Raw genomic sequence first — 209,311 nt, 5'->3', positions numbered from 1 at the left:
ATGGTGTCAGCTGTCAGGGCTCATCTGGGACTACTTCCTCCCTCGTTCTCCTTTCAGCTCACCACAGACGTGCCAAGATAAACGCTTCTCTCGTGTGTTTTTTCTCTCTGTCTCTCCCCCCGTACTCCTAAATGGGAAGCGGAAAGCCTGAATTCTTCGAAATGAGATGCAGACCAAATTCCTCAACAAAGGCCCCAAGCTCTGTCTTTAAAAGATGAGGGTCCAACGAGCTTGACACAAAGCTGTCCACTTGAGCTTGGGATTGCCTCTGTGATGCTGCAAAACAACCAACAGACTGAGCAGAGTTATTCTTAGTGGGGGGAAAAAAAGTGAGCTGGAGAGTGTTATAATCCCATCAGATGCTCCCTGGAGTGGGCCGTCCCATGTAGTCCCTGTCAGTGGGCCATAACAGACTTCTGCTCTCTCGTCTCTTCTCTCCTGAGAGTGGTGGGACCAAACTCTGGCTTAAAACAACAAACAACAACACTATCTCCCCTGAGAGTGAGAGAAGAGAGAGATATTATGGAGGAAGAGAGAAGGGGTGGGGTGGTGGGTGGTTGAGGGAGAGGAGAGAGAGAGAGAGAGAGAGAGAGAGAGAGAGAGAGAGAGAGAGAGAGAGAGAGAGAGAGAGAGAGAGAGTGGGGGGGGGGGGGGGGGGGCAAATTGCACAAAAAAAATTATACTCATTGCATGAGAAAGTGAACCAGTATGAACTATAATGGGGTTAGAGTGGGATGAATAGAGGTGAGGTGAAAGAAGGAAGAACAGGGCTACAGTACCTTAGTGTAATTCAAGTACATGTTTTTTTTTTCTATATGTATACAGTTTCGTGTAACGAGCCTGCCTCCGAGCCAGCAGCAACAGTAGTGCACCGGTCAATCAATACTTCAATATCGTGTGTGTGATTCAATTTTCCTTTTTAATATTGAGTTCTCCTGTCATGCCACGTTTGCACAATATCCTCTTTGCTGTTAAACAATTATTTGGTGTCCATCGTCAAATACGCGACTGTGAAAATACTGCAGAGAGCGCAGGATTAGTAAAGCATGGAAACATCTCATTTTTCATAATGTGAGGGAGGAAGCTGACAGGAAGTGTCCCTTAACAACACAGCTGAGGATTATTACTGACCGTGATAACCATCAGGTTAAACTGTCAATTCTGCAGCAGCGCCTCAAATGCTCAGTGTTCACTCCACTGTGGAACATAACTAGCCAGTTTTGTGGACTAGGAAAAATTCACTTATATGGATATATTTTAAAAAGTTGATTTAAAAAAAAGTTGATTAAAAAAAAAAAAAATGTATTCATTTTTATTTATTTATTTATTTATAATACATAAATAAAAATGTTTATTCATTTATAATAAATACATTGAAATATAATATATAAAGTAAATATTCTATATTTCTATAAATATTGTGTTTTTAATTTATTTATTTAGTTTTATTGATTTATAATAAATAAATAAATAAAAATGTTGATTATTTATTTATAATAAATACAATTATAATATAATATAATATATAGAAAAAAGTAAATATTCTATATTTCTATGATTTTGTATATTTATTTATTTATTTATTATAAGCTTTTTAATTAATTCCTTTACTTTTTTCTTCCCTCCCCTAAATTTTATAATTTGATAATTTGCCTAATTTCATTGTTTTCATTGTTGATTTAAGGATTAAAGATTTATCTTTTATAAATTATTAATTAACTATAAATTATTAATTTTAGGGAGGGATAAGGAATGGGTACAGCAGGTTTAATGTTTGTACAACTTCGGTATGTTTGTATATGCGTGTATATGTTTATAAAAATGCAATACTCCCTCAATCAAGTCATATATTTAAAAAAAGAAGTATGTACACATATGGTGTAAGTAATGTTTTCTTTTCTTTTGCCTCTGTTTATATGTTTCCAAAAGTTTTTGTTTTTTAATGCTCCATAAATAGCAATGTCTTGCCATGCCACAGGGGGACGGGCCAAATGCTTGGAATGACACAGATTTGAACTATTTGGGGGTAAAAAGTCATCAAACCTTTTCTTGGAAAAACTCTTTTGTCATTTTATTACTGTACAGAGTTTGCCCATTTCCTCTACTATTCATCATCCAACACTATGTTATTCTGTGAGAAAAGGCTGCCAACTGAAATATTAACTGCTAATATTTCTTACACCAGGATCTTTTCAAACCTGCTGAAATAAAATGTTCCCTACCCTTTGACATCTCTTTCCTTTATTCTGACCCATCACTATACCCAGGCTAACCCATCACACAAACAGGAACACATCCTGATATTGCATTGCCTCATTTCACACAGCAGCCTCTAGTGGAGAAGAACAGCCAATGCAACATTAACTTTAACTCAGAGAATATGTAAATGTCCCAAACATAACCAGTTTAACCAGGAATAAAACTATAGTATGACTTAAAATAACAGCTTTTAGCCTTTAAAAGCTGCTTGAGGAAATTTCACTGATTTATACATGGACACCATATGATTTCCTGTGGATTATATTGTGTGTATGTACTATCTAAACATCCACTCCTGATGTTTCTCAGAGCCAAAGATTCCAGTCAAATAAAGTTATGATTACTGTTCTATCAGCCCAGAAATAAATCTGAATGTATCAATGAAAGACATCATGGAAACAAAAACTGGCTGTCACCCAAAAACAGTTTTCATGACACTTTTTTCACACAAAAAAATCCATTTGACATGGTGTCTCTAGAGTGGAAAAAGAAGCTTCATCAACTTAGACAGTAAGTGAAAATAATTTGTTCTATATTTGAGCTGCCTGCGACATTTATTTTCCGCTGAACCTCCAGTTTGTTTAATTCCTCCTCCTTGCCAGCCATCCTGCAATAACTCATCTCCTTCCATTTATTTCAGTTGTGACATTATGGGACACTGCACATACCCTGCAGAGGGACACTCTCAGTGGTCTGACCTCAGGAGCTGTACAATATAAAAGCTCTGACATGTTGAGTATCTGCAAGCATCTTACTTTCCAAATTGAGCCTTGAAATCCCCTCTTGCCCTCGAGCATTTAGATTTTCAACAGACACACTGAAATTAATGAAACAGTTTTCAAGAGTTACAGTAAACTCTGAAAATGAGACACAATTCTCCTGACCACATGTTTAGAAAGGTGAATGAACTCATGAACACCTTTTTGAGCTTTCTAGTGGGCTTCTTTAGGAATGTTTAATATGCATTTATTGCCAGTAAAAATAAGACAGGGTTTTACAGCAGCGGCTAGAGTTTCTCTTGCTTTTAATTTTACTTCACTGAGGTGGATGTTATCTAACATCACTGCAGCTAGTTGAAGACACCTTGTAACAGCCCTGGACCCTGGACTGCTTGGTGCCTACATCTGAGTGTGTATATATTGCTCAGGGGAAGGTAAACATTTACAAAGACATAGAAGGTATGTGCGTAAAAACTGGTTTTACAGTCCTTTACAATTTTCCATAACAGACTCTTATTGTGAAGAACCTGACACACCAACGAGGAAATACACTGCTACCTCAGAGCAAAACCCCCCCACAAATGTCTGCATGTTTGTACATCTGTCCACACACATTTGTAAGAAGCTGTGTATTCTTCCTCTCTAAGCTCAAGTATGGTTAAATTGATCGTACTGTATCACTCTTGCATTGACATCGTTAACCAAGTAAATGTTTAATTTGGAATCATGGGCCAGATCTGATGCAATAACAGCTCATAAAACTATCAACAGGTACCAGAGCAGAGCTGGCTGCTGGAAAGACAGCTGTACTCTTTACAAGCAAGAGTTATGGCAACTATAACGGATGAAAAATTAAGGCTAAATCAAACATGATTTAGCCGAGCAGGACATATCCTGTTACAAGGTGTGCTTCATGTAAAAAGGTTTGGTCGCTGACAGACTGAAGCACTTGCTTGACAAAGAAGTGGAACAACAAACTGCTGATCCAGTGACAGCAGGGACGTTGCTGAGCCGTGTGTTTACTGAGATGATGCCGCTCGGTTGGGAAAACAAAAGCTTCGGAAAAACACATCCACCTGAAGGAAATTAAGCACTAAAACTGAGCTTCTGACATTCAAACTCTCTGCTATTAACCTGTTTTTAAACAAATTATGAAATGAATGTGTTTTGCAGCCAAAAATAAACAGAGCAAACAGAGCATAAAGGAAGCAAAAATAAAGCAAAGTATCAACCGCAGCCACCCGGCATCAGCTGGGCTTTTAATAGAGGATGAAACAGCACCTTTTAAAATCCTCACAATATTTAATTTAGTAGAATTTCCCTGAAACAAAGGCTAATTTTGTTCGTGAAAGGACAGTGTGCTTGGCTGAAACGCAGCAGTACATGAGCATCTTGCGGTCATGATCCATTTCGCAACATAAGCTTCAGGGCAACCATTATTGTAGTGTGAAAGGTTTCCTTCTTGCTCAAAAGAATACAAAAATACATCAACATCTGCAGCTGAGTAGAGTAATCCTCCAGCATGTGACAAGAACCGTCTCACGCACAGGCTTACTGAAACATTAACCAGCAACTATATGTAAAGAACACTGAACAAAGAAAGACACCTTTGTTAGTTCTTAAATATTGGCTTATGTTCTCGCTTCAGATCCCAGTGCAAGTCTGTCAATATATATAATATATCTTCCAAAGGGTGTCTAAATAAAAAATGAGTCCAAATGAGCTTTTAATGCTTATTATCGAAATCAAAAGCAGGATTAGCAAAATCAGAAGTGTGACCAAATGGCTATATATGGTTATATCACACTATCTTCTAAAATAACATTTTTGAAAATGTAAATGGCAGTTGTCATGGAGCCAATGATCTGTTGATTTTAATAAATAAAGACTCAATAGTCTGACAATGTCATACTCCTCAGTGCTGAAAAGGCACTGTATAAATCTAAACTTAAATCCAATCTTGACAAAGTCTAATTGAATCTTGGATGTGGAGAATCGTGTCCTCCCTAATATCTGCTGTGGTTTTGATCACAGTCACATTTCAGCTAATTTGACACAGGGTCATGTTTGTCATCTTGGCCTCAGACTGAAGGACTCTACCTGGGAGTGTGGGCCAGAGTGAAGCGGCGCCTCTGGAGGTTGATGCTGCGGTTCATCAGCAGCTTCCTGAACAGCAGCGGGGAGTTTCGAGGAGACCCGCGTGGGGAATCCTTTGGCGAGATCTTTGGGGATCCTCCCGGGGAGCCCGCTTTGGACCGAGGCAAGAGCTGAATGATGGGATGTCTGGTCATCCTTCGGTCCTGTGGCCTGTCCTCGACTTCAGCCTGCTCCTCTTCAGAGCTCTCAGAACACAGCTCACTCATGGTGGTCAGGTAGTTTGTCCCTTTGCTCTTTCTGTCTAAGGTGACTGTGGTCCAAAGAACAGTCACTTCCTTCCTGGTTTCTCAAATTACTTTCGCAAAACTTTTTCACAACATTGCACATAGAAACATCCGTTGGTTTCTGTGGCCGTCACTCTTGCTTTTTAAAGTCCAGGAAGAGCTAGTGCCTCTAATCCAAGTCTTGCTTCCTCATATTTGAACTAAACCTGTGCCCGCTCATGATGACTCAACTTGTTAAAACTCTCAAATATGCTTTCCTTAAAAATCCAAAAAGAGCACCTAAAAACCAACACAACAGCCGACCTTTCTACCAGACTTTTTTATCTTTATTTGAAACCTATCAGCCCCTGTCTTGTCTCTTCCTAGGGACCACGCTGACTGCCGTGCCGGGCAATAAACTCAAACATTAGTGTTGATGTACTCTCCCTGCCTCTCTCTCCCAGGCTTTGTTTACATTACCGCTAGGCCTTCCCTCTCTCCAACTAAATATGGACGTCTGATTTACAGGGAAGAGAAGCATGACAGATCACCTCCGTCTGCTTCTCTCTCCCTCTTTCCAACTCCCTGCCTTCCCCCCTTCCCTCACTTCTAATCTTACAGAGCATATTGTTCATCAACTTCAAACTGTGCTCCATAATTACTTCCTCTGGTGTATAAACATTAAGCCGTCGCCTGGCTCGGCCCTGCAGCTCGCCTTTCTTAAACTCACTCCGACTGACTTTGCATACTCAGGCTTTTTTTTTTTCAGGTCCCCGAGGTGCTATTTGTTGTGAGGTTGCCTATTTCCTCAGAGACAGCCTCTTTGCCTTTCACATGCTCCGCTCTCACCAGGAAGAGTCACATGAAGGGCCTCTGACTATAAAAAGCAGAGGTAGATAAAAAAGAAAGCTATAGAGAGCATGGGTGTTGTCACGATGGCGCTCTCTATCTGTGACCAGAGGCAACATCATCTTCACCCCCACCCAATCTCTTTGTTTATCGCTGGAGAGTGGGGAAAGGTCCTCCTGTGATTCAGGACGCGCAGCTCAACACCGGTGCTGTTTAGAGTAACTGAAATAACCTAGGGAGCTGGAGCATCTGACACAGGGCTGAACCTATGACCAGCAGCTGGTAGGGAGAGCAGCAAAGAAAGATTCTTTGGTTAAAGGCTTTGAGTGGATATACACTCAAAGCTGCTGTACTGTATGTATTGTGGAGCAACAGTACTGACAGGGACGTTTATTCTCAAATGTAGCTCTGCAGATGTAAACTTGTCATTTTCAGGTCAAAGGCATGTCAAGATTTTAATATCAACCATCATCACGAAAGCACGTCTCAAAGGGTTATCCAAAGTTTGAGTGTTTAACACCGGATGTGACTTTCTGTCTGTCTGTCTTTCCCAGTCGATAACTGCTATTTCACTGCAGACATACACAGGGTTCAGCACGTCATCATCATCGCTTCATCGATGACGGATGATATTTTCTCTGGAGTGCCATTACCGGTCATTAGCCTACAGTACAGCTCCCTCTGAGAGTCTCCACTGAGATATTTCCTTTAGATCTACAAATTACAAAAATTACAAAAATAGTGTGCTTTAACGGGACCTATCTTTACTTGAACATGTTGACATGTTTTAATGTCCAAAAAACACATTTTTTTTCATACTGTCTGTCTGCTTTATTCACCCTATGTCTGAAACAGTCCGCCTATCTCTTTAAGGCCCTCTTCTGAAAAAGCCCAGTCTGCTCTGATTTTCCGCATGTGCAATTGTGCACCATCATTGCAGCCAGGGAGTGACTGTAACGGCACTTTCTACCTATATGTAGAATATTTGTGACATCACAACCAGTTCATTTAAAGACACAGTTTCTGAATAAAGACTGATTTCATTTCTCTGTGGATTGAGCATTTCGATATTTTGATAATATTTATATGGCACCTAGCTCTTATTTATTTTATGGAAACTTTAAGGCAGAAATTAATTCAAGACTCAGATATGCATATTTTTGACAAGAGGTATCAAACATCTTTCATAGCTGCGCTATTTTTATATTCACAATAGATCAAATGATCATATGTAATGTAAAAGGGTTGTATTTAGTGATAAACCCACTGAATTGTCACCAAACTCCCAAAGCCATACAGAGCATTTAACTTTCAGCTTTTGGCTGTATGGCCTTTTTCAAGCACCTATTTCCAGTCAAAAGCTTTAAGAAACAACTGCACTGCTCCCTGCCAAGGAGAAAACAGCAAAAAGACAACGTCAGCAACCAGCTGGTGAACACAGAGGAGCATTTAGCAGCTAAGGAGGCAGATATGTTTAACAGGGGTTTGTGGAGACCAAATCACGCTGAAAGTACAGTGAATATTGGACTTAACATTTGTCGGGTGAAAACTAACATGAAATGAATGCTAATGGTTCTCCATGTCTGCTTAATGTGTATATAAGCACCTGTTTGCCATATCCAAGGTGATAATATGTCAACACTGTTTTTACAGCTTGTTCAAGTGGCCAAAATAATCGGGTTATAGTGCTTTAATTTTCTCAGATCTTTCTTTGGCTGGAGATTGCCATGTCCTTTTTTCATCCTTTTTCTGGTATTACAGTCCTCCTTGGACATATTGGTATCCTGTGGCTTGTGTCAGGCCCACTTGGCCTATTTAAGTAGTAAGTTCAACAATTGTGCGGGTAATCTTGCTCCCGAACCAATCCTGGCCCTGAAGAGCATCATCATACCAGTCATGTGGATGAAAGGTGCAGAGGTGTCGGTGCCCAGTTGTCAGTTTGATTTAGTAAGGCCAGAACAGAGTGTTCAGTCCTGTGGCAGCAATCCCCCAGGTCCTGAAGCAGTGACAATAAAGTTCATCAAGAGATAGTTCTGGATGGAGGATCAGCAATGTGAGACAGCATAGTTTTTTTCATCACAAGATGTTCCACTTTGCACAAAATAAGTCATTGTGACAGCATAAAAGTCTGCTCCATCCAATATGCCAAGCTAGAAACAACTCCGTAATAAAGTGGTAATACCTTCTAATAGGGCTACTGTCAACCTAGAGTTCAAGCTTTAGTCAAACTCCCATAAGACCATTTCTCTGATGATTGACCACAGATTTTGTCTCTACAGCCCTTAATGATATTACTAACATGTCGGAAACTCTACATTTCTGTGGGAAGTTTTATCCACAATCTAACAGCCAGACAGGGAAAACAAACCAGGACTTCAAAACAAAATCATCTCACTGCCTCCAGCCTATCCATCTGGAGTTCCCAACTTGTGTGGGCAGATATCCTCACTTGTCCACTGATGTTTCAGGCAGTTATCAAGCCATATAAAATGATGATCATAACTAGAGACCCTCTGACGATGCCGGCACACCAAATAGGACCAGGTGCGTAACAACTATTTGAACGCAGCCATTAAGATCTCAACTATCCACCTGTAAAGTTTCATGACTGCACCTATTGCGGTGAAAAAATCTGCCTACAGACAGACAGACAGGCAGGCAGGCAGGCAGGCAGGCAGGCAGGCAGGCAGACAGACAGACAGACAGACCTTCTGTGGTAGTTCCTGCTACACTAAGTGTCTCCAGGACCACATTTAGCCATGATGACACACACACAGACTCACAAGGTGACAACAACACCAGCCACATGCTATAAACTAATTCCACAACATGTGTGGTATTGTCATTTTAAAACAACCTGCAGCTTTAAATGCTGCTCCATAAACAGTTTCTCTGGCACTGCATCAAAATTGCACTACCAACTTGTAAACAGGCGAGCACATGGCCCTCTTCACAGAGTAGGAACACAATGAAAGGCTTTTTAGTACATCAACATTGTCCAAGTAATTTCTATTGCTTTTATACCTGCTGATTTATAAACACTAATGGAATAATAAATATGGCCTGACCATCACAACATATATGAAGTTATTTTCCAGGGCCAAATTATCAGTACAAGTTATGTACTGTGACATGATATCACTTTTTCAGGTCCAACACCAGTCCGATATCGTCTTTTTCCCTCTCTTAAATAACTAAGCTGTTGATAATACATTATTATGCTTCAACTTTGTTTTACCTAGCCATCTAAAGAGCATCATGCTCAAACTGTGACACAAATATTGTACACCCCTGAAGGAAGAAATATGAAGTTATGCAACACAGCTAATCGGTATCAGATCAGCACATCCCTAGTACATACTGTACAGAATGACTGGTTGACTGGGTTCAGTTTACTGCACTCAAATACAAAGGGGGTGAAGGCTAATCCATTGGCACCAATCAGGCCATAATATCTAGTCAGGAATGGGCTGAAATAATGCTCCAAAATTATGCTACATTTTAGCGAGGGGAAGAACTGACATGACCATTTTCAAAGGGGTTTCTTGACCTCTAACCTCAAGATATCTGAATGAAAACAGGGTCTATGGTTACCCACAAGTCTTATGTTAATCCCAAGCAGATTAAAGCAAAAACCACACAGTTTTTACATTTTCGATGTCTATATTTCTATCTGAGGATTACATCTCAGTGTACATAATTCTGTTCTGCAGTGCTAAGTTGCTAAGTGGAAACCTGAGTTCACATATTTGTATAAAATAACAACTTTTAAAATCCTTTTAAAATAATTCTACTTCAGAAAATATATGTTCCCTGGCATTTAAGGTCTCATGCTGGGACAATCTTAGATTTAACTCAGCATGCATGTGATGCTTCCAACATTCAAACTAAATAATGTCACAATGATAAAGGTTTGTTCACTATAAAAGGAGAAAGCATCAATGATACAACTGTATCTTTGTCCAAATACAGCCATATCTGGTCACCTCTGGCATGCACTACAACTACCTACGTAAACAAACAGGTCTGCCTGCATTCCTTCGAATGGGGAAAAAGGAGAACAAAGGTGCCGCACATACAAACACACACATGCACACGTACTGTAGGTAGGCACACATGATACAGATGTATTAGCAGCGGCAGATTTGATGTTTCTCTGGAAACAATCACAAGAGCCTTGTTTGTCTGATCTTTTATAGTGATAGTTATTCAGCAGTGTGACAGAGCGGAGAGCAGCGCCTTAAGCAGGACGCTACGTTGGATCATATGCTCAAGAAGCAAATCCACGTTTTCTACCTAAATCAAGAAAGAAATATCACCAAGCTCTGCTGAATACACAAAAACTTTCGGGAGACAAAGTGGGCAGTAGGTGCTGTAAAGTTAGAATTGACTTCCAGGACCACAACATGCTGAAGTCACAGGGTTGGTAACGCATTAACCACATTTTAATCATTAATCTTGAAAATGGGAAAACTGTTAGGAAACTAGGAAAAAACTTATTTTTATAGATCCCACAATAGGAAGTGTGAGAGCTTGCTAAAAGGAGTTAAAGTTTTTAAAGAAATAAAAATTCATCCCGACAGATCTTTATAATCACCACAGTTTCAATGTGGGCACTGAGAGATTAGTGTCACCTATTCACAACCAAATGTCTCCCCTTCTGTTCTTCAGTTATGTTGTTGAATAATGGTCAGAAAAGTGTTTTTGCAAAACATTATGATGTCACAATGAAGTTAACCTTTGACCTTTTGAATGAAAAATTGCATAACTTCATAATTTCCTCCTATTGGACATTTTATGTAAAGTTTTTCATAATTAGGCCACAGTGACCTTGACCTTTGACCTCAAAAATGTTATATGGTCATCTCTGAGTCCAAGAGAACATTTGTGCCAAATTTGAAGAAATTTCCTTTAGGCATTCCTTAATATCACAATAATGGGACAGATGGATGGACGAACAACCCGAAAACTGACTGAATTGACCAACACATTCCCTTAAAGAGATCCTCAGTAGGTTAAATAATGTAGATAACTTAAAACGTTTGATGAAAACTAAGAAAGTATTTGACCAAAAAGCAGTTTGTGAGTGCAGAAACAATAACACAAAGCACCATTGACTCACAAGGCCTTGGAGATGTAGCTGGTAAGAGTCCCGAGGCTCCTGGAGGGCCTCATGCCATGAGCTGAGAGGCCGGACTGGGGGCCATCCTGCGCAGAGGGTCTGCAGGACAGCCGGGGCAGCTGCAGGGTCCCTGAGAAGAGCCTCTTAACCGCACATCGTATGTCACAGTCCTCGAGGAGATCGATGCAGGAGGCCTGTTCAGAAGAGTCCCACTGTCTCTGGAGGACAGAAGACAGAAAAGGAGGACACAGTCAGTTTGGTTACATTGTTAGATCAGATGATTATAATTGTCAAACTAGACAAGAACAACTGTTACGCAGTGAGGATGTGGAACATTGAGTTGCTCCACAGACCAGGCCACTTCCTTCATAGAAAGGTTGTGTGAGCTAAAGTTCAGCTCTTTACATCAAAAAGAATCATGCAAAAGCAACACTTAAATTAAAGTGTGTGTACTAGAAATGTGCTCATATATTTATAAGTATATGTCTTCTAACATGAAAAAAAGCATAAAAGTCACAGACTTAAATTTAGTCGACTCATTGATTAAGAGGGGTCAGGCCAAGTATGTGGTGGAAAACAATCCTCTAATTCACTTTAATGAGAAACAAAAAACCTCAAATCTCAATATTTTAAACGGTACCAACTTATTTTTAGATACTGACTCTTTATTATAAAAGTTTCTCCTTATTCTGAGATGTCTATATCAAAAAAATTATATATTTTGAGGTTTATTATAATGACTTCGGCGAGGTTATTCTTTGTATTTGCCTTAGTACGTGTCAGTACAATGTATGTAATGACAAAGTAATGTAAGCTTTGATGCAAATGTAGAGTGATATTTCTTTCAGTTGGATAACTTAGCTGCTTAACCACTGAAGAAAATTGCAGAAAAAGCATAAGAAAGTCACTAGTGTGTGTTTGTCTTGGCCTATTGCCGTTATAGAGAGAATATTCACTTTCACTTTCATATTTGTACAACCAATTATTCAGAAATCAGTAAATTAGAAGAGGTCAAGCGTGGCTTTTGTTCAGCTCCTCTAAGAGACTTTGTGAAAAACAAAAACATCCACTGAGATCTAAAGGTAAGTTGCAGACAGGGCTGTTTTTGTGCTGTTGCCGAAAATATGACAAGCCACGTAAAAAGCCCACTCGAGGAATTATTTTTGGAAGGTTTATCTGATTTCAGGTCCTGAGACCCACACAGTATCACCTTGGACACAATAGACGGTTCTCACAGTGAGATAGTGTTTGGGATTTAGCTCTCAGGGCATGTCTCTTTCAGCGTCAGTGTCGAGGGGAAACAGATAGGAGCGCTTGTTTTCTGCTGCATCCCGTGACCTTATCTCTCCATCTGCTTGGGAGTTCCACCTTTTCATAAACAGTTGTCCACACACTCTCAGACTTTATTGTTGACCGTTTCTGACCAAGCTGGCCGAGACACAGTGCACAGCGTTTATTTCCTGCACACTTACTTAGTAATAAAAACAACTTTGTCTTATAGTAATAGTATATTACTGGTAATTTATGTATGAAAATTTAAAGCAGTTCTCCCAACAGTCAGTTGTTTTATCTAATAAGCATAAGAAATCATTGCTATCACCTTATTTTCACATGCTGTACAAGGCTCCATTAATCTTCAGTAGAGGCAAAATAAACACAGACTAAACGTGTTCTTACATAATCCAAACCTCATTTTTAATTTTAACATAATTTTAATGTATGTGTATTTGACTACCATTGAAAACTTAAAACTCCAAAGTTAAAAATCGGCAAAAAAGTACTAGATTATTTTAGACATTTCAAATTTACTCCAATTGGTTAACAGATCCCGAAGATTGTTATGTTTTTATTCTTTTTCTTGTTATTCTTCTTCATGCTGTTACTTTTTGTACAATTTAATCTATTTTTTTATTTTTTTGTACGATTAAATATTTTAACTGCAACTTATTTTATAGTGAAAAATAGAACATTTATACATGTATTGTAAACAAAAAGTTACACAATCCAAATTAACAAGCAATTAGTAGTAATCACTATTCTACATTAAACATTTTTCTTTTCAGTATTTCTTAAAGGTACATTAATTACCCTTACCTCTGTGAAGTTAAAAAACTTCGAAGAGTTATTTCTCCTCATTCTTTCAGCAACTGCATCAAGAAAACTGGAAGGAAATGCCAAAGAGGAGGCTAGAGATACCACATTTAAGATCAGATATGAAATAATCTGTGGACCAATACTTCCTGATGCTGTCAGTGTAAGTTAAAAAAACAACTATTTCCACGCCTCTCCATAATCACTCAGTTGACATTACTTCTTTTGTTAGTACACCTTTTAGTTTGCATTAACCTTCAGCTGTGGCCCTTTTTTTAGACTTTAATCTAACTGAACCAACTGCAATGAATAGCTTATAAAGATGGTGACAAATAGGCTGTTGAGGCAGAAATATGAAAGAATATGGAGCCTGCAGATGGCAGCAGGTGGTGGAGCTGCCTGCATGACGTCCTGCTATTCATGTGTGTCTATCTGACTGTAGAATCAGAGGACCTCATGCATCCAGACCTTCTGGTTGAGCAGGACTCTGTTTTTGATCAAACTGCTGCCTCCTGTGACCGTTTTTTGGACAACAATTACACAACCTTGAATGGACTTACTATTTTCATTTGCGTCTGTGTTTAACATTCAGTCTGATCCTCTGGAGATTCTGTGAACTTTAATGCCCTTGCTCTTCCACTATACACCCACAAGAAGCCCACTTTAGAAACCAAATACAAAGCTGTGGCTCATTAAATCACTTATTGGTTTTTCAGTGCCTTTCATTATGATCTCTGGTTTTCTTATCAACATGTACTTTCTGTGTGACGTACCCTTTGCATCTGTATTTTTTTTAAATAACATACTATTAAACATTAAATCAACTGTGTGAAACCACTCTTGGGATGACCTGGCAGATTATACTAGGCTTAGAATTTAAAATTCTGCCAAATAAACAGCAACATAACCTTTTTTCAAAAAAGACATTTAAAGTATACGTCACTGGCTATTTGTTTCTGACTTTCATTACCTCTAGTAACTGGGCCCTGTCTTCTAGGGGCTGAAGACGAGGTTATGAGATATGGCGCCATCTGCAGGCTCACCCAGCAGGTGCCAAAATTCTTGTTAGGATGATCTGCTTTTTGTTTTCCCACTCAGTTGGAATATGCATCCATGAAATGTTAAGTTGACCTTGTTAAAATCGCTGAGACAATTCCAATGGTTTACCTTCTAATCTTATTGATTGTGAATATCATGGTTTTTAATTTGCTTTGTTTATAATTGTTATAACCATGTATGCTTTACTTATTGCTATGTCATTTTAGGTATCTGCATTTATTGTATGCACCTTGGCACCATTGAAAATGTTGGCGCTCGCTCAGTATTTTCTGAGGTTTAAAATTAAAAAAGGTTAATGAATACATGAATTAAGGGCAGTGACAGTCTGACCAGACGTTTTTTTCAAAGGACACCACAAATACTGTACCAGTACTGTACCAATACTATCCATTTGAGTCAAAATGCTACGAAAACAACATTTAGGATTTCAATAGATGACAATTCAATGATGACACTTTTTTAGAAAGTCAATTGTATTCATATTCTGTGAATTATAAAGTGAGGCATTTATTTTTCCCTTTTTAGAAACAGATTGTAAAATCCCAGATAAAAAACAAATTTTTAAAGACATTCCTCCTTATGTGTGTTCCTTATATAGTGGCCACACCTGGAACTGAGCAAGCATGTGCAGTGCTGCTCCTTCAACCAATGTGGCTGTAGCTTCTGTAGTGTGTCTTGCCCCCCCCTCCACAGGCCGGAACCTTGGGGCCCTGAAAAAACAAAACAAAAGAGCTTGTTAGAAGTCACAGGTCAACTGACTCAGTATCTGAAAACAATAAAGAATGTTTTCATAATAATAACTTGTCTTGAAAAACGAAAAAGTAATTAGTATCACAAAATAATGAGAAACTTTCTCGTAATGAGGCTGTTTTGAGGACAATTCTAAGATACTAACTTGTCATTTTGAGTTAAGTAAGTCAATATTTTGACAAAGTTTCTTATTATTTTGAGATACTAGGTCATTATGGTTGAGAAAACTTCTATTTAAATATTCTATAATGAAAATCAAAAGTTTTCATCTTGCCGTTTTTATTTTTCTGAAGGAAAGTGGGCTTAGATATATGTATAACACACAGTAATATTGTACTAAAAAGTGCATAAAACTTGACTATGACTCAGATTTGACTGACTTTAACCGTACCTTGTACATGCCGCAGACCAAAGTGAAGAGAGAATTCATGGCTTTATCCTGCAGATCATCTGTGTGCTCCTGCAAAATTAAAAAAAATGAGTATTCCAATAGCTTTGACAGTAAGTAGCTTTTGTAGCATCAGTGTTTTGTAGCAGATACAGTCTAGATATAGAAAACTATTTCTCTTGATGGTCATGTAAAGGTCAAGAATTCTGAGGCCACTTCTTATCAGGGGCACCCCTTGGTACCAAGACAGCTACTTGTGATTTTCCCACAGTCTAACTTGATATTTCCTTTCAAACAGGCGTGTATAGAAATGTAGAAATATTTTCATGAATACCAGAGGGAAATAAAATACAGCTGGGGGACTTAATAACAAAATCAAAAATGAAACTTGTAACCGTACATACAAGGGTAGAAACATGGAACAATATTGATACATTAATGTGCATAAATGTTGCAACATTGCTTTAAATTTTCAGTTCAAGCCCAATTTGACAAACCAGGTTAAAAATGAAAGCTTCAGTTCCCCTGAATTGACTCGGCAGAGAGGCAGTAGCATCTGTTGTGCTTTGCTTTGGAGTAACATCGAAATTACACACATCAGTCTCAGGTCTCTTTCACTTATAGTTAGAAGCTTTGGGGCATATCGAGTGTCAAAATAATCACACGATCACATCATCACTGTACATGTAACATCACATGTTTAGAAGTGAGCATCAACGGCAATGGCAGAATGGGGGCATCGCAGAGAGAGTAGCTTCAAAGCAAGTCAGGATTAAAAAAATGATGTGTTCTGTTAAGGTCTGAAGCTTTATAGTTTCCAGCGGTCTCCTAGTTATGTTTTTTCCACAAAATGCCACAGAGGCCAAAGGTTTTTCCACTGAATCCTAGGGTTTTGTGTTTGAACACGTATTGGCGATTTAATTAGTACATTGCTAGTTGTTTTTTTAGGCAATTTTTGTCATTAAATTATGCTAATCTAATGGTCTGACTCTGAAAAACGAGCTGCCCCCTGAGCAGCTGCACAGAGCTGTGGCTCTCGTTTGAGTCTGACAAAGGAAACAGCAGTGGCAGAGAGACAGCTGGTAAAAAAAACTGTGTAGAGCTGCGTCTTTTCACATCTCACTCCATTTGAATGAAGTGAGTTTAACAAGGCTATTAGGTTACTAAGGTAAAAGAGAGGAAATTGAAGTCAAAAGGTGCACTGTTGAATTTTTCTTTTCTTTTTTTTTTACAAGGAAAATAGGTGTAACAATATTTCCTTTCTTGACAGTTTTTTAAGCACTCAGAGAGTTTGTAAAATGTAGCAAACTTGCCCCTCCGACCACATCTCTTAGTGTAGATAGTGTAATACTGTGTGCAGGCAATTAATACTGTGTATTGGCAAGCGGTGGTTGATTTAACAAATGGCCAACCCTAATTAATACACTGGAGCCTTACCCCATTAATGGTAATCCAGGGCACATATTCGTGGGGAGGTTTCAGGCCTTCAGTGTCCAAGGCATTCTGATGCATCAGCTGGTTTCCCAAATCCCCCTTCACACAGCTCATGACATCATCCCATTTCAAGGAAGGGCTGTAGAGGTTTGTGCACTAGAAAAAAATGGAGGGAAATAGTAAAATAATAAATATGTTGGGGGAGTGGCAGGGGCCAAAAAGATGGTGCTGAAGACCAACACAAACACACATCACACACATCACACTTCCTTACAGTCTCTGCTGAGTTGATGGGATCAGTGGAGGACTCCATACAGAAGATGATCGGGAAAGCCAGCTGTGTCATGTTCATAAGACAAGTCTGAGTGGAATAAGGCAAATCAGTTAATCACAGTGTTAGCATTGTGACACTACTACAAGACAACAGTGACTGCATGTATTACTAATAATTAAAAAAACATCTCTATAGGCAATCATAACAGTTTCACACTCAGATTTATAAAAATCATTTCACAAGAAGATTAATAATATTTATTAAATTACTGCAGATAACATGGTTCTGAATTATAGTTACAGTATTATTAAGTTTTCTCTCCATGTTTTTGGGATGAAACTTACCTCCATCATGTTGCCCAGACATTCCGGCTCTCCATGTTGGCACTCGTAAGTATACCTCTGCCCATCTGGCTTCTCCTGGAGTTGTTAAAGGTAAAACAAAATAAATAAATTTTCATTTTATTTCTCAGCCAATATTATGATAAATCTCACATGATTATTCCATTCACACCAGTAAAATTGGGGTGAAATCCATTCTTGTATAATCATGTTTATTTGATTATTCTGTATGGAACAGATGGTTTTTAACAGGCTTTATTTTTGTTCTGAACTTTCCATCTCTTGCTTTAAAAATAAAATAAAAATCACACATATTTTCAGGGAAACATCATCCCCGCCATAATTTATGGAGGAACTACAATCCCAGTTTATTCCCCAGGTGCTTTGTTCACTGCTTACCTGTGCATTGCCGTAGGGAACCAGTTTCACAGTCATGATTTCATTCAGCAACAGCCAGGTTGGGAAGAGCACCAGACTGAGAAACTGTCTGCAGCCTGGACACAGACTCTCAAAGTAAAGCCCCACTTCCACTGCATCTGCTGTGCGATGGGACCTGGTGAAGTTAGACTCAAGGCACTGCTTCAAAACCTGCACAAGGGGACAAAAGTTTGTTTCTCTGTGAGTGTGTTTCTGCAGGCAGGGTCAGGCCATTATGCATTAACAGAAAATATTAGAAGAGGTAAAAAAAAATGTTTTAACTGTCTTAAATTAAGTTGAATGTTTTGTGGCATTACCCTTTTATATCAGTGTCAATTATTGCCATCAAAAAAGGCAGCTGTTCAAAACATGTAAAGCAACTGAGCCCGCCTACAATTGAAGACTGTTGCCGATTGGCTGAAATTATGATCTAAACTTGATGTGTTTTAGACAGCGTGACTGCATCCTGTATGAAACTAGGCAAATGAGAATGAAAAGGGGCAACCAGACACTCAGGATGAGAGAGTTAAGTTACTGTGTGACTTTAACTGCCAAAGGGACTTTTGAGGTTTTACTTCCTCCTTTTCTGAATTGTTCCGTAGCCTGTCTGCCAGGTAGTTCCTGCCAAAATAACACAACTGGTGCCAACTTCATACTCAGTGAGACTAAATGACAAAAATACCACCCAACTTTATAAAGTTTGTTTAGCATCGAATACAAACTAAAACTGTTGTCTGTGACACTTGGCTAGCTTTACTTAAAGCGAAAGTTAACACACAACAAGTTATGCAGTTATACACAGTTACACGGTTATAACATTATAAAAACACGTGACGAGGCTTATGTTAGTTAACATAAAACGCTAACGCTAGTTAACGCGACGTTACAATGCGAAACGTCGAAGAAATTTTTTAACCACTTACTGCGTTATCTTGTGTACCTGGGCACTTTGAAGTGTTTTCTTTTGACTACTACCAACAGGCTCAAGAAGGAGCTAGGGTCAAATTAGGTCATTCTGGTTTTGAGGTTTGTAGTTTCACCAATGAAAGTTAGCAAAAAATAATTGATATAGTTAACATTGGCGTAGTGATTTAAGAAGGTAGTTAAACGGCAGTTTGTCAGTTGATTCGGGACTATATATTGAGTGTCCTCACCGCCACCCATTTAGAAAGAGCATTTACATGGTTATAAAATAATTTTAGATTTTTAAAAAAGCTCTTCTTATAAATGTTTGATCTTACCCCGCACTGGATGGCTGTGTCCAGAGATGAGCACCACATTGACGGAGGATGGGGACATGAAGAGGGAGCGGATTCGCCGTACTGAACAGCTAACCAGACAGTCAAAACCAGCAGCAGAGCAGCCTTCATCTTCTTCAACTTTAGTGTGACAATGTAAAACTAAATTAGCACCAACGCAACACTGACCTACAAACTACTGCACCGTGCAACTTTAAATACAGCACCGGCTTCCTCGTGGATACTTCCTGCTTTTTGATTGGCTCTCGGGCACATGACTAGGACAGCGTCACTTGTATCCAGGACAAGACTATGCTGCTGTTTTTTGGGGAAACATTACTTCTACAGAAATTAGTCAAGATGTCATGAGACTGGTGTGGGCATCAGTTTACTTCCACATAAGTTTCCACATCCTTTACTGCATCTATGAAGAAAATAATTCGACTTACATTTTTTTTGTCCAGTATTCAGATCCTTTTTTTTTTTTTTTTTAGGTAAAGCACTGATACCACATAGTGAAAACACTCTGTTGCAACAAAAAGTGACACAAAAAGAAAAGACTCAAGTCAAATGCAAGCACTTCAAATGTGTACTTAGATGCATGTACTACATCTGGTTTCACAAATCTTGAGATAAACTGGGAATTGAAGAAAAGGGTATACACTTTAAACATGCATTATTAATTTGTTATCACAACAGCTTTAATAATTTAACAGCATTGATTTAACATTACTGTGTGCTATAATATGTAGTTGAATTACTCCTAATAATACCTAATACAATGGTATTCACACGTGTATTCTGCAAATACAGAGGAAGTTGGTGAGTCTGATGTGATACATCTATTGTTCTGTATAAAGGGGGGTAAATAGCCCTTCATACACACACAAACTGTTAAAAATGAACAAGGAAATAGAAAGTATTTTAATAGGAGTGGCAGTCCTGTGATTATCTCACCCACAATGTTGTTTTTCTTGTTATGGTATTGTATTCTTAGCATGACTTGTTGTACACAGAAAGCAACTGCGTGCCACAGCTCAGTTCCTCAGTCCATAGGTCTTGCTCAAGAAAAGTCATGAGAAACACACACACTGCAGAACAACATGAGAAACCCTTGGACATTATGAAAAAGGGTTTTACCTGGTGACTCTCACATGATCTCTCCCAGCTTTCCTCTAAAACCAGGTCAAGACAAACAGCTAAGCCAGCACAGTACAGTTATTAATCTGTGCTACTTTTACATTTGTTTGCTTTTGTCATATTTTCCTACAGTGTGTAGAAATGTGTGTTACAGTATATGAGAAAGTCAATATTTTCTCACTTCCCTCTTGTGCCATCTAGGCATTCAGATTATGTCTCCAACTTAATATAATGGAAGATAATAAATATTTTGTATTTACATTATACAAAAAAAAAAAAAAAGCCAGTAACATTATCAGTCTAGGACATGAATGCCCTGGTTACTCTGGTCACACCACATACCGCAGTATGAACAGTTTTCATTAGAACTGCTTTCTCGGGAAAAGTTCATATGAAACTGTTCCTTATTAAAGGTAAGTGAGAAATGAGTCACCATGTGGGTTTTTTTCCCACCAAAATTAATTTTGTGTATTCCTGAAGCCTTGCAAACATGTTGAATGCAGCAAGATTTGCAAAGATGATTTTTAATAATGGTAAATCTTTCATTGATTGCATCTCTTTTCACAGCCTTTGTTGGTGCATTGATATGTGTTTGGCCTGTTTTTAGTAGAGTGTGCTTGATAGAAACAGAATAGATATTTACCTCCAAAAACATTGCTTCATAGCATAGTGGTCAAAAGCAACACATGGTGCCTTCAATTTCAGTGAACCAACCAGAGTATAACTAGGACAAGCCTATATAAGTATTTATATAAGCATTTGAAAGTGTGACAAGTTGATGATTGACTCATCTTTATGAAGCGACTAGAAAGAGAACATATAAAGACAAAACCACACAGCAGCGAACTTCATTTTATATATCTTTTATTGTCTTTTAAAATCATTGCATCAGCCTAAAGAAAGAACCGTACAGATGAAAGAGTACCTGTCTGAGGACAAACACAACTCTGAAGCAAGCTGTACACGAGAGAGACAGAAAGAAATGTTGCATCTGAATTAAGACAGACCAACGGAGGGAGGATAACACAAGAGAAGAGAAGAAGAATAACCATCTTTTCGTGCATAGGGGTTGGGCACACCTCAACCAATAGGCCTCTACTGGCTGAAACAACAGTGCTCCCTCTGTGTTCAATTGCACTTTGGTGTAGAGTAGCTTTATCTGACTGCCCCATTCATTTCCACTCATTGTTTTTGAAAGAAAGAGAAGACCACATCATTGTTAAATATGTATTAAGAACCGTGTGTCTGTTGCTGCTGTTGAGGAAGTGATACATGAGGCAACGTGTTGGGCAACATTTAGACTTGTAATTAGTGTAAAAATGTGGATACGTGTTTGAAATTAAAAATGTTGCCCAGTCCATTGCCAAATGGATCACCGCCAATCTTGTCTCCAACTTTCAGAGTTGGGTTTTGAATATGAACTACTGTACACCAGTGAAAAGTACTACGACATTCACATCAGAATAATCAAACAAATTGCAACCTTTAAGGTCAAAGACTGAGAAGTGATGAGTGGATACAGGCAGAAAAAGGGGAAATGAAAGTACAGTTATTAACGTCAGCATATTTTAAATGGAAATCACACAAGCTGAGACTATAGTGGGTAGATTTTGGTCTTAAAATTGAACCATTTTCATTTGAGTGTCATTTGTTTTGTAGTGCAAAATCGAGATGCCTCTTGATAGTTATTCCTGAATTTCCAACTCTGTTTATGTAAAAACTGTACTCATGCATGTTCACCAAGTGGCGTGCGCTTACTGTTATTCACAACATGTGGGTGTCACCACATATAAATTCTTTGTACTGAGTCCTTACCAGAGAAAACACCTGGTAGAGTCATGCTGAAATCTACTATACTATACATATTATAAACAGCAAAAGATGCGACAGCGTCTCAAGTTAGGATTCAGTCCTGCATATACAAGGCTCAGTGTAAGGTGAAGTAGTCAGCAGGTAAAGAATGACAAAGACTGATGAATAATTATGAAAACATGAATCTTGTTGAGTGATTATTTTGAAACTGAGGGAGCACTGTTCTCATTAGTCAAAAAAAAAAAAAGAGTAACAAACCGAAACAGAAAAAACAGAATAAGCAGTCATAACATTTTCAAGTTTAAAACGACAGAGGAAATAAAGAAATATAAATCAATCTATCACAGCCACTTTGAGGGACAGACAGATTGATTCTCAAACGCTTATTTACTATTTGGTTAATTACATATTGTAAACATTTGTATTTTCTTTTTTTCTGTACGGAGGAAAAAAAATTTAAGCTAGCTTATTTTTTTCTTTATAGGCTCTGTAAGGTTATCATTAACAGATATAAACAAACAAACAAACAAAAATAACCAACACTTGGACAGACAAATCTATCAGCTTTTTTAAAAAGCCAAATAAAAAAAATATACTCAGGCACCATAAAAGAACACTTTCTAATGCCATCATTGTTCCATGTACAAAGATCTGCGTAAAGGAGTGATCACGAACTGTGAATCGTGTACCTTTTTTGACAGGTTTTTTACTTTCAGCGACCTCAGAGATCGACCAAAGGATGATACAGTGGTAAGATGTTTCACTCCAATCTGTGGTGGATCTCTGAGGCAGCATCCTGCTGTAAGTGTATCTTTTGTGGTGCAGCTTTAACACTCCGTCTACTCACAAAAACCAGAATCTTCCAAAATGACAAAACAGATTCTCACGTTAAAAAAAAAAACAAAACTCTAATATTTAATAAAATGCAAAGCAGCCAAGACTGCGTTTAACATATAGACTCAGCTCTGTAAATATTAACACATGTACATGAGCTTGCTTCTTCCTCTGAACGCACCTGATAATCATGCTTAATAGATTACATGTATGTCGATCAACTGTGACCACAAAGTTTGTTGCTGATCATGATGAAGCTCACTGCAGCTGATTAGTAAAAATGCTTCAATGACCGCTCGAGTACAAAGCAGCCGCGGAGCAAGTCTAAAGATCACGTTCACATCAAAGCCTCTCTCTGATTTGTTTCAAGCACAACCCAAATCAGAATTAACATCATCCAAAAATATAGATATCTAAGTATATATTTCAAAATATTTATTCTCTAGTATGTCTCTCATTCTTCAAACCTTAATAGACACCAAATATATGTGTTTCTTTGTAGTCAGTGAAAGATGTGCTTTGTGTGTGAGGCCATTTCAAGAAATATCATTTACAGTGTACCAAAGCCGATGAAAAAATATTTAATTCCTTGAATGATCATTTGTCGTGTAGAAAAATGTTTTTCAAGAAGCTCCGACACAAATGCATATCTACGAGTTGAGCAGGATGAAAGCTTTGAGTTTCAGAGTAACATCTACCAAAAGTTGGCTTAAAGTTTCGACTCGAAGTCAAAGCGCAATAAAGTCTTCATCTTCTGCCCGTCTCACTGCCTGACCAGGTTTCATTGCTACTAAAGTTGCATTGCTTCTAGCTATTAAACATCTGTGATTAACATGGCGTTTATGGCAGATGAAAGTGTTTACCTGCACTGCAAAAATGTTCATCTTAACAAGTGATGCAGAAAGCTGGTCAGCTCTACATTTCTATTGTTCTTTAAGCAACTAAAGACATCAAGATAATTGCTTGAATGGAAGCAGAACCAGCTGGTTCATGAACTTCTTTGAAACAAGCCGAGCTGTTTTTTGGATAACTGCGTGATTTTGCCCCAGAGATGGTAATAAAAATCAAATGGTTGAGTTACCAAAATCCAGACAAAGTTTTCACTTATTGTACAACCTAGCTTTATCTAGCCATGCATTTAGTTAACTGTCACTGAGATAATCAACAGCAACATGTCTTTCTGTTGTTTACTCTGGATCATCCACAATCCTCACTTGGGTCAGTTTTCCTCAATAGAAAGTAGTTTTAAGGAAATTTAGACTGATGGCTGTGGTCGTATAATAAAAAAAAAAAAATCATGTCCCATGTATTATCGTAACCATTTTTCTTTGACCTTGATGAAAATCATTGTGAGGTCAAGAAAAGTGAATTCATAAGGACTTAGGAAAAGACAATTAATTCTCAACCTAATTATACGATCACGGATGTTTTTGACGTGGGTCTGCCGTGTTAAAACTACAATGTTCTGTAGACGAACTACTAAAAGCATATCTTAGATCCTTTGGGCTGTGTGTTCTTACCCTGCTGTTTCAAGCTGGCTAATAAATGGGGCAACCTGGTGAGAAATATTAATTCATTACCAACTGAAATTCAGTGGTGGAATGTAACCAAGTACATTTGCTTATTTATTTTATGTAACTTTATACTTATACTTCACAAAATTTAAAGGCAGATATTGTATTTTTTACTCCACAACATTTAGCTACCAGCTTTAGTTACTAGTTACTACTTTTAAGGTCAAGATTTAACATGAAAAACATGGGATCAATTTAAAATACATGATGGGTATTTTTACTTTAGATGCTTTATGTACACTTTTGTACTTTTACTTAAGTATGTTTTGAATGCAACTTTTACTTGTTAGTACTTTCACTTCAGTGAGGTATCTGAATACTGCTTCCACCTCTGCTGAATTAAAAAAAAAGTTTATATATAGAAAGAAGCAATGAAGCACCTTTCCCTTGCATTAAGAGAGTTTGACCAGCTTGTATCCTGGCTTCCACTTCTGGATCATTTTACTCAGTTAGGAACCCTCCTAAGCAAAAAACGACTATTCTACCACAGCCAACATCTCAATTTTATGCATGTTTAGATATCACTAGTATTAAGTGTAAAAAATGTCTGTCCTTTTGGTGAACTGACCGTTTAGGAAAAAATCAAATGTTTTTTCGTCCTGTTAAGTTGGACAATTTTGCTGTGTGGACACAAATTGCATAATGAGCCAGCAGCTCTCCTTAAAGTTGGTTTGAAAAGTATTACAGAGTTTTTATACAGTCCATATAGTAGAAACTAACTCTATAATGAAAACATTGCAATCAGTCAAAAAGCATCAGAATTACATGACAACTGTTGACTGCAAAAACAACAAAAGCATATACTGTACACTGTATACTCCGATATCATAAAGAAAACTGTCGATCACTCCCGATATACCGCGTGGAAAGACCTTAAAACTATCAACTAAAAACACTATTGACAACTGAGCTTCACCACTGTCTGTGAGTTTATGGTTGGTGGGCGTTAGACACACTGGTCTGAGTGTGTGGAACAGAAAAAAAAAGTGCAGTCACAAAAGTGTTGGTCCAACAAAACTGGATAATGGATGTGTCAGGAGTGGTGGATCATGACTCAACCAGATTGCCTGTTCGCAGAAGGAACTGACTCTTAATATAAAACACTGAGAAATGCTGCATGCATTAACGTGAGAGCTTATCAAATGAGCTTCAAACAACTGGGCTGGGCCACGGATGTGTATGGTTCACATTTCTATCTTATCTGAGATTTCTCAAAATTATACCAGACAAATAAAAAAAACAAAAACACACACACACACACACACACACACACACACACACACACACACACACACACACACACACACCAAAGAAATCTAGCTTTGGTGCACAGTGAGAGAGAGCACCAAGCTACTGTACAGCCCCCACCATAGGAAGAAGGAATATGTAACAACTATAGATGTAACAACAAAGAGGCACAACTAAAATCTATAACATGCTCAGATTTGCTCTAACACACACACACACACACACACACACAAACAAACAAACAAACAGTCACACGACAACTATGCTCATTTGCCAGATATAGTTTTTGATAAATGGCAAATGTGTGAACCACGGGGCACAGCATAAGGTGGTGGAGGCACCATCTTGTAGAGCGACGCTCCAATGACAATGAGGAGAAGACGAGCTCATCACAATGACTAAAGGCACTTCTAATCTTTCTCACTCATGTGTGTTTTATAGCCCTCTAATGAGAAGCACCGCCGTCACCTCTAGTTTAATTCTTGGGATTTTCTACTTGCCAAGAACTGTGCAAAGTACAGTACAATTGATTCGTCCTGACTGAAATCAAAATGACGTCTTGATTCGGAACTTTTCAGGCCAAGGTTTCATTTGAAAGTGTGATTGGTCTGTTTGGAAAAAATGTTGCTACCTGAAATTTTGTGAATCAACATTTCAAAAACAGAAATGATGCCCAAAAAACATTGTGTTTGTTGGAAGATTCAGTCTTCAGATGAAACGTACATAATTGACTTCCATGACCAGAAGTGTTGGTGAATATCTCACTTTGATTTCTATCTCTCCTCAACAAAAATATAAACAAATGCCAAATGTGCAACCTTTTAAAAATAGTGCACCCCCCCCCCCCCCCCCCCCCCACAACCCCCAACTTTCTATTGCCAACAATGCTTGCCTCTTCTATACCTTTCTACAAAAATACTTTTTTTTCTCTTTTTGGCAATCTGAGTCTATTACATGTAAGAGATTATTCATATTCATTCACTCTCAAGAAATCAACTATGTAAATTACATTTTAAAGCGGCAACTTGTGGAGCCTCTTTTATCGACCACACAACAACAACTGAACAACCCTGCCTCAACACAAATGAGCTGTGCTTTGAAAGTGACGTGAAAGAAACAACGATGGTACAATCTTTACCTCAAGCCGATCGAACGTGAGGGAAAAAAGCGAGAGAAATTCACTGCCATAGCACAGAACAGAGGGAGGGAACTGATCCGTCTGTAAATCTAAAATTTATCCACATCTGTTGTGCATAGTACTACCACACATCATACTATATTTGCACTACTAAAAGTACAATTATCAACCACTGGTGCCAAGTGAAAAAAGAAAAACAACAACCCAAATGAAGGACTCATGCATACTGTACTAGATAATCTCTCAGACCACGGAGGCCATGCTGAATGGCAAGAGGACTGGTTCTTTTTTTTCCTTTTTCTCTCTTTCTTGCTACATGAAAAGACATCCTTCATTTGACTCACATTAGCTGGATACTGTGCATCCTTAAACAGAATCTAAGAGCATAGCAAATATTCTGAAAACACAAAGGAACTGTGTAAAGTCACATACACCGACTGCATGTGTGTCTGAAATATACTGTACATGAGTTATATTACTGCTTTCTTTTGTTTGTACATCAAATGTTCTACAGCTCTGTGAGTCAAGCTTGTGATGAAATGAACAGTCAAGCGCGAGGATGGGGGAAGGAAGTACCATGAGAAAAAATCTGCATCAAACAAAAAAAAACAACAATAAACATCTGCAAGGACATTGTACCGCTAAAATAGTCTAATCTAACTAGAGACAAGGCAAATACAGTACCGAAGATACAATAATCACATAGATTGATGCTCTGCAAGTGTCTTTAGCATATAGAAACAAGACACATAAGAGGAGCACTAACAGTTATGCCTTAAGTCAATGGCTACAGGTGCTACAGTATCAAAGAGGATGAAAAAAAGAAGGAAGAAGTTTGAAACAAAGAGACGTTTGATGTCTATCCACAATTTCCATTCACAAGGAAACCTGAATCATGTGGAACTGCATTTATCAATGTACCTTTCCATCTAGTGTATTGTGATTAAAACTCCATATTCACAATATACCAAATATGTACCATGCATTTCTATGACCTGTAGTACAGTATTTACTGTGTGTTGTACCTCGTCAATTCAAAAGGAGGCCCGCTGAGAGAGAGCAACAAGCCAAAGCAGTTGGAAATAAAGATCATTTCATAAAAAATATACCTATATGTGTGTATTTTTTTTTAAAGCTGTAGCTTTGTCTATGTCAACAGCCGTTCATTACCTCCTGTCTTCTTTCAACCTCGACGTGCCCTCTTGTTCTAGTGACACAGGCTTGTGGTCATTCAAAGCTATTACTATGGCACTTAAGCAAGCTTTAAAATGAATCAATCTTTTTAAAACCCATAAAAACATCAACCCTCTCCTCCCCTAGCAATTCCTCTCCCTTTTCCCTCCCACACCCTCCTCGGCTCCAGTGACAACACCCCCTGGTCCACGTTTTTTTCAGCCGCCTTTAGGTGTGAAGCGAGCAGCCTGGTTTAGCCAAGCCAGTCCTTACAGTGGATGACAGCTCAGGCTTTTGTCTACGGAGAGTTTGCAGGCAGTCTGGGGATGACAGATCGGGCCTTTGTCTATGGACAGTTATCGCGTGTTCAAGGCAAAAAAACAAAAAGTGCCTCCTGTAACTTTTCCCATTATGCCACCATCTGGTTTCTCTCCTCTTCTCCAAGATCTTGAAAACAACATTTTGTGTGCTTATTTTGTCTTCTTTGAACAAATTTAGTCTTTTTTCTTCTGTATCAAAGGTATTTTCTTGTGGATTTCTCACACTTTTTTTTCATAACTGACACTGTACAGTCAAGGCTGGCTAATGCAACACTCTGCTCAAGTTAAAACTCACTGCGTCAGCCAGGCTAACTGTACAGTGCTTCCATGCTGGTAGTAGTGTGCTTATTTTGAAGCCATGCTGTTAGCAAGGAGTGCTCTCTGCTGGACTGGGGTTGGTGTGGAAAATCAGCACCAGCCGCCAGCCAAAAAACGTATGAATTTTTAAAATCGTTGAGTCCATTTCTCTTTGCCACTTAAACAAGAACAAGCATTGTTCAGAGGATTGTTTTTTTTCTCAATGCATTTGAGTGAAAATTTAGTTTTCCCCCACCCAGGTTGGCATCCTACACTGCTGCTGGATAATTCATCTGGGGTGCTGGTTCTGATTCTGAGAGCGGGCCAGGACTGGGTAGGCTAGATTTACATTCAGCTGGTCATTGTGTTGGACCAAGGAGACGTTTTTGTAGTGGAGCACCAGGTCTTTGAGGGACGAGTACAGATTGTAGGGCTCAGCGAATCCAAAACCTGTGGCCGTCTTGTAGATGACGCAGTGCTTGGTGTCGCCCTCCACACTGGAAAAAAGAAGGACAGAGATAAGTTATTCTCAATATCGGCCTAAAAAAATGTATCTATATATATTTTATATCGATATATCGCCCAGCCCTACACTTGATAGAACAGAGCCCTTGTTCATAAAATTATCTCAGCTGTGCTTTCCCTGCTTTGCAAAGTGAAAATGTCTGCTGCTAAAAAGGTTTATTAATGATAGTGATTTTTACAAAAACAAAACATGGCCAGTACTCCCAAAGATATCATGGGTACCAGTGATGGAATGTAACTAAGTACATTTACCCAAGTACTGAACTCAAGTACAATTTTGAGGTACTTTTACTTTACCTGAGTATTTCCACATTTGTAACTTCAAACTTCTACTACACTACATTTCAGAGGCAGATATTGTACTTTTTACTCCACTACATTCAGCTGACAGCTTTAGTTACTTTTCAGGTCAGTCTGAGTTGGTCCTTTCTGCATAACGAGTACTTTTACTGTTGATACTTTAAGTACATTTTGATGCTGATACTTTTGTACTTTTACTTCAGTAAGTTTCGAACGGAGGACTTTTACTTGTAATGGAGTAATTTCACAGTGTGGGATTAGTACTTTTACCCAAGTAAGAGATCTGAATACTTAACCACCACTGATGGTGAACAGATATGGTATGACACGATAAAGTGGCGTGAGAAACTGTGCAGTGTGCTGATCAAAGCTAGAAGATAACTGGATACTGTGACAATGAATATTACACTGTATATTACAATGATTAGATAGTTAATAAATAGCCAGCAATCAAACTAGCATGGTCTATATTTGGTCAGTTATTTAAGTGGGAAAATGAATAAATAATCATACTTACGGACATACATACGGAAATAAGGAAATAAGGAAATAATAACAAAACTTACACTACAGAACAGGCGTAGGAGCCCTTCTGTGATTGGCTCTCACGGATAAGGAAGGTCCCGTCACATTTGCCTCTCAGCATTTCCTCCGCTTGGGTGCGTTTGATGTCACCCACGTACCAGGTACACTCATCATGGTGGGGTGAACCCTCATCCTCCTCCAAAGAGTAGGAGCTGCAAACATAGAAAGTACAGCGGCAGACACTCAGTCACATGTCACATCATGACCAGAACATTGAGCTCCAGCCGCTCCCTAAATTACAGGTGAGGATAGTGCAGCACCCAGTCATCATGGCACAAGTTGCTGAGCTGTTACTTCATCTCAAACACTTACTCATCAGCATCGTTCTTTATGCCCAGCCATTCATTGATCTTCTTCTGTCTTGTCCCTTTCTGTGTCAGCCATCTGCAAAGTCAGAACACAGATTTGATGCTGATCTGTCACAAGATATGAAGACAATATACAGTCATGAAAACAATCATTAGACCACCCTTGTTTTCTTCAATGTATTGTTCATTTTAATGCCTGCTACAACTAAATGTACATTTGTTTGGACAAATATAATGATAAAAACAAAAATAGGTCATAAGAGTTTAATTTTAGAGCTGGCATCTAGCCATTTTCCATGATTTTCTTGATAATGATTTTGGTTATATTCAAGAAAACCATGGAAAATGGCTCGATATCAGCTCTAAAATTAAACTCTTATGAGCTATTTTCGTTGTTATCATTATATTTATCCAAACAAATGTACCTTTAGTTGTAGCAGGCATTAAAATGAACAAGAAATTAAAGAAAAAGGGTGGTCACATAATTTTTTCCATGACTGCATATATTTTATGTAAATGTGTTGGTGTTAAGTGAAATCCAAGCGCAGAAAAAACTTTAGATACGACGTAGGTCTTTGATTCATTCTTACATTAAGTACTGGTCTCTGATTTTGCGGAGCTGCATGAGATCCGGCTTGAGGCTGTTCATCTTCTTGTCGATCTCTCTGTTGTCAGAGACCTGCTGTCTCAGGTCCTGCTCCAGCTTACGCTTGCTGTCGTGGATCTCCTTCACACGAGACTTCAAACGCTCCGAGTTGCTCTGGATCCTGATGAGAGAAAGTGGCTATAAATGTGATGTTCAAATGCGAAATACTTTTCCAACTGAGTGGCTTGGTTCAGTTTTATGGTTCAGTAAAACAAATTGTATTCATCTTTTGCATTTGCCTGCTTTGAATTGATGCTATCTTCACTTTGCAGTTGAATTAAACCAGGATTATCAACAATCAAATGCACAGAAAAGTCAATTTACTTTTGAATCTCCTTTTCGTTGCCCTCGCGTTGGAATCTCTCCAACGACTCTCTGCTGTAGCGCTCCTGAGTCTCAAACTGCTCCTCAAAGATCTTGATGGTCTCATTGAAGGCCTCGATGGCTGTGCGCTTCATCTGCAGCTCCTGTTTGAAACAGGGACAGAGAAAAAGACTGTGACTGTCCACTGTATGATTTACTGTAGTTCATTTATGGTTCTACCTGCTTATGTTAAAACTCTAGTTGAGACACTCTACTGCTGCGTAACAGAAAAGATCACAGAGAGGCGGATGCATACCGTCTTCCCTCATATCTTCCTTCACATTGCACACAGCACACCTGTACAGTTTAATCAAATCCAATACAACAGTGCTGCAATAAATTCTACTTTTATGAGGTGTAATAATTCTTCTTTAGGTGTATTATTGAGGCCGTAATGCACGGTGGTATTTGATAGAGTGCTGGTGCAGGTGTTTCTAATGTTCTGGCCTTTTCAAAGTCAAATTTCTAACACTTAAAGTAAGCGGTGAAGTAAAGTGCACAAGCACAACAAATAGAGACAAACCTATTCTAACACTAAAGTAGACAATAAATAAAGTGCACAGTAGAAAAAAATAATAATAAGAGAATAGGAAGTCACAGTGTAAATGTAAGAAGTAACAGCAAAGTCATGTATAAATTAAATGTTGTAATAGTGCAAGACAATATCAAGTATTAGTATTAAGTAATTAATATTAGCAGTCATTATAGGGCAGTTTTTTTAAGCTTCCTGACAGCCTGGTAGATGTAGCTGGTGGTAGAGAGGGGAGAGAGTTTATCATCCTCTAATGTATGTAAATGACTGGCCAAAATATTAGAAACACCTCTCAATATATTGCAGTTCAACACCACTGCAAACTGCAAACTGAATGTCATATGTGCATTATATGAAGAATACAAGCAGAATACAAAGTATTATTTATTGTGTTGCTGTGTGTCTGTGAGCTCATACCTGTGATGTGCGTGTGTATTCCTCGTACAGAGAATCGTACTCGCGGCTCTTTTCCTGGTACTGCTCGTGATAGACCTGCAGCTGCTCTCCCACCTCCTCTATGCTGTTCTCCTTCACCAGCTGAGCCGAGCAAAACGCAGATGAGAGAAAAAAAATCAAATCGAATGACATCATCGTTTTCAAAATCTAAGGCTTGCAGAGGGATTTTGCTTGTAACTGAATTTGATGATACAAAGTCACAAACCTGTTGGTATTTGGAGACAGGGTACAGAAGCTTGGTGTCCAGTTTGGCGTTGTATTGGGCCAGGGATTCATGGCGGTAGTGATTGATGAGCTCCACCACAGACAGGAAGGTAAGAGGCTCAGAGAAGCCGTACCTCCCGTCTCGGTGGTAAATCTTTATAAGCTTGTTGTTCCCCCCTTTCCTGCAGGGGGAGACAGAAGCCAAATCAGAACAAAAAAGAGCATGACAGGACAAATGGCTGCAAATGTTGACTGAATGTTAACTTTCAGCAAATACATGTTGTTTTTTTCCCAATGAATGTCACGTTTCTTTAGTAATTATCTAATTGATCAAATTGCAGTTGAGACTTGGTGTGAGAGACAGTAGTGTTGCTTTACCTGAGGGTGAGTGTGTACTCGCCCTCCAGTTTACTCGAGGCGTCACGGACCACGAAAGTGCCATCAGGAGTGTCTCGCAGCTTCTCGTTCACCTCCTCTCTGCAAACACCATGACGACATGGAAAAAATTACTAACTGACACTAACAGCAAGTATATACTCTGATTTAAGTCAACAGGTACAGTGATCTGTTTTCATAATTTACCTAGAGATTTCTCCCCAGTACCACTCCGCATCGTTCAGCAGGCTGCTTGTGTCTGTCATGGCTGATGGTGGCATTTTTGACTTGACTGGCTTTGCTGGAAGAACTGGAAACACACACACACAAACACACAGAAACACACAAAGATCACAATTAAAAGGATTTTATGCTAATGGAATTGATCTCAACAGCCACTTAACACATTAACTCCCTGAAAACTGTAAGAATCGTTTTGAAGTATGGCTTGTTGTATTAGCTCTTTGATTCCCTCAATGCCTCTGTGGATTCAAAGGCATTTTTTCTATGTTTAAAATTTTGCAACAGAAATAAACGGTTTGCTCTAACCAAATCCTGTAAAAAACACAAATGAGTCGGCTCATACAAACAGTCACATGACAAAAATTCTGTGAAATTTTGACTGAGCTTCAGGCTGTTTACACAGAGCAGAGAGGGAACGAGAGTATCCTAGTAGAGGTCGTAAAAATGTACATAGTTCAATATGCACTTGGAAAATATTGCATACACAGATTCCATTTTATTCCTGCAGTATTTCTGTCAAGTATGTTCAATATTGTTTTATTAATGATTTATGGTATTATAACTGCGTTGTACTGCACAAAAGTACCACATTTTTGTGTTCTCCCTACTCATAATTGTGCTGTTTCCATAGAGGTGCAGAACGTAAACGTATATATTACAATGAAAAACCAGGCTGCAGTGACTAAAATGTGACAGGAGCACGCCCTGAATGAGGGTTAAAGCTAACATAATCAACATTTTACTGCATATAAATGAAGTGCCTTTGTGCTGTACTATAAACACAAACACAGCCTTGCTAAAATGCCATACCTGGAGGAGTGAGGTCTTGTTCTGCAGTTCTCTCTATCAGCAGCCTCTCCACCACAAGGCCGGGGAACTCCTCATCCACGGACAACCTGCAAATTCAAATCAATGAATGGTTTAAAAATTTGCAGATGATACTTCACACTCTCCCCACATCCAGATCTGTTTCTCTGTAAGATATAAATCAACCAAAAACTTACAAAGAGGTGGAGGGGTCTGTCCGGATCAGTAGCGGCCCGAAGATTTGTCCCAGTGTGTGTGTGTCCAGGGCATTGCTGGCCTGCGCCTGGGTGACCTTGGCCAGGTGTGTGAGGAGGTACTGCAAGGTGAGACGGTGATGGAGAGGGACGGAGGTGGCACTCTCCAGAACAAGGCTTACCTCTCTGTCATGGCTTCCAGCTACTGCACCATCTGGAAAAAGGTATTGAAAATAACGGTAATTTACCACATAAAGAATACATTTGCACATATGTTCAGCCTGCATTCAAGACATAGTGACCCCTAGTTTTGTCTTCAAGTCCTTTTTTATAAGTAGTTTAAATGTCAATGGGGTCAATACATCTAAATAGGTCGAGTATATATCTGAAATTAAATCATGGGGTCCTCCGTACAGAAGAGAATCAGCTGAAGAATCTCTAGCATGCCTCAGTGAGCTCATCCTCTCCCGACACTTGACTCTATTCTCTCAACGCTGACATGCAACTGACCTCGATCAGCTGCACATAAGACTCAGTTTGGGCCTTGTGCAACTCTTTTACCTAAATTATAGTTAGTGAAGCAATGAAAGGTGCCTTTCTAATTACTAAAACAACACACAAAGCAGCACATAGTTCATTTCGTGGCTCGTGCTATTCCATTACGCTGCACAAAATCTTAAACGCATAATTTGTAATTTTCTGCTGCTATGGGGTTTCTCAATAGGGCAACAATATGAAATGAGAGGCTGACAGATATTTCTGGGTTGGAAACCTTTTGGGATAACTGAAGTACACAAGGCATATATATATATATACATATAAGGCATATAACATAAGTATAGTAAGTTTTACACATGTTCATGTGGAAAAGTAACATGTTATACCTTTAACTCATTTTTCTACTAATCATTTCAAAAATATTTCATAAAACAAGCAAAAATATACCAAAAAGATTAGATTATTTCACCCGTTTCAAGCACAGATCGACATCGAGTAAAAGTTTTGTTTCATAATACTAGATCTAGAGTAGTCAAAAACCTTATTATAACCTTATTAAAACCTAATTATTTAGTTGGTTTTTTAAGATACCATACCGGTGGCTTTGCATGTTGAAGCCCATTAACTGCAAATTGTATGTGTTTAGCATTACTGCAGACCATTTTCCAGAGCATACCATGGGGTTTTTAGATTGATAAATGCATATTTTCCAGGCGCCACTGGTTTAGTTCATGATAGAAATGTATGAACATCAACTTGCAGAGACTTGAATCTCGCTTGGGATGGATAATTCATCACTGAGAACACGCAGTCAGTTCAGCTTTTTTTGCAAAAGTGATATTATGGCCGTATGGTAATGTACTGGGGAGAAGAAGTTTTAAAAGCAGTTATATCCAACTCCATGTTTGTTTACTGTTTGTCTACTGGGTTTGATTTTCCAACAATACAGATCATCAGATCAATATTTTATGTCAACTTACAGTTTTCAGAACCCTGAGACAATAATGTAACAAACTTTGACAGTTAATCAATCTACAAAAAGGGAAAGAAAGACAGCAAAAAGGATTGCATATGTCAAGCAGTTTTCAGGTTCTCTGCAGTTGCTTTTCATACTGTACCAGCATAAACTGAAATCCCCTTGGAAAGTAGCAAAAGTTAATGAAAAATAATAGAAATGGTGTGCTTTGGAAATGATCAGCAGTAATATAAAGACTCTGACTTGTATCGGCTAAAACCTTTAGCTAATGGTCCATTAACAAGCCATTACCAGGAGTGAAGGTCAGACAAAGACAGACAAAAATATATATCCTTGATATATATCCCAAAAACGTTATTGTTAATCCTAAAAAGTCAACTTTAATTGACTTTAGACTCCTGCAGGCCAAGAGGTTGATCGTTCTGTTTTGGAAAAAAATGGCTGTGCCCTCGATACATGTGTGGATAAAGGAGATGGCATCTTGTATTGTGTTGGAAAGACTGACTTATATAACCAGGGGAAGGACTGCAGAGTTTGAGACTGTTTGGAAACCTTTAATAGAGTTTCTTAAACGTTAAAATGCACAATCAACTTGAAGCTGCTGTATTGACGTGTGTAGTTGAGTGTTTGTGTTTTATTTAGTTTATTTAATTTGTTTAAATGTGTGAAGTATGTGAAGTGTCTTGTTGTGAGTCTTTATTTTATGGATGTTATTGTTTTGATTGTTGTCTCTCTGTATAAGTGAAATATATATAAAGTTCTATTTACCATACAGAGATACAGAGAAGGTGATGATACCCTTTCCTAAATAGAAACATGCATTTAGTCGATATAATGAAATGAGATGAGAGGAGACCTACCTGCTGACTGTAGGACCTGCTGCTGCAGTGTGACAGCAGTTTGCAGGTGAGCGTAGACACTGGCAGGGATGACGGGTGACGGGAGGTCTCTCAGGTAACTCAGGACACACTCAGACAAGTAGCCCACATCTTTCTCACACATCTCACTCTCTGGAGCCGGAAGACACATATAAAGATATTTGAGGAAAACTTAAACAGGGTCTCTTCAGGTTTCAACAGGTCCAATTTAAGACTTTTTAAGACTTTTTTAAGACCAAAATGAATACAATTTAAAACCCATTTCACATTAATATTGGCAAAAAAGACATGGAAGGAAAATCAGAGGCCCGGAATTACTTGCAAAGTGAATGAATTTATTCACAGTTCTTTCAAATTGGAATGCTTAACCTAACTAGAAACACCAGAAGCCTCTCTATTGTGAACTATTATTTGTTTAGAAATTAAAATTCTGACTGTTTAATTCTGATTGTTTAAATTCTGATCGGGCTGCACAGGTACGTTTATACATTTTTAAGAGCTTTCAAAATCATATTTAAGATATTGTATGATATTTTAAGAGAATTTTAGACATTTTAAAACCTTCAAATAATTGGATTTTAGACTTTTTAAGACCCCATGAATACCCTGTTTCAACACCTAAAGTTAAATAAAAGTGGAAGAGATCACCAATCACTAGTTATTACAATATATCTTCAGAGATTAACTTTACAACAGTTTTTGAGACATTTCACTGAGCCTCATGGTGGACATAGGGGAGGATATGATTCATCCTCTTAAAGGCAAAGTCTGCACACAATTTCAAGGCAATCCGCCCAATAGTTGGTAGAGATATTTAAACCTGGACGAAAGAGAATTTCAAATCGAGACTGAAGTTTATGCATTCATTTTTTTAAAAAGCAACGTTAATACATTTTTAAGACCTTTCAAAATCCTATTTAATCCTATTTACCCTGTTATAGCAATAAATAACAAAAAAGCAACATTAACAATCCTGGTGCAGACCATTAAATAGGCTTTTTTTTTAATACACTGAGGCACACACAAGTTGAGAATCAACGTATCAATGTTCTGTGTTGGACAACCTACAGTGACACAGTTTCTAAATGTTCTCAGACCTAGTACAGCGTTTCTGAAATGCAATTTTATCCAACATATACACCAGCAATAAGCCAATATGAGCCGACATAATGCAATGTGATCACAAGTAGAGCGCTACAGGAATGGACCCGGTTTCCTACCCTCAAAGTCAACCTGTTTTTGGTTAGCTGCCTGAAATATGGTCCACATAAACTTGAGGGATTCTCACTTTTTGTTCTACCACATAAAATACCCCATTTTTGAATTTTGAGGTTTTACATGTCAAAGATGAAAATAAAAGGTATACATCTCTGACTAACTCACCAGAGCTCAGGCTGTACACTGGGCTCTCTGAACCTGAGGAAGCAGATGTCCTGTACAATGTCTTGCAGTCCAGACCTGAGGAGGACAAAAAAAAAAGAGCAGTTGAATAAAAGTTCACACAACTGAGCTGACAAGAAAAATCTTGTCAACTACATAAAACAGAGCACTGTGAAGTGGAGCAAAGAGGAAAAGAGAAGGTGAATTCAAAGCAGCACGGCCGAAAAGCAAGCGTGAGGCGGTTTATGTGGAAGCTTGGCTTGGGTGGTTTGTGCGATAAACCCTTAATGAATTCAAGGTAACATGAGGTGAGTAACTGAAATACAAATGGACATTTCGGAGGTGAAATGTTCCTTTATTGGTACAAATATTTGAGCCCTGCTCTGCAGCCAGAAGCTCCCTCTAATGTATGGGATGAATCTGTGTCTGCGTGACTTGGACTGGATAATCCTCTGCAGGCAAGATGAAGCCACAGAATGAGATACTCAAGACAGACATTTTATCATCGGCTGGATAACGTCAGTTTATAAGCAACAACTTGTACGTGACAAAGCACATGGCCAGATATTTGTTTTGGAATTACTCAGCACAAATTTTCAGCTGTGTTTTGTTTTCATTCCAGTCTCACATCCAACAATGAGAGACGGTGATCAATCAATTGTGTTTTTGCACGAGCAATATTTACAAGAGCAGAGCCAACACATGTTGGTTCTTTTCTTGGTGGAAAATGTGTGATTCATTTAGAGACTCTGACTGCCGGACACAGCACAGAAATGTAAACCCTAAACTGAAACCCTGGATTGTGAAATTCTCCGATCAGGCAGTAGAGGTGAACTATCTTCCCAATTTGATAAGGTAAAAAAAGAGTTCTATATATTTTATATAGTCAAGAACAAGTAGGTTTAACATTACCGGCAGAGATAAATATTAAATGCAAATATTTCACACATCCAGTGAAAAGTTCCCTAAAGACAACATCTTAACTGTGAATGAGTACATTTGTCTCGTGGGTCTCAGGCTTAAAACATTTAGGAACACTTGGTCTAGACAGCTTGCAGCTAGGAGGCAATTCCTTGAGACTAGCCAGTCTCTCAGGTAGTTGTGAAAACCACACCATGCAGTCACAGTGTGTGTGCATCCAACACTGGGAAGTAATTCAATATCAGTGCTACATTATAATATTTACATTCAGAGACAGACCTTCTGTCGCCCTTCAAGTAGATACAAATACTCAAATCTCTTCCAATGGCTAGCATGAGAGGAATATTTTTGTGTGAATATTTCTCAGGTGGAAAGCCAGTAGAGTCATGTCTAAAATGTTTCTTTTATCTACTCTCTATAAGTTGTCTTTCTTCAATAAGACCTGAATTCACTCAAGACTAAAGTTTTGACCTCATTCCATATTACAATTCGAATGTTGGAAAGTGAAATTCAAGTTAAAATACATTAAAAAAGCCAGAATGCACATTAAAAAAATGTTTTTTTGCAGTTTGCTGTTGATTGTGGAAACTACTGTCCCACAATGCAATGCACAAAGGATTTGGTGAAGCTCCTCACACATGCAAATACTGGAGAAAATATGTCAATAAAAAAAAAATAGTTTCGCTTTTGGTTTTGTCAATTGTAATTAGCAGTCTCATTCCTAAGTCGGGGCATGTATTCATGTTAAGACTACCGGTTAATAGGGTAACATTTTTAATTAATAGATGTCACTATGAAACTTTCTTACTTGATTATTTACAATGAGGCAATTATTTTTTTAATCATAGAAATTGTTTTTTGCATACATTTCCATAACAGAAATTAGAACGTTGGATAAATCCAGGTTCAAAATCTTGTTTCATTTCGTTGTGTGAAGAAAATTTGGTGTTTCCTGTCATGGTGGAGCATGAAGTAGGCGGCGACCTTCTTGGTATTCAAGATGCAAGGCCTTGTGGGAACTCAAACTGTGAACTTAACTCTGATAACACCATGTGAGAGGGGAAGGTGTAAATAAGTGAGGTCTGTCCTGTTGTGATGTATAGGGCAGGGAGATAGGGCCACATTGAGTCTTGCTGAAGAATCAATGCTGGGAAATGCAACTACCACAAGTCGAGAGGTGTATGGGACTTTGTTGCTTTGTCAAATAACCATTCGGGACTGAACGGTGTATTTGAGTACGGATGTGTTAATAAAACCTGGAGAACTGAATATTGTGTGCGTCTTGTTTGGCCAGCTCACCCATTAACTTAGTGGAGTTGTCAAAACAGTTGACATATTTAAATCAAAAGCTTAAACATTTTTAAAAGTGAGATGGTAATAAATGCAACATTTTCAGGCCTTAATTTTAGACTATTGGATTTCAGACTTTTAAAGGACTTACAGAAACCTTGCTCTTGGACATTTTGAACAGATGATTAAGCGATTAATCAACGGTATGAATTGCACATTTGTGAATAATGAAACTAATTATTATTTGCAGCCCCAAGTGTGTGTGTGTGCGCGTGAGAGATAGACAGAGAGAAAATAAAAAATCAAGAAAAAAAGACTGAAAACTGTGAATGGAGTCCCACTGAGTGCTATTTGTTAATAACATAGTGTGAATCAAACCCACTGTGCAGGACTCTCAGCGACGCCAGTGGGAACTGTTCTGACTTAAACCACATTAAACATCTATGTAGGAAATCTCTATCAAGGCACTAACCACCCGAGGAGGTACTGTGGGTGTTCATGAACTTGCGTGTGCACTTCTACATCTGTGTGATTGTCTAACTGAATGCACATGTCTATACGTCTACACTTGTGCAAATGCTGGCATGAGAGCAAGGGGGCAGATGGCGGGAAGGACACAGTCGCACGTAGACTGAAAGACGGTGAGGCGAGACAGACGACAGATGAATAAGTTGACCGATTGACATGGATATACCTCTCTTCTCTATGGCTTGGATCAGGCTGACGAGGGCTGGAGGAGCCGTCTCTGGTGGTGTGAACTGCTCGCTCAGGTCCGGCACAGGAACAGCTGAAACAACAACACAAATCACTGTTACACTTCTGGCACAAAGCCTCTGGAAGACCACGGGGGTGCTGCAGCACTGACAAGGGCACAGTTAACTAGGAGCAGTTGGAGATATAGAGCGTGTGTAATGTTGTGAGCATATATAAAATCTGTGAGGAACCCAATAAAAAATGATGAGGTGGATTTTAGTATCCATTTCGCAAGAAGCACACCTGTTTGGCAGAAAAGGACAGCAGTTTGTCGTCTGTGTTGCATTTGTTCCGAAAGTATCCAAAAAAAAATTTTAAACTGAGAAAACTTTAAGCTTGTGATGCATCTTACTCGTTACTTGTAGTTTGTAGTCTGAAAGTCTAGCTGATGAGATATATGATAAAAAACCAAAATAATTTAAAAGAATAAAAAGAGACTTTATGCAGAGGAGTGAAAATGAAAAAGGCCAAAAAAGAGAGAAAGAAACAGACTGCTGATGGCGAGCAAAAACTTTATCTACTTTACAACTCCCCATAGACCAAATCAAACATCTTTTCAGTCCGAGAGAAAGAGAAAAGGAGAAAGCAAGAGGGAAAAAAAGAGAGATCCCATTTCCCTCCATCCCTCCCTCCCCTCCCTCTCTTTTTTTCCCCCCTTTTCTTCTCTCCCCTCTCGCTTTCTCTCCTCCCCTCCACTCCGTCCTGCTCGGTGTTTCGCCTTAGCTCTTTGCGTGAGTGGAGCACAATAAAGGATTTAATCAAAACTCCTGAACAAGCAAAAGCCCTGTGGCAGTGTGCCAGGCCCGGCCCGGCCCGGACAGGCAGGCAGGCAGGCAGCCCCAGAGCAGGGCTGTGAGCTGGGGGTTGAGAGGGAGGTATGGGTGAGGGGTGGGGGTAACGCTGGGAGCAGGGAGGGCCTGGCCTGGCCGGGGCTTGGCAGTAGGCTCCTGTTCCTGGCACGGCTCGGCTAAACCGCTGCTGATTATTAATTTGGGGAGTTCAGACAAGAAACACAGCGTCAGCACATTCCGTTCCCCTCTCCCTCTCTCTCTCTCTCTCTCCATCTCTCTCTCTGGTTCTTGTTCTCAGTTTCTCTGGCTGTCTCTCGCCCTCTCGCTCCCTCTCTCCGTCCTTTGCTCTCTTGCATTCTTGCTCTTGCTGGACTTTCTCTCTTGCTCCTTCTCTTTCTTTTTCTCCCTTTTATTTAAGTTATAATACGATCTCTCTTTTTTTATTCCCCCGTTTCTCAGCGTGTCTCTCTCTGTCTCCATGCCTGCCGGTTAAACATGGAAACTTTGCCTGGCAGAGTCTCCAGCTCTCTAGCGAGCACACAGACAGACCTCTGCCTCTTCTTTATCCCTGTTGGCCATTTTGGCTGGCAGGGCCCTTCCCCCCTCTTCTCTCATCACAGAGTGTCTCTCTTCAGTGTGCAGTACAATCTTTTTTACATACATGTGAGCACAAAATTACAAAAGTGCCTTCCCAAACAACTCATTTGAGCAATTTTTGATCTGGCTCCCCTATCGGCAGGACAACACAGTACAGAGCACTTTACCATTATATATAAGATCTGTTGCTATAAATACTACTTTGAGACAGATTGTGCTCCTGATTAAAACAAAGCAATACCAGAAACAGGATGAACACGACAGTTTGTTTTCCTTTCAGTCTCGCCCCTGACTGTTAAAACAAGTAACTGTGTTGAAGAAGAAGATGAAATACAATCCAGGAAGTCCAGGCTGTACAAAAGACATGGATGTAGCTGAAGCTGCCATTACCGACTGGTTCGTGGAGTACAGTTTTGAAGCCACGAGTTGGCCATGCCACAGTGTCATAAGTGACACTGATATTGCTAACAATTAGTAAACGACTCCTTAAAATGTCTTTAGTACAACCAAATCCTGAAAAAGAATCTTAGAATCAACTTCCATTAACTAAAAATCACACTCTGAGGGGTCAAAGCTGCAGGAATCTCTATCAGGTGAACAAAAGCATCCATCATTTTTTTAGTTTTTTACTTTTGTGGCCCACAAATTTCTTGTTTTTGCATTTCCACATATTATAAAATGCTATGAGAGTACAACTGTAAACCTTTGCACACACTCAATTCATTTTTTAAATTTAATTAAGTCATTGTTGCCAGAATAATTGAATGCAGTCTAAGCAAGACTGGGTTGTCATAATTTCAGATGCTGCTAAACGCAAATGCTACTGCGTTAAAAGCAGAATGTATTAATTATTCAGTGCAGGAGAGCAAAAGCCAATCTTCATGGAGCTCTTATGCAGTTGGGTTTAGGCAGGATGCAGGCAATAAAATGTGGAAATCAAATAAAACAGGGAAATAAGTACAAATATAGGCTATAAAACCACAAAATGAATGCTCTCCAGCAGTTTGGGAGGGGAGTAGGAACATAACATTGATTGCCATATTTTCCCCATGAGGAAGGAACTTTCTCACTCCTACATGCAAACAAACATAAACACTTTATTTCTCTGTATACTTCTCTTCACTCCAGATGAAAAAAAATTAAACTTCGACTTTGACTTTTCGTGCAAAGGAGTCTTTTTTTTTTCCCTTTTTCCTGCCAAGAGCAGCTGAAGCCCTGCAGTCTTCTCAGGGTTTTGGAAAGGTATGGAAAAAGAGTGAAAGGCAAAGAGAGAGATAAGTAACAGCAACTTGTTAGTCAATTAGAACCACTTCCTTGGCAGGCTCCACGCTGGGAGACGGGCTTATGACTTGACATGCCCTGAGACGTAGCCAATGGGAGAAACAGATTGAGAAAAAGAGGGTGAGAGAGAGAGAGATAAAGAGAAAAAAAAGCATGACAGGGAGAGAAGTTTGGCTGGCTTGCACTCAAGTCCTGGTGCATTTGAGGTAATAAGTCTAATTTATGCATGCATTCATTGTAAGGCATGCTTAAAGGCTAGATCTCATGACTGTTTGTCTCTTCAGAGATTCTTTGATAAAAATCAAACAGTCACTCAACCGCATCTGTGTTACTGAAAAAAACTGCATGTGACGTGCGCTATCTAAACATGAAGCTGGAACCGTGACGATCGGATGAATGTTGCAGATCCTGTCTTTGTGTGTTTGCACCGACTCGCTCGCTCAATCCAAGCAGACAGGCAAAAGTAGACTGGACGAGGCACAGCTATGTGAAGTAAAATATTTGCTCTGTATCTTCTGCATCAGTATGGTTATGTAATACGTAGCTGGCTCTGCTGCATTCTCCCTCTCAGAGGTCTGGGTCAGAAACTGAAGAGATACAATAATCCACAGCCTTTTACTGCTCCAATTAAACGTCTTTAATTCACCCAGTTAAAGCCCAACACTCCCAACAAATGTCCTGTTGAACAGTACTTTCCTCAAGTTTTAAAACAGTTTTGAATTAGTCACATGCCATATGAAAAACAGACAAGCACTTTAATACACACAATACGGCCATGTTAAATGTATATATATATATATATATATATATACACACACACACACACACACACACACACACACACACACAGTGAATCCTGCATTAAGGTCAAGATTGTTAAACTACTATTTGAAAAGGTTATGAATTGACTTTGATGCCCAACAAGTACTAGAATAATTAATTTTGACTGCAGATTTGTTGTTTTTTCAATGTCATTGAAAACACAAAGAGGGGTTAAATGATTGGTTTCTATATGTTGTAAAAAAGCAAGCTCTGCCAAGTTTAGTTTCTAAAAATCACTGGACGCTGTTGGTTATTAAAGACAAACTTAAATATGTAAATTGCTGCTGAAACTTTCTTCTGTTTTCTATCTGCATTATTTCACCAGATGTAACTGTAAATTCCCAATATTTTACTGTCCCCCAAATTCACCTACTTAAGGCTAAATTGAAAGTAAACCCCTTTATCCATAAATGAGGATTAAAACTTGCCAAAACCATGTTGATTACTCCAAGCATGTGTTTCTTAGGTACAGTGGTGACAAGGCCAGTTGGTGTCTGGCTCACTGCTGGTGTGTAGCAGTGTGTATGCTGCTGGTCGGGTTTCATTGCTACATGTCTTCACTGCATCCCAACTATGTAGACAGGCGATGTGTTATGACCAGGCACACCATCCATTCCTCTGTCACAACATGCTTCAACGCTACACGTGTACGATGAGCCCCTGAAACCATGTCAGACACAGGTGATCTCTGCACAACGCTGGATCGACTTTTACAGCCCCATAGGCCACACTGAAAAAAAATATTAATGCAGAGATGGCCTATAAAACTTGTAGTCACAGGCTGTTTGAGACATGCCTCATCCATTGTAACCTAATATTTTATTATGTATGTAGTCAAATAAAGCAGTTAAATGGGGCACTCAACTCATTTTGTTTTAACATGTCAATATATAACATTTGGTGAAAACCAGGCTCACGTTTTTAAAGAGAAAGACTTTTAATTGAAGCACATAGGGTTGTCAGAAAACCACATTTTTGTACTCAGAGGGTGTCTACATGGATAAACTAGCCCATGTGTAGACTTAGAGATCTTTTTTATATGTAAATTGTGTGTGCTAATTTTCCTGGCTTTTTGACAGCATGTAAGCCAGGTATTTGTGTCGCTTTTCCAGCTATTTTAACTGTTCAGAAGAGTGTGGAGAGGAGAATAAAAAAAAACATATCTGCTGCTATCCCAATTTGAACAGTTTTTGTGTCTTGCCCCTCTCTTAGACCGTTTTTTTTTTTTTTTTTTTTATAATTTTTTTTTGGCATTTTGTTGCTTTATTGATAGTGAGAGATTGAAAGGGGGTGATAGAGGGGAAGACATGCGGCAAAGGGAGCTCAGGCCGGATTCGAACCCGGCTCCACCGCAGCACACCGCATACATGGTCAGCGCTCTACCGGTGTGAGCCACCGGGACGCCCCAGACCGTTTTTTTACCTTGTAAATGAACTTTGTTTTGGACATTAAATATATAAATGAAAAGTTTTCATCTCATTGAAGCATATACATGCATATAATGGTGAGTAAAATATTCTGGACCTCAGAAGAAAAGAACAGACTTTTGTTGTGGTTTATAATCTATCTCACATCATTCATTGATTATTAAATGTAAAAAAAAATAGCCATAGTCAAATCTGAGTGCTTTCATGGTATCATTTTGTGGAAACAAATGGGAGTCATAACTTTATTTCACTCCTGCCTACAGTAAGCAACTGTACAAAATGTACTTTACTCTGTTTCTGGTTTGCTTAAGCCATTAATCTTTTAGTAAGACAACTTCACGCCTAAATGAGTTCTCATTTACTGCTCTGGCACTAAAGTAATGTTTCATAAAATACATTTTTCTATAGCTCTGCAAAGTGTAACATGCTGAATTCACTAAACTCCAGGAGAATAATACAGCAGTCAGAAGAGAAACCAAATACAGCTGGTTCCTATATTTGCAGTTGGATAGGGTGGCCTTGGCTTACACTGTCTCCCTCCCTCTCTAGCCTCTCCATATCTTTCCCATTCACTTTCTCTACTGTCTCAACCCCTCCGCCACCCCCCCTCCTCCACGGGTTCTTTGAAAGTGTTTTCCTGGTAAGGCACAGGGAGCGGAGAGTGAGTGGAGGCCTCTCCTTTCTGAGAACTGGCCCTGCTAACATGGTTTATAGCTGCCCAGAGACAGTATCAGACATGTATGTGAATCAGGGAGGGAGGCTGCAAAAAGGAGGGCGCACGAGAGAGAAGGGGGAGAGAGGGAGGGAGTGAGAGAAAGAGTATGAAGGGAGGAGTTTGCAAACATGCCAAGCCATGGTTCACTTCAGCAGGCAGTTAAAGTGAGGCCAGGGAGAGGAGCGAGAGAAAGGAGGGAAAGAGAAAAAAAACCTCTCTGGGTTTGTAGAATTATTTTTGCTGCAAGTTGAGAAACGTTTTGCTTCCATATCTGGGTACAAAACTGAGTTTTACTCACAATTTGTCTCGAAAAGCTTTCTTACATCTATCACTACAAATTGTACGCCATATGTGCAACACAAAGCTGGATGAGTGTTAGTTTAGCAGACAAAATCCATTCCAACAAATTATTTTTCAATGTCGAAACACTATTGCTGCATTTAAAGCATGACAAATAAATTGCTTTAATGCAGAGTGATGGGAATTATATTTTTATGCACATAAATATTCAAGCTCTACACAAAACAGTTGTGTGTAAGTGAGTGCTGCATCAGACAGGGGCCGATATATTGTAGTCCATCTTGGATAAATATTCACACTAATGCAACGTCATAGGGCAAACCAGGATCCTCTTCTTACTATGTAATTTTAGGAATAAAAGCTGAGCCATTTGCATCTTTTGGTCAACAAGAAATCCTCGTTTTGCATTTTTCTTGCTACTGCTGAAAAAAAACCTTGGTGCATTTACATGCACTAAAGTAGACGGGTTGTTGTTCTGCAGTAACCTGATTTCTTGAATGCAAATGAGAAACCTGGTTTCTTTAATCTGAGAAAGGGATTAAGAAAAACCCAGTTAACAGTGAGATTTCTGCAAAAGAAACCAAATCTTTTGGCAATGTGTGCACTTAGCCGGATTTCTAATGAGAGTTTTACATGCATTCATTTGCATGATAAAGACTTTGGGCTATGAAAGTATCTCTGCAGCATCAGTGTGTGGAGGGAAGAAAGTTAATATCAAATGTGAAGTCTGAATAAGTCAGTTTGCATACATGAGACACAAAGATAAACCTTCTTCTTACAGAGCCAGTCCTCACAGTGCACTCGTCTGTCAAAATGTTCTGACCAGGGGAAAAAAAAGACTGATAAAAAATATTTCAGCTTTCAAAGGCTTCTATTATGTTCAAAGTAGTGCTGTACGGCATTGTCCAAAGCTTCATTCATAATGTTTCACTCATATTTGTATTTTTCACGTCTATTTATTCGGTTTGAAACCGGTATTTCTGCAAAGTTGCAGATAAAGATTAGCCTACACTTATATTTTGTCACTTATTATATCCTTAATAGTATTATAGAATTCGATTGAAAACAACGGTTTTACTGTGGTCAAATAGTCAACTGTTTGCTCTCCGAGTTGCTGCTGATTAATGAAGCAACAATATAACATGCATAAATGTTGACGATATTCATTAAAGAAAAAATATTTAATGAAAATAAAAAAAAAACTGATTTAATCAAATTAATAACTTAATTCAAACTGAGGATTTTTTAAAAGGGTGATGCCATAAAATGTAACGACAGAAATTCAAAGCTTACTTTGAAAAAACCTCAATAGAAGCTTTCAATGTAAAAAAAATTTTTAATCGGTACAGCCTAGTCCTAGTTCAAAAAATACTTAAGGTCTGGCCAGAAACCTAATAACTAGCTGTATATAAATGCATATAAAGATTTCCTTTCCTGAGAACTTATATGCAAAGTGCAACACTTAGTGTTAACTTTGCAAATAACAAAAAACTGCAAAGAAAGCTTTGAGTTTAGTTTAACTAATTAACGCCTAATTGCTTGTAGCAGATTTTCCTCAAAGACTCAGCCACATGTTATAGGATGGATGTTGGGATTAAACCTGTAACTTGGTCCACCTTCCTAACCACCAGGCCGTGGTGCTGCCCCTTGATACCAAAAATGTTACAATCCCTGCGAAAAGTAAATGGGCCACACTAACAATAGCTCTATTCACACAACATCCGGGGCCTCGGTTTCTTCAGGGAAAGGAAGATGATATTTGTAAAATTTGGGCTTGACCATTTCTAATCTACAATGCACTTTTGGTGCGAAGCCAAGGTATCCTTCGTTCAGCCACTGCTCTGCCTGCCACCCACCCCCCTCTCGACCCCCTTTCTGTGTTTCACTTGGTTCTTCTGCCCCTGTCTCTCCATATCACAGACACAAACGGCTGCTGCCCAACTGGTTTGTTTCACTGTCTATCAAACCACGAGGATCCTGTTGTCCTCCTCACCTGCCTCTGCTGGAGAAAGTTAAGGCCTGTGCTTACTCACAAAAACACCCCCCCTTTACTTACTGTTTTTATTATAGTCTTGGCATGGGGAACTCTCATGTGATAAGAAAACTGGAGACATTTGTTTTGCAGCTATGATTTTCAGGACTTCTCAGAAGAAAAAAATACAGAGAAATGAATTCAAACTAATGAATTTGAATGAGGCTCAGTGTACTGTGTCGTGCACGATGAATAGCCAATTGGCTCAAGCAGAGGTAATTCAGAGTTCACAGCCTACGTGCTCAGAGTGGTACTCAGTCCATCTGTCATAAAAAAAAGCACAGGGGAATAACAGAGAATACAGCTTTTGACAGAAGAGGAATGTATGGTTTTATGCGCAAAATTATATAAAAACTTTTATTTATCTGTTGGCCTGATGCACCTTTTCCTCTGGCATCCCATACAAGGAAGCAATAAATTAACCAGCCGAAGCCAAAAGCAAGGGAGTGCTAATGAGGAGAAAATGATGGAAATCTTGGGAGTGTAAAATAAGTTTTGGTAAAAAATCAAAGTTTTTACTTGAAGTCGAGCTTGCTAAGGTCGACTGATCCATGCCAAGTGCATGTTTGAGTTGGATGCTACGGCAGCTGAAAGCAGGCTCCTACCATTATGAATTAATATCAGACGTGCCTATTTTCCCAAAGTCACAGGAGTGAAGAGAGGCGTGAAAAAACACAGCACTTATCTCTGAGCAAAAAATGTGACAATGTATTCCCTGTTAATGCTAAATAACTCTCAATTTGCTCAAAATACAAACACCTCTAAAAACATCGGTAAACAAGTTTAACATTTTAGTGCCCAAAACGCAATTAAATATCTAATATCTTTTACTTGGCCATTGCACAGCTAAAAACAGTACCTGTAACGCCTCCTGCCTGCACAATCTTTTAGCCATAGTTAAGTAGAGGGTCAATAAAAAGTCACAGCGAAGGAGAGCCAAGCATTTCTGTGCAGATAAGCTCAGATGCAAGTTGGATGCCAAAGACACATGTTGATGTTGAATGTAAAGGGGGCCACACAGACGGACAGAATCAATGCCAGACCTGTACAGGAGAGTCCAGTAAGTAGATGGATTAGCCCTTTATTATTCAGCAGAGAGTTTGGTTAGCTGTGCTTCCAAAGAGGTAAGGCTTATGACGTGTTTTAAGTATAGATTAATGGGTCAGCCAGAGGTCACTGCCAAATGTGAGAGCCCTATCAAAACTCCAGGGCTGGTTGACCAGCAACAAACCAACTGCACCAACTGACAGCCAATGGCAGTTTTTAAATCCTGTGTCAATGGTCTAGTGCTTTTCTTAAATCTGTGTCAACAAATGCAAAGAAAAAGATTGTGGAGTAAAAAATTAAACCTACGCCCAAGAATAAAGACTAGACGTGTTAATAATTAACCGTTGAAGTGTTAACCAACAATAAGAATTTTGACAGATTGATATTATCAGTTAAACAAGTATTAAGAAACTTTTTTTTTTTTAAGTAAATAAAACTCATGGGGGCAACATGTGCAACCACACGTGACTAGTTGCATGCTCTCAATGGATCTCAAGACCAACTGCTGGACGGCGCTAGCAAAGCTACATGCCACTATATTGATGACGACTGGCGGGTTAAGTCGGTCGTCCTACTAACGTAGAGTATGTCAGGCAGCCGCAAAGATGACAACCTTGCAGCTATAATAGCAGTGAAGACTTTGGGACATGGCTGCATGTGTCTATAACAATGCATGCAACACAGAACAACCGGGACCAGTCCACATCTGTCCACAGATGCAGAATGCGGAGAGCAGAAAATATGTCCGATCCTCCCGGACAGGTGAACTAGGACTCGGTTGCCTGCTTGTCTGTTTAATGTTAATGATCGGTTAACAAGTGTTGTCTATAGGTCAGGTCTAAAAATCCTAATTAGCATCCCCAACAAGGACAGATGCAGGAAGATTCATATAAGCAGAGAAAGTGGTGTAATTTAGCGTTGGTTAAAATTCAATGACAAAGTAGAAAAGTGACTGTGTTGGTATGTAATTTAATGCACACAACTTTTCAATTATAATTTTGAAAGGAGCAGACAAAATATTTAAAGAAAAATAAACATAGAACCTGCATAGAGAAAACGGTTTAATTTAAAACAAAAAAAAATTGCTCGAGAAGATTTTTAAAAAGTGCCAGCTTTACAGACACCACACTGTAATAATAAAAGGCTCCCTCGAAAAAAAAAAAAGAAAGAAACCAGCGAACTTCTGTTCCTAACTCCTCCTAACATATTGAGAGAGGATGACATGCAGCCGATGCGGTAATGACTCAGCCTTCTACGCACTCTGCTGTGAGCTACCAGGCCGCCCCTTAACTCCAACTTCGTGTATGATATTGCAACAGGATATTTTAAGGTCACCTTAAAGTTGGAAATGTATTATGTTACGAGCACATCATTATTCTCTACAGTGTATCACAGAAATGTCAGTAACCATGCAGCTACACTGCGGAGAAAAAACACGTGACAGAGTACAATATATTTTTAAATAAGGCTTACCTTGAGACGACTCTGGTCTTGGAGCCACAGGGAGGGGTCGCTGGGACCTGGGTTGACTCGATGGGAGTGCCATCTTCACAGGGCCCACGTACTCGACGTACGTCCCTGGGAAGTCGCCTCTCTGTTTGGTGCGCTCGTTGTACCCGAGGAGCCAACCGAGGCGATCCGGCTGCTCCACGCAGCCCTCCTGGTAGTTCTCCATCGACATCAGAGAGGCCCTGCTGACTGTCAGAAGGTCCCCAGGTTGCAGATCCAGGTCCTCTTCCTGGTCCTTGGTAAATGCGTAGAGAGCAAGGTACTGAAAACCTTCCGTCGCCATTTTGTTAGGGAGGCAGAAATCAAAATGGCTGCCAAACAGAGGATTAGATGGTGCAGCCCGAGTCCCACTGCAACCACAGGGTTCGGCTATAAAGAAATCCTCCTCAGAAATCAAAAAGGCTATTGAGACAATAAACTCTGGTGTTGGTACGGTGGCTTAGGGGGTCGGGGGTGAGGGGAGGAGAAGGGAGTCACCCGAAGCTTAGAAGCATTTTTAAAAGTCGATAAGGTAGCGTTCTGCTGCTGCTATGTCTGCGGAGGCAGCGGGTTCAGACCTGACCAGTGTTGGTGGACTGGTGCACTTTCCTCAGCTTGATCCCCCGGTTGAGCCAGATGATGGAGCAGAGGGAGAGCGATGGCAACATGCTCTTTCAAGCAGCGAAAACCTGCTGGCTGGGTGCTATTGGAGCAGCCGGGCAAAAGATTTGTCCAGGCGAGGGCCCTGTGTCGTTGGCTCGCCACGGTCAAATGAAGTGGTCTGATTGGTGGACGAGTGGCAGAGTGGGAAGGTCTCTAATCCTCTTCGGTTCTCTCAGGCTCCCACATGTTCTGGACAGGGATTATGACCGACCTACATGACACAACCCACCCAAAAAAAACGAAGAAAAGGGAAAAGAGGAAAAAAAAATTAAAATTAGTCAAAAACAAAAACTACAATCATGAAAAATAGAAATGAATTGCCAATAAGTGTTGTTTCTTTTCGATAAATTGCCACAAGTGAAGCGGCACATATCTATGTGAAACGAAGCTGTGCATGAAAATGGCGAACTGCGGCAGCTCCATGCACTTGTGCAGTCTTCGGTTAGGACAGAGAGATCGGATAATGCTGCTGCGTCATGACCAACAGCAGACTGGGTCCCTGGACAGGAGCCTCCATTCCCTCCACTCAACATTCACACACTCACAGCCTGAACTGATGCATCACAGTTTCCACAGGAACAAAAAGTTGAGAAATTAACGTCCCTTCAACTTACACAACGTGTGCGATTAAAAGTATCCGGAGAAATTCATGCAAAATGGCGAAGAAAACGTTTTCGTAGAATGAGCATGCAAAGGAAACTAAGACCTGCATCACGGCTGTAGGGCAACCAGAATTTTCTGAAACATGCAGAACCCTTCGCAACAGTTCCCTCTCCCTAGGAGAGAAAAAAAGGCAGCTCTGTGTTGCCTCAGAAATATTTTCGGCTTCATTCTGTCAAAATAGCTAAATCATACTGTACCAAGTCTATTCAAGATGAGAATACCAAATGGACAGTCAACTGAGCCCCCAAAGCCTGGCACATCAGAAAATAACACTTTAAAGCAAACATTTGCATGGATAACATCAGTCTCCTCCACGTCAAATGTATCATAGTATCTGTATACGGCAATAAGTCATTAATGGACCCATTACAAATATTCTCTGATAAAGACTATTGCAAGGCCCAATAAAATGCCAAGAATAAGTGCGCTATTATTACGATATAACAGCAACAAAACAGTTTCAAAAGGCTCGATTTTATTGATGTAAAAGGTTCTAGTAAACCAAAATAATCATCTTTCATCAGACATCATCAGAAAAATCCTAATTGAAGGGGTTGAAAAAACGAAATGATCATATCGACAGCAAACTATGGAAAAAGAATGTGTCCTTTTTGGTCATTTGAGCGGGGCAATAAAATAAGAATGTTACAAAGTTCAAATTCAAAATGGCAACAATACTGAAAGATGAGACAGGGAGCGAGGAAGAGAGACAGATTAGGGTTTCCAGATTAAGTGCATCTGTGGACCAACCAAGGACAATGGTCCTGTTAACCTTTCTGGACGGGATGAAAGGATGTCAGTAAAGAGGGAGGGTGAAAGCGACAGGACGCTGGATGGAAGTTCTGGTGTTGTATGCCTGGAGTAAGCTATTTGGGTCAATTTCCCAAAACATCCAAATCAAAATAACCATAGGCCCGGTTTGCGAGGCCCGATGTTGTGCAATCATTTCATTAACGTTCCAGAATGGACAATGTTTTGAGTGATGCACTGCAGAGACGCTTAAATAAAATTAGGTGAGATCATAAAAAATAAACATTAACCTCCGTTTTGCATCTTTGAATACCAAAGTGCATGCTTTCGAACCTTACTCTAGATTATCCTCTCTCCCCACAACGACATTCCGAAAGCGAACGTACATTCACTGCAAACCTTCGTGAGTAAAAATATCATGTTTTTAAAAAAAGGTTTAAGAGTTATCGTGACAACAGGATGCAGCAGAGTGCAACACTCACCCCACTTTTGGTTCAGAGAGAAGCCGGACAGGCTCAGCCAGATTCTCGGTCCAACATCCTTCGAGCTGAGAAGCAAGAGGTGCCAGGCTAGACACGTGGCACTGGCATACCCAACCACAGCCCGCAATCCTCACACCACCATAACCCCCCCCCCCCAACCCTAAACCCCCCTCCCTCCTCTCTCCACCTGCTCTCCAACCCCCCCCAACACACACAGAGTCCTCCCTCCAACTGGCAACCCCCCCCATCCTCAGCCAGCGAAAAAGTCCAGCCGTTTTCCCAGTTGCCATGTTTTATTTGTTTACAGTCAGAGCACTGCTGCAGAAAAGACGCGAGAACAAAACGAGGTAAAAGAAAAAGCAGTGTGCAAGGAGCGCTCCTGTTCAGTAATCCTTTTTTATTATTTAGTTCCAGAGCAGAAAAAGTCGTGGGAGGTGAGAGAAGTGTCATCTCTGTTACAGTCCCAGTCTGATAGTGTTGTAGTAGCTCACAGTTCAGGGCAGCAGCAGCAGCAGCTGGTAAGCTCAGCGTCACTGGATCCATCCTTTTTTTTTTAAAAGACTTTTTATTCAGTCAGAGCAGAGAGCGACAGAAAGCAGTGAGGAAAACAGAGTGAGACTGAGAGACGGAGCACTTTGCTATCAGCAGAGTCCAAACGGCTGAGGGAGACCACAGGAAAATAATTAATGAATAGGCAGCAAGTAACTCACTGTTGCTAGAGAGAGGGAAAGCTAATCCTGTGCTCTGATTGGCTGCTGCCCTGGCCATGTGCTCCCCAGTCACCAGTGAAGCCGGGCAAATCAAGGAAACGTTCTAATATTAGAAAATGTATCTAGGCAGTGATCAAACATCTGACCCAAACAACTCCACCTTTTCCCACGCACTTGACTTTTGTCATCTCTGTAACCTTAACGGTTGTTTGCCATCTTTGAGGAAATGATGACTTAAATCGAATGAAAGTGACACAGGACGATGATAAAGAGCATAACATGGAAAAACTGAAGGCTGCGTGTGATTGGAGAGAGTTCCATGAGTCATGTTAAAGTCGTGCAATGACATGAAAGGAGATGATTTTTGTTTTTTTGAGTTAACAGGGTGAAAAATGGGATGCCTATCTGCACAAAAAAGAAAGAATAAAATATGTTGTTTTTATAAAAGAGAAACACTGTTAGAAACTATGACAAAAGTGCTTGTTTACTAATTAAGTGACACAATAATAACGCGGCATGGTAACACAGGATACATTAATTTATTATTCTTCTGATTCTATATTTATTATGTATTTCACAGACATTTTGTATCACTGTTGGGGAAAAGCGAGACCTAGAATGAACTCAAAATGGCATGTAGATTTTCCTCTGCTGTCTGCAGACATCAAATTACTCTTGATGTGTTTAGTCAGCCAGTGGAGCTCTGACCTGTTCATTATACACCAGTATGCATAATGTAAAATGGCAAATAAGCTATTCAGAGCATCACTAACACAGTCGAGTAAGACAAGAGCTACTGTCACGGCTTGAAGACAAATCATATATATTTATGATATTCTTATGTGGTTAAGTATGTTTTTGTTGTTGGTATTTCATTATTTATATAAAAATGATGAGGTAATTAGTTATTCACATAAAGTTATTAAAAAAACACTAATTAATTTAAACAAGTCATTAATAAACTGATTTGTTGATTGGCAGAGAAAAAAAGTCAGCAATTACTTTTTAATTAATTGTTCGAGCTGTTTTTCTAAGCAAAAATATAAAACATTTGATGGTTCCAGAGCCTCAAATGAGAGGATTTCCTGTTTTTTTACTTTATTATCTCAAAGAAAAATTTATATTTTGGGGTTTTGGACTCTTTGGACCGATCAAAAAGAATATGATATACGATTAATTAAGACATTAACTGGTAGATAAATCGTTGTTGAAAGTCGAATGAAAAGCCTGTTGCAGCCCTGCACTAATTACTGTATATTATGTATGTATAAATATATCGTTATCTCCTTTTGGAGGTATCAATAATGAGACAAAATGATGTGCAATAGCAGACATGGCCAAAATACTGCTGGTGCTAATATGCTAACAGGACTTTTCTGCACTTTCATTTGGAGAGACATTCAAAACAGTTCTTGTTTTATTTATTTAACGTAGAAGGTGTACATGTGGACTGTAAAAAGTCCATACCATTATTCTAGACTACCAATACTTTGTTTACCAACATTTATACCAATAAAATATATCTGCAGGAAGTTTATATCAGCCAATATAACCAAAAGGATATGGAAATCATTATATTCTGTTTTTAGTTTGTTTTTCAGTGTCCCAACACCTTTGAAGGCAGTGTTGTTTATTGGCCTGGCCATTTTTTGCTGAATCTAGCTCTATATATTAAATACAACCTACTTAAAACACACCTCAGTACTCAATATATGCATGCAATTAAATTGTCAATCCATCACCCAGCCATCAGATACTAATGCAGAACAACAAGTTCCTCTGAGGACCCGAGGGTGTTGTACATCTTCTTCTCACTTCTCAGCCTCAAATCAATCATCATCTTCAGTCATGACTTCTTTCTGAGTATCATCAGCTCTCACATATATGTACAGTCGGTCTGTGTAATTTTTAGTGAACCCATCATTTCTTAACATTTCCCTCAGAAGTTTGAAGGGAAACATGCCTCAGCAAATCCAGTCCAGATATCAGCAGGAGTTCACCAAACGGTTTAGATTATTTTTCAAACAGAGCTTCAGGATTTTAAGAATGTAGTCTTAGTTTGTATACTTTTTCACAAAAAGGATAAAATCAACACATCGCGGTTTGTCTCAGAGACACAGTTCTGTGCCGTTTTCTGTTGTCCTTAAGTGACTTTTACAGAGACAAATGCATGCGTTGTACAAAATTGAAATATTTACGTGGACACACAGTTAATGCTTTAAAGTTTGTGTATGCGTTGGCCCTTCGCGGCCCTGCTGGTGAGGAGCTGACTACAGAGCCACCACGCATGCAGCCTGGCCTCGGGCCATCTGTCCACATGGAACTGAAAAATCTACTGCGCCACAGGCAGCGAGGACAGGCCAACAACACAGGAGCTTGTGAGGACTCATTTTTCAGCATAAAATGGGGGCTTAGGCATTTTATGATCTAAGTTATGTTCACCTGAATTCTATCTGTCCTTAATGAAGCTGAAAAGCTCACTTCGCTAAGTAGAAACATCTGCTACAAAGATTATGTAGCACTGAGACGGCACTGTTCTGAAAAGTCAACCACACCACAAGGCTCTACAGTTAAAGAGGACTCGCTGTATTTATCAGACGATATAAGATGCAGGAAATTCAACGCCTCAGCTAGTTTTAAATGCTACCTTAAGTCCATGCGACCACGCTGTTAAATTTAAACATTTCAAATGCAACAAAGAAATAAAATGGGATAAACCTGCAAAGGCTCTGGTTGAAAACACCACAACCCTTTTTGCTGCGTAGTTAGCATCCAGTAAGCCTTGTACTTTAATCATTTACAAGTCCAAGATAACGCATAAAACTGCACAATAACTATTTTGTCGAAACATAACATACAGTGGCCTCCATTATAACACACACCCATGACAAATATAATCAAATACTAATCCCACTGTGATACAGGAAGATTAATAAGGAACTGATTTTACTTGGCTGGTGATAATCAGCTAAATCAAATTAATTTAACTTGCCAAATGGTACATTTGTCTGGCTATAAGTTGATATTCTGATACTGTAGAAATGTTTTACTATGTAAATAATATTGCTTGATCAGAGGAAAAACATTCACTAAGTCAGTAACATGTCCCCAACTCCTCCCAGCAAGGGCTGGGAATACTACTTGTGTAGATTATTCTCTAGATTAATCGATGAGCTGTTTGGTCAAAAAAAAATGGTGAAAAATGTCAGCCAGTGGTTCCCAAAGCCAAATATGATGTCCTAAAATGTCTTGTTTTGTCCAGAACTTAAAATATACAGTTGACTGTTATAGAAGAGTAAAGAAATCAGAAAATATTTACATTTAAGAAGCTGGAATCATAGAATAATCATAATCATAATCAGTTAGGAAAGTGGTCGGAGACAAATTTGATAGATGACAGCTAATCAATTAATCTTTGCAGCTCTACTGTCAATTTGACAGCAATTAGTCACATCCAGGTAGATGTTTCCAAAAAGTTACTAGATTTGTACTCAGCGTGTTGTCCCGGGAGTCCAAATTGCCTCTTTTACCACCCTAAAAAGTTAAGAAAATCATGCTTTTGTTAACTATCAGATGGTTATTCTTGGGTACAAATCCCAGCCCAGAGTCTGCAGTATTTCTAGTGGAGCCACGTCTAAACTGTCCTTAAAGCCGTATTCTGCTGCTATTTCGATCAAATAACACCATTTTGGTTTAACTGGGTCCCCCAGCTGAAGGACATATAACAAAAATAACCACAGCTGTACTGCGTCTGGTGGAACTTGAAGCTAGCTTTTATTCAGCCCCTCTGAGAAGTGACACTTGGCATTTTGAAAAAGCTCCACTTCTTCTGGAAGTTTTAACGCAACAATCCCTGCGAGTCATTCTGAGCATTTGAAGACATTTCGAAGAAGAATGAAGGCTTCGCCACAAGTCATACTTCACACTGATAAAGCAGTATAATGGAGGATTGACATTTGGTTGCATAATGCTGGATTCAGTAATTACAGGAGAGAAAGAGGGGGTCTCCACACAGTTGAGTGGCTTGTCTTATTATGCAAGTGGCACAATTTCCATTAACTCCTTGATGCATGCCAAATCCTCAAACCAGGGATGTAACACACGCACATACACACACATCATGTCAGGCCTTCAGCTGTGTTGGGCCTCCACACTGCATGGCCTCTTATAGTCTGCAGTGAATGTAAAGGCACTATTATTATACTACTACCAATGTTATACACACGTAGTACACAGCAAAGTTTGGCTCATTTGTTGTGTTTACGTTTTGCAAGCTGACTTTTTTCAATCTAAGCAACATTTGAAATTTAGCATTTTGCTGAAAAGAAGAGAAAAACCATCCACTTTGAACTCGGAGGTTTAAATTCTGCATAAATTCACAACTTGAAGAGCAACTAACTAGTTTAAAAAAAGTACCGTATTCTTTACCGTATTCTCAGGACATATCAAGAATGAACGACAGACACTACAGAATAACTCAACCGTAAAGAAACTTTAAAATATAAATGTTGGTGTTTCAGTAACTTAACGGGCTCAGCATTTGATACACGTCAACTGTCGACAAGCGCGAGCACCGAGCAACATGCTGCACGAGTAAATATTACACTTTAGCGCAATGTGTAGTGCGCAAAAAAATAAAATAAATAAACACGAAATAAATCTCGAGTTTGAACTTTAAAACTGGGGCACAAGTCAACAGCATGAAGCTGCGTGCGCAAAGCACACTTGCAGCGCTTCCACCATTTTCCAGTACAGTGGCTGTAACTGGAAATGTGCAATAACTTGGAAAAACTCACCCGCGGATATTTCTTGACTCTTCTCACTTTCGGCTGCGGCGCTTTAAACTCTTCAAAGTAGCAGACAAGAGTCCGTGTGGTGTCTTGTCTGCGGACGATAGCTTCTCGGTGTGCAATAAACTTCTAGCAAACCTTCTGTTCACTTATTGCTTCGCCTTCTTTCTTTCGCTCTTTCTTTCTTTTCCCGTTCATGACTCCCTGCTCCCCTACACAGCCATTTTCCAGCTCAGCACGGCGCAGGGAAGGAGAGTGCGTGGGAACTAATATAAAGAGCGCGGAAAGTGACGAAGCCGAGCGGAAAAGCCCGAACGATTAGTGAGGGGTCACCGAATGGCCTCGGCCCTTAATGGCTATTTGAACCCGGCAATCTTAAACTGCAGGGCTGCTTTTTGTTTCAATAACCGCATACTTTAAGACCTATTTTATTGGAAAAAATCCTGTTAATATGAAAAAGACTACATGTTAAATCCGTGTCTGATCCCATGTTGGATTATATTAGGAACATCTTGTTATATTCAGTTCCAGTCCCTTTTTATCATTTATATTTTATGTTTCTCAAAGCTTACACTTTTTCCCAGCTCATCTACTTCCGGTTTAGAAATGTGACCATGTAAACTTACTCGAGTAATGTACTTTTACTTGAGTATTTCAATTTTCTGCTACTCTTTCTGCTACTACTCTACTCACTACATTTCAGAAGTAAATATTGTACTTTTTATTCACTTTTGCCTACTTCAATGCTGAGATCATTAATTTAAAAAAAATCATCACACAGACACGCCCACACACACGCACACACATTTCACTCCTAGTGCATGCATAAGCTAAATAAAACATGGACAATACAAAAATAAATAATAATAATAATAATAATAATAATAATAAGCCAAGCCTTGGATTTGAATATTAAATGTAAAGTAGTATAATGTAAAAGTCTAATCATAAAATAAATACAATTTTCATCCAAAAACTTTTTAGAGACCAGAGTGCAGATTTGTAGACTTAAAGCATATATTTAAGTCTACCTTTACCAGCTGAAACATGGTGATGATAATACATTAATGCATCAATAACATAAGGTAATATATATTATTCTGAAATGTGCCATTCTGCATAATAAGTAGCCTTTTACTGTTGGTACTTTATTTTTATGATTACTTACTTGTACTTTTAGATTAGTCAATTTTTGATTATGATTTTGATTTTTTAACTTTTACTACTAAAAGTACAACTGTCAAGGAAAAACATGGATTTCATCTGTGTATTTTAGTGACATCATGTGTATTATTACTACAGTATTATTGTAATATTTATGTGTTTATTTAGTGCCATTCTTGACCACGACTACACCACAAAAACAATAATTATGGTGCCAAAAGATAAACAAAAAAAACCCTGTATATTTAATGTTGTATAAGGGGAAAAATAAAAAATGCACAAACACTTTGTAGTCCTGGACCTCGTAGTCCCTTTGCAATGCATTTATTTCAAGCACTGTTAAGACAATAAAAAAACAATGTCACACCAGTCTGCATCAGATACCCACATGGTAGGAATTTCACAAAGGCCAGTTTGTCATTTGGGGACAAAGAGTCAAAAGCAGAGCAACAACTTTTAACACAAACACAATAAAAACAAGTATGGAAATAATGGAAAATGACAGTTGAGCATCCATGTGAAAACATGAGGTTTATCACACACACGCTTGGAAAATGGAGATAAGAGGAGTCGTTGTGGAGTTTTATTTTCAGTGTGTGATTCAGAAACCATTGGTCTGGAGTTCTGATGAGGTTGTCACAAAATGAAGTCATGGATTTTAAAAGTACAACATCATAAAGGTCAGAAGATACCGTGACTGTTTGGTGTGGGTGCAAAAGACAAAGATGAAATCCCAAGAAATTAACAAGATGTGTATTGCATCAGAAATTCAGTGATAAATCCTACACAGACAATTTTACCCCCAAAGTACAACATACAAACTTCTAACTTGAAGCCCCACAATCTATGACCCCCCATTGAAGACTTGGTATGTGCTAAACATCCATTATAAAATTCCCACATTAAGAGTTCCCTCAATGCAGTCATAAAACCCAGGAATACAGGACAAATCCATCTGAAATAAGACCAGAAGCTGTTTTTGTTCCAAACAGTTCCTGAAAAAGAATAGAAAACAACAAAAATAGAAAATAATGAATAAAGAGCTAAAAAAAAAAAAAAAAAAAAACCTCACACTTTCAAATCTCTTAACAAAACCTTCTTTTGCAGTTTGGTTGAGATTATAGGAGTTTAAAAAAATTAAATATGTTGTGGGAATATTATAGTGGGATGTGAAGCATGCACAATCCTTTGAGGCTGACCACAATGTGAGATTAAGACGTTGCCACATATAAGTGACATTACACAATGTATCCAAGTCCATCTACCCTTACAAAGGTCACTTTCAAAAAGACACCACCGACAGCTGTTATAAGGTCCACCATTGTTTATACAATATACATCAACAGCATTGGTTATTAGTACTGCAACAAGACTTTTTCCATATCAAAATATACAAAAGGAGATCACCTCGACTCATTCCTTCATCCACGCAGGGCCTCTGGTTGAACTTCCCTGTCACTCTTCTTTTTTTCCCAGAATAATTTAACAAGTCCACACACATATTTGCACTAAAATGTAAACATTCATTCATAACACGCATTTAAAAAAAAAAAAACAGCCAAGGGAACCAGTTTTGTTTTGTTGCATCCACTGTACAATTATTGAATCTCACGGAGAAGGAAATAGTCCTGAAATATAAATGTGCTCTAACTGTTATACGGCTACGACAACTTGTGCAAACACTTCAGCTAGACTAGTTATGTAGGGAACTGGACGGAGGCTTGATTCACCAAGGTATTTGAGGACAGAGACAACAGCTTCCAAAGGTATTCACAAGTTTATCTACACACCTGTATATTGATCAGGTTATACCACCACCAGAGGAGTGATGTACGTCTTTTTCCTTTATTTATTTTTTTTTACAGGACAGACAGGAAGTGGAAGTAGAGCCCATGCATGCATGAAGCTTCTTATGTACAACTACAGTACCTCTTTTTAAATGGTTCCTATGGCTAAACCATGCTTTGGCACCACAGCTAGGCTTCTGAGTATTGAGATGTTGATATTTTTGTCCTTTTAAAAGTGTTTTTTTTACAAGGCCCGTGTTCGGTATCGATGAGTCCAAATGGACACCAAAACAATCTGTATGATAGAGAGGCAGCACAGAAGATCTTCTGAAATTCTATAATACATTATACGTCACAGGACAAACACTGAAATGCTGCATTTTCACTGCATAGTACGGCTCAGCTCTACTTAACTGGCTCCCTCTTATAGGGAGGGATAGTAAAGCTGGATGATTTGGAGAGAAAAAAAATCTAATTGTGATTATTTTGACTGCTATTGCAATTGTGACGACTCACGATATTGGAGGTAATGATCATTTTCTCTGTCATAAATGCAACATGAGATGTTATGTACTAACCCACCATTGGGTAGCCAAACAGCGACCACATTTTTTTAAAATTCACTTGACTCAGATTTTTGGAAATGGCAGCATGGCTATGGCGTTCAGCTGAATATCCCGCCATCAGTGAAATATCAAACAGGGCCTGGAACCAATGGTGAGCTTAGTGACGTCTAGCTGAACCATGCAGTGGAAATCAGGTTTATTTCAAAGACCCAATCTGAACATGAAACAACACCCACTTCTAGACAGGCATTGAGGTATAAAAATAAAATAAAAGGTACAATATCGACCCTTCTTTGCACCTTTGCTGTAAATCCCCAGTGAGAAGTTGTTGCGTGGCTTTTCTTTTGTGCAATTCATGAACAGCTGAAGCATCTGAGGCATTTTCAGCAACCGAAACAAGATGAGCATAAAAAGTCATAAATAAGTTTCTTCATTTAAAACCAAAAGTATTTACAAAATATATCAGTTACAGGCGCCACAGTGATTTGAGAACCAAGAGAGAGAACAAGCAACTAGGAAGTAAACATAGTTTGGCAGTCATTATTCTGTTAACAGTGTTGCAGGATGCATATATATTACCGAGAAACATCGATGTTAATGTGTTCTTCCGTCTTCAAGCGGTTGCTTGTGATGATTTAAAACTTGGTCACAGTTTTCTGGACACATGCAAGGCCTTCAAATGCAAGTACAGTAGCAGGTCAAAGACTTCACTTTTCAGTCTCCTCCTGAGTGAGACTCTTCTTCGACCTGTTCTCCCTGGCAAAGCGACAAAACTAAAAACCCTCTTTGTCTTTTGACTTGGCTTTCTGTGGTGTTGTTGTACCCTGTGATCCTCTTCCTTCCAACTTCACAGCAGATTCTGGCTGCGCCGAGTTGATCCAGGACGCCTTGAACGATTTCGGCTGTGTGGCCGGAAGCGTCGGGCTCGGCGTCGATTCTCTCTCCTCCAAATCATCAAAACTCACTTCCTGGACTGCCTCCTGTTTCTTGAAGGAGTCCCTTCGCTCCGACAGCGCCAGTTTCCTCATCACCACCACCTCTTTGGAGGAGTGGTGGTTGCTGCCGCGGTGTTGTGGCGAGGCGGTAGAGCGGTAGTGCTCGCTGCCTCCGCTGGCTGTGTCCTGGTGGCCTCTCTGCCCTCCTATGTACAGACCCTGGCGGCCGTGCTCGCCGACACAGACGAAACCGGTGGCGGTGTCCCCCTCCATGTCCTCCAGCCCCTCCCCTTCAGACAGAGGCACCTCCATGGTGTGGCGGCGGGTGCTGTAGGCTTTTCTATCTGCATGGTATCCTCCTGTCATCTTGTCTCCTGTAAGCTTCTCTGCAGACTGGACCCTCTTGAGGAGCGGCGACCGCGGCGGTTCTGCACTGCGGGGACGCACAGAATGGCGGGTGATAGTGGGAGGGGACAATGTCTTACCGTGGAAACCCTGTAGGGTCTTGGGGTGATTGGGGAGGCAGGATGGAGAGCACTGGGGAGAGAGGGGCTGAGGAGGGGGGATGCAGGCCAACGGTGAAGGAGGGATACTGCTGGTGGACTTGCAGCGGCCAGCTTTGGTGTAGCGACCCAAGACGTGGAGGGAGCTGGGACGGGCTTGTGGTACAGGCGAGTTAGGGGAGCTGGAGCAGGGAGAAGAACTTGAATCTGACAGAAAGAGAAAGAAATTAAAAAATATTTAGGGATCACTATTGGTCAGAAACGATCATTTAAACCTCATATTAAAAGCCTTGTGACAAAACTAAACTAAAATTGGGAATCTTTTTCAGAAACAAATCTTGCTTCTCTTATCAAGTCAAGGAAATATTTGATTTCTGCAACTTTCTTGCCTCTACTGGAATATGGTGATCTGCTTTTTATGAATGCAACTAATCAGAGCCGTAAGAAGTTGGACTGTGTTTATCATTGTGCTCTGCTTTCCATAATGGCTGTGAAAATCGCACACATCATTGTATTCTGTATGCCACGGCTAAAATGTCGTCTTTGTATGTCCGCAGGCTCTCTCATTGGTTATTTTTTATCTACATATCTATTCTTGGGCTGCTCCCCTCATACCTGTGTACATACATGTGTCGAAACCAAACTCTACGTTCTCAAAATAATGTACAGATGCTGATGCCAAGAGCGTGAACTGAGTTAGGTAAGAAAGCTTTTTGTTACGGCGCCCCTTTGTCCTTGAATAATTTGCAAAAGGAATTGAAACTGTCTGATCACAATCAGGGAATTCATATTAATTTTAAAGGACAAAGAAATCGCTTCCCTTGGTCAGTGTGACTGCTCCATATAAGTCGGCTACTGATGCTCACTCAGTGTTGTTGTGATGGCTGTATTTGTATTTAATGTTTGTGATAACTGTGTTTAATGTTGTAACTTGTCTCTTTTTTATGCTGCTTTCTTGGCCAGGTCTCTCTTAAAAAGAGATTTTTAATCTCAATGAGGCTTTTACCTGGTTAAATAAAGGATATATTGTTCACAACATAAAAACATTAGGCGTGAAGAAATTGACAGCTCCTGTTTTGGGATGCTTGTGACTCACCTCCGGAGTGGTCGGGAGCAGGAGAGCGACAAGGCGTAGACGGCCCAGGAGAGAGGCTCTGCGTGGGGGAGCCAGAGAGGCTGTCGCTAGATGACTGGTGGAAACCTGAAGAGAAACTACGACTGCTCTGCATGGGCGGAGGAGGTGTATGCTTAGACAGCTTCTTCAAGATGCTACGTCGTCGGCTGCATAAGATGAGAGAGGCATCAGGTGAGTTTTCTGTCTAGAATATTGTTTTTGCATGCTTACTTTGATTAAAAAAAAAATTGTATCAATGAGCCAAAAATATGCACCACAGTTAAAAAACAACAACAACAACAACAGCCAAAGAAAAAGAAAAAGACAACTTCCAGAAACTAAGATCCATTAAAATTTATATAAATGGAATTGTGATAGAAGCATTATTTGTGCAGCTCTTTTTGAGCTATGAATTAGCCTTTAAAATCAAGCGACAAACAAATGGGTGCAATTTTAGTCAAATTTAGTTTAAACAGACCAAAAAGGAAAGAAACAGACTGGGAGAATAGAAATATTTGACTGTAAACTGCAGTCACAGGCAGGGCAAGTTGTGTATTATGAATCTATACTAAGCTTTAGATGGGAGTTCCACAAGTCAAACAGTAATGTGTATGACTTGATCCTCTCCTGCTGTACCTGTCCTGTCCGTCCTTCCTCTTGCTCTTCTTGCTGCGCCGGGCCATTTTGGCCTTGTAGCTCGATTTTCTGGCAGGGCCAACCTTGATAGAAGTGTTCTCCAGTGCAGTAGTCTGCAGGGTGACCCTGTTGCCACTCTGTCCAACAAATAATTAACATAAATCTATAAGGCCTTCTCTCTTAGGTAAAGTGTATATTTCCAGTGTGTAGTATATTTCTTTGAGAGTAATGGGTTTAGACTTTTCTCTACTCTACTTAAACACATCAAAATACAAAGTATGATTGGAGAAAAACAGTATTAAAAATGAAAGTAGTCTTCATACCTTGAGCAGGAGCTCCACCACCTCAGTGTGGACGAGTCCTTGCACCGACTCCCCGTTGACGTGAGTAATGAGGTCGCCAGCCCTCAATCCTGCCTCGTGTGCTGGACTGCCTTCCTCAACACACTGTGGACACAAACACACACAACCTTAGAATAAAATTACTGGTCAAGCAACCATCTAATCAGCTGTTACCATGACTGACAGTGTTTCACCTCTGCAATTATTACAACCAATGTTTTCGGTTTACTTACCAAGTGAAAACAATAACAAATGTATACACAGAAGAGCTGATTTGGCAGGCTTATTCAATCTCTACAACCTTGACTTTTAAGGCCATCTACAAAAAAATCTGAAGATCCTGAAAGTTGTTTTAATGTGCATCTACTTTCGTTTAATATACATAATTTTTCATACTTGAGACACATACCCAGACCATGTGGTGGACAGTGTAGACATCGCTGTCCCCCATGTAGACTCTGATAGCTCGCAATGCGAAGCCAAACCTCTTCCCAGAGCTGTGGATGACCACAGGAGGCCTGAGACAGCTGATGCTGACGGAGAGGTCCCTGCTGGGGGACGAGTCTCTGGAAGAGGGGTTGGACGACAGGGACAAGGACGATTTGGGGCTCGTAGGAGGACCTGCTGAGTCATCTGGATTAAATAAAAAGATGATTACAAAGATGAGTGTTTATGGAAATATTTTTTTGCAGCATTCAGTATTTTAAACTTCTACCAGACTATAATAAATATGCTTATTCTAATATGTGTGATTCTTAGTAAATAACTGAAATGGGAAACATCATAATTAATCAAGTGCCATTATTGTTATCTTGGCTACAGTGTTGGTGTTTATGGTTTGTGTTTATTGTGTAAATTACACTGCATTGGGCTGTAGAGGGCACTGTAAACACACAAATAATCTAAGAAGTTACTAACAAATTACAGTCCTTTCTCTAGAGGACTTCTTATAAAAACATGATTAGGGCTGCAAACTGAAGCTGAATCTATACCTGCTTTAATGGGAACTAGGTAAAGCTAGCTTCAATTTATAGACATTTTTATCATCCTGTCTACCTGGGGTGATGATGAGGGACAGGCCAGAGACAGAGGCAGACTTAGGGACTTTTCCAGCTGGGGATCTGGGTTTCTCCGGGGTCTCCAGCTGGTGGGCGATGCGCCGAGATGCCCCTCTTCGGAAGGACGGCCTGGTGCCTGTGCTGTTGCTCCGGAGGCGTATTCGCCGTAGGTTGGAAACCATCCCGTCTAGAATGTGAAGGTATAGATCATGACTACTGGTGTCAATGAGAGGAGAGGAGAATGTACAGAGGCCCGTGTGTGTCGGTCTTACCTTCCTCCTCGGCGGAGATGGCGAAGCGAGGCATGATGTCGAGGCTCTGCGTGCTGTTCATCACCAGAGGGCTGGCGCTGCGCTCTGACTGGGACGAGCTGGATGAAGCCCGAGGACGTAGGCTGGGAGGAAAACATGAGAAACATGCAGGATTTCAGTCGGGTCATAGAAGGATCTGGTGCCTTTCCCTAGTGTGCTCTGAATGAAAAGCAGGAAACCTGACACTGCTACTCACACCCAAAGCCCAAAGCCTCCACCTGACCTGCAAATCAGGTGCAGCGAGTCAGAGCGCAACGAGAAAACCCTCGTCTGAACACCGACGCAGTCTCCATGTAGGAAGGATCAATGAATATGCTCGATATTTCATGGGAGAGAATTTTACACTTCAGTCTCACATTTTTTACAGACTGATAGCTAACGAGGCGAGAACGAGGCTATAATTCTTTTCCTCTCATAATTAGGACATCACTCTCTTACATCTCATGCTCTCACCTCCCTCTGTGTCCATCTGCCCTCCTGTCTCCACCAGCCAAGTTTTTGTGTCCATCGCCAGGGGAGAGGACTCCCCTGCCCTCCCATCGCTCCTCCTTCTCCTCACTGTGGCTTCGCTCTGACGATGACAGGCTCTGGTTGGATGGTGTGGAGGTGGACAGGTGCTCTGTGCTGCTGTACACCTACAGTTTTAAAAGAAAATGTGTTACGTGGAGGACTTTTTTCTCAGAGTTCACACCAATGTTTCATTCTATCAAAGAGTAATTAACGTAACATATTTATTTTCGTGATACATCTATATATACACACAGGATGTGAAATAATCTATGGGGGAGACAAATAAGCAGAGCAGTGCCTTGCTAAAGCGGTGAGCCACAGAGGAAAACTGTCGGAGTTCCAGAGATGATTCATCATCGTTTGTTTCATCATCATCATCTGAGTCCAGGTGGCAGTAGCGCTCCGATCGGGCTGTAAGAAACGCAATGAGAGTGTATTGAGTAATGAAATGTTTTTATCCTAAATTAAATCACCACCAGTCACCCTGCTCACTGTCCCATGTCCCTCTGGGTTTCAAACAAAGGTGTGTCTGTGAAATGTATATTTGTGTTGTAGTTAGGTGAGTCCACACTAGAACATTTAAGGCGTGCAAATGTAACTGGTCGGCCACATACTGTCAAAGTAACTGGTGTCCTCTTCAGTCTCTAGTTGAGGTATGAATTCTGCTTTCTGTCTCAGGAGGCCGTTCCAGTCCAGACCCAGGAAGAACATGTGCATCTTTACCTCAGTGGTTCCACCTAGAGAGCAAAAAATTAAAAGAAATTAAAAAAAAATCAGATGAACAGGTCTGGCTTTCATATGTGGTTTCCAGTAGGGCTGGGCGATTAATTAAATTTTATATTGAAATTATGATTTTGGCTCCCAACAATTATGAAAATCATCAAAATAAAACAATTATTGTGCCGTATTCTGTTTCACAGCTCTCAGACTGTCTTGTGATAGTAACTTAGTAAAAACAGGCAAAAGCGCACTGCTGTAAATGAACGTGGCACACTCGATTAGTGACTAGAATATGAAATATATATGTAATATATATTTATATATACACACCAATTTATTTATTATGTTATACATTATATTTTATATCAGTTATTGAAATGTAAATGCTTATAAACTATAAATTATTCATTTATGTAATCTTTTGTATTAGTTTTTTAGTTGAATTATATTTAAAGTTCAGGGAAAACCACTGTCAAATGCATGATGGGTTATGGAAGGGAGTTGTGTGTGAATGTGTGTGTAGTGTAGTAGTATATGCAGTGAATGTATATATGCATACAGAGATAAGATGAGCTGGGAAGACAAAGATACATATGTGACACAGAATTTGTGTATATATGTGTATGCATGTTTGAAGGATGTAGAACACCTTTACATTTCTCCACATTTAACTTTATTCCCTGACTATCTCTCTCTAGTGAAATCTGCCCTGTTGCCAGCAGAAGGTCACAGTGCAGAGCACCCTGGGACCCAGCAGTTTATACTCTAGAGGGCTTTGTCCACTCATTCATCATCAGTCACACGGCCACCAACCTGTTCCCAGACGCTCCAGAGGGCTCTGTCTCAGGAGTCTGGTGATAAGATCCTGGGCATCAGCTGGCAGAGCGTCCTCCCCGTCTGGCCAGATGATGTCATCTGAAGGACACACCAATGAAGGGATAAAATTACATTGAAACATCGGATAGACTTCAGGTGACTGCCAACAACCTAGGACTATAATAAACTAAATATTAAATTAAAATACAGATGCATCTCAATAAATTAGAATATCATGGAAAAGTCCATTTCCAGTAGTTCAAGTCAAATAGCCCCAACCAATTATTGAGTGCATATAGATGGACATACTTTTCAGAGGCCAATATTTCCATATTAAACATACTTTTTCAAATATGTCTTTTGTAATATTCAAATTTTTTTAGAGACACCGAATTTCAGGTCTTCATTAAATGTAAGCCATAATCATAATTAGAAAAAATTAAATTAATTAATTAAGACATGAAATGTTTCATTCTGTGTGTAATGGATCTATATAATATGTCCACTTTTTAAATTACTGACATAAATAAACTTTTCTATGATATTCTAATTCATTAAGATGCGTCTGTATTACGTAAGAATGTGATGACTCAATAATAATGCACTGAACTATTGGATCTCTTACCGTTGACCACCTGACCGAAGAGTTGTTCTGGTGTGTCCCCAAAGAAAGGCACACAGCCCACTAAGAACTCATACAGGATGATGCCCATAGCCCACCAGTCTACTGGCTTCCCATATCCCTGCCTCAGGATCACCTCTGGAGCAATGTACTCTGGAGTCCCACACACCTGTAGGAAGGAAGAGATCAAAGACTAATGTCAGTTAAGGCCATAAACACAACAGACAGATGAGGAGAAGAAGAGATGAAGAGACAAACCTGTTTGTCGATGAACTCTCTGGTATCCTTTTCAATATGTCCTTCATATAAGTTGGTGGTCATGTTCATTAGACCAATCTTTGACAGCCCAAAGTCTGTCAGCTTTATGTGTCCCATGGAGGTGATTAACAAACTACAAAAGACAGAAATGTTTCATGTTACATCAAACGCCAACCCCAAAACAGAGATCTCAGATTGTGTGGAAAAAATATCAAAGGCAGAAAGTTTTAGAATATTCTCTTCCGACTTCAAACAGATTGCCAGGCTTTTAAAGACGTTGGCAAGTCAAAAAAAAAAAAAATGAATAAAGCCTCAAAAGTAATTAGGTGCCGCCGCAAAGCAGAGGAAGAAAAAGTGAAAAGTGTGAAATGAGGACTCACTTGTCAGGTTTGAGGTCTCTGTGTACGATGCCATAGTTGTGAAGATACTCTAAAGCCAGAACAGTCTCTGCAAAATACAGCCGAGTCATGTCCACAGGCAGAGGACCGATGTTCTTCAACAGGTTGGCACAATCGCCCCCTTAAAGTACAAAGAGGCAGATACTTGTAGAGGCTTTCTGAATGACTCTTTTGTGTGGGTGGACATAAAAAGCCTATAGACAGTATTAACAATACAAAAAAACAACAACATACACATAAACATAGCCGTGTTTCCATTATTGGGAAGAGTGGTTGCTGGGAAAGTCTCAGGCCACGCCCTCTCAACTGTCTGTTCCCTCTGCGTGTCTCCATTACAATAAAAGGCCCCAGAGGAATTTACGAGACTCCAGAGGTGACGTGTGGTTTTCTATCATAGCTCAATCGCTTAGCCGCAGTTTTGACAGTGATCTGTGATCACATACGCGACAGATTACACACGGGCCACTGTCGCTAACTGTGCACAAAGTCCACCGCTGATCATAAACAAAGCAGCATGGCTAATTATGCACAGCGTCTCCGCTGATCATAAACATAGTGATTGTGAATTAACCGGCATCGCTAACTGTGCACAGAGTGTCCGGTGCTTGTTGTAAACAAACAGAGATCGCTAAGTGAACACCTCCTGCAGCAGCAGCACAAACACACTGTACTGCTACAGAGCTAACTGTTAGCCTATTAGCAATGTGCTACTGTGCACCTCGTTCCACGATGCCTGCACTATGAAAGGGCAGAAAATCACGCCTTCACAGGATCACTATGAACACCCTAAGGCGAAGAGCTGGCACAGCTCTTTCCAGCAATACAGCGGGGATTTGCGGGGCCACAATATGAAAGGGGCTTATGTTTATTGTTGCTTGTGACTACTCGCTACTTCGCCAGCTTTTACAAATGGCGCGTGTTATTGTGGCGTTGAGTACTACGTCACATCCTGCTTAGCGTTTTTTCAGTGGAGAGAAACAGCCCTGCTCTACGACGGGGCCAAAAAAGTCTGGTCAAAAGACCGCTCAGAACGGCTCATATTCAAAATAGGGGCGTTTCTACGGGTGAGACCCGACTTATTCCTGGTATTGGACTGTAATGGAAACACCCCTATAGGCTTAACATCGCTGATGTTGTGCACTACACACTACAGTTCACATGGATGAATATCACAACTGTAAATGAAAATGTTAGAGGGCTGCTGAGTGGTGTTAAGTGGGCAGAACCATAAGTTTACCCAAGTATGTCAGCACTGGATCCCAAACTGAAAAAAATTCATCCCTGAATCCCCTGAGAGTGTATCTTTTGACAATATTATATCAGTTTTTGTGCCATATCCTTGGCAAATAAATGGACATGTACAGGGACAGTTAAAACCTTACCTTCCACATACTCCATGACCATGCAGAGGTGCCTGCGTGTCTCAAAAGAGCAGAACATAGAAACCACAAATGGGTTTTCAGCAAAGGTGAGGATGTCTCGCTCCACAAACACCTGCTGGATTTGGTTTCTAAGCATCAGGTTCTGTCGGTTGATCTTCTTCATGGCAAAACGTTGACGGGTTTCCTTGTGGCGCACCAGAAATACAGTCCTGAATGGCAGGAGAAGGGAGGGAGAGAGGGACGGAGGAGGACAAAAAAAGAGACAAAAGGAAAAATTACAGGACAATCAAGGATAGGAGAGTTTATTAGGGAACGACAGGTATGGAGGGAGATACAGTGAGCGATTTTACAGAGGAAAGGAGATGAGGAAGCATACACATCACTTACGATCAGTTCAGACTTGAAATTACATTGCCAAGACAAATTGTAAGTGTAAACACAAAAATACGACAGCAACACATCCTCATTTTAGTTTCTTTTCCGCTTTTATTGGGCTCTCTGTGGCGTCCGCAAAGAGACTGAGTCAGTCAGACACAAACAAAGAAGTCTGTCTTACTCACCCATAGGCGCCATTGCTAATGAGCTTGATAGTCTCAAAGTCGCTCTCCAGTGGTTTCCTACGAGGAGGGGTGCAGGCTGCTCGGCTCTGAATCACAGAAAAACAGAAGCAAAATAACAGGAACTTAGTCGCTTGCTGCATCAACTTTATCAACTCCTTAAACTGTATAAATCCCCTTGAGTGTTATTTCATATTTCTTCAGGACAGCTGCTATGGTCTTTAGCATTACTTTACCCACCACTGATTGTTCTGTCAACCTGAGAGTCACATTACAATTCAACTACTTCATAACTATTTACTGTAAGCTCATACCTGTATAGGTGCTGCATCTCCTGTGTCATCAGACTCTCTGCTGGCCGCTCTGTGACTCGGACTCGTCTGCTCCAGGTGGACCATCTCTGTGACAGCAACAGACACACAAACCGAACTCCATTCAGTTTACAAGTTAAGTGAGGACAATGAGCGCTTATTCAACTGTTTGCAGACGACACAAACTGTCTAATGATGCTTAACAAAGTTACAACTGTCACTGTGTCCAAAGCATAATTATTAGTATTATATAAAATGATTAGTAAATAATGATTCACTGCTGTTAACTGATTAAAGTTTTCCAGTTGAGCAAATACAAATAATACAAATCAATACTGACATGAACTTCATGAACTTCTGTAAAGGCAATTTTTAATGTTCTCATCCACCAAACCAAATGTACAAACTGTTTAAGTGAAAAATTAAGGACTCAACAACACGCAAGCATGAACTAGGACTTTTTTATATTCTTATTATGTCTTCTATCTGTGTCTGTGTCTGTATCTGTATCTTGAGCTGCTGTGACAACTAATTTCCCCACTTTGGGATAAATAAAATCATATCTTATCTTAAATATTTTTTATAAAGGACAAATCCTGAAACATATCAATACAGTACAATGCATTCAAGAAGTATTCTAAAATCCCTAGATAGTCAGTTATACTAAAATACTAAAATGAAAAAATAAGTAAATAAATAAGCATCACACCTTCCAGGGGATCCCTGGTGAGGCCGAGCTGGCTGATGATGTATCTGGGAATATCAGTCTTGATGCCCTGGCCGACTTTGGCTTGACCCTCTGCCACCTCCAAACGTTGGTAAAACTCCTCTGGATCAAACTCCTGTAGAAAACACAGGACACATGTGGTTTCACTTAATTTTACAACATCATTTAGTCGGCCATTGCTTTTGTTTTTGCCGTGCTACATGTCCAAACATCATCCTGTCAGACAAGGTAAACTTGCTTTTGGCTTATTTCAACATGCACCTGTGTTATTATTACTGCTAAAACTATCATTACCGCACCACATCATCAATGTCTGTGAGTCATCTGCCACCTGGGCATTTGAAGGGACAGTTATTTTTGTTCCAGGCTGCTGAGCTGGTAAGCATCATGTTGACATTTTGTCCCTCCTGTACCCACGATCGCTGCCGTGTCTGCCGGTGAGTCTTACCAGACACTCCAGGAGCCTGGCCGGCCTGGAGATGACGATAAGAATCTTCTTCACCAGTTTGGTGATGATGGTCACCTCCTCGCTCTCTGAACGCTCGTACGCCTGATCAGGAGAGGACAAAGGATGATGGATTATTATTGTGACCTAATCGAATTGGCACGAGCCATGAGGCAGCGCATGTCATCCACAGAGGCCGTCTGCACTTTGGCTCGTATTTATAGCATCCATTTCATCTTCTTACATTATGTGTTGGCGATTGAATAGATCAGGGCTGGTATTTCAACATCTTGCATCAATGCTCTTTTTATGTTTGCCAGATTTATAAATAATAAAAAACACTTGTGATTCCACTTTCATTCAGTCTCATTGTCTCAATATCTTAGTCTAACATTGCCGTGCCTTGGTCAAACAGCAGCTTCAGGAGCAGCGTTTCAGAGGTGGTGTAAGAGTAAGAGTGATGGCATTCAGAGTTCAGGTTAGACAAGTGATAATTTGTAACAGGCTGTGTCTTACCCTGTCAAACCTGTTAAAAGATCTATTTTTAAAAAGGTATAATCTTCCAAAAAGTGTAAAGAACAACAGTATAATGAAACAGTAATCATAATTCCAGAGAAGAACTTGCAAGCACAGGGATAAATTCAAACATAACATGTGACAGCGGGGACCAATTGCTTAAAATAAACTCTCTCGAAGCTGGAAAACCATTTTAGTGGCAAGATGGAAGAATAATTACAGAAATGTGGCTTTGGTGGAAATATAGGAAAAAATAATGTCTGTCCCTTTTGTACTGTACAATAAATAAAACTACTAAGAGACTGAATAAATACAAGAGCACTGCACTGACTGTACTAACTATAGCTGAGAAATGAACTTCATGTTCGTTTATCCAACTTTCTGATTAAAAAAGAGAAAGTCAATAGAGTGTGTAGCAGAAGCTGTAATCTGTTTTGCAGAAGGCGGCATGTGCTGCAGTGAAATTGTTACTGGAAAGGTTATGTAATAAATCATTATATAATCAAACACTTGACCACTGCAGAGATCTGAGTAATGATATAAAATGACAAGACAATTACAGACTAATGAAGTGGAAACAGCACTGAATGAGAACCAATCAGACAGGCAATTTCAATTCAATGTTCCCAGTGAAGCCACAGTAAAGCATGCAATGTCCCAGCGTGCAATCGGAGCTACCAACAATCAGAAATCCACTGATGATGTCTGAGAAACACTGGCTGAATGCTCACACGGCCAATAATAAAAACAAATAACAACCAAAAACAAAACTAGTGTGTGTTTTGTTCAAGAATCAGATGGAAAAACATGTTTAAAAGATGAGAAACACTCACCTCATGCAGCAGCTTCTCCAGTTTCTCCTGCAGCTCCACAAAGTACCTGGAGGTGACCAGGCCTTTCTGGGACTTGTCCAGGCAGTCTCTGGCGAGCTCCACCAGCTGGTGCTGAATGAATCCCAGCACACCATCAGCCAGGGGCAGAGAAGTGCCTGGGGAGAGCTCTGCAATGATGTCGAGCAGCCGACCCTCCATCTGGGCTGTCGCCTGGAAAAAAACAAGACGGAAGACTTCATTTAAAACAGTGACAGCAGTATTTTTAATAAAAAGTTATTTTAACTTGGTCACCACGGGTGCCAAGATTGACTTTTTTCAGGAGCGCTGAAATTTCCAATTGTGATTTTTATGTGTAAAAAACCTCATGCACATGTTAGTAAATCATCTTTAGGCATGGTGATGCATTAGTTAAATATGTTTAGCAAATACAAGTGAGAGATAGAAAGACGGCAAGAAGAAAAGTGGAAAAAAGCACCGACTGTACCTTAGGAAAGCGTTCTTTGTAGACATGATTCATCATGACAATTTCATTGTCAAATGTTCCACAGGTCCGTCCAGGGCTGGAGGAGAACCAGGTCAAAGAGAGACACAAAGAAATAGATCAGAGATATAGAAGAAAGCAATAAATATATTTTTACACAGATTAAAATTTATCATGCAGCATTTGCATTTTTTGAGTTTGCCTTTTTCCCCCATTTATTCTGCTGTTTCTTAATTTATTGTAAAGCATCTTGACCTACACCCCACATATGAAAGATGCTATATAAATAAAGTTTCTGAGGATTATAATTCATTTCCGGATGCTTGATTTTAATCATAAACATTACAGAGATGTGTTTAAGTAAGATACTACACTATTGAAACTGTAAAGCAATGATACATTTAAAAAAAAAAAAAAAAACAAAGTTACACAAAGTTACACAATTTCTTATGAGTAACTTGCAAATATTTGACTGATATTGTTTACTGCCAGCCTGTCGCATAAACACAGCATGTTTGAATATCACACTAACGTGATTCAGATCAGGTTTTCATCTGCAGTATCCATGACCACATCTGTTGTGTGCACAGGGCTTCAGTTACGAGAGGGCACCTTAAAAACTGTCCGTACACATTACAAATCAATGTACTGTCATCACGAATGTTAAAAATAACAAACCTGGGTGCCCCTATACATCACATACTACAAATAACAATATCAACATGTGACATGCACTTTACTATTTCTGGGTAACCACAACAGTTGCAGTTGAACAGCAGTGGGTTTTATTTGGGGGCAATTGCAACAGTTAACCCCTTGGGAACTATTTGAGGGCAATAAGAAACGCTTTACACACCCTCTGGAGCTATTTTAGAGCAACACAGACAGTTGTCAGTCAACTATTTTCACAGCCGATACGTGCCGTCATTTAGATGCGTTTTTAATAGCATTGCAACAACTGATCGGAGGTAAAAATTAACAAACCATCTGAAAGACAATGCTGTTTTGCTTGATATACAAGTAATAAATAAAATGAAAGGTTAATAAATCCCAGCAAAAGCGTAAATGACCAATAAATAACAAAAGGCCTTGATTGTGACCTCTTCCCTTTAACAACCACTTCTGCATACCTAGATCTGAGAGTTTCTAGAACCTTCTCTCCCATATATACAGTCATCGAAAAAATTATTAGACCACCCTTTCACTTCAATTTCTCGTTCATTTTAATGCCTGGTACAACTAAAGGTACATTTGTTTGGACAAATGTATTGATATATTATAAGAGCATAATTTAAAGAGCTCATATCTAGCCATTTTCTATGGTTTTCTTGATAATCTTTGGTTATTATTGTCAAGAAACCTATGGAAAGTGGCTAGATATCAGCTCTTAAGTGAAACTCTTATGAGCTATTTTTGTTGTTATCATTATACTTTTCCAAACAAATGTACCTTTAGTTGTACCAGGCATTAAAATGAACAATAAAGTGAAGAAAACAAGAGTGGTCTAATGATTTTTTCCATGAGTGTATATACATATATATGTTTATGTCTGCAACACATGCAGGGACACGTTACAGAAAAAACAACCACATCAAGATGCTGCCAACACCCTCCACAGGCCATTATAAAAGTCTGAGCAACCTCAAACCCTCTCCACCACAAGAGCTATTTAGAGGGCTTGTTTAAGTGTTTAATGAGAGCAACCATGCTAAATGATGAGGAAATGCTATATTCTAATCCAGGGGATCACAAGTAACCAGCACAGGGGTTTTTATTTTTCCAGAACCACAATAAACAATTATCGCACCACATTCAAATCCGTCCCAGACAGCTTTTCATTATTTCTTATCATAAAGTTAAGATGTACAGAACATTAGAAATACTTTTGTTGGTTTGAGGCTGAGTGGTTTCTTAGCAAATGTGCTTGTTTACATTTCTGCAGCTTACAGTTTAGCATAGCTATGCTAACTGCAAGGCTTTTCGGTCATTCCAGTAACAGTTTGTCTCTCATAAAATGATTGATTTTAAATACATGTTTGGTATGCAGCTGTGCAATAGAGGGGAAATATACAGGCCACTACTGCTCATTATGTGCCCAAAGCTTCTTCACGTGGTAGGCTTTTTATTAGCTCCACAGTGAGCATCTTCAATTAGTACAGCAGACATTTCCGTCACAGTGAAGCGAAAGTAGCACAACATCATGTGGCAGTTTTGGTTAAACAAAACTGTTGGTTGGGCCACAGAACTGACAAGTAAATGTTAGCCAAATTATAATAGCAGAGAATTATTGGTTCAATAATGATAAATACGAATGGCACGTAATTTCTTTTCTCCTCTTTCATCACACTCAGGGGATTGACTTTTAACTGGTCAGCTTCAGTTACCTATTGAACTCGAGGCAGGAGTTGTTTGAACTAAAAAGGTTAGCCTGGCAAACTAGCTACCAGCTAATACTGTAGGGCTTTACTGCATTTTAGCCACATAGCTAACTAACATTTAGCACACAGCCAGAATACTGCCATATTTAAAGTTGCCCCCCAGACATGTTTTAAGGTATGTAGAATTAATGTGTCATGATTCATATTTTATTTAACATGGTTTTCCCACAAAAATGTTCAAAACAAACTCTTTGAAAAGGGGCTGGAAGCACGTCATCTACTCTTCCTCCCTCACTGAGAAACTGTGGATCTGACCTCCGGCCCGCCCACCACTGCTGCTGCTCGCACTAAAAATGAGCGAAAAAGAGCAGAGCCAGCTCAACCCACGAACTGCATCGATGGTTTCAGCGTCTGGTCTATTTTCTCCCAAACATCAGAGAAATTCAGCAGTACATTTTTGAGCCTCACGACTCAGAAGACGAGTCTGTTTATCCAAAATCGGCTACGAGCAGATCAATCAGAAAAGCAGAAATGTAGTAAGCATGTTTTATTTGTTTGTTAGCTTGTAACTGGTAGTGTGTTACCCCTCTCTGTACCGACAAGTTCACTTGCTGCTAGAGGTTTTAGGCTTTTGGACATTGGACAGCAAATGACTTTCAAAGCTGCGACATACCAAATTTATCTAAGACTTTAGGGAGGTCAGCAAACATCAGAGGAATGTGAAAGCACTTCTCTAGTGACAAACCTTGCACAGATACAAGTCAGTATAGTCAAGGTCAGACATTTTAGGGGATGAACACACGTTTTTTTTGGAGGGGGATTTATTTTTTTATTTGTAGTGTAATTATAATAAATTATTATTTCAAGTGTGGTTACAATAGTTTGTTATATCTGAAATATTTTGTTTTTTTATTTAATACTATATTATCTTTGGTTCTCTTTCAAATCAAACAAATGTCATGAGACGATCACTTATCCCAGAGGAGGGCAGTGTTACAAATTTGTGTGTAGACCATGCATCTGCTGCCGTATATTCAATGTATAATTCAAATCCAAGCTACCTGAGACTGCGTGAGCGGAGTCTGACAGGGGGTGAGGCGTGTGCTCCTTCTTCATCCGCCACACTCTCTGTGCTTCGGAAATGTTTGAACAGGAAGTGGAGATCATCTTGCGTGGGCTGGAAGGGCAACTGGTGCAATAACTCCTGGGAAGAAGAGGACTGAGGGGGAAAGAGAATGTGGGGGAAAGTAGAGAGTAGGGAAAAAAGTGTACAAAGGTCAGTGTTCCGGATTTGATTGTAAATATGTAGTAAAAACAACAGTACTGGCTGAAAACTCTTATTTCCCACTCTAGCCTTTAATTATCTACACATATGTATCTATGTCAGGTTTTGCTTCTGCTGCTTTGATGATATAACATCCTGTGTTAAAAGGCTTCCTCGAATAAGAGTCACACCATTGCTCTACTCATAATCTTGTTAATGCTCAGAGTCTTAAAGGCTTTCATGCTCCGCTATAGATTTGAATTAGATGTAACACTTAACAAGGAAGTGCTGAGAAAGGCCGCAGTAAAGTAAAACATGATTAATCTCTTTAGTTTTTAAAAAATGACTCAGCGAGCTTTAGTGTTCTGCTCTCCTAAAGCAGGCTCTTTCTTCCCTGCTGCAGCATGCCCCGAGGCTCGCGGCAACGGCTGTTGTGTTGGCCGCGCATGCATTAGTTTTCTCTTTCCAAGACAAAATGTGTGACACGCAGCCTGGAATTTATGAGAACTCCCATCTGGCTGGGATCTTGTGTTTCACTGGAGGAAGAGCAAAGGGAAGAGTGGCTCTGAATGAAGGAAAGAGACGAGCCTAGCACAGAGAAAAAGTGAAAGGAAAAACAGAGAGAAGAAAAAATGCACAGAGTAACAGAAATAAGGGATAGAAGGTAGGGGAGAAAGATACCCCGAGGAGGAAACTAGAGACGTGTCAGAACCGAGCGAGAGCAGCATAAAGACCTCACTGACAGCCAGCCTGAAAGGGGCATTGTGTGGGAAGGGCTGACCTCACCGTCTCCAAGCCATGTGGTTGGCCATACAAAATTACAGCCGTGACAGAGGAGAGCGGGTATTGTTTTTACAGCCAACTTCAGTTTAAGTAATGACTTTCTAGACAAAATCTCAAGATAATCAACACAGAAACCATCAACAAATATCTGATGGGTGTAGCTGGACAGCATTGAGCTCCCTGAAAGACTGTACAGTCCCTATTCATGTGTGATGTCATCCAGGAAAAAGAAGCCATGCGTTTCAACAAGAGCTGTGTTATTTTAGTGATAAGACTTATATTTCCAGTACTTTCCATCCACCAAAAATGGGCTACACAGAGTACAAATAATTTTGGTATGAAGTAATTTATTTAATAAGGATGGTCACATGGTAAAAAATACATTGAATCAATATTTTTTCCTTAAATATTAACTTAGTTGTTGCATTCAGGCAGAAAACACACATTGTATGGAGTAAAACTGTGTGTTTCAGTTGTATGTATGAAAGTATAAATCATTCCAGGAAAACTCTGGGAAAAGTTTCAGAGGATTCATTCCTATTTCCTGTCCATAGTGGAACGTGCGATAAAAGGCTCATGGTGGAAAGATGCATCATCGTTGAACATATCCTGTTATGACTGAGTCATTAAAGTAGACAACATCCTTTTCCAGTCAGCTGTTTTGTATAAATCAACCGGCTGCAGAGAGTATGGTCCACCAGACTGTCAAGTAACAGTGTTGTGATGGTGTGAAGTTTTCCACCCGCCTCTGAGAATGTATTCAGTGTCTTTACTTGAATCGGTTAAACAAATTATCTCAACGGTATGCTCGGCAGAAGCCACAAGGTCTGCTTGAAGTAATATTTCAAAAAGAATATAAAAGGTCACCCTGTGGCTTTAAAAAGACAGTTTGTTTCTTCATGAAGAACATCAGTTTCCATAGACCGTATCCAAAAGGGTAGACGGAGTCAGTGTGTTGTCACCCATTGGTTTGCGTACTTCCATTTGAAGCCTTAAGTTTGGCATTTTGGCCATCGCCATCATGGTTTTTTTGGAGCCAGGGATGGCCATATTTTAACGAGTGGGTGGAGCTAAGCTATAGGCTCGCTAGCTTGGTTAGCAAGGTGCGAAAAAAAAAAACTTGACACTTGCAACTGAGAACATAAACTTATCAGGAACTTATGTTTACTGAGGTAGTATATCAAATAAGAATTAGGGTAATTTCATAGACCTCTATACAATCAGAGCTTATTTTACAACCAGTGGAGTCGCCCCCTGTTGGCCATTGAAAACATTTCTTAAACCTTTGCTGCAGCATAATCTACCTCTATGTTGTCCATTGTATACTCAATCATTTTGAATATATATATATATAAATAATATAATTAAATCTTTTTTTTGCAGTCTTTTGCTATGGACTGCTTGAAAAAATGTATAAAACACCACTTTCACATCTAAAATATGGTCCAGGTGCAGAGCCCTTTTATAAAAGTACTCGCTCTGTAAACTGGGGCCTACTGTAAATCAGCAAGCATTTATATGTGGATTTATTTCCTACACTATGTGTAGTCTGATGGGATTTACAGTTCAGTCAGTCAACACCATAAGCTTACAGGACACCACGGCCTCGTAAACCGATTGATACACCGAGTATAAAGTAACAACCAGGAGCTAAATGGTCCCATGGCAGTGGTTTGGAAAGAGGTTGAATGTCTGATGAAGAAAAGAGACCGACTGCCACTGACAATTGCAGAGAAAGAAAGACATAGACATTGAGAGAAACACAGAAAGAGACTCAGCTTACAGATACTGATGAGCTGGGTGCATTGGTGCAGTATCCAGACGAGGGAACTGACGCCACAGACCACCTTCGCCCGTCCGCTCTGTAAAGAACAAAACAGTAACAGGCAGCTCAGTGGCAGATCCCCATCACATATGAAACCTACACATCCTGTTGACTCACTCCAATCTTCAAAGCTTCGCCTTTTCATGCCTGCAAATCGCTTTTTATGCAAATCTGCTCATGCAAGTTTAAAGCAATAACATCTGACGCTTGGAACTGTGTATGGATAAAAAAGAAGAAGCACTAGCTTGTTGTTTTCTTACCTTTCAGTGCGGGCCAGTTGGCTACACCGATGCAAATAAAGAGAAAGACAGAAATTAAGAAGAGGAGACAGAAAGAGAGGAAAAGGGGCAGGCGGAGATACAAAGTGAGAAAGAAAATAAACACTGTTTAATGATTGTGACAGAGGAAGTCTGGTTGTCAGAGTCATAGCACTGTTTGTCTGTCACAGCTCGCAGCCAGTGGCAGTCTGCTGCTGCTTCTGCTGCTGCTGAACACCTGCCAAGCTGCCATCATACTGCACCACTGAGACCCACAGACACTTGACTCATTATATACACACACACACACACACACACACACACACACAGACATAAACAAAATACACTCTGAGCCTGAAACACCTACTGACACCACAACTACAAACAGAAAAACCTAAACTTTTATGTGTGAAATGCCCATGTGTAGCAGCGCCTCTATCTCCATTGCCCCGCTGCTGCTACACCCAATATGGCACACAGAGGACGTGGCCCGATTTCACTCACTGATTCAATCTGTGATGACAAGGATGGTCAAATGTTTTCTCTCACAAACCAGCTCTTGGGGACATGCTGCTAAATCAGGGGTGACACAATGAAATTGGATGGTTCTGCTCTGAGTGTGACTGAGATGTGCGGATTATTGAGGCGAATAAGACGTATGTGTTTTCTCATCTGGTTCATATCTGATATGTATGCCATCCCCATAGTGTTATTAAACACCTTACTACAGAATCTTGGCTTGCGTATTAAGGTCCTGCAAGGCTTAGGGGATAGAAGATTAAAAATAAGGTTTTGAATCTATGTTAAAATCAATGCCTGGGGTGTGAAAGGGGAAAATGGAGTTGGCGGTCCTCACACGCTAAGAATTTTTAAAAAGCTTCTGTAATGGTGATCAGGGAGCTGCAGCTAAACGATTATGCTTCGCCCTTGGGGTCCTTCCTTATGTTATTCATTTGCATTAAAAAAGCCTTATTTATTCTTTACATGAATGCCTACTATTGCGTGTCTGGCTCTTCCATGTTTACATGACAAAATAATTGCACAAAACAGCAGGGCTATACAGCTCTTGTGAATAACAAATAAACCTGGTGAAGCTCTCAAAAGTGCAGTCACAGCATCTGTCTCCATACTGGCAGCTTAAAAAGTCTCAATAAATTTAGATGAGTCATGCAGGCTCGTGCGAGGCAATTTTATCAGGAGGCTTCCCTTCTCTTCATCCTTACAGCTTATGGTGCAATATGCCGTACTGCACTGCAACATTAAATGCTAATTCAGAACACATGATATTTGAGATAAGCCGCATATACTGTACATTTAAAGTACATTCAGTGAGAGGGAAGCAGCACACTGTTCTGCTGCTGGATGAGGGTGCCAGTTACAGCTACTATCCCTCTAAATCCCAGAGAGTCTACCGAGTCTGCAGTTGCAAAAAGCGTGAGAGGGCAAGCTTTGCAATTTTTCCCCATAATCACAGCAGCCCTGAGTAATAAGTGTGCGCACCGACTTGCTGCCTTAATTGGCTTGACAAATGCCAAGACCCCATGTCCAGCAAGTTGCCCTGGGGCCTTTCAGCTGGTTGGACTTACTTCTCCATTCCCACTACCACTACAGGCTGAGGGGGACAAGCCAGGATGTTGGATTCATGCAACACAGTGTCCTCCAACAACAAGGCTGCAATCAAATAGTCAAAAGAAATCACATCCCATTTCATTTCCTAACCACCTTTCCTTGACCTTGAAGGAAAACGTTATTAGGTTGAGGAAAGATGTGAAGGAGAATTCATAAGGGCAGTCGCAGTGCTAAGAGAATATGTCTACACTTACAACAGAAACAAAGTTATGCAATGGCTGACTTTATTGACGGGAGTCTGTCGTGGTGAAGCTACAATGTTCCGGAGATGGACTTCTAAGGCGCATATGAGATACTTCACCCTACACGTTCTTACCGTGTTATTTTATGCACACTATATAAACGTGGACAACCTGGTAAAACATATTACCCTAGTTGATTATGATAATATCATGATACTGGCTACAAGAATGAAAAGAAATGGTAGTCGGAGAATATTTTCTCACCCTTAACCTCCTGTCAACTCATATTTATTCACATGAATCCCATTTAGTATGGTTGTATGAATATAATTGTTAATTTTATGCAAGATAGCAGAGCGGTTGTTCATTTGTTTTATTTATCAGCTGAATTGTAAGTCGCTTTAAATGTTGCTGCCTGCAATGAATTGTGGGACAGCATTATCCCATTTCCTTTAGTAAAAACGACCCAGCGCACCCTATGCTAAGGGAGGAAAGAAAAGAAGCCTTGAAGCATCTTTCTTTAGCATTTTGTGAAACTCGGATACTTCCGGGTCATCACTTATCACCCTTTTAGGAAGTTACTCAGCAAAAGTGACTATTCAACAGCAGCCCAGGTTTCTTTTGTATTTAGCTTAAAATAAGTGATAATGGTGATGCCCTGGTTCAGATTGTGTTTTAGATTTGTAGGGAATCAACCTTGCTAGGAAGAATTGGTGTTTATTTCTTATATTTTGAAGTTAAGGTGTCAACAGTTTTGTGCTGTTTTCATTCAGAAAGATGAACCTATCGTTAAAATATGCATTTTATCCAAGCATCTGCACTGCATTTTATCCGTCTTAGCAGAGTTCCAGTTTTTGTATTAGTTGGGGGAAAATACTACTGAGGTAATGTGGCTAAGCTCAAGTGCCTGAGAACAACGGAATATTAAAAAGCATTTCAGTTAATTTCTTACCTGCGGGCGAACTGGAAGTTGGCTGACGTGCTGGCAGAGACATTTCTGGGGCTTTCTGAAGGGCTGCTGCCAGCTGGAGACACAAAACAACCAGCTACAAGTTTAAAAATGAGTGGAAGCTGAAATACATCACTATTTATATGTTGAATCATTGCACTAGCTTTCCCGCTTGTTTTACATGATCAGTTTGAAATGCGCCCAATGATCGTTTTGCAACTGATTCTACTTCACAGTTCAATATGAAACAAATCTTTTAATAGCACAGTTACTCCCAAACACAAGTTAACTAGACCTCTTTCCTGCCTATACAAAGACACGGTTTCAGCAGACAGCAGGGACTCCTGTTGTTGATCTCACCACACCAGATACTCTTGAAAGGGTCACTAAGGGGTTTTCATGCCAGCCCCTCAGGGCAAAGCACTGCCACACCCTGAGCCACTCAAAAAACGGAAGCAAAGAATGAATGAGTCTCCATGCAGCAATTTAAGCAGCTGGATGAAGGAATGAGAAGCCTCAAGGAAGCTTCATGAAAAATAACATCATGAGGAAAAGCTATTGTATCTCTTGTGCACTGTAAGTGGGCACATTATGATCCAACAGCAACTGAAACTTGATGAACTCACCAGAGGGAAACCAGTGCAAGTCTTGTGACATAATTGCTAATGTGGTGGTCTCACATTCCATATCCACCCTCTTATCTGTTTTCCATGTGATCGTGTTGATGTAAAATATGTATAATGGGCATCTTGTCTAATTACTCTAAACAATATCGCACACTGAGCTGAGCAGACACACAACTAGAAACGACACAAGTACCTGTGGCAAGTGGGAGAGGTGATAGAGGTCGTGAGAGTGTGGGTGACGGGGTCCCAACTGCCAAACTCCTTCTCTTGTTGTTACGAGAACTGTGAGAGGAGGAAAACAAACAGCAGAGTGAAAACATTTGCTTATGCAAGACAATTACAATCATTCAGCAGCAGTCTCTTATCAGCGCAGTAAACAGGTTAAACAGGTTAAATAAAACACAGTCGACCTATGAACTTTGTAATCGTGATAAGGATAACACTGATAACTGTAATGATGCTGGTAATGGTGTTTATACATAAACATTGCACATGCATACAAAGCTACAAACATGTATGCATATAAATATATAAACACAAAGTTACTAGTGTTGACACATTACCAAATGTAATACACAGTGCATAAACAGGTTGCTTTTTCTTGAATAAGAGAGAATAAAAGTGTTTGTTCTGGTTACCAAAATAATGGCAATATAAATAACAAATCAACACCGAGTTAATAATGAAGAACATGGACTATGAGATAAGGTACTGCACTTATCAATGATGATCCGATGATGTATTCTGTGTCTGGAAGCATTTTTATGCGAGTATATGGGAAACATCTGGAAAGACTTGCCAGGTGCCAGTGGGAGCACCTGATCCTATGAAAACAGCCTTGGCTCGCTATTATACAACGACGCACAGAAAGAAGCAGACTCCCATGACATAACTGCGAAGGCCATAACATACTATCCACACCATCCATCACCACTGATGAACACAATCTGTATCCACTTGGAAACAATATAAACCCTTCTATAGGTGGGGAAATCAATGATGTGGTTGTTTTTTCAGTGAGTCAGGGGTTCAGCATTTGATGCAACTAGATCAAATTGTTCTTAAAATATATATCAACTGAAGTTTGTTTAAGAAGCTGATCATTTGTGTTGTTTTGATATAAGTTGGCTTTATTTTAGCCTGCAGGTTGGCTTTAATGTGCAACCAGCGCTAATCTTTGTTGTTAAATTGTGTTACAATTCATAAAGTAGATTCATAGTGCAGATTTTTTTGACACATGCAAAAATCAGTCAATCACTTCTTTGGAGCTTCTTTTAGGAAACATTGTTTTAGAAGTCCCATATAAAAGTGATGACTGGCAGACCTGTTTAAATGCTGGCAATCCTACTGGTAGGTGACATTTGTCTGAGCATGACTCACTCATGCTAACGGCAGTGTAATTATGATGCATTTACTTTAAAGTTCAGATGTTATTTTGTCCACTTCATGGCTGTATATTTGTCCATGAAAGGTGTCTGGAAGCCTCTGTATGCCTGGTGCCAAGTCTATGTGTTCTTCATAAAGAACAGCATTTTGGCTCCTTTTTCCGTTTGCTTTTACATTCCCCACTAAACTGGATATAATCCCATCATGCTCTCCGTTTCATCTAGACGATGTTGATGGCATCTCTCTTTCTCTCTGGCAATGACCTAAAATAATTGAGGGGCTGAGACAACAACAGAGGCTGACGTTTCTGGGTCGATGCTGAGGCAGATTCACACAGTATATGGCCCCCAACCCAAAAAGACTCAAAGTGGCAGAGACGGCACAGCAACAGAGAGACGAGAGAGCCAATAAATGCTTGACTTTGGCTTCCAAGACACACCAACCACAGAGCAACGCTGTGAGTGTGCACCATTTTCTTCTTATCAGAAAATAAATAAATAGACACCCATTTCACACTATGGAGCCTGGACAAAAACAGGCATGAAAGCATCACTGTATCACACCATGACCACGAGAGAGCTTTATCAACACTTGGCAGTGATAAGGCTACTCATATATGTGGGACTAACAATAGTGGTTTGTCGGGACCATGCAGGCAGCCATGTAGCATGGTGAATGTAGGCCACTGAGACGCAGGCCTGCATGTTCCACATGTCTGTTAATGGTGAAGGGCTGCATTTATCCACTGAGCTCCAGTCAAAGTCACGCTGTGTTGTATAGGTTACATGACAGATGGATGTTCCTAAGTCACATGGAAAAAGTGGAGAGTTTGACACTCCACTGTAAGGATGGATATCAAGAACTGGTACAACGTTGGTACCAGCTACTGTTTATAAAAAATACTGGTTTGCTCCAGGACAAAATGTGCTGCTTTATGTATTTACATAACAGTAATTAGTTCTAACATAGCCATCAATTTCAAATTCCTAATTGTCCCCTCATGAAGAGGAAGAATGAAGGCACCACCAGATATTTGTAGCCATTACTGCTCATTGTATATGCACGAAACTATATATACACAGGAGAACATTCAACGCATTTGTGCCAAAAAGTAAAAAAATAAAATAACTGCAGAATATTTTCAGATTAATCTGCTGATTATTTTCTCGATTAATCAATTGGTCAACAAGATGTAAAAAAAAAAATGTTTTTAAATAAAAATAGTGAAAAATATCCCTCCAGTTTCACGTCCAGGGTGATGACTTTTAATGTTTTGTTTTACCAGTCCACAGCTCAATGATATTCAGCTATATATGATGTTTAAAAAAAATAGACAAAGGCTCCTGCTTTTGTCTTTTTTCCCGCATATTTCAGAAACTGTAAACACCTTTTATTGGTAAGAAAAACTATATTACATTAATAGATAAGGGTTTCTTCCAGAACTTAGCTCATTAACATTAGGTCTTGCAGTATAAGCCACTGACAGCAGGTATAAGATACATACTGTACTAGAACCACAACAAACCCACATTTCACAATAGAAATATTGGGAGTATGACAAAGGAAAGAAACACTCAATAAATTAAGATAAGGTCACTATCAACACACTGATAGGCAAAGACACAATGAGTCCTCACAGGGCATGAAAGGCAATTTTTACTGCTCTTCTTGTGAGGACTGATTAAATTTATTTCACCGATAAAAGCCCATCTACAACACTACAGTCCCACTAACCACATCAGTGTATCGATCCGCACTGGGACTCTGTGTCGCTTTATGCGACAGCTGGTAGCAGACAATGCAGTCTGCCCCCATACACAACACTCTACAATGGCCACGTTTCTGTCGGAAACAAAAACTAGGGCGGATGTGACCGACACATACAGTAACGCTCTGTAGGCTTTCACAGACCACACAATGGCATTATCTCTGGGTTGTACACTGAACATGATACCAAACGCTGTGGGAGGTTGCCTTTACGTGCTCTGAATCAAATAGCTCAACATAAACGTTCAACAAATTGCTGTTTGTCAGACAGTGAATGGCTCAGCTCAGCAGGGAGCTGATGACAACTACAGGCAGAGCAGACGTTTTCGCTTTGCGGCAGTCAAAGGCAGTGTCGCTGCTGTTTACATATTCACAAAGTCTAGCATAAAACAGGCTGTGTTGTCTTTACCCTTTTGATCTTTTCATCATGGCCCCAGTCACAAAACTAGTTTTGTAGCTCGGCAACACGGTCCAATAGTAGTTTTGGTCAGACATGGTGATGGTGGTGACCGATAAATCCAATTCAGATATGAGAATTATCCTCTTGTTAAAGTGGGGGCATCATGTTAGCCAGTCTCTCTTGGGGAGTTGTGATTATTGGCTAGGCCAGTACGCAGTGTCCAAGGGCTGAAACTCCATTTAGCTTCGGTACAAACTGACCACAGACGCGCGGCGCGGAGGCTCGGTGATGATGAGAGACTGCAACAGCCATGTTCCCCTCTGCTCCTTCTCCCTGTCACCATTTACATTTCCGAAACAGTCCGTCTGTCGCGGGATGTGACATTATCGAGTGATATCCTCGCCAAAACGTAAAGAGTGATAAAAACTTTCCAACAGCAGCAACGCCGCACCGCGCAGCCGCATCAGCGCGCGCCGGAGGGAGGAGGGACTAATGATGCCTTCAAGCACGTTCGGAAATACTGTGTTAACGAGGAGAACACTAATGAACCACCCGGCGAAAAACAGAAAGGAGACTGAAGAACTGTGTTTTTGCTGTGACATCGGCTTTTAAACAATGGCTACATACCTACAACTTCATATCTTTAAAAATATATTTAAATACAAACACGCATAGGCACAGTAATTTGCCTCTAGTCTACAATTCCACTTGCACAAGCAGGAATGATGCATTTTCATGGCGCTCCCTTAACCATACTATCATAGTGTTTAATATGCCAGGGAAATATTTAGTAAGCTATGTCCAAATGCATATGTTGTGTTCCAAATCTCATAGCCTACTATTCATTTTAAATATAAGGACATACTGCAGCTGTTCTTACAAAAAAGAACAAAAGAAACACATAATTTTGAATGTAGCATGATTACAGATTTCCATGGCTTTTAAGGTCTTTGGAGCACATGTTCCCAATAATTTAAACTGTTCTTACATTTAAAGCCATTTTTTTGTAATTCAAAACTGAAATCATCATTTTTTGGTGCACGTGGAAGCAGGCTAAAGGGGCTCACCTCAGGGACACCTAAGTTGTTTGGTGTGGACCAAAGAACCGAACTCTGGCCTGCTAAAAAAAAAAGGGGGGGGGGGGGGGGGGGTCTTGGTTCGCTGCCAAGTATCATAGACTGTATAAATAAGTAAGCCAAGTACACCAGGTGAGAACGCAGTCCGAACCGAAGCAAACCAAAACACAGAGCATTTTGCGTTGAATTTGGTTGGATTTGATTATCAGCATCAGGCAGGGTAGTATCAGACCTGAAAACTGTCTCGTAGATAGACGTGTCTAATGATGAAGTAAAGGCCCTTGTTGAAATATGGTCAGACAATCACAGAACACACACACACACACACACACAAAAACAACAAAATATTTAGTGACAGAATGGTGGCTAACAGATTCAATCGTACAGCAGATCGATGCCGCATAGAAGTGAAAAAAAAAACTTGCTTTGAAAAAGTGGCAGCTCTTTCCCTCACATATTCTGTCCAATAGATGAAGGACAGGGTCAACAGCGTGACATTTGTTTACAGTGCTTGGTGCGCTTGATAAAACACAGTGTGAAACCAAACCAAACTTAATGAAAAAATGCAACAATGTTCAACTTCCACCATCCTAAGAAAGACAGTGCAGGTGTTCCTCTCCCCAGGGACGATTTCCGGCTCATCCTGATGGACCCCAAGGTGTTGACAAACTAAATGAGATATATAACCTCTCCAGCTTGCTCTGGGTCTACTATACCAGTTGGATGGCCTGGAAAACATCCGTAGGCTTGCAGCCAGGAGGCATCCTTTCAGCTGCCTGAGAACACCCAAACTGGCTGCTTTTGATGCAAGACAGCAGCACCTCCACTCAAGGTCAGGCCAGGGACACATCATCTGCAAAGAGCAGAGAAGGTAACCCAAACTTCTTCAGTATCTCCCTACGGGACTTTGTCGGGAACACAACTGTCAGCACTCTCAAAGTTCCTGGAACTCTGCAAGGGTAAAGACCTGGTCCATTCTTTCATTATCAGAAAGGAATGGAGGTTCAACAATTGGTTGGCAATTGGTCCAAGAATCCTTTTCATCAGCCTGTTTTGCTTTTATACACTTATAAATAACCCATCCAAATACTACAGGTCCTTTCTGAAATAATTAAGTGATATTTTTTTAAGAATCCATTCCTCTTTATCAATAACATATTGGTATTACAATCAGGTAAGCTATTTAAAATAGTTTCATTAAAAATACAAATAAAATATAAATGTCCTTGTTTGTTTTAGATGCCTTGACAGGCAGAGGAAAGGCACAAACAAATTAAACTCTGCCAAATATTTAAATCTGTCACTCTGACTCACAGACGGTGAAGCCTGGTGTCACCTGCTCTCTAAAGACTGGGGGAAGTCCCTTAACAGGTTCAAGACATTGAAGAGATTGATGTCGCCTCAGCAGGAAATAGCAGGAAAATTACTGCATACTGTTTATGTGTGTCACTTCTCTACTTAGAATTAAACAAAAGACCAAACTTCATATGAACTACTGTGTGAAAGTCCCATCATCAAGTGATTACATTTGAATTCTGGAAAGGAAAAAAGATTTTGAAAAAATAAACACCGCTCGGTTCACAAATTTAAAGTATACAATCACACGGACACCAGATCCTTAACTCTATTCAATCACAATAAGCATGAATTCTCAGCAATAAGATTTCATGTTTTGATGTCATCACATCAGAGAGTTTTGCACCTTGTTTCTCTTTCTCACTCTCCCTCTGTAAAACCTGTCTGGGCAGTGAGACGGCTCTGAATTTCTGGCATCTTCATTACTGGCTTCAGAAGTTCTTGACTTTCAGGACAGACTCAGGTACACTGGTGTGAAATACACCATGCATGCACAATAAAGTCGACAAGTGACAGGAACCTGGCTGGTCTGGTTTGAGGAGGAGAAAGGGGGGCAAAGGGAGACGGAGAAAGCACAGAATAAGTCAATTGAAAATACTTACACATTTCCTCTGCGAGGCAGACTCAGTTCTTTCTGGAAAAGAGGAAGAGGAATATTGAAATGAGAATATATATCCTCGAATAAATCCCTTTACGGTGTTTTGAAATTTCCCCATTGTGGGACTAATAAAGGAAATCTTAATCTTAATCTTGCTTTGAAATGCAGATACAAGCTTTTTCTGCAATTATGAAAACACACATTGACTCATAGAATAAACAGGGAGGAATGAGACGTTTTTTGCTGTCTTAACATGCATTTTACATGCATAAGAAAAATAGGTTACAGCAGTTTTTCAGATGGATTTCCCTAAATGTTTACCCTTCTCCGGCACTCCCACACATTTTCCTTTCAGTGTACTGTAAATCTCATTAGCTGCAGTATGGCCTAGTTTTTCGCATGACAAGTGGGTCTTCGAGTCATAGAACAGTGAGGATATAAATCCTCACTAGCCCATGGCTACTGCAGTTGAGCTCAGAAAACTGGAAAACTACCCTTTCTTATCGGGATTTGAAGGACAGGGGACGGTGGCCCTGTTAGACTGAAAGAGCATGAGCACAGATTTATTCTGAGGTGACAGTCAGTCTCAGAGAGTGACTGTTTAATGTCACAAAACAAGGCGGGTAAAAACAAACCTAAAAAATAAGGAGATTTATGCAGAGAAAATATGTCTTAATTATACTTAAAGCGTCAACACTAATCAGAACATATCAAAACACTGTCTGTTTTGGGGTTTTTTTACAACATAATGGCTTTGAGGGAGAATCATTTCAACACAAACAGTATTATCATTATTAGTACAATGACAGGGCTGCACTTACATTTAAATTGCAGATGAATGTAAGGCAGAAAAGAAACCAATTACAAAAACTGAATGGGAACACCCAGATTGGACCAGTGAGTCTTTCATCACCAGCCCAACATCTCCTCCAGGAGTGAAAACAATACAGCTTTCACTACTTCATTTATGCAGAAAATATACACATGAATGAACTAGGGGGGAGTAAAATAAATAAATAAATAAAATCATTATTCCCATTCTGGACATTCCTGAGTGATAAACATGGTGCCCAGGAGAAGATTAAAGGGATGTCTCTGCCAATCATCCAGGCACCATTGGGTTTTAAGCGCTTATCACCAAGGCAACCAGGCTTAGAAAAGTACCAATGGACAGCTCCAGAATAAACATTCATTAATTGCATTATGTGCACTAATTGTGTGCTACAGTTCATGATGGTGCCACCGCCTGTTTTAATGAATGGACAACATAACAGAGTGAAAATGATCCCCGGCTACAAATTATAAACATTTCCCCGGCGATGTCACGGAAGAACAAAGAATAAATATCACAGATTTCAGTGGAAATCAACAGCTACACCCAAAGCCTGGATATATCCCTCGCATCGCCGCCAATGGCTCATCATCATATCATCATATCACCCTGTTCGCCTGGAAACAACCACATCCGAGCTGTCATGTCAGTCTCCATTTACCTGTAGACCGCGGCGTCTCAGGATATTCGGCTCATCCATCATTGAAGACAATAAAAACCCCAAAGCGGATCTGGGATCAGTCAGCCCATTCTGCGCTCCGTCCTCTCCACAGAAGCATGGATAGATTCCTCCTCGCTCCTGCCTCCGCTGCACCACCACCACCACCACCCCCTCCTCCCCGGGGCGAGCTGTGCGACCAGCCCCGAATAAGGTGGTGCACCTCGGCTCAGCTGATCACCTGATCGACCTAATAATGAAGTGGGAAGGCGTGCTGACCCCACCCTCTTATCGATATTCTGTGATCAGCTGTCAAATGCAAAAGGATTTTTACTGTATGTAAGTGGGCATTTTCAGATAAACAACATCCTGACAATTCCTCATTTCATGTTCACCCAAAATCCCTCAGGGTCCCTGGTGTGTGATCACCATGCATGATATTGCATCATATAGCAACAACCCACAACAGTGAAATCAACAGTGCACTAAAAACCCCAGAAACACATGCTGTCCACTTGTTTCCATATGTTGTGGTACATGCAGTTAATCTTCGCCCATCATGTAAACTAACACAGTGTCTGTCTGGTGGAATAACACATGCAGAACAATTGTGCTTTGAAGTCAGGATGAATAGCAGTGATTGATCTGTCACCCAGTGGTACCATTATGTGTTTCCCCCCTTATACAACAATGGTTAGTCTCTTGCCCTGGGATGTCACATGTCAACTTATGTGTGTCAGAGGGATGTGAATCACTTGTTGTTCTCTTGTGAAGTTCAGTGTTTATCTGGAACAACTTATTACTTAAAAAATCTATTGATTATTGTGGGAACTCAAGTATGACCATACGTTAGTTGGATTGTTTTAGATTGGATATGTTTCCATGTTTATTTGGTGTGAGGCTGGTGTCTGTAGCCATTCAAACAAGATTTATCTTAAACAAAATATGTTTTAAACGTCAAACGTGTTAAAAATGAAGTATTTTTAATGACTAAAGCAGAATATTTTATATATTTTTCAGTTAATTCAGATTTTTTTGTTTGCTTGTATGAAAACTGTGCTTTTCACAATGCAGTCTTAACTCCAATATATTTTATATAAGAAACAGTGTTATCCATTTGAAACATACTCAGATACATGAGTTTCATCTGACAGGTACCTCTCACCAAAAAGCTTAAGAATTACTCGTATAGCAGTTGGATTGTTTTAGATTGGTTATGTTTCCATCTTTATTTGGTGTGAGGCTGGTGTCTCTAGCCATTCAAACAAGATTTATCTTAAACAAAATATGTTTTAAACGTCAAACGTGTTAAAAATGAAGTATTTTTAATGACTAAAGCAGAATATTTTATATATTTTTCAGTTAATTCATACAAGGACATATTTTAATAATATATTTTGTAATAGTTTTGGTGATAAAGAAATTGGTCCTACTATAACTGCTGCTGTATTTGTATGTGCTTGAATTGTGCATATCACAAACTGAGTCAGAATTCTTTAAATATAATGCCCATGTGAACAGAAATCTAGATGTTGTTCTCTGTTACACTGATGGGACATTTGGAGCTCTAAAAAGGACTCACTGTAAAGCCTCTGCATGTGATCCACCATAGGTCATCTTCAGATTGTGCATGCTCATTAGTGAAACCAGTGAGGCATGAAAGTCAGCTCTCTTCCTTTTTTCATTGCCCTCTTTTTTTACATCATTTGTGTTCCCTTGTATTCTGTAACTCTAATCTTAACCCCATTTACCTGCTTTGTGAGGCTGAAAGAAATAATGGTTTTCTAACTGTCCAGCCACTCAGGATTCTAGAGTTCTTTTCTTCTGTAAACTAGAAGTAAAGAATACAATGAAACAAATTCAATTTAATCAGCTCTGGTTAAAAGGATCTCAAGATTAAAAGTTTTTATCTTTGAAATGATCTATGAATTCTGAAAGTTTTGGCACAGTGTGTAAGGAGTACTCATTGAGAGTGATCTATGATCAGCTCAGTGCAGTTTCAGGTGTGTGTGTGTGTGTGTGTGTGTGCCACTGATTGCCCCTGATTTGGACCAGGTGTGTGAAGCCTATACTGCCCTATAGAGTCTAACTGCAGTAACTACGCAAAGGGTGAAACTGAGAAAAAAATGCTTTAAAGTTTTTTAATGTTTTTTAACTGACCAGCCTAATGGGTTATAGGCAGGTCAGTCACATGACACTTATTTCTACATGTATGGATGATGTCATTTTTACGCTCAAAAATCATGATGATTTATTTGACCTTTGACCCCAAAAATGTAGTTACTGCACTCTGGTTTTGCATTGCTGAGTGCAGTAACAACAATGTTGTTGTCTTCTTTCAGCTTTTATATTTTGTTTTCAGTGAATAAACATTTTCAAATTGATTTTGTTATAATTGTATTTAAAATGTTTAACAACTCTATTAAAATATTTGTGTATCTAAGACTTAATACTATAAAGTAATGTTATATTATAGTCTTAATATCATCATATCTTACTTTTTTACTAAATCACTATCTAGAAAATAATTTTCCTATCAAATAAACGTATAAATTCTATTATTCTTGTCTTCACTATGTTAAACAATGAAGAAAAACAAGGCTACACTGTAACAGACCGTGATAAGTGAACTTACTGCAGTCTGCTTTGGTTTTATGTATAAATTCCTATATATATATCCAAAGCAGACCATGGTAAGTGAACTTACTTATGTTGGATTATGTAGTTACTGCATTTATTTATGTCAATGTTTCTCTGAAATAAAGCAAAATTGAAATATAAAACTTTGTTGCAAGATAAAACAGACATCAAGGAGTTCATTTTTAGTTATAACTAAATTTTGACCAAAAATGTAGTTACTGCAGTTTGGCTTTGTAGGGCAGAATATGTAGCTGGGTTCAGTTCTCTGTGGTGACTCATTGTCTCACCTTCAGTGCTCAGTGAGAGCATCTCCTCTCCCATTTTCTGAACATATATGGTGTCAATGAAGTCTCTTCAAAACTTAATGTATGGTGGTCGGTAGCGTAGTGGGTTACGCAGGCGCCCCATGTCTTTCCCCTCTCTCTGCCCCCTGCTTCCTGTCTATCTTCAGCTATCCTGTCCATTGAAGGCATGAAAAATCATTTAAAAAAAAAAAACTTAATGTATTACAATAGAAATGAACAGACAAATATGTGGAAATTATTACAAGATGAGTAGATATTGAAGTTTTTTTTGCCTCATTTAATACACCGTTAGTTACACAAAGCACAACAAGGTGTTACTCGATTTCTTGCCATGTTGGCTGTGGGGTGTCAGTCTGTTATCCTCCTCCTCGCTTTCTACCTTCAACTCCAAACACCGTCTCCTGGGCTCCCCGTGAGTCAAACTGAGGCACAGAGATGCAGAGAAACTGTCCCCCGCGATTTTGTTTCAATAAACCATGATACACATTGTGCCTTCTCTTGAGGCGTAGCCATTTGTATAGGGATGCATTTACCACTACCTATTTCATCAACAGGGAACCTGAAATACACAACATCTGCAATGTGATTAAAAACTTTGATAACTAGCGAGTACATTCAACAAATCTGATTAAGATATCTCGTCAATTGCCTTTGTATTTTTTTTAAATATTGTAAATAGACTTTGTGGACGGCCTGAATTCTTCCTCGTGATTTCTTGTGTGTTTTTGTATGTTGGTTCATTGCCCTGGGTCATTATTAAACCTAGCTCCTTGAGTTGTTTAAAGGCTTCCTTCCCAGTTATTTTGTTCATTATTCATCATTATCGTATGCTCCCTGAGATAGTTTTTCAAGTCAGCTGCTCGGCAGTGGTGGTTTAGTTTCTCCTTCCTCCTTATCCAAGGTTTTTATTTATTTATAAGAGCTTGGTATTGTTTTTCTTATTACCTTATTTAGACATTTACCCTTCTCTCATCCAATCGTTTGTGATTTTTGTAGTTAACCCTCTAGGAAATGTGATCGTTTCTACCTATAATGCTTGAAAGAGATTAACAATCAACCAAAACCATCAAATACATACACTGCCTTCTTTTTTTTCTTTTTTTTTAACAAAACACTGCCTTCTTCCACATCTGGAAAATACATTTTTTTTACTCATTTTCTCCCTCACAGACACACTATACTCATGTGTTTTGCCTTTAATTAAGTTTCCTCAATCAATGGATTTCCTCTTATATGCTGCCTGTAGACTTCTTCATCTCAACTTCATGAAATTCATATTAATATGAAGTTTTCTGTGCTCACTCGGACTCCATCCTTGCTCCCTCTGACTCAATATAAAACTGTACCCAGCTAACTGACGTCTGTACTGTAACTTTACCACCACTAGAGGTTGCAATTGAGCTATATGTCTATTTATGTTTAACCATTAGATGACAAGTTATCCACTTCTCTGCCAAGTGCATTCTGGGAATAGTTCAGTCCATGCCTCTCTGAAGGCAGTATTACATTTAGAGAGAGGGGAAATGGCTTAAAATAAATAAATGGTTGCATGAAGGGTAATTGAAAGACAACCAAGCTCCCTTTCTCTGTGTTTCCCATTAGCACATTCATCTATATTGGCAAAGAGTCAAAAAAGACCCTTTAATGCAAATTCACATAGCATTTTTATTTGCTTGTTATCCTTTCATGTGGTGACTTCTTAATCCAGTTTTTTCACAGGAACTCCAGACAATGTCTGAGCGTTCTTAACCAGGTCTGGAGAACCATGTACAGTAGACAAGTGTAGGATTTTACTCATGGATGTGTAGTAAGACTTGGATAGGGCTCAGCTGCTTGGCCTTACTTCCAATTCTTTTCAAGTGGCCAATCTATTAGAGTAAAATACACCTGTGGCCCAAAAAAAAGCCTTTTCCCCATAGACCACCTTTATAAAATCTGTAAAACTGTTAATAGCACACCTTAAAAAAACCTTGTCAGTTTTTTTATTATGTATTTTCCATTCATGTAGGTTTTTAAATTTGTAAAATGTTCCTCCACAGTTAACAAGTGATATAAATCACAATTTAAAGCCTATGGGCAAAGGTCAGTGTGAGAAAACCCAGAAACTTTTCTGGCGCCATCTTTGGGTCCGGTATTTCTTTTTATCAGTTCTTTTACATTTTACATCTTTCACATGATAGAAACAAATGACATGCCCAGTCACTCTCTGTGAATTCACCAAAAAATGACCTGCTCTATTCAAACATGGGCTCAGTTAGACCTCACACAGACTTTGTACTACAGGGAGCTCGCAGGGTAGAGTCTGTTTGTTTCATGTCCAGTGTGGTGGATTCTCACATACAGCTCCCTGTGAAAGGGGCTTTTGTTTCATCTCACAACTTCTTGCAGAGGCCCCGACCCTCAGGTTGGAAACCCCTGCGCTATGCCTTTTAAATAGTGAAACATGCTGTCATTTTTATCTTTCACTTTAATTTTATAACCGACAGCATTGTCTGTTAACAGTGTGGATGATGAAATTTACTCTCATTACTCAGAAACTTCTCTTTCTCACGATGACAAAACAAGTCAGAGTTTTTTCTTTCTCTCTTTCCCTCCCACACGACAAAAGAGATTAAAAGAGATCGAGCAATAGCCAGAAGAATAAGAGAGTGAGAGTCTTACATGGCAGTTTAAACAACAGTGCCGGTTTGCATGAGTCACTTTACACCTTTCACACACTTTGAACGAGAAAGGTAGCACATGATTGTTTCATCACCTCGGTGACTCACTGTTCAGAAATTCACACACAGTACACAGTACCTTTCTTCAGTAGCTTCTTCACGGGTTCAAACATTGTCGTGGCTTTTATTTTTAGGAAACTATTCTTGACGTTGCAAGTGCAAGACACTCTTTCGCTCTGGTTTCACTTCTTTTCAGCTTGTGAATGCCCCTTTTTAGCATTTTCATCACAGGTTACTAATCAGCTATGAGAGCTCCAACCAAATAGTGATCCCCAATTCCTCTTCAAATTGACATTAAATGTGACTCATATTTTATTAACATTTCCATCGTCAATTTATGGTTTTGTGTTGCTCATTTTAATAAGAAATATATGTACACAACATTTAATTTGACTTTTATTAACCCTCTAGTGACGTAACTTTTTTACTATCTGTTTGGTGAAAGGTTAAAAGGGCTTCCAAGCTCACGATTTGGCAAAAAACAGGCCAATAAATCTTTATCAGTCAGCTTTGCAGTTGCTGCAGTCGGGAATGCCCCCAGCTGGAAAGAATAGGGTCAGTGACACAGACAGACACGTAGTAGGGCGGAGAAACTTCTTTGTAATTAGTGCATTGACCCTATTTACTGATAGAAATGAGGGGTTACACATGCTGATAACTGCTTGGTGACACTCCACAGTGCAGATTCAGCTGTAACCAGTGGTGGAAGAAGTATTCAGATCCTTTACTTAAGTAAAAGTACCAATACCACACTGTGAAATTACCCGACTACAAGTAAAAATCCTGCAATCAAAACTTAAGTAAAATTAGAAAAAGTATCAGCATCAAAATGTACTTAAAGTATCAAAAGTAAAAGTACTTGTTATGCAGAATGGACCCTCTCATACATATAGTCTAAATATATTATTTCATCATTTGTTGTGATGTATTTATGTAACTATGTATACTGGTATGTGGTTTAATTTATAAAAAATGCCTAATAATTATAAATTCATCATGTTATTTTATGTTAAATCTTCACCTAAAAAGTAACTAAAGCTGTCAGCTCAATGTATTGGAGTAAGAAGTACAATATTTGCCTATAAATGTAGTTGCGTAGAATAAGTATAACGTTACATAAAATGGAAATACACAATTTAAGTACAATTACCTCAAAATTGTACTTAAGTATAGTACTTGAGTAAATGTACTTAACCTGTAACTTATGTTTAGCTCTTTAGTCCGTCCCAATAATTGCAACAGAAAAAGCAGAAATGTTGCTTTTTTATCCAACTGACAGTAGACAGTAGAGGCTGAAATCAGATGTATTCAGACTATTTTAATCAAGACTTTTACGGGCACTGACAAGCTTCTTGCATTATACACATGATGCGATTAGTGTAATAATAGTGTGAGATAAATGGCTTTGTCACTGGAGCTTGAGTCAGTTCCCTCTTTCAACAGAAAACATCTTTGTAACCTTGAGGCATTTCCTCTGCTGGCTGGTGAGGGAGGGGTAACATACAGATAATTTACTCCCTCCACCTTTTTTCTGTCTGATACAGCAAGGACTGGCTGTTCTTATAGTTACAGGAAGGTCTGTTGCTGGTATTTCCATCCAGGGTATGAGGAAAGACTGTAGACTTTAGAGTAGCTCAACTAATTTCAATCTCAAATTAAAATAACTTATTTTACAACAGATCATTAAGTCAATTGCATCACCGGAACATGTTGCAATCATAAGTATGATTGTGTGAAACTTAGGCAAGCATAGTAGTCAAGTAAAAATAATGTATGGTATAAATCAACACTGTTGGCTAAAAGTAATAAAAGATCATTATTATTTATTAATTATTAATTATGAAATAAAATTAAAATATAATCTATATAAATTATTTATATATCACGATTTGTCCAACAACAAAAAATCTTGGCTAGTAATATAACAATGTGACATATATGTTATTAAAAAAAGTAAATACATATTGTATGAAAGACAATAAGCTTTCCACTTTTATATAAGGAATAGTGTTATGTATTTGAAACATACTCTCATACATGAGTTTCATCTGACAGGGCCGTCGGGCACTCCAAAAGGCTGAGGCATTACTGGTAAAGCATTACTGCAGTTGGAGTTGGACTTTCCCAGGTTTGAACAAGACCTTGAATGCGTCTTTGGTCTGTACCTGTTCCTGACCTCTGACCGTACTTGGCAGAGTTGCGAGGGAACAGTGAGACACAGCTTGATAGGGATCAATAAACTATTACATTAACATTATTAACCCTGAAGTACCTAATGTAACCGGCCATTGTTCTCCTTAGAACTGGTAACTGACATATGGTCATTTATTTAATTAAGTGACGCATAGCGTGGTGACGATGCTGTGATGCACACTGTGTATTTAATTTTCTCATCCAAATATCCCTTTATTTTATCTCTCACCTGTCTCTAACCTGTGTAATCTCCATCAATGTGCTGGGGGAAAAGCTGTAATGGCTGTAAATCTGTGAAATTAATTTAACAGATTTTTAACTAATTTCACTAGTCACATGTTGTTATCACATAACACAATGCTTGAAAATGTTACAACATACACATATGGCCTTTACTGAGGCCATTACAGGCTCACCTGACTAACCAGGGGTGTGGCAACACAGAAGCTCTATAAATAAAAGCATGTGAAGAATTTCATTCATGACATGGACAAACCCCATCCACTGAGCAACAGCACTCTCAAACCAGACCTACCCGGCAGGCTCACCATGCTCAGATCACGCACACTTCACCGACTCATCCCGTGCACACTGCTGCTCCTGGTCTCCCTCTCCAGCTCGGGGGAGAGCCGGCCTCACGAGGCCCGTCAAGGCACACCTGATGTGGACAGAACGGACAGCCAGAGGGTCCTGCTTCTGGAGGCTGTGAAGACGGGGATCCTCAGCTCGTTGGGGATGGACGAGGCGCCCAGGCCAACCAAAAGGGCCTCGGAGGAAGAGCTGAGGGGGATGTATCAGCTCTACAGGGAAAAACTGAGAGAGATGAGAAGAAATTCCAGCCAGCCGATGACGGAAACATGGCAGTCTACCATGTCAACTGTGCTTATACCAGTGACAGGTGAGGCATTTCTTAGACAGGGAACAACTTACGTCTAATTTTGGCATTGTCATGCGTAAATGGCTGATTTGAAAAGCCAGTTTGAAAAGTGGGAGTAGGAAAGAACGCTACATGACAAGTTCAAGAAACCTCGCAGTGTCAGTTTACCTCTGCAGATACAGACAAAAGCTGTTGTTCAGGTGTGGTTGTGAATAACTTCTGTCCCTATAGTTCACGCTCCAGGTAAAGACTGCGTGGAATTTATCTGTGCAGAGTTTGAACATATGTGAAAGGTTGGAAATGGAATCAAACAGTCCTGAAAACAAAGCAAAAACATTCCTACAAGCTTTAAGAGATCATGAGCGTGACAGACACACCTTGTGCATGATGTTACACTTTGAACATGTTTTTATCAATGTCATCAATGATAAGCCAATAAAAGACAAGATAAATGATTTTAAAAATAGCAATGTTATCTTTGTCCAGACACGACTATGTCTCTTACAAATACTCTGTCAAGCATGGCAGGATGTTGCCAAATTTCTCATGAATTTTCTTCATTTCTTTGTCTTTTTTTAGTGAATCCAATAAAAGTGGTTCGAAAGGGAGAACACATACATCTACATTCAGGTCAGCGCATGCAGTGGTACAGAGCTGTTTTCCACAAGAACCTCAACATCCAGACTGAACTGACACTAGCTCGGGCTGAGCTGAAGATTTCCAGGCAGATTTTAGATAAACCCACTTCAGTTCAGCCCGAGGTGAGACGAGAGATGAAAGTCAGAATCAACCAGAGGAAGCCGATGAACTCTGGTGCATGGACACACAGAAACTCTGAAGTCGGCGCCAACGTGTCAAGCAGTCAAGATGTGATGCTGGACGTCAGCCCTGAGGTGGAGAGGTGGACGAGGACTGATGGTGGAGAGGCACTAGTTGTGGATGTAAGGGTAGTTGTGGGTGAAAAACCAACAATTTCCCTGGAATTAGGCCTCACACAGAATAAAAAACCAGCCGGGAAGACGAGGCTCCCTCGCTCCAACAAGGAAGACGACTGCGATGAACGAGGATGGTGCTGCCGGAAATCAGTCACCGTGTCTTTCAAAGACATCGGCTGGACGGACTGGGTGGTGGCCCCGGCTGAGTACATGATGCATTTCTGCGACGGCACCTGTCCCCACAACTACAAGCCTGCGAGCATGCACACGCAGGTGAAGTCTCGGCTGCATCAGATAAGCAAAGGAGGGTTACCTCGGCCCTGCTGCGTGCCGGCGGCCTACGAGCCGATGGTCCTCATGCACTACGATAGTCGGGGGAAGTTGAAGCTGACTCCTTTTGACGACTTGATTGTCACTAAATGTCACTGTGCCTGATGAACTGTGCCTTTTAGGAAGGCATTACATTACTAAAATTAAATGTTACATGCTGCCTTTTATTCTGAAAGGAACATTGTGTCACAGTTGAATGTTTAGTGTTTTATTTTGAAGAACTACGTGTTACTGCTGCACTGTTTTATTTTGCATCTGTTCATTTATAGTTTTATTTATTTCAAGTTGTATTTATGGTTGTATTTGTGTTTTATGTTACAGCATATTTTAGTACTATTTAATTTTACTGTCTTGTTATTTGTAGAACTGTATTGTTTTATGAGGCATTGTTTCAATATTTTGTTTGTCCTCTCACACATTTCAATAATTATATGAAGACCGAAAAAATAAATGTTCTGATTTATTCACACCGAACTGTTGCACTTCAATATTTCAACATGGACGTTTCATAATAAACACATGAGCAGGACATGTTCTCAAATTTGTCATTTATCCAAAGAAATATTATCAACAGCCGTAGATTACGAAGGTCACAGTGTGCCGGAGAAATCAGCCTGTAAAGATATGATAACTTCTATCTCCCATTAATGACCTTGCTGTGTGCTCGCGGTGGCCTTGACCAGCTGGTTAAGGCACAAAAGTAACATAATCAGTAGTTTTAGTTGAAAGGGAATAAAGGAAAGAGCTCCTTGTTGTGTAAATTCCAGACTGCTTAGATTACATATCAATGAAGATACAGTAAATGCATTTTCATTACAGATTATCAAAGCGTGTTGTTGTAATATTTACTTTTAAGTGCTCTTGAGATAAGTTATTAGAAAAAGAACAAAGGATTTTGTAAGATATCCTATGATAAGTATGATATAAAGACTAGGAAAGGAGCTTACAGAAGCCCTGAGTGGCAAGTGAGAAAACAAATTCAGCTGATACATTTTCTATGATATAAATAGTTTTCACTTCTGTGTTTATGGCTATAAAACAGGTGACAAAAGGTTTTGCTAGTATAATCTAACCCTAGTTGAAAATTATGGAGGCTCAAAGGTGACAAGGGTTAATAAACAATAAAATAAAAAATAAAATAAGATAAGTACTTTTGTGTTGTCTGGCAAAACTGTTATGTTCTTTTCCATAGTGTGATAGCTGTTATTCCTCAATGTATCCATTCTCTGCACACTGTTCCCTCATTTAAACAGTTTTACATGATGACAAAGTATCAGCATCAAAATGTACTTGAAATATCAAAAACAAAAGTACTCGTTATGCAGAATAGACCCACTCAGATTGTTCTAAATATATGCAAGCAGCATTTAATTGTGTAAAGGTAGGGCTTATTTAACTAGTCAATATACTGTTATGAGGTTGTTTTTTTAATCTAAAAAAAGTCTAATCACTTGACCTGAAGACCTGAAAAGTAACTAAAGCTGTCAGCTAAATGTAATGGAGTAAAAAGTACAATATTTGCCTCTAAATGTGGTGGAGAAGAAGCAAAAAATTACAATGTCAACATTTTGACGCTAATTAATTAGGCTTTTTGAAAAGAATTTGCAACAACAACAAAAAAACCTCTTTAATATCAAACTGAAAACAGATTTTACAAATGAATGTCAATGAATTAAAAATATATAAGGTAAAGTGAATTATTGCACAAATACCCACCCCCTTTAAAGTAACTGACCTAATTCAACAGAGAGTTTCAGCTAGTGGATGGCAGCAGTGTCACAGTTAGTGACATTTTCAAATTATTAACTAATTAATTATTAATTAACAGCAACAAAAGGGTGAAACATCCAAGGGGGGGAATACTTTTTATAGGCATTGTACATTAAATGGAAATACTAAAGTACAAGTATGTCAAAATTGTACCAACTGTACTTGAGTAAATGTACTTAATTACATTCCAACACTAATGACAATATGTTAAGATATCAAATGAAACTGTGAAATAATGCACTCCTGGCTCAGAAGAGATCATTATCATAGTAAGACTTTGAACAAAATTCAGAAGGACACGGTTTTGCACTTGGCACCTCACATTACCATAGTGATTATTTATCAGGAGAACATTTTTCGACTTGAATTTTTCAGAAGAATGCAAAAGTTTCCCAAAAAATATCATCAAGGAAATAAGAACAAGTGGAAAAAAAGGCTTGGCCCCGATGATGTTTCTCAAATACAGCAGAGTAAACAGTTTCTGTCAGACTTAAAAAGGAAGAAGATTTTTTTTTCTCACTTGCCCTTCAGGACTTCCTTAGAGCTCATAAGTGGAACTCTAGATCTGCAGAGGTGCAGCTTTGTCATAAACAGACGAAGTGTGATATAAAGTGAACTGTGAACTGAAATGAACTGAGATCAGTAGCAAGCTTCTCTTAAAGTTAATTGTTTAATTAGTGACACCACCACCCCTAATGAACTATCAATAGAATTTATCTTTGTGTGGGTAAAGGTCATGGAGATATGAGGACGTGTTGTTTTACAATTAATAAATTATGTGTATTAAAGAACGGGGCGTACTGAGTGACCCTGAATGACTGAATAAATAGGCAGATTGATAAACTGGTGATCAATCAGAGCTGTAATTACACTTTTCTTATGGTAAATTCAGACCTGTGCCCAGAAATCACTCATCCACTTCTTTGTTTTTAATGCTGTTACTCTTTGTTTGGATTACATCCTCCGTTATGACACAAGCGTGGGTGGATGTAAAGGTCTTCAATCTTGGATTCTGAAAGGACCTGAGTTTCAGTTCCACCCAAACTATACAAGTATAAAAGAATTATGGACAGTATTTATCAGAGACCTTCTGTGTGTAATCTAAGATAGACGGACAGATAGGCAGCATGAACTCATTAGCCTCTGGTATTTGGCTTTCTCCTGGTTTTATTCCTCACGCAGCCTTCTCGGAAACTGAAATTAATTCCAGGATGACAGGAAACAAAAAGTTAAAGCAAAGAAAACATGATGGCTGGTAAACCTGACTGCCAGTCTCTTGTCATTACAGTAAATCTAGATTCCATCTATGCAAAAGGTTTTCACATCCTCTGTGTGGCTCTTCTGAAAAGAGATGGACCACAAAACAGTTAAAGAGGTGCTGATTTTGCACATTTTGTATGTCTTGGTGGTGTGCTTTAATTTGTATGTGCAGAGGAACCATGTTTTGCAATGGTTTTTGGCTCATACTATATACAACCATGGGAATTTTTGCAAAGTATGTCTTTTCTGCATAGTATTTTAGCAAAAGTGAGCAAGTTGATTATTTTCTTCATTACCACATCAACAAAAAAACAGCACATACAGAAAAAGTAATTGTGAGCTAAAGACCTGGAAAGAAAAGTGATATTTCAAACAAAAAATACAATTACATAATGTTCTAAAAGCCACCTTTCAATCAAAAATGTGTTCTCTCTTCCTGTTTCTACAGTTGGATGCAGAGTTTGATACTACAACACTGTTTTCTTATTTGCTGAAAGTGGAAACTTGATTTATGGTGGATGGGCCGACAAACGTGATTTGTAACATCACAAATAGTTTATAAGTCAATCCTGATTCAGTTTGCATCTCATACAAGACATTTGCAAATTCATAATGTGGATTTTTATTGGGATTTTTTTGAGGTAGAAGCGGAAGTCTTTTTTTTTTTTAAGATTTTAATGTGGAAATGATACTTTTTTGTGGAAAAAAACACATCAAAATAAAAAGCATTATTGTTCCAAACAGACTAAACGTATCTCAATAATTTGGATGAATAAATAGTAAAATCGTCCCAATAAGCCTATAACTCATCTATAATTTTAACATAATAACATGACATTCTTTTAATTGTGGTAATAACAGTTTATAGAATAGTTTATATAAAAGCAAGCAAGTTTCAATGTTAAAACAGACACTCTGAGGTTGATATAATGACATAATGAAGACTATAAATACCATACAAGTGCATAAAACCACCTACTCAGGCAAAAATGTAGATTCATTTTCATATTCACATTTATTTTTTAATCTATTAAAAAAGTCATTTGTATTTGCAGATTTATTATTTGTATATTTACCTATTTGTGAACTATTTTATGAAAATAAAAACACTTAAATATGAATTATCTTTGGTGCTAAAATGTTTCTGCGGTCATTTGCATAACTGCTGACACAAAAAAGGCTGTGCAGAAAACAGAAAACACCGTGTACACACTTGTGCTTCACCGCACAAGTGTGAAAAAAAAAGTCCACACTTCTCTAAAGGTCAACATGGAAAGTGAATTATGGGTAATTCCAGATGTATCAGGACAGAGCCGTAAAACGGTCAAATCTTATCAGCAAATTGATTATTGAGTGAAGAACACAGTGAACACAAGATATACATCAGCTTATACATATTATTCAGTTCCTCACTTTACAGATGATGCACAACAATACGATTTACAGGTACATCTAAAAAAATTTAATATTGTGAAAAAGTTCAATATTTTTTGTCAATTATTTCAGAAAGTGAAACTCGTATATTATTTTTATTATTTTATGTATATTATTATATAGATTCATTACACATAGAGTGAAATATTTCAAGCCTGTATTTCTTGTCATTCTGATGATTATGGCTTACAGATAATATAAAAACACAAAACTCAGTGTCTCAGAAAATTAGAATATTACATAAGATCAATAAAGAAAGAATATATTTTAAACACACAAATGTCATGCTTCCGAAAATTATCTTCATTTATATACTCTCAATACTTGGTTGGGCTCCTTTTGCATGAATTACTGCATTAATATGGTGTGGCATGGAGGAGATCAGCCTACGGCACCATGTTGCTTTTATAGCAGCCTTCAGGTCATCTGGTCTCTCTCACCTTCCTCTTGACAACAGCCCATAGACTCCTATGGGGTTCAGGTTAGCCGAGTATGTTTGCCAGTCCAGCCCAGTAACACCATGGTCATTGAACCAGCTTTTGGTACCTTTGCCAGTGTGGGCAGGTGCCAAGTCCTGCTGGAAAATGAAACCAGCATCTCCAAAGAGCTTGTGGAAGCACGAAGACTCTAAAATGTCCTGCTAGATGGCTGCTATGTTGACTGTGGACTTCAGAAAACACAGTGGACCAACAGCAGCAGAGGACATGGCCCCAAACCACCACTGACCCAGGACTCACATATTGAACTTCTTCACAATATTCAAATTTTCTGAGACACTGAGTTTTGGATTTTCATGAAAATTACAAGAAAAACAGGCTTGAAATATTTCACTTTAGCTGTAATGAATCTATATAATATATGAGTTTCACTTTCTGAAATGATTGACAAGAAATATTGAACTTTTTCATGATATTATAATTTCCTTGAGATGTACCTGTATCTATAAAATATACTCTATAAACTACAGTATTAGATTTTGTTTACATGTCAGCTGTATCACAAAGCAGCAGCACATGTTTGCTTTGTAAAAATGCATATTTATAGCATGTGAACAGTGAACAGTGACCTATCATGAATCCGGTACGATATACACATCTTCTTCTTGGGTGTCTGGGAGGATTGAGAGGTTGCACTCGGGATCATTGCTGTATATTGCATCATCTATTGTGTCACACTGCAAGTACACATCCTCTTCAGGCTCACTGGGCAACCTGCTGAGAAACAATAAGTGCAGCGGATAATGTTCCTATTAAAAAGCACTTTTTTTCTGACGTAAAAACCATTGTGGCACAAGACAAATATTACATAAACTGTGTGGATTTCCTTTTTCCCCCCTCTAGTTTCTATTCTTGCTCAGAGAAAAAACTCCCATACTGAGTCATCAGCTGGCACGTTTGATTAATAGACTTTCAATTGGAGGAAACAACAGGAGATGAAAGCTAGACAGAAAGCTAGAGAAATTGTGTGCATGTATTACAACATGATTGTGCAAAATGGGGAAATTCAAAGCACACACGCAGTGTTTCTTCATCTGTTTCCGTTCTGATATCTTTTTTGGCTGCTGTGGTTTCATAAATGTCATTAATGTTTCAACGTTTCCTCTAAAAAAAGGCCCTGTTTCTGAGTAAACTAAAAGTAAAAGTACACAAAAAAAATATCTTACTTGCTGTTGTTCTCTGCAGGCCTGTTGTGTCCATCGGTTCGAGTTGTCAGGTTTTCATAAATAGGTATCTGTCCTGTTGGCTGCTCTCTGATCATACTGGTGTAATGATGGGAATCATCTGCTGGCGTCTCAGTATAGTCCTCCTTTTCCTGGCTTCTTCTTTGTCCAAACTGCAACATATTCCTCAATTTATTGCGGTATTTGTACACAAGTACACCAGCTCCGGCCCCAAGAAGTAGAAAGAAGATTGTCAGCCCAACAGCAAGACCTGCCGAGGAGCTCTGTGTCGAGTCATCTCCAGTGCTGTTGGTGGTATTGACACTCATCATCTGCAAGTATGAAAGTCACAGAATGAAACTTATTGCCGCTTGTTATTGCTTATTCTTATAACTGACAACAATGCAACATTAGTCATTAAGTCTTTAAATAAAAATAAAAAAGGTTTAAAAATAATTCAATTCAATCACAAATAGTTCAACATCACAATATACATGTCAGGAAATGTGTAAAAGAAACATGTACTTACAGCCAAGTCAAACAGTGTAGGTCAATAAACAGTGAACTTACCATACGAGGCTCCAGTGTGGTGGGTCAAGGTCTGAGTCGAGACTGAAGTCATGTAAGTTGTCTTGACATCTCAGACTTGCAACGCTGAAGTTCCCTTTTATTGAAATCATGGAACTGGGCAATGAAAGTGCTTAAGACTTCCTGTAAAAGCTATTTTCTGAGAATAGACAGTTGCTGACGGGAGCCGGATTTCTGTTATAAATTACTTTGTGAGTCAATAGACAAGTTTCCAATCACTAAGCACTGCAATAATTCTAATGTAAGCTCCGTCTGATGATGTCTATTATGAAATACTTGATCGTGAACAGCAGAGCATGTTGGCTAAATTAGAATTTCTTACTTCCTCTGGTTGAAAAGTAGTGGTAGTTTTTCTGAATCTAGATAGGTTAAGTATGGTGTACCCCAGGGAAGTTTATTAGGGCCATTGCATTTCTATATTTATCAATGATAAGCCACATTCATCTTAGCTACTTCTTCAGCATGATGGTCCAGTACTGCTGACATCACAATGACCTATCTGCAGTGGTGGAAAAAGTATTCAGATCTCTTACTAAAATAAAATTGCTAATACCACACTGTGAAATAACTCCACTACAAGTAATTAAACTGCATTAAAAAAATTACTCAACTAAAAGTAGAAAAGTATCAGCATCAAAATGTACTTAAAGTATCAAAAGTAAAAATTCTCATTATGCAGAATGGCCACACTCAGATTGTCAAATACTCTTAATATGTTATTAGATTATTTGTAATGATGCATTTATATAAGGAGTGTTTTAATTTTGTAAAGTATAGGGCTCATTTTAACTACATGGTTGCCCATGAAGTTGGAATAATTTTGTTTTCATACATAATCCTTGTGATATGTTTGAAAAAGATTGATTAATAACTTTTTGAGAAGATATACACTTTATCTGTCAATGATAAATCCCATTGTAACGTGGAAAGCAATAAAAAAAAAGATTTTAATCACAACTTGAAAGGACGGCCGTGTACTTAATATAGGCCAACTGTTATTTCATTTTCCAAAAAGTCTAATCACTTTAAATGTATAATGTTTAACCCGAAAAACTAAAGCTGGCAGCTAAATGCAGTGGAGTAAGAATATAAAGTTTCATGAAATGGAAATACCCCAGTAAAGTACTAGTACCTCAGAAAGTACAGTACTTGAGTAAATGTACTTTACAGTTACATTCCACCACTGACCACTGCACATTCCCAACCCAGGGAGAACAATCCACTTTTTAAAAAAACTATTAAGTTATAAATGTGTCCCAGGCTAAATGCATGTTTTTGACTCAAACTATGCTCCGGGCACTTGAAGAGCACCTCAGAGTAAAATTTGCAACATGTGACGAGGGGTTGCAAGAAGACACAGGTTTAGCTTAAGAGGTCATGATGGAAAAAATGTATACATTAATAAATAATGTATGATTAACTAAATGAAAGTTGATGGAGCTCATAAATATAATTATTCAATTAAACACATTAAGTTATAATTAAATAGGACATGAATATATATCATGAATTCTTTTCTAAATGTTCCTTTCCTTTATTCTTCCTTATATCTAGTTTTACAGTAAAATAGTCAACTTTTCATGTCAGAAAAACAGAAACCCTTTTTCAGCTTTGTGTGTTGTTGTTTTTTCAACACAAACCACTACACACACTAGAGCAGCTGTAGCCAAAAGCTGCTTCTCCTCCATTTTGTAAGTTTTTACTAAGAGCACAAGGGGGAAAAGTTGTATGGTAGGAAAAAAATGCTAAAAGAATCTAGTTGTAGTCTTGCAAATCTCAGCCTGGGACTCTAAACTCTAAACACTTGTCTTTAGATGTGAGCAGGTGTGAGCCTATAGTTTTCTGGGAATCTTTTCCAAATCTTTTCAAAGTTTTCTGAGGTATAGGTAGCATTAGTCATATAAACAAAATGATCTCTTACAAGCAGCTGTTTACTGTGCCTTCATCCCATTTACAACTTGCAGCTGATATCAGTGATATTATTGTCTTATCTTAACTAGATTACTGATCAGTAATCTGGTGAAGTGCTGCCAAAAAAGATCTGGCAAAGCTTCAGTTGGTGCAGATTAGAGCAGCATGATTATCCCTTTGCTTCTCAGTAATAGTACAAATAAAATGCACATTGATCTCACGCAGCTGCAGGCTGAAGTTTATTATCTTTCTTGACAACAGTTATAGTTTTGGAACAACCACAAGAACCCAGAAAAGAGGTTCTTGTTGGCAGGCCCTTAAAAAATAAATCAGTAAAAACAGGCTCCTTTTGATTTTCTTTTTTCCAATTTAGATTTTTAGATGAACTAAGATTATGACTTTATGATGCAATGTGTCATGAGTTTATATTTACTGTTTATCTTCCCGATAAACATGAAACACCCACAGATAAAATGGGCTTGAGTTCATCCAAAGTTAAAGTGGTGTTATCTCTCATCGGCGTGTCAATCAAGCCACATTAATAAATTATATAAGATACTGTCATGACACCATTAAAGTGAAACCGTGCTACCAACCCCCGCACATGCACACACACACACACACACACACACACACACACACACACACACACACGCACACACACACACACACACACACACACACACACACACGCACGCACACACACACACACACACACACACACACACACACACCCACTCACACACACACACACACACACACACACACACACACACACACACACAGGAACTTTACCTCCCCCTGCTGTTACTTTCACTCCTCACATGCAGACTAAACAATAAAACAAAAACATTTCCTTATCTTACTTTTGGACTTTAATTCCCACCATATATGTTCTGCAAAAGCTGACTAACAGTTTGATTAAAACTATTACTGTCTGTTTGTTTTCTCACTTCTGGTTAACAACACATGAGAGGGCGTCGTGTGGTGTGAGAGACAGTTTTCATCTTGTTGAAACATCATCCCCCACACCACTTTATGGTATTAAAGTAGCTTGATAGATGCAGGCATCCTATGGTGGGTCCATCTGTCAGCTTAGCTGATCCTTTAGATCAGGCTGACATGAGAAGAGAAGATCCTCCTCTCGTTCTTTTGCTGCAGATTTTTTTTTCCACATTTATTTGTTTATTTTTTACAGTTTATACATCATATTTGTGTTTTTTTTTCTCTTATCTTAATCAAGTATACTGTAAATAGACTTGACTTGACTGGATCCTTGGCTGTTCAAATGCATTTTTTGCCACAAAAAATGACAATTTTCCTATTTAGCTTTGATGTGATTAATGGAGTCAACTGGGGAAATTTGAAATTTGAAATTAGTGGAGGACATAGAAAAAGTTGTGATCCTGCTCTATGATATTTTGCTTATATAACATGGAGGCAATACTGGAATTGAATCCTGGCAGTCCAAGTGTTAATTAATATGTAAGATATATAAGATCAGCAGTCTGAATGCAGAGAAATCGCCTAAATACCCATGAAATTTACTCAATTATTGTCCTTAAGTAGAATTTTTAAGGTACATTTTATGCAAATGTATACTTCTATTCCACTATATTTTAGAAGCAAATATCATACTTTTTATTCCACTACATTTAGCTGCCAGCTTTAGTTACTTTTCAGGTCGAGATTTAACATTAAACAACATGATACATTTAAAGGGATATGACTTTTTTTTACTTAAACCTCACAACAGTATATTAAGTAGTTAAAATCAACCTTATCTTTACAAAATTAAAACACTGTTTACATAAATGCGTCAATAATAATAATCCAATAGTAGATTTGGAATATATTTAACAATCTGAGTAGGGCCATTCTGCATAATGAGTTTAACTTTCGATACTTTAAGTACATTTTGATGCTGATACTTTTACTTCAGTAAGTTTTGAATGCAGGACTTTCTCTTTGTCGTGGTGTAATTTCACAGTGTGGTATATGGGGTGAAATATGTTCAGATTCAGTTTTTCAATTCAGTGATTCAAATTGAACAATACAAATTCAAATTATGTGATTCAGATTCAGTTTTTTAATGCAATTATTCAAGTTAAGCAATTCTAATTCAAATATAAATAATTCAAATTCAGTTTCTGGTGGCACATATTTCAGCCCATATTGGTATTACTACTTTTATTTAAGTAAGGGATCTGAAAACTTCTTCCACCACTGATCACATGCCTCATTCACACTTGTTTCTCATGTTTGTATGAAAAAACAGATGTGATTTCTTTTAACTTCAGCTACAAACAGTATGTCACAATCTGGATTGCATATGTCTGGGTGTTCCTAGTAATATTCCATTGTTTTTTGTGTTTCCCCTGACCTTAACCTGAACCAGAGTTGTTGTATGTTTCGAAGAAAAGCATGTGTGTTTTACAAAAAGGTATGAAGGGAGGTAAATGTTCACGTGCATTCACTCCATATAACATACATCTGTTATTGTTCCAACATTCTTCCATACACCACAGATAATATTTTAGGAAACCAAAGTGGCTGAAAATTGTGGTTTAATGGTACAAAAAAGAAAGCAACAAACCAGAGGCGGAGACTCTCAGACTCTCAGGTGTAACTGAGAAAATGAAGTGAAAGTTTCCCTCTGTGTCACTCACTAACTGAAACCTCAGAGACGTTGCTGCAAATGTCAGCACGTAAGATAAACATTAACAATCTGGTGAAAGAACAGCTGGATACAGGAATCCTGCATAACATATGGTTTTCCTCATTTTCACAGGCCGTTACAAACAGGCTCCCAGGCTTCCCCCTGCTGAAGGCTTATTCAGCAATAACTGAATAATCCTGTGCACAGACTCCTTCCCTCCACCTGCCCTGGAGTCACTGCTTTTTCTATGTTGCCATGGTTACTTTACAACCAAATTACACTCTCCTTTGAAACAGCTCCACTGTGTCTTGAGTGGCTGTAAAAACAACAACAAAAAAAGAATCATTTTAGGTGTGGCGTTTGGACTCAGCTAAACAAATGCTTGGGATGTTTTATACGTCTTGTGAATTTGAATGTGTTGTTTTCACTGAACCTGATGTATCATTATATATATAAAACTCACAGGCCTCTCGCTGTTGTGCATGCAGCTGTTTTCATGTCAGCTGCTGCTGTGAGTGAAACTCCCACTGCAGTGAGGAAACAAGAACCGACACGCAAAGGTCTTTTTCTGCTGATTGATTAAATTCATCAGGGAAAAGGCTTAACAAATATGTGACAAAAATACACCCTTCTCTCTCACCTGTTAGAGCTGATTTGTCTCCACATGACCGCGTCTCACCTTTTTGAGTCTATTCATCTGGAAAGCAGGGGTAGACACTGTTGTGACAGTTTTTATCTTCAGTCAGCAGGGGTGCACATACAACTCCACAGGAGGCAGACATCGCCACAGTCTGGCTTCTAGACTTAATGCCACAAACATTTAGGCCAACCCAGACAAGGAAAGTCAATTCTTTCCCACAAATAAAAAGCAGAAAGTAAGCTAAATTTAGGTTTATGCTTAAACACCCCTCCAATTTCTTCACGCCTCATGTTGGTGAAACAGATGTTCTTACAGACTTATCACAGTGTGAGAGAGCATCAAAAAGTGTGAGAGTGCCTTAAAAAATACTTGTACTGAAATATTACAGCCATAAAAAAATATGCGTTTATAATAATAATAATAATAATAATAATAATAATGATTAACAAATGAATAAGCATTTAAACAATATATAAAAAATAACAACATGCTTATATTCTGCTATGGTGTGTGAAGTCACACGTTATATAAGAAGGACAAACACAAATTTGTGTATTTCTTAAAAAGTGAAATTTGCGGTTATTCCGCAGTCCAGATGTGCGGTGCGCCTCCACTACACCCCCGCGCAGCGACGTGAGCACGCAAAGCTTCACCGAGGCAGCTGCGTCAAGTTCGCAAGAGACATCCGTTTAGATACCGGAAACCAGGCAATTTTGGCTTCAAAATAAAAGCATGCATTATCGCTAAAGAGAAAGTTAATTTTTTCAGTTTTACTTAGGCAGAAAAAAAATGCTATTTGTTATTAAGTGACACAAATAGAGTGTTGTGAAAAAGGTGAAAGTTGCTTAAGAAATGAAACAACGTGCAAGCTTAATTTATATTTGGCAGGTGGGGAAGACCAGAACAGAGCTAAAGCAACATAGGCCTACAAAGTTCAGGTAAACAACAGCAATGATTTAAGTAGACAATTCAGTTCTAAGAGAAAAATTGTGGTGAATTAGAACATTTTTCTTTGTGACTTAACACTTTAACATAAAGAATAGTGAAATTAATCAGGTATTCTATAGCTCTATTATGTGGATTTTAATAGTAAACAATGTCAGTGAAAAACACTGATTCTGTGAGCATTGCTTGACCCCTGGTGGTCAAAAACAGGGTTGGATAGTAAAAGATTACATGTAATCAGGATGACATGCTCAGATTAAAAAAAGAAATCACAATCTGCTCAAATAGCATTTGTAAAAGTGTGTAATCAGCAGTGGTGGAAGAATTATTCAGATCCCTTACTTGAGTAAAAGTTCTAATGCTACATTGCAAAATGATTCCACTACAAGTAAAAGTCCTGCAGTTAAAACTTATTTATGTCAAAGTACAAGAGTATTATCATAATGTACTTAAAGTTTTAAAAGAATAAGTACTTGTTATGCAATCACATGGATTGTTTTTTATGTTCCAACTTTATTATTGGATTATTACTATTGATGCGTTTATGTAAGCAGCATTTTAAAATCTAATCTTCAAAATATGGCAATTTTAAAAGGTTGTCAGTTGTGTTAATAGTAATTTAACTAAAATGTGTGTCTTATAGAGTATGAAAACATGCATTTTTTTCCAATGAAAATGTTTTGAGAGAAAAAAAAGAGAAAAAAAATCTACTATATTTTTTAAATTTGTCTTTTGTAATATTTTTTGAGACACTGAATTTTAATTCTTTATTAAATGTACATCATAGTCATTATAAATAGAAGAAATTAAATAAAATAAGACATTAAATGTTTCATTCTGTGTGTAATGGTTCTATTTAATGTGTTATTTCCACTTTTTGAATTGAATTACTGACATAAATAAACATTTCTATGATGCGCTTGCCATTGCAGCTCCAAAACTTTGAAACAAATTGCCGCTGCACATCAGAAGGCCTCCTCACTGTCTCATTTTAAGTCTCTTCTTAAAACCCCAGAGTGTTGATTTTATGATTTTATGATTTTTTTGTTTTTATTTGTATACTTGCATATTTTATTTTGTGCGGGCAGTACATTTTAAATTTTTTTTATCCTTTTTAAAATTTATTTTATCTTATTACTGTTCTATTGTTTTCTTCATCTCTTTGTATTGTGTTATCTATTTATTGTTTATGCAGCAATTTGGAAACCTTGTGTTTGCTAAAATTGCGCTATATAAATAAAGTGGATTGGATTGGATGATATTCACATTTTTTGAGATGCACCTGTAATAAGTAATCTTAACATTACTGAGGTGGTGTTTTGTTTTACTTATTTGAACTCCTCTCTAACCGGAAGTCGTGCGTCCTGGCGCCGTGTGTCTTGACACTGACCATTGAAGGAAAACGGAGCAGAAGAGCGAAACATGGCGACTTCGAACAATCCGCGGAAATTCAGCGAGAAAATCGCTTTGCATAACCAGAAGCAGGCGGAGGAGACAGCGGCGTTTGAAGAAGTGATGAAAGACCTCAGCATTACCCGAGCAGCCAGGGTAACGACACCGCTTCTTGTGTTTCTCCCCCCCTCTCCACCTCTTCTTCGTTTGTTTTCAGCGAGCTGTCAAATATGCATTTGTAGCGCGGAGCCGCACGCAGCCAGGGCAGCATAGGTAAACAATAACAAACGACGCTTCCTGCCCGCTCGGTCCTTTTCTCTCCCGCGACTGACAGCCAGCAGAGTTGGCATGAGGTAACACTCCTGTAATGTAGATATGAGTGACGGGGACCCTCGTCCGAAAAAGTTATTACATATTTTGTCCCACGCAAGTGGAAAAGCAAAGGGGCGTGCGTGCGTGTTTGACAGCGCGCGTCCAACTGCAGCGATGATATTCTCGTCTCGTGCTGCCAGAGAAAAGGCGATTAGACAAGACGACGTTACCTGCGATAATAATAATAATACACACATATATTGCAATGTTTGATTATTTGCAGTGTATGTGTTATGTATGGTAGAGATATATGTTGAGGTGTATGTGTGTGTGTGTGTGTGTGTGTGTGTGTGTGTGCACCGTGGCTTTGTAAACTTGTCTGACAGGTCTTCAGGCCTGTGTACACTGCTACATGATAGACATTTACACCAAAGATGAAGGCCAGCAGATTATGTGGAAATTTAAGCCACATACAGCACAGGCCGCCAAAATAAATCCTTCTGATCGGAGGCAGGGCTTCAGGACTGACTGCTGCTGCTGCTGCTGCTGCTGGGTGAAAGCATGATGGGTAGATAACTGTACAGCAAACATGCAGCTACTGCAGTGCTGCTTGTATGCTTAATTGTCAATGTATATAAAAAAATAATGTGCAAAAAAACTATCAGAATACGTCCATGTTGTCCTGTGATATTGGGTTGCTACAAGATTATGTGATTTTTAGATATTTTTTTCCTCAATCTTAAAACTGCAGATTTATTATCGACCAACAGGCTTGAGAAGAAGAAAAAACGCTATTTTGAAATGTAGTACAGTATGAAAAACCACAGGTTTAAATTAGAGCCAGACAGATATATTGGTTGACAGATATTATCGACCGATATCGGTCTATTAAAGGCATATCGGTATGTGCTGTTCGATATATGTGCAGTTACAAAAACGTTTTTTTACACGATATATATATATAGTGCAGAAAATGTTGCTTGGCACGATTTAGAAATGGTGTTAGCTATTACATTTTTTATTATTTTTTAAGTAGTCAGCCATTGACTGAACAGTAATGATGTTTATTTAGCTATTTATTTTATTCCTATTCATTGTTTATTTTCAAAGTTATTATATAGAATTGGCTGACAATATAATACATTATTTGTATAGTTAATATTAATGTATAACAATGTTAAATATTATTTAATTAAGTGTTATGTTTAAGAAAGGGTGCATTTGCAGAGGGGTGAAAAATCGACGTAGACAGTTCTATTTTCATTCCAGCTCAAAAAATTACCATAACGGTTATCGATTAATTTCCTCCTCTTTTCTTAAAAATGATATATATGGACTTATACAAAACGAATTCCTCTCAATCATCACTTTTGACCCACGGGAAGTGTCTTTATCTGCAGAGACCCTGCCTGTATTTTCTCTTTATTCTGGGCATCAACCTTCAGACCCACAGCTACAAAAATATCGACCACAGCACCAAAAAAATGCAAATGTAGCGAGGGCGAAATGCCAAGTGACAAAGCTCGTTCCAAGACGAGAGTAAATCTGCTTTTTTTTAATTCAGCGTGCCTCGAGGAGAGGCCAAGTTTGGATGTTTACAAACAGTGATCGAGAACTCCTGCATAGTATGTCTTTAATGTTATAAGTAACACTTGTGTTGCTATGACAAGTCAAGGTGTATGCTGTGAATAAGGCCTGATTATGAAGCTTTAAAAGATGTTTGGAATGTTTAACTGAGAAATAACAACAACAATTTAAAAAAAATTGTAATCTGTTTGTTTGTTTTTCTACGAATCTGCTGTGTCAGAATTGCCATGCTGTTGTATTTCAGGACACACGTCTCTATGTGTTAGTCAGAGAGATCATCTTGACTGATTTGTTTGTAGATTTTGTTTTCATTGAGCACGTTGACGAATAGGAAGCTCTCGTCTGAGCCAAAGTTAGACCTGTGGGAAGTGGGCCTCTGGTTTAGAGTTTCATCCTTTTCACTCTGTCGCCTCTCTCCGTCTCTCCTTTCTCTGTCTCTCCTCTCTATCTCTCCCTCTCTCTGTCTCTCAGTTTCTCCTTTCTCTGTCTCTCCTCTCTATCTCTCCCTCTCTCTGTCTCTCAGTTTCTACTTTCTCTGTCGCTCCTTTCTCTGTCTCTCCTCTCTCAGTCTCTCCTTTCTTTCTCTCCTCTCCGTCTTTCCTTTCTCTGTCCCTCCTCTCTGTCTCTCTCCTCTCTCTGTCTTCTTGTGGTTAAAAAGATTTGGTTTGTCCTCTCCCTGATCCTGAAATGTTACGATAACTAATCCATTGTCAACAGAGTGAGTATGAATGGGGTTACAGCGATGCACTCTGAGGTCGGAGACTTATCAAAATACACCAGCGATGCAGGCGTAGTAATTGTTATTATTAGATTTTCTGCCCTACCAACAGTGAGCAGTGGGCTTGCATGAGAAAATTTAATTGACCGGTTATGGGTTCGCTAATGGGAAATGGAACTGGAGGTCGTTTTGAAATAAACACAGTTATAAAGCTTGAAGGCTTTCAGAAACCCAACCATTTGCAAGTTTAGTCAATGCTGAATGATGTCTGACAGGCTGCACTTCTGCTTAAAGTTTCTCCTCTGTGATTAAGGCTGCTAATGTGGCAGACTGCATCAAACTTTCTCAGAATATGAGACTGGTCTTCCCTCAAAAGGGACCCTATACGTCGTTTGTACTGGCAGCAAAATACGATCTATATTTACTTTTTAGACTGTCCCGCCTCCCACATCTTCTAGTGGCCGTGGTAATTATTAAATGACGGTGAGTATAAATAGCAGAATTCACACTCGGGGCGGGTGGGACAGGTGGTGGATTGGTTGAACTAACGTTGGACTTTCATCCAGGAGATCAGGGTTTGTGTCCCATGTGAAAATGAAAGTAAACAATGTGACTCAAACATCACTTAACTTCTGTGCATCGCGTTTTGTGCGGCACGTTTTTTACGTAACTATGTCACTTCCGGTAGTCACGTCAAACCTCGTAACCACTTCACTTCTGGCATTTACTCACATTTATTTACTACGTGGGAATCCCTAGAGGGCCCTCGACACGATTTTATCCCGATACTTGAGTCACGATATGAAAATATTGCAATCTTAAGCATTTTACAATATGGTGAGTATTGTGATACAATATATTGTGATTTAACTTTTTAACTGCATTTTGTATCCACAAAATTCAATTCAATCAAGAATTGTTTTGTCAAATTCATCTCACTTCAGTCTTTTTATTTCTCCACAATGAGAGTCAAACCCACAGACTGACCAACAAAGTATTCAGTCAAACTGAACTGAACTGATGTTAAACATGTATGGACGACAACAACTGCAGCATTTTATTAAACCGTCGTCAACTTTAAGCTTCACTGTTCTGTATAGCTTCAATACGGCTGTGTCCATGAAATAACGTGGTACCTGGTTCCAGTGTCTTTAACATGCAGCTAAAACCATTGTAACTTTGCAGCTATACACACGTTGCCTATAGATTCCTTAGATCTTCTAGTTTCATATGATACCCAGGCTAATGATACCAGTATTTCCAGTATATTCCTAAAAGTGAGCCCTCTACAGCCTACAGTGAAAAAACAAAAAAGGCGAGAATACGCCGACGGGCCATCGGAACACTTAATATTGATACTTGGCAGCCATGAATCAATATAATATTGCCACGCAAAATATTGCTTTTATAAGTTTTTTGCCCCAAACCTAAGGTGTGTTTATTCCCAGTTTATTGTTTTTCTGTCAGTGCAGCCTGAAGTTGAGTGAGAAACAGCCATATTTATTCCTTTTGTTTATTCCTTCACACAATGGCCTCTTGTCTTACCTGGTGTTGTTCTGCTTCCAGTTACAGTTGCAGAAAACTCAGTACTTGCAGCTGGGACCCAACCGTGGGCAGTACTATGGAGGATCTTTGCCAAATGTCAATCAGATTGGAAACAGCGCTTTGGATATGCCTTTTCAGGTGAGGGATCGCATGTGTGTTTTCTTTATTATTTTCCCTCTGTACCAGTTGAAATACTGTGTAGATGAAGAGTAATATCTTTCCATTGAATGCTGGTAAAAAAACAACATTTAATATGTAGCAGGAGTTGTTTAACAGCAATCACCCACAGCTGTTTCATATAAATTAATATCCACTGTGCCCATATCTGAGGCTAAGTCATATCCTGTGATATTTATTCAACCTGAGGCCCCCCTATAAAAACGTTTACATTTGCTTTTGAAACAGCTGGTTATTGAGATCATTGTTTCCTGGCGTAAATACACGTACTTACTGTTTATACTGTATCTGTAAGCAACAAGAGCACTTTGTTTAGAATAAAAGGCAGAGGGCAGAGTGAATATACCAACCCACAGTGTGCAGAAGGTGTCTGTTTCACTATAGTATGCTGGACCACACTCTCCTTTACAGACCTCTATTTTAAAATAATAATGAGACTTTTCAGATTCAACCATATTTTTGAGCTTCACATATTGCTGCCACAACATATCAACCATGTATGATGCTGGCATTGATGTCTATGAGGTAGAGCAATGATGTGCTGCACTACACTGCACATAAATTAACTTAAATAGCCTTTATTCCTTGTGGAAGAAGCCACAGGTTTGAATTTATTGCCTTTTAGACATTCAAAATGAAGAAACATGGCAGCAAAAGTAAACGGAAACACAATATTTCTGCTTTAAAAAAATCTGTTGAAGTTGACAGAAGGAATAATTAGGATAATAAAAAGGATAATTTTTATTGTGTGTTTGAAGGAAAATGATATGTTTATTAAGTGAAAATATTACAAATAATATTGCCATTTTTTCAGACGTGGGGGGAAAATTTAGTAAATTGTGTTATAAGGAATATTCTAAAAATGAAAAGAGGAAACTGCTTTGCTTTATTAAAAATATGATCCTTGTTATATGATTACAAATATGATCCTTAAGTTAAAACCAATGTACTCATACTATATTTTTCTCTGTTTATATTGTTCTTATAATGTATAATTCACTGGAAATAATCTCTTGCTCCAGGCTCCTAAAGGTATAGTAGCTGAACACCAAGATCGAGGAATTTTAGATCTGTATCTCCGAGCAGAAATGCTCATCTAGCACTGCAGTACACTGCGTGTGTGTGTATATATATATATATATATATATATATATATATATATATACACACATATATATATATATACAGTCATGGTAAAAAAAATATTAGACCATTGTTTTCTTCAGTTTCTTGTTCAAAGGTATGTTTTTTATTTGGACAAATATAATGATAACAAAAATAGCTCATCAGAGTTTAATTTAAGAGCTGATATCTAGACATTTTCCATGGTTTTCTTGATAATAACCAAAATCATCATCAAGAAAACCATGGAAAATGTCTAGATATCAGCTCTTAAATTAAACTCTGATGAGCTATTTTTGTTATCATTGTATTTGTCCAAACAAATGTGCCTTTAGTTGTACCAGGCATTAAAATGAATAAAAAATTGAAGAAAACAATGGGCTTATATTTTTTTTACATGACTGTATATGTTTCCAATTAAATGTTTGGAAAAATAATTGTATACGATATATATTGTCAAGCATGTGTGAAAAGAAGGAAACCTCTTTAACAAAGGAAACTTTACTTAGATTGTTTTAGTTACATCAGTAGCTTGATAAAACCTTTTTTTCTTCCTGATGTTGAAGAAATATGAATCTTTGGGGATGAAGATGTCATGTTAAATCTGACTGAGGCCTTCCCACTGAGAACCCAGAGAAACTCAAGTAGGAGAAGTATGTTATTTGGATTTTTGTACAGATAGAGGATGGTGGGAGTTTGCACTTTTGTTTTCCCGTCAAGGCTCAGTTCCTCCATGAATCAGCTGATGAATGATGGCCCATGCAATTATTACTCAAGAAAATACATTAAGGAACTCTGAAATGAGCACCGCCCAGATCTTCATTTTTAGTTTCACAGGCATTTCTTTTTCAATTTTCTTCAGCCATATTTGCCCTGAGCTCCACTCACTTTTATCCCTGTTCTACATGCAGCACATGCATCTCATTTGATGCAAGAGCTCAGAACATTATTCTCTGTGGGCCACAGACAGTGTAACTGGGGCCGGGCTGCATGAACTAGTGCAATACTGTTTTTTTAATTAATAACTTCAAAGCTTCAGGATTTAGTGTTTGCATTTCATATTCAGTGCTGTCCGACACAGCCTGTTTATGAACCCTCACTCACACATAAAACACTGTGACTTGGACCTGGAATAAAATGATCACAATCTGATCAGTTAATTATATTTTTGTGTGTGTTTGTCAGAATTCAGGTTTGGACACAAACAGATCGACGCGACACCACGGGCTGGTGGACAGAGTTTACCGGGACCGGAACCGCATCACATCACCCCACCAAAAACCCCTGTCAGTTGACAAACATGGACGCCAGATATCCTTTAATACTGTCAGTTTATTTTAGGCAGAAAGTTTTATAATCTGTCTGTCAATTTACTAGTAAGAATAATGAAGCTGTAAGTTGTACTGCAGTAACATTAGCTTTAGTAACATTAGATGTGTTTCAAGCTCAGTCTGCACACACCCACACAGCCAACTAATGTGAATATCCACATTATGAGATATGTAAAGTATTGTCTGGGATTTGTTTATGGTAATATTGTGATAGTGATAGAGTCATGTTTTCCTGGTCTTAAATGCTGCATTAGAGTCGAAGTTGCCTGTTACTGCTGAATGAAGTGAACAAATAATTACTCTATTGGAGTATTTTTTTACACTTAATAGTAATGATTTACTGCTCTAATTTTTTCAGATTTTTTTTTCTTCTTTAAAAAAAATAAATTGTCAGAACAGAACATTCCTTGATGCAGGACCTCACAAAAGCTAAACAATAATAATAATAGTAATATAATTTATAATAAATTTAATCATTATCATATATGAATAATATATATAATAATATTAAATTGATAATATATATAATAATAATATTAAATAAAATTAAATAACATACTTAAATAAAATAATAGATACAAATAAAAAATCCAAATTACAAGTCTTTAAAGAGTCGAGCTTATTACATATTGCTTTGTATTTGATCTAAGTCTACCTGGCAGATCAATCTTCTCATTACCTTAAAAGAGGCAATATTTTTGATATTGTTATTAAAGAACCCCACCTTTATTCAAGTCTGGATTGATCATAAGACATTTAATCAAGTCAACGTAATTGATTTAATCAAGCCGAGGTTAATAAATATGAATATCAGAAATTACAAAATGTTCTGGATCTATATGTTGTTTTACAGGATACAACTTCAACCTGTAATTAATTAAAGCTGCATGTACAATGAGTCAGCGGTGCAGATTAAGCTGTGACAAATATCCGATGGCTTTTCATTATCACTTTTATCACGTGCTGTTTTTTTTTTTATTTGAGATGCCACCAGCAGCACGGTGCTTTTTGATGATATCTCCCTGTGTTGAAACATTTCACAGGACTGAATGCGTTGAATGTGCCAAGACTTCCAGTCTCCAACTGTATTTTCTTAACCTGCGATCTCACATTGACAGCTGTCCATATGGTGCAGTATATCTGTCACCACCACCTGATACCAGCTGGAGGAGGTAAGACAGCCTCCAAGAATCAAACACCGTCTCTGCATGACTGTACAGTATATCTCAGTGTTTACTCTTTTATTTAATTAGGAGCATAATAAAACCTTCACACGCCATCCCTAATGTCCATGTACCACACTGCTTTACACTGTTCGCATTGCATAATTTCATCAATGATAGTAGAATAATACATGGCACATTTGGAACATAACACAAGACTTTTAAATTTATGAAAACATGATGCATAATCACATTTAGAGACTTTGACCTTTAGACCTTTCATAGATCACCATCACGTTCAAAATGCTGCATTTAGATTTTTATAAGCCATTATAGAATACAGGATTACATTCAGATTATTTTAGATTTTTGTGTTGAAAATCAAACATATTTGACAGAGTTTTGACAGCTCTTATTACATACTACTTGAGCTTAAAAAAATTAAATAATAATAATAATAATTCACAACTTTTGTAGCTGTGATGTTGCTGGCATCAAATTCAGAGAAAAAATAAAGAGTATGCAATAAAGTTTATCAGAATATCTTTATTGTCATTTAAAAAAAAAAAACCACACAGTTTGAACCTTAAATATATAATTAGTACACCTTTAATTGAATATATGTTTTTAAATTATTTTATTTTATTTGTTATTTATGTGTGTTTTATTATTATTATTATTATTATTATTATTATTATTATTACTATTATTATTATTATTAATAATAATAATAATAATAATAATAATAATAATAATAATACATTTTATTTTTAGGTGCCTTTCTTATCACTCAAGGTCACCATACAGTGACAACAACAAAAAATAGCAACTAATAAATATCAAATAATAAATACTACTAATAAAATGAATAAATAAAACGTTTAGGACAACATCACAAACTTTTTTAGAATCAGAGTTGTACTTTTAAACATTTTAATTCATATAAGAGAATTGTTTTCATGTGCTGTACAACAATGTAGTTGTAGTTGAGTAGCTCCTTTGCTTTACACGTTTTTTTTGGGGGGGGGGGGATTTTACTGTACAATGGCCTGTGGGATAGTATTGTATTTTTTTAATTCTTGTGCTGCAGGACAAACTCTGACTCAGCACTGCACCAGAGCACATTAATTCCTGCCCAGCAGGCATCTTTCATGGGAGGATCACAGGAGCTTCAGCCAAAAAGAGGTAGTATTTTCATGTTAAAGTTGTTGATTAAAACTTTCATGAATTCAGGATATTTATAAGAACATGTGTAGTAACAAGATATCCATTAAATATTGACCCGTAGGTTAAAATAAATGTAAAACTCTACAGGCTCATGTAGCATCTTAATACTAATATTGAAGACACTGAGCTGTTGATCAGGTCTGCTTTAATGAGTCAGTTGTCAGGTGTTTTTCCTCTCATTATCTGCAGTAGGTGGTGGTGGGTGGGGCTGTTTTGTTGGAGGCCTGTTTATTTTTTGAGCTGCTTTCTCTCTTGGCGGTTCAGTCGAGTGCCCTTCAGTGTGTGATGAAAGGGTCTGAATGTGGCTTTGAAGGCAGAGGAGGAAAATGACTGCTGAGGAAACAAAGTGAATCCAAGTGTCTGATGAATTTCATCGCTAATAGCTGATTATTTCAATTTCAGGAGCACTTTGACTGAATTTGTATAAATCTCCATGGAAACATTTTTTGGTTTTGGCCCATTATTGCCACTCAATATTTAAAGGGATAGTTCAGATTTCTTTTAAGAGGGGTTTTATGAGTTACTAACCCAGTCAGTGTATTACCTACAGTAAAGGGCGATCAGCATGCCCAGAGTTTGGAGAAGCTGCTGACCAAGAAGCTAAGCAATGCACTGCTGTGGACGAGAACAGCAGCTAAAAATATTTTAGCCACCTAAAAAACAATATTTGTTTAAGTGTATACTAAATGTAGAATATTTTGCACTGCTTTATACTGCCCTACAAAGCCTAAATGCAGTAACTACGCAAAAGGTAAAACTGAGAAGTAACTGCTTTAAAGTTTTTTTTTTGCGTTTTTTTAAACTGGCCAGCCAAATTGGTTATAAGTAGATAAGTGATATCACACTTATTTCTACATGAATTGTCGACGTGAATTTTATGCTAAAAATCATGATGATTTATTTGACCTTTGACCCCAAAAATGTAGTTACTGCACTCTGGTTTTGCTGTAAAATGATCTAATAGTAATGCAAAAAACAGAGTGCAGTAAGTACAATGTTGTTGTCTTCTTTCAGCTTTTATATTTTGTTTTCAGTGAAGAAACATTTCCAAAATTTATTTTGTTATTCGTATATTTATAAGTATTTAACAACTCTATTCAAATATGTGCCTATTTTAGACCTAATATGATAAAGAAATCTTAGATTTTAGTCTTAATACAATTGTATCTCACTTTTTTACCTCATCACTATCTAGATAATAATTTCCCTTTCGAATAAACGTATAATTTCTATTATTTTTACGTTTAAATTAATTTATATATCCAAAGCAGACCGTGGTTAGTGCAATTACTTCTTGGTTTTGAGTTGGATTTTGTGGTTTTGATAAAATTATTTATCTCAAATAAAACAATCTAACCCTATCTAAAACTTTGTCACACGATAAAACAGACATCAAGGGGTTAATTTTTGGTTCTAACTCGATTTTGACCAAAAATGTAGTTACTGCAGTTAGGCTTTGTAGGGCAGAATAGATCGATACATATCAATTCATCAGTGACCGATCCAGCTGCATCGATGCATATTGCTGTCCTTAATATACGCTTATTTTGTTATTTTGTTTTGAGAAGTAAACAGATAGAACCGATCTTGGGAATGGTCTAGGTTTATAATTGAAAGATGATCACAGGCTCTTTAACCTTCCCTTTTATGTTGTGGGTCAAATTGACTAATTTCAAAGTTTAGAGATCTAACAAAACAAACAGTTAACAGTATTTTTTCATAAAAAGAAAATATGTAAATGTGTAAAAATATAAAATATATAAAAAAAATAAATGTCATGAAATACAAACCATGTCCATTGGGATTTTTTAGTTTCTGAAACTTTTGAATCATTAAACATGCCCCGGGTCAAACTGACCCACGAACAATATTACTGTTCCTGAGAAACGAACTTAACAGGAGGGTTTAATGTCTGGAAGAGCTCAGCAAAAAAAGGTAATATATAATTTAGTTGTTTTCTGCGAGTTGATATAACGGGTTGTGTTAAACAGGTATAATGATATCATCTCATATTGATTGATGTCCGCTGAATCGAACCAAATCGAAGTCCATCCACGGCAGACTTGTGATATCGGTAAATATCATGTAATTTTCCAGTGAGTCGATCTAATATCATATCGTGATTAATCCCATGATATACACCACTACTTCATTACCTTTAACACTAAAGGGTAGGGGACTGAAGCCCTTGTGAAGCCATTATCTACAGCTACATCTCAAAAAATTTGAATATCATGAAGAAGTTCAATATTTTTTGTCAATCATTTCAGAAAGTGAAACTCATATATTATATAGATTCATTACACATAGAGTGAAATATGTCAAGCCTGTTTTTCTTGTCATTTTGATGATTCTGCCTTAGAGATAATGCAAACCCAAAACTCAGTGTCTCAGAAAATTAGAATATTGTGAAGTTCAATATGTGAGTCCTGGGTCAGTGGAGGTTTGGGGCCATGTCCTCTGCTGCTGTTGGTCCACTGTGTTTTCTGAAGTCCACAGTCAACATAGCAGCCATCTACCAGAACATTTTAGAGCTCTTCATGCTTCCACAAGCTCTTTGGAGATGCTGGTTTCATTTTCCAGCAGGACTTGGCACCTGCCCACACTGGCAAAGGTACCATAAGCTGGTTCAATGACCATGGTGTTACTGGGCTGGACTGACAAACTGACTAGGCTTACCTGAACCCCATAGGAGTCTATGGGCTGTTGTCAAGAGGAAGGTGAGAGACACCAGACGCAGATGACCTGAAGGCTGCTATAAAAGCAACATGGTGCCGTAGGCTGATCTCCTCCATGCCACACCATAATAATGCAGTAATTCTTGCAAAAGAAGGTTCAGCCAAGTATTGAGAGTACAGAAATGAAGATACTTTTCAGAAGCATGGCATTTGTGTGTGCTTCTCCAAAACTGGGTGCGTACCGATCAAAATCTACTGTAGGTAATACACTGACTATGGATAAGTAGCTCATACAACTTCCTTCCTTTTTTCTTTGTGCTTTTTCTCTGCATTTAAATATCACTTGATCATATTAACCGGGGACATGTGGGCTGTGATTATAATAAGCTCAAACAGTCTGGACATCTGTAAACCCAGGGGACTAAGGAGATTTTTTTGTTGTTGTTATTATTTCCTTCCCTACAGTTCTCCTGCTCACTGTACCAGGGGCTGAAGCAATTAAACAAGAGGTTGATGAAGATGGACAAAACCAGAGCTGGGAGTGCAAAAAGGTGGAACTTTACTTACATAAATGCTTTTTTCGCCCAGCTTTTACCTGTGGTCTCTATTTAACTCTAGTTGTGATTATTTTCTTTTTCTTTAGAACATTTCAAGGTCCAAGCAATGCAAAGTTCCAGGGATCAAGTGAGTATTTTACTGGGTTTGCTGTGTGGAACTGGTGATGAAAGATTTGTTTTAAATCTTGTAATGTGAAGCGAAAAGGGTATTTAAGAATGCACAGGCAGCTTCAAACTAAATGCAGATTTTTTGGCATCAGTTGAACAAGTATGAATATAGCTTTAAATTGAAGCCATCTGACTGTAATTAAACATAATTTTCATTTACTCAGCCAAAGTAGTGTGGAGCCAAAGCATTTGCAAAAGTTCCCCTGTCCAAATGAATGATGTCCAAATATCTCTGGAGTTGTTTGTGTTGGAATACATTTACAAGTGTTGCTTAATCATTTTGCTTAAGATACCAAATGTTTAGGTTTTGTTTGAGTGTGTTGTGTCTGTTTTCTGCAGCATATTCCCGTCTCCGGATCAGCAGTTGACCGCTTCACAAAAACAGGCAGCCCACAACACCGGCGGTTCTCTTCCTGACCTGACCAACATCCAGTTTCCTCCTCCGCTGCCCACCCCGCTCGACTCAGACGATGCAGTGGCCGCCTCGTTCAGCTCCTCCAACAGCACACAGAACCTTGCAAACACTCAAGGTAACGCCACCGACACGGCTCTGCTCTTCACAAAACTTCAGATTTCTGCATAGTTATGTGCAGGATATTAATTACTTTTTTATTTCAATATTCAGCACTCTCCGGTGCCAATTTCTCTATGACTCTGTGTGCTTTTAAAAAAAAGTCTTTCCTTGTGCTGTTTTCTGTGTACTGGGTAGGAGTGAACACCTCTCAGCCCACAGTAACCATGGAAATGCAGCCTGGGCAGGACGACATGGTTCCTCTCATCCTGAATGCAGGAGACTCCCACCAGCACCAGAACCTGCAGCTCTCCCCGACATCTCCACCTCTCACTCTCTCTCAGGTACAGCTCCGCTCTCGGCCCTGACCTCACATTCCCTGAGAAAAGCAATCATGCAGGCTTAATTGATTATTGAATGTGTAATTTATTTCAGACTGGCTTTGACCTTTTGTTGTGTTACGGTAATGAGGTTTTGTTTGTGATGTAAAAATTCCCAGAATTAGCAATTTTTCATTAGATGGCTATAATAATTGATTTTTAAAGATTGATTTGTAGCTTGTAAAGGGGAAATCGCTCAACTGTGCAGGATTAAATGCATTTCCCATGAAGCATCGGGTCTTACATGTTGCCGTGCCGCCCCCAGGCGGCCATCAACGCCATGAACCTTGAGCAGCAGCTGTCCCAGTACGCCTTCTTCAACCAGCAGCCGTCGGCCCAGACCCACCAGAGCCAGCAAGTGAGTTTCCCTCCAGCACTGTCCACCAGTTTTGTTCAAGGTCAGATCACTGCGCCGTCCACACGACACAATTTGTTGTCTTGTGATCGGGAGCAGTGGTGGAATAAGTACATTTACTTAAGTAATGTAATTTTGAGGTACTTGTACTTTACTTGAGTTGAGATCCCATTTTATGTAACTTTATACTTCTACTTGACTACATTTTAAGGTAAATATTGTACTTTTTACTCCACTACATTTAGCCGACAGCTTTAGTTACTTTTGACATGAAAATCATGATAAATTTAAAGTGATAAGATGTTTTTAATTAAACCTCACAACAGTTTATTAAGTAGTTAAATAAGCCCTATCTTGAGGAAATTAAAATGCTGCTTACATAAATGCATCAATACAAATAATCTAATAATTTTAATAATTATTATTAATAATTATTTTTTATGGTAATGAGCGGTTCTGTGGTTCGAATCAAAAATCCTGCATTGTATGCATTGTAGGGCTGGGCAATTAGTTGAAATTAATAAAAACCTTCAGAACCTCTAATTTTGCCCATGACATAATTTTGATTATTTTTGGGTGTAATTATGTGACTCCGCCCCGTCCAATTTAGCGAGATGTAAGCAACATGGAGGGAAACTCAAAAGTCAACTGAGCAACCCGAACGACAAAGAACAAAAATATGTCAAATGTAAACAGTGCAGAAAAATTTTACGTTTTCATTTCAAGTGATGCTTTGATTTCGGTTATAAATATATTTAAAAAATCAAGCAAGTTCATAGCTACCTTCTAAATGTTTTAAATTACATTTAAATCTACAGTGTGTTCATATCAAAAATCACTACCAAAATTAAGCGACTAAATACATAATAAAAATGAGAATATTATAAAAAAATTGCATTTGAGGCCATGAAATACCTTCCCTGGTCATTTTGTATTAACATGTCATGGCAGTACATTTACATTAGGTCATTTAGCAGACGCTTTTATCCAAAGCGACTTACAGGAAGAGAGTATAGTAGTTGAGTATATTTACACTAGAGACCGTGTCAGTGGACTATGAGGGAAAAAAACAAAAAACAAAATAATTGTTCATTAATCATAATCGAGGTAAAATGTTTAATTAATCGTGATATTGATCTGAGCTGATCTGAGCCTTAAAGGGATTTTATTAGCACCCATAAGCAGCAATCATTCCAACACTCTGCAGTGCAATTCTTCTGTAAAATCAACTTCATCTTTCATGTTAAGATGTGAAATCTGAACGACGGCCAGCAAATTATTTCCAAAAGTTAAAGCAGCAGCCTTCAGAAGTGGGCAGATTGTGAATAAATGAGTGAAATAAACAACATCCAGGATTAAAAAAACAAAACAAAACAAAAAAAACAAGCACTTATTGAAAACGATGTGTCCCGACCTTGAAGGATTTTTACTGGTGAAATCATTCTATTAATTCAAAGCTGGGAACCATTTTATTGCAGAAAAGTCTGTTACATAAATCAATGAATAGAACAAATTTTCCTCTCAAATTATCAGCAGGGTGCAGACCTCGTCATGCTCCTTGCTGAGGAGCAGACAGGTCTGATTGTACTGCATGCAGGGTTACCACAAGAAATTGTTTTTATATAATCGTTTTTTTAATAAAATCTGCTCATTAGCATGTTGCACCCAAATCCATCATCTTGCCTCAGCGCTGTGGAAACTCTCCCCTGTCCTCAGATCAACACTTCACATCCTGAAGAACGTTTCTTTGATGAGGATTTGCTCTGATGTAGTCGCAGCGGTTCACAAATGAATGATTCAAACACGATTTGTTGAATTGGTCATGAGGAGAAATTGACGCCTCTATGATTTCTAATTCTGATTAATGTCATGTTTTCTTAATATGCTTATCAATTTTTGAGCGAGAAAAAAGTTGTCTAATAATTCATTTTGACATAAGCACATAATGTAAGCAACATTTGTGGACAGGATTCCTCAAATATATTTATCAGAGGTATTAGAGGTATATACAGTAAGAGGTATTAGAAGTATTAACAATTTACAGTTTAAACAAGTAGAAATATAAATATAAAACGTATTAACAATTAAAACAAAAATAAAATAACTTATGAACATTATATACAATGCTTTATACATTATGAAGCCTCAAATAAACACAAAAGACATAGGATTACATTATAAGGAAAACCACTTGAATTATGGAAATAATTAAATATGTGAAAATGAATATTAAACTTTATTTAAATAGCACTTTTCCTAACAATGTCACAAAGTGGAAATGAAACCAGAAAGGGCAGATAAAACTAGAAAATAAAGGCTATAAAATGAATAAGATCAAATAGTATAGTACAATATAAATAAAACATATTTCTAAAAGCTTTCACAGAGACAGAAGAGATTGTTCTGTAGCCATTTATGTATTACTGAGATGTTTAGCATATATGTCGACAAGCTATAAAAGCAGATACTGGTGTGCTTAATCTGTTATAAACCACGATTAAAACCATAAAGTGATACTTGATGACTGAACAATGTCTGTATCTATTTATGACCCCACTCTTTATTTTCTAGCCGACAGGTCTGGTCCAGCTGGCCTCCTCCGTGAACTCCTGCTCCACGTCAGACAACCAGACGTCCTCACAAACCAACATGACCATCGACATGAACACGGTGAGACCATTCTGTCCACATTACATCAGCCTGTAGCAGTGAAGACTGGGGCTTCCTCGCTGGTTTCAGTCTCTTTTCTGAAAATGTCGTCTTGATGATACATGCTGTAATCAGCAAAATACTCACATTATGCACAGAACAGGTACATCTCAAAAAATTAGAATATCGTGAAAAAGTTCAATATTTTTTGTTGATCATTTCAGAAAGTGAAACTCGTATATTATATCGATTCATCACACATAGAATGAAATATTTCAAGCCTGTATTTCTTGTAATTTTGATGATTATGGCTTACAGATAATGAAAACACAAAACTCAGTGTCACAAAAATGAGATTATTACATAAGATCAAGAAAGAAAAAAGATATTTCTAACACAAATGTCATGCTTCTGAAAAGTATCTTCATTTCTATACACTCAACACTTGTTTGGGCTCCTTTTGCATGAATTACTGCATTAATACGCCGTGGCTTGGAGGAGATCAGCCTACGGCACCATGTTGCTTTTATAGCATCCTTCAGGTCATCTGCGGCTGGTGTCTCTCACCTTCATCTTGACAACAGCCCATAGACTCCTATGGGGTTTAGGTCAGCGGAGTCCAGCCCAGGAACACCATGGTCATTGAAGCAGCTTTTGGTACCTTTGCCAGTGTGGCCAGGTGCCAAGTTCAGCCGAAAAATTTAATCAGCATCTCCAAAGAGCTTGTGGAAGCATGTAGAGCTCTAAAATGTCCTGCTAGATGGCTGCTATGTTGACTGTGGACTTCAGAAAACACAGTGGACCAACAGCAGCAGAGGACATGGCCCCAAACCACCACTGACCCAGGACTCACATATTGAACTTCTTCACAATATTCAAATTTACTGAGACACTGAGTTTTGTGTCAAAGCCAGAATCATGGAAATGACAAGAAAAACAGGCTTGAAAAATTCACTTTACGCGTAATGCATCTATATAATGTATGAGTTTCACTTTCTGAAATTATTAACAAAAAATATTTTTTTCATGATATTCAAATTTTTTTAGATGTACCTGTATGTTGTATTACTAAAGTGGTTCCAGAGTGCATTTATTGTGGAAAGTCTGAGCAATTATTAGCCATTTTTTGGACTGGAGGAACTTTTTCATAATTCTAAGATCTGTTTCTCAGGGAACCGATGGCAGGCATTAGGAATAGAGAGCAAACAAAATTACGTGTCTTTGGAGGCCAGGCCTGGAAGTTAGCATCTCCATGAGGTCTATTGAGAATTCACCTATGGGATTTTTGCATTGGATTTTGGATCATTGCAGAAAATAAGATCTGTGGCAAACCCACGTTTCTGATGCTGACATGTTTTGTTCAGCAGGATACTCTTCACAAATTAACACCACTTTTATGATGTTTGAAGCCTTAATGCAGCAGACAGAAGTAAAAAACGTATGTTATGCTATAGCGCACTACACTGCGGTCACATGACTTGAATGTCACTACTAGGGATGGGCATTTGGAAGAAACCTGCCAACTCGATTAACTATAAAGTTAACGATCAATCGATTAATCGCTGCATGCATACATGGTCAAAATAAAAGCTATATATACACAGTACTGTGAAACAGCCTGTTTTGATAATGGACGATTTTATTTTGAAAGGACGAAAAGAGACTCAATCCTGTAATCATCAGACTAACTCAACTGAGATTTTACTGTAAAGATAACGTCAAGGAGTTAAATGTTTTATACCGAAGAGGTTCGTTTTCACACAAATCTTGCATATTTAAGTTTGTTTTGTGTTTAAATAAGTTAAGTTTAATAAGTAGTCAAATTAAACCTAGTAATTATGCTAGCAAGGTTTGATACAGTTAGCTAGCTGAAAATAATACTGTGTTTTATAATTGTCCGTGGCCGTGTTTCAGTTCAGTGAGTATTGATACACAGTCAGAGATGAAATTGAAATTCAAAAAAATACACAGATCGATTAAAAATTGAATGTGATCGACCAAATTCTTAACGACCATCGATTAATTATTCCCATCCCTTGTCACTACCATTACGCTATGATCTCCAACAAGCTAACAGCTGTTTTGGCAAGCTAGTGAAACCGTAGCCTAATAAACTGTTTATTAACCTAATGTACAGTCTATAAAAGTTTCCAATAGCACTGAAGTAAACAACTAGAGGCTGTAGGGCGGACTAGTGAGAGAGTAAAAACTCGTAAAAATGCGTAAAAACTCCAAATTTCACAAGTGGGGATATTTACTAACTTTTTAATGTCGTACAACAAAACCCGAACATCTCTTCAGCTTGTGTTAACCACAGACCTTATTTCAGACATCTAACCACCAACCCATTCAAAATCCTCATTGAGATTGAGATGTTAGACCCCAGGGTGCTAAAAAATGCTAACTTACTTCCGAGTTTAAGAACTCATTCCTGCGGTGCCCTATAACGATATAGAAATAGCCACTGGTCTCTCTTGCTTATGCAGGTCATATCGAGGCATCATTATTACATTGAGACTGATTCATAACAGAGTTCAAAAGCTTTAAAGTCTTTTTTTAGTCTTTTTTGCACAGAACAAAGACAAAGATTGACATACAGATTAATTAAATAAAAGCTCAACAAAATGTGCATAGCATCAAGATATCTAAATGCTTTCGTGAGGCACTGTGCGTCCTTCAGATCTTGGCTCTCGCTGCTCTTCTTCTGCTGCAGTGGGAATGTGTTTGGATAACTGCAGAAATGAAGTGGCCTACATTCTCTTGGTCTCGGTTTTTGCAGTGTGGGGGTCAAGTGAAACATTAAGAGGAAACACGACACGACACCAGCTTAGGTCTAACTCTCTAATTTAACCAAGAACACAAGACTCATCTCTCGGTTCTCTAACTTATATTATGTAATGCTCTGTTTTCGGAGATGGTTTTGGATGTTTGCCTCCATTCCCCAAGCTGTAGATTTGAGCGCTGAAGCAAGATGATGGAAAATACTTCTTTCAGTTTATTGAGAGTTCAAACAGGTCTCCTCCAGAAATTATCATTCGCACTAGTTTATATCTGTATCTAGAGACCTTGAACTGTTTTATCACTTCTCTGTCTCATGCTACCAGTATTTTGATATCTTATCTGTCTATTAATAGATTAGGAATGTGGAGGTTTGACCTCCTGTTGGCTCTTGAGTGATAAGAGATTATCAGGCTCGTTTGATACGCCTCCAAATCTGAGTGGCTTGATAGTTTATCTGTTATTTACTATGATGGTATCTTTGATATTTTTCTTTCCACAGTTATGGTCGGGTCTTGCTTAAGTCAAGTTGATATTGTGATCATAAAAGAAATAGTTGGTATGTGCAAATATTTTTGATTTTGTTGGACGAGTAGATGAAAAGAGCGTGAATGACAGAAGTGCTCGGTTCTTTCTGATCCTCCACTAATACAGTATTCAGTCGCTTAGCTTGGACTGCTGGCAATATTTTTTCTCTCCTAATTAATTCCCTGTAGTTTTCTCTGTTTCTCCCAGATCTTTTCAGTATTATTAATGCATTGATGTGACATGTGGTACATGGTGTGTTAATATTATGATTGTATTTGAGCATTAGATCCCAGTATACTGGATTGCAATTACAAAACAGTGAATATTTTAGTGATTCCTCAGTCAGGGTGCCTGCTGTTTATGACTTCTAGCTGAACTGATGCTGGCAAAAGGTAAAGTGGATTAACCGTCAGTCACACAAGCACCAGACATGCATATAGCAGAGCTCACCATGATGCACACAGACGCCAGTAAAGAGCATCTTCCATAGGGCTGTAGTTCAAAGCGATGAAGCTTTATTTATAATATTGACATTCAAGAATCTAAATCAATGTTTCGGATGCTGCAAAGCTTCTTCTTTTTCTTTTTTTTGCATCTATTCAATATATGTAAACCCGGTATTTCTGCTCAAATGCAGATATATTTTTAGGCAACAGGGATATTTTAAGCATTATATTATATGTATTATTTAATTCCCAACAATGATGAAAAAGTATTCAGATTCCTTTACTTCAGTAAAAATACTAATACCACACTGCAGAATTACTCCACTACAAGTAAAAGTCCTGCATTAAAGACTTAGTATCAAAAGTAAAAGTCCTCTTTATGTAGAATGAACCCACTCAGATTATATTATTGGATTATTATTATTGATGCATATATGTAAACAGTGTTTTAATTGTGTCTAATGTTACCTACTTAATGAGGTTTAATTTTAAAAATGTCTAATCACTTTCAATGTATCATGTTTTTATTGTTAAATCTTCACCTGAAAAGTAACTAAAGCTGTCAGCTAAATGTAGTGGAGCAAAAAGTACAAATTGTGCCTCAAGATGTAGTGGAGTAGAAGTATAAAGTTACATAAAATGGAAACACTCAAGTTAAGTGTAAGCAAAGGACAGTACTTGAGTAAATGTATTTAGTTACATTCTCACCACTGGTGCCCACGTCCAAAAGTCCTAAAATTCTAAATATACTGGGAAAAAAAGATATATGCAATCATTTTTAAAGTTCACATGTTCATAGCCATCACATTATTCTACTTCAATTCATATTTGTTCGCAGTTAGCCCTTAAAAGTTACATTTTCACTGAAAACTGCACACTCACTTGTATTAATGGGGCGGTCTAGCAACAATCTGACAGCACCATAAATTACATTTATATAACAGCAATACTGAAAAAACCTCTGACACAACTATAGTAAATACATTGTATTTCAATTCCTAAGTAAATTGAATGAATCACTTCATTCAATTTGAGGAATTCTTTTTGTTTTGTTTAGGGTGATGACATCATAAACATCACCAGAAGCTTCCTGACTTTCTGTACAGCCCTTATCCTCCAGTGTGAATAACTCAAACGTATCCTCTTGTATCAGGCCTCCTCCCTCCAACAGTACCGCAGTAGGGTCGGATCCTCTGCCAATCAGTCTCCGACCTCCCCTGTCTCCAATCAAGGCTTCTCACCTGGAGGCTCGCCTCAAGTAAGGGCGTGTGAACCAGTGAGCTGCTGGCTCGCTCTGTATAAACGTCACCGTCCCCCTGCATCGTAGTCCTGTGGTGAACGTTGGCGAGTAGGACTCTGTGGCTGGCCCCCCCTACAGCTGCTTGTACTGTGTTGACACTAGCAGATCTGGGCAAAGAAAAGTGTCAAAACAGGCTATTAAATAGTTATTTATTTACTTTTCTAAACACAGAAGAAGAAAAATGATTTTAAAAAATCATGTTAACAAGAGGATCTGTGATTTTTTTTTTACAGCTGACATTTTAACATATCATACAGCCATGGAAAAAATTATTAGACCGCCCTTGTTTTCTCCAATTTCTTGTTCATTCTAATGCCTGGTACAACTAAAGGTACATAAATAGGTACAAAAATAGCTCATAAAAGTTTAATTTAAGAGCCGATATCTAGCCATTTTCCCATGGAAAATGGCTAGATATCAGCTCTTAAATTAAACTTTTATGAGCTATTTTTGTTGTTATCATTATAGTTGTCCAAACAAATGTACCTTTAGTTGTACCAGGCATTACAATGAACAAGAAATTAGAGAAAACAATGGTCTATTAATTTTTTCCATGACTGTAGGATGAAATTCACAGGTGTTTTTTCCCCAACACACATAACAACATAATTATGGTTATTGATTACACCTTTGATTTTCATGCTATGACATGACAAAAGGAAGTCAAACTATTGTTAAGTATTTCAGTCTTTTCAGTCTTTAAGATGAGAGAGAAAAAAGAAAAATTAGCACACCACAATTTACAATTTTTAATCCCATGTGATATTATGATTGCAGTAATAGATGTAATAGACATTAAGCAGTCCCTGTCTTGCCCAGATCTGACCACCAGTCTCTACAAACACTCGGTGTCGTTGGTGTGTTGTTATGTAGCTGTGTCCCTGACCTTCCTTCTCTGCTGCTTTTGTGGTATTTGCGTTGCATCTCCACTGTTTCCTCCCCAGTCCTTCTTTATACGACTCCGTACCAGAGTTTGTTCTTTTTATGTTCATCAGATATTTGTGTTTGTCGTGATTCTGCACCAGCAGGGTGGTTTAAGGTAGCGTGGAAGGGGGAGATGGTAATCTTTTCCCCCTCGAAGTGAGGAGAAGCTGCAAATCATTCCCATGGTTGAATCTCAACAAACTGAACCGTGCCTGCAGGGTGGTGCTTTAAGATAAACTAAACACACCCAAGGTAAACATGGATCAGGGCTGTTAATCTGTGTCAGACTCAGTATAAGCATTGGAGATCTGAAACCCTGGTAAGGCAGTGCTGCTGCCACTTGTAAACTGTGTTTTTGGGAAAATATTCACTAAATAACTTTAAAGTTTTAGATTCAGAAGGTATCATTTTTTACCCTTGTGCCTCACTTTGCCGATTTTTTTTTGTTAAAAAATATATATTAATATTAATGGGTTAAATCATTTTACCAAAATATGTCTTATCATTTTAATTGATTTATTGTATTTATTTTCTTTCTTTCTTTAATTTATTTATCTATTTATTCATTTTTAATTCGGTTTAAACAATGCGAATGTTATGAGGGGGAAAAAATATTTTATTATGTGATTTCTTATTTTCTGTGTAGTAAATGCTAGGGAGAAATAATTTCTTTCACAGTCACAGAAAATTCAGTGATATGCAACAACACTTAATTTAATGCATTGCATCAAACACTGCAGTGCTCTATAATAATAGAGGCAGCAATAACTCAATAAAATAAAAATAAAATAGCATGTATTTGCCTCATAGGATTAATAGGATATGTATAAAAAGGCTAAATCTGGTGGAAAATAGTAAAAAAAAACAAAAAACCACCATTTTGAGATGTGACATTGAAAGTATAATAAAAGAAAATGCGTGATTTTATGTTATGATGGATGGGGATCAAATATTCTGGTTTCAATGGGTTTCAATGGGGATGTTAGTGTCTGTATTTGACAGTACAGTAAGCTGAGGTTAAATGTCCAATATTATAAAAAAACAAACAAAAAAACACATTTAATACCATACATATTAACAGAGCCATAAATGTCCCCAGAGAGGCACAAGGATAGTGCAGAGAAAAAGAAATGCGGTGAGTGTGAGGGTGTGTATGTGTTTTTTGTGTTGTTTTTTTTACACGTTTGTCCTGCTGTTTGCTTTAACCCGACTCAGTTCTGTCCTGTGCTGAAGTGGCTCACTCATGTAGCACTGAGGTTATCCACAGGCTAAACCACAGCTGACAGGCTGTGTGCTCCATTATTCTGCTCTGCCCTGTGGGGACATCTGCAGCACACACAGATAATTTGGTTTTGAACTAGGAGGAGCACGGGCTGAGAATATGATCCAATTACTTATACATTAAGAGGCCACGATGAAACAGGAGAATTTCTGTCGCTGGTTCAATGAGGACGTTGAAATGAGAAACTTGAAGAGAATTAGCTTGGATGAGTCAGTGGAGGGAGAATACAGCCACAAAGGGGATTATATTTTCAATGATTCTCTTTATTTCATGTGAATTTCACTCCATTTGGTGCGAGTTAATTAAAACACCAAGGCCAGAAGGAAGCAGAGGAAGCTGCTATGGAAGGAGCCACCGGCTTTTCAAAGTAAAATGTGCAAGTCCCTTATCTTCAGCTGGCTGATTTTGGACATCAGTATTTAGTGAATACTGACATTTGATGATGATATGAAGTGGTTCACATAATAAATCAAGTCCCTTATTTATTTATTCATTTGTTTGCTTTGTTATTAATTTACTCAGTCATTTAATTAGTTAGTTAATATGCGCTAAAGGGATCCTTTTTTTGCAGGTTTTCAATAATTTCCATGCAATTTAAGTGTTTTTAAGATTGGAAAATGCTGCCAAAATGGCACTTTTGTGTCTTGTAAGTATTTCTATTTATGAAATATTCATGCATTATTTCTTGTGATATTTGATGTATGCCTGCTTCACTTGCATATCACAGCAAACTTAAATACTGCAACGTTTTGTAAATATTCCAAAGACTGATTATATTTATTATTGAAACAGCAGGCTGCAAATTCCTCAGTGGGTTGTCACATGTTTGGTGTTCGTGAAGAATGGTTACTTGTTCTTCTATACATGTCATCCCTTTTACATTTAAGCTATGATAATGTTTATAGAATAATAAATGAGTTCACAGCCTTCTCCTCTCTGCAATATTAACACAAATATTGTATTATTCATGCACAGAAGGCTGGATGCATCAAACAGTTGCACTTCCAGATGTTGTGGTGATATTGAGCACTTTATTGTTCCAGCCTTGTTGCTGTTTGACTGTGTCTTTTTTCATATTTCACATTTTATGTTAAATGTATGACTTCAGCAGCTTGGATGAAGTATGTTCACAGTTGAGTGTCTGCACGAGGACATTTTTATTAAATACCAGAGTCTATATAAATAGATTTGGCCTGTTTGTTGTTGCAGCATAACTCCATACTGGGCAGCGTGTTTGCAGACTTCTACGACCAGCAGCTCCCGTCCATTCAGGCCAGTGCGCTCTCACAACAGGTACAGAGCATAAATGTCTGAATAGTTCTGCTCTCAGCCTTAGAGTTATAAATGTTGGATACAACAGAAAGGGTTGTGATGTTTCTTTTTGCTGTGATTGCCAGTTGGAGCAGTTCAACATGATTGAAACCCCCATCAGCTCTGACAGCCTGTATAACCAGACCTCCACCCTCAACTACTCCCAGGCGCTCATGATGGGCTTGACTGGCCATTGCAACCTTCAGGACTCGCAGCAGCTGGCCTACAGTAGCCATGGCAACATCCCCAACATCATTCTCACAGGTGCTGCTTCAACATATCATGTAGCTCACTTAACTCTCTTAACAGCAAGAACTGTGGCCATGTGTTGAGAAGCTTTTGTAGAGATTTTCAGAATAAAGCTCATATTTGCTTGCACCGACTGGCCACTTTATTAGGTCCACTTGTATAACTTAATGTGACCCAATACAACATCCCCATCCATAAATTCTCCCTTTACAATAATACCAATGTTCTGCTTTGATTAGCACAGTCAGGGAGTTATTAATTCACCTATATCTTCATTATAGCGGTTGTGGTTTGCAGTAGATTTGAACTGGACTGCATTATATTAAGAGGTATTTCTAATATTGTGGTCATTAACAATTGATATACATAGTAGTGCCACAATATTAGAAAATACAGTCAATGTAATGCACTCTAGTACAATTATTACCTTTCTTACATGGTCAACAAAACCTAAAATCTACAGTACTGTTCAAAAGTCTTAGGCAGGCGTGAAAAAATGTCTACAAGAATTGAGGCTTGTTTGAAGGTTGAAGGGTGGTCACGCCAAATATTGATTTGATTTAGATTTTTCTTCTGTTCACTAATTTTTTAATTGATAAAATAAACTATTCACATTTTTCATTTTAAAAGCATTGTTATTTTACAGCATTTATTCACACCTCCCCAAAACGTTTACACAGACCTGTACTTTGAATTACTGGGAGAGCTGTTGTACTTAAAGAATTGGCCGGTCGGTGTATATCTTGATATAGTGACAGGCTCTCTGACAACAAAAACGGAAAATAATAAGCTGTTTCCAACCTTTCCTGTCAGATTAATTCACAAACCACTTCAATAATATCCAATATACACTCACCGGCCACTTTATTAGCTCACAAGGTGCACCTAATAAAGTGGTGGTGTGGTCTTCTGCTGCTGTAGCCCATCTGCTTCAAGGTTGGACGTGCTGTGCGTCAGAACATAGACTGTATAAATAAGAGATGGTCTTCTGCATGCCTTGATTGTAATGAGTGGTTATTTGAGTTACTGTTGCCTTTTTATTGTCCTCTGACCTCTGGTGTCAACAAGGCATTTTGGCCCAGAGAACTGCTGCTCATGCCACTTATAAAACATCTTTCTTCCTCATTCTGGTGCTCGCTTTAAACTTCAGCAGCTCATCTTCACCATGTCTACATGCATCGATGCATTGAGTTGCTGCCATGTGATTGGCTGATTATATATTTGCGTTAAATAGCAGTTGTACAGGTGTACCTAATAAAGTGACTGGTGAGTGTATGTTCTAAATGTATAACACTATTCGTTATATAAAAGTGGATATTGTTTTGTTGGTTTGGTCAGCAATCCTAGTGTGACAACAACTGTTTGGAGTGAATGTTTAACAATTAATTCTGAATTACTAGAGAGCAACAGTGTTGCATTCACAAGCTTTCGAAAAAGGAAGGTTATTTTTCTAAATCTATCCCACCTCACTTGCACCATCCTAACAGAGCTTTCCCTAAAAATGACTTCCCCAAGATGCCTGAGAAGAAGATACAGTATAAACATCATATTGGTGCAGTTAAATCAATATGTGTGGAATTGTGAAAAATTGTCATAAGTGACACTTAAATAAAATTAAAATAAAAAATAAACGTATGTAACAGTTTTTTTTAGCATGTTTGAGTTTAGCCTTCAGTTGTTTGTGAAAATTAGCATGCTGTTGTTAATGGAAATGTGTAATTAAGATGTCAAGCGTCTAGCAGAACATTTTTATCAAATCATAACCCAGACTTGTCAAGATTCTTTCTCTTCATGGTGACTTTGATTTATTCCCCCTCCCCCTTACAAACTGCACACAGATAAATATAAACGTTTTAATTTGTTGTTGTTGTTTGTGCCCAGTGAGCGGAGAGTCTCCCCCCAGCCTGCCGAAGGACCTGACTGGCTCTCTGTCCACAGATGTCAGCTTTGATGTCGACTCCCAGTTCCCGCTGGACGATCTGAAAATCGACCCGCTGACGCTTGACGGCCTGCACATGCTCAATGACCCGGACATGGTCCTTGCTGACCCCGCCACAGAGGACGCGTTTCGCCTGGACCGGCTCTAACCACCGCACCACATGCTCCTGCACAGGTGTGTGAATGCTGCTGCCCTGGGGGGGGAGCGGGGGTGTTTGCATCTGAGAGGATAAAAACCAAGACGAGCAGAGAGTTCACTGTTGGAGACCTCGTCTGGGCAGAGCATCGATTCCACACCAACTAATCAAACCCCACGAGAGAGCTTTTAAAATATCATGCAGTGAAATGTTTTTGAAGACTGGAAAAGGATGGTTTACGACTCATGACACTCAAGTTATGGTATGAATGATGTTCATGGTTTTGTTAATTCTGATTTATTTAGATGCTTAGTTTATCATTCGAGGGATGAAAATGTCCCGAGGGCAGAAGGAGGCTGGTCTCTTATTCTCCATCAATGACTGACTAAATCATGTCTGCAACGCAAACCCTTAACAATCGACAGAATAGCTATCACGCCCCTGTTAACACAGAGTAGCTTGGTGACTCAGAGGAAGCACCTGACAAGTTAAACCTCCCTCCGTGCCAAGCTGGTTGCTCTCAGTAGTACATTCAGTTTGGATAGTAATTTAGTGCAAACCCCTGTGCAGTTTGTCGTAGAAGCCAAAGTCAGGCCTGGTTTGATCTTTTTTTTCCCACTGAAGTCTTGAGTGACGATGAGTCATCATTTTGCCACCTAAGTTATTTTCAGGAGATACTGAATTTTGATTTAACCATAGTAAATAGCAGTCATCAGTTATGCATGAAATCACAAATCACTGTGCATACTTGTTTTGCCTTAATAGCTTGACATTTTGGTTTTCATGCAAAGATGACTATTATGTAAATGAGAAAAACTATTTAATTGTCAAGTCATTTGTACTGTTTCACAGGTGGTTTGGCCTACATAATTCACAGTTGCATTAGTGTTGTGTTTCTGAAGGTGTGCTGATCTTTATCCATTACTTCATCCGCTATCACTACCATACCACTTCTCATTTATCAGTCCAATCCAAATGGATAAATGAGTCCTCTGTTATGAAATAGATGTTTACATGCTTTGTTTTTCGTTTTATATTTTACATGTACAGAATGTGATTAGATTTTGCGTAATGGTATCTATGCAAAACTACAGCGATTGGTTTAGGACTGTAAACTGAAACAGATAAAATGAACCCTTTTAAAAGGAAGCCAATGTGCAAGCTTCTTATAGAATGCACAGCGATGGTGCCATGTTATATTTTTTTGGATACTTTAGAAACTTTACATTTTTCTTTCAGACTAGTACGGTTTTTAGAGAAAAAAAATGCTCAGTACGTGTGTCATACAGTAGAAACTCTCCTGGATTACTCCCAAAGATGTGACCTCAGTGTAGTTGAAATATATATATTTTTCCAGACAATTGAACTGCCTCTGTACTAGAACAGCATTGCTGATGCAATGAGAATGTATTTAGGTCACATCTGAACAGTTGTGTTGTTGCCATCTTGTCATCCTCATTGCCTCTCTTATCGAGCCTTTATGTACTGTAGGACCAAATATTTTCACCTGTTGATTCTTTCTTCCCGTGAAGGAGATGTGGCATACTGTTTTAAGATTTATATGTTACTTTTTTTTGTTTTCTCGGCACAACAGTGGCACTGAATATCCGTTCCCTCGTCATGCTCGTAATGTCTGTGCCCTTTATTGATTTGCTCCATGTCTCTCCGGGCTTCGATTCTGCTTTTATAAGGCTTCATGCACAAACTTCTGTGTTTCCCAGTGACATAACTGTTTCCCGTCTCTCATATTGCACTTTATGCATTTATTTAAAACACTGACTTATGAGCGTTAATATACCAAACCCTCCCCCTGTGACTGTTATGTGCACTGGACCTGTTCGCCCTGTCTTTGATTCAACTTGCCTTCTTCTTAAAAAGAAAATAGAAAAGAAATATGGAAAAAAAAAAGCTAAAGTAAATTAGAGTTATTTTTGAAAAGTCATATACAGATTGTCTATTTAATAGAGTTGTTTTTACTTAATCAGTGATCATTTTGTTAGCTGTCTTTTTGGACACTATTTGTATTTTGGCACTGTGGTGATCATGTCCCTGCGCTGCAGCTCTTTCTGCTATTGATTGCAGGTTTTTGGGAAAATAGAAGGAAATAAACCAGAAATATTTGTATAAATAATCACTGATTATCAGATTAAAAGTTTATTATTAAAATATTTAAGGATACAGGTACATTAGAGTGCAATTTCTCAGATGAGTGCATTTGAAATTTGCACATTATCACATTATATTGTGCCAGATGGGATCCACCAGTCCCTGAGAAGTATTTTATGGAATTTATATTGGAATTCAGTCCAGGTATAATTAATATGAAAAATGGTCATAAAATGAATATAATTGCATTTCTAGGACACTATATAGACATTTCTCATAAATATTCCACTCTATAAAAAAGGATATTCTGCAGCTGCAACGTTACTTCTGTTCATGTTTGTTAAGGTCCTCCTGTGCGGCGTTTTCCATTGTTCTCACATCATGTAAATCAAATATGTTCCGTCAGGTACGTGGATCGAATCAGTTACAATTTAGTTGTTGAGCTTGAATTTTTTTTTTCCTTTTTTTAAATACTCTAATGTTTTGGATGCATCATGTTTTTGAAATTTGATGCAAGTCCTCCCCCCCCCCCTTCTTTAATATTGATGTGACTGCATGAATATTTGGACGTTTTCCCCTTTACAGCTTGGGTTTTATTTCCTTTTAAGGGTGGAGTCAACTTTGTCAAAGTGTTTTTGTTTTTCTTGTTTGGTAATATTGTCCTTTGTCTCTTTTCAATTCAGCGTCATGTGTAGGCTAATGTATCTGCTAAGTAAAGCCTAAAAGCATCAGAAATATGGTAATCAGCCTTTTATGCACATGTAGAAGCTGTTGTTTGGTACTTTGTTTTACACTGCAATATACGGTATGTGCTTCTTTTCTGTGCAACTCCCACAGAGTTTTATTACGTCATGGTAAACCTAGACTAGCTTTGTATATTGCTGTATGGTAGGAACAATGTTTTTCGTGCTTTATGTGATATGATGTCAAAGTGAGAAAATGCACTGAGAAATACTGTGCTGCAATATGTCATTGTGGCTCGATACTCTCTGCTGGACCTCAGACTTTATAGTGAGCCTGACATCTTTGTATAGGTCCATTTTCTTTTTTTGGTATTTCTTTTTTTTGTGCTCATGTAGATAGCTCTGACTGATGTGTCGCCTGTTACTGCCACCTTTTTATGCATCAACGTTCAGGTATGCACTGGTACTACACCGGTGTTTACAGAAACAAGAGTTTACAACAGAGCAATGTGTGTTTTTCTCGCCATAAAAAAACATTTGTTAAATACTGTATCTGGAATAACGGACTACATATGAACCACTCGTAGTGTAGAATGACAAAATTGTTTTGCTATAGAGATTTAACAGTGAATCAGTAATGTAACTTCAACATTATGACCTTAATAATCTATTCACAAGTTATGAACTAATTTCATCATTCATAAGCATTTCAAGGCCCTGAAAGCACTTTTTATTTTCTAGTTACAGACTTATTTTGCAGATATTCCCCTTCCTATGTACTTGCTATGAGCAGCTACATGCTATCAGAAGTTTTCTTTTGAAAGAACAGGTACTATTTAGATTATACTGGATTTAGTTTTGTAGTAAATCTGTCATCAGCACTGTATATTCTGTGTTAAATCAACAGTTGAACCAGAAAGCCAAAGTTCAAAACAGCCATAAATGCGAAAAATACTTTGACATTTTATCCTTCTAACTGTTGAAACACAACTCTCCCTTTGTTTTTGTTTTTTTAAATAGTGTACTGAGGTACAAATTATTTCATATCTAAACTATGAACGTGTCAATACATTGTTTACATCGAACATTACTACCGGAGTTTTTGCAGCCTAACTTAAAAGAGATGCGACTGACATATCCTAACCACTACCTGGGGAATCTCTTTTCTGCATGATGCTGAATTTCAAAAATATCTCAGAAAATACCTTGACATATTGTATTTTGCTTTGAATTAAGTATTTAGTTTTGCCTTGTTTTATAAATCTATTTTGTAGTGAATATTATACATATATACATGTTGCCTGAGAAACAACATAGACATACAGTAAGAAATAATAACATAAGAAATATCAGATACAAATACTGTCTGGTCAGGCTATATACATATAGATACATGTAGATTGACATTGTGACACAACATGTTAAAACACAATCAGGAAAATGAGTCATAGTGGTGTACAGTCACTCAGTGGGTTACCCACATCTATGATGTGTGCATTTTGAGGACAGCCCGCTGCTGGTTCAAGCCTCATACAATGGCAGCTAAATTGTTATACGATGTATTTTGTTTCTGAGTACAGTGATACTATTCCAAACACTGCACATGCATTTTACTGCCGTGAAGGAGTGCGCTGTGCTCCTATAGTACACTCGCAGCAACAGGAAACATTATGCTCATAGAATATGCAAAATCTAGCATTCTGCAGCACAGCTTGGCAAGTTGGTACTTTTTTGAGCTAACCCTTTAAAAAAATTGGTACTGGTTCAAACCTTCAAATTGTGTGTTTTCTATTTTAACTGTCAAATCAGACCAAAAGAATCCAAGTTGGCTGTAAATGTGTGCTATATTAAAGATGAAATATGCTTTTGTTTGAACTGTACCTGATGTATTTTTCTTGTGTGAAGGCTTCTGTCTTTGTATCTTTGCATTATTATTTGTAAATGAAATGAAAATAAATATATCTGACGAAGCAAAAAAAAGGGCATTTCTTATTTTTCTTCTTATTTTTGTCTTGTTTAGGTGGACTTCAAAAAGCACTAGAAAACAAAAACAGTAGCTACATGAGGATTGCAGCCCCCATAACTGGCATAACTTGGACTTTCACACCCACTCCACAGCTCCACGCCCAGCACATGCCCTGCCTCTCCCACTCTGTCCACACAAACAATTTTAATGAGTTGACACTGGACATTTTGCATGTGGGACGGGTATGACAAAAGTATTGACCAAGATAACTGGTGGTAAGATTTCTGTCCTTTCTGTAAGATTCCTGATTGTGTTGTGATGGTTATTGCCTTGCCATTTATACTGTGGCCATCAAGAAGCTATTATAAGAGGCAGATCCTCATATGTTTCTCTAATTTTTGCCAATTATTCATAGAATAACGCAGCCAATACAAATCTGTTTTCTATTTGTCTGTGACTATTAAGCCACTTGAAAACCTTGGAAATAACCACATTCCTGAAAACACTAAATCTAAGCATGACTGCAAGAGTCAGGCTGCTTGTGCTTCATGGGACTCAGTTTAAAGGCCAAGTTCCCGCTCTTCACCCTCACTGATACCCTCCAAATGGCTCAATAGTGTCTTATAAACAATCTGGGCCAGTGATGCAGCATCTGCTCTTTTACTGTACCACCTTTTGAAAACTGAAGGACTCCATCTGCTGGTGGAAAACAGCAATATAAAACCGCATCAAAATCGATCATTCATAATAAGTTTCATGTTGTGGTAAATACATCAATAGCACACTTTTATTTGAATGTCCGCCTCAGAATTGACCTTTGGTAATGTAATTATTGTAAAGGAGATTAATGATAGCTGGGAGAATTTGCAAGCTGTGTCTGGGACGAAACTAATAGGCCTCTTAATGATAGATGACCGAAAAATGAGTGATCTATATATTACTTCGCTATTTCTCTGGAATGTGGCACGTGGCTTATGTGTTTCCTTTTCCTTTTGTCTGTGGTTCAGTTTAGAGCTAAAACGATTAGTCTAGCCATCCATTAGACAGAAAATTAGTCGGAAACAATTTTGATTACTGAAGAAGCCCAAGTTTTTATCAAGCAAAAGATCCTAAAGAACATTATCTGGAAATGTGTTGGGGAGGGTTTGTTGCCCCCCAATCTTTATGCAAACAAAACAAAAAACTGCAGATACGTTCTAAGCATAATAATACAGAAAAACAAGAACATGACTTTGAATAAATAAGAATACTCATTTAAATTGGGATAAATGTAAATCATATATAATTATATAAACAATTTAGTTTGTATACATTTGAGAGTTTAAATCATTCTTTAAACTCACAGAAAGATCCATTGAAATTAGGGGAAACTTTCAAAATGTACCATGCAGAATTACACAATATAATATTTTATATATAATCTTTCATTTCAGTCCAAAAAGTAATAATTTGTATATATTTGTAAAATATATGTATTAAAGATTCTGGTGCATCATTGGGAAAATGACATTTGTTTTCAACATCTAGGAGTCTGAAGAGGTCTCTGGGAGACTGTGATGAACCTTTTCCATCAAATTTGACATCTTATAGACTACCCTAAATGACAATTGAATATTGAAAAAAGAAAAAACACAAATTGATTGGTAATTAAAATTTCATCAGACTATACTTATATTTTCATGTGGGGCTAAATGTATAGGCTTTAAATTCAGCTACACCACTTATATATGATATAATGTATGTAATGACAGATCATGAGGACATTATGAAAGAAACAGTGAAGTACACCCTCACCATACATATGTTGTAACACTGTTAAAATAATCGCCTAAGTCATATTTTGCCTAAATCATCTCCTCATGACTCCGGCCACCTATGGTAAAATAACCTACATCCTCAGTTGATCAGATCATGTGATTTTACCCCTTTAAGATAATGGCCTATGTCAAGTGTGTGACTTAAGCAGATTTATTATGTCTAAGTCAAAATAAAATGTGACTTAAAATGTGACTTAAGCAAGATATGGTAACACTTTATTTTGAAGGTGTCTACATAAGAGTGTGTCATAAACATGACATGGGATGTGTCATGAACATTAATGACACTTTGAAGTAACATTAATGCTCATGATACTTGTAGTGTCATGTTTCTGACAGGCTTGTGTGACTCTTATGTAGACACCTTCAAAATAAAGTGTTACCATATCTTGCTTAAGTCACAAAAAATTCAAAAAATTGCCTAAGTCATTTATTTATCTTAAGTTACATAATTTACACACAGTGTTATTACTATGCCAATAGCCATCATTTGTTACATCCTTTTTGAGTGAAATGATCAATAAATGTCATATGTTACGCTTTTGGTGAAGTTTTTTGTGTTTCCTGCAAAACTTAGCCGATTATTTTAACAGGGCGACTATTTTAACAGGGTGACGATATATAGCTGAATACAAGCAGGTTAAGGCACACAACGGTAAAAGCATCTTAAAAATATATATGTAAATATAGTATATTATGTAAATACATTTTTGCAGGTTAATTACAGGGAGGTAGTTGTTAAATGTTCAAAAAATAACATCTATTTAAAGCTTTGTGCAAAACAAAATGATTGTGGAAGCAGTTATGCTATGAATACAGGGGGAAAACAAACGACAGGCTGTTTCTTCTTCTAGTTCATGTATAGTGTGTCCTTAATGTATCCCTGGGAATACCCAGGGCAGGGTGTAGGTGGACGGCAGGGATGTTTACTTGGTTACGTGCAGACGTCAAAGCGCACACATCGTATCCCAGCATGCCTCAGGAGGCCGTTGAGGGATCCAGCAGCTGGTAGTGAGTTGCTAGAGCGCCCAGCAGGCAGCAGCCGACGGTCAACACAGCAACACATCTTCCACTCCATGTGAGAGAAACTGAGCCGTCTACCTTACAGGCGACAGAAGAATATGCTGTTCGGACGCCTGACGTGGTACCGCAGCGGCTTTTGAGTCCTCATTGTCACCCGGGTTTCATTTTGGAGGATTCCTCCCTCCATCCTCCGGATCGCACCGAACAGGCAATGACAACGGTGTCAGCAACCCCGCAGCAGATGAGGGACCGGCTGCTGCAGGCCATCGACACTCACAGCAATGTGAGTACAGCTAGCAGGCTAGCGAGCTAACGTTAGCTTGTTTACCTGCACTCCGGCAAACTAAACAAGGCAGTTCACACAAACAGCTGTCAATCAACCATTTCCTTGTTTTAATAAAAGCCTGATTTACGATTTAGGCTTGGCACCGACCCGTCGAATGACTGCGAAAGACGGAGCGACTCTTGGTTTGACAGCTTGAAAGCTAACTTAGCAGCAGTGCTGGTTAGACATCAATCTGGCGTTAGCTGGTTTATGTAGCATGCTAGCTGCTAGCCCAGACGCAACGCTGAACGGGTTTAGGGTATTTAATGTCTTCAAAAAATAGCTAATGCATACATGTGCCCTACCAAAACAATTTTACCATTGCATTATCTGTATGTTCTACTCAATGACCAGGGTTTCGTTGTAGAGCCCCTTTAACGCCAATAATTCCTTGTTAGCGAAGTGTGGGAGGAAGCTAGCTAACTCTTAGCTTGAATAGCTAACTTACGTTACGGACTCTTCCTTCTGAAGTTAGTTAAATGCTAGCGGTAGCCACATTAGCTAATGCAGATACGCTAAGTCTGGTCGACTTTCTCGACAGGATCATAAACTCGTTGAAATTAAAGTTCATCGCCTTCTGCTCCTAGTTTTGGCTCGAGTGTGACACTTTGGTTAAAACGTTTGCAATGATGAAGGTTTTTTGAGTTGACACTTTGCCATCATTACTTTTCAACGTCGATCCGAAACCTACAGAGAAGCTAATGTTTCCCAAGCTAACTTACTAGCTAACTTGCACCCATACTCACACACGTTGCAGACACGATTCAATAGCATTTATAGGCACAACATCAATGTAGTATACTCTAATAATAATGTGAGTATCAGTCGTTTCCATTGTCTTCCAATATACATGTTTTTTTTAATCTAGTCTTCTATATATCAGGACTGTGATCAGAATGTTCATTCAATGGGGACTTCCGCTGTTAATGGTGATATTAGGCTCTTACTAAATATTTGTTTTGTGCCAGAAACAGTGCAGCTGAAGTAATTCAAAATGTTTGTTTGTCCTCCCTGCAGATACGCAATATGGTGGATGTATTGGAGGTAATTACCTGTCTTGAAAAGTATCCTATCACCAAAGAAGCACTTGAGGTAAGACAGTTGATTATATGTGAACTATTACTTCATCAAGAAATTGTGTTGCCAAATTTGTTTTAACTTTAACATGTTATTTATGTAGGAAACCCGTCTCGGAAAATTGATCAATGATGTAAGGAAGAAGACCAAGAATGAAGACCTTGCTAAGCGTGCTAAGAAACTCTTAAGGACCTGGCAAAAGTTGATTGAACCTGGGCCAGCTGTGACTGCCAGTACCCCTGGGTCTACCAATGGCAGTTCTCATCCCTGCAGAACGGATGCCTCTCCTCCTGACATTTCTGTGTCGGGGAAGGGTGTCCCTGAAGTCAAAATTAGAAACGATGTTCACAACACATACTCACCAAAAGCTGAGAAATCAAGCAGCCGCAAACGCAGAGCCGAGCACAGAGACAGCGGAGTGCACTTACCAGAAAAAATCTCCAAGATGTCTTCATTTGATAACTCTGTTTCCCCACCACCCACCAATGGGATTTCGGGCAGCCCTGATGCCCTGCCTGACCAGCAAGTCGTCCCGTCTCCTGACAGATCTCGGATAGAGCACCTTGATAATGATAAAATCAACAGAATTCCGGTTAATGCTGTCAAGCCTCGCCCCAGCTCCCCTGGAGTGGCCAAACTACCTAGCACTTCCTCTATGATCAAGGTTGCTGTGATGCAGCAACAGGCCAGATTGGATGAAGGGGGAGGAGGGGGGTATTATCAAGCCAAAAGTCCCCGCGGCGTTACTACCAGTCCGAGGAGCATGAAGCCAGACACAGTGACCAAGCGCTCCTCAGCATATGCCCCGAAAGGAACCCCTGTCCCAAGCCCTTCCTCTAGGGACTCTCCCTTGTCCCAGCCTGTATCCTCCCCAGCCCAAGCTTCTTACACTGACAAGCTGCCACATTCTTCTCATAGGTCTTCAATGCACTGGGCCAGTTCGTCAGATGTCCCCTCTCATTGCCCACCACAAGACATATCTGCATCACTGGAATCCCCATCAATCTCCCCTTCACCCTCTCACCCCCAACACAACTCAGAACTACACAGACCGACATCTGAGGGAGCCATGTCTGTATCTGATGACACAGACGGGCCAACGGTTCCCAACTCAGAGCATAAACGGAGGAAGTACAGGTCAAGAGACTACTCTGTCAACCTTGATGGTCAGAAAATAGAGGACACAACTAAACCTGTGCGGTTAAAAGAACGCAGATTAACATTTGATCCTGTCACAGGTCAGATCAAATCTTTGGTACATAAAGAACCTTCTCAAATAGAGGATGCCCCCACTCCTGACCCTACAGAGTCTAGGCAGAGAACTGAAAGCACTGTACTACAGCCCGCTCCCACGACCCCAGTCCCAGTCCCTGTCCCAACCCCAGTCCCTGTCCCAGCCCTGGCCCCAGTCCCAGGTCCCAGCCCCAACCCCAACCCTTTCCATCAAACAAACTGGAAGGAGCTGTCCAGAAATGAAATCATCCAGTCCTACTTGAACCTTCAGAGTAATGTGCTCACCTCCTCTGGGGTCCAGGCCCCGAGTGCACACTTTTTCATGTCAGAGTATCTGAAAAGGGAAGAACAGGAAATCAAGGACTCAAGGAAGGTACATGTTCTGCAGAAAGACAGCGCAGTAGGGGATTTACCGGGCATTAGCCGGGAGGTGACGGACGGGGACCTGGACAGGGTACACACACAGCACTGGCAGGGGGTGAACGGTTGTTATGACACCGAGGGCACCTGGTATGATTGGACAGAGTGCATAACATTGGACCCTCATGGGGATGAAAGCAAATTGAACATCCTGCCATATGTTTGCCTAGACTGAGGTGTTTGGGAAGGTTGCTGTCCTTTTCCACTCCTTTCTTTGTCTCCCCACAGAGACGAGATACTTTGTGATTTTGTTTGTCCACTGTGAGTTCGGCAAAAGCCAGGCCTGCTAAACTCCCTCTCCCATGCCTCTTCCTGTGATAATCTAATGAGGGTTTGGTATAAAAAAGAGTAAAGATTAAAAGAATAGTTGAGTTTGTAATACCAAGGGCTGTTTCTGTTTTATTTTTCAAACTGAAAGCCACAGGAATGATGAGGCCCTAGGTGCAGAGTGCTGCTACTAACACTGAAGGTAATAAAGAGAGGACAATTATCCTAGACAACCAGAAATGGTGTTATGATGTGAATTTTTGATGATCTTATTCGTACCTCTATTTCAGGTTCACTGGGATGATTTTCTTTTTTTTATACATATACCTTCCAGTTTCTAATGAGGAATTACAGTCTAGGGCTAAATTTGAGGGAAGGCCGGGGTTTAGCTGTCCTGTCCAGACCGCCATGTTGGTGCCCAGAAAGGTGTTGATAGATCTAGCACAGGTAGAGCCGAACATGTCCAGAGTTTGAAATACTGGATCATATTTGGCAGTTACAAGAAGCTTTATGTGAGATATAAAGAGTAAATTATAAATTTCTTATCATGTATACATCTATTTATTTTTGACCATTTCATTTATGGGACGTTCAGAAACCTATAGATCTGGTTTTGTGTTTTGTTTTTTTTCCTGTTTGCATCACAATGCTGTCAGCCTTATCTTCAATGTTCAAGGGGCATACAAATGTTTTTTGCATGTTCTATCTTTAAGATCGGACAATGCTTTTGGTCATTAACATTCCATACTCCAACCTTCGCTCTCTGTCTCATCACACAGCTCCCATGTGCCCATCCCATCTCAACTCTCAAGAGGAAATTTATTCAGAAAGTAATTTGGTTTAGTGCAGTGCAAATAGTGCGGTGCTGATTTACAATTCATTAAGCTAAAATTAAAAACTCATACTGACTTCTTCCAAACTTAAATGGATGCTTTGCCATTAAAATAACCATTTGTTTATCAAGTTTTCTCACCGCATGTTACCTTGAATTCTTAAACGTTTTTCACGACTGCCTCCACAGTGAACGAACAAACAGAAACCAGGAGAAAATCCTTAATGAATTAAAGGGAAATAGAGGTCTAACAACAGCATAACTATATCAAATCTGTTTCAAACTCTCACAACGGGTGCAGTATAATCCAAGTCTCATTTTTCCAATCGTATGCTTGCTAAGTCCCAAACACGCATTTTTGTGAAAACCTTGCTGTTGAAACACTCCCCCACTACTGTCACATGCTTGTGCGGGCGCAGTGAGAGTTTGTCAGTCTGGGTGAGTAGTGCTACTGTCAAGCCTGACATGGTACTAGCCAAAGTGTTTTAAATCAAAAGTTTTTTGTGAAAATGCAAAACACGACTCCCATTTACTTAAATAAATTGAGGATTTACTATGTTTTCAGCCCTATCATTAACTGTGGAGGCATGTGAGAATTTTTTTTTTAATTTTTAGAATTTAAGATAAAACATGGCGAGTTACCATACCATGGTCATTTTAAAGGTGAAGTATTCCTCTAATATATTTAAGAATGTCAAATCAGATGGTGCTGATCAATAAATGCATTATAGAGACAAAAGACACGGAAATATTTGAATACTGGAACTCCCTTTTTCTTCCTTTCTTCTAAATATTGTTTGCCTTCTGAAATTCCATCACAATATTTTTCCGAGTTAAACAGCCTTAGTGAATGTACAGGGTTGAGACCTCTTATGCACTTGTTGACAACTTGTCGGTCGTTTCATTACTGACTTAATTCAAATACTTACAGTGACTGATGCTCCTACAATCTGTGTCCACAAAACTTTCATTCAGTCGTTAAAGACACATTACAAGTTTTTTGCAGCTGCTTCCGATAGTTTAGAAAACGTTTAGGATGTTGTTTATGGATCATTTATTTTGCTTCCATTTTTCAATACAGCAAACATGAATGGCGGAGAGAGAGAAAGCTGTGTGCATCAGATATTTTTGGCATTTTCCATGTGACAACCTAAACTTAATTTTGATGTCCCTTTATACTCATCAGTCACTACTGCTTTTTCCTCACATGACTTAAATTAAGCCTCTGTCCATTCATTCTTTCAGTCATTCATCCCTACCAATGTGCCTTGGTAAAAATGGTAAATCTGGATTTGCCTCTGCATAAAACACGCCTGTCTGTGGAGCTGGGTGTATGTGCAAGCTTTGCAAATCCCGTGATCAATATGACGCTGGTATATGCACCGTTTCTGTTACTTTTTGTACACACTGATCTGGAGAGGGTGAAGCTGCAGACAATGAGAAAACTGCACAACAACGCAGCTGGCAATAAAGGAAAAAGTGCTACAACCGGTTGATAAGAATCTGTTTTCTGGAGTTTTGACTGGGGCATCTTTATTTGTTCAGTGTTTAACATCTCTCAATTGTTTGAAAAATAAAATGATCTAAATCTTCAGCTCAGTGACTGACTCGTGGGTCTTTTACGGTGCAACCTCAAATATTTTGCCCCTGTTGAAACATCATGGTCAGTCTGAGCTCTGTATACTTCTGCCTCTTGTTTCGAGCTTCACTGTTAAAGTTGCATTATGCTGTAATCTGTTGTATTTACGCAGTTCATCCACAAGGGGGTGCATGTTGTCTTTGTCTGCATCTGTGTGGTATGGTATGAGTCATTTCAGTTCAGTAGGAATTCATTGATCAGATTATGGGTTTTTTAATGCCCACAACAAATATATGGCCCTCTATTTTCAAATAAAAGGATCATACTTAACATTTAGCTGGTCCTCAACCAGTAAGAGACAAAAAAGGCAACCCCAACAGTAAAGAAAGAAGGAAAACATTTAGATTTATTTATTTATTAACCTCACCAGATTGTCTATGGGTCTCTACAGGTTTGATAGACTTGGCGGTGTCATCACTACGTCACTCCATGTGGTGACTCAGTGAGCTGACGTCATCTCATCACAGATCTCAGCATGAGTAACTGTCCGCCCCCTCGGGTGTTTACCCTCAGACACTGAATCAGTCCACTGCACACCTGTATGATGTAATCACCTGACACGCACCCTCAGAAATACAGCTGTTTATGACTGCAGACTGAGACGCACCTAGGCTAACGTCATTGTTAGTATTTCAAAATTTTACATCACATCTTGTCATATTAGAATCTGTTGAGTAGGAAAAGCATTCCATAAAATCTAATTATGATGTGACTGGTTGTTATGAGGGCTTCATTTCATTATGTATTAACCTGCTGATGACTTTCTCATGATCTTTAACTTGCTTTTCTTTATCCAACCGACAATATGAAACCCAAAGATGAAGAAAGGCGGACGGACAACAGCACCAAAATCCTCAAAGTGTTTGGATAATAACTTTTCTCAGGGCAAAAAAAGCCAAACATTTGTTGATATACATGTTCTCTCAGTCAATCCTTCGACACTTCAGTTAGCATATCGACCACAAATGTACCTCGTGGGCGATGCAGTACATCTACATATGGGCTTTGATATTTATTGGACACCCTTTCAGTGTTAAATTCTAGATTTATTTTCAGCATTAAACCCCTTTAGAAGCTCCCTAACCTCAAACATGCTTCACTCATGATGATGCTCAACTTAATTTCCCACACAAATTAATTCAGGTGTTAGAAAAGTAAATAAATGCACCATGGAACGAGACTAGCTGAAACAAATGTCAAGTTTTAAGGTAGCTAGTTGCATCTTTGTCCAATTGAATTTCCCTGAGATAGCCAATAGTCAATATTTAGCTCCATCTATACCAATAGACCTATTGTCTTTAATTAGATTATGGCTGGTCTGGAAAAACAACTGGGTATGTGTCACAGTGAGTGGGCTTCCTTTTAGAAAATGTATGTTGGTAACGGTTAGTGATATGTTTTCTCTGGATGTTGATGTTAGGAGGAATAATCTTACAATGTTACACTGTATTTGCCTGAACAATGCTTGCATCCAGGCTGAGATATAACCAGAGGTGGACGAAGTTTTCAGATCCCTTGCTAAAGTAAAAGTACTAATACCACACTGTGAAAATACTCCTCTACAAGTAAAAGTCCTGCATTCAAAACTTAAACAAAAGTATCAGCATCAAAATGTACTTAAAGTATCAAAAGTAAAAGTACTCAATCAGAATGGACCCACTCAGATTGATATATATATATATTTGTTTTGATGCATTTATATAAGCAGCGTTTCATTTCTTAAGGTAGGACTCATTAACTACTTAATATACTGTTATGAGGTTTAATTTAAAAAAAACTTAAAATTTTTCATGTTTTTCATGTTAAACCTGAAAAGTGACCAAAGCTGTCGGCTAAATGTAGTGGAGTAAAAAGTATAATATTTGCCTCAAATTGTAGTGGAGTAGAACTATAAAGTTGCATTTAAAAAAATAAATACTCAAGTGAAGTATACATACCTCAAAACTGTACTTAAGTACAGTACTTGAGTAAATCTACTTAGTTACATTCCACCACTGTCAGATAAACTACATTTGAAGTGTTTTCCATTTCCAAATCACTGCTTTTCATTTATAGAAAAGCAACATGGTGCAGACCAGACTTGCAGTTTCTATGTGGAACTGAAAGACAGACAAGAAAGACACCACTGGCCTTTTCAACTCTCTGTCTGATTCAATTATTCACTGTTCCGTTAATATGTAAAGTAAGCAATTCTGCAGTGTAAGCGGTTGTAAATCAGTTTAAGACATTTTTCCTGCAGCAGATGTACAAATCCTGGCGTGTGAAGGGAAGCTCTATGTGTTATCTAAAACCCCATAGCGCCGACATTACGTCACCCCAGTAGCTCATTGTGCTTAGTTCAGTTCCTCAAAACTTTTTTCTTCTTTTCGACAGTGACTCAAAAAAGTGCGACAATTTGTCTAGTCCGCTGCAAGTCTGGTATGCAGGGTGGGACCTGTGGATCACTCCCACCATTGAGGAATTTGGGAAGTTTCCTTCCATATAAGGAGTTTTTGATGTCAATCGCGATCTAAGGAAGAGAAGGGAAAAGGTGGAGTCTAGGATCGATTAACGAAGCGTATAACCAAAGAGTATACAGGAGAAGCAAGAGGAGTCCTGTCGGCGTTCTTCCGTGATTGGTGAAACTGATACGTACATTGCTTACTAGGGACGAATTTGTAGTTTTTGTGAAGTTGTTTGAATGCAGGCTACTAGTACATCTTATATAGAGTCTTACTCCATAATAACATCCAAACAAAACGTACTCCGTGTAATGAATGTTGCATTTCTAAGTTTTCGCGCCGTTCCATATCCGGTGGACGATCAGCAGTGAACTATCTTGACACTTGGATCGATACTCTTTGGTCGAAACCGTGGGAGCGTTTTAATTGGAGGCCGTGAAAGAGAAAGGAAGTATTTAGTTCACGCCGAGGTCTCATTGGAAGAGAAAGTCGAAGATTATTTAGCGCACTGTTTATGCTCCAGTAGCTGTCTTTAATTTTTTACCCAGACAGAACAATCCCAACTCTTTGACAATGGCTTTCACCAAAGGTCCTGCCTACGGGTTATCAGCGGAAATAAAAAACAAGGTAGGTGCAAATGTATTTTAATTTATTTTTATCATGTCATATAAAGTATGTATTGAACTTTTTCTTCCCAGCATCCACTCACTGAGCTTTTCGCGGACCGCGAGCATCATAGTCACCTGGCCTCCATTTTGATACGCGTGCTCAGGTCAGATATTTAGAGGAGGATGGAAAAAAAGATGTAAAGGGATATTTTAAAGTGTTTTTTACGGTATAAAACGAACTTAACAAACTTGATAAAACTCGTTGAGTGTGAGCACTTCACTTTTATCTTTGCGTTTTACACCTGGAAAATGCAGAATATCGATTTTCCCACGCAGGAAACAAAGTTAAAAGCAGACTATGGGCGTTGTCCCGCTTGGCGAAGAAGTGTGTCGTTGTGGCAAAATAGTTATCCCCGTTTCCAGCACTTTCCATGCCCCGTGCAGCCTATTATTGCCCGGCGTTGTGACCCGCATTAGCAGATAATGTAATCTATTAGTCCCGGGATTGGATGCCATCCATCTCCATTATTCCCCTTCCCTCTGTCTTTTTATTGCTGCTTATTAAACAGCCAGAATAGTTTCCTACTTCCCCCCTTGTGGTAAGGTGCCGTGCTGCTTCTCTTGCTAAAACTTTTTCTTCGCTCAAAATCAGGTCAGATCAGTGCAGGAAGTTGAGCTGTGCAAAATCAGTCTGAGTGGGAATTTAAGTGACACAAACCCAACAGTCTGCTAAATGACCCACTCTATGCTAATGTGTAACTTTTTGAGTGCCGCCTTGATGAGGAAAGCACTTTGTTTATTTTTGACCTGTCTGCACACCCGGATCCACTTAAAATACCAAGACTGATGCTGGAGATTACCTCCGTGACCACGTTAGTGTGTATCACATTAAGCTGTATAACTGTTGGGACTTTTCTTTTTTTCTTACTGTGTTATAACGGGTTCATCCTTCATTACTAATGAAACACAAGGTGTTTTTTTTTTTCATATCTTAGCCATTTTCTCACCCACTTTGTTTTTTCTATCTCACTAAAAGGGAAAAAGGGGGAAAAAACGACATGGGATGCAGTTAATCTTCCATAAGGTGTTGCTTACTCTTCTCTCAGCACATCTGAACCTACCAGTGTTTCACCTTCAGCTGTTTTCTTTCCCTTTAATCTGCATTCCTTGGCTGTGCCCTTGTATAGGAGAGAAAGGGTCATGCCTCCTCCTCAAACCTCCACAGAACAACATGTGCCGGACGTAAAGAAAACACATAGATTTCCTCTGTCTGTGACCAGTGATGTCCTTGAAGGGGAGGGGAGATGGGGGGTTGACTTGAGTGGTATTTCCTGCCGTCGGTGACGTAGCCCGCTGGGTGAAATGTGAGGTATTTAAGGATTTACACTCCTCCTCAGTCCCCCTTTAACTTTTAAAACTAAAAAAACTCAGATGTAGAAAGTTAAAGGGACAGTTCAACCTAAAATTCATATCTTTCCTCTCACCTGTAGTGATGTTTATTCATCTACAGTCATGGAAAGTTATATAATATATAAATTATTAGTATTATACCACCATTGTTTTCTCTAATATCTTGTTCATTTTAATGCCTGGTACAACTAAAGGTACATTTTTTTTTTTTTTTTTGGACGAATATAATGATAACAACAAAAATGGCTCATAAGAGTTAAATTAAGTTAAAAGTTTCTTGATACCCAAAAACCATGGAAAATGGCTAGATATCGGCTCTTGTATATTAAAATGAACAAGAAATTGAAGAAAAACAAACAAGGGTGGTTTAATAACTATATTTTTTTCCATGACTGAAGATTGTTGGAGATATCGTCTGTTAAGAAGTCTGCTTCTCTCGAATATAATGGAATTAAAAGGCACTTGGTTTGTGCTGCTCAAAAAGTGTCTTTTTCCAGAAAATATGACCTGGTTACTCAAGATAACCCACAGAACTTGTTCATGTAGGAACTATTTTCTTTCTAGAATAGTTCAAGTGAAGGCAAACACTCTTTAACTCGCACCAAAACAGCCTTGAATATATTTTGGGGTGAACTGTCCCTTTTTAAACGATGATCCCAGAGTTGACCGACTGCAATAAGCGACTCTCTGTCTTGGTTTATTGGATCAACACGCAGTTCTGCTCCCTCTCCGCTTCATTCAGCTCTTTTTATTCAACCACTGTGGGGTAAATTCCTTGTGTTCAGCTTGTCTCTGCAAATTATATCTGTAGGATTCTTTGTGGGCAATTAAACTGGCTAGTGTTTTTTTTTAATATGGGGATAACTTGAATGAAGGAAATGTAATTACAAGACAGACATTCCTTGAGAGTACAACCAGCTGTGAGTGTAGCGTGGCTGCTATGTATATGGTAGTTTGAGCTCTGCGGTTCAGCTTCTCGTTGCCCTCGGGACAGAGAGAGCTTGTTAGCTGGCTGTGGGTTTGCACGCAGCTCAGTCAACACCTTATCCTTCACTGGAGAGGAGAAATCAATACCTGCTTCAGATTTTTGCTGCTCTTCTTTCATTTCTGCTTTCCAGTCGTTCACACAATAGATTTGACTGCTGTTTATGTGATCATAAGGCGCTTCCTGAATGGCCTCTTTCAGAACCAGCGTAGCATGTTTTTACTCTTACAGGCTTGTTAATTAAAACAACACCTCAACAGTGACGCCCTCAGAAAGAAAGTCAATCTTTGTGCGACGTTAAGCCCCTTAAAACTCCCCTCCCTCCCACTCTGTCAGCCACTGCCTTCCTGTGTTTCAGAGGAGAATTTAGCACTTTAACAAACAGGATGTGTGTGTGTGTGTGTGTGCGCGCTAGGTCAGGTCAGTGTCACCTTTTATTTATGAGGGCTAAACAAGACAAAACCCCCTCTGTAGACGTAGCATGTTATACTGAGGCAGAGGTGACCATGAAACATGATCTCATGCAGTCATAATAAACTTTTTGAAGACAAACGTTAATTCAGCCACATTTTAAAGCCATCTTTCTGAAATTCTTATAAATCCTAAATTGTGTGTGAAAGCGGAAGTAGCGCCAGATAAGACGCATTATCGCCAAACCAATGAGGATTCATACAAAGCCAACAAGAGTTCAAGGTTAGGAAGGAATATGCTTGACTTTGAATATAATCCTTGAAAAAAGGCCTGAATTTCAACATAATCTGGTATTACGTCGACATAACTCATAGCTCATGAATTTTTGAATAAACAAACCTACATTTGGTTGTCTCGTGGCGTGTCATACCAGCTAGATTAACTGACATGGGCCGTAAAATTAAAAAGAGCTCCTTTTCCATTCTGCTTCTCGGTGTCAAGAAGGCAACCATCTGCTTTTTTGGCAGTTATATCTTTTATAGTCACATTCAATTCTTACAAAAACGAGAGTCTGGACATTTTTGGATTGGGTACCTAAACCCTACACTTCTGTCGTGTGTGTATTTATACACATCTCTATATCATTTCTATCGTAATGTTGAAAAAACAGCGTCTGGACTGCATTATGATGATATTTGCATCATTTGGACAGAGCTTTATAGTCTGATGCTGCACATGGGAGGGAACTCAAATGAACCATAGAGATGCTGTTTTGCTTACGTGGGTGGTTTCTTTCACAGTATATATTTATTGAATAGTCAAAGTATTTTGATATACATAGTTCTTGAGAAATGAAATTACTTGCCGTATCACCCAGCCCTACTCAAATCATGGCCAAAGTGCATTTTTTCTATTTTATTGCTGTTAACAGTATTTTCTGATTTATGGAGTGATCCAAAGAGATCCAAATTCCAGTTTTGAGGACAAATGTTAACGTGTGGATGCAGCTCAGTGATCTGTATGTTATAAAAGTGTCCTTTGTGTGCTCAAGTAGGAGGTCATTGGGGACCAGAACTTTTTTTTTTTTTTTTTTTATCTGGTAACTAAGAAGAAGTCAGTGACAAACTCCATGAATGCATTTAGTGTTTAACAAATCACCTCCTGGCTATTATTGCTGCTTGTGGAACACATGTGACCTTTGACCTGTCTGCCCAACCAGATCGCACAGAAGTACGACCCTCAAAAGGAGGAGGAGCTGAGGATCTGGATCGAAGACGTCACTGGCGCTTCCATCGGGCCCGACTTCCAGAAAGGCCTGAAGAATGGAGTCATTCTGTGCAAGTAAGCAGAGATAACAGATTGTCCTTCACACTGCACCATGACGGCCCTGATCATTTGTTTTATTTTGAACATGGTGTGGAAAAAGTTTAATATTTTCCTTTTTTTCCCCCCACAGTCTTATCAATGAACTTGCCCCAGGCTCTGTGAAAAAGATCAACCAGTCTGCGCTGAACTGGCATCAGGTGAGTTAGATGATGACGCATGCTTTTTGGCCAATTAAGGGTGCGGTAAAATTGGTGTGTTGAGGTAACCCTCTTTAACTAGAAAATTGCTTTGGCACTTAGGTAACAAATGGCTCCCTGTGCTGCCGTGTTGTGCTTTTTGAGTGTGTTCTTCCAGTTAAAATGCCAATAAACTGAATCATGCTCAGTCAAGGTGATCCTTGTATTGGTAGCTGACACTTTGGCTTGTTTCTAAAACTGGTTTATTCACTAAGGTGCAGCCAGTCACAGTAAACACACACACCCTCATCTGAGACTTTGGCTGAATTATGCAAACGCAAGCTGTTTTTAATGCTACAGGGCTGCTTCTTAATAACAAAATTTAACATTTGCATACTAATCACGCTTCTGTCACAAATTCCTGCACACACATCTTTTATTGATGTTGTTTAAACTGTTTTCTTCTAGCTGGAGAACCTGACAAACTTCACCAAAGCCACCACAATGTACGGCCTGAAGCCTCACGACATCTTCGAAGCCAATGACCTGTTTGAGAACGGCAACATGACGCAGGTCCAGACGTCACTGCTCGCACTCGCTAGCATGGTAAGTCTTGGAAATCCTAGTTATGTTTTTGTTTTCTATGTCTGTCATGCAAAGTTAAAGTATACTTATGATGCATAATTTCTCTCAGGCTAAGACTAAGGGCATGCAGTCTCGAGTGGACATCGGGGTGAAGTACGCTGACAAACAGGAGAGGATGTTTGATGAGGAAAAGATGAAGGCTGGACAGTGCGTCATTGGCCTGCAGGTATATATTTTTTTATTTTTTTGCCAGCAGCAGATCATTTTTAGATCTACGGAAGAGGATTGGGGCCAGGTAGGAGAAAAAATGAGAGGAGGATTTTTTTTTTTTTTTCATTATGCAATTCAAGAAAAAAGTCGAAATAACATGAATGAAGTTGAGATGTCGAGAATTGGTTGGTTGATCTTGAGAAAAACATTGAAATGACCAAGCATAAAGTAAACTTTTTGTTTTTGGCAAAGGTCAAAAGATATTCAGATTTGTGTCAATAAGTCATCAGAGTAACATTGATTTCAGAGACACAGCGTCTATCCGAACTGTATGAAAATCAGGTTGTAGCTTGCAGTCTACACAAACATCATGAAATGAGCAATAACAACAATATTTAAGATGTTGTAGTACTAAAATCCCCCTACACATAAATGAGCTATTTTTGGTAGTATGCTATCATAACTATTTTTGGGGGGAAAATCTGCTTTGATGTAATGTCATTTTTTTAAATTATTATTTATTTATTTTTACCTATATTGTATTATATAATATACATATTTTCTCTACATTGTATTTCGACTTTATTCTCGAACTTAGTAATCATTTATTTTTGTTCTCCTACCTGGCCCTCATTCCCTTCCATATAGATTGGAAACTCAAGTTAATTAATTTATTTTTAGCTTTGCTTTGTTTGTCAGCCAGATTACAGAAAAACAACCTGCCAGTTGTAGTAATACGATTAGTCCATATCTAAACACACGTTCACTGGTACCAACAGTGCCCTGCTGCACATGAAGTTGATCAAACTTGATGCAGTAAGCTGCGATACGAAGACCTGGTACAATTGTACCACAACTCCCATGAAACTTCTGTCCTCAGCCCTGCAATTGAATGGAACAACACTTTTTTTTTTTTTTTTCTCAAACCAAGGTGTGGCCATGGAAACATAAATACACACCCATGCAAATTTAAATATGACTCAAGTAGGTTTTGCAGTTTTATTTTAGCAAGCGGCAATGGTCATTTTTGTGACTTTAGTATATGCATTAGATATTTGAACATAATGATAATAAATGTACGTAATAAGTGCACAGCTGCTATAATGAGGCTTCAGCTAGGCGCAACCATAGTTTGACATGAATATAATAGTTGGAAATAAACATCCAGGCATATATAACTGGTTGGTACAAAGTGTTGAAAGTTTAGAAAATGCTCAATCGTATCTTAAGTTTTTAAGGTTCTGAAGATGTTTTGAATTTGGTCCTTGAAAAAGGCCTGATTTTTCAACAAGCACTATACTCTGGAAAAGGGAGAACATTAAATAATCATGATGGAAAACATACAGTCAGAGTTAATATAAACAGTTTGTAAAGTGAAGGTTTTAATACACATCGCTTGCTGTAGGTATTTATGAATTATGTAAACTAGGCACTTTGAAAGTGCTTGAATTTTATAACCCTATATATAGTGGTTGATCTTGCAGATTTGCATATCACAGACTGGACTACTGCACTTGTAGATCTAACTGCTCAAACCAGCACAAACTGATTTTAGTCTGTGTGTACACAGCTTGAGTCAGTATGCACAGAGTTCAGTTTATTTAAATGACTGCACATTCATTTTATTTACATTCAGTATTTAAAATATGTTTCATGTCTGACAGTGGTTCTCAAAACAGTTCAGCTTATTATTTGTCTGCTGAATCTGACTGCTGAAGCACTTCACCTGCTTGAATGCTGAACTCAAGGCTGCAAGTGTCGAAACTTTTCCGAAACTCGACTCAATCATGGCGTGCTTTAGTACAAATACTGCTCATTGTTCTCAATGCCTCTGTTTTGTCACTGCTTCTGTTGCCAAGAAATATGTCGGGTGACTGAAGGCTACATACACAGTGAGAAGAACGTACAATACAACTTACTGTTCACAACTTCCTTTGATGGTGGTGCAGTCAAAGCTGACAGCTGACTGAAACTGTAAACTATGTTTGCCATGTGTCACGATGACATGAACGTCACTCATTCATGGTGAGATTACACAACATTTTACCGCTGTTGGTTGTTGCTGCAAGTGGTTTAACCCTTTGAACCCCACAGCCCCAAAGCATGCTTCCTTTAAATAATTGCCAAAATTACACCATTTATTACAACCAGAAACTGTAAAAATTGAAATGATCATCAGACAGTCTTGTGTGAATGCTTCCATCAGGGAAAATAATCAAATTGAAGGTTAAGAGTGATATTTCATCAAAATCACTTTATTCTACAGGTTTCATTTCAAATGTTACCAAAAACAAAAGCATTGGCACTAACCAGACCCTGTAAAAAAATATATTTTATTTTTTTACTCCTCAGTACAAGTGTAATGCCCAATGAAATGCAGACTGTGCACAGTGGAGACAAAATGAGGTTGTTAAAAAACAAAGCAAATACTGCCAACACTTGGAAAATTGTAAAATAAGTATTGAAGAAATTCGACTTGCACTCCTCACACTGGAATAACAACACGGTTTCAGCTGCCTGGAAAAAGGCCGAGGGCATAATTAAGGACAATTCCCACCCTGGACACTCACTTTTTGAACTGTTGCCATAAGGCAAAAGATACAGATCCATTAAAAACAAGGACAAACTGGTTCAAGAACAGTTTTTATATCCAACTGCAGTACAAAGAATTAACCAACACAATTGTTTTCTGATCAGGGTTGTGCAATAACTAACAGAATGTCTATATGATTGCTGCTTTTATTTATTATTACAAGTTTTATCTTTTTTTATTGCCTTCTGCCATTGTAGCTATTTTATATATTTTAGGGATTTTATTATGGAAATCGCACGACTAGTGAGCATGTTTTCTCATTTTATTGTACTGGTGACAGTGACAAAGATCTATCTACTTGCTGTTTTACAGTAAAAACAAGGCTTGAGTAATTAAAATGGTTAAGAAAGAGGTCAAACTTTTTTTTCATTTGTTGTGATGCTTCTGTCTTTTAGATGGGGACCAATAAGTGCGCAAGCCAGGCAGGTATGAACGCATATGGCACCAGGAGGCATTTATATGACAGCAAAGCTGCAATCCAGCCTCCCATGGACAACACAACCATCAGCCTGCAAATGGGAACCAACAAGGGAGCGAGCCAGGTACTGCAACATGTTCCAAAATCTTCATGAAGTCATAATTATAGGACTCTAAAGAAAATGAGCCTCGGGGCATTGAGTATTCTCTGTCCTTACACATGTCTTGTTTAGTCTTGTAGAAAGCTGCAAACTCCTGGATTGTCTTCAGCAAGACAAAACTGGCTGTTATGCAAATCATGTGACCTGACACAAGTTGTGTATATATATTATAACGTTGCGAAATGTCTTTACTACAGGCTGGTATGACAGCTCCAGGGACAAGGCGTGCCATTTACGACGAAAAAAAACTGGGCACCGCCAAGTGTGACAACAGCACCATGTCCCTTCAGATGGGTTACAACCAGGGAGCCAATCAGAGCGGCCAGAACTTCGGCCTGGGACGGCAGATCTTCGACGCCAAATACTGTAGAGCAGGAGAGGTTGCAGATGATCAGAACGGAGGAGGTGCCCCCCACGAGTACATCCCAGATTTCCAAGACGAGGGTTACCAAGGTTACCAAGAAGAAGAGCCGGTGTACCAGGAGGACGGGACAGATTACTAGAAAAAAGGAAGAAAGGAGCTGAGGAAGGGAAAGAGCAGAGAGAAACTGTTATTTTTATATACACAGGATGTTGCACCTTTTTGGGGGATCATCCTTTTTAGTATTGTATGAAATTGTTTTCCTACCCCTGTTTGTGCAAAAACCGATGTTACACATATCATGATGAACTGCATTCCTGTGACTTTTGTATTTAAAGTGACCACAAAAGCCAATCTGTTTGGCTTAGCTAGTTTTCTATCCCAGGGATTTTTTTTAAAGTGCCAAAGCCCTTGTTGGGTTTTTTTTTCCCTTTTCCTCAGTGTTTTTGCTGACTGATTAGTTGCATTAAGGGAGATCCCCAGGTTTTTGTAAGGGCAACATGAAATTAAAAGTGAAACATTAGGGAGTTGAATACAAAAAAAAACATTTTTAAGAATCATGCTTTGATCAAAACACCCACGCTTGTGTTTATCTGTAATCTCTGTATGAAAACATAATTCCTGTGAATGAGAATGTACATGTGTCTTGGTTTTCCCCTCAGTATTGGTCATTTGCGAACACTTTAGTTGTTCAGAGAGATTAGGGAACAATTTCTTTTTCGAACAAACTAGTCTTACCTTTTCATACTGTATCTTTTCTCATTCATTTCACTGTTTTTTCTTTTTTTTTTAATGGAGGAAATATTTCCCTTGTTTGCATAACCAGTACAACTGGAGTTAAGCTTGTTTTCTTTGGACAGTGGGGGAGTGGAAACAAAAACACAAAGTTGAGTTTTGAACATTCCAAGCAAGAATACTGGATTCTTCTTTCTTTTTGTCAGTGAGTAGTAATGTTTAAGTTAATCAATCTTAATTATTGGATGATATGCAAACCAATCATATCATTTGATCATTCAAGATTATTATTTATGCATATTTTTGATTTGAATGGGGGCCGTTTTGTACCTTGTCTCTGAAAAACATTTAGTATTGGACTGTACTTTCAAAGAAAAGTTTGAATTGAAGTATGCTTTTGTGAATACGGTGTAATAAAGATGTGTATTCATTCTCATGTGTTGATTTGGTTTTCTAAAAGGTTCTGTTTGGCACAAAGGATAGGATTTATTCATTTAATGTGCAGTAGTCAGTCAAATGTTCTGGTAATGCACAAATATCAGTTAGTAGCTGCATGAGAACATTTTAATCAAGATATTTAAAAAAAAATAGATAACTGGTGAGATGATAAACCAGTTGACTGCAGAAGATTACTGCTAAAACATAAAGTTATATAACTTCTTCTAGGTGCAGCCCACAAGTTTCACTCTTACTGCACACAACAGTATCATACTTCCTTATGAAACTGCAGTGGATCTCAAGAACACCATCAGTAATAAAAGTATATTGAGATCAGTCAGTTATGACACACACATAAATCAAGACCAGTAACGATCAAATAACTAGTGCATCAATAAGTATATAGTATAGATAATCCCCTGTAGTGGAGTAGAAGGATAAAGCAGCATCAAATTAAAATACAGAAGTTAAAAAATAAAAATACTTGTAAGTTGACTTGGACCTCAACACCAATGACTTGATATCACTTGGATATCAAGATAAGATATGACTTTATTTATCTTGCAGTGGGGAAATTTAGTTGTCACAGCAGCTTAAGATACAAACACATATATATGGAAAACAGAATAAAGAATGTAAATAATAAGACATATACATACATTCTATACACATTATATACATACATTTCTGCTATTTGGCATTTATTATCATATTATTTTTTGTGTGTTTTCTTGAAAGTTCTTTGCATTGTACAAATATTGCACATTGGAGAAAATATATTTTAGCATGTTAAATAGATTAAATGGGTTGTTGCAGGTAATTGTATGAACATCAATGAATAAATATATTTAAATATATGCAGAGATATACACAGTATAGTATAAGTGGTATATAATAATATAGAAAAAATACAGAAGCCCTGATATGGTCCGATGTAAAACAGAGATAGTGCAAATAAATAAACCAGTAAAGTGACCTGGTGGAATAAACAGTGGTGTATTATGTGGTGCTGCTGTCGAGCAGTCTGATTGAAGCCAGTATGAACAACCTGCAGAAGCGTTCTTTCTTAGACAGTGGCTACGCAGTCTGCTACTGAAGGAGATGCTCAGAGTTCCCAGTGTCTCTTAAGTCTTTTGACTTGAAAATACTTGATACCCTCTCTGAATCCATGCTGTATGCTGTGAATGTGCAGTGTAAGCACTACTACTTTTTATGATTCATATTTATTTATTGATTATGATTAAGTATTTTTTTTCCTTGCGTTGTTTGTACATAGCTTTTTATAAATATTCTGTCATCCACTTTTGACAATAAATTTTTATTTTCGTTATAGTTCAGTTGCATTTGTTTTAACAAACTTCTTTTCACAAATTAGACTAAATACACATTTGAAAAGGCATTCAGGATTTTTTGCAAATGTAATATTTTCTCATAATACTGTAATTTTAAATGACATTACATTGGGGAAAGTGCACCATTATCAGAATCAGATATTCTCCATTGATCCCTGGAGGGAAATTTGGATTAGCTCCCGTTACTCCAACCAAGAATAGAAAAACAATAGAACTACATAAAGCAGAAAATAGCAAAATATACAGACTCAAAAACATATACAGATTAATTATTAATTACTATAAATAATTGAATTATGATTTGTTACTTGAAACTCAAAGTTAGGACTTGGGACTTGTCTATTTAGACTTGGGACTTCAGTGCAAAGACTTGACAGTTCTTGTAACTTGGTCCCACTTCTGCCTTCCAGCTTCGATTCCTTCATCAAATTCTAAACTACTTGTCTGTAAAAAAAAACAAAAAAACATTCACATTCAGTTTTGTTCTGATTAGTATTTCTCCTTTTTCCTTCTGATATAACTCTGCTACAATAATAAAAAAAAAGAAAAGAAAAGAAGGGGACACGTTGGTAAGAAACTTGACACTGTACAGAAACTAGAGTTATTGTATCAGAGCACCACCTGGTGTTCACAGCCGGGACTGCCACCCAGCGTTGCCACCGGAAAACACCACCGGATGTTTGCCCCAAATCGCGCGATATGAGGCCTTGCGAGATTTCCGCCCGTTCTTTCCTCCCGTAACTTCAGGCAAGATGGTAGGTGTTCAACTGATTGTGAAGCTTTTCAAAATACAATCTATATGCATCTGAACTCTAAAATAACCGATTAAGAAAGCTGACGGTGTTATCCAACAGTGACAAGCGTTCACTAAGCATTCAGATGGAAATCGTTGCTCATAGTGTCAGATTAATGTATGTTTTAAAGGCAGTGTATTAGCCTGAGCTATGGCCGTCTGTGGCTAAGCTAACCCGGTGGTTCAACGTACTCGGCACTCGCTGCTAAATATGATAATTACAATGCGAATGTCGGTCAGAATGAACGTTAATGTGCTGCTCTGTGAACGTTTTCTTGTGACTTTTAATCCCGTCTTTATTGACGCTTTTGAGCGACCTTCTATCTGTACAAGCTAAATACTTAGCTGGGGTGATGTCTGTCTTTTCCAGGCGGATACCGAGATCAAGAAGAAGCGTACCTTCAGGAAGTTCACCTACAGAGGTGTGGACCTGGACCAGCTTCTGGACATGTCCTAGTAAGTGCCACTGAAGTTGAGCAACTGACGTTGCATGGTGGTCAGCTGGTAAACTGACATCCTGTTTACTAAACAGTGTAAACTTTAGCTTTTCATACATAAAGTCCCACACTTGGCCCCTAACCAGAAGTTTAGTTGTTGCTCTAATAAGATTTATATTGATAGATTTGTTAAACACAAGTGTTTAGGGATACTCTCCAGGGTCTGCTTATGCTTAATTAGGGGCTACTCATTAATAAATGGTGTTAATTGGGTATGTGTGAAATAGCTCTGTGTAGCCAGTCAGGATCTATCCTGATGCTTCATAGTACTATGGTACCTTTTTTGTACTTTCAGCACAAAGAATACAATTCCCAATACACTGCACTGTTCAACATAACACAAAACATGTAGCAATTATTCTAAGCGGGGCAAGAGGCCTCATTGACAACACCACCCTCTCTCTCTGTGTAGTGAGCAGCTGATGCAGCTGTACTGCGCCCGCCAGAGGAGGAGGCTGAACCGTGGCCTGCGCCGCAAGCAGCAGTCCCTCCTGAAGCGTCTGCGCAAAGCAAAGAAAGAGGCTCCCCCCATGGAGAAACCAGAGGTGGTGAAGACCCACCTCAGGGACATGGTCATCCTGCCTGAGATGGTCGGGTCCATGGTTGGAGTGTACAACGGCAAGACTTTCAACCAGGTTGAAATCAAGGTGAGGCATTAATGGTCAGGGAGAGTGTATTTGAACATTTTGAAACCTCCTATCCATTCCTCTGGCCACATTCCTGTAAAGGGCCATCATTTGTAAGTCCAGCTTAAGTTAATGTTGGGGCCAGTTGTATAACATAATTAGCTTCTTTTTTTTTAAGTAGTTATTTGGGGGTCTATTGCTTTTGTGTATGCAGAGTAGGTGGTCAGAAGTGTTTGCTTAAACATCTGTAGCTGGCCTCAATTGAAAGTAGTTTGTGGGTCTGTCTACAAGGCCTTTATCTCCCATTAATAAGGCAGTAGACATTAGGTTGAAGCTTTGAGAACCTGGTTGGCCAGTTGCTGCAAATGAGAAGTCGTAGAGATGATTGTTTTTGAAAATTGATGAGTATCATTGATGCACAACTCAAGATGAATAGGTTATAACAATACCACAATTGTAAACTTTGATGCAAGTATACCAAAAACAATACTTCATACATCTTCAAATTCAATGGCAAAGAGGGAAAAAGTTGGAACTGCAATTCTGTTTTTCTTGGGGGGTTTTAAGTAGGTTTGCTACTTTCAATAAAAAAATACAATCCTAATTCCAAAAGTTGAGACATTGTGTTAAACCTAAATAAAAACAGAATGCTTAATATTGTATATTTGCAAACTAACGAGCATCAGTTTGAGCATTCTATGTATTTGTACAATTCTAATTGAATGTCAATAAGCAAATAGGTTTGTTCCGTTTTATTCAGGGTCATATAATTCATGGATAGTGGTTTTAAACGTGGTGTAGAAAAAGTATTGATACGTTTGACAATCTTCGTTGCTATAGCTTTGAAAAGTAATTTTGGGATTGTTAATATGATTGTGTTCTGCAATTGTGTTGTACACTTGTGAGTTTGCCACTTTGTGTAGAAAATAGCCACATGGGAGGAAATGCCACACTGAGTACAACTTATACAAAGTATACCTGTGTAAGCATTAAATTGGTTACAAAGGAGGCAGGATGTTACAGTATAAAGGTGCTAATAAAAACATTGCCTATAGCCAGGATAATTTACAATGGCAAGGCTATTTTCCCCCATAATTCTTCTGTTAAAACCATTCTTTTGAGGAACATTTTACATAACAGCCTGTAGAATGATTCTTGGATTGGAACCTCTCTGTAGCAACACATACTTAATTCAGAATGGTATTTTGACCCCCTAGCTCTTCCATACTAAAGCACTGATTTAAAGCCTCTAGTTGTAGATAATCATTTTTTAAGAGCTGTACATCTTGTCAGACATCAGATTATGATCTTGTTACTAAAGTGTTTTTCCTCTCCACAGCCTGAGATGTGCGGCCACTACCTGGGCGAGTTCTCCATCACCTACAAGCCAGTCAAACACGGTCGCCCTGGTATTGGAGCCACACACTCTTCTCGGTTCATCCCTCTGAAGTAGAATGGCTATATTATTTGTATAAATAAAAAAAACTGGTCGCTCCAAAAACGTGTCTGCTTTGCTTTCTTCAGCATAATATTTCAAAAGTGAAGATAAGTTGCTTGTGTACAGGGTATTTTGTTCAAGCTTGAGCTTTTGGGTTGTCTTCATGGGCAGTATGGGTGGCTTCAAGATAATCTGTGCTAGAATACACAGAACATGGTTTTACTCTGTTCGTAATGAGAAACTTGAATGATTATATCCAGTAAATGTGACAGTTTTAATGCATAATTTGAAGAGGAGTGATTTCTGTTAAACATTTAAATACACAAGTGTGGTAAAGATGAACACCAGATTAAAGATTAATCGGGGAAATGGAGTCTATAATTGAAACCTGAACTGACATGATTTTATGTTTCCAAGGTTAACCTGAGAGTGTTACTTTACGTTAAAGGGTACATAAATGGTTTAAATATATTTCTGAAGAAGTGAGTCAATAAAACTGAATATTATGACGCGTCCTGCGACATGACGCGCAGCATTGACCATCACTGACGCCGCCTCAGAGCGACAGTGCGGCCCTGAGAAAGTTCCGGTGTGAAACCCAGCAGGACGAAGGTTCCTCCTCTTTCCGATCCGAAGCCAGCTACATTTTCAGTGCGGCCGCTGTGGGCCATGGATACAACCTTTAGCAGTGTCACAATCTGTTTATTAACACCAAGATAATAAAATCTAGAACTTGGTAAAAGAAACAGTGGCCATATTGGTAAGTATTCTTTTTTAATCCCAGCATATTTCGTTTTGACTGCCGACTAAACGTCTGTTTTTACAAGAAACTATAAACCGCTAGTTAACGGCTCGCTAGCTTTCTGCTAAGTAACGTTAGCTGGCTGGCTAACGTTTGTTAGCTTCAGAACGGAATGACAGAAGAGACCTGTCATCTCAAAATTCAGCTAAATGAACGTTTTAAAACATAGACACAGTTTATTAACTGTCATTTTCCATCAACTTGGGGTTTCACCATTCACTGCCAAATGTAACTAACGTTTGTAATGTTGAAAATGTTAACACAAACGAATTTGCCGGTGTTTTCCCTGGTGTGACTGTGTAGTTGAAATCCGAGAACAAAGATCTATTGTAGGCGAGCTAACTGTTCGTTAACGGTAATGGTCATTTATAATTTCACCCGACTTGTTTCCTTATTCTTAACATTATATTTATGTAGACTACTGATCCAACCGCTAAGATAAATCGGGCATTTCCATCTTTTAACGTTAGACGTTGAAGTGTAATTATTCCCATTTTGACATTGTTTGTTTACACCGTCAGACTGTTAAAATAATCGCCTAAGTCATTTTTTTTGTCAATTTTTTTTTTTTTTTGCCTAAATCATCTCCTCATGACACCGGTCACCTATGGTAAAATCGCCCTCATCCTCAGTTGATCAGATCATGTGATGTGATTTTACCCCTTTAAGATCATCACTTCTTTGACAATTTGCCACATTCATAGGCATCAGATAAGAACCCAGCAAAGAAGAGCTAGATATTGTTTAATTATCAGTTTAGTTTATCAGTGTTTTATTGTTGACACTAATATTTGTAAAACTTTACTCTAAGGTGTCTACATAAGAGTGACATGAGCGTGTCATAAACATGACATGGGATGTGTCATGAACATTAATGACACTTTGAAGTAACATTAATGCTCATCATACTTGTCATGTCATGTTTCTGACAGGCTTGTGTGACTCTTATGTAGACACCTTCAAAATAAAGTGTTACCATATCTTGCTTAAGTCACAAAGGCATGTTAAAAATTGCCTAAGTAATTTATTTCTCTTAAGTTACATAATTCACACTCAGTGTTATTACTATGCCAATAGCCATCCTTTGTTACATCCTTTTTGAGTGAAATGATCAATAAATGTCATATGTTACACTTTTGGTGAAGTTTTTGTGTTTCCTGCAAAACTTGAAAAAATGAGTAAGGCGATTATTTTAATAGGGTTACGCTATATTTATGTAGACTACTGATCCAACCGCTAAGCTAAATAGGGCATTTCCATATTTTATCGTCGGCCGTTGCAGTGTAATTATTTTCATTTTGCCATTGTTTGTTTATACGTAATATTACTGAAGCCATGTTAAGTTATGTTCATGGGATCGTTTTAGCAAATGCAGCCAGTAGTATTGACGCCCGTTTTTCTTGCACAAGCACACAAATAGGTTTAATAAATCTCCGTTTATAAATCAACTTCCATCAGTCATCACTCATAATGTAGGTGCCAGGTGACATTTAAATCTGTGATACTGGCTGTTAGTTTTATTTGTAGTTGTATTGACCCTTTAGCTGGTTATCTAAGCTGAAGTATTATGCTGGTTGGTGTATTTACATATATTAATACACATATATTGTGTATTAACACAGATTTGAGGTGCCTCCAGGTATCACACAGCCTGCCATAACTCCCTAAGACTAACAGAAGAAAGGCATAGTAAGAGTAGCCTACATATTTTTTTTTCTCTCACTACTGTTTTGGTCACACTAATCCCTTACACCACACAGAAGTATAAATGAAGGAATGTGGGTTTTCCCCTGTAGCCTTTACTTCACCTGCAGACATACAAGTATAACAAGTGAGAGATTTAACTGGAGCTTTGATCCTTAGTTGTCACTCTGACCTTACTTTATGGTTATAAGGCTCAATGTTTATAAGTCATTTTACTTCAATGTGTGTATGAGTGATTTATTTTGTTCCTCTTCTTCTTGTGGAACATTGTGTTGTACTCTGAAGACTGATCTCATAGAAAAACTGTAAAGCTATCCTCCAGTCATGAGTGTATTATCAGTCAAGAAAGGAGACTGATGCAGACAAAAGTATGTTCATACCTCGCTATCCTAATGAGACTGTGCCAATAGTATAGTAGTTAACTCTATTTGTTTTTTCATGGAATTTTTCATAATCTTCCTGCTGTACTTTGTTCATAGGTTACAGAATTGGAGTGAGGTGTGTGGACCGGTGAATGCAGAGAGTCAAGAAGGTAAAACTTTGTGACAATAAAGAGGGTATCTGGAAAAGGTACAGTAAAAGCTTCATAGTATATCTCCTTAAACTGCTTTGATACTTAGGGAAATGGATTAATAAACTATTTAACCATTTACAGTAAATTACAGTTTTCTGCACCTCTAATCATTTCTTTTTAATTTCAACATCCAGCTGTGTGACAGTGAACATGACGGCTGTGGACGGCCTTTCTGACAGCACAGAAGTGGTAGAGATGGAGGATGTCCCATCTCAGTTCTTTGTGGAGAAACACTCTTGGGAGGGTCTCCGTGACATTATTCACTGTAGCAGGAAGTACTCGGGCATGATCGCCAACAAGGCTCCCCATGACTTCCAATTTGTGCAGAAGAAGGATGATAATGGACCCCACTCCCACCGGTTGTACTACCTCGGTAAGCTGATGGATGCTTGATGATGGGGCACAAAATCCCCTGCATCAGTTTAGGATAGGTATTTGCTGTATACTACTCTTCTGTAATCCTTACACAGGATCTCAGTTGTGTTTTCTTGCTCTAGGCAGACGGTTATGATTACCACATTATATATTATATTCTCCTTTTCCACTTAGCACAAGCATTGTATTAGTTTCTTTTCTATGTGCTTTCCAGGAATGCCTTATGGAAGCAGAGAGAACTCATTACTCTACTCAGAAATCCCCAAGAAGATTCGGAAAGAGGCTCTCTTAGTGTTGTCATGGAAACAGATGCTGGATCACTTCCAGGTGAATTCCCCGTCTCTTCCCGTTTGTGTGATGCCAGTACCAACCCGCACAGCGGTATGTGTCTCACAACTGGTTGAATAATTGCGTGTCGGCATCACAGGAGCAAATGGGATTCCACGAAAATATACAGGAATCAACCACTTGGAACCAACCAGACCGGCTACCCAAAAACTTTATGTATCATGATGGCACAATTCTGAGGAGTGAGAGATAGACATGCTTGTGTGTTTGTGAGTTTGGAAAGAATGAAGCTGTGGAAGGTTGACTATTGCATGCAGTGTTAGTTATTAATAACTGCCATGACGGCTTTCCTTTTTACACAGACATTAATCAAGCTCTGTTACGGCTCTGTTACTACCTCTGCTGCCATCTCAGAGGTGGAACAACTCTGTTCCGCCAGTCCATCTTCATAACTTTTATACAGACAGCAAGGCAGAATAAAGGCTGTGTTAAAGGTGTTTTTGAGATAAATAGTCCTTGAAAGTAAGGCAGTAAACCTGAGATATGTTGAAAGATTAAGCTACTATGGTATGAAGTATGAGAGGAATGCTTGCACTGTACAACCATTGTGTGGTTATTTGATCTGGAAGGGAAGGATCAGTTGTGTGTGGTTCTAACAGATATATTTCACAGTAATAATCCTGACTATGTGAGAACACTATAACGTTTAACCCAAAAACGTTTGTTCGTCTTGAACTTTAATAAAACAGAATGCGATAATTTGCTAATTCTTTGTGACATATATTCAACTGAATACTGTACAAAGACAATATAATTTATGTTCAAACTGATAAACATCTGATTTTTGTAAATATGCAGGCTGAATCTGACGCATTCTGTTTTTATTTATATTTTGCACCCAACCTTTATGGAGTGAGGTTTAGGTATATCAAGCAAAATTGTATGAAAAAACCTTTTGTGTTTATTCTAATATTGTGCTTTTAATTTTCTGTTGGTTCTTTCAGGCTACACCACACCAGGGGGCCTACTCTCGAGAAGAGGAGTTGCTGAGAGAGCGTAAACGTCTTGGGGCATTTGGTATCACCTCATTTGACTATCATGCCCAGACAGGCCTGTTCCTCTTTCAGGCCAGCAATAGCCTCTTCTACTGTCAGGATGGAGGCAACAATGGTTTCATCGTGAGTAAACTGCAGTTAACTTTTTCACTTTGGAAATCTCAGATACTCAGGACAGATTTTATTTAGAATAAGGTAAAAGTCTGCATGTGCAAAATCCCACAGTGCAGCAGTGTGGTGTCTGTTCTGCCACTGGTACATATAAAATGACCATTTGTGTCTTAATTAAAGCTGCCAACAGGGATGAAAGAAAGGATGTTATTTGTTGTTTTTGTAATTTATTAATCTTTATTACTAGTGATGGCAGTTGGCTTTGGTGACAAATAATAGCGCTAACCCCTAGCTCTCAGAAGCACATGATGTAGTTCATCTTGTGGCTGTCACAAAGCTACTGAATATATTTTGTGGCAGTTTGTTACTGTTTGTAAAGGAATTGGTTCACAGCAGTTTGTTTGAATCCGGGGTACTGATCGTGATTGTTTTGCATCAGTACATATGACCCCTCTTACATTGTGTTTGTACCTTTTTTAGTAACTTTTTGATAATCTACTTTAAATGAGCGACAAGTCTTGTTGTGTTCGCCAGATTTTGTTTACCCATTGTAAATGATTTCTCAATGAGAAAGGGTGGATGATTCTAATGTGCCACCTCTTAATTATTACGCTGTATCTATCTAAAAACAAAAAGTCAAGAATCACTTTTTTCTTTGCTTTAGACTAAGATTGTACTTGTTGGTTTTAGCAGTATGCTCCTGTAAAGCCTGTGGAGATCAAGACCCAGTGCTCAGGGACCCGCATGGACCCCAAGATCTGCCCTGGAGACCCTGACTTCATAGCCTTCATCAACAATAATGACCTGTGGATAGCCCACATAAAGACTGGCGAGGAAAGGAGACTCACTTACTGCCACAAAGGTCAGAAGGCAACAAATGTCATGCAATTAGTAGCTTCACATCCTTAAATATCCTTGATGTGCAATTTCCCCATCATGAGACTAATAAAGGTTTATCTTATAACTTCCCATAGAGCTATACTGCCCTGCAAAGCCTAACTGTAGTAACTACATTTTTGGTTGAAATTGAGTTATAACTAAAAATGAGCTCCTTGATGTGTGTTTTATCTTGTGATCTTGATTTATTTTAATTTTAAATAATGATATAAAAAATGCAGTAACTACAAAATCCAACTCAAAACCAAAGCAGAGTGCAGTAACTTCACCTTGACTGTGATACAGTGCAGCCTTGTATTTCTTCATTGTGTTGAATAGTGAAGACAAGAATAAGTAAATAATAAGTAAAAAAGTGAGATAAAATTATATTCAGACTAAAATATAACATTACTTTATAATATCGAGTCTAAAATACACAAATCTTTGAATTTAGTTAAACACATTTAAATACACTTATAACAAAATCAATTTGAAAATCTTTATTCACTGAAAACAAAATATAAACGCTGAAAGAAGACAACAACATTGTAGTTACTGCACTCTGTGCATTACTAATAGAACCTTTTACAACAAAACCAGAGTGCAGTTACTACATTTTTTGAGGACAAAGGTCAAATAAATAGTCATGATTTTTTTGCATAACAATGACATCATCAATACATGTATAGAAATAAGTGTTGTATATCTTAGTTACCTATAACCCATATGGCTGGCCGGTTAAAAAACTGCAGTTAGGCTTTTTAGGGCAGTATACATTATAGAAAAGTTTGTTTCGATTTTGAGACTTGATTATTTAAATTTTCCCTGTATTTTCATCATCTCATATTACAATGTGGACAGAAATACCATTGAACTACCTTCTTCTATCTTATCTTTTAAGATGAAAATGCACAGTATTATATAATTTGTATGTTTAGCTCTAAACCAATAACAATAATAGATGTAATCGGTTTTTCTAAAACATTTTCCAGGTGTGGATAATGTTAAGGAGGACCCAAAGTCTGCAGGTGTAGCAACATTCGTCATCCAAGAAGAGTTTGACCGTTTCACTGGGTACTGGTGGAGCCCCTCAGCAGTGGAAGGTATTTGTTCAAACATATAGTTTTACCTCAGACTGTAAGAATAGTTATATTTGAGATGGCATGCACTATTTTCTGTCTACACATCTGCCTCAAATTAATGCCTTTTCTCCCCTTGTCAGACCCAAACGGAGGTAAAACAGTGTACCTGCTTTATGAAGAAGTGGATGAGACGGAGGTAGAGATTATTCATGTTCCATCTCCAGCACTAGAAGAGCGGAAAGCAGACGCATACAGATATCCCCGCACAGGTCAGTGAATCCCAGTGCTGCCTTTACACAAACAAATTTATTTTAGATTTCTATCATTTTCAACTTTTTTTAAAAATTCCTTTATTTACAGGTAGCAAAAATCCCCAGGCTACTCTTAAACTGGCAGAGATCAAGACAGACCATCAAGGAAGAGTGAGTCTTTCATCATCTTTCTTAGTCTTTTAGTCTTCTCCAACATGAGAATTAGGAGTTCCTAATGTGTGTTTATGGTTGTATTAACAGATTGTGAGCACACAAGATAAAGAACTGGTTCTCCCCTTCACCACCCTGTTTCCTGGGACTGAATATATCGCCAGAGTAGGATGGACGAGTGACGGCAAATAGTGAGTGTTACTTTTGACTCAATAATGCTCAGCCTGGTATTGGGACTTGTATTAAAACATGAATTGGGATACATTCGGACACTGATAATATTCTCTATCACATTTAGAAAATGGTTGTGTAAGTGGTAGGGCTGTAATGGTTTGTGTAATTATACGAAGCCTCCACAGTACTGGGGTCACGGTCTAGTGTATGCAGCTACACACATAATACACAGAATGTAGATTGATGCACATAATATACAGTCATGGAAAAAAATATTAGACCACCCTTGTTTTCTTCAATTTCTTGTTCATTTTAATTTTAAGATATATTTGATTGGACAAATATAATAATAACAACAAAAATAGCTCATAAGAGTTTAATTTAAGAGCTGATATCAAGCAATTTTCCATGGTTTTCTCAATGACGATTTTGGTTATTATCAACCATTTTTTTCCTGACTGTAGAACCAAAATTCACAAACACAAGTTTCACTTGGAAACATTAAACCGTATGAAAATAAAAATAAATTACTGCACAAATGTATTACAATACTTGTTTCAGTGTTTTTCACCTCTCTCCTACATAACACCAGCTCACCAGAAAACTGTAAAGTGGGACTTTTAGTCTTAGACAGTTATCATTTAGGTTATTGCACCCAGTGCTTGTAAAAGATTTTGGTTTGGTCTGGTTTGCACATATCTGGTTATCGGGGCATATGCAAGTGAAATACGTGTGCTTTAGAGCCGTGTAATCTTCTGTTTTAACTTCTCTTTGTTCCCCCAGTGGGTGGGCAGTGCTTCTGGACCGCAGTCAGAGAAAACTGCAGCTGGTCCTGCTGCCTCCAGCCCTCTTCATCCCCGTCACAGATGACCCAGCCCAGAGGCAGGAGAGTCTGGAGGCCGTGCCCACTAACGCACAGCCATACATAATCTATGAAGAGACCACAGATGTCTGGATTAATGTAGGTCTTTCCACGTGGTGGACTCTTTATTTACCTTAACTCTCATGTCTATCCCGTTTCTATTAAACATATTTTCATGGTTGTGAATGCTGTAAGGTTTTTCTGCTGTAATGATTCAGTAACTGACTGTTCTTCTCTTTCCACAGGTTCACGATATATTCTATCCATTTATTCAAACGACAGAAGATGAGTTTACCTTCATTTGGGTTAATGAGTCTAAAACAGGTTTCAGCCATCTGTATAAAATCACATCCCTGTTACAACCGGGCTGCTACCATTGGACAGAGGACTACCAACACATAGAGGGTGAGAGACTACGTGATGCTTCTGCAATCATTTGAAATTATTATATCAAATAATCGCAGTTTACGTCAAAGTGTTCTGTTTGTCAAGCGGCATGTTTGATTCTGTTATCTCTTTTCTGCAGGAGACTTCAAATGTGCAATCAAGGAGGAGGTTACACTGACCAGTGGAGAATGGGAAGTGCTGGCAAGGCATGGTTCCAAGGTTAGACACATCCGTCAGTACTGAATCTAGAGATTCACACCTATAAAAGATATGCAGTGTTAAGAGTCTCGAAAGTATTTGGACAGTTGCATATATTTTGTTGTGTTGACTCTATACTCCCAACTCATTGGATCATTAGATATTAAACAATGATTATTAGCTTAAGGTCCTGACTCTCAGCTTCCAATATGAAGATGCTTACGTCTACATAAGATACTTAATCTTAATCTTAAAGATTAATCACTTTTGCTAAGGATCATTTTATTTTATTTTATTCATTTATTTATTTATTTGCACAGTTAGAATTACATAAAATGACAAAGATAACATATAATGTAAAGTGCAGTGGGAGGCAGAAAACCCAGATGGGCTTATTTAAAGCCTCCACCTAAAATTTCATAGTTATTAGAAAGTAATAAACTGATCATAGAAAAAACACATGTATAACATCAACAAGTTATAATGACAATAACAAAAACAAAAACAAAAATGAACATGTTAAAAAAAGTGTATTTGTGTGTGAATTAGAATTTTAAAACAGCATTTAATTGAGCTTTTAGACATCTTTTGAAGCATTTTACAGAGATGGAGTCCTTTGCCAGATGGGAAAAGGTATTCCATAATTGCCGCTGCATTGTCCTAAAAATTGTGTTTGTGTTAAAAAAACAAAACAGTATGGGTATGGACACACAGAAACATTGTTAAAACTGATAACTGTTAAAAGACTTTAAAAGGTATAATATGTAACATTTCACTATCAAAATTTCTAAAATAGGGGGAAATATTTTTGCCAAGGTAACGTTGCATTTCATTTGGTTACCTGCCAATGGCGTCATATCCTCCTTTACCCACTCTAGTTGCTCTAACTTCTGGGCAAATACAGGAAACACCAGATGATGCGTCAGATAGTAATTCTAAATCATATAATGTCATACAAATAAATTATACTTAGTAATAACAGCATTTTCTTTTGCCACACAGTATATTTTTTTCGCACCACACAAAAATAATTGAATGTCTTGACCTCACTCCTTAATCTTTTCATTTTCCTTTCGTGTTGCTCCTTTGTTAGATCTGGGTGAATGAGGCAGCCAAGTTGGTGTACTTCCAGGGCACCAGAGACACTCCTCTGGAGCATCACCTCTACGTGGTCAGCTACGACTCACCTGGAGATGTGGTCAGGCTAACCAAGCCTGGCTTCTCTCATAGCTGCTCTGTTAGTCAGGTAAAAAGAGTTATTGGTTTTCTACTCGTCTAACTGCGTACATTTATGTTTTCCTCATCCAGCTGTTTATCCATTCATATTGCAGCTCATCCTACAAACATATTCCTCTTTATATCAACCTTTCAAAAAGCAAATGCTTTGATAAAGGATATTGTACGAATATTTCCTGCAGCATGATTTTGAAAATGTAGCAGCGTATATATTTTCACAAAACAATTATTTATTTTAGTGTCCAAGTGTGAATTTGTAAAATTTTAGTTTCTAATTTTATTTTGGTGTGAGTGCAGCAAATAGAAGAATTGAAGTCGACCAGAGAAAGCATTTTAGTTGCTAAAGAATAATGAAAGTTAAAGCACGTTTGAAACCTGAGGAAAGCTGTCAAAGCCAGGGATTGTTTGGATTCTGTGTAGTTTAATGGGATAAATGTTCTCTGGCTGTCAGCAGTATTTTACACTGACAGAAACTTGAGCTTTTTAGCTCAGATCCTTGTAGTATGTGGTGCAGCATTGTAATTGCATCCTCTCCTCTTCCTTCCTTGTCCTTCTAAGTTCTATTCGGTACATGATTCTTTGCATTTATTTTTTACACCTCTCTCCCTTCTCTCTCATTTTGCAGAACTTTGACTTTTTTGTCAGCCACTACAGTAACGTGAGTACACCTCCGTGTGTCCACGTCTATAAACTGACCAGCTCAGAAGGCGACCCACTACACATGGTACCAGAGTTCTGGGCCAGCATGATGGAATCACCAGGTAAACAGGATGTGACGTAACCAGTTGCTATACATTGTATTCCTAACTGGGTCAATATTAGAGAAGCAATAATTGATTATTCTTTGGTTGGAAGCAGCCAGGCACCTAACTAAAACGCAGTGATTGTTACAGATTTAAGACTAAAAATATTTGACACATTTAAGAGCTCCTTAAGCGTCCTGAGTGTCAAATTTATCTTTAGGTTTTATACTTTCAGATGGTGTACCCCACATCTACAGTCATGGAAAAATGATTAGACCATTGTTTTCTTCAATTTCTTGTTCATGTTAATGCCTGCTACAACTAAAGGTACATTTGTTTGGACAAAATTAATGATAACAACAAAAATAGCTCATAAGAGTTTAATTTAAGAGCTGATATCTAGCCATTCTCCATGGTTCTTGATAATGATTTTGGCTATTATCATAAACAGACATTAAAATGAACAAGAAATTGAAGTGGTCTAATATTTTTTCCATGACTGTATGTGGCCCCTAGTGTTAATCAGTTGTCTCCTTTAAAAACTCCCCCCACCCCCCTCATTATGCAGAGTTCGTATTCACATAATTGGGCTCGGTACATTTTTTCTTAGAGCACAGTATGACCAAGTTTGAAGGTTGCCCAACTATCTGTGGTTGTATTTTTGGAACAATCAATAGAGCCGAGTCTGTGGGGGAAAGTTGAGGTCTGGTTTTGATTAGATCAAGGACGGTCAGTTCGATCCACAGTGGCATTCTCCAGACAATTCTGACGACAATCAGATAATGTGCTGCTCAAACACTTTCGTCATCATGAGCAATTTGTGTCAAAGTTGATTGTCGTTTATGACTCATTAAAAGTACCAGGAGCCAGAAGCAATCCTTTACTGTCTGGTTTACGGCTGTTTGTGCCTGGGTAGAAGTGTAGGGGTCAGAGTAACTGCCACCTGAACACTGGAGTTTCTCCACCGTCACTGATCATGATGGTTCTATTATTATCACCTCATTCTCTGAACCCCGGCTCCTGTCACATGTTACTGACTTTGGCCTCGTTTTTCACCTCAATATATACTCCTGCACCTCTATGGAAACAGCACAAGCTTGGCGAGAAGTAGAAAAAGCTCAAAAATGTCTTGGGTCAAGTGACCACACCTAATGACCACATGTGTTGATATGTCTTCTAGGTTGCCCAGGAGACTACAATCCACCTGAGATATTTGACTTCCCAGGACGGTCAGGCTTCCAGCTTTATGGAATGGTTTACAAGCCTCACAACCTGCAGCCTGGCAGGAAACACCCAACTGTTCTCTTCGTGTATGGAGGCCCACAGGTTTGCGGATATATATAGTTGAATCTGTCTCAGATAGTTATCCTATTTTTTATTTTCACAAAATATTGCTTTTAACCCTTATCATTGTGTAAAAAATAAAAACATTTACAACAACATTTTGCGTGTGTATTCAGGTGCAGTTGGTGAACAACTCCTTCAAGGGGATGAAGTACCTCCGTCTAAACACGCTAGCCTCTCTGGGCTATGCTGTGGTCGTCATTGATGGGAGGGGCTCCTGCCAGAGGGGCCTTGAATTTGAAGGAGCACTGAAAAACAAAATGGTAAAGTAAGACTCAGATAAATTCAGCTGGACAATTTGACTTTAATTTAACGTCACTGAATGTCGTAACAACATGCACAACTACCAGGTTAAATAACACTCTGATTTGCCTTGGTGTCTTCAGGGTCAGGTGGAGATTGAAGACCAGGTGGAGGGGCTGCAGTATGTGGCGGAGAAGTTTAACTTTGTGGACCTGAGCCGTGTCGCCATTCATGGCTGGTCCTACGGCGGTTTCCTCTCTCTCATGGGGCTCATCCAGCGACCCAACGTCTTCAAGGTTAGAAGGCCTTTTCCTCCTTTTTTTTGTATTGTAAAACCATACGTCACTCTCTATTTGGGAGCATTCTTTGCTGACTCTTTTGGTACAACCTTACTAAAGTATCTACGGTAGTATTTTTTGTATCTTGTACAGAATTATTGCTTAGTATGATGTCTCCAAGCTGAACTTGTGATGTAGTTGCCACTTGCATCCACATGGTGTCTGTGTTGTACAGTGTATTGGTCAGTAAGAATATATGCATACATCCATGCTAAAATGGATTGAAAGTAACATTTGTATACAATTTTTTCCCCCCAAAATGTATATCAAACTGAGCCCTTACACCAGCATACACTGAAAATAGCCTATAGAGTTAGTTACAGAATAAATCTAAGCCACTGCTTTCGTCCTGTGTCATATTTTTAAGTGGCTCTAAATGCATAATGATGCTTTTTCACAATAGGATACTATTTTTATTGTTTATTATTGTGCATTCTTTTTAATCTGGCGACACTGTGCTTTCCTGCCAGTTGGCTATTGCAGGTGCCCCGGTGACTGTGTGGATGGCGTACGACACAGGCTACACAGAGCGCTACATGGATGTGCCTGAGAACAACCAGCAGGGCTATGAGGAAGGATCTGTGGCACTGCACGTGGACAAGCTGCCCAGCGAGTTAGTACACACACTTGTTTTGCGTTTAGTGCTTTAAACTTATATATAATATACCAGATATTTTTGCAACCAATTTAACTATATGCATGTTTCATGTAATTGCATAGATATTTGTACTTGTTTCATCATGACTGCAGGGTACTTACTATTTCCTGACAATTCAGCCTCCATATTCTTCGACACATGATTGACAATTTGGACATTTTGTTTTTCTCGTGGGGAAGGCAGTCTTTCAGCAAATATTTGTGCATCATTCCCATCGTTGACCTAAAACGTGACTTATGAACTTTAAACCTTTTGCAATGCTTTAGTCCATGCCTGTTTGGCTGTACGGCACTTTCAAGTATGCACACGTTGGTGCCTTCCATTGCTGCTTGAACATGAAAAACAAGAACACCTCTTCCCTCTTTTTATAACAGCAGTTATTAAAATGTGAAGAGGTGAAATTAAGATATGAAGTGGCAGGCTAACTGGCTGTAAGCCTCAGTTTTTAAGACTGAGGAAACCCTGAGGGCCTAACAAACAGCATGTTGGAGCACTGCTCTTGAAATCAAACTTGAGTCTCTGAAGCCTTGCAGCTGCAGCATTTCATCTTTCTATACATTTCTTTAAATCTGTGAAGGCTTTTCCTGTTTTAAATCATGAAGGAATGGGGTCTTACTACCGGGCAACATGTGTTTTTAATGTCTTACTATTGTATGGAAGCCTATCATATTATAACCATGTAATCCTTGTCATTCCAGGCCCAACCGTTTGCTGATTCTCCATGGATTTCTAGATGAGAATGTGCACTTTTTCCACACCAATTTTCTCGTGTCACAGATAATCCGTGCAGGGAAGCCCTACCAGCTTCAGGTTAGTATCATAAGTCTTATACAGCCCACTTAAACATATTTCTGGCCATATAGAATCTCCCCATACTAGGTTCACATAATTCATAAACCATTTCATTGTACTTTAAGCTGAAACAAAAAATGCACAAAACAAACGGCCTTTTTGTCGGTGGCTAAAACACATTTTAAAGTAAGCTAAAAATGCTTGTGTACATTACCTGAGGCCACTTATTCAGGTTCTCCTTTCATTCCTCAATCTTAGAAAGCAGAAGTACGATCACATTATCCTGTCTGAAGAGCAACGGGTGGTATTTCCACCATTTCCCACATGTTTTATTTCCCAGTGGCTCTATAAAAAAGAGTATTAACGTACCATTACGTTACCATATAAAATTCCAGTTCAGGGCAGGGGATGCACTGGATGACTCACTGAATAATTAAGTCACAGGACACAGTGGGGGCATTTTTCACAATAAAAGCCCTAAACTATACAGTGCCTAAGTGTTGACAAGAGGGAACTCATTTGGTCACACTCCCAGGGTGTAAAGTCCTTTACACTTGTTGTAAGCAGATTTTACGGCCTCATTGATACATGTAGTACACATCAGTCTGTAATTTGGTTGTCCTTTTTAAATTTTCCAGGTATACCCCAACGAGCGGCACAGTATTCGCTGCCCTGAGTCTGGAGAGCACTACGAGATAATGCTGCTGCACTTTCTACAACAATACCTCTGAAATGAGACAACAGGGGAGGAGTGAAGTCTAGTTTCCCCTCTGTCCTCCTTGACCCCTCCAGCTCACCGCCCATCTTTACTCTCCCTGACCTCTCGTCCCCAACCCTCATCTCAACTGTTCACCCTGTCATCGAGAGACTGTCAGACACTGCATCCACAAGCCACTCTCTCCTATGAACTAGTCACCTAATGTCTCCACTATACTTCCCTCTTTTGCTCTCGGTCTCTGGTTCTGTTATTGCTCGCTCTGTCTCCTCCATGCCCTCCCCCTGTGTACAGTCTGGGCTATGGTTTACGAGCACAGAGATTTGTTTATCTCACCCTGAAAGCTGAACAAAGACAAGGACATATGGAGAAATATTCGCAGGCTGTGTCACATTGACTCATGGCTCACCCACGTCCTCATCTCTGCAACCATGATGGGTTTTTGCCAAATGTTTTTGTGTTGTTTCCCCCCTGCTCCACCTGTTTTATTCACTTGAGTCAGTGGTAGGAACGGGGTTACAGTTCACAGATATGAAATGGAATCTCAACTCTTTTTTGCAGACATGAGCTCACACACTATACATATGTAAAATATAGTTGTCTCATACACAAGCACACTCACAAAGATTTGCAATATCAATACATACTGTGAGTCTGTACCTTGCAGTTTGTGTAATGATAAAGAAAGGAAGAAAACCAAGACTCTTCCTCTGTCCACTTGTTTTAAGTGTGTTGTTTAAAATAAAATATTTTATGACTTTTTATTCTTTCTTTTTTTAAATGAGTGCTGACAGAAGCTGCTCATTGATATTTTTGAGCCATTCTCTCCCCTCACATTACATTGCTCAAGATGTCTGCTTGCCTTCTTAACACATAATTTATATTTGCCAAAGTACCTCTTGACTCTTGATCATGCTGGTATTTCCTTTTTTTACTGCAATAAAGACAACAGGAGGGTGAGCACTGGAGTCTTACAACAGCTTTGTACCACCGGAATACAATTTGTACATGATAATGAATAAATGTATGAATTAATCACATGCTCGCTTCCACTGTAGTCTTCTTATTCAAGCAGAAACAAGTTATGCATGTTGTGTATTTGTAACATGTGCTGTGATGTAACCAGGCTTGTGCACTGATTTTATATTGATATTCAACTGGCCTCCTGTCCTATTCGCACCAGAAACACCTGACTAAAGCTCCATCACTGCTGCATCAAGGGGCTTTCAAGCACTCCACACCTTGCACCAATGAAGCAGCAGCTGCTTGTCGACCCTTCACCCTCTCCCCTTTGTGAAAAGCACGGTTGCCATGGTAACCCATTTAATAATGAGGCGCTCCTCCTAGGTGAGTGATGCCTCACCCTGATCTGATAACGCCACAGAGGTCGGATAATGGGAAGCTGCTGCCCTTACTTTACAATCACAACCTGAGTAAGAAGGCCTGTTGCTCAGCCACAGAATGAAGAGGCTTCAAGCAGGTGATGTGAGGACGTATTATTGTGAAACTTACAGGAATTATACGACAATATTGTCACACTGTTAAAATAATCGCCTACGTCATTTTTTGTCAAAATTGTTCGTTTTTTTTCCTAAATCATCTCATGACGCCGGCCACCTATGGTAAAATCACCTACATCCTCAGTTGATCAGATCATGTGATTTTACCCCTTTAACATCATCACTTCTTTGACAATTTGCCACATTCATAGGCATCAGATAAGAACCCAGCAAAGAAGAGCTAGAGGGAGAACGTTTAGTTATCAGTTTAGTTTATCAGTGTTTTATCGTTGACACAAATACTGGTAACACTTTACTCTAAGGTGTCTACATAAGAGTGACATGAGCGTGTCATAAACATGACATGGGATGTGTCATGAACATTAATGACACTTTGAAGTAACATTAATGCTCATCATACTTGTCATGTCATGTTTCTGACAGGCTTGTGTGACTCTTATGTAGACACCTTCAAAATAAAGTATTACCATATCTTGCTTAAGCTTAAACTTGAAGAAATTATTTTAACAGGGTGACGATATGCTAATTTGTAACTGCAGGAAGCCAGTTAGCTTAGTATAGCATAAATGTATCACCCTCCAACAGGTTAAAAGTACACACACCAGCTGCTGTAAAGCTCATTAATTTACACCTTATAACTTAATTGGGTGATGGGTTTTTTGTAGCTACTGGACATGGCAGTACATTCTTCTTTGAATCTCTTGCTAGGCAACTGTTCCCAGCCACGAAACATTATCAAAACATTACCAAAATAAAACCACAACTTCTCGATTTTACACTTCCGTGCTTTTGGTTTTAGTTTTAGAGGTGCTGGTGGGTTACTTTTGGACAGTCTAGTCTTTAAGCAAAGCTAAGCTGACCGGCTTGATAGTTAACAGAGTATCTTCTCATCAAATGTCAATTGAATTCTCTCAGCAAGAACGTTGTCAAATAAGCCCTTTGTAAACTGGAACTGGAAAACAGCAGTCTTCACCCAGTCCAACAATAAATATCTGGCCAGCAGCACCTGTAAAGCTCACTGATTAACACCTTAACATTAATAATTAATGACAATCCGCCAATTCGTTACTGCAGGAAGCCAGTTAGCTTAGTGCAACATGTTGTATCACACTACAACAGGTTAAAAGTACCCATACCAGCTGCTGTTAAACTCACCAAGTTACACCTTATAACTTAATTCGTCTTCTCCATACAAAAACTACCATTTGGTTATGGGGGTTGGTAGCTACTGGAATAATGTTACATCTGGCAGGAAGCTGTGACTTCTTTGAATCTCTTGCTTCAACATTACCAAAAAATAAAGCCACATCTTTTCCTTTTTTAAACTTCCTTACCTTCCTTACGGCTTCAGAGATGCTGGTAGGTATATCTTTATATTTGTTTTTTTCTAGTCTAGCTGTTCCCCTGCTTAAAGCAAAGCTTAGCATCTTAATGCTAACTCTCAGTAAGAAAGCATTTCACAAATTGTCAAACAAGCCTTTTGTAAAGTTGGAAAATGTAGGATACTTGTTCTGTAAACAGGAGAGAACAAACTGGAACTAATAACAGCAGCCTTGACTCAGTCCAACAATAAAAACAGCACCTGTAAAGCCCACAAATTAGCACAATAAATTGACTATTTTTGGTCAACAAGTTATTTGTGTGCTTTAAAGGTGCTAGTAGGTGTTGGACAGAGCAAGGCTCGCTGCTTTCCATCGTTTCGAGTCTTGGTTAAGCTACCTTGCTGCTGGCTGTAAATTCATATTGAACTGAAAAAATATTCTCATCTAATGTTAACTCTCTGAAAGAAAAAGAATGAGTGTATTACCCTGATTGTCACTACTCCTTTAAGAGAGCTTTATAAAATGTGGAAAATATGTGCTCTGTGTTCATGAGAAAAGAACCTTTTTATGGAACTAATGTTACTGGTGGTGACCATGATTTTTATAGCCAGAGAGCAATTGTGTTGAGTAAGCAAACTGCTATGCCCATATTATTATCTGCAGTGCTGTCCCAGTGTTTTTAAATGGCCTGTTCTGTGGCAGCCAGACATTGACTATCACCGGCTACACTGATACCCTGAAGCAAGAGGTTAGTTCAGAGCACACTCCATCACATCTGTTACAGAGGTTGATCCTGAGCTGAGCCCGTTGTCAGTGCTCGAAGGATCAGTAGGGATGAAGCACCTTAAGAGTAAGCCCGACAACATAGAAGAAAGTGGTACAGTGAAAGATCTAAGCTGACACCTTGAAGCTCTTGAAGTTTGCTTCCACGTAATATAACTAAGCTGCTAAAAAGATATAAGAGATCTGCCACGTGTGGCTCAATGAAGTGGGCTCGTTCTACTGTATGGGTCTGGGCCTGCATGTTGTTTCCAAAGCCTATCCAGACAGGCCTAGTTAAATGTAAAAAAAAAAAAGAAAAAAAGACTTGTTCAGTTGCACCAAGAGGATTATTTTATAAATCTTGAATTTATGGAACAAATGAAAATCAAATATAAATCTTAAATGAAAAAGAACATGTGAATAATGACCAATTTGAAATATGCTTTTGTTTAAACCGCAAATTAATTTGATTTTTTTCCCTTCTCACCAGTAATGCCAAACAAATGTGGCAAATGTAATATTTTTCCTTTTAATCTACAATCTACAATGTCATTTACGTATATAGCGACATACATTTGAGAGAAAATACATCACAAGCAAGGATGAAGTCAAGAAGCAACACAAGAATGAGCCTGAATAAGTGGCATAGACTAAGTTGAGTCCTGTTAAGACGTAAGTGCTTTTTGGACACAAGTGTTTTTAGGACGCAATTAAGGGTAATAAGCTTGCATTTGATATAACAAAATGTATGTATGTATGTAAAAAAGCTGCTTGTATATAAGTACAACCACTTATCTTGACTCTACTTGTGGCCATATTTTTCACAATATTATTATGTTAAATTTGCCTCTGTGAAATATTTGCTAATTCTTGATTTAGGTTTGTTGTCAGTTTACACTCACAAGATGGCACATAATACACAGACAAAGGCAGTTTGAGTTTAAATCAATTTTATTGGCTCTCTATGGACCCAAAAATGGTTAAAATCTCTTAAAAAACAATTGTACATCTGGTAAACACGACAAAAACAATATATAAATTACAAACAGGCAGCACCAGAAAATATATATACAGATATATATATTGATTCTTTAGCATTTAAATAAGGAAAGGGAACACCTACAATAACAAACTCTTAAGTCACAAGGACAATAGATAATGTCACAACAAATGAGTAACAGTTATATTTCTGAAAAGACAAATGACATTCCTTCATACACTATGTACAAAACCATGCCTCTCATATTAAAATAAGTCAATATGACTTAATATCCTCAAAATCTCCACAGAAAAATTAAAGTCGGTGAAGAATATGTTTAATGTGATTCAGAATTGCAGACAGAAGATACATAGTACAAATGGTACTGGAATGGTTTTCCATGCCCCACATCGTCCTAACACATTTTCTGCATCATTGTCCTAGTTTTCACTGATTTATAACCTTACATTATGGAAAATGACTCTGTTTTAATTAAGTCATTATTTGGTCCGCACCATTAGGTTTAAATGCTTAATCAGCCAGCATTTCACTGCTACATGCATCCTACAATATAAGAGCAAATCTGTTTTTAAGCTGACAACGCTTTTCACAAGTTGCTACAAAACCACACTCATCCGCCACAACAGCCCACATACACCATTGACACCACGCGTCTGTTGATGCGTCTCTACTTGTTGGAAATCCTTTGTGGCTTACTGCACAGTGGACAGGCCGTGACTCGCCCTGTGATGTTCTCCTGACTAGGGGCCCCAGCCTCGTGCCAACAGAATGAATCAACTGCAATGTATGAAAAACTTTCCACTGCACGTTGTATTCATGTCTCTCTTTGCATCTGTGGTTCTACTTGCTGGGGAGGAATCAACTTGTCTCTCGGAGAACAGAGCAGTGGAAACCTGGAACTCGTTTTTTTAATGTGAGTTCTTTTTGCTTCTATTTTGAGGGGCCTTGGCTCTGGTGTAAGGTTGCAGAGAGACAACCAGGGAAAATGGAAACCTCTACCTCATCAACCAAGCACCAAGAAAAGAAAGAACAGTCCAAAATCTTTCTCCCCCGTCTCTTTGTCTTGACTTTTGCTTTATGTCTCTTTCTATTCTTTATGACTTGTTTACGATTGCAGCAGGGGCTATCATAATCTTGCTGGACTTCAGAGGGTAGTAGCGGCCCCTCCAGGTCTTCCAGAAGATGTTCTGCTTCCTCTGGTGCCTCTGCTTGGGAGGAGGGCTCTGGAAGTATCTACCGTTTAGGTTGGAACGACCACAGTGACTGAACCACCAACCACCTAGCAAGACAAGGGACAATATCAGGTTAGTTGTTGCCTTTGAGTTCAATTCCAAATTGGACCTTGAAATAGAAGCATTCATCTTTGTGATTGTCATATACAACTTACCGGAGAGGTGCTTGGCGCAGTGATCGCTTTTCTGATCATTGTCTTGGTCGTAGGTGGAAAATGGCAGGCCGGAGGTGGCGTCAGTCCCCAGGGCACTTTCCAAGGGGCTGAACTCGCCAGACTTCTGAATCTTGAGTGAGTACTTGGTTTCCTCTCCACCCAATTCGAAGGGAAGGCGGACAGATGCTACGTCACCACTCCAGTCGGAGAGCTTGATGTTGAGGATGTAACCACCATCTTTAGCAATGGCATAGATCTTTTCCAACCCCAACCAGAACTCTCCTAGAAAAGACAACAAAGAGTAGAACAGAAATGGTGAGAAAACTCCAGTGACTTCTGCTACCAGGTTGACTTCTGTTTGGCTTTGATCCGTTTTAAGCTTATTTACGATAAGATGCTTTTAAGGGATAGACCTTGCTTTCTCATACAGTGGTTGTGAGCGACAGTAATGCTGTGTGAACTAATCTGACACTGGCAAGGCCTTCTTGCACCTGTCCAGTTAGTGAGAGTGCGATCAAAGTCAAAAGAGCATTTACCATTTAGGCCGCCGAAGCCTTTCTTGTAGGCTTGCCAGAGCTGGTTAAAGTCCACTGAGCCATCTTGGCGCCTTTGGATGACTGTCCATCCGCCATCTGGACAGAAAGACAAAAATAGTTTGCTTAGAAGTCGAGTCTTCGTGTGCAGTTTGGAGACCTTGAACAGTTTAAAGTTGGTTACTGATTGTCTAAGTAGTTAGCAATTGTAGGCCAACCTGAACACAAAGATTATGGGAAAACACTTTCTCTCCACTTACCAGCTGTCATTTCACAGAAGACGTTAAAGGGCTCTGCGTTTATTGGCTGGATGGTGTAGACCCCGCTGGTGCTCTCTCCTCTCAGGAACAGCTCATGACAGTCTGATGGCATCCCTAGAAGAAGAAGGGGAAACAATGTTCAGACAACCAGCTCAACTGCAAAGCCCTGCAATTTAAACAGTGTGATCCCCTTTCTCTGCTGTCATTACCGTTTACTTAATCATTCACTGTCAACTCTTATTGTGGTGGAGGTTATAATTGTTTTTTTGTAAGATTGAGGTTGAAAGTTCACCAGGCCGCTGCCAACTGAAATCTGAACTTGTTTACGCATTATTAATAAGTAGGTCATTCATTTTGGGAACCTCTCTGTGACACCTTTCTCTGCACTGCGAGAGTCGACTGTCTGCAAATACGAGCAATCTTATCAGTAAGTCTGGAGAGATAAATGTGTACCTGATAGAGCCTTTGACCTCGCCTTAACAAGCGAGTGAGAACTTGAGTCTCGGTTATAAATATGACCTTTCTCCCAGTTCCCAAGCAGACTTGCCTCTTAACGCCTGCTTGTCCTTCCAGGCTATTGACTTGCATACATTACTACCCTTTACATTCCTCAACCCCCTTCTCTCTGTCACTGAGCCCCCTCCCTTCTGGCTCGTCACACATCCCTCACGTGCACAGCAGCCAGTGTGTGACGTAGCAGTGCATGGCTGGTGCATGCATGGGGTGTGATCAGAGAGTGGTAAGGGGGGATAGGGGCTGCTGCTGCAAAGGGACATCGGAGAAGGCAGTAACACAAAGCGAAGGAGCCAATTGGATGCGTCATGTGCCTAATGAGGCACAGGATACCAGTAATCCTTTTTATCATGGATGACCTCGCCATGTGATGCTTTTTAATGTCTTTACGTGACAAGAAATAAAGAAAGAAATTACACGAATATGTAATTTTTCGCCTCGCTTCGATACATTATTGTTTGATATTCCCCTGCATGCCGTTTCAATGTGAGCACGCCAGCTGACCGCAATAACACAAAACCTAATTTGTGTGTAATGATCTTTCCCCTGGAGGCGTGAACTCTTGGTGGCCAGTTGTGGCTGGAGTCTGCCTCAGGGTCAGGGGTTGTCCTGAACTTTGCCACACTTCCTATTCATTACTATGGGAGAGAAGGAGGAGATGGAGGTGGGGGTGCTGTTTGTAGGGATGGGGGAGGAGAGGAGAGGATGCCTAAGGAGGAGGAGGGATGTCTGACTCCCTTACAGATCTAGGGGAAAGGTTGCTCATTCTTGAGGGATCTACAAATATTTGTTTTTCACAAAAGGGTGGAACATCTTAAAAAGGGCGGAGGAAGGTAGTGTCTTCAGCACCAGTACAGGATATCTGTACAAAGTTCACAGATAAATATAGACTACCTTTTCCCATTTTCCACTTATTTTCCCTCCTATTTTCCTTGGCTCAGGCTCAAGGACAGTAATCTGAGGAACATTGCATGCAAGATTTGTACATAGCCGTTTCCAGGTTTTTCTCAGTAACCCCCCCCCCCCCCCCCCCCCCCCTCCCCACACACACACCAACCATCACATAAATGAACAGTGTGAGTAATCCCGTTGAGCTGTGTGACCCTGACTGAACACTCCCAGAGACCAGCGAACTTTCCCCCAGTTGAAACTTTGCCAAAGAAACTTGTTTCTTCTTTGCTCATTCTTTAAATCGTGCTGATGTCAGAGTTCTGAGGTGGTATTGTGATTTGTACTGGCTGACTGGTCTCAAGTGTTGCCTCAGCCAGGTTCACCTTTCACCTACTTCTCATCTATGACCATCAGAAACAGAGGTTTGACTCCAGTTTCATTCATCTATATTAATTATTATCTATAAATTTCAAAATGCATAGATTCCTGTTTCCTCCCATCATCCGTTTGGGCTAAACAGACCTTAAGTTAGACCAAATTTGTGATGGGTAAGTAAGCTGAAAGTGTGTCTCAACTTTTCCCCAGTTAGTGTGTATCCAGTGCAGTACAGTCTGGAATAATGCTTTCATTATGACTGCTGAGCAGCAGCTGCTTGGCGAGGCTGCACACTGTGAGCATCATTTACTGCCTTTCACAATAACTGTAAGCCACAGTAGGGGCATTGAATAAACTGAGTCTCTTTTTGACTATGTTAATTTCCCCTTTTCTCTCCACCAGTACTTTATGTTCTGATTATTGAAAAAAATAAAGATATTTTTATTTGTAGTTCCAAAAGAAGACTGCTTAATTTTTATTTTTAACTATGCTTTTCTTGGCCTTTTTATTGTCTTATTATTATCATGTGTCAGTTGAATAATCTTATTAGGAGACTAAAAGGCACAGCTTCTGCAAAAAGTCCTCCAGTTGATATTTCTGGCATCATGCTGAGCAGAGAAGCGTGTCCCAAATTGATTAGATTCCTTGATTTTAATTGCTAGTGATTTAAGCTTCTTTATGGCCTTACTAAACAGATGGCCCGCCACATTTGGCGTCAGATTTGGTCCAGTCGACTTAAGACAGTGTCAAGAGGGGATTTTGGGCGCTTTCTGGCTTTACTTACCAACTGGTGAGTCGCGTTGCTCAGAGCCACTTTGCACGTCAGTGTTGATGCTTTCCACGGATGGTCTCTGTCGTGACTGTTGAACCTGAAAAAGTTACAAACCAGTGATGAGATTATATACAACATGATAATATAAGAAATAAGAAAATCTGAGAGTTTTTCTGATGTCTTTTGGGTAACTGTAATGCTTCCTCACCTGACTCTGCAGCATCCTGATGCGCACATTCTGCTTATCAAGCTTCTCCTGCTGGAGTCTGATCCGCTCCATCAGATCATCAATGCGTTTGTTCTGAGCCTCCAGCATCAGCTAATAGAAAAATGACACAAAGGAGCACATTTAATTTTTTTTTTTTAGCATTTTATCAACTTTATTTTATGAAACTTTAGAGGACAACACCACAGAAGCACCAGAATTAACACAAAAAGGGGCCACTTGCAGGGTCTCATTGAAGCCACTCTGACATAGACTCAGGACACATTTACACCCCTCAGTGACAAGCATTTGTTCTTTCCAACGGGCTGTGGTGCGGTTATGTAACTCTCTCAGAGCGCGGGATTTTCCATCCCACTATAAAGCCTTACAGGCTCACATACTGCATTGTTAATGGTGACCTGCTTCCAGAGGGGCATATGGCCGAATACTCTACAGGTTGTAAAATGTTCCAGCTGTGAATAATTATTCACACATTGTTGCAGCTGATGCATGCAGATCTCTTTGTCTGTCAGCCCGTGTCTCCCTGCACGTATGCATGCTTGTCTTCCATGCAGTCTTGTTAACCAACCCCCCTCTACTCCACTATACCTACCACCCACTACTTGCCCTTTGTGCATTTTGATTTAGTGCCTTTGAGCTGTGGGGGAAAAGCACAGCCATAAAAAACAACCGTCCATGCATACTGTACATCCTATAACTTGAGTCCCTTTAACCATGTGCTGCAGGAAAGCAACATTTTATGCTTTGTGGTGAAATCTTGAAGTAATGAGTACAGGAATTATGTTTTGCCTACAGCGGAGCCTCCTTTTTTCTTCCCAAACTAACAAATGCCATCCTCTTATCTTAATATGCATCTTCCTTCCCAAACAAATTATGACACAGAAACACAAAAAGTTGCATTCTCACCTGGATGTTGCGTGCATCACTGTTGTTCCTGGCACCGGTGTTCATGTCAGGCAGCACAGTGTCTCCCTGCAGCATGCTGTCCACCCTCTCCTCTAGCCGGCTCATCCTCTCACTCATTGTCCTCCTTTCCTGCTGCATCTCCTCTGCCTTCTCCCTCAGCTCGGCCGTGACATTGAGCAGCTGTCCCTCTCTGTCCTCCAGTCCATGGGCTCGAGCCTTCAGGGCCTCCCCCTCCACTCGCAGCTTCTGGCTTTCCTTCCCCAGCTCAGTCACCGTGCGATTGAAGATCTTCAGCTTGGTGGAAATGTCCCTCATCTGGACTTTGGTTTTGTCCACATGCTCCTTCAGCCCCTGGCCCAGCTGCAGCAAGCCATGAGCAATGACATTCACATCGTCCCATGCTGCGTACTGTACACGCTTCTCCTTGGCACCACTGCCGGAGGACGAGCCCCCTTTCTTCTCCAAAGGGAAACCTGTGGCCATGAGCGCCACCAGGCAGAGAGTGAGAGTCGCAAGTGTTGTCTTCATTGCTGCTGTTGTCCTTAACTAAATCTTCCTTAGATATTGTATATTTTCCTGTTGCAGAAGTGTGCAGTGTCCTGTCCTGTCCTGTGCTGTCTTCTTGACTTGAATTTGTGAGCTCAGGCTCCTGGCTGAGCAGTCCGAGCACTTCTGTTATATAGTTTCACAGCCCTCAACTCTAAGCTGCAGGCTGCCTGCCATTGGCCAACCGGGAAGAGGGAGGGGTGCAGTTACTCTCAGGTTTCTCTCCCTCCTCCACCTCTCTGTTAACTATTCATGTCAGAGGCGGAGGAGGGACATCATATAACAAAAAGATTGGCTTTCATGTCTGCATTGTGGGAGACCAGAACTACATAATCCACAGGAGGAAACTAAACCGCTTATATCTCCAGCAGTGAAACGAATGTATCCCTTCATTGTGCTGTATTACTAAATTAACACAAGTGTAATACGAGGTGGTTCTGATTGCTGATCTATTCATCAGCACAGGCCCAGGGGCCCAAAGTGTTAGCCCCCCACAGACTTTAACTACAAAATGTCACTAAAAGAGACACATACTGACCACAACAACTGTGAAAGGGGGGAAACTGGCCACAAAGAAACCCCAAAAAGTGACTACAAAGAGACACAAAATGACTACAAATGTGTGGCAAAATGCCCATGAAGCGACACTAAACGAGTGGGGCCTTATACATATCTGTGTTCAGGGGCCCTTAACCCCCTCATGAGCACAGAGACACCCTGACATTAGTTATTAGTAATAAAAATATCAATAGTAAAAACCCAAATAAACTCATAAAACAGAGAGTGTGCCTGTTTTGTTTTTGTTTTCAAAGGTCATATTTGATCCAAAACACATCACAATGTATCTGTAGAAATTATGTTTAACAATTCATTTTTAAATATCAGGTCACATCATTTACAGTAAACTGGCCTGATATAAAGTAAAGTGTTAAAGTGAAAGTGAAAGTGGAAATTGCCATTATGGACTGTGCTGTAAGTGGACCACACACAGATGAAGCCCAGGCCTTTATGGAGCTGACTCGCCATGAGGTGTCATGAGTAGAAGATCTCTATGTACACCATGTCCTCTAATCTCACTTAATTTATCAAACCTTTCCATTTGGTTCATGTAGCGATATTAAGAACATAATTAATTTGTAAATGAATTTGGTGTGTATTTAAGTTTGTATTATCTAACAAACTAACGTCACTGTATCCCAGATCAGACACAGTTCGGCTAAGATTTTACCAAAATTTCACATTAAATACTAATATAAATTATCTTGTTTGCTTCCAATGAATTAAATGGTGTGAAACTAAAGTCTAACTTAAACATGTAAATGTTCAAGAGAAAAATAAAGAGATAGTTTTCTCATAAAATGGAAAAAAATAATTCCGGTAGAATCAGGGAACATTGAACATATGAAAGAAATACTATTTCTTTACAGTATAAAATGCCAACATAAAATTATATAGCTTTAAAGTTCAGTTATTCTGACTTCCTGTCATAAGAGAATTTTTTCTTTAATCCTTAATTTCTCTTTAATTTCACCAAATGAATGAATAATTTTCACAATGATTCCAGGAACCATAAGAATGTAAATGTTTTACTATGTTTTTGGACTGATAAAGATGAATGAAAAATGTTTCTAAAAGCTACCATAGAAATAATATATTCAAATGTTACTATGTTATTGGACTGATAAAGATGAATGAAAAATGATTCTAAAAGCTACCGTAGATATAATATATTCAAATTTTACTATGTTATTGGACTGAAAAAGATGAATGAAAGATGTTTCTCAGAGACACAGTGGAGCACATCAGTAGTAACAATATGGCCTGAGGTGCTCTTCAGTAACGATCGGCTGCTGGGAAGCCATGAGGACTGTGAGAATTAGGGGAAAGTTCACAGCACAGAGAAAGCCCACATTGCGAGGCCGTAGGTTTTTTTTTTTTTTTTTTTTGTAACAACCTCCGCCGGGGAGCTCGTAGGCCGTACGTGATCCGGCGCAGATCACAAAGAAGCAGCCGGTTTAACCCTCTCCTGTCAGGCCAGACTAAGTAGGTGAAAGGTAACTGCTGACAGCGCGGAGAGGGGAAACTCAGTGCAGGGGAATTACAGGGCTCGCACTCACGTAGAATCTGGTTTGGAATGTAACAAACATGCATTATTTCGCTTGCATGCATTAAATCCTTGGCAGAGAGGGGTTCCCGCTAGGACAACCAAAGACTGCTGTGTTCCAGTTAAAAATAGATGTTTTTCTGAGGTCAGGACAGAGAGATTTGCCTTTGTTTGTTCAAACTTACAGGCTTGTGTATCAATTGCAGTGATGATTTATATCCTTTCAGTTACAATATAGTAGGATTATCACCAAATCTTTATTATCACAGTTTTTTATTTGCTGAAATATTAGGTGAAGGAAGAAGAATCTGTCTGCAGCAGGTACAAGCAGGAATTTGGCATCTTAAAAAAGACAGAAAAGAAAGGAAACTCCCTACACACACGTGCACAGACACAGACACACACGCGCGCACACACACACACACACACACACACACACACACACACACACTTCTTTAGAGATATACAGTAACAAGTCAATTCAAGGTTATTTATATAGTACATTTCATACAACAGGTGTAGAGTCACTGTGCTTCAATAAAAACAAAAGAAACAAAAGAAAATAGGCAAATATCATAGACAAACTAAACAATATATACATATATATAAAAGCATTAAGTTGAACTTAATGACTGTCTGGTACTTGAGCGTCGTGATTGTACATGTATAGAGTGTATGTGCCTTGCTACATTCTTCTGGGACATTACAGAGCTCAGCAGGTATGTGAGCAGGCTGTACAGTGGGAGATGAATGTCTGCAGGCCTTCACTTTTGGCTCCTTTGTGCCGATGTCTGCGTCATGTTAGGCAACTGGAGAATTTTTTTTTCCTTTAACAGGAACATTAAAATTTTTAGATTATGTCGGTAGTGGTTCAGATGAATCGCAGCTGTGAGTCAGACAGAAGGAGCTGCTCGTAACAGACAGTGTAGGTTTATAGAAATGGCCTTAGGTTGTTTGGGAATGTTGTCATCCTGAATCTGTTGTGCGATGCTGCAGTTGGCATGATTCAGTCTACAAATCCAGTTTTGCTTGTTGTTGTAATCAAACTGTAATTATTGGATGAATCATGATTGTTGGCCTTGAAGACAGAACAAGTTATATAAATGTCTAACAAACCGTCAGCTGCTCTTGACTGACTGTGACAGTGGTAGAAGATCTTATACCGAAGTAAAAATAGCAATTCTGTAAAAATACTCAGTTACAAGCAAAAGTCCTGCATTGTGAATGCTACTTAAATACTTTATTAACTCTCCTCTTGTGTTGTGGGTCAAATTGATCCATCTCAAAGTTTAAAAATCTAAAAAGAAATTGTTAAAAGTATTTTTTCAGTAAAAGAAATAATTCAAAAATATATAAAAAAAAACAAAAAAACAATGTCATGTAAAACCATTGTATTTTATATGTAGGTCTTTCAAATGTACATACAAAAAAGTTTTAACGCATTTTTTAAAATGTAAAACGAGTCAATTATCCCATTGAACCATGATCTGTGAGAGAGGTAAAGAACACCATTGCACTAAATATTGATTTAAAGGCTTAGTAATGGAGTTATTAATGAAATATAAACAATGTTTATTTTGATTGTTTAGTTTCTGACACTTTTGGATAATTAAACATGCTCCGGGTTATTGCTGTTCCTGAAAAAAACCCCAACATAACAGGAGGGTTAAAAAATGTACTAAATGAATAGTCACTTACAGTATTTTAATTTACCTAATCAAGGTGAATTAAAGTTGGATATTTTAATCTGTGCGATTGTCCCATATTTTGTAAGATCATGTTTTGTTTTATATGCAAAATTTTAATCTGTAATATAACTATTAACTGGTGTCTAAAGTCAAAAGCACAGCAGCACAATACAAGTTTCTAATAGAAGAAAATGGAAATACTTAATTAGTAGCTCACAATATTACTTAAGTTAAAGTATTTGAGTAAATGTAGTTACTTTCCACTGCTGGATTGCAGCCAGAGAGGAATTAAACCATCTTAAACCAGACAATATTTTATTTGTATCATGTCTACAGTAATGGGTGCGTCCAGTAGGAATTTGTCTCTTAAGCCACACAGCCGTATGTTACTGATCATCACTGGATCCACATCTCCCCACAGCTGCTGATTCAATTTCCCAAAATGGCCGCTCCCAACTCTAGCCGACATGGTGACCTTTTACCCAGATTCCAAACACAGAACATCTGTAAATCCCAGTGCAGCCCCCAGACTTCGTCATGTACGAGGGATGGAAAGACAGAGGAAGAAAAATTGAAAAAGGAAGAAAGAAAGAAAGAAAAAACAGGTGGTGGAGCCAGTTGGAGCTGTAAACCTCTGGTTCTCATGGATAGACTGTGATCTATGATCTTTTTAGCATTTGGGACTATTTTATTACGTTTTGGGGTTACATTTTTCCACTTCTGTTTGCCAGAAATACATATCTGAATATATTCCATTGAATTAAATAACCTGCAAGGAAAAAAGCAATATCCAGTGTCACTGACATTCAGATCAGATCTATGACATCTCAGCATATAATAATAATAATAATAATAATCATAACTTTATTTATATAGCACCTCTTAAAAATAGCAGCTTACAAAGTGCTTCAACAGAGAGCAATTCATTGCAAAGAGAATGATGTCATAAGGCTAAAAACAATTCTTACATTAAAAGAAAAACAATAAGAGACAGAGAGGAACAATCACAAGACATTCTCAGATACACAGAAAATAAAAGGTAAAAGGAGTCAAAAAGTAAAAGGTGAAGAAGTAAAAAGGAGTAGTAAAATAGAAAGCATTACATAAAAGCAAGTTGATCATTTGGGTTTTAAGAAGTGATTTAAAAGAAGTTACTGACTCTGCGTGCCTTATCTCCTCAGGCAGCCCGTTACAAAGTTGGGGCGCTCTGATGGAGAAAGCCTGGTCACCTTCGGTTTTCATATATATGAATATCTATTTAAACCCATTAGATTATAACACCTAAACCATGTCCTGGGATTAGTCACCTGCAAACCCTAATTTCTCCTGTAGTCAGACAAATGTCACCTGCTCTATGTTCCTTATTTCTGATATCATGACATATTCATGATGGAGGCAGTGACCTTTTTAGCTGAGTGCGTGATGACTGAGGGCTATGGTTAATGAACGGAGCTCATGACTGCCTTGTGATTGAATAGAAACATCAGTCAGGATGGACTGGAGAGGTAAATCTAGAGGAGCTTCAGTGAGGGACCCAAGCAGATGCTGCTTTCTAGGCGTGACATTATCACAACTTAAGAAGAAATAAGACAATATACAGTCGTGGAAAAAAATATTACACCATTGTTTTCTTTTAATTTCTTGTTCATTTTAATGCCTGGTACAACTAAAGGTACATTTGTTTGGACAAACATAATGATAACAAAAATAGCTCATAAGAGTTTAATTTAAGAGCTGATATCTAGCTATTTTAAAATTTTAAATTTCTTGATTATAACCAAAATCATAATTATTATTATTATTATTATTAACAAGAAATTGAAGAAAACAAGGGTGGTCTAATAATTTTTTCCATGACTGTAGCTGTTGCGAGATTTATTTATTTTTTGTTTGGTATGTGTTGAGGAATGCACAATATGTTACCTTTAGATTAGATGGATGTGAGGGCCTTTTCCTGGTGTTCCAGTAAGCCATGTCAGTGATCAGCATGCACTATCAGAACCCTGGAACTGGAAATGGTGTGCGGCCATAATCAAATAGTAGTGACACCTGTGCTTGAGTCTCCCCCTGCTGGTCAATAGAAAGAATGCAGGTTTAAAGCACTGCATAATGCATAAGCCCTTTTCATACTGCAAAAGTGCACTAATGAGCTCTGTGGTCATTACGCCTTAGCACATTCATACTTATTCTGCAAAGATGTAATATTGGCGTCCATTCACAATGCAGTCCAGCATGGACTGGAACAAAGTGGGAGGAGACGGTAGTGCCATGCAACAGAGCAGCGACCGAGTGCATTCAAAACAATAATGGCAGAAGAACTGCCCATCGTGCTGTTTCTCACTGTACAGATTCTACATG

General features: G+C 38.7%; 10 protein-coding genes and 1 long non-coding RNA gene across 20 annotated transcripts; 6 read left to right on the top strand and 5 right to left on the bottom strand.

The window, feature by feature from the left end:
* Positions 1 to 14,915: 14,915 nt before the first annotated feature.
* ifi30a (IFI30 lysosomal thiol reductase a) lies at positions 14,916 to 19,535 on the bottom strand. Its single transcript, XM_059344755.1, has 7 exons — positions 19,305 to 19,535; positions 18,046 to 18,234; positions 17,650 to 17,724; positions 17,306 to 17,392; positions 17,035 to 17,187; positions 15,601 to 15,669; positions 14,916 to 15,169 (listed from the first exon to the last, which is right to left on the bottom strand). Exons 1-7 carry the CDS (start codon positions 19,431 to 19,433, stop codon positions 15,101 to 15,103), a joined length of 771 nt encoding a protein of 256 aa, XP_059200738.1. The 5' UTR covers positions 19,434 to 19,535; the 3' UTR covers positions 14,916 to 15,100.
* A 1,753-nt stretch (positions 19,536 to 21,288) lies between these two features.
* pik3r2 (phosphoinositide-3-kinase, regulatory subunit 2 (beta)) lies at positions 21,289 to 59,885 on the bottom strand. 2 transcript variants are annotated; one of them, XM_059343882.1, is made up of 16 exons: positions 59,636 to 59,885; positions 51,557 to 52,445; positions 41,013 to 41,105; positions 38,111 to 38,185; positions 36,710 to 36,859; positions 34,379 to 34,589; positions 34,185 to 34,270; positions 33,339 to 33,441; positions 33,135 to 33,233; positions 32,758 to 32,938; positions 32,514 to 32,633; positions 31,526 to 31,668; positions 31,146 to 31,322; positions 30,560 to 30,631; positions 30,229 to 30,399; positions 21,289 to 29,334 (listed from the first exon to the last, which is right to left on the bottom strand). In XM_059343882.1, exons 2-16 carry the CDS (start codon positions 51,873 to 51,875, stop codon positions 29,127 to 29,129), a joined length of 2,208 nt encoding a protein of 735 aa, XP_059199865.1. In that variant the 5' UTR covers positions 51,876 to 52,445; positions 59,636 to 59,885; the 3' UTR covers positions 21,289 to 29,126. The 2 variants fall into 2 exon arrangements, with proteins under 2 accessions (XP_059199865.1, XP_059199864.1); XM_059343881.1 differs by lacking the exon at positions 59,636 to 59,885 and adding an exon at positions 54,130 to 54,793.
* Positions 59,886 to 61,079: 1,194 nt separating this feature from the next.
* Positions 61,080 to 94,709, bottom strand: mast3a (microtubule associated serine/threonine kinase 3a). 3 transcript variants are annotated; one of them, XM_059344064.1, is made up of 28 exons: positions 94,590 to 94,709; positions 93,101 to 93,132; positions 86,707 to 86,795; positions 85,891 to 85,963; positions 83,131 to 83,151; positions 82,829 to 82,907; positions 80,060 to 80,217; positions 76,624 to 76,699; positions 76,140 to 76,349; positions 74,794 to 74,895; positions 74,328 to 74,460; positions 73,622 to 73,707; positions 73,311 to 73,396; positions 72,751 to 72,959; positions 71,351 to 71,489; positions 70,971 to 71,103; positions 70,716 to 70,881; positions 70,088 to 70,189; positions 69,169 to 69,291; positions 68,853 to 68,965; positions 68,498 to 68,679; positions 68,006 to 68,127; positions 67,732 to 67,920; positions 67,085 to 67,308; positions 66,658 to 66,780; positions 66,335 to 66,471; positions 65,681 to 65,865; positions 61,080 to 64,791 (listed from the first exon to the last, which is right to left on the bottom strand). In XM_059344064.1, exons 1-28 carry the CDS (start codon positions 94,629 to 94,631, stop codon positions 63,920 to 63,922), a joined length of 4,206 nt encoding a protein of 1,401 aa, XP_059200047.1. In that variant the 5' UTR covers positions 94,632 to 94,709; the 3' UTR covers positions 61,080 to 63,919. The 3 variants fall into 3 exon arrangements, with proteins under 3 accessions (XP_059200047.1, XP_059200046.1, XP_059200049.1); XM_059344063.1 differs by lacking the exons at positions 93,101 to 93,132; positions 94,590 to 94,709 and adding an exon at positions 90,076 to 90,545; XM_059344066.1 differs by lacking the exons at positions 83,131 to 83,151; positions 93,101 to 93,132; positions 94,590 to 94,709 and adding an exon at positions 90,076 to 90,545.
* Positions 94,710 to 102,930: 8,221 nt separating this feature from the next.
* Positions 102,931 to 105,070, top strand: LOC131980901 (inhibin beta C chain). The gene is made up of 2 exons (XM_059345213.1): positions 102,931 to 103,342; positions 103,901 to 105,070. Exons 1-2 carry the CDS (start codon positions 102,931 to 102,933, stop codon positions 104,689 to 104,691), a joined length of 1,203 nt encoding a protein of 400 aa, XP_059201196.1. The 3' UTR covers positions 104,692 to 105,070.
* Positions 105,071 to 107,751: 2,681 nt separating this feature from the next.
* LOC131980674 (uncharacterized) lies at positions 107,752 to 111,354 on the bottom strand. The gene is made up of 3 exons (XR_009395234.1): positions 111,281 to 111,354; positions 110,714 to 111,042; positions 107,752 to 110,264 (listed from the first exon to the last, which is right to left on the bottom strand). It is a non-coding gene; the product is annotated as an uncharacterized LOC131980674 (long non-coding RNA).
* Positions 111,355 to 118,875: 7,521 nt separating this feature from the next.
* On the top strand, positions 118,876 to 152,585 carry crtc1a (CREB regulated transcription coactivator 1a). 3 transcript variants are annotated; one of them, XM_059344279.1, is made up of 16 exons: positions 118,876 to 119,001; positions 123,029 to 123,145; positions 125,492 to 125,619; positions 126,750 to 126,809; positions 127,891 to 127,985; positions 131,171 to 131,256; positions 131,349 to 131,389; positions 131,770 to 131,960; positions 132,140 to 132,285; positions 132,587 to 132,679; positions 135,248 to 135,346; positions 140,231 to 140,335; positions 143,793 to 143,876; positions 143,981 to 144,158; positions 146,025 to 146,256; positions 151,028 to 152,585. In XM_059344279.1, exons 1-15 carry the CDS (start codon positions 118,876 to 118,878, stop codon positions 146,228 to 146,230), a joined length of 1,755 nt encoding a protein of 584 aa, XP_059200262.1. In that variant the 3' UTR covers positions 146,231 to 146,256; positions 151,028 to 152,585. The 3 variants fall into 3 exon arrangements, with proteins under 3 accessions (XP_059200262.1, XP_059200261.1, XP_059200263.1); XM_059344278.1 differs by lacking the exon at positions 151,028 to 152,585 and having other exon boundaries at positions 146,025 to 149,821; XM_059344280.1 differs by lacking the exons at positions 140,231 to 140,335; positions 151,028 to 152,585 and having other exon boundaries at positions 146,025 to 149,821.
* Positions 152,586 to 153,783: 1,198 nt separating this feature from the next.
* crsp7 (cofactor required for Sp1 transcriptional activation, subunit 7) lies at positions 153,784 to 159,561 on the top strand. 2 transcript variants are annotated; one of them, XM_059345004.1, is made up of 3 exons: positions 153,784 to 154,096; positions 155,156 to 155,230; positions 155,319 to 159,561. In XM_059345004.1, the coding sequence occupies exons 1-3, from the start codon at positions 154,025 to 154,027 to the stop codon at positions 157,041 to 157,043; spliced, it is 1,872 nt and encodes a 623-aa protein (XP_059200987.1). In that variant the 5' UTR covers positions 153,784 to 154,024; the 3' UTR covers positions 157,044 to 159,561. The 2 variants fall into 2 exon arrangements, with proteins under 2 accessions (XP_059200987.1, XP_059200988.1); XM_059345005.1 differs by lacking the exon at positions 153,784 to 154,096 and adding an exon at positions 154,816 to 154,952.
* Positions 159,562 to 162,501: 2,940 nt separating this feature from the next.
* cnn2 (calponin 2) lies at positions 162,502 to 172,457 on the top strand. The gene is made up of 7 exons (XM_059344859.1): positions 162,502 to 162,674; positions 166,681 to 166,802; positions 166,918 to 166,984; positions 167,432 to 167,569; positions 167,658 to 167,774; positions 170,747 to 170,893; positions 171,127 to 172,457. Exons 1-7 carry the CDS (start codon positions 162,621 to 162,623, stop codon positions 171,430 to 171,432), a joined length of 951 nt encoding a protein of 316 aa, XP_059200842.1. The 5' UTR covers positions 162,502 to 162,620; the 3' UTR covers positions 171,433 to 172,457.
* A 1,974-nt stretch (positions 172,458 to 174,431) lies between these two features.
* rps15 (ribosomal protein S15) lies at positions 174,432 to 177,232 on the top strand. The gene is made up of 4 exons (XM_059343714.1): positions 174,432 to 174,570; positions 174,979 to 175,064; positions 175,518 to 175,752; positions 177,071 to 177,232. The coding sequence occupies exons 1-4, from the start codon at positions 174,568 to 174,570 to the stop codon at positions 177,182 to 177,184; spliced, it is 438 nt and encodes a 145-aa protein (XP_059199697.1). The 5' UTR covers positions 174,432 to 174,567; the 3' UTR covers positions 177,185 to 177,232.
* Positions 177,233 to 177,775: 543 nt separating this feature from the next.
* On the top strand, positions 177,776 to 193,188 carry LOC131980763 (dipeptidyl peptidase 9-like). 4 transcript variants are annotated; one of them, XM_059345063.1, is made up of 21 exons: positions 177,778 to 177,929; positions 180,155 to 180,245; positions 180,384 to 180,622; positions 180,839 to 180,951; positions 181,917 to 182,090; positions 182,772 to 182,940; positions 183,947 to 184,057; positions 184,177 to 184,305; positions 184,397 to 184,458; positions 184,549 to 184,649; positions 185,416 to 185,593; positions 185,740 to 185,899; positions 186,021 to 186,100; positions 187,173 to 187,325; positions 187,941 to 188,076; positions 189,239 to 189,384; positions 189,519 to 189,665; positions 189,789 to 189,941; positions 190,454 to 190,596; positions 191,340 to 191,451; positions 192,072 to 193,188. In XM_059345063.1, the coding sequence occupies exons 2-21, from the start codon at positions 180,190 to 180,192 to the stop codon at positions 192,162 to 192,164; spliced, it is 2,655 nt and encodes an 884-aa protein (XP_059201046.1). In that variant the 5' UTR covers positions 177,778 to 177,929; positions 180,155 to 180,189; the 3' UTR covers positions 192,165 to 193,188. The 4 variants fall into 4 exon arrangements, with proteins under 4 accessions (XP_059201048.1, XP_059201046.1, XP_059201045.1 ...); XM_059345062.1 differs by having other exon boundaries at positions 182,769 to 182,940; XM_059345064.1 differs by having other exon boundaries at positions 177,824 to 177,929; positions 180,155 to 180,207; positions 182,769 to 182,940.
* A 3,503-nt stretch (positions 193,189 to 196,691) lies between these two features.
* Positions 196,692 to 203,288, bottom strand: angptl4 (angiopoietin-like 4). Its single transcript, XM_059345322.1, has 7 exons — positions 202,616 to 203,288; positions 201,692 to 201,802; positions 201,496 to 201,580; positions 198,933 to 199,046; positions 198,676 to 198,771; positions 198,140 to 198,421; positions 196,692 to 198,031 (listed from the first exon to the last, which is right to left on the bottom strand). Exons 1-7 carry the CDS (start codon positions 203,141 to 203,143, stop codon positions 197,847 to 197,849), a joined length of 1,401 nt encoding a protein of 466 aa, XP_059201305.1. The 5' UTR covers positions 203,144 to 203,288; the 3' UTR covers positions 196,692 to 197,846.
* Positions 203,289 to 209,311: the final 6,023 nt, after the last annotated feature.

The sequence above is a fragment of the Centropristis striata genome, chromosome 11, assembly GCF_030273125.1.
Source record: "Centropristis striata isolate RG_2023a ecotype Rhode Island chromosome 11, C.striata_1.0, whole genome shotgun sequence".
Classification (NCBI taxonomy): domain Eukaryota; kingdom Metazoa; phylum Chordata; class Actinopteri; order Perciformes; family Serranidae; genus Centropristis; species Centropristis striata.
The sequence above is the reverse complement of the archived record's forward strand: the minus strand, read 5'-3'. Positions and strand labels throughout refer to the sequence as shown.

Excerpts from the sequence above, each read along its gene's own strand:
- ifi30a (XM_059344755.1), bottom strand. The coding sequence starts at position 19,433 with ATGAAGGCTGCTCTGCTGCTGGTTTTGACTGTCTGGTTAGCTGTTCAG. Across the intron at positions 17,725-18,045 it reads TTCCCTACGGCAATGCACAG|GAGAAGCCAGATGGGCAGAG; the intron begins GTAAGCAGTGAA and ends TAACAACTCCAG. Across the intron at positions 17,188-17,305 it reads CCATCAACTCAGCAGAGACT|TGCACAAACCTCTACAGCCC; the intron begins GTAAGGAAGTGT and ends ATTTTTTTCTAG.
- pik3r2 (XM_059343882.1), bottom strand. The coding sequence starts at position 51,875 with ATGGCGACGGAAGGTTTTCAGTACCTTGCTCTCTACGCATTTACCAAG. Across the intron at positions 41,106-51,556 it reads AAGACCAGAGTCGTCTCAAG|CTGTTCCTGTGCCGGACCTG; the intron begins GTAAGCCTTATT and ends TTGTTGTTTCAG. Across the intron at positions 38,186-41,012 it reads CCAAGCCATAGAGAAGAGAG|GTCTGGACTGCAAGACATTG; the intron begins GTATATCCATGT and ends TGTCCTCCTCAG.
- mast3a (XM_059344063.1), bottom strand. The coding sequence starts at position 90,161 with ATGTCTGACCAAAACTACTATTGGACCGTGTTGCCGAGCTACAAAACT. Across the intron at positions 74,461-74,793 it reads CCAGGCTCCTGGAGTGTCTG|GAGTTTGATCCAGAGGAGTT; the intron begins GTAAGACTCACC and ends TGTTTTCTACAG. Across the intron at positions 73,708-74,327 it reads CACCAGGGATCCCCTGGAAG|AGATGGTCCACCTGGAGCAG; the intron begins GTGTGATGCTTA and ends TTGCTGTCACAG.
- LOC131980901 (XM_059345213.1), top strand. The coding sequence starts at position 102,931 with ATGGACAAACCCCATCCACTGAGCAACAGCACTCTCAAACCAGACCTA. Across the intron at positions 103,343-103,900 it reads TGTGCTTATACCAGTGACAG|TGAATCCAATAAAAGTGGTT; the intron begins GTGAGGCATTTC and ends GTCTTTTTTTAG.
- crtc1a (XM_059344279.1), top strand. The coding sequence starts at position 118,876 with ATGGCGACTTCGAACAATCCGCGGAAATTCAGCGAGAAAATCGCTTTG. Across the intron at positions 127,986-131,170 it reads GGAGCTTCAGCCAAAAAGAG|TTCTCCTGCTCACTGTACCA; the intron begins GTAGTATTTTCA and ends CCTTCCCTACAG. Across the intron at positions 131,390-131,769 it reads TGCAAAGTTCCAGGGATCAA|CATATTCCCGTCTCCGGATC; the intron begins GTGAGTATTTTA and ends TGTTTTCTGCAG.
- crsp7 (XM_059345004.1), top strand. The coding sequence starts at position 154,025 with ATGACAACGGTGTCAGCAACCCCGCAGCAGATGAGGGACCGGCTGCTG. Across the intron at positions 154,097-155,155 it reads CCATCGACACTCACAGCAAT|ATACGCAATATGGTGGATGT; the intron begins GTGAGTACAGCT and ends TCCTCCCTGCAG. Across the intron at positions 155,231-155,318 it reads TCACCAAAGAAGCACTTGAG|GAAACCCGTCTCGGAAAATT; the intron begins GTAAGACAGTTG and ends TTATTTATGTAG.
- cnn2 (XM_059344859.1), top strand. The coding sequence starts at position 162,621 with ATGGCTTTCACCAAAGGTCCTGCCTACGGGTTATCAGCGGAAATAAAA. Across the intron at positions 166,985-167,431 it reads CTGCGCTGAACTGGCATCAG|CTGGAGAACCTGACAAACTT; the intron begins GTGAGTTAGATG and ends GTTTTCTTCTAG. Across the intron at positions 167,775-170,746 it reads AGTGCGTCATTGGCCTGCAG|ATGGGGACCAATAAGTGCGC; the intron begins GTATATATTTTT and ends TCTGTCTTTTAG.
- rps15 (XM_059343714.1), top strand. Across the intron at positions 175,065-175,517 it reads CAGCTTCTGGACATGTCCTA|TGAGCAGCTGATGCAGCTGT; the intron begins GTAAGTGCCACT and ends CTCTCTGTGTAG. Across the intron at positions 175,753-177,070 it reads TCAACCAGGTTGAAATCAAG|CCTGAGATGTGCGGCCACTA; the intron begins GTGAGGCATTAA and ends TCCTCTCCACAG.
- LOC131980763 (XM_059345062.1), top strand. The coding sequence starts at position 180,190 with ATGCAGAGAGTCAAGAAGGTAAAACTTTGTGACAATAAAGAGGGTATC. Across the intron at positions 182,941-183,946 it reads ACTCACTTACTGCCACAAAG|GTGTGGATAATGTTAAGGAG; the intron begins GTCAGAAGGCAA and ends AACATTTTCCAG. Across the intron at positions 187,326-187,940 it reads ATAGCTGCTCTGTTAGTCAG|AACTTTGACTTTTTTGTCAG; the intron begins GTAAAAAGAGTT and ends CTCATTTTGCAG.
- angptl4 (XM_059345322.1), bottom strand. The coding sequence starts at position 203,143 with ATGAAGACAACACTTGCGACTCTCACTCTCTGCCTGGTGGCGCTCATG. Across the intron at positions 199,047-201,495 it reads GCAACGCGACTCACCAGTTG|GGATGCCATCAGACTGTCAT; the intron begins GTAAGTAAAGCC and ends TTCTTCTTCTAG. Across the intron at positions 198,032-198,139 it reads CTGCGCCAAGCACCTCTCCG|GTGGTTGGTGGTTCAGTCAC; the intron begins GTAAGTTGTATA and ends TTGTCTTGCTAG.